This window comes from Notamacropus eugenii, chromosome 3 (assembly GCF_028372415.1).
Source record: "Notamacropus eugenii isolate mMacEug1 chromosome 3, mMacEug1.pri_v2, whole genome shotgun sequence".
NCBI classification, from domain to species: domain Eukaryota; kingdom Metazoa; phylum Chordata; class Mammalia; order Diprotodontia; family Macropodidae; genus Notamacropus; species Notamacropus eugenii.
The window spans coordinates 22,119,858-22,408,215 of record NC_092874.1 but is presented as its reverse complement, the minus strand read 5'-3'; the positions used below and the strand labels follow the sequence as shown (position 1 = coordinate 22,408,215).

Sequence of the window (288,358 nt, the reverse complement as noted above, 5' to 3'; positions counted from 1 at the left end):
TTCTCCTCTCTGTAGCTAGTTTGTGCATAGTATCCTTGTTGTCTCCCCATTAGAGTGAGAGCAGGGGCTGTCTTTTGCCTTCCTTTGTATCTCCCGTACTGAGCTCTGTAACTTGACTCTAATGTAGCGATGTCATTTTGATCTTCAAGAATGAAGGACAACAGCCAACCACCCAATCTTAGCACAGTGCCTGGCACAGAGTGGGTGCTTAATAACTGACTTCTTCTACTCAGTGCTGGTATTTCTTGAGTCACAGTGGAGGGGCACACTGGACATCTTCAGCCTGCTCCCAGGGATCTTCTTGTATTGAAGCAGTGGAGGGACAGGGAAGAAGGCGTGAAAAAGGAAGATTTTGGTCCAAGGTAATAGGGGTCTAATGCCTGCTTGTTGCCTGGAATTGGATTGAAGTTCGCTTCAGTTAACATAGTCCTCACTCCCTGAGTCCTGCTTTTTGAATCTTCCTTCCCTCTCCAGCTTCTGGCCAAGGAGATGTCCCAGACACACATCTCTAACCTCCCTGGTCTGGCCTCTTTTTCTCCACCTGGGAAAATTCTTACTGCCCTACTCTTGGTTTCAAGAGTACTCTTGGAAACTAAGACTCACTCTTGGTTTCACTGACAAACTCCTTGCTGCTTGTCCCTGTAACTTCCAGCTCTGTCTAATGATGGTGCTTGCTCTACAAACCTCCTTTGTCCTCATCCCCTCTGGTCTTCAGGTGGCCAGGATGCTGACTCTCTCTCTTACCCTCTCTCCTCCATCAGGCTCATAGATTTAGAGTAGAGAGAGACCTTAGAGTTATCCTAATCCATCTCCCTCATTTTAAAGATCAAGAAACTGAGACCCACAGAGGTGAAGTGATTTATCTAAGGTTACATACACACAACTCACAGAATTGGGATTTGAACTCAGTTCCTCTGGTTCCAAAGCTCGAATTCACCTGAACTTTGAAGTCCTCCAGTCCAAGCCCCTCACTGTAAAGATGAAGCAACTAAAATCCCAAGGTTGCCCAGGCTGAGCTCCAAAGCTGGACTTTAAACGCAGGTTTTCTAATTGCAAATTCAATGCTCTTTCCCCTTAAAATATTCTCATCAAGTAAGAATGGTAACATGTCTAAAGTTCAGTTTTACATTTTATGCTATTTTAAGAGAAACAGATTAGGTACAACCCATATAAATGGAGGTGCGTGCGTGCGTGCGTGCGTGTGTGTGTGATGAAGGGAGGGGGATGTTTTGCCACAGTCCCTTCTCCGATATGCCTGGATGTGACTGAAAAAAATTGGGCAAATTTAAGGAACAACTAAGCAGAATCGCTTAAATTGGGGGTATCTCTCTCCATTAGAGACCTGTTAAATTAAGCCCAACTGAACAGACATTGATTAAGTATGGTGGTAGACATTTAATAACAATTAATGTGTGGAGGGGAGAGGAGTAAACTTTTTCTGAAGCCACAGCCTTGTGAGTTTAGTTCCTCTATGGGCCTAGGTGACCTTTGACAAACCATTTAACCTCTCCATGCCTCAGTTTCCACATCTGTAAAATGAGTCAGACTAAATAGCTAGTAAAGTCCCTTCCAGCTCTAAATCTATGATCTTATGATGTCCCTTCCGGTCCTAAAATGATGATCTATGATCTCAAGAGAAGCAGTGTGGTGTGATGGTTAGAGAAGTGATCTCAGTGAGAAAGACCTGGATTTAAATCCCTCCTCTGACATATTGCCTGCCTGACCCTGGGCAAGTCATTTAACATCTAAAGGCTCTGGGCAATTCTTTAAGATTAAGGTGCAGAGATCAGCATAGGTGGCAGGAGTTTTCTCCTCTGGAAGTTCCTCAGAACAATGAAATTCCAGGCTCAGCCCGTTGCTCTTTCCCTAAAGGTATAAAACCAGAAGGGACCTCAAGGATTGGTCAGTTCAATGCCCTTATTTTGCAGACAAGGATCATAGATGAATCACTTCATTTTGATTGGATTCAAGCGTTTTAAAGGAGGCTACTTTTCATAAGTCATTTTGGTTGAACAACAAGCTTCTGAACCATCCAGGGGTTCTTAATCTCTTTGGACCCTCTTGACATTTTGGCGAAGCCTATGGACCTCTTCTCAGATAATGTCATTACATGCATAAAATAAAATACACAGGATTATGAAGGAAACCAAAGATTAGCAAAACAAACAAACCAAAGATATATTTCCCCGTTTAAGTTCATAGATCTGAAAATCTATCCATAAATCTCTGTTGGGGGGGGAAGGGATAGAGCGTGGTTAAGAACACATGCTCCAAATTAACTTGGTCAAAATAAATGAATGATAATAACTGGCATTTATTTAGCTTTTTATATCTGTCTCAACAGTCCTGTGAGATAAGTGCTATTCTTCTCCTTCCCATTTCACAGATAAGGAAACTGAGGCTGAGAGTGATTAAGTGATTTGTCCAGGGTCACATAACAAATAGGGATCTGAGGCAAGGTTTCAATCCAGTTCCTCCTAAGTCTGAGCCCAGAGCTTTATCTACCGTGTTAAGATAATATTTATTTTTATTGTTGTTGTTGAGTTGCACCTGACCCTTCATGACCCTATTTGGGGTTTTCTTGACAAAGACACTAGACTGGTCTGCCATTTCCTTCTCCAGCTCATTTTACAGATGAGGAAACTGAGGCAAACAAGGTAAAGTGACTTGCCCAGGATCACACAGCTAGTAAAGTATCTGAGGCTAAATTTGAACTCAGGACGATGAGTCTTCCTGACTCCAGACGTGGTATTCCATCTGTTGCACCACCTAGCTTCTCCTTGGTTCATTTTCTCCATGTCCAAGTGTAAGAGAGGGCTGCTGTTGCTTATCCCTTGTTTTTGAAGACCACTGACATCATGAGGTGAATCGGATTTAAGAGAGATAGAGTTACACAATGTCATCAGCCTCACCCTTTCTCCCAGAATCGCTGAAGTCCAGTGGCAAGACAAACGTCAGGACAATTGGCCATGGCCTGGGATGCAGTGGATGATCTTTGATGCCTGACCAAGCTCTAAGTGCTCCACAGCTCCTGCTTCAGCCGCCTTCGTGACTATTGGAACAAATCACACTCATCCGTCCATTCCATCCCAGAAAGTCTTCATATGCTTGGGGTAGATGCCCTTTCCCCCTACTCATCAACAAGCTTGAGCTTTTAACCTTATTTAATGGGTTTGCCTAGTTAGAGAGAGAAGGAGAGAGATGAGGGGAGAGAGAGATGATGGGGAGAGAGAGAAAGAGAGAGAGAGAGAGGAGAGAGGAGAGATGGAGAGAGAGAGAGAGAGAGATGGGGAGAGTTCCAGGTGTGAAAGTTGGTTGGGTGTTGTCCTTTGTTCTTGAAGAGGGCCAAAATGACCTCACTATGTTAGAGTCAAGTTACAGTATGTCTGACTGTGGCTGATCAGACCAATGTGAGCTTGGAATGTTCTACCACAGGACAGGCACAAATAGTCCATGTGCATGTTTGGGGTGGATTCTCTAAATTTGTGCATCCTATGTTTTCTTTGAGCTACTGCAATTTTGCTTTGCTCATAGAGCACAGTACCTTCTCTGATGTGAACACACCATGCTGAGCGGTCCTGTGCCAGCATCTCCCATGTCACACAATCAATTCCAAAGTTCTTAAAAACGACCCTGGGAGTGTCCTTGTATGGCTTCTTCTGACCACCATGTGATAGCCTGCTCCATGCAAGTTTTCCATAAAATAGTCCTTTAGGCAAGCATATCTTTTGCATTTGAACAATGTGGCCAGCCCATTGGAGTTGCGCTCTCTGCATCAGAGTTTAAATGCTTGGCAGCTCGGTCTGAGTAAGGACCTCAGAGTCTGGTACCTTATCATGCCAGGTGATCTTCAGAATCTTCCGAAGACAGTTCAAATGGAAGTGATTCAGTTTCCTGGCATGGTGCTGGTGGACTGTCCAGGTTTCACAGACATACAACAATGAGGTCAGTTTGGTAGTCAGTTCAATACCTCTTCTCTCCCACACTTTCTTTTGGACCTCCCAAACACTGAGCTAAAATTCTAGGCATGAGAGGCAGCCAGTGTAAATGCATAGAGTCTGTCCTTTTAAGCTTAGATCTACTTTTCATAGGAAAAGGACTTGGATACTTGGGAAGGGACAGCTCATGGTGTCCTTCCCGAGCTCCAATGTGGCTCTCAGGCTTCCTGCCTCCTGGTCCAGTTCAGTCATTGTCCTTGTCAGGGCTTGAAAACATGATGGCAAAAAGGAACGGGGGATTCACTAACATTTTAATGTGAATTTGTATTTTATTAACTACAACAGCCCCTACCTTTGTTACATACACCTCTTATGTCTGTTGTCTCTTTCATTAAAATGTGAGCTTGAGGGAAACAACTGACTTTTTGTTTTTTGCATTCTTATTATTTGGCACATAGAAAAAACTTAATAAATCTTTTTCTATTCGTTTATTCATCCGAAAAGATCAACCATCATGTGGAAGGCACGTTATTTATTTGCTAGAAGGGACATTAGAGGTCATTTGGTTCAATCACTCCATTTTGCAGATAAGGAAATTGAGGCCCAGAGAGATATGGGACCATAGATTTAGAATGGGATGGAAATTCAGAGGTCAATTAGTCCAAATGCCCTTATTTTCTAGAGGAGGGAGCTGAGGGTCATAAAGGTGACGTGATTTACTTCAGGTTCTAAGTGACAGGGTTAGGATTCGGATTTCTCTCCTTGGCACCAAATGCAGCCCTCCTTCCATCGGGCCAAATGGCCTCCCGGGGCTGCTGAAGTTACAGATTCTGCCTACTTGTTCCCTATTGTGATGCCCTCAGTCTGGCACACATGGATGAGGGAACTTCTGACCAGTCCTTTCTGGTCACAGTTTGTAACCTCCTGTCATCTTAACGAGGCTTGAGCTGAGAGATTAATGGCCATTGTGAAAACCAGCGAGCTCTGAGAGTGGATTCCCAAATTACAAGGGGGCAGATGCTAAGGCTCTAGGCGCTAAATAAAATAACAACTGTTCTCCTTCTGTGAGAAAATGGGTGGGTGGGAGGGAAGAGAACTCACTTGCAACTCACTTGTTCTCTGCTCTTAGAAATAAGCTGTTACCTCAAATCACCCAGCTAGCTCCATTGCCTGGGCAACAATGCAGGGGAAAGGAGGCAAGGCGTTGGCCTCCACACTCGGGAACAGCTTCCACCAAGGGTCCCAAAGTCCCATTGACCCTTCTCCCAAAGTAGTTCACTTTAGCTGCCCTGTATGAGGGCAGGAGTTGGGGGCTGGTCCTCAGTCGTCCCTGGAGCAGCCACTTCCCCTTTTCTGGCTTAAGATTCCTCATGAGAAGACCTCCTCACTCCCCTCCACAGTTTTGTGGCCCAGCTACCCTCATGGCTGGAATACTCTTCCTCCTCACCTCCACCAACTGGCTTCCTGGCTTTAGACTTAGCTCAAAGCTCTGCCTTCTGCAGCCCTCCTCAATCTGAGTGCCCCCAAATGAGGCTGTGATTAGTGCAGTGAATTTGCCCAAGATCACACAACTTTCAGGGAAAAGAGATGAGATTTGAACCCATATCCTCTCACTCTAAAGTCAGTATTATGCCATGCTGCCTTCCTAGTCTACAGAAATTATATTTCTTTACTTATTATAGTGAATAATTTAATGTGATGAACCCCAAGCATGGGAGCCATTGATTTAGAAGTTTTCCTTAGTTAAGTCAGCAAGCATTTGTTAAGTGCTTACTATGTGCCAGGAGGCAGCTGGGTGGCTCAGTGGATAATGCACTGGACCTGGAGTAAGGAGGAACAGAGTTTACGTCTGGCTTCAGACACTTACTGACTGTGTCACCCTGGGTAAGTCACTTAATCTGTTTGTCTCTGGAGAAGGAAAGGGCAAACTCCTCCAGTATCTCTGTCCAAAACCTCATGGACAGTATTGGTGTGATATGGTCTATGGGGCCATGAAGAGTTGGATGGGACTGAATGAGCGAATGACAACAATGTGCCAGGCACTGTGCTAATGACTGAGGCTCTCAAGGAACTCTTAGTCCAATAAGGGAGATTAATAATAGCTCACATTTATATAACACTATAAAATTTGAAAAGTGCTTTACATGTTATCTCATTCTGTGCTATTATTAGCCCCATTTTGCAGATGAATAAATGGAGGCAGAGAGAATTTCAGTGACTTGCCTAGGGTCACACAGGCAGGATTTGAACTTGGGTCTTTCTGACTCCAAGTCCAGCATTCTACCCATTGCAACTGAGGAGAGAAATCTCTGTACTTTTCAAAAGATGCCTGGGAAGAATATGGAACCCTGGAATTTCATTTCTCTCTTTGGTGGCCACCACCAAATCCCAGAGCTATAACTTGGAATCCTGACACTGGCATTAAATTCAACATAGGGTAGAGGTTAGGTGAGAATCAAAGGTATATTCACTCCTGTGTGTGATTGTAGCAGACTTGTGAGCTAGAGAGGTTTGGGAATTTGGAGACCAGAGCTTTGGAAGGGGCCAGTGCTTGGGATGGAGGAAGCTGTTCAGACCACCAGGGATCAAAAAGTACGTCAGGGGGCCTAAGAGAACAGCCAGTTTTGGAGAAGATACTAAGATATCCATCTTCAGGAAGAAAGTCAGCTTTCAGTGAGCAGTAGGAGGTGAAGGGACGGTGTGAGGAAGAGCTCCAGGCTGTAGGGAGCTTGTTAACCACTGAGGCTTACTATAGCGGTGGGAAAGGATTGGGACTAACCTCCACTTGACCACTGGCTGCTGAAACTGGATGTCTTGCCTTGAGTCTCCAGGCCAGTTGGTATACTGGGGATAGTCTCTCTTATAGGAAAATTGCCTGGGGATAGGACATAGACCCTCTGAGGACTGGGTAGGGAAGCAGACGCTTCAGGTAACTGGAATTCCACTAGGCAAAGAATGCAGCTGCTCCTGGATCTGTGTTTGGTCCAAAGCAGCTTATATTATATATTTATAATATAATTATTAATTAATATATTAATAACCTGAATAAAGCCACAGAGGGCATGTTGACCAAATGTGCTGAGATGTATAATTCACAAGTTAGATGATGATCAGAAAATAAAGGTCAGAGGCTAGAATTACATAAGAATAAAGACATATTTGGATTCAAAATGTCACCTTTATCATTACAAGATGGGGAATGGGGTTTAGGGGAACATGACCAGATGGAATTTCCTCTGAAAAAGATCTAGCGTTTTTAGCAGACTGAAAAGTCAATGTGTCAACACTGTGATATGGTGGTCAAAAAGCTACTGCCAGTGGTATACTGGTAAATGTTTAACAAAGAGCTCTCTGGGGAAAAATGTACACAGGATACAGTTTTATGTTTAATCTTCATTATTAAAATTTTCTCCATCACTTTCTCAAGTCTAGACAAACATCAAAACAATAATAAATCAAGTCCTGATTTGTAGCCTTAGCTGATTTCTGAGGGTGTAAAGGCTGTTACTGAAAATATAATAATCAGCTCCAGTGGCACAGGCTGGCTCCAGTATAGCCCTGGCTGCTGGGTCTTGGATGCATTAAGAGATGCAAGGTTCCAGGGCTAGGTAGCTGATAGTCTCACTGCACTCTACCTCAGTCACACATTTTGAGGACTGTTTTCAGTTCTTTCTGGGTACTAGATTTTATCTAGGTCATTGATAAGCTGAGATAAGTTTAGCTCATCTCCAGCTTAGAAATAAATGTCACTCTCCATGGAATTTAAATGTATTTTAAGAAAACTTTCATGGAAATGCATTGTAGAGCTTCTGTCTTAATGAAATGGCTAAGGTTTTTTCTGAACTTGGTCATCTCTGACACATACATGTCACTAAAAGTTGACAACCATAAGGGAGAAAAATATTTCTTCAGTTGTTCAATGATGTCCAACTTTTTGTGACCCCATGGACTACAGCATGCCAGGTCCTTCTCTCCTCCATTACCTCTTGAAGTCTGTCCAAGTTCATGTTTGTTGTTTCCATGATACTATCTGTCCATCTCCTCTTCTGCCGTCAAACTTTCCCAACTTCAGGTTCTTTTCCAGTGAGTCCCATCTTCTGATTATGTGACCAAAGTATTTAAGCTTTAGTTTCAGTATTTGCCCTTCCAGCGAACAGTCTAAATTGCTTTCTTTAAGTGTTGACTGATTTGATCTCCTTGCTGTCCAAGGGTCTCTCAAAAGTCTCCAGCACAATGATTTGAAAGTATCAATTCTGCGGTACTCAACTAGCTTTATGATCCAACTCACACAGCCATACATTCCTACTGGAAAATCCATAGCGTTGACTCTATGGACCTTTGTCAGCAAGGTGATGCGTTTTGGTATAGTGTCAGATTTGCCATAACTTTCTCTCCAAAGAGCAATTGTCTTTAATCGCATGGCTGCAGTCACTGTTTGTAGTGATCTTTGAGCCCAAGAATGTAAAATCTGATACTGCTTCCATTTCTTCTCCTTGTATTTGCCAGGAAGTGATGGGACCAATTGCCCCGATCTTAGTTTATTTTTTTAAATGTTAAGCTACAAGCCAGCTTTTACACTCTCTTCTTATACTCTCCTCAAGAGATTTCTTAATTTCTCTTCATTTTTTGTCATCAGATTGGCATCATCTACATATCTGAGATTGTTGATATTTCTGCCAGAAACCTTAATTCTGGATTTTGATTCATTCAGCTGGACATTTCACTTGATATATTCTGCATATAAGTTAAATAAATAAGGTGACAATACACAGCCTTGTTATACTCCTTTTCCAGTCTTAAACCAGTCAGTTGTTCCATGTTCAGTTCTAACTGTTGCTTGTTGACCCTGATACATGTTCTGATTCAGGTCCTCAGGAGACAAGTAAGATAATCTGGTCCTCCCATGTCTTTGAGGACTTGCTATATTTTGTTGTAATCCAAACAGTCAAGGGCTTTAGTGTAGTCAATGAAGCAGAAGAAGTTTTTGTGGAACCCCTTTGCTTTGTCTGTAATTCTGCAAATGTTGGCAATTTGGTCTCTAGTTCCTCTGCCTCTTTAAAAACCAGCCTGCTCTTATGGTAATTCTCAAATTACATATTGCTGAAGCCCAGTTTGTAGATTAGTCATAACATAACATAATCTCACATAAGTAGTTTTCTCCTCTTAGAAAGAGCCAGCATGGTGTAGGGCACTAGATTTAGAATCAGGAAGACTTGGGTTCAAATCCTGCCTCAGACAATTACTAGCTGTGTAACCCTTCTTCTTAGTTCCCCAGCCATAAGACTATAAGTTGCAGAGAAAGTGCTAATTTGCACAAGTAGAGGGAGTTTCCTCATGTGGTAATTTCCCTATACCAGTGAAATCACAGGTCCTGTCCCTACGCCTATTAATAAAGTAGAAGAGCACAACCAGCATGAGAAAGGGTCTTACTTTCATACTGTTTATTTTTTTAATGAGGTAATTGGGGTTAAGTGACTTGCCCAGGGTCACACAGGTAGTAAATGTCAATGTCTGAGGCTGGATTTGAACTCGGGTCCTCCTGACTCCAGGGATGGTGCTCTATGTCTTTCATACTGTACAAAGATTGGGGGTGTTTATTCTGGAGAAAAAAAAATTTAATGGGAAACTGTGAACACTTGATCGATTTATACTTGGAGACAATTATCCTATTCCTCTCCCCTGGCTGTGTGCCAGGTTTAGTGCTAGGCATGATGGGGAGAATAGAAGCAATTCAAATATGAAGAAGGAAGCAATTCCTGCTTTTAAGTGATTTACATTCTAATGAGGGAAATAAGTACACACATAAGCATATAGAGAATCAATGTATAGAAAAAATACTCATAAATACAAATTACTTAAAACAAGGTAGTTTGGGGAGTTGGGCTGTCCCAGTTTAGGGTAGGGAGCAGGAAAGGGTTTATATAGAAGGTGGTGCTTGAGCTCCATGTCTGAAGGGAGGATGAGGAGGGAAAGCATTCCAAGCATGAGGGAGGGCCAGAGCAAAAGTGTGGAGGAGGGAAGAAAAAAATGCATTTAAAAGGTTCTCATGTTAAAAAGGAATGAAAACTTGTTCTGTTTGGCATCCTAGAGGGCAAGGCTAGGAACACTGCGTGGGGAGTGGCAAAGAAACAAGCTGAGACTGGAAGTTCTTTAAAAGTGGGACGAAGGATCTCAGTGGGCAGTGGGTTCCCTGTCCCGGGAGATTTCCAAACAAAGGAGAAATGAGCAGGTACAATGTGGAAGGGATCCTTGGTCGCTCCACTCCTCTCCCAACCTTCCTCCTGACTTTTGGGACATTTTTCTACCATGACCCAGCAGCTTTCTCACCCTTCCTTTGATTGGTCAGTTCCTCCCAGAATCACCATTTTAAGCAAAGTGCCCAGGCCAGCCATAGTCACACCTGCCTTGCTCTCTGGGCTCTGATCCTGACTTTCCATTCTCCCTTCCCCTGGTTTTCAACTCTCTTTTGTGTGCTGTCTTCCTCCATTAGAGTCTAAGCTCCCTGAGGGCAGGGGCTGTAATTCTTTTTCTTCTATTTATATTTTCAGCACTCAGCACAGTGCCTGGCCCATAAAGAGTCCTTAACAAATGCACGATGTCTTGACTTGATTTGCTAAGTATGGCCTGACTTCAGAGGTGCCTTCCCACACTAAGTATGCAATTCTGTGAATTTAGATTATTCCACATTTTAAACCCTATCTCTCACTGCGGAAATGAAAGGCTTTGTTCTTTTATTAAAAATAATTTCACACCTCAGGAAGCAGATGGGGGGAATGTATTTGGGAGGACTAGGACAAAAGACCTTCCTAGGGCTCTTGGAATCCAATAGTGTAGAGAGATCCTTTCTTTCCTCGAAGGCCTTTGTCCTCTGGTCATGCCATTTGTGGGGAGGGGGTTGGGCTTCCTCTGGTGGTGATGATCGTTTCTATGTCTTGTTTTCTGCTCCTGTAGGGGCTGCAGCTGCCACTGTCCTGGACTCCCAAATCCCACAGCATCTTTCTCCTGGTGGCCTGCCTTCTCTCCATATCCTAAAGGAGACAAAGGTCACACTCTCTGAGGCTGGATGCCCCATCTCCCAGGGCAACTATGCCTGGAGCTGGACTGCCCTGCTCCCCCTGATGGCTCCCCCCCTTCCATCTCTGGACTCTGGGCTTTTTCTCTGGCTGTCTTCTCTGCCTGGAATGCTCTCCCTCCTCTGCTCTGACTACTGACCTCCCCAACTTCCTTTAAATCCCCCCTAAAGTCCCACCTCCTACAAGAAGCCTTCCCTAACTCCTCTTCACTCCAGTACCTTCCTTCTTTTAGTTACTTCCTATTTGTCCTGTATATAGCTGGCTTTGTAGGTATTGATTTGCATGTTGTCTCTCTCATTAGACTTTCAATTCTTTGAGGGCAGGGTCTGTCTCTTGTCACAGGTAAGTCACATGCTCTCTGAGCCTCACTTGCTATGTCTGTAAAATGCATGACTCAGAACTCTATGGCCTGAGTTCTCTCCTGGCTCTATCCTATGATGAGATCACTTAAGCTCCCCAGGCCTCAGTTTTCTCATTTGTAAAATGAAAAGGTTGGACTAGATGACTTTCAATGGCCCTTCATGCTCTAGATGTAGGATTCTGTGATCTTAGGAGCCCAGGAAAGGATGCTGTCTTTGGAGTCAGAGGACCTGGGTTTGAATCTCAGCTCTACTCCTTACTTCTTGGCCCCGTTCCTTCCCCATATAAAAGGAGGCAGTTGGATTAACAGCCCCTACAATCCCATCTTCCTCTAAATTTCATTGCATAAGCCTTAGGCTCCCAACCTCAGTAGTGCTGGGGTGATCCCAGAGTGGCTGGACCTCTCCAATAAATTCTGTTCCCAGCAGCCCCCAAAATCTCCTCCTCCTAATCAGCTGCTGAAGTAATTTTTTTTAACTGCTCATTTCTTACCCATGTCTTGTGGCTTCTGGGTGATAAAAGTTTCCTGTCCTTCAATTTATATGACCTGCCAATAGTCATCAGTACTGCCCCTCCAGGGCTGGAAATGAGACTCTGAAATAGCTGGGTGTTTAATAAATGCTTGTTGATTTACTGGTGGGTCGATCGGATCAGAACTCCAACAAAGCATCAAGGTTACATTTGTTTTGTGGCTCAGTAGAAAAGAGCCCTGGAGTGGAGTCAGAGGATTAGGTTTCAAATCTTGTTTCCTCTTGACCAAGTGTCTTCCCCTCTTGAGCCCCCAGTTTTCCTCTGTGTAAAATGAGAGCTCTGAGCTAAATGAGGTCTAAGGTCCTAGCTCCACATCTCTGCTCCCATGACCCTGTCTGGTGGAACATCCAAGTTCTAATTGGGTACCTCATGGCTACTGAATCCCAGAAGGGTCACTGTCCAGGTCAGTGGAGTCACAGGATTATAAAGAATGGAGGAAAGTCCATTGTCGGTTCATAGGGACTAGGACAAAAAAAAAGATTTGCTGTAGAAGCTGAAAGAACATTTGTTCTTGTAGACAAGTCACTGGCTCATGACTTGTCTTCCTTAACTCTCTCATTGACTCAGCATCTGACTTTGAACAAGTCACTTAATCTCGGTTTCCCAGGGCTGGTTTCTCTGTCTGTAAGTTATAAATAAATAATGGAGCTAACAATGCTTGATTGCTTGTACCTTGTGTTTCTCATGGGAATGTTCTATGCAAAGACTGAGGATGGCTATTATTTATGGCCCAAATAGCAACTTGAGTAGAGTAGAATTCCTTTAAAAAATATTTTTATTGATGCTTTTTGTTCTATTTATACTACAGTCAATTTCTGATAATTATGCCTTCATTGGGCTGCCTCTCTCCTAAAGCAAAGAAAATCACTGGGCACAGAGCCTAAGCTGAGAGGGTATGCAGCATCCTCCACCTGCAGTTCACCCCCTCTCTGCTGGGAGGAGGAAGTGTGTTTCATTCCAGGACTGCTGAACTCAAGATTGGTCATTGAATTATGTGTCTCCTTTCACACTACATGCAGTCGATTCTGCATCATGTTCTTTGGTCTCTGCTTTCTTGACCCTTTATTAGTCCATGTAACTTTGACCATGTTTCTCAGAATTCCTCATGGTCATCTTTTGAAACTGTAGAGCTACATCCTGGGGAGGAGATAAGAACCCCTTAAATCTAACCTTGCCTCTCCATATTCTGATTTGTTCCCTATGATGACCTTTTGTGTTTTCTGCCACCATCTCGTTTCTCAAAGATAAGGAGAGGTCATTTCCTTCATCTGGGGGAGCCACAGGTAAGTCAGCATCATGTGGGGGACTTCCTCAGGGTTACCCTCATGGGACCCTTGATACTTGCTTTGAACTGGAATTTATTGTTGAACTCTTTGGAGGTAACTGGAATATTGTGATAGAATGTTGGACTTACCTGAAATCAGAAAGATGAGTTCAGATCCTGCCTCTGACACATAGCTGTGTAACTGTGGGCAAGTCACTTAGCCTCTGAGATTCTGTTTCCCTTTCTGTACATTGAGGATAATGATGCCTGTCTTACCTCTTATACCGGATTTCTGTGAGGTTCAGATAAGATAATGTGTGCAAAGTTGTTGGCAAACCTCACAGAGCCATCATTATCATTAAGTAATTGGACACTACAAAATCGATGGTCCTTGACTCATAGGAATTTACAATCTTTCCCCTCCCTTGAGGGACAAAAATTTTATCATTGAGACAAAAAACTGTGCATCAGCAAAGTTTTCTGTCCTCCTTCCTGTGGCGCACTGGAATCATGCACCCTAGTTCAACTACCTGTCCTTGGGCCTCAGTTTCCTCATTTGCAAAATGAGGGGATTGGGCCTCAATACCAGAGAACTGAAGATGAAACATGAGGCTACCTGATTCCTGACATATTTCCCAGGCAAGATGCAGAATGAGGACCTCCTTTGTGGGGTGTAGCCAATATGGGAATTTGTTTCGCTTGGTTTATCCTCAACTGGATATAAGGACTTTGTTTTTGGAGGAAGGGAGAGAGAAAAGAAATGGTTGTTAATTGAAAACAAAATTTTAAAAATGAGAAGGATGGGCTACATGGCCAACTCTAAACTGATGCTCCCATAAAGACCTTTCAGCTCTGCTGATTTCTGTCTTGATGGCATCCAAAGTCATTCCAGCTCATTCCGGCTCCCTCCTTCTCCTTACTCTTGTTAATCAGCCAGCATAGAGTATGCATTATAGCCTTCATCCAGTTTTCCCATTGCAGGATCATTGAATCCAATTCAAAATAGATAATAAATGACTGCAAATTCTTTAAAAAGAAAATAGGCTGCTAATTCTCATGCACATCACCACCCAGGCAAGACTCAGAATATTGGTCATTCCGTCTGAAATGAGTAAAGGAAAAACCCTAACTCTGGCCCTTATATAGGACTTTAGACCAACCTTCTCCTTTTCTTGATGAGGAAACTAAAGCCCAGCTTAAGATCTTCTCCAGAGTTTCTTGGTGGCACAGTGGGTAGAGTACTGAACTTTGAGTCAGCAAGACCTGAGTTCAAATCTGACCTCAGATGCTTATAGCTGTGTTACCCCAGACAAGATGCTCAGTTTCTTCATCCATAAAGTGGTAGTAATAATAATTAATAACATTACATAATAATACCTCAGGGTTTTTGTGAGGAAAGAATGAGATAATATTTTTAAAAGGCTCTATTAGTGTTACTGTGATTATGAGTTAGAGTTTTGTATCTTCCATATTGCTGGGTACATAGACACAAAATAAATCCTGGACTTTGGAGCAGAAGACCTAGGTTCAGATCTTGGCTCTGTTATTTACTAGCCATGGAATTTAGCCAAGGCTTTAAATGCCCCAAAGATTCAATCTTTCCTTACTTCCCTTACTTGACCTTTCTATTTCCTAAACCGGCCTCTTTGCTGTTTCTCTTAGATGACATTCCATTTTATGCCCTTATATCTTTGCATAGGCTGTCCCCCTTCCTTGAAATGTGCTTTCTGCTAAACAAAAACACATCTCTCTTCCCTTCCACCTCTTGGACTCCCTGGCAGTATATGTACTATCCCAAACCCACAGCCCCTAGGTTCCATAAAGAAGGAAGAGAACTTTTCAAAACACTGTCATTTTCTTTCATAAGAGGTATAAAGAATAAAAGTTCTGCTGAAATATTCCTATCTGAAGGGGGAACATTGGAAGCTGCTATAGATTTCTGAAAAGGGTCAAAGGCTCAAAGAATTTTTTCCAAGTCACAAAGTTAATTGGGGATAGAGCCAGAAACCTGCTGTTCTTTCAAGGCCCCAACTCAAGTTCCAAATCCTACCTTTTCTGCTGCTGTCCCTTAATTAGTACTTTCTCCCTGCCCCCTACCAATTGCTTTCCATTATCTTTGTATGTATTTCCCATTTACCAGTTTATGTGTACCTGATCCTCTCTTCCCCCATGTCAAGTTGATGCCATATGAGAATTGGTTGAAGGAAGTGGGAGAACAGACAGCTGGGTGAGGGGTATATTTGATCACTGTCTTTTGGAATTTGAAGGAGAGCCATGTGAAAGGAATTGGGCTCCATCTTCCTGACTCCTAAGGGCAGAACTAGAAGTGCGGAAGAGGAAGATTTAGGTTTGATGTGAAGCAAGACTCCTTAATTAATAAAGCTATGCCAAAGAGGAATGGGCTGCCGTAGACAGAGGGGGTACATCTCCAGTGGCAATTTTTAATCAAAGGCAGCATGGCCAAATGGGATTTTGGTTGGCCTCTGAGATCTGCAAGCTGGAGACAACGTGTACTACTCATGTCAGAGAATTGTTGTGCCATAAAATAGGAACATTTCTCTTAAGCAGAATTACAGGATTCAGATTTAAAAGAGACCTTGGGGATCATCTAGGCCAACCTGCTAATTTTTACTATTGATGTGGAGTTCTAGAAAAGGGAAATGACTAGTCTAGAGTTAACAGATTTTAGGTCGCAGTGTCTGGATCCAAGATGGAACCTTAGTGGTTCAGCTCCCTCGTTTTATAGATGAAGAAACTGAAGACTAGAGAAGAGATGAGGCTGGTTTAAGCTCCTCTAGCTAGGAGCAGGAGAGCCATCATTCCATTAAACCAATAGACCAATGTTGGCTCTGGAGTTGAGGATATGGCTTCCTCCCACCTCTGCCATGGTTTCCTCCTTGAAAAAGGAGAGGGTCAGACCCAATGATGCCTGAGGTCCCATTTGATTGTAAATCTAGAGTCCTATGAACTGTGATCTTTCAGGTAAAATGGGTGCTCCTTGAGGGTAGGAACTGGGCTGTGATGGTGAGTTAGGGGTTGAGCACTGTGTCTAGCACATCATGAGTGCCAATTAAATGTTAACTGAAGTGGACTTGGATTGGTCACAGAGGTCCACTGATCATTGCTTCAAGGAGCAAAGAGAAAAATTTTTCTCTTTTTATTGGTTCTTTCAGTAGTAGCATCATGTGAGCAAGAGACATCTACTTTGGTGGACCTACATGGCACACTTAGTCCCATATTCTTAAGATATGGGTATTCTCAGTCTTGTTCTAAAAATGTTTAAAAATCAATTGCACAGAATCTAAAAGATGGAACTGCTAAGCAACTTTTTTCTTCCTGGTTTTATTAATGTTCTACTTGGCTAAGCTGTGATTTGGTATTTTTTTCTCACTTAGAAATGCTATATCAGCATAAAAATAAATTTTAAGACTTCGCTGAGCAGTTAACTCTTGAGTGACTGTGTAATTGGAATGCTGACGAGGATATGTTGAAATGGAGAAAACATCCAGGCAGGCAGTCTGTCTAATGGGGAAGAGATCTGGATCACGGAGTCCAGAGACATTGTCACTTCAAATTGTGGAGGGTGAGAACATTTTTATCTAGGGAATATAAGAAAGAACTTCATGGAGGAGGTGGCTCCCTGGGGGGTTAGAAGGATTCCAGCTCTACCCCTAATTAACTTCATGATTTTGGAGAAATGATCCAATTACTCTGTTCAGAATCTACAACAGTTTCCAATTGTTTCTAATTTCCAATACAAATTTACAGATCTATGAAAAGTTAATTTTCTTTCTCCATTCTTTGCAATGGTGGGAAATAGATGTGGAATATTGTACATTTTGTCAATCAAAGCTTATGTTGGTCAGTTTTGTCCAACTGTGGTTCTTTTTAAAAAAAAAAACCTCTTTGTTCTAATGGAAGGCTCTCTGTATAGACAAAGGAGAAAGGATATAGGCCAAAAAGAATGTGACGGAAAACCAAAAGGTATCAATAAAAAGGAGAATTAAGAAAAGAAAAATTAAGTGCCCCACAAATGTAAGATGACATATTTTTCTTTCCTGTTCTTCCCCAGCTCCAACTCTGAGCCTAAAACTCCCTTTAATGAAACATTCTCAAAGAGGCATTCCACAACTGATAAATGGATAGTGCATCTGAACAGGCAGTTTTTAGAGGAAGAAATCCAAACTATCAATAGCCAAGTGAAAAAAATGTTCTAAATCGCTAATAATTAGAGAAATGCAAATGAAAACAGTTCTGAGATACCATATCATCAGAAGGCAAAATTTGACAAATGTTGGAGAAAATGGGTACTTCATTGTACTGTTAGTGGAGATGTGAGCTGGTCCAACTATCCTGGAAAGCATTTAGGAGATATGCCCAAATAGGTATTAAACTGTTTAGACTGTTGGACCCAGCAAATACTGATATTAGGTCTATACCCCAAAGAAATCAAAGAAAGAGGAAAAGGACCCATATGTAAATATATACATCTATCTATCATCTATCATCTATCATCTATCTATCCATCTATCCATCTATCAATCTAGTGAAGAATTAGAAGTTGAAGGGATGCCCATGGATTGAAGGACGGCTAAACAAGTTGCGGTATCTACTTATGATGGAATTCTATTGTGCTATAAGAAATGATGAGCAGGATGCTCTCAGAAAAACCTGAGAAGACTTTTATGAACTGGTGCATAATGAAGTGAGTAGAACCAGAACAGTTTTAGAATACTAACAATATTGTAAGGACTATCAGCTCTGAAAGACTTGGTAATTCTCAATACCACAATGACCAACGGCAGTTCCAAAGGACTCATGATGAAACATACCATCTCCTTCCAGAGAGAGGGCTAATGAATTCTGTACAGACTGAAGTATATTTACTTTTCCTTCCTTTTTTTTTTTTTTGATATGCCTAATGAAGAAATTTGTTTTGCATGACTTTGCATATTTCCAATGGGCTTTGCTTTCCTTTTCAGTGGTGAGGGATAAGGAGAGAAAGAATTTGGAATGGAGAATAAAATAAAATTGGATTAAAAAAAAAAGAAACATTCTCTGACATATCTCTACCTGCATCTAATCATGAACTTGGGCTCATGAACTTCTGTTGTTACTTAGCTATGTGACCAGGTGCAAATAACTTAATCTCTGAGGTTCCTTCTAGCCAGTGACATGGTAGTTAATGTTTAACAACTGGTTTTCTGAAAAAAAGTACACTTCAATTTAATCTACATTATTAATTTTTCCATGCTTTCTTAAATCCATACAACAAAATAATAAATCAAGTCCCGATTTATAGGAAATGTTCACACTGAATGTTTAATAATCAGCTCTTAGGAGCTAGTACAAATTAGCTGCTTCCTGCTTCTAGCTCTAAGTATTTGATCCTATTATCTTAGATCATTGAACTTCTCCGGCCCTAAGTTTCTTTGTTTGTAAAATTATGTTGTTGGCCTAAATAATATGTAAAATCTCTTGGATCTTTTAGATGGAGCATCGGCCTGTGACGGACCCAGGGCCTTCATCAGGGCAGATTGCGCAGTCTCTCTATGGTGTTTCATCTCAGCCCTGAGATGCTACACATCAGTTTGGGATTTGGGGCAAGTCACTTAACCTCTGTTTGCCTCAGTTTTCTTATCTTTAAAATGGGGCTAATAATAGCATCTTATCTTCCGGGGAATAAAAGGAGGCTATTTATGAAGCACTTTCTGTTGTTGTTTTGTTATTATTAGTGATGACTGCTTTCCTAATCTGACCAGGACCTTCTCCTGCTTGGCTCTCATTTCTTCTGTTCTGAATATCCTTAAGACTATTTTCTTCACTCTTCTGTTCTAGCAGCACATTTTAAAAAAATTTCCCTTTCTGCAGAAATCTCACAGCAAAGCTTCTGGGAGGCTGAGCCTCAGTGATTCCCATGAACTCCCCTGTGGTTTCTGCTCCCACATTTATAGCCTCAGCAGATGGTCCTCTGAAAGAGAACTAGCCCAGAGAAGGAGAACAATCTAAGCTCTGAAGGCTGTGATGCAGACAGGGTCCTCTTTGCCTTAGCTTCCAACAAACCCTAGACAAGGCTGGAAACAACCTCAGAAATCAGGCAACCCAACTGAGTCTTAGAGAGGTCAGGCAACCTCACCATGGGTCTCATGATCCAGAGTTGTAAGGGATCCCCAAGGTCAATAGGCTGACCTCATTTTATAGATGAGGAAATGGAGGTCCATGGAGATGAATTGACTTGCCCAAGGCCACCAACCAGATTGGGTGAGAGGTGGGACCTGTACTTACCTTCCCTGACTCCAAAGCTGGTGTTCTTTCCACTGTCCCATTAATATCCAAGGCAAACAAAGAAGGTTTACAGAATGGTATCAGTGTCACTGTATGCTCAAGACAGAGAGAAGGGGTTGCCATAGAAACCCAAGGGGTGGGATGGGCCAAAGAGTCTGGCGCATCAGGATGGGAGAGTTTGGGGCACAAAGGGAGGGACTTTTCTTTCAGTCTGCCACAACCCCTGCACCACTAACTCCATGCCTAGAACTGATACCTCTGGGTTGTCCTGGCTCAGTCACTACTCCTCATCTTCTGGTCTCTACTCCAGTGTCTGCCATGTCTCCTCCTAGAATGCCAGGGTCTAACAGAAGGCTGCTCCTCCATCTCAGCTCCTTTTGACAGGTGGTAGTGTCAGGTATCAGTGGTTGTTAAGACCAGACTCCCTTAGTAAACATTTGTTGAGTTTACTACACCTCTCTCCTGGCAAGACTCCACCCAACTATGAGTGACTCACAGGACAGTCATGCACGGCACAATGAGAGTCAAGGCCAACATTCCCTTGGGCTGTCGCATGCTCCAGGAGAGTTCCCCATAGGCTTGGTCTCCCCCTGATCCTTTCCAATAATACCTGGCTTCCTGTCCCAGATATCCCCCACTTTGATGTACTAGGATTTCTTGATCTAGCTTCCTGCCACCTTTCTTTCCATTTCTCTGGAACACTTGTCATTTAGCTTCTTCTGAGAACATGTGCCTGTGATTGATAACTATTCAACCTCACTGGGAGAATAAAGAGATGAGAATTTGTGGTAGGGGACCACTGAAAGTCTCACACTTTTTCCCAAATGGGATTCTGCTTGGTCTCTTTCCATTAGTCAACTCTGGGTCCAGGCCCAGCACTTGTGTTTTATCCCATGGAAACTTGGCTCTGTGACATCTTCCCCAATGGATGTGTCATTGCTGAAGTTTTCCACATTAATGAAGGTTGAATGTGATCATTCGTGTACCTTCCTTTTGCCTGTTCTTCCGAATTTCCCATGGAGAACATTTTCCTATTGGATTGGTTTATCTTTTATTTATTTATTTTTTCACACTGTATGAATGCTAGCATATCATGGGACTCTGCCCACAAGCTGTCTGATAGATCTCATCCATCACAATTCTGAGTAATAGCGTGGGGATCGTAGGATTTAGACTTTAGAAGTCATCTTGTTCTACCTCCTCATTCGACAGATGAGGAAACTGAGGCCTAGAGAGCCTTGCTAATGAAAATCACACAAGTAGTAAGTAGGAGAGGGGGATTCAAACCCAGGTCTCTGACACTAAACCTAGAGTGCTTTCCATTATGTCATCATTTGAGGTTTACTTGGCTAAAATACTGGAGTGGTTTCCCATTTCCTTCTCCAAATTATTTTACAGATGAGGAAACTGAGGCAAATAGGGTGAAGTGACTTACCCAGGGTCACACAGCTTACAGTCTCTTGCGGACTCCAGGCCCATTGCTCTGTGTGCTGTGGCACCACCTAGCTGCTTTTCTTTCCACTACAGCCTGATTCTACTACTTCTTACACATAGCGACTTCTTTTAAACTCTGTGTTTGAAAGTCTTCTAAACAGATGTTGGCATGCCATGGATGCAGGGCTCTCTGTTCCTTGTCACCTCTTTTACTTTGAGGCAGCATGGTATAGTGGTTAGGGCAGTGGATTTAGTGCCCAGAAGACCTGGGTTCAAATCTTGCCTCTGGCACTTACTAGCCATATGACTCTGGACAGGTTGCTTTATCTTTCAATGTCTAAATTTACTTACCTGCAAAATGAGAGAATTGTACTCCCCAGCCTCGGAGAGTCTTTCCAGGCCCCATCTCTCAAAACTATCATTATGGATATGATGTGACTTTCAAAAAGCCCTGCTTTTAACTTTGGGGAGATTTGGTTGGTTGAACTCTCATCAATGTCCTGCATGCTTTTCCTCTTTCTTGTCCCATAGTCCCAAAGTAAGCTCAGGAAAATGTAAATGTCATATACCCTTTATCTCCATATGTGATGTGCAGAATAAAATGAAATGGGAAGGACCTAGGGCATGGGATATGGCTACCATGGTCATCTCTATCATACAAACTTGGACAAAACTCAGTGAAGAACCCAGTTTCCTGGGTTAGATCAATGCAGCAGCAGCAGGGTTATGAACTGCTCAGATGTTTCTTATAACCAGTGTGGGAAAGGGTGGATATTTTCCTGTTCAGGATCACACAAGTAACATACACACATATGCACACACACACACACACACATAAAATGGCAAATGATTAGAATATGAAACCAATATCTCATGAGGTGGGTTCCAGTGCTAAAATAAATCCTGCCTTTAAAAAATAACACAAAATAGCCTCAAATTTGGGAGAAAGTTCACTATTTTAGGATATTGGAAACTGTTACTGCCTATCCATTTTAGTTCCAAATATTCAGGGCTGGTTTAATTCATAGATGGATTGCATGGCCTTGCCTATAGAATCCGCCCAATTTGTCTTCAGTTGTGAGACAGAGACCTGGGATTCATTTGATTAGGCAAGGTGAATTTTGCTTTCTTTCCTTGATAGAATCAAGGATTCATGCAGCAAGCTGGGAAAGAAAAACAAAGCATATTCACCTCTCATATTGCCCAAGATGTGAATTATTGGACCCCAAAGACAGAACTATAGACCAGTTGAAGATCCTAGGCAAAATTGATATTGGGAATGTAAACCAAATAACCAAAACAATTCTTGAAAATAAATAGCTTGTTATGAGTGAAAAGGTTCTTTGGAGACATCTTGGGCATCATCTGAGGCATAAATCTAGGTGGAATGGTACCGATTTCTTAATACTGATGGGGACCCTCTCATTCTCATTCTATAGATTTCAGACTACTTAGCTGTCAGGATACATTTTTGTTGTACATGTAAAACTCTTTGTGACCCCATGGACCACAGTACACCGGACCTTCTGTCCTCCACCATCTCCCAACGTTTGTCCAAGCTCATGTTCATTGCTTCCATGACACCACCTACCCATCTCGTCCTTTGCCATCCCCTTCTACTTTTGCTTTCAGTCTTTCCCAACACCAGGTTCTTTTCCAGTGAGTCTCATCTTCTGATTATGTGACCAAAGTATTTAAGCTTTAGCTTCAGTATTTGATCTTCCGCTGAACTTTAAGTATGGACTGATTCGATCTCCTCATGTTCCAACGGACTCTCAAAAGTCTTCTCCAGCACCACAGTTTGAAAGCGTTGATTCTGCAGTGCTCAGCTTTCCTTAGAGTCCAGCTCTCACAGCTATACGTTGCTACTGGAAAAACCATAGCTTTGACTCTACAGATCTTTGTCAGTAAGGTGGTGTCTCTGCTTTTTAATATGCCATCCAGATTTGCCATAGCTTTCCTTCCAAGGAGAAAGCGTCTTTTAATTTCATGGCTGCAGTCGCTATTTGTGGTGATCTTTGAGTCCAAGAATATAAAATCTGACCCTGCTCCCATTTCTTCTCAGGGTACTTTAGCTACCTTTAATATTCTATGATTAAAATAAAAGCATTAATTCTCTCCCTCTCCCTCCCTCCCTCCCTCCCTCTCTCTCTCTCTCTCTCTCTCTCTCTCTCTCTCTCTCTCTCTCTCTCTCTCTCTCTCTCTCTCTCTCTCTCTCTCTGTCTCTCCCCTCCTGCCTGCCCCCCCTGCCATGCTGTGATGACAGTCCTTGGTATCTGCTGTTAGGAAGTATTTTATGTTTCTTTGATGCCTTTGAAACCCACTAGGAAGAGTCATGAAGACTCAGAGAAAAATCAAAATAGCAAACCAGCATGTTTCATTGCTTCCCTGGATGAGAGAGAAGGCCTCAACCCTAGGCATATGAGGAACAAAGCGCCCCATGGATTAGCGGAAGATGAAACGACCTCCTCATTTTGCATCAAAGGCGGAGCACCATCAGCCCAGACCCAAGAGAAACTAAGGTAAAGGCGACCAATTATATTTAACCCCGACTCGGGGAGAGGGTGGGAGGGAAGAGAGATCTTGTCAGATTTAGGCTAGTGTAGTTTCGTCTCCACATGTATTCTAAATAAATGTCTTAAAAAAGCAAACAAAAATGTCTTCTGAACTACTAAAAAGCCCCAAACCTCCCATCTGATCTGGGCTTAAGGAGAAACGATGAGGCCAAAAGCCCAGCGAATGTCAGATCCAGCGACCTGGCCCTGAACCCTGATTTCAACACTTACTGGCCAAGGGACTTTGGGAAAATGTCTGAACCTCAGTTTTCTCACTTGTCTACTTAGACAAGTTTCAGTTTGTTAATCAGACAACAAGACCTTATTAAATATATGCCAGGTACTATACTAGACTTGGAGATACAAAGGTGCAATAGCCCCTGTTCTCTAGGATCTTACAATCAAATGGGGGGTGGGGGTAGCATGGACGTCAAATCCTCCCCCATTTTACAGATGAGGAAACTGAGGCTGAGTGATGGACAACCTACCTGTCAAGGCTGTTGTAAAATTCAAATGATATTCAAGTATGTGACTGTCCCTTGTTACTGTAAAGTGTTACATAATATGACATTACTACTGTTATTACTAATGATTCTGGCCAGACTTTCTTGCTTCCACTTTTTGACCTGGTACAGTAATGGTTTTTCACTAGCCCAGAACAGTCTGGACATAACAGTTCTCTGGTACAGGGAATGCTCATTGAGAAAAATACTGTTGGAAAAGAAAAAAATATGTGAAGACATCTTGGTTTGAGGTTAAAAAAATGATCACATTTGGCTTAGTTTTACTTTAGCTTAAATGGAAAGGCAATGTAATTTAATGGAGTTTAACTCCAGTCTAGGAGTTACTAAGACCTGGGTTCAAGTCCCCACCTGTAATACATGCTCTCTATGGCACCCTGGGCAAGTAACTTAACGTCTTAGTGGGCCTGGGCAAAGCAGTAAGACTATAAATTGCACAAGAGATGCCAATCTTCGTTGGCAAAGAGAATTTCCTCTCTGGGAATTCCTTGTCTACATCAGTGAAATTCTAGATTCAGCCAAAAATCAAAGACAAAAAAGAATCAATGATCAGAAAACCAGCTGGGGAAAGATAGATGCCTATTCTCCTTGGAAGATAACTGTGAAAGGATGCTGGTGCCTTCAACAGAAGGAGTTTGGAAGAGAGCGAGGCTTGAAGGGGAGAGACATCCTATCTGGGGTGGGTGCAGTGGGAGATGCCAGTTGAGCCACCACTCTGCACTGCCCCTCGCCCAGCCTCCCTGGTAAGCATAGGTTGCTCAGCTCTAATAGAAGCAGACCTGGTCACTGGACATATAGAGCAGCTAAGACCCCTTCAGACCATTTCAAGACTGCTCATTCCTCCCCATCTCCATGTGTCCTTCAATATAGCCTAGGCAAGCGAATGGACCATGAATGAACCCCTTTTGTCAGATGACAGCAGTCTTCTGAACTCAGTAATGTGAATAAATAATGAGGGGGTGAGTCTAGATAACAAGTTGATGCATTTAGGAGTAGGGTTATTACTCTTCTGACTCTGAACCCTAACCCTAAATGCCTCTGACTCCTAAGGCACTCAAGCTCTTGATATTTCCAGCCCAGTTTACTTTTTTCTCTCTGTCATCTCTCATGTTCTAAGAAAGGCCTGGACCTCTGATGGAGGAGGGCACAGAAAAGCGAAGAAGAAACTGACTTCACTTCCAGGTACTGGATTAGGTGTTGAGGATATAAAGGCAAATGGGAAATAATGCCTGTCCTCAAGGGCTTACATTCTGCCACACAAAACAAAGTACAGTCATCCCTTTTGCATCATGGGGATTAGGGGCGCTCCGGGGATCTGGAAAATCCCAGGGAAACCTTTTGGCCCTCCCTTCATACCAGAGAAGCCTGAATTATTATGGTATTAAATGATAAAATCTTCTGATAATATACAACACAATCCATACATTTTTATGCATTTCTGAGTTTCTAAACTTTTTCTATGCCCTCTGCTGGCCTTTTTGAGCCTTCTGTGGTTTCTTCCAAACTCCCCAAATTCCCATTTTATTTCTTATGCCCACCTGAGATACATAAACTGCATTGGGGAAAGTGGAGATGTGGAAGGGATGACTGTATTCAGTTCCCTATAACTGCAAGCTGGGAGGGAACGAATAAGGGCAAGACTTGGGTTTCTGGGGCATTGCTCTGTGCTGGAACAACCAACAAGTATCTATCAAGTGACTGTTATGGGGAGGGCACAAAGACAAAAGTGGAGATGGGCCCTGCCCTTCAGGAGTTTCCTCCCTCTAGTGGGGGGCAGCTGGAAGGGGAGCTACTGAGCATACATCATAGACTTAAGATCCAGGAGGGAACTTCATTCTAAACCAAAGCCCTCATTTTCCAGCCAAGGAAACTGAGTCCCAGGGATGACAAGTGGCATTGCCCAAAATCACACAGATAATGAATTTTTTGTTGTTGAGTCACTTTGGTCCTGGCCAACTCTCTGTAACCCCATTTGGGTTTACTTGACAAAGATCCTGGTTTGTCATTTCTTTCTCTAGCTTGTTTTATAGATGAGGAAGCCGAGGTAAATGGGATGGAGTGACTTGCCCAGGATCACACAACTAGTACGTATCTAAGCTTAGATTTGAATTCAGGCCTTCTGGACTCCAAGCCTTGAGTTCTACACTGCGCCACCTGTTGGCCCTAGACAATGGGCAGCTGAGATGTGAACCCAAAACCTCTGACGCTAAACCCAAAGCATCTTCCTTTTCCTTGTGCTAGCTCACTGCCACCTTTATATTCATCAGAGACCTTGGAGTCGATGAATTCCCGGCCCCTCATCTTGCATATCTGATCAAGGCCCACTCTCTTCATGAAGTCTTTTCAGATTACCCCGGTCCTTACTGATGTGTTTCTGCATCTCTCTGAGTCTGTCCCCCTCTGTCTTATGAATGTCTATAACATTTAATAAGGACTCACCATTTAATCCTTAATGGTTGGTCTAATAGTTTTCCATTCCATCTCTGTGTTAGTCTTTCTTCCCTGAGTGGGGTAAGCCCCTTGAAAGTCAGGGTTAGGCTGGCGATTTCTTTATGCAGGAATTCAGTATTTACTTGCTGACTGACTGCAGTTTGTTTGGAACAGGTCTGCAGGCTTTGGTGAGTTTACACAGGATATTCTAAGGGAGCTAATGTGATTTGAGGAGAATTTTGGCATTAGCAAAAGCATGATGTACAGGACTAGGGAAAGAACTGTCTTGCTGGACTCTGTGAGGCATGGTTTATGGAAGACACTGAAAAACCAAAGGGTATCTGGAGGAAGGGAACTGGGGTAGTGAAGAGCCTCACCACGCACTAGGAGTTCTTCCCACCAATAAAATCACAGTTCTAGATTTGAAAAATTGTTAATCATTGCCAAAACTGATGTTATTTTACATCTAGGTGGTGCAGTGGATAGAGCATTGGGCATGGAGTCAGGAGCAATTGAATCCAAACCTTACCTCAGTGTGACTGTGGGTAAATCACATCACCCTGCTTGCCTCAGTTTCCTCATCTGTAAAATGAGCTCAGAAGGAAATGCAAACTACTCCAGTATCTTTGCCAAGAAAACCCCAAATGGGATCATGGAGAGTTGGCTATGATGTAAACCACTCGGCAACAAATGCCTATTATCCGATTTGGAACTGGAGTCAGGAAGACCTGTTTCCAAATCCAGATTCACACACTTACTAGCTATGTGATCTTGGGCAAGTTATATAACCTTTGACACCACTCAACTGAAGGAAACAAGGATGTTTCTCATGGAGAAGAGAAGCCCTATGTGGACACCCCTTGCTGTCTTCAATATTGTTAGATCTGTCACGTAGAATGAGATTGAGCTTGTCCTGTGCGGCATCACAGGGTCAAACCTACTGCTTTAAAGTGGAAAGAGCTTCTCCTGTGGTCCTAGGGTCACAGGCATGGAAAGAGTCTCAAAGGCCAGGGGAAACTGAGACTCAGGGAGCCAGAGTGATTTGCTCAAAGTCACACAAGACGGAGTCCCTCTTGAGGTCGTTTCAGGACTTGGGGTAGTTTTCTCATGGAGCTGCCAAAGTCAAACCCACTCCCTCCCTCCTGGAATCAAATCAATTTTTTTTTTTTTAAAGCTGGTGGTTGTGATGCATTTATGTTAAATACTTGAGTAAGCCAATTTGGGGGTATTGTTGCTTTTTGAGCAGCATCTCTAGATCTCCAAATGTGCTATTAGATATGCCTGTATATTTCGGATGTCTTCTAATTAGGTGTGCAAATAACCTTCCCGACATTGTCTTTTTTCACCTTCAAGAGAGAAGTAGATTTCCGCTCAGACTGTCAGTAGCTAGAGGAGGAGCAGGAATTTTCCTTGGTGCTTGGCCTTCCCAGGGATGTGGGGCAAGAAGCCACCAGCTGGGGAAGAGAAGGCCTACTTCTAGAACAGATGGAGAACAGGAACCAGTCTGTGAGGGCAGGGACCGGCATTGTTCATTTGGAGATTGCCAACCACTTGGATATAGTAAGATGTGAGTTCAAATCCTTACCAGCTGTGTGACTTTTGGCAAGTCATTTAACTTCTTTCTCTTGGTCTTAGTTTCCTCCTTTGTAAAATGAAGGTAACAGCAGCACCTACCTCTCAGGATTTTTGTGAGGATTAAATGAGATAATAGATTTAAAGCGCTACATAAATTTTATCTATTATTAATAACTTTGACAACTCAGTCCTGTGATTTTATTAGTGAGAGGAATTCCCAGTTATCCTCCACAGATACAGTTCAATAATTGACCTGTGATTCATAGTCCTGGAAAGTTATGTGGGACCTTGAGAGGTTAAATGATTTGCACGTGGTGACCCACTAGCAGGTACCACAGGCAGGATCTGAATGTGGGTCTTCATTCCAAGTTCTGTGCTCTATCCACTCTGCTACCTTGTTTCTTGTTAGTAATACTCTTTGTTGAATTGAATTAGAAAAGAGAAAGAAAAAAGGCAGACCAAGCTCCCTTTTTATACAAAGGGCCAGAGTCAGTGGCCTGGCTCGAAATTTTAGATTTCTTAGCAATCTCCCAAGAGCTCTTTATGATTTTCTGTTAACTGTAAAATAAGACAGCCTCAAACTCAGCTGTGCTTGTTTGGTGTTTATAACCAATGGAGAAAGGTAAGCGACTGCATGTAGTAAACACTTAATAAATGTTTGTGGACTGACTGTTCCGAGTGTAACCCAGTCTCTTCATTCTGTATTTTCCCAAGGGAGGAGGTAATACAACAGGCTGAGGAAATTCAGAGGGTTTAGCAGCAGTCCTCAAGGGTGGCCCTTCAACTGAACCCACACTTCACAGAACAAATCCCCTTAATAAAAGGATTTGTTCTGTAAAACCTGGACTTAGTCAAAAGGCTACATCCAAGGACCTAGAAGGTCACATGCAGCCTCAAGGCTGTAGGTTCCCCACCCCTGGTTAGGGGTATCTTTTGTGGAACCGTGGATGCATCTGAAGACCACGTAGTAGCACTGACAAACTAGACAGAACCAGACACTTAGACATTGGCATGTTGTGAGTCCCATCAGCTTCCAAGTCCCCAACCTCCTCCAGGGCTCTCGTATTAACTGTGTCCTTCCCTGCTTGGAATTGTAAGAACAATGTAAGAAGGGAGGAGGCAAGGACAGAAATGCAGAAGGATCATAGGTCAACGCAGGGACCTCATGGACATTGTGACCTATATGTCACCCAAGGAAGCCTGTGTTTGATGTACTCCAGACAATTAACTCTCTCTCTTTCTTTCTCTCTCTCCCCTTTTCTTTCTCTCTCTCCCCTTCTCTTTCTCTCTCTCCCCTTCTCTTTCTCTCTCTCCCCTTCTCTTTCTCTCTCCCCTTCTCTTTCTCTCTTTCCCCTTCTCTTTCTCTCTCTCCTCCTCTTTCTTTCTGTCTCTCCCCTTCTCTTTCTCTTCTATCTCCCTATTTCCTTCTCCCTTTTCTTTCTCTCTCTCTCCCTCCCCTTCTCTTTCCTTGTCTCTTGCTTATTCCAAGGTACAGCCTTTACAATCAGTAGTGCTTAAATTAGCAGTGTTTCTACTTTTAATATTCCTCCCTCTAAGCAGCATAGTTTCAATCAGGAGTCTGATTAATATGCAGAAAATCATTTTTGTTTTGATTTCAGTCAGGGTTTTTTTTCCCTTTCCTTCCTTCCTTTTTTTTTCTGCTATGCTGTTTCTTCATCAAATTCCCCTTATCCAGGAGGAGGCTAAGAGCACAATGATATGAGATTCCTTAAAGTCAAAAAAGAACATTTCCCTGAAAATCACGTTTTTTGCCTTTCTTTGTATCTCCAACAGTTGGCATGGTGCCTGGCACACACTAGGCACTTAATAAATGCTTAGTAATTGACTGACTGATGAAAGGACATGAAGGAGTTTCAGTTAATAGAATACTTATACTGACAAGAACAGAAATTCATGAAATATAAAGAAACATGCAGAGGTTGTGTGGTGTGACAGAGAGAGTCCTGGACTTGTAGGCAAGAAGACTTGGGTTCAAGTTCTCCCTGAGACGTTGACTAACTGGATGACCTTGGGCAAGTCACTTAACCCCTCTGGGCCTCGAGTAGCTCCCTAAGACGGCTCTGCTGAGTCACAGATGATTGGGATCTGAGCTAGGAAAGAATTCCCACATGGGCAGTTTTCCACGCTGAGCAAATAACCAATCCTTTGCTGTCTAACACACTCCAGTAATAATATATCTACAGGGCACCATTTGCTAAAAAACACAAAACAAAACAAACACAAAACTGTAGACTTGGTCATGCAAATTTCTTTAAATCTTGCAGAAGAAAAATCAACTCCCTTTTCGCCACCTGTTCCCTTGCAGGTTTGTCATGGAAAATTCTCAGGTTTTATAGAAGTGAGAAACATTAAGATTGTGGTGAAACTTTGATTCTATTGTTTTAAGAGCATATTTGCAATCTGATGGCAGGGAGAGCTTTTTCCTTGGCTCTCACTATGGTAAATAAAATTGTAGAGATTTGATTCAGGCTAGCCAGAATGGAAATTGCTTTTGATTTAAACACACATATGTACACACACCACAAAACTTGGTTTGGTAGCACAGTGCCTGGCACAGAGTAAGAACTTAATAAATGCATATTTTCCTTCCTTCCTCCCTCCCTCCCTCCCTCCCTCCTTCCTTCCTTCCTTCCTTCCTTCCTTCCTTCCTTCCTTCCTTCCTTCCTTCCTTCCTTCCTTCCTTCCTTCCTTCCCTCCCTCCTTCCCTCCCTCCCTTCCTTCTTCCTTCCTTCCTTCCTTCCCTCCTTCCTTCCTTCCTTCCTTCCTTCCTTCCTTCCTTCCTTCCCTCCCTCCTTCCCTCCCTCCCTTCCTTCTTCCTTCCTTCCTTCCTTCCTTCCTTCCTTCCTTCCTTCCTTCCTTCCTTCCCTCTCTCCTTCCTTCCTTGGAAAGGGTTTAATTAAATCTAGCACATGCTTATTGACAGTTATCCATATGCAGAGTTTTCATGTCCCTGCAAATTCTTGCAGAAGAGAAGACTGGAAGGGGTGAGATAGAAGGATGAACTCAGACATGGTTCCTGCTGTCATGAAAGTTGTGCCCTTTCTACATGACTGCCCATCTCTGGCTCATACATCACGATCTCTGCCTTTTCGAATTCCATAGGCCTGTAGCTCTAGAGCTCTAGGCCTTAGAGATCACTTAGTCTGCCCCTTCATGTTTACAGATGGGTAAACTGAGGCTACGTGACTTGCCCAAGACCACACAAGTAATGAATTCTTGTTTTTAAAAAATGGTGGGCACACTTTCGATGGGAGGTGGGCATTTCAAGATGAGAGTTGTTCTTGGTTGAATCTCAATACTAACAGGTAATGTTAGGGTTTGGAGCTCCCAAGGACCTCAGATTTCCTGGGGCCATACTGCATTTTACCAATAAGGAAATGGTTTTGCCACTTGTTGGTGATCACAGAAGAGTGATTTGAATGTTCTTCTTCTGAACCCAAATCCAATATTCTTTTTCCTGCACCATGAACATAGGCAATCTCCACTTTCCATCACTTTGGAGTCTGCAAATCTTCTTGTCAGATACCACCTAGGAAGTGCCTGTGTATCGCTATCATCTGCTCCAGCCCCAGAACTTCGACTAGCCCTGGGTGAAGAGGGCTTAGTCCAGGGGGCTGACACTGGCAGTTGAGAAAGGGTGGCACCTTCTCTGCTGTGACTGCAGGTCTCAGTCCTTGCTGGTTGCAGTGACTCATCCACAAGGGGAAGGGTCAGCCCTCTTACCTACAGAGTGGTTGTCCTCCAGCCAGCTCCTATCTCTGTTTACCCTAGGTACAATCATTCCTAGTTATGGCTTTGTGCAACCATTTATCCCTCCATTTCTGGATCAGGTGCCCCAACAACAGAGTGACAAATCATGGGGTCACCTTGTGGGCAAGAAAGGCCATCTGCTGGCATCCAATAGTACCAGCTTTCTAACCCAACTGGGAATGGGGAAGGGAGGGGATGTTGCCACTGGTCACTGTTCCAGAATTACTTTTTGTGATGATGTTTCCCAACAAACGCCCAAACAATTTCCCCACCCCTGCCTGGTACATTCTCCCCAAATAGCTAGTATCCTGATGGTCACAGAAAGCAGGGACAGGCCCTTTAACTTTGAAAATAGGCCAAGGCTGTTTTTCCAGGATGAATTTTAGAGGAAAACACTTAGTAATCCTACTCTTTCTTCTTCATTCTCCCTGGAGTTCCTGAATATTAATTTCTTTTAAGCCTCCTTATGAAATAGAGCATAATAATGTAATAGAAGAACCACTGGATCAGGAAATCTGGGTTCAGATTTCTGCTGTATTACTTACTGGCTGTGTGACCTTGGGTTAGTCACCAGCTAGGTCAGGAGATCACCAGACTTGGAGTCAGGAGGAACAGAGTTCAAATCCAATCTTAGATACTTACTAGCTGTGTGACCCTGGACCAGTCACTTCTCTTTGTCTCAGTTTCCTCATCTGTAAAATGGGAATGATAATTCTAGCCCGTCTCATAAGATTGTTGTGTGGATCAGTTGAGATGATAATCATAAAGTGCTCATCACAAAGCCCGGTGAGTGCTACCCAAATGTTAGCTGCTATGATTATCATCGGTGTTAGTCTACAGATTACTTTCTCATGGTAAAAGTGAGAGGATGGAGCTAAGGCTCTAAAACTTAGAATCTCCACTTTACAAATCAAGAACATCCATGTAACCCTTTGTCTTTTTAAATTAAATTGTCTTTTAAAAAAATTAATACTTATTTTCTTTCCCACTGAACACATTCTAGTTTTTAAAATAATTAAAATTAAATTATAATTTTAAAACAAAGATCTGTTTTCTTTCCCCCTCTAGCAATGAGGAATGAAGGAAAACAAAATACTTTATTGCAAACATGTGTAGTCAAGTATAACAAATTTCCATTTTGGCCACATCCAAAAAAATATGTCTGAATCTGTAATTCTGCGTCAGTCACAGAGGAGATAGGCAGCTTGTTTCATCAAAAGTCCTCTGGAGGGAGCTGCGGTAGATCACTGTGTGGATCAGTATTCCTGAGACTTTCAAAGTGGATCATCTTTACAAAACTGTCATTACTGCATAGACTGTTCTGATTCTGCTTTCTGTACTTTGCATCATTTCATTCAAGTCTTCCCAGGTTTTCTCTGCAACCACTCCCTTCATCATTTCTTATAGCGTAATAACATTCCATCACATTCATATACCATAACTTATTCAACCATTCTCCAATTGAACAGCACCCCACTTAGTTCCCAGTTTTTTTGTTACCATAAATAACTGCTATAAGTATTTTTGTATACATGGGTCCTCTCCTCCTCCTTCTTCTTTTAAAATTTCTTTAGAGTATAGACCTAGTATATACTAGGTCTATGTGTGTATATGCATGCACGGTTTAGTATATGTCTGTACAGTATATGTATGTAACTTTGGGGGCATAATTCCAAATTGCTTTCCAGAATGACTGGACCCATTACAACACCACCAAAAATGTATTAATATACCCAGCACCTGCAGTATTTGTCATTTTCCTTTTTGTGTGTGTGTCAGTTTTGCCAATCTAGTGGATCAGGGGGAATATCAGAGTTATTTTAATTTGCTTTTCTCTGATTATTAGTCATTTAGAGCATTTTTCCATATGGTTATCAATAGCTTGGACTTTTTCTCTGAAAAATGCCTGTTCATTTATCAACTTTGACCATTTCCTGGGGAATGGCTTTTATTTTTATCAATTTGAATCCATTCTGTCAATATCTTAGGAATGAGACCTTTATCAGGGAAGCCTGCTGCAAGGATTTTTTTCTCTATTTACCTGCTTCTGTTCTAATGTTAACTGCATTTGTTTTGTTTGAAATGATCCCTGAAAGTAATTCTACTTCATGTAACTCCCTTTGTGGCTGGCTCCTTGAGGGCAGAGATGATTTCAGTTGGTCTTTGTATCCTCTGCACTATTGCTGTGTTTGCCCTTTGTTTTTAAAGAGGACCATGACATCAGGGAAGTGATGACATGACCTTGCAGGTGACTTTGATTCGAGGTAGGGAGGGCTGTGCAAGGTCACCAGCCTTACTTTCTTCTCCAGAGTCACGTGGATCAATGCTTGATACATGGAGGGAACTTAAGCGTTTGTTGATTGACTGATTGTTCCCAGTCTTCATACAATCTTAAGCTTGAGAATCTCAGCTTCTCCCCAGGTTAGCAGTGACCCTGAGAGCACCTCAGTGGGCTTCTGAAGGAAAACCTGAGTTGAAATGAGTCTAAGCTCATCTGAAGAGCACATTTTTTCAGTGAGAGTAAGTAACCATGTTAACCTGTGTGACCCTTGGACAAGTGAATTCACCTACCTCAGCCTCAGTTTCTTGCTCTGTAAAATAATGGAGTTGGACCATATACTGGGTGCTTCAGTGGACAGAGTTGTAGGCCTGGAGTCAGGAAGAGCTGAGTTCAAATCTGACCTCAAACACTTACTAGCTGCCTGAGTCTGGGCAAATCACTTCACCCTATTTGTCTCACCATGCTGGACATGACTGAAAAATGAGTGAACAACATGATATCCTAGGCTTCTTCCAGTTCTAAAACCTAAGGCTGTTCTAGGATTTAGAGTTGGAAGGCCATGAAGGAGCAGGCAGTCCAACCCTTCCATTTCTCAGAAGAGAAAACTAGTGACTTGTCCCAAGATGCAAAGACCCTCAGGGCTGGAAGAGGCCATCTAGTACAGCCTGTACCTTTAGGTGTCTCCCATAAGACATCTTTAATAAGTACTCATTCAACTTTTGCTTGAAGAACTCTAGGGAAGGGGATCTCAGTACCTTTCTCCCATAGCTGATGACCACAAGGAGGTTTTCATTATCCCAAGCCTAAATCTGCTGATTATTGCTCTTGGTTCTGGACTTTGGAGCCAGGCCAAGCAAGTCTAGTCTCCCTTTCTTATGATGGTCTTTAAAATACTTGAAGACAGCTATCATGCCATCCTGCCTCCAAGTCATCTCTTCTCTCAGCTAAATAGCCTCCATTCCTTCCATTGGTTTTCATATTGCATAATGAGAGGAGCAGTGCAGAGTAGTGGGATGCACACTGACTTAGGAGCCAGAGGACCTGGGTTCGAATCTTGGCTCTCCCACCTACTGTATGGAAGAAAAAGTCCCTTTGTTTAGATGGTGACATGCAGTTGCTCCGTTAAATTTTTTTCCCAAGTGTTTCTTGGACACACATTGCAGATGGGCTAGAAGTCAAGGCAGATTGGAGGAGGAGGAAGACAGAAAGGAAAAAGAGACCAGGCTGAATTACATTTGGGAAACTGCTCAGATATTTCACTGGTGAAAATGCTTACATCTTTTTAAAAAACATTTATTTTCCCCCAATTACATGTTAAAACAATTCTTAACACTTTAAAAAAAAGTTTTGAGCTTCAAATATTATCCCTCTCTCCCTCTCCTCTCTCCTCCCTAAGACAGCAAGCAATCTGACATAGATTGTACATGTGTGCACACTGTGTGTCTTTTGTGCACTTGAAGAGTGGGGTGAAAGTCATCATCAAGGGTGAACATGACCAGAAGCAGGTGAAACCTGGAGATGGCAGGTGGACAAGCCATGAGCTGGGACTCTGGGCTCTGAGAAACTATTCTTCAAAGTGATTTTAGATAGAGAGCGTCTTTCACCTCCCTTGGTCTGATTGGTTTAAGGTGGAACTTCACTCAGGATTGTTTTAATGAACATTTCTCTAATGATTAGCGATCTAGAGCATCACAGGGCTGCATCTTGTGTCGTGCAGAGGCAGAAGCAGGGTATTGGCACTAGAGACTGAGTAGTAATAATTCAATTGAGTGCACATTTATTAAGCACCTACTATGTGGCAGGCAAAGTGTTTTATATATCTGATCTCATTTGCACTTTACAACAACTCTCTGGGGTATATACTGAACCCATTATTATTCCTGTTTTACACATGAGGAAACTGAAGTGCAAAGAGTTGAAGTAATTTGTTTATGGCCTAGTGAATGTTGGTGGTGGGATTTCAACCTGGGTCTACCAGTTGTAAAAGACAGAGCATTGGTCTTGGGGAGAGGAAGACCTAGGATCCATTCCTTTTTCAGAAACTTACTTAGCTGTGTGACTGGGAAAAATCACTTCATTATTCTGGGCTGGCTTCCTCCTCTGTAAATGTAGGGGCTGGACTTGATGCAATCTAGGATATCTCCTAGCTCTCAGACTATGATCCTATGAGCATATAACCCCTAAGCTCTCTCCCACCTCTGAATCTATCAAAATGCTTTTGGATGAATCCCTAACTTCCCCAATTCAGAGACATCCCCATTTCCAAATGCTTTCTTCCAAGACCAGCTTGTGTCATTGTACCTCAAACCCTGGCCAGCTGGGTATCCAGTGATGTGAACAGAGGACCTCCATAACACAGATGGCTGCAATTCAGATGAGAAGGCTACTCTCGTTATAAGTGAGCTCAAACGATCAGTACCAGGGACCCAAGTAGAGGGCAGGCAGTTTTATCTTGATGAAAATTCAGGGTTTCTCATTTCCAAGCCCTTGCTCAGCCTCCTGCATTTAACTTGAAATCCTTGCTTTTATATATGTGACCAGACTCCAAATATGAGGCTGTCCTATTCCAGAACATCTTGTCCTTGATCCTTTGTAAAGAAACATGACTCTGAGCTGTCTGTGGGGAGTTCACTCAGCAGGGAGGACCTATGCGTTGAGCCTTCGTGATGGGTCGATCAGAAAGCTTATCGTTGCATAGTTATGGGACTGTCTCATCTGGTGGGTCATTTTTTTTTTAAATCAATAAACTGCTTGTATGCTGATTTTCTTATTCTCTCGAGTCTTGAAACAAATGGAAGAGACTGTATCATATGGGAGACCTACAAAGCTGAGGGGTGGAATGTTCCTGGGCCGAGCACAGAATTAGCTGAGAGTACACACTTGGGTTGGCTATTTTTCAGAGAAACTGGTTTACTGGGCCTTTGCTAATGATCAGAAGAGTAGAATCCCTGCTCCCCACCCCCTCTCCCTGACAAACAAGTCCAACTGGTAACTGCTTGGGTTTGTTCAAGAACTACTCCCTACAGAGATGTCTTCTTCTGAGGGATATAAGTACTGTAACAGTTCATATTGCCCAAATGCTTAAAAATAATCTTTATTTTAGGTCCCCCCCCAAAATCTTATTTGCTGAATATGCCACACCAGTCTGAGATGTCCAAGAATGAGGAGAGGTGGGTAATGGGAGGTGGGAGGAAGGGAATATGGGGAGAGAAAAAAGGAAAAAGGGGACTGTAGAATGAAAACTCTCTGAGATTGGTTTAGATATTCTCAGTGTCTGGTGTGTGCATGGCACATAGTAATGTTGAATTGAGAATTTGCAAAGTAGAAACACTTTTTTGGAGTAGAATTAATGTTATTTTTAATAATAATAATATTGCTAAATGACATTTAAAGGACACTTTAAGGTTCATGAAGCACTTCATATACATCATCTCATTTGAGCTTCATGATAACCCTGGGAGGTAGGTATTACAAGAATGATGAGCCTCATTTTACAGATGGGGAAACCAAGACTGGGAGGGTCTATATCCAATCCTTTATGACCTATGCCATGCTGCCAGCTTTGAACCAACAGAAATTGTGTTTGGCAACCAAGTGGCAGCAGTGCTTTCATTCAAAAAAATCAAAGAACAAAGAATCTGATGCCCTTCAGGGAATCTGCACAGCTCAGGGATTCTCTGGGAGATGGAGAGTTTCATCAGACTGAATGGCACTATGTGGTTGTCTCAAGTCCTAGAACCCTGAAGGGGGTTCCTCAGTGAGATAAGTTGGCTTCTCAAGAGAGAGGCTGAGTAATTCACCCCGGAAGAACCAAGTGGATGAAGAGTGCCAGTGATTCAGATTATGACCTGTAGTTGGATGGGTAACCCATTGAGTTCATCTAACAGTAATTTAATATCAGACAATAACTGAGGCTGATGTGCATGAGGGATGAAAACAGGTTGGATTGTTGTCATCTGGTTGGCAATTTACATTTATATAGGACCTTAGATTTAGATTTGGGGGGACCTTAGAGGTCATCTGGTTCAGCCCCCTCATTTTATACATAAGAAAACTGAAGCCCTACAAGATGTCACAACTTGTCTGAGGCTAAACAGGTTGTAACTGGCAGAGATGGGATTTGACTCCAGATCCACTGTCCCACACCACTTTCCTAAGAATAAGCATACCTTTGCTCATGTCTCTACCTTGAATGTTCCTGAGAATCTCCAACTATTGACCTTACACTTATTAGCAACAGAGGGCCAGTTGAGTCCGCATCCATTCCAGGGGACAAGAACTTGTCATAATTACAAACATGATTATAGCTAGCATTTAGATAGTGCCTTAAGGTTTGCAAAGTGCTTTACTTTCTTATATGCTATCTTATTTGGTCCTCTCCACAGCCAAAGAGCTGCTGGGGCACAGCTGCTGGATCCTTCTCTCTGGGTGACCACTCATTGGAAGTGCTCTTTGTCTAGGGGCAGGTTAAACTAGACAGAGTCAGAGCATCCCTTTCCTCTAGGAGAGACTGTGATCTTTTGGCATAAGCCTTGGGAGTGCATGGTTTTAATCTGTTCTCCCTTCCTTGGATGCCCTTTCCCTTGCTTCCTTATTCTTCAAGTGTCGGGAGGAGGAGAGAGTAGGACTGGCAGGGCTCACCAATAACTGTACTTTTTCTGAACAAATGAAGAAGGCAAAGGTGTGGAGGGTAGTCTGGAGAGGGGTGCTGGACCATGGCACTTCTAGCTCTCTGAGATCTCAGACAGAAAGCCAGAGACAGCATCTCTTTTGACCAGCCTAGCAAGGAGAGGACTTTGCTTTGCTCAAGGCACCCAACATTTTGAGTCCCTGCTGTGTTGGCATCGAGGAAGCCTGCCAAGTACTCCCCAGACATCCCTTCCACCCACAGTTCCTCTCATTAAACCAGAAAGCACTCACTGTTGCCTCTCTCTCTTTTCGAATCCATCTTTCTTTTTATTTCAGTTCTTTTAAATAAGAAAAGAAAAAAATAAAAAACCCATCGCTGAACCATGAGCCCCAAACTATGGGCCCAGCACTGGGTTACCTCAGAGGGAAAAGTCATGACTTCTGCTAATCTGAGGGGTCTTCTCCTTCTCATCCATCCCACCCCCACTGTTTTGACACCCAAACCTCCTGCTCTGTATTATCTTGGGGCTTATATTTTTCCCTTCCCAAGGAAATGTTCTGTGTCTGACTTAGAATAAGTATTGGGTCATGTGGATGTTACTATGGCAACTGGTGTTTTAAATAAAAATAGTCCCTACAAATCTCCGGAAACATGTCAATGCAAAAAACGTGCTTGTTTGCAAAGAAGGGTGGTTGGCATTAGTTACCCTGTCAACTTGCAGGTACCTTCTCCTGGTACTCCCATTGCAGAACCCCCCCAACCCCCACACAGTGAGGGGAGTGTGGGGGGATGAACTCACTGCTCCCTATTCAAAGAACACATGCTTGGGTCATGAAGATGAGAAGGCAGATTAATTAGCTTAATCCCTACTCTGAATTAGTTGGATGGCTGGGGTGCTTTCCCCTCCACTCCCCCCAAACCTTAGCACCCCGACCCTGAGACCTGAAGCAGACCTCAGGTGTGCCACAGAGAGAGGTGCTCATGCCTCCGGCAATCCTACTTCAGTTTTCCAGGAAAGGAGAAAGATTTGGAAAATGTCCTGCCCCGTTGTACATTTGAGAGATGGAGGACAATGGCACAGAACTCCTAGCAATGGGTTTCTCTTTGTCTCTTTCTAGAAACTTGTCACTGATAGTAGGCAGGTAGGGTGGGTGCCTGGGTGGAAGTGGAGGCAGCACCAAATGTAGAAAATGTAAGTGCCGGGTGGGTGGGTGGGGTGTGGGGGAGCCTTTGGAGGGAAAGTGCTGAGACTGAGTTGGTATGTACCCTCTCTTCTCTAGCCACAGGGAGCCACCCCATACTTCTTCCCCCGACATTCACTAACCTTACACTTACAGAGTACTTGAAAGCTTGCAAAGGGTTTCGCACACATGATCTGATTCTTGCAACTATTCCATGAGAGGTGCCGTTACGATCCCCATTTTACAGAGGAGCAAATGGAGGCTACGTGTCCTGCTCCAGGGTCACATAGAAAGTATTTGAACTCTGATCCTCCTGGCCCCAAATCGAGGGCACTATCCACTGTGTTAGCAGCAACGATAGAAAGATACCTAATATGGGCAAGGTCAGTTCCTTGAGGATGGGGGCAGTTTGGTTTTGCCAGCACATATATTAGCTGCTTGTTGAATGAACAACCCAAACACACTATGTCCTTTCTGTTCAATGACCAACTATACATATATTATACCATAGGTTTTGCCTTCATTTTCCAGATGAGGAAACTGAAGCTGAGTGTGGATAAGCAGCCAGTCATTGTCCAAGATGGGATTTAACTCTAGGTCTTCCTGATTGCACATCCTCCACCCTAGATCTCGATGGAGGCCCCCCTTCCCTCCATGGCAGACCTGTGGTTTCACGGAAAGGTGCACTCTCCTTGCCACGGATGCAGCAGACCTAACCACTCTCCACTTAGCAGATGATCTGAGGTACCTGAGCAGTCCATCCATCCTTCTCTGGCCAAGCTGGCACTGAGCCCCCAGGGGCAGAACCAGGCCTGTTCTTTTATCTGCCGGGCTCCCAGCTTCTCTGGTAAAAATCTGCCAGGACTTGGTCCCCTGGCTCCTCGCTCCTGAATACCACAGTGAAGTATCAGAAAATGTCACAGGAGGCTGCCTTCCCTAGGGCGAGGTGTGAGCTCTACATGTGTCAACTCATTTCATCCTCACAGCAATCTACACAAGAGGAAACTGAGGCCAAGGGAGATTGAGTGACTTGCCTAGCGTCACAAAGCTAGCATATGTTTGAGACCAGTTGAACTTAGATCTTCCCTGACTCCAGGTCCAACAGTCTATTCACCGTGTCACAGTGGCCTGCTGGAGGATTTTCTCCAGGTGTTCTCTGCCTTCTATCTAATGCTACCGGAGGCTCTTCTTCCCCTTGCCATCTTCCTTCCTGCTGTTGCCTTATCCTACTAGAACAGGGCAAGGACAAAGGCACATTTGTATTCTCACTTTAGCACAGTGCTTCGCACTTAATCAGTGCTCTCTCATTCATTTTCTCTCTCCCTCCCTCCCTCTCTCCTCCCTCCACCCCCAGTGTAGGTGGAGGGTATAGCCAGTGAAAAAGCCTAGTATTGTGTTCCCGCAATGGCAAGCAGGCCAGTGTGGCTGGATCATCGTGTGGAGGGGAAGGGATAGGAAAGGGCTTTAAATATTAAACAAGATTTCACATTTGATCCCAGAGATCAGAGGAAGTCACAGCACTTATTGAAGAGGGGGATGGCACAATCAGACCTGGCTTAAGGAATGTCATTTGGGCAGGCAAGTGGAGGATGGGTTGGAGTGGGAGGGGCTCGAGGCAGGACCACCAATCTGAAGGCTACTGTGATGGTCTGGGGAAAGTGGGAGGTGGGGTTAGAGTGGAAAGAGGTGCGGAGATATAATCAGCCAGGCTTGGCAGTGATAAATAAGATCATTGAGGTCCAGGGTGGGTGGGACTTGCTGGGTATCCCATGGCTGGCCCTGGGGTCTGGGTCTCTGTCCAGGGTTTCTCCCTCCCCCACATTGTCTTCTTTGAAAGGAATACGCTTGCCATGGAAATGCATACTTTCTGCACTCCTGCTATATATTTAGCTGAGGCATCTGAATTTATGCAGTGTCTATCTCTCTCACCACCAAACCCCCTAACACATTTTTAACAGGATGAGGTGATGGTGAGGTTGTTACGGTGGCCAGCATCATTCCTCAAGTATCAAACTCCCAGATGGTGAGGTCATTTTGGCAAACTGGTGGCAGAGGCAGGTTGGGCTCCTCCAGGGAGGGAATTGGCTTTCCCAGTGGCTCTGACACATGAAAGAGAGACCCCGAGTCCCCCACTTCTTGGCTGTGTGATCATAGGTGCCTTCTCACCTGCACAATGTACTGCCCATCTTCTATGGCCACTGTGAGACTCAAATGAAATAATGGTGGGGAGGATGCTTTATTGCCCAAAAGGCTTTATCAGTGGGAACTATTATTAATATGGAGGGGAGGGATGGCTTGTCACTATGTCCCTCTTTGTGAAATTTAGAGTCAGGCAAGACATCTTCCAGCTCTAAATTCACAGCTAGTTGATCTCTTTGCCTTTTTCTTTTTTAAAAGCCCAGGGTCTCTCTACCTCTACCAGGTTGAACATGTAGCAATCCACTTAGGGGCCTGAACCTGCTGCTGATCTCCAGGGAGGTTTTGATCCAATCCTTTTCTGACCCTCTTTAGGCCGCCTCATGATTCTCCACTCATGGGGGCTCCTCATAGTGCTGCAGGATCTAGCTTACACACCAGATAGCACTAGCTCCTCCTCAGTTCACAGCTCCTCAGTCTCAACCTCCCAGGTCACTGGGATTATAGATGTGTACCTCCACACCCAGGAAGATGACTGATTTCCTGAAGGATTAAGAGAGAAAGAACTCCCATGTGGTGTTTCTAAGAGATTCTAGGGGCTCCCGGGGCAAGAATGGCCATAAGAACAGTAATAATTGTATGTGGTGTGGTACCATCTCCCTTGCTGGACTCCCCAGATGTGAATTCAGAGAAAAATCAAGCAAACAACCAAGAAGGAAGCATTTATTAAACACCTTCTGTGTGCAAGGCATTGGACACAGTGAGAGCTCTTGCCCTCAAGGAGTTTATATTCTGATGGGGAGAGAGATGTAGAGACATATACACAACGTATACAGAAGGTCATTTTAATGGCAGCAGCTAACATTGACAGGCTTTAAAGTATGAAAGCTCTTTACTTATATTGTCCCATTTGATTCTCCTACAATCCTGTGCCTGGGTGGTTATCTCCATTTTGAAGATGAAGTTAATTGATTTGGTCAGTAAGTATCTAAGGCAGGATTTGAACTGAGGTCCCCCATAGCACCTAGCTGCCTTTTGGGGAAGGAGGGAGAGGTCTGAGCATTCCGGTGTCTCTCTTATTAATGGCTTGGAATAAGTTCAGTAGCTGAGGGTGTGGTATCTATCCAGTCACTCCATCTGACATTTGGGATCCTCTCTGGCTTAGAATGATCTATGTCCAACAATACTCGCTGACATTTATGTAGCGCTTCAGAGATACCATGTCTGTGCCTCACCACTTTAGGGAGGTGCTTGAGCTGTGACAGCTTACACTTCAGGAAACTGAGCACAGTCACATAGCTATTGCCATAGGGGTTTGAACTCGGGTCCCTCCTGACCCAAATCCAACACTCCGGCCTCTGGTTCTCAGTCACGACTTCTCCACCATACTGACAGAGAGCTCAATTTCCTTTTGATTGAAGGTACCAAGGAAAAGAAATTTTTAATTGGAAGAGATCTTCCATTGAGATTTACATGTTCCGGCCACAGACACCATCTAATCTAACCCTCTCATTTTACAGATGAGGAAACTGAGGCCCAAAGAGCAAAGCTGCCTATGTTCACTGGGGTTTGTACTTAGTTGTCTCCATGGGAGCATGCTGCCTCTCGCAATTTACAGAGGCCATGGGAGGGGAAACAGATTCTTCAGGATTACACAGGTGTAAGCATTTGATTCAATAGCATTTATTAAGCACCTACAGTGTGCCTGCTAGGCACTGTGCTATGCAAAGACAAAGAACCCTCAGAACTTCCCACCTTCAAGGAGATTGCAGTCTACCAGGAGAAATGACAAGGACCTAAATAAGGAGATGCAAAAACCAAACCAAACCAAACCAAAAAGTGCAAAGTAAGCCCAAATTAATTTGTGTGCTGACTGTAAAAGAACATTATCGGCTTGGAAGGACTGCCAGGTAAGGCCTCTGGTGGACTTGGAGTCAGGAGGATCTGAGCTCAAATCCGGCCTCAGACAATTTCTAGCTGTGTGACCCTGGGCAAGTAACTCAATCTAGATCTGCCTCAGTTTCCTCACCTGTAAAATGGGGTAATAACAGCACCTACCTTCCAAGACTGTTGCAAGGATTAAACGAGACCATGAGCTAGACATGGCATGAGGGGCAGACTATTCAAAAGCATGCAGATGGGTGATGAGACGAAGTGTGTGCTGGGCAGCAAATAGAGCGCTCTGGCAGAATCATGGGAGGCAAGCAGTGAGAAACATCCAGAAACGTAGACTGGACCCTGACCGTCGTTCTTTAAACCCTAAAAGGGGGATTTTTATTCTGAGGCACAGAGGCTTCTTGATCTTCATTGTGAGAACACACTGTCTTGTACTGAGTTCAAATATCAGAAAAGGGAGAGAGGGGAGACTCTGGTACTGTCCGGGAGCAGAGTGAAGTCCACCTGCCTTGGGCCAGGCTGACCAGAGAGGGGCCTGGGCCATCATACTGAGGAAGACCCATTTGATACTACTTCCCTGGGGTGGACAGAGGCCGAGACTAGGTCTCAGGAGCGTGGTCCTGGCTCTGCCTCTAACATGGGCCTCTGCCTCCTGCAAAGTGAAAGAACTGGCCTGGATGATGTCTTAGATCTCCTTCAGTCTACTGTAGGAATGAATGTAAGGTTGCTCCCAAATCCAGAACTGCAGCCAACAAGTTTACCCAACAACCCAGTCTTTGACCTTGAATGCCTCCCTCCCCCCACCAGGTGACAGATCTCCAACGTCTCCTCATTCCAATTAACATAGCATTTGTAGTAACTAGGCCGCTTAGTAAGGCCTAGGACACCCATGTTTCTGGCCTAGTTCTGTTTGACTCAGCACACTTTGGTTTGTGGTTTGTGGTTTTTTTCCCCAGTAGGGAGGTGGGAGAGAGATTGGGGAAAAATGCCCCAAAACCCAATTCAAAATGTACCGAGTCAAACAAAACAAGGCCAGAAATGTGGGTTTCCTATAGACCTTCACTACATCTACATGGATGCCTTTGTGAGCATGAAGTATGCCCCAAGGTAGACTCGGTGCTGGGTGGGGTCTAGGGCTGGCCATGCGTGGGTCTGGATAGTAAGAGTGGAGTTTCCTGGGGACAGAATGAAAGTGGGGCCAGAGGTGAGGGAAAAGTTATCAGCCTTTCCACTGAATGAAACCTGGGATTCTCGGTGACCCATTCAAACATTCAGTTTTTAAATGTATTATTAAGGGCCTGCTGGATGGGGGAGTTAAGGCTTATTTGCTCAATTAAAATTTAAATGATGAAAAAACCCAAATCTATTCTTATTCTCACTTCCCCCACATTAGAGAGGGAAAGACTATGACAATTATGGAACATCAAACAAAAAAAAATTCTCCCATTTGCTGCATATTAAAAATACCTCCACCTGTAACCTTAGTCCATCACCTGTCTGTCAAGAGGTGGGTAGTTTCCAGGATGGTCAAAACTTCAAGATTTTATGCTTGTCTATTATTACTCTATTTTACAGTTAAGGAAACTGAGGCAGACAGAATTTCAGTGAATTGCCCAGGGTCACAGAGTCTGAGACTGGATTTTAACTCGACTACTTGACCTCAGGCCCAACACTCCAGCACCTGATGCAAGTTTCAGAGAACAGACTTTCCATGTACAAGGCTTGCAGTTAATAATGCAATATCATTATTTTGGTCACAGGAAGTAGAACCCAGAGTCAAGAAAGCATTGGGGTACTGGGGGGCAATGAGTACCCCAGTGGGCTAAAGTATGTGGAGTGGATGAAGTGATCCAGCTGGAAAGCAGGTTGGTGTCAGACAAGAGATGGTTTTGAATGTCACACAGAGGTGAACCCAGGGCATGCAGTAGGTGCATACATAATTCTTGTTGAACTGAATTGGAAGGATCACAGTGTTGGAAGAGACATGATTTGAATCCAGGTCCTCTGACTACTTTGAATTTTCCTCTGCTTATGGGGCAGTGAGGAGCCAGCTGGTTATTTCTGAGTCCATCCCTGCTGACTTGGCCTGAAACCCGGCCCAGAGGCCACCTTTCTGCCACTTCTATTCTCCTTTAGGGGAGCTGCAGAGAATGTGGACCCTGCCCAAAGGGCCCCTCGTCCAGGCACCACTCTGGCCTCGAAGTGTCTCCTGATCAATCCTTCCACAGATGTCCAGAGGAGGCTCCAGACCTGGGACTAACCCACCTTCTACCAGCAGCATCCTTGAGCTTTTCATGGACTGACTGTGTGCAGCAGACCCCTCCTTGTTCCCTTTTACAAGGGGCTCAATTTGTCAAGAAGGCCCGAGAGTCTCCCCTTCCCCGGTGCTTCCCCTGGTCTCAGGTGGGGCTGCATCTTTCCTTGACTGTCATCAATTAAACTTCCTTGGGGATCTAACTGGATTCATCTTACTATCAAACACATGTTCCTTTGCCTTTTAAAATGGGAACTAGGTCAGACAAGGTGGTCTTCTCTCTTTCCCTACTCCCCACATTCCATAAGCCCACAGACTTTATACTCAGCGCTGGTAGGCCTTGAAGGCCCTACTCAACTGGGTCCACACTCCCAGGTAAGGCTGCTCTGAAATATAACTTCAGTCTGAGGAGGGCATTCTTCGCTTTCAAAGTCCAGGAGGACTCAAGTTCAAATCCTGTCTATCACATCACTATTCTAGGCCTCAGTTTCTTCATCTGAAATATGAAGGGGTTGGACTGGGTCGATCAATAAGCACTGGCTTTAAATCTTTGATCCTATAATCTAACAGATCCACTCCCTCTGCCCCTTTTAAATAACTAACCATGGTATAGTACTGAAGGTCAGCCTTGGAGTGAGAAATTAACTTCATTTCAGTTCTATTAAGCAAGCATTTATCAAATGCCTATGATGATCCAAGACCTGGTGGTGGAGAAAGAAATGCAAAAATGTAGAGCCAGTCTTCCACGAGTGACCCAAGTTCAAATCCTGCCCCTGACCTTTAGTGGCTGTGTGACCTCTGACAAGTCACTTCAGCTCAGGGCCCTGGGCAGCTCGCTAACATGAAACCAGTAATTTTCCCAAATAAACAGATCCAGCAGCCCTGATGATCCAAAATGACCAAAAGCCAAGAGGTTTTAATTCACAAAACCTCTAAGACTGGAGTAATTTAGGTTCTTAAGAAAACACAAAAAGGCAGTTTGGATGGTTCAGACCACGGTTTCGTAATTCCAAGAACAGCTGTCTGACTACACTTTGCTGCAGGGGACCTAGGTTCAAATCCCACTTTAGCTACTGATTGATGATGTATCTTTCATTAGAATATAAATTCTCTGAGAGCAGGGATTTATTTATAAGAATGGAGAAATAGATATGTATATTTCATATATATGATATCATATTTTACATATGTATATATCATATATGTGACGAATATTATAAATATATATAGGTATTTGGCTTTATCTTTGTATTCGTAGGCTTAGCACAATGCTTAGGATATAAAATACTTCATAAATGCTTGTTGATTCACTGACGAATGGAGGGACTCCATTTCAAGGGGCTTCACCTCTTTGGCCTCAGTTCTGTCATCTATAAAATGGGGATGCACTACCTACTCCCACAGCACAACTGAAAAAAAGCACTTGAGAAATGAGTAGCTATCTTGTTTTTAAGGAGAATAAAATGCTCTCCACCCAACAAAGGTCTTGAACTCATTGATAACAAATGCCACGATTTAACCTGAGTTGACAAAGGCTGGATGTCTTCTCAGAAATCCTTTTCCAAGATTAAGCGACTGGCACTGTCCAGAGATGACTGGTAATTTCCAGTCTGAGAAGGTGGTCAGGCCAAATTAAAGTCCAATGGTCTTAAAAAAAGCAGCTTCTAGAAAGTTTCTCTTGGAGTGTCTTCTACCAGGAGATATCATGATAAATTAATAAATGCCTACTGATTAATGTAAGGGGCAGTGTGCTGGGCTAGAGTCAGCAGAACTAGGTTTCCACCCTGTTTCAGACCTTGGATAGTGTGGCCCCACTAAGTTTTTTTCATTTGTAAAATGAGGGTAGTAATTTCTGTCCTGTTTATACCAGAGCTGAGTTATTAAAAATTCTACACTGAGTTTAAACTAGATCTTTACATGGTGGTCCCAGGGCATTCATGCTTGAGGTTCTAGAGCAGGGCAGACCATTCAAAACGCCAAAAAAAAAAAAAAAAAGCCGTGTTTAAAAATGGTGATGACCGAAGTGAGGGCGGCAGGAGATCTCCTGGGGCAGTGGGGCAGGTTTTCAGAGAAGGCTGGAAATTGGGAGTCGAAGGGAAGGCAGGGGACAGCTGGGAGCCCCAGATGGAAGGATGTGATGAATTATTCGATAATTAATTTAAAAGAAGCAAAAGGAAAGATTTTCCCCTGCTTGCTTTCTGTGACTGACAACCCCACTCTTGCCCTTCCCCCCCATTCCCAAGGTGCTGTGAAAATCCTCCAAAGAATTCACGAACTTTATGACAAAATTGTGATGAGCTTCTCTAGCCTCTTAACCAGGTCTCTCTCTCTCTCTGGACGTGACCCTGTTTCGAATTTTATTAGTTTTTTAATCAGATCAGTTTGTGGAGTTCTTTGAATTCAGCAAGATGGGAGCCTCACCTTCAGAGAACTGGGACGTTGTTCCCCAGAAACCCTTAGGGGTGTAACGGGACAGAGCCCAGTCCAGGGGCATGATGGATGAAGGCTGCAGAAATGGTGTCTTGAAACCCAAGGGGAATGAATGGAAGCCCTGAAGTTGGAGGGTGGGGCTGCAGAGAGAAGAAATTGGACTGAACAGCTGACTCATGGTTGGCAGGCGGCTTCTTTCCTGAGAAAACATCTGACATCTTCACCTGGGCATCCACCTTATAATCTGGGGTGATGCCCTCTAGAAACGTGTGCATGGATTCCTGTAACACTTTAAATACACTGGAGGCGCACCCACCTCATCAGACTCAGTGCTGAGTGATGTCACCCATGCACAGGTTGCTGGAGCATGTTGTCCAAAGAGACATTCCTTCTAATGAATGAAGCGCTTTCAGTCCCCAGGGAGTCTGATCATACACATATGACATTAAGACAGACCTGACTATTCTCTTTCTGTATCCCCAGCACTGGTGCTTAATAAATGTTTGATTGCTTGATTGGTGACTCCTTGATAACCCCTCCCAAGGGCTCTAGGTATGGCCAAGGCTGGATCCTCCCTGCTCAGTTAACACTGAACTTTTCTAAGGCAGGAAATTCTAGTATAAAATATGACCACAGGACACATTTTCCAGGACACTCCTGTAAACAGGACATTTGTCTCCTAGGAAAGGAAGGAGGCATGCTCAGAGTCCCAGGAATCAGGAGACCTGGCTTGGCCTACCTATCACTCACAAAGCAGGGAGGCCAGCTTAGCTGAAGCAACAAGGCACCATGGGCGAGACACAGGAGGCAGCTTCCCCTCTCAGGTCCTAATGGAGGAGGCATTGCCGCCCCTAAAGATGAACCATGGAACCTTTCCATATGGCTTCCTGAGGTGTTATCTCCCAGTTACATACAGTGGGAGCCCCTGGAGAGCAGAGACTTTTATTTTTCAGTGGGTAAACACAGCCTTAGCTCAGTACTTTGCATACAGCAAGTGTTTAATAAATGCTTCATTCATCAGTGCATGGCTTTCATCTCAGATGCAGCATTGTAGCAAGCTATTGAACAGAGAAGGCTTTAAAGTCTCTCTCAGAAGTCTCCTGGGTGGAGGACTGCTTGGACAAGCCGGTCAACTTGTCTCCTCACAAAAGGCAGCTGCTAAAATTTAGGGCTGATGGGAAACCAGCAGAATCATGGAGGTCCAAGTTCATTTCCTGACTCTGCCCATCACTCACTCCAGGAGCATGAAGAGTCAGCGACAAGCCCATCTGTCAGCGGAATGGACTCTTCTATCGCCTTCCAGACAGTCGCAGTTGGCAGATGATTGCCTACAAGAGTCACCGAGCTGCATTCCCACCCAAGGAACTCAGTGGTAGACGCTTGCTTTCTTGACCTTAATAATTAGTGGGAGCAAAAGTCAGAGATTGGGTGGGGCCTGGGAATGGAGCCGGGGTACGTGTGTGTACATGTGTGTCTCTCAGGATTTAGCACTGGAAAGAATCTTAAGAGATAACTAGGGAATATAGTACAATGGAATCAATCAACAAGCATTTATTAAGCACTTGCTGTATGCCAGGTAGCATGCTTAGTGTTAGGCGAAGGATGTCCTCATCTGTCAAAACGAGGGAGAGCAGGTGGTTAGACTACATGACCTCTAAATTTCCTGCCATTTCTGGATGTAATAGTTTCATTTGGCAGATGGGGAAACTGAGTCTCACAGAGGGGCAGTGACTTGTCTAAGTCAATGCCCAGAAAGCTAGCCAGGAGGCAGAAGGATCTGAATTCAGGCCCCAGTACAGAATCCCAGTGTTGGAAGAGACCACGAGATATGGTTACATTGATTCTTTATAATTAAGTCACAAGACCATAGGAGAACTGAGAAAGATCCTTACAGGCCTGAATTAGGCCAATCCCCTCATTTTATAGGGGAGGATGCTGAGGTCACCCAGGCACAACAGTCCAGCCTTCTTACTTTACAGAATAAGAAACTGAGGCCCAGATTCAGTGACTTGGCTAAGGTCACCCATGTAGTGCCAGAGCTGGAATTTGAACGCAGTTCTTTGATGCTTAATCTTACAGCTTACCCCTGGTCTTTTCCATGCCCCTCTGACAGTCTCCAGTATGACCCACACTGGTTCTTTCCTTTGAATCCATATTTAGAGCCCCATTAGGGGAGCAGGGCTGAGTGGCTCTCGTCCAGCTGGGGCACCTGATGTTGCCAGCCCTTTCCAGCATGCACCATTTCCCCAGCCTGGAGCCCCCTGCTCCGTGGGAAGCCCCTGGGGCTGGCAACAGTTTTCACTGACATGGGATGGCTGAGTGTAGACCCTGGCCACCTCTGTGCCCACACCCTTTCTTTGGAGGCCTGCAGGTAAGTATGCTGGATGAGGATCTCTCAGGATGCCAAGGAGGATGGTGAGCGGGGTCTGCAGGGAGCATGGGGATCCTTGTCCGTCCTCCTTGTCTTTGTCGTTGGGTCCTGGGTCGATGACAGTGGCGGGGGGTGACCCTGGTGTTGTGAAGGAGCCGTTCTGAGACTGGCGCCGGCCTGATTCACAACACCAGCTGCCACACCTTGCCAGGTGGGTATGAGAGCTGAGGCTAGACCAGGCTGCTGACTCGACCACTTCTGGAGGGGTGGAGGGCTGGCAAGGGGAGGCAGAACACAAAGAAAGCTCATCACAACCACGTGTTAAACCCTGTCATAGAATGCAGATGACTCAGAAAAGCTGTACCTGGGACTCACCAATGTCAAGCAGGCATTGGGGGGCACACGGTGAGCAGGCTGCTAACCCTTACAACCGAAGGGCTCCTAGTTGTGTGGCCTTGGACAAAGCATGCAACCCGTGGAGGGGGGTGGCTCCTTTCCCTCACCTGAAAAATAAGGGGTCTCAAGCCCTACTCCTATGAGCCTAGGACTCATTATATAGAAGTGATATGAAAAACTGCATCAAAGATGTACATGAGCAAATACAATTCTAATGAGCACACTTGGCCCCGGGGAAAAGATGAGAAAAGGTACTTCCTTCTTTTCTTTGCAGAAGTGGGAGAACAAATCAGTTAATTGTGTTATTTTTTTAAAAAGCCTTTGTAACCAGGAATGGCTTGCGGGGTAGGAGAGGGATAAATTCAGAAATAAAGGTGATGTAAAAATGAACAAAAAAACGTGGGCTGCTTGTGTGGTGAGACCCGGGGGGAGCTCCCTAAGCAGGCAGGCAGGCAGAGAGAGCAGGAGTCTGGAAGAGAGGGGTTCACCCTACCTCCCACACCCATTAGCTGAGTGACCCTGGACAAGTCACTTGACTTTTCTATTTCCTGATCTGTAAAATGGCTAGAGAAGCAGCACCAACCTCCCCAGGCTGTCGTGAGGATTGAGCGAGGACATGGATATACCATCCTTTACATGTCTGAGAGTGCTGTGTAAATGCCAATTAGTGTAGCAAGATAATCAGGAAAACATGCAGGATCCTGTTTGACTGAGGGAAGTATTTGGGACACTCAGCGCTGCTGAACAAAACACATGCCGTTGTCTGTGTTCAGCTGGGCCTGTCCGTGTCCTGACAGGCTCCCACCCACACAAAGGGAGTCTGGGCTTCACTCAGACAGGATTCTGGAGAGAGGCGTCTTCAGAAAGCAGTAGGTGGCCAGCCCCAGTCTAGCACATCCTCTACCAGGAATAACGTGTAGGGGCCTCCTGGGCCATCCCAGGGACCAAGCTCCCCGCTGCTGTCGAGCTCAGCTCTGGCACTAGGGCCCACCTCTCCAAACCCAGCACAACCCAAGTCCCTTCAGTGGTTTGGCCAAATGGTTTCTTCCCATCTTTTTCATTCTCTGGTGTAGGGATGGCTTTCTGGGACAGGGAAATCTCAAGTAATTTTAAAAAAGTGTTTTTAAAAGGAGCGTAATCTCCTTAAGCGTAAGGGAGCATTTTTAACTTGTACCTCCCAGGGCTGAGCACAGTACCTACACAGAATATTTGTTCAGTCATTTCAGTTCTGACTTTTTGGGACCCCATTTGGGGTTTTCCTGCAAAGATGCTGGGGTGGTTTGCCATTTCCTTCTCCAGATTGTCTTACAGATGAGGAAACTGAGGCAAACAGGGTGAAGTGACTTGTTCAGGGTCACAGAGCTAGGAAGTGTCTGAGGCTGGATTTGAACTTGGGTCTTCCTGACTCCTGGTCTGGTGCTCTATGTACTGTGTCACCTAACAGACCTAATACTGTAATGGAGTGAGCACTTAATAACAGCTTGTTAGGTTGGGCTGGAGCATAATTAAACACTCAAACTTTTCTAACAACTGAAATTCTGCTGTTTTTTACATGCAAGGACAGTGCTAGGGGAGGACCAGAGTGCTCAATTTGGAGCCTGGAGAACTAGGTTGGAATCCCACCCCTGAGAATCACTCATGATTACTTCACCAGCGGAAATGCCCACATGAAGATGCCTAATGGAGGATGAGCTTCTGCCTCTGGCCTGCCCCTCTTCTCTGGGGCTGCTGGGAGTGGATGCCCTCAGAGCATGGAATGCTAGCCTTCATCTAACAAAGACTTGGTTGGCCCAGAGTGACTGGGGAGTGAGTGGCCCAAGGCCATGCTGGGGTGGGGGTCATTAGGAGAGCTCAGCTACCTGACTGATGCTCCAAGGGGATCATATACTTTGAAGAGTAGGGTCCTATCTTCTTCACCTTGGAAGTCCTGGAGAGAAATCTGGTGCCAAGACTGGAGTGGGCCAGGATTCTCCAAAATCACCCATCTGACCCTCTAAAATTGGAAAAGGCCTGGAATATTTGATGTAGCTGTTGAACACACAGACTGAACAAACAAAAGAAATATTAACATGGTCTGAGAGACAGGGCAAAAGAAGTCTCTGCAGGGAGAATGTACCTGATCTGGCCATGGTGGTGCATACCTGTGATTCCTGTCACTCGGAAAGATGAGGCAGGTAGACGTGAGCCCCTGGGCGTCTGCATGGAGTCTGGTGCCAATAAGAAGAGCCCCTGGGAACAGAGATGGAAGGGTGGACCACTTCAGGCTGGAGGAATGGAGCAGGTCAAAGCTTCCGTGGCTGTTGACAGTAGGATTGGCTTCACCAGATGTTCAACCTGCATGAGAGATGGAGAGTCAGTGTCAAAACCTACATCCCCCAAACGCAACATAAAATAAGGAGACAAAAAACCTAGAACAAAACAAAACAAGAATAATGAGCCAGTACTGGAAAAGGCACTTGTTTTGCTTGGAATCTGGACCTCCCCAAATTGCTCCTGACATCACCAGCCTGCTGACAGTCAGCTCAGGGGACCCCAAAATGTTAACTGAAAAATAACCCCAGAGAAAAACGGAATTTGCTCTTTTTGTTTTCACTGAGCTACTGTATTTCTGTGAGGCTTTGGGGTCATGGTGAATTTAGGTTAGTTTGACAAACTCTCTCATGAGCTGGATGGAAAGAGTATTTGTTCTCCAATAATGAGACCTGGGTTCAAGTCTCTCTTGATATCTGTTATACGTAAGACTTTGGGAAAACCATTTGTCCTCCTTAAGTCTCAGGTTTCTTTATTTGCAAAATGAGGGAGGAGAGTGGGTGGAACAGATGAGTGAGTGAAAAAGCATTTAATAAGTGCTAACTGTGAACATCCCGAGGCAGCTAGGTGGCTCAGCGGATGGGGTGCTGGACTTAGAGGCACGAAGATGTAGGTTCAGATTCAGCCTCAGACACTCACTAGTTGTAGGACCCTGAGTAAATCACTTAACCTCTGTTTGCTTTAATCCACCAGAGGAGGAAATGGCAAAACACTCCAGGATCTTTGCCAAGAAAACCCCGTGGTCAGTTTGGCCCACAGGGTCATGAAGAATTGGACATAACTGACCAGTGACAATGAACATCCTAGGCACTGTGCTACATACCGGGGATATGTATTTATCTATCTAGAGCTAGCCCCTGCCCTCAAAGAATCCAGGCCCTAACAGAAGAAGACAACAGCCCCAGGGGAGGAGCATCCAGGGTCGGGTGTCTTGTTTAGGGGACAAGTAAGTAACAAGCAAGGCAGCCTGGGGCTCTATATCTTTGGATCCCATATTAGAGTTGGAAGGCACTTTTGACATGTAGGTCTGATGCCCTTATTTTTACAAATGTGACGACTGAGGCCCAGAGAGCTGATTGGACAGAGCCAGGCCTCTTGGGGCTCAAGCCCACAGCTTCTCCCATCACAGCAGGCTTTAGTCCATCAGCACTGCATGCCTGCTCATCACTAACGAGTCTTACCTGCATCCTTATCCTCTTAGGATCTTTGAGCTAAAGCAGCTACTTGGACAAGGGAGTACAGGGCAGAGAACACTCAATTTACAAAAGCAGGACGACAGTTTTGATAATCACATTAAAAATCACTAACAATCCCAGAAAAGGCAAATGAAAGCAACCTCTGCCAAGCTCACCACACTCTGAAAAGATGGGAAGTCGGAGGCATTATGAGAAGAAAAGTCCAGTACTCACTGCTGTGACCAGCTCTAATTCTTTGAGAAAATTCTCTGGAGTTATTCAAGACAAAGCACACAACTATCTATATTCTCCGTAATTCCACAGCTGCCACTGTGTCCCTCCACAGGAAGTCAAGAAGCATTTTATTATATTAATATATTAAGCATCTACTATGTGTTAGTCCCCGTGCTAAGCTCTGAGCTACAAAGAAAGGCACGAGAAGGTCTCTGTCCTCAGGGACCTCCTAGTCTAGTAGGGGAGACAATGTTTAAACAACTATTTGCCAATAAGATACAGACTGGCTAAATCATAGATAATCGACAGAGGGAAAGTGCCAGCATTAAGGGAGGTGGAAAAAGTTTCCCGAGGCTGAGAAAAGAATGAAAACAATTCACGGCACATTATTTGTGCTGAAAAAAAAATGCTGGAAAAAATGGATTCCTATCAATTGGGAAATGACTAAAATGATGATGGCACGTTGAGTGTAACCTGGTATCTTCAGGGCCCAGGAGGGGAGGATGGGTGTTAAGACTCTGGGGGAAATGGGAAGACAGAGTGATGAAGGCTGAGAATGGTGACCACAGAGGGGACAATTAGGCACCATGATGTTCACACAACATGGACAGGACAAAACCTCAGACCGGGACATTATTAACATACCTTCCTTCTACAAGAGGAGCATCCCCATTAGCATACCTACCCCTTGCTGTTATTAACTGAAAATTTGTTTTCTTGGGGGACTTGTGCTGTACAGAGGGGTTTGTTTGTTTGGACGTGTCTACGGAGCCAAAGCAAAATACACTAATGAATTTATTAAAAAAACAACCACCAGCCACTTAAGCAGTGTCTTGCGCCATGTTCAAAACAACAATAAAGCGGCAGCCAACTTTGGAGATGTTCTTTTAGCCTCGGTGTCAACTTTACCATTTACATGAAAATGACTCTATGTCAGATCGACACAATCACCCGATTAAGGATCTCATCTGTCTTCCCTGGGTGTTTGTCAACATTTTAAAATGAATAGCCCTTTACTCTGAGATAGTTCTCCAACTGCCAATTTAAAACCTCCCCCAAATTTACCCTTTATTCTATCCAGCCTGGAGTTGCTTTTGATTCCAAAAACTCACACTTGGCAAGTGCCTAATCTTGGCGGTGCCACGGGAGTGCTGCCAAGTTTGCAGCAGGCTGAAACTTTGAGGAATTCATTAATTAGAGCTGAGAGTTGAGTACTGGGCTTCCACATTCTATAATAGCTCTTTGGCTTCAATGTACAGAATCTGGTTAAAGGGAGACACACATACATATGTACATGTACGCACATACGTAGACACACCAACACCTGACCATCTTTCTGTTTCATATCTTGGAACGTTTTCCAATAAAACAACCATTTATTTATCCAGAGGACAGTGTAAGGGCTGGGGTGCATTAAGGTTAGATGAGATACGGTCCTTCCCCTTATGGGCGTAATGGTTTAATGAGCTGGGTGGGTTGGTCGTGAACTGAGATCCCTATGAGACACAACAGCACACCATAAGTCCATAAAACCAAGTATTATTTGAGGTTTGAACACTGATCTTCTTCTCCACTCCCAAATCACCTATTGTCCAGATACTTGGCTATATGTGTGCATGTTGTATTTCCTTGCTAGAATGTGAGTTCCTCAAAGGCAGGGACTATATTTTATTTGTATTTTATTTAGGGCAGATAGGTGGCCCAGTGGATACAGTGCTGGACTGGAGTCAGGAAGACTCATCTTCCTGAGTTCAAATCTGGCCTCAGACACTTCCCAGCTGTGTGACCCTGGACAAGTCACTTGACTCTGTTTGCCTCTGTTTCCTCACCTGTAAAATGAGCGGGAGAAAGAAATAGCAAAACACTCCAGGATCTCTGCTAAGAAAAGCCCAAATGGGATCACAAAGAGTTGAACACAACTGAAATGACTCAACAACACCCCCAGCACCCAGTGTGGTGCCTAGCACACAGTAGGCACTTAGAACTAGATGCATGTGTGGTGGGAGAGGGGAGGAAATGATGAATGGAGGAGTTGGAAACGCTTCATGAAAGGAGTTGGATCTTGAACAGCCATATAACTAGAAGTTGGAGCATCTGAGGCAAAATCACTTTTTAGTGGAAGGAGATGAGCCAATTGAACTGGGCAAGGTACAGTCATGTTGAGAGCCCCAACCTCCAAGAAGATGTGGCTGGCATGGTGGAGGAAGGGGAGATAATAGGCATGATGGTGAAAAAGGTGAGGCCCTCAGAGATAGAGATGTGACTTGGTAGAGGGCACCAACATCTGGGGTAGGAGGCACAATTCCTTCCTGATTCTGGCTTGGGTCTTTAAAGATACCCTGGATTTTACTAGCAGGAGAGCAGAAACAAAGGTCCGGAATGTGTGGGTCATCACAGGTGTCTACAGGGGCAAGAAGGAGTCCAGATTAATTTTTACTGATGATCCACAGAAAATGACTAAAGGTGGGGATTTGTACACTGATATGAAGTTCTGCAGTTCATGCAGTGTAGCCTAGATCAAGGACTGCTTTCGATCTGAAATGCCAAAATTTCAGAATTTTAGATGTGATCAGAGTTCACCCGGCCCAGTCTTCTCATTTTACAGATAAGGAAACTGAGGTCCAGGGAAATTCAATAACCTGCCCCAAGGTGCATGAGGAAGTAAACAGCAGAGCTTGGATTTGAACCCAGGACCTCTGGCTCTTCATACCACACTGCTTCCCAAAGGAAAAGAGAGGAAGCTTTTATAGAATACCTGATAAATGCTCATTTGTGAGTGTGCCAAGAGCTTTACAAATATCTCATATGATCCCCATGACAAGCCTGGGAGACAGGTGTTGTTATTATCCCCATTTTACATTTGAGGAAACTGAGGCAGAGGGTAGTGACTTGGACAGGATCACGCAGCTGATAAGCATCTGAGGTAGGTTTTGAACCCAACTCTTCCCAACTCCATGTCTATGCCACTATCCACACTATCCAAGGCTGTTTCTTGGACCCTCAGCGTTAAGCTGAACGAAAGGCTAAAACAAAAGGTGGTTACAATCCCTGAATCCTTGGTTCAAATTGTTAGAACTCCTTAGCAGGCTTAGAGACAACCTCTTGGTCTGGGACAGGGCCGCCCACCAGGCTCACCACAGCCCCGACTTGATTAGCACGGTTAATATTGCATGCAAATAGATTTCCTTGCTTCTGGTCATGGCGGTACATTAATTCTGTCCCGTTGTCTGCTACATCTTTATCCCCAGCAGGTTAAGCCTGCCAAATTCCTCTGCTGCGACATGTCACTGAGAGTCACGGCCTACAATGCAGTCTCACTAATCCTGTTTCATCTGCTTTGTTGCCCTGTCTGGTCAATCTAGGAGTGCAGAAACCTCAGGGGAGGCCTTTGCTAAGATAGCCCCCCAGCCCTTCCCCCACCCTCTCCCCTTCCCCTTTTCAGTACGGTTTCCACTAAATGGGTGGAGGGCAGAACCCAGGGTTGGGAACCAGCCAGCATCCTTCAGACATTCAGGGAACATCAACTTTCTTCCTGCCAGGCCCCCTGAGCCTCCTTCAGCCACCCCACCTAGCCTGCCAGCTGAATGAACCAGGGTGGCCAAAATCCACTCAAGTCTCTTTGAGAAGACTGTTGACACATTAAGGGCTGGAAGGGAGGCTGAATGGTCTGTATTTATTGCCATTTTCCAACTAGCAGATTAAACAAAGAGTCAAGGCTTCCTCATTAAGGGTTTGGAGCTGTCTGGTTCGCTGTTCATTTGCTGTTCAGTGGTCTCATTAACATTAATTATTAGAACAGGCCTGTCATTTGTCCCAATAACCTTGGTCAGGCCAGATAAATGTTTACCGGGCAGGATTTCTGGGCTGGAGAGCAGAGGACCATGCGGTCTGGCAGCGGCTGCCTGCCCCTTTTAAAGGATTCTCTGGCACTTTCTGCGTCTGGGAGGTCACTCACAGACACTGGCTGGGCTCGCGGGTTTAAAAAAAAATGACCCAAACAAAGGCACGTGGAGTAATCCTCAGGATGGGCTGAGGATCGCCAGAGTCCACTCCAAACAGCCCTCCTGAGACCCTTCTCCCTTCCCTCTTCCCACCAAGGGCCAGGACTTGAACCCATGTGATTCCAAGGCTAGAGATTTTTCCCATGTATATAGAGGTGCCTGCCTTTCATAAGGTCCAAGATATGGAGCTAGAAGGGACTTTGGAGGTCATCTATTCAAAATCCTTATTTTATAGAAGAGGCAACTTAGGCTTGGAGAAAAGAGGTGACCTGCCTAAGGCCATACACTCATGGAGTAAGTAATTAGGATTTGAACCCAGGTCCTGTCTCCAATCTAGCCTTCCTTTTACATTACCCATAAGCACAGATGCTTAAAATTTCTACCTTACAAGATGTCCATAAAATTTTAAAAATAAGTAATGGCTGTCACGGGAGCTGTCAGGGAAGAGCTTTTAATCTTAATATTTAAGGGCATAAATACACGACTACTTGCCTTCATCTCTCATTATCCCGGGCAGGAGAGACAGGGAAGGTATCTGGTGGACTCCAGCTTATCTCCTCTCTTCTCCTCCAATTTCCATCATCTCCTGCTTGTTCCTGTAAGACATAAAACTGATCATCCTCACTTGTTCCTCTGGAAATTCTGAACAAGAGGAGGTTAATGAAGAGAAGGGAGCAAAGTGATGAATGAGTCCTGGGCTTAGAGTCAGAAAATACTGGGTTTGAATCCTGCTTCTGATGTGGCCTTGTTCTGGGACCAGTTCTCTGGGGCTCAGAGTGTCTGGGGCCACTGGGGTCTACTGGGGCGGGGGAAGAGGGCTCCCACAAGGAGAAGCCCCCCACCCTGACCAAAATCACCAATCCTTCTCCGATTCGGCAATCAAAAGAAATAAATCCAACAGTTTCTAGCCTCTCTATGCTAAACTCACTCTTTGTCCTTGAAGAATTAAGGAGAACCAGGAAAACAGTGTGCATGCGCACATGCGTACATGCACACACAACACACACACACACACACACACACACACACACACACACCAGCTACAGAGGGCTAAATGGAAAAACAAAAATTCGAAAGTGACCACTGTGTAATTACAATGGTCAAGCTTGGTCTGAGAAAGAGTTGAGAAAACATTCCTTCCTCTCACCTTTGCAGAGGTCGTGGACTATGGGGGCAAAACACTCCATGTGCTTTCAGAAGTGGCTAATGGTATTGAGGGAAAATATAAAATAATTTAAAATTTTTATAAATACATAGATATAAGTAAAAATATTAAATAAAATTTATATAAAATAGAAATGGTTGATGGGTAGTTTTGTATATGCCTCCCCTCCTCTTTTTTTCCTTCTTTGTTACAAATGGTGGGTGGGCTTATTGAGTAGAGAAGGAAGATGGGCCATATTTAAAGATGAAGGTTCCGTGTATAGAGCTTATGTGACTGTCGCACATTATGGTTTGTCTAGAAACCCTTTTCTGAGTTTAACGACACCGTGAAGAATAAAGTGCCAGTACAGGATTATTCCCATTTTACTGATGGGAAACAAAGACTCAGAAAAGTGACAGAGCTTTCTCAAATTAAATGGCAAAACTAAGGTTTCTCCTAGCGCGTCCTGCCAACCCATGTTCCACTGTGCTTCTCCCCAACAAAATACCGAAGGACTAATTGCAGATGAGGAAAGAATCTGGAATTCAGAGTTGGGGGACTCAAATTCCAGGGGTTGGTCCTGATACTTATCAAGCAGGTCACCCTGACCAAGTTGCTTCCTCTCTGTTTCTTCTTCTCCGTCTGTACAACAAAGGGGCTTGACCACTCAATCCCGAGGGACCCTTCTAGCTCCCAAACTTACAATTTTAACTCCAGAAAATTCTCATCTCATCTTCTGTCTAACCTGCCTTGATTTGGGGATGAGATGGTGTTGAACAGCAAAGACCCCGTGATGTGTAAACCACAAGTGGGCCACGCTTAGCACTCATGAAGCCATGCTGCATTGAACTACTTCCACGTGTCTGTGGTCACTGGGAAGTCCGGAGAGAGAGCCCAGTGTGCCCTCTTGTCCAGCATTTGTGCTGACAGGCAAGTCCATCCGTCTCGGCGTCTGTCGACAGCTGTGCCTCCCTAGCAAAATGTAAACATCTTTGAACTTTGCTTCCCGGATAAAAAGCAGCATTAGCTTTCTATTGCGTTTTCTCCTCCAAGATCAATCATAAACAGGCCAGACACAGTGGCCTCCATTAGTAATTAATCTTGTACAGGCAGCGGCTCTCGCGATTGATTGCTGTATTTGTATGCAGACTTTCCAAGCAGGGGGCGGGGAGGAAAAAAAACCAACCTGGGAGAATAATGCCCAGCTGATCATTTCGCGAAGGCCGCTTCATGCTCCATCCAGTGGGAGGCTTTTTTTAGGGGCTGATTCACCGAGGAGAGAATGTGTCTTTGCAATGAATACTTATTAGCACGAGGGAGTTAAGGATTGTTTTTAGATACACCAGGGAAAGAGAGTTTCTCTTCCCTTAGAGTCAGAATCTGGTGCCTCAGCTCATTCTGCAAGACAATGCCCAGCAGTAGCAAGTAAGTGCTTCGTAAATGTTTGCTGACTGAGTCTGGAGCGTCTTTGGGGATGGGGGGGTTACTCTCTGCCTCACTTTGGGTCTTCACGATTTCTCTGACAGTCAAGAATCTGCTCCCTAAAGCAGAACCCGCTTTGAAGTTTGAAGTCTTAGGCCACACGCAGAGCTGGATTTGAGCCCAGATCCTTGGTTTCCAACAGGAAAAATGCTTTCCCTAATATCTATTGATCAACCTGTGGTTTTTTTTTTTTTTTGCTATTATATCAATTTCACATAACTGAAACTGACCTGTTGGGAGGCTTAGTTTTCTTCCACCACATTTGTCTGCCCCTCATTTACATATTTTTAGGAGGCTGCTGAGTTTTTCCCTCGTTCTGGAATAAGGACTGGTGACCTGAATCCCCAGGGGGCAGGGATACATCCTCATTTCTCATCATCAAGACCGCTGCACTATCATAACTGGAGGGCTGGAAGGACCAAAGCCTTCATTTGCTGGGCGAGGAGATTGCAGCCCAGGGCGGTGACTTTCCCAGAGTCACCCAGGTCTGACTGGTCGTAGGTCTTACGCTAGGGTTGCTGCCCTTTCCACATTCCCTATGACGGTGGTTAGATCAGACCTCCAAATTCCTTTGGAGCTTCCTATACACATTGGTGATGTCCCTGGTGAGAAGACTCCCAAACGAGAACTCCACCTTCCTATAACAGAATCTGACAATAGAAACATCTAGGACAGAAATAGAATTTCAATGACACAATAAGAGAAACATCTCTGACACTGTTTTAAGAGAGTTGTTTTGGCTAGATATGAAATAATTTGCTGAGTCTCCTAGCCAGTGTGTGCCAGAGGCAAGACTTTGATCCAGGCTCCCTGTCCACTGAGCCACACTACTTTTCACTGAGGCATTTTAGTAATGCTGTTTCCAAGAAATGAATCACATACCTTGCCTTAAGCAAACACAATGTCGGAAAACTTGGATTTATACAACTGATGAATTATGGGATGTGCCTTTGGCTTATCAAAGTTTTTCACATTTGGATTCCTTTAAAAACAAACTGTGACTGTGTTAAAAATGACAATTTACACTTTATGCACATACAGATTTTTAATTTTTAAAATGGGGAGCACCCTGTTCTTAGTGCCCATCTTATAAGGCTGTTGTGTGTGTGTGTGTGTGTGTGTGTGTATTTATTAAGCACCTTCTGTGTGCCACTTTCTAAAAATTATCTCATTTGATCCTGACAACTCTATATTGTGGGTTTTTTATTTTTATACATTTATATATTTTTTAAATAAACATTTTATAGTTGAGGAAACTGAGGCAGAGGCTGAATGACTTGGCCAGGGCCACATGGCTAGCAAGTGCAACCTAAAAGTGCTCTGTGAATGTGAGCAACTATTACTCCTAAATCTAACACTCCCCACAGAGGTCTACTGACAGAGGGTAATATCTGCATTGGGCATCCTCATCTTCCCTCAGGTGTGAACTCTCAGTCCCATGGTGTCTAAAGTCAGTCCCAATTTGGATCGGCTGCTACTGTCCACTGAGATGATTTCTGTATAAAACGTGGGGCTGGAAATGCCAAGGCTGGTCCTGGATGGTGGGCACTCTCTGGGTCTGGAGACCAGGCCAGCAGGAAGCTAGGAAGGCCTCCATGTCATCCAGATGGGCTCCCCTCCCTTTCTCCTGGCAGCTCTCACCACCACACTCTCGCACATCCTGGTGTCCCTTCCTCCTCTTTCTGCATCTCAGGGCTTTCAATACTGCTGTGGAATGTTCCAGTGGGAAGCGTCACTTGGCCTGGAGTTGGTACATATTCCTGATCAAGAAATACTGCTTATTCACATATTGTGGAAGTCCAGAAGAGCACTTACATAGATGAGGCTTGTTCAGCAATACCAGGATCATGGGAACAACTGATCTATCAACAATCACTTATAATGCACCTACTATGTGCCATGTCCTGCATTTGGTGCTGGGGATACACGTACAAAAATGAAACTTTCCCTTCCTTTAGGGACTCTGCACTTTACTGGGAAGAGAATATGTACCGAAGTGTGTGATTCTGGGGGCAGGGGGGATGGAAATGGCCACAGAAGGCACCAAGCCCAGCCCCTCCATTTTACAGATGAGGAAACCAAGTCCTGGAGAGATGAAGACTTGATAAAAGCAGAATTCCATAATCACCAGCTTTCCACAAGAGGAAGGGGCTACCCTGGTAGGTAATGAACTCTCCACTCCCTGAAAGTCTTTGAGCTAAGGCTGGATGTTAGATGTTCTAGAGGGAATTCCTATTTAGTCATGGGCTAAACTATAAGCTAGATGATGTTTGAGGTTCATGGGCTCATGAGTTTTTAAGCAGGAAGGGACCTTAGTAGCCATCTGGTCCAACTTTCTCATCTTACGCATGAAGAAACTGAAGCCCAAAGGTGGATCTGCCCTTGGTCCCACAGGGAGGATGGGTGCAGGCAAGATTCACACTTGGGTCCTTTGACTCAAAATCTTGAAGGACTCCTTCCATAGCACCTGCTGCCATTCTGAAGTTCTCTTCCCACTCAGATTCTGTAAAATTAGGAAGGCTTGTCAAGTGTTCTTATAATATTCACCTAGAAATAACTTTGTTACTGAAGTGCATCATTTAAACTTTTCGATAAGAAAGGCTCTTAATGCCTCTGTCACTAAACGCTATGAGATGAGAGGCTTAGAGTCTCTCCTCACAAGCATTTCCCCCACCACAGCCTCTTTTACAAAAAGAAAAAAAAGCAGTACTCTAAGTCACCCTGGCCACAGAGAAGCTGAGAAGGGAAAGGGAAGCTTTAGAGTTTGCTATTTCTGCTTAATTTTCCTCAGAAAAGATGAAAATATTCAGGGAAAGAAAATTTTCCAAGTCTCCTGAGAATAGATGAGTCCCATGTATATTCTTAGCTACCAGCCTTTCCTCCTTCTCATTTCCTAGGCTTTGTGTGAGAAAAATGCAGCCAGGCTGGTGTGAACACACGGGCAACACATCCATGATCTTAGAAACCCTGGGTCTACAACAAGAAGGCCAGGTCACAGTTGAGACATGGGACTCCTCAAGGGTGGTGGTAGGTCACAGGCATAACTTGCCTTCCTGTGGCTCCCTGAGGGCTGAGCACCATCAGATCACAAGTCTTGTCTCCCCCAGGACTGAAAACAGAGAGGTCTTGAAATGGAGCAACAGTTGGGACAGAATCTCAAAAGAGATTCTCTCAGAGCATCCATACCAAGAGTAAGAAGTCATCTAGCCTCTGCCTGAAGGCCTCCGACCCCAGCACGGCTGAGGAAGCCCGACCCACTTTTGGATGGCTCTGATGACAAGGAAGTTTCTTCTCATACTTTGCTTACATGTACCTCATTGTAACACCCCTTCAGTGCTGCTGGTTCTGTCCTCAGGGGCTAAGGGAAACACGTGTGTTTTGTCTTTTATGTGATGATCCTTTAGATCCATGGAGAACGAGTCTGGGAGATGGGGAATGTCCAGTTTAGCAGGAATGCAGATTATGGGATCAAAGAACTAGAATGGGAAGGGTCTGGAGTGGCTGCATTTTTCACATAAGGGAACAGAGGAGGTTAAGTAACTTGAGGTTAAGTAACTTGAAAGGGAGTAAAGTGAAGCAAGTCTGATAAAGTGAGCTGATGTTAGACTGAAAAGGGTCTCAGATACCCACCAGGCAGTGCCTAAGCACAGGCGGGATGTGATCCTAGTAGTATAACAGGAAGGTTACTGTGTCAGCAGTAAGTGAGACAGATGGGGGAAGGGGGAGTGGTTAGGACCCATCACAACAGTCCAGGAGAGAAGAGGGCGTGTGTGTGTGTGTGTGTGTGTGTGTGTGTGTGTGTGTGTGTGTGTATGTGTGTATGGGGGTGTGTGTGGGTGTGTGTATATGTCTGTGTGTCTGTGTGTATGTGTGTCTGTGTGAAGGTGGTGGCAGTACAAACCTTCCACAAAGGAGATGCTTGATGGTTCAAATCTAGCCTCAGACACTTAGGTGCTGTGTGACCCTGTCTGCCTCAGTTTCCTCATCTGAGGGAATGATAATAGCACTTTACTCCCAGGTTGCTCTGTGGATCAGGTTAGGTATTTGTCAACTCCTTTCTATACTTAACAGACACACTGGGGATGAGGTGAGGGTGGAATGGGGGAGGTGAAAGGCCTTGAATCTGTGCCAGCTGAGGATCGGGGGAAGGACTGGGCCATGTCTGGCTAGGAGAAAAGAAGGCTGGTGGTAGCAATGAGAGCTGTCCTGAAGTATTTGCAGGGCTGTCATGTGGAAGATGGATCCGCCGTGTTCTTGTTGGCCCTGGGGGCAGAACCAGGAGCGAGTAGAAATTGCCAAGTGGCTGTTTTTTTAGCTTGCTTGAGGAAAAGCTCTGGAAAAAGAGCCTTCTCTAGTGGGATGAGCTGCCCTGGGAGGTTGGGAGGGGGGAGGTCTCTTGGACCAGCTGGCCTGATGTCCTTCTTCTGCACCAAGATCTAGGAGGTCTGGCTCTGCAGGGCTGAAGCAGGCCAAGGCCTTCCCTCTCATTCCTACAATTTCTTTGGTCCACATCAGCTCCTGTACAGAAGAGTCTAGGAGAACTGGGGTCATCAATGAATTAATTAGATCATTAAATACATATAAAGAATAACAATAACTTGGAGCAACAAGCTGTAAAGCCTTTGTCTAATGTGATCCTCATGGTAACCCTGTGAGGAGAGAGCTATTATACCCATTTTATGGATGAGGAGGTCAAGGCTAAGAGGGTCTAAATGATGGCCCAGGGTCACTCAGCTGGTAAGCTGTACAATGGCACTCTAGCCCAGGTCTCTTGGCCACAAATTTAGCGCTCATTCTACTAAGAGCCAGCATGAAGTTGTTACTTAATTATCATTTATGGGCAGCTAAATGGTACAGTAGATAGAGTCCTGGGCCTGGAGTTAGGAAGACTCTTTCTGAGTTAAAATCTGGCTTCAGATACTTCCTAGTTGTGTGACCCTGGGCAAATCACGTCACCCTATTTGCCTCATCTGTAAAATGAGCTGAAAAAGGAAATGACAAACCACTTTACTACCTTGGTCAAGTAAAGCCCAAGTGGGGTCACAAAGAGTGGGAAACTAGTGAAAAAAAACAACTCCACAGTGAATGGGGAGTTGGTCTTGGGAGTCAGGAAGGCCTGGGTTCAAGTCCTGTGTACTTTCACACCTACTGGATGTCATCCTTAGCAACTCATGCAACCTTTTAGTGCCCCAAGCAACTCTCTAGGACCATGTGCTCCAGAGGAAAAGGTAGAGAGAACACCTTACCAGGAGCTCCTTACATAGATGAAATTCTATCTACTGACTTTTAGGGAAAAGTTAATTTTCCAGAGTGGACAGAATGTTCTGGGCCAGAATCCTGAGATTTTCTAGAAGCTCTCCTAGAATTTAAGGTTTACCAAAGGCTGCTGGTTTCCAACCACCAAAGTACAAGGAATTCTAGGGGAAAGTTCTGTCAGGGAGCATGAATCCTGCTGCAGTGACAGCAGGACTGCTTTATCCTGACTTGAGTTTTAGGGCTGAGCCATTCACGTAGGCACGAATAGGCATTTCTGGTTAAAAAAAGAAATCCATTCTCGGCTGCTCTGGAGCAAGAGAAGCAAGGCAAACCCTTGCAATTCAGGCAGGGATGGGGCAGGGGTGTTGTGCCCACTTTGCAGACTTGCCTACACAGCTCAGTTTTAAATCACTAGGTGATAGAAGTCTGCCTGGTGTGCTTCCAAAATCTCCACCTCCAGAAGAGAATGCAAGATGCTTCCCTGTACATTGAGAACTCCAGGAACCCGGCTGCTGCCTGAGACTGGAACCAAATAGAATGGGAGTAGATAAGGGGTATGTGTCTCGAGAGACTCTGATTTATAAATAACAAACCCAACAAAACAATACATGCCAGGAACAAGCCACTGGCTGTGGGCTGGAGGCTGAAAAGGCAAAGATGGGTGTTCCTTTCCCCCAAAGCCTGGCTTGACAGTCCCTCAGAATGCTTAGTCACACTTGCTGCTTTGGAATCCTGTTTTTTGGGAGGTGGAATGGGGCAGCAGAATGAGCACTGGATTTGAGATAGAGAAACTGGGTTCGAATCCTGACGACTCCTATCTTGGGCAAGGTGATTCACATTTCTGGAGAGCAGTCTCCTTATCTACAAAATGAGAGGGGTGGTTGGACCTACCTGAGGTCCAAGATCTGTGATCCTTTGAGCATTACTGACAATAAAGGGAGCTCCCTCTTGATGCACTTTCAATTTTGCTTACCTAGCACCAAATCAGACTCACAATAGACCATTCAGAAATCTTTTTTAAAAACCAGCCTCTATTTACTGACTGTTGCAACAAAAGCTGCCGTGTTATTAACTCATATTGACCAAAATGGCCACTGTTGTACCCAGATAAAGAGACTGCCTGAAAGCTGGAAATTATGGTACCTTTCACTTTCTGCCTTATCTAAGACCCATCTGACAAATATTAAACACGTTGCTACTGGTCTGGGGGTAAAGACACAAAAATCGGCCACTCACTTGCCAAGTCTGCCTTTCAGGCGGCAGACAATGGCACGTCATCATCACCACAGCTCCCTGAAACCTGTACGTTTAATTTTCTCGGGAGGAAGAGGCTTTTGTTGATGGTCGTCTGCCAAAATGGAACAGACAACTCCTGCCCCTATGATAAAACCCCTAAGTTGGCTGTCTCTAATACGGCGTTATCAGAAGGATCTCCCTGGAGGTCGCATGCTACGGACACTGCCCTGACACCCAGATGAGATAGGTGCTTGCCTCTTGGAAGAGATATTGTCATAAAATGTTTTCTGAAAGAGAATGGGAGCTCAGCTAATGAATGCGCATAATTGGGAGGGGACAGGGTTTTTTCTTGTAGAATTCTGACAGCTGCCTCTGACTGCCATTACCAGCACATGCAGTAGCACGTGCCCCAGGGGTGGTGCTTTCTACTAAGTTTCAACTTTTATCTTTTGGAAGTATACTCATTTTATTTGTTTTTTAAAAAGGGGGCTGGGTAGAGGGAGAGTGAGATTTTTTGTCTGTAACTTTTGGGTTTCAGGAGGCAGTGGTAGCATGGGGATGGGATGAGGCCAGGAATGCTTCCATGTGGTCTACATTTGGGGTGAAACAGGTGTGGGAAAGACAGAGGAAAGATTCAAGAAAAATGAGCAGAAGTGGGGAAAATAAGAAAAACCAGGTATAAACATAAGTAACGACCTTAATCAACGGGTCTGGCCTAGACTTTAGTTGTGAAGCCAGGGCTGCCAATAATCAGACAAAACAGACTGTAAAGGGAGGGAGGCAGGGAAGGAGGCCAGTGGTATCCAATCCTCCACCCCAACCTCCACCCCTGAGGCCCCACCCACAAGGACAGACAGAGCCTGAGATCACAGAATCAGTGGAGGAGGAGGAGGAGGAGGAGAGCAAGGGCCATTTAGAAGTCTCACCTGAAAAACCATCCCCATCTAACCCACCAGACAAGTGGACATCAGCCTCTGCTTGTAGACCTCCCTGCCCTTGAGGCAGGCCATTCTACTTTGGGAAGGATCTGGTCCCAATACAGAGCCAAAGTCTGCCTTCCTGTCACTTCTACTTGGCATTCCTGCTTTTGGCCATGAGACCAAGCATAATCCCTGCTCCCTGCTCTTCCAATGCCTAAAGACACTGAAGACAGCTGTTCCATCCTGTCCCATACTGTGCCTCATCCCCAGATGCCACAGAAAAAAGCACTGGACCCAAGAGTCAGAAAACCCGGGTTTTAGTTAGAGGGCTTCTTCCTGTGAGACTCTGGGCAAATTACTTCCCTTTGAATCTGTCTTCATCTGTAAAATGGGTATAATTCAAGCCCACAGCATTTAATAAACACTTACTATGTGCTAAGGTCTGAGAATACAAAGAAAGGCAAAAAAACAACCACCACACCAATCCACAGAACTTGCACTGCCACTTATGATCTTACAGGGCTGCCTTAGGTTCAGGTGTCAGGGATAATTTCTAGAGGCTTAAAAGCATGTGATCTATATTCCTCCTCTCCCTCCATGATGCCTCAGCGTGGTTTGGAGATATCCCTGTGTCTCAAAGGTCATGCCACTGGTGGCCAACCTTGGACAAGTCCTTTTCAAGTGGAAAGATGTTGAGCGTGACCTGGTTGAGTAACTGTTCATCCTTCATGAGGACCTGCCCTTGTGATGATGTTCAGAGAGGATCACTACCATGGGATAAATATTTTGGCTACAGCAACTCTTGAAGACAGTCTTTCAGCAAAGCCTTTAAGAAAATCTCTCATGCCATCCTTGGGGAAAAGATGGAGAGATGAGATGCAGAGGAGAAAGTGCTTGGCCATCAGGAAGATGCAAGTTCAAATCTAGTCTCTGACATAATAGCTGTGTGACCCTGGGTAAGTGACTTAACCCTTCTAGAGCTCAGTTTCCTTATCTGTAAAATGGGAATAAGTAATAGCATCTGCCTCCCAAGGTTGTTATGGGGATCAAATGATAAAATGTGTAAAGCTGTTAGCATAGCCTGGCATAGAGTAGGCATTAGAAAAGCCCATTCATCCATCCTTCTGTCCATCCTTCTCTCTCTCTCTCTCTCCTCTCTCTCTTTCTCTCCTCTGTCTCTGTCTCTTCTGCTACTACAGTTAGGAGGACTTAAAACTGCTGAATGTGTCATCCATCCTGATCAGGGGAGACCCATCATGTCCATCTTGAGGGCACTGACACTGAGAACTTCCTCCTGTCCCACCAAACACAGGCATTGACTTCTGCCTTGATGACCTCAAACTTCATACCATGGAAGAAGGGAGGAAGCAACTTTAAGAACATATCAAATTCCTGGAGAAGACTTCAGTCTCAGAGGAATTTCTTTGTCTGTTACCTCCAGGTCCCCGAAGCTTCCAGGGTTGAAGAATGAAGACCCAGGGTAGCTGGAGCATGGTGGAAGTGGGGAGACCCTCTGTACTACCATTTAGTTTTGATGAGGTCACTTCTACACCACAAGATGTCTTTGGATCTTAAAAATGGAGGGGAAACATTTTTGGTCAAGCTTCAGCGGGGAGACTTTGGCCTTGGAGGGGCATAGATCCAAATGAAGAAAACTGACATTTTCATGCAGGTCAAACTTATAAAAAAACTTTTTAATAAAATGTTAGGATTTCCAGGATATCTAAAATTGCTAAGAACTAAGATCAGCAGGGCATTTAGGTGGTTCAGTGGATAGAGAGCTGTTTCTGAAGTCAGGAAAATTCATCTTCCTGAGTTCAAATCTAGTTTCAGATACTTACTAGTGTGATCCTGGGCAAGTCACTTCACCTTGTTTGCCTCAGTTTCCTCATCTGTAAAATGAGCTGGAGAAGGAAATGGCAAACCACTCCAGTATCTTTGCCAAGAAAACCTCAAATGGGATCACAGAAATGACTGAACAGCAAAACCCACTCGAGAGCATCAGACTCAGGGACCAAGTGGTCTCCAGCACATTCTGAAGCCTCTGTACTGTGTGTCATAAATCTAAACCCAGCACGTTTTAGTGTGCTTCTTTATTTAGGTGTGAATGGCCCATTAACTGTGACCTGATACCAAGATGTGAAAATATAGAGTAAATAAAAAAAAAACTGAGGAAAACCATAATCTTAAATGATTTGGTCAGATAAGCTACACAAGACACACTGTGGTATCTATGGAGACATCTTAAAGAACCTGGGCTCAAGTCCAACCTCTGGCAGGATTTGTGTAAACCTGGACAAATACTCAGCTGAATCTGCGCGGGCCTCAGTTTCCTTATCTGTAAAATGAGGGGGTTGGGCTCCCTGCCCTCTGAGGGCCTCTCTAAATATGTAATCCTATGATTCCTACACACGTGGTCAGATTCAAAGGGCAGACATTACTTTTTAATGAGTTATAGAAAATCTTTTTAATTGTGTTATTTATTAGCAAGATGCTTAGGTAAGAGAATTGTGTGGATGTTCCTTGAAATGTGAGATTCTTAATCTTTTGGCAGTCTGGTGAAACCTATGGGCCTCTTTTCCGAATATTACTCTTAAATGCATCAAACACCTAAGATTACCAAGGAAAGCAAGTATGGTGAAATACAGTTAACAAACTACTTTAAACCACAAGCCTATGGATTCTAGGTTAAGAATTCCCTTAAATGTTTCTGAATTTAAAAACAGGATTAAATCTTTTTTCTCTTTTGGAGGGATTGTAGAATAAGATTTCACTAGAGCAATAAAAATAATTTCCTCCCAAATGAGCAAGGGTTTTATTTCTTTAAGCAATCAAGACGTAGAACATGCCAAGAATCTCTGACCCTGGTTCTGGCTGTCCGATGGATGCACAAAGCTTGGCTTGGCCCCCAGGGAGCTCGGTCTGACTCGGCATCTCTCAAAGACCAGTAAAAGCAGTTCCTGGAATTCTCTGCTTTCCCACCTCCAGGCTTGGGCCCAAGAGGGGAGAGGGAGGGAAGGAGAGGGAGGGAGGGAGAGAGAGAGGGGGAGGAAGAGGCAGTCAGAGAGAGAGAAGCTGAATGAACAGTGGAAATGGGGGCCAGACAGGGAGGCTGGGCAGAGCAGGGCAGTAGCTGTCAAACACAAAGGCTAATTCAAAGCAACAGACAGGACAGGAGAAAACTGTGGCTTCTGGAATCTCGATAGATGGGATCTGACTGATGAGTATAAGAATAACAGCCAACATTTATATAAAATGCACTGAAAACCTGAAAATGGTATACATACACACACATATAAATGTCATTATTATTCATTTCGATGCTTACAAAATGCTTCTGTACATGAGCTCCTCTGATCTCAACAACAAACCCCATGAAATAGGACAAGTATTATACAATCAGTAAATCAGAAGCAGGATTCGAACCTGGGTCTCTCCAGACTCCCATCCCATTTTCTTCCTATCTCCCTGGGAGGGGGAGGAGAAGACAACATCTTCCCCAGGCACCCTCCTCCCTTTCTCTCCAAGGGCTATCTTGGCCACACTCCCAGCCTTCTCATGGCCAGGGGACATGGGAGATGAGAGATAGTTAAAACTCAATTTTCAGCCCCCACAAAACCCTAAAGTGAGGGGAAAAGAAACAGTTATAAGTCAACAACATGGGAATGCTGGCGATTCCTCCATGGTTGTGGGGGGAGAGCTTCTAGGTCAGCTTGACCCGTGGGCAGGGCATTCGATTTACATGGGTTTGAGCTTGGGGAGGTTACAACAGGCAGGTACTGAGCAAGAGTGTAGATGACACTGAGTTGGGATGCCTGAGGTGGGGCCTGGAGACATCCTGATGGCTCAGAACACTCGGATGAAATGTAGCAGGAACAAATGTGAAGTCTTCTGCTTGGGGGCAAGGTGGGGAAGGCATGTTTAGAAAGCAGTTGGTCTGAAAATGACCATTTCCAGTTTGGGGAGACTTTAAACTCAATGGGAGTGAGCAGCATGACGGAGAGACCAAAAATCCCAATGTGATCCCAAGGGGCCCCAATAAGAGAAGTGTAATGTCCAGCTAGGCGGCATCACAGTGCACAGAGGACTAGGCCTGTGGTCAGGAAGACCTGAGTTCCATTCAGGCCTTGGACACTTCCTAGCTGTGTGACCCTGGGCAAATCACTTCACCCTGTTTGCCACAGTTTCCTCATCTGTAAAATGAGCTGAAGAAGGAAAAAGCAAACACTCCAATATCTTTGCCAAGAAAACCCCAAATGGGGTCATGAAGAGTTGGACACGACTGACACAACTGAATAACAAATGAGAATAAGGATAAGAAATAAGAATAAGGAATAAGAAGGTGCCCATCTTGCCATGCTCAGTTAGCTGGAACCTCCCATTTAGACTACTTTGTTTGGTTCAGGGCATCTGTTTAGAAAGGACACTGAGAATCGACACAGAGTTCGAAGGAGAGTGACTGGAAGGGTGAATGCCCCCTGGTCTGTGCCGTGAGCACTGGTTATAGACCCCAGGACCACAATGGCTGTCTTCAACTACTTGGAAGAGCAGACACTTGAAGAAAAGGGCTTAACTCTGTTTCTGTTTGGCCCTAAAGAACAAGACCAGAAGAGGTCACCAGTTACAAGTTAGGCCTGATGCCTTCCTGTCAATTAGCGCCAGGATGGCTTCAGAAATAAAAGGGTGAGATGCTGGCCCCTCTGAAAGCAAGATTCCTTCTGCTCACATAGCAGAGGGTCTTCAGGTGGATTTTTCTTTTTCTCAGCAGACATAGAGAAAAGGAGCCATTTTATGCCATATGGCTATGGTGGTGTTTTTCAAATAGACATTTTATGTCATAAGTTCAAATTCTCAAGCTCAAATGGGTTGGAGAAGCTAGAGTAAGGGCTTTAAAAAGGGCTATTTTATGGATTCGGCAACGTGTGCTCTTTGCAAAAGGTAATCCATTTCATCATATGGTTTTTAAAATAACAAAACACACACACTTCTAAATCACACCCTCACCTCCCCCATTCCTGTGAGATTCTAAAAAAAATCTTTCTTTTTTTAGCTTAGACTTTAATGCAACAAGAGAATAATACTGTGCTTTTCCAAACTTACTTGACTATTTGCTATATTGCCAAGAATAGGCATTTAAACACTCTGAATACATGTCATAATCTGATTTAAGACCAGCAGATTACAGGAGCAGGCCAGAATGCTGGACTTGGAAACGGGATGGAGGGCAAAGTCTTGATTCTCCCACTTATTAGCTGTGTGACTTAAGGCATCTGAGACTTGATTGTGTCACCTGTATAATGGGGATACTAATAAGTATACTACCTCCCTCCTAGGGTCAGTTGAAAGAAAACATTTCCTAGACCTTTAAGTGCTATAAAGATTATGAACTGTTTACAGAAACAGAAATGTGTTATTTTCTGATATGAGAAAACCAAGCCATCAGCCCAGCAAAAATGATTTTCTTTGTTAAGTTTAGTTCATTCATTCTTCCCCACCACCACCAAGGAAGCACTTTCATCACACAAGGCCGTTTTTTATCAGCTAACCTTCTGCTTAAACAAGCAATAGTTGTTGACAAAAAAAACTTTTCAAAGAACCATTAGTTTGTTCATTCTTTACTAGAAGAAGAACAGTAGTGAAAACCAGATTATTTTGCTGCTCCAAAGGGCCCTCTTTCTCTTCTATTGCCTTTTCAAATTGGCGTTCTGAATAACGCAAGTGTCTGAAGTGGCTAAAAAGTGGAAAGAGGAGAAGGGAAAAGGACCTTTGGAGTTAACATACCTTTTCTTCTCTGCGGAATACAGAGCAGGGAGTGATGATCCTCCCTCAGGACTTGAGCACTATTATTTGTCAGCAATGTCCAGAGAAGGGGTGAAAGCCAGAGGAGGCCACGTGCCTGCTGGGCTGTCCAAACAGGCCTTGGGGAAAGCCTTCAACACAAACAACTCGGCTTTCTTCTCTCCTGGCTCCAAAACCTCTCAGACAATCTTCTCCTGCCTGACGGATTTCCAGATGGGGTTTAAGATCCAAATTGCAGTTATATCAGATTTAAAGAGATCTTTGGGCCTGGAAAGGACTCACCAGCCGCTGAGGTTCTGCCGATTCTCAGGTATGCCACCGGATTCCTCGTCTGTAAAATGAGTGGGCTGGAAGCCACACATCTGAATCTATGATCCTCTGACCTCCCCCAAATGACACCATCTGAAACAGCTCAGGCTCATGGTTCATTGGAATACTGTTGTTGCTGAGACAGAAAAAGTACTATTTGGACTCGCTGAAAGCGTGTTCTTGACCAGGGATGCAGAAGATACATCGATTTATTTTCCATACGCTTTCCCGAGACTCCAACTCGGGGTACCATTCTATAATTACTATGATCACACAATAAGGAAGTGTTTCTTAATTTTCAGTGTCTTATGGGAAAGCTCCTTGGGAGGGAAAGAGAGTATTTTTTTACATTAAGATGAGTAAAACTGAACCTTTATCCTATTTCTTCCGACAGTATAATGTGGCTTAAATTATACAGTACCCTTTTGGCTTTTTAATCAGATTAATTTCGAGGAATTTCTTTTTCCCATTGAAGTAGCATCTGTTCCTTGTCTCCTCCTCGCCATCCCCAAGTCCTGTAGTCCTACCTGACTGTGTTCTGAGAACTCTGACCCTGCTACCAACGCAGGAAAGGTGCAACTGCTTTTGTCAACACAGAACACCACCTATCCCATATTCACACACACACACACACACACACACACACACACACACATATCCACCTTCCCTTTCAATCTATGGATTGTGAAATGGAGGCGAGCAAGAATACTTGGCTTGGCACATGGCCTAAAAGTTCTAAATTTACGAATCTATTTTTATTTCCTTCTCAGATTGGATTAGTTACCAAGCAACGGCCACATTTATCTCTATTTGCTAATACTTACACTTTAATAGACACAGCCAATCTACCTGACCAGAGCCTAGCAGGAAGGGAAGGAGATACGGAGCTAAGGTCCCTCTCCTGCTAGGCAGCTGTTCTTTCTGGCCAGCCAGCTGCCTCCACTTACTTCATCATAACTGCAAGTAAGGGTTCTTCATTTTTTTTTTTTAATTTTTACACTCAGGTGAGAAAAAATCACAGAATCCAGAGAGAACTCAAAGGTCACCAGCTAATCCATTCCTCCCTGACTCAAATACACAGAATCAAGAATGAGATCTTGGAGGGATGGTCTTCGGGCATCCCCTAATCCAATCCCCTCATTTGAGAGGTGAGGGAATCGAAGCCGAGAGAGGGGAGCCAAGTTGCCCAGTCAGGAGTCGAACCCAGATCTCTAACTCCAAATCTGGTCCGTTTTCCTTTCCCTGAAACCCAGGTGCTGGCCATCATCTCAAGCAAGAGGTCACTCCATCTCCATCTGGAACAGGAGCGAGGGATGAAAGAGGTGATAAAATTTTGAATTCTTTACCAAAAGAAGATTTTGCTGGCTTGGATTCCCACAATCCCCCCCTCCCCATTCATATCATTTCGAGGAACTAGATGCTTCCATCTATGACTTCATGAGTATCTTGTCACAAACACCACATTTCTATTGCTTCCTGACCTAGAAAAAAGCAACACTGGTGTATGTTAAACGATGAACCTTAAGGACGTCCTATGAAAATATTTGTTTTCCTCAAGACAGGAAGGGCTAAATTAGATCTGAAACTACGCATCAGGGTTAATCTTTCTGTGATAAATGCAGAGGGGGAGAAAAAAAAAACTTCACATGAAACATACAGAAAAAATGTGGAAATTTCAAACTCAGTTAAACACACACACACACGAAACGACCAGACTTCATGGCTGAATATTTTAAATAAAATGCGTCTGAAGAGAGCACTCGAGCCTATAAAGAGCTTCCCTCTGCCCATATCTCGGTGTCTGTTTGGAAATCTTAGGAGATATTTTCAGAGGGCTGTACCCCAAAATGATTTCCCTCTGCAGGAGGGTGTGCAAACACCTGGCACAAATGGGAAATATACAGAAAATATCCATCTAGGTGATAGCATTTCTCTTGGGGGGGGATGTTCTTTCACTTGCATATACCAACTATGACAGTGGGCAAGCCTCAGTCTCCTCCCTCTCTAAAATGGTGATAACAACTGCAGTAACTCCATCTTAAAGTTGCTGTGAAACTCAATTAAGATAAGGGGTGTAAAGTGCTTTGCAAACTTCAAATTTTGTAACTGTTAATGATGAGGAGTGTTGTGTGTCTAAGTAAGATACAGACTATGTATTGTCTGTATACGTCTATGTGAAATACAGACCAAAATGGTTGCTATTTTTCAGAATGGTACAGGAGCTGCTATCCTGTAGCTTTTTAAGACCAAGTGCTACTAGTAGAGATGGACTGTCCCCCATTTTACAGATGAAGAAAGCTGAGGCAGAGAGGCTAATGATCAACACGATGTCAGGGCCCAAGCGAGGTGAGAGCTGTAGGTCTGATTCCCATCCTGGCCCTCTTCAGGCCATATCACTCTGGCTAAAATTTTCTAAAATGCAGATAAAACTGTGGTTTTTATTGCTTTGTCACAAATCAGTGGCTACTTCTGAGAACGATGATCATGCAGGTGACCACGTCCATCCATCTGCAACATTGCCTCAAATATGCCATCAATATTACAGCCTCTTTCTGATTGTTTCTTTGGTGACAGCGATCCTTGGGAGATCTCAGTTTCATTTAGAATAAGTGTATTTGCCCGGGTTCTGCACTTCTAAAACAAAGAAGGCTTTCTCTCTAGGGATAGACTCTTATAAATCATCATTGTTAGTTTTATACAAAACCAAAATGCCCTCCTGGGTCTAAGGTGCCTGGCGAAACATAAGCCAAGACCCAGAGCAGAAGGTCAAATCTGCTATCACCAAACAGCCTCTGATAGATGCAGAAAGGTAGCCAGAAATGGCTTACTGCAGCATCTCCTCTGCTGTTACAGCTCCTGCATGAGGCAGAAGGACTGCGTCTAAGCCCTGAAGAATGTAATATCCTTAAAAAACCAATAGGAAGGGTATGATAAACAGCAAATGAACATCCCCATGAAGTGAGAAAAAAACCAGGCTCTGACATTTTTCTGACTGGGAAACCCTTGGATGGAGTGTGCGATGTTCCTGTCATCTCAGATACAGTGTTTCAGGGACACTCTCCCCCTGCCATCTCCAGCACGTCCCAAAGGCCACACTGCATTCTAAGTCACCAGACAGATGTGCCACCATGGTGTATGGGTGGGGGTGGTACTTGGGCAGGGAAATGATCATGGCAGTGAGTCCCCATGGCTACAGGAACATCCATAGCACAGCAGGTGTTCACAGAATGAACTGGCATTCAGTGTATCGAACCCTTGGGGGAGCAGGAGGACTCTCTTCTCTACCTTGGGTTTATAAATCAAAAGGTCCTACGAGAGAGCAGAAGGGCAAAGCTGCCCATACAAATCCTTTGCTCTCCCTCATCCCAGGAAGGGAAGCTTAGAAATGGGAAGAAATTGCTTGTGGGTGCATGTGTGTGTGTACATGCATGTATGTGTGTGTTTTAGAGGGGAATCCTAATTCCGTTTTTATTTTTAAAAAATGTAATTTAGGTTTATCAGATTCTGAGCCAGAAGGGAACTTTGGTTATGGACAGTTAGACATTTTCTGCAGTGGGCAGAGCTTAAGGGAACATTCCATTCCTGGTCAGCTGTGGGCTTTTGGGAACTTTTCTCTCACCCGTCTGGGCTCTGTTGTTTCATTCACAACAAGGAAGGGGTTAGACTAGACAAATTCTAAGATTCCTTCTGTCCCTGAATCGATGGCCTCAGACCAGTGTCTACCTGTCAGCTCTATGGTGAGAATCTGAGCCCAGGTCTTTTGGATTCAAATCCAGCATACTTTCCATCATACCACACTGGATCTATGCATTTGAAACAATGTGTTAAATAGTAATAATGACAATAATTATTATGAAAGTACATTTATAGAGTATTTTAAGGCTTGCAAAGAGCTTTACATGGATTCTCTCGCTGATAATATATGTGAAGGAGAGCTTAAAAATGCCCTTTCATTAGCTATCAAATCTGAATTTGGAGGAAAAAACCATGATCCCAATTGGTCAAGAATTATTCTAATTTGGATCTAGTAACCCCCTCCCCCTAATAGACATCCTTCCCCTCTACTCCAGCTATTTCTGACTAAGTATTTGCTAGGAAATCTTTTATTTGATAACAGCTTTTTAAAATAACGTTTTAAGGTTTGCAAAGCTCTTTCCAAATGCTGTCTCATTTACTCCCCACAACAGCCCTGGAAGGTGTTGTTGTTTAGTTATTTTCAGTTGCAGTTGAATCTTTGTGACCCCATTTGGGGTTTTCTTGGCAAAGATACTGGAGTAGCTTGCCACTTCTTTCTCCAGCTCATCTTACAGACGAGGGAACTGAGGCAGACAGGGTTAAGTGACTTGCCCAGGGTCATATAGCTAGTAAGTGTCTGAGGCAGAATCTGATCTCAAATCTTCCTTACTCCTGGTCCAGAGTGCTGTCCATGGTGCTATCCAGCTGCCTCTAAGAGGCATTTTAGTCCTTCACATCTCTTCAAAATGGGGTTAGGCTATATTCGGGGTATGGGGAAATGGAGATTTCTGAAAACTAAACAATCTCTTTTCCTAGCTAATATCACAAAGCCAAGGTTTCAGAGCACAGGCACAGCCAGATCAACGATGGATAACCACCAGCGGGGAAGGAGGGAGGACTCAAAGGGATGGAAGGTTGGGGAGGAGGACAGCAGTAGCCCCCAGGAAAGAAGGCAAGGAAGCTGCTGCCCCTGAAATATTTTGGGGCAGTCACATGAGATCAACATAACATGACTTAATTACTCAAGTAGAGGGATAAATGAAGCTTTTGATTAGGACCTACAAATAAAAAAGGAGGTGGCATTAGGAAGGCTTTATTTAATCTCTCTGTGTGTCTCTTCCCCTTCGCTGGCAGTCCTTAACTAACAGACAATTAGGGAAATGCTTCCAGTAACCGTAACTGTCCAGGCTGGTGCCAAATCCAGGATATTTATGGCGCCCAGGAGGCTGCCCTCCCTCCCTCTTCTGATTGGCTCAGGATCAACACTAACCTCGAAAACACACTTCACATTTCCAGTGTGGATTCTCTGTATTTTGTGACAGCTGATTTTTTTTTTTTTGCCTCTTCCAATTAAGCATTATTGCTATAAGATTCCCCCAAATGCATTATTCATTGAGTATTAATCCCCTTAAAATTGGTCTTGGTGGGTGAAACTTTGCTTTAAAAAAAATCTTCATGTGTTTAATAATAATAATAAAAATAAAAAACCAAACTGATTTTGAGTTTTCCTGATAGGAAAGCAGAGACCTAAAGAGAGAGTGGCCAGGGCCCTCTGGCCACCCAGAGGCTGGCCAGCCTCCATTCCACTCAGTAATAAAAAAAACCCAAAACCCAGAAACCTATTCTTGGCTGAGTTAAATGAAGGCACCCTCTTTAAAAATGGAAGAGTTAATCCTCAGGAAATAAGATGTTAAATCTTCTGAGGGAGAATTAAATATTTTAGAAGAGTAAAAATGGAAATTGCTATTTTAAAAATTTTTAAAAAGTAAAGAAGTACAGTAAAAAATAGACTAGCTTCTACTTTATGTGGTGAACCTCCCAACCCGCTTTGGTAGGGATGTAACGCAATTCATTTCAACACGTCTTTATTAGTCCATAAAGACAGGGCAGGGCCTAGGGCTAAGACAAAAATGATACCAATCCTGCGCTGCAGGAGGTTCTGATCTAGCAGAGGGGTCTTAAACCTTTTCTGGGTCACGGACCCCCTGCCTCTCACCTTCGGCGGGCAGGGGAAGCCTAATACTACAGGGGGTTTGTTGCCCACACTGGATTTCAGTTAGAGACTGCCCTCCTTGTTGTACTCTGTGACTTATCAATGCCTTTCTTATACTACAGTGCCCAGAACAAAACACAGTGCTCTAATAAGGTCTGATGAGGTCAGAGTATGGTGGGGCTGTCATCCCTCCCCCGATTATTAGAAACTGTTTCCTTTTTCACTCAACCCAAGATGGCTGTAGTTGGCTATTATATCACACAGGTGACTCCTTGAAACTTGTAGCACACGGTGACCCCTGGAACTTTTTCAGAACTGCTATCTAGGCACTGCTTCTTAAAGTTTTTCCACTTGTGACCCTTTCAGAGCTTGGTTGAGAACTTCAGTTTAAGGAATACTGAATGTTACTCGCATCTTGTACTTGTAAATTTGATTATTTGTACCCAAGTGTACAAGACTTTACATTTATCCCAAAGGAATTTTTATCTTGCTAGTTCCAGACCAATGCTCTGGTCTGCTAAGATCTCTTTAGGTCTTGGATCCACCAACCAGCATCCTAGCTATCCCTCAAAGTACTGCTTGACCCAAAGATTTGATGACAATGTCATCTGAGCCTTTATCCAAGTCATGAAGAAAAACATCAATGAGCCCACTTGAATAAGAATCATAGTGGGGGTAGGAAGCAGGGGGGGCAGGGAGAGAGGGGGAAGAAGGGAAGGAGGGAGGGAGGGAGGGAGGGAAGGAGGGAGGGAGGGAGAGAGAGAGAATGAGAATGCCGCAGGATGATAATAGAGACTGTATATGCTAACTCCTTCACTTCAGAAATGGGGAAATTGAGGGAAGTCAAATGACTCACCAGGTAATAAGATAAGCATTAGTCAGGCAGTATGTGGCAAAGCCAGGTCTCCTGACTCATCCCACACCACTGTATGCTACACACTGCCAGCCTGGCAATCCACAAAGCAAACATTGACGTCCTCCTGGACAGGTTTCCTCATCTGTAAAATGAGAGAGCTAGGCTAAGTGCCCTCTAAGGTATCTTCTATCTTTGGATCTAGATTCTATGCCTACTAAAGCCACCCACTTTGAGAGAATGGTAGAGATTGTTCTGATAATCCTTTAAGCAATCTTAATAAAACAGAAATTCCCATTTTTATAGCACATTCAGGTTTACAAAGCACTTAGAAACAACTCTGGAAGCTAGGCACTGTAAATAATATTATCCCGATCTTGTCAAAGGAGAAACTGAGGGTCAGGAAGGCTGTGACTTTTACAGGGCTGCTCCAAAAGCTACAGAAATGTTAGATCAAAGACACAGGCTCACAGGCTTGGAGACGGAACAGAACACAGAGATCACCCTATCTAGCTCTGTCATTTTATAGATGGGAAAAATGAGGGTCGGGAAAAATGAGGGTCAGGAGAGCTAAGTCATCTCCTTGGGGTCATACAAGCCAGGAAGGATCAGCACCAGGATTCAGGACTATGGACTGAAAGCTACAAAGGACCTTGGACCATCTGGCCATCAGATGAAGACATAACTTACCCACAGTCGCTTAGCAGCAAGGGTCAGGGCCAGGATTCAAACCCAGGTTACCAGACATCAACTCCGGCACTGTTTCGACTGTCCTGCCTCAGGCCAAAGGAAAGAAATGGCTTTAGGGTGAGAAAAAGGGCTGAATGTTGCCTCCTCAAATGGACACGCTCCCTTAAAGGCCTTTCAAGATGCACGTGCAGGTAAACTGAAGGATTCCAACACCTGAATGTGAAGGCTACAAAAAGAACATCTTCTTTGTAGATGAGGGAACCTGGGCAGGTAACTGTATAAATGCTGCAATCGTGTTTACTTTCATGCACTTTCACAAGCCAATTTCCGGCCCCGTCCTTCAGTACCTTTTCCTTGGAGCACTCTTGGCTGGAGGCGGCAGGACTGGCTTCTAGAAGAAATGGGCTTTTGTTCAAAAGAGGCCAGTAATGAGGTTATTGCCGCTGCTTTTGCGCAGCCACCACTCACTCAACAGGCGTCAGTGAGGGAGCACCTACTAGGTGCCAGGGGCTGCGCTGAGCCCCTGGGGACACAATTTAAATATCGAATGGTGTCTTCCTATAGGTTTTTACACACCCGCAGAGACCCAGGCTCCTGAAGGGCATAGCATGCTGGCAATGAATGTTCTGCCAATGCAGACTGACCGGAGCAGGACGTGACCTCTCACCTTAATGCTGGGTGCACCCCTCCTGGGGGCGATTCTTCCCCTTCTTTGTTTCATGGACCCTTTGAGCAGTCTGGTGAAGCCTACGCCCCACCCCCCATCTCAGACTCATTTTTGTACGTGCATAAAATAAAATACAGGCGAGTACAAAGGAGAACAATTATACTGAAATACAGTTATCAAGGGCTGCTAAGTGGAGCAGTGAGTGGAGTGCTGGGCCTGGAGCCAGGAAGACCTGAGTTCAAATCTGGCCTTAGACACTTACTAGCTGTGTGACTTCATCTCTTTGCCTCAGTTTCCTCATCTGTAAAATGAGCTAGAGAAGGAAATGGCAAACCACTCTAGTACCTCTGCCAAGAAAACCCCAAATGGGTCATGGAGAGTTGAACACGAGCGAAAATGACTTTACAACAACAACAAAACAGTTATCAAAATTAAAAAGAAACACACTAACAGACCCCAGGTTAAGAATCCCATATGCTCTGCAAGATTTTCATCTCCCACTCAGACAACCAATTTTCATGGCTCCTCTCAACTTGGCTTCCTTGAAACTGGTCCCAAAACAAGAGTAGGGCTACCTACTGCTCCAAATGGTCCAGAGCCTCAGGGAGGCACCTTTTCAGCTGGACTCCCAGCCAGAGGCACTCCACCACCCTTGAGGGTCAGTCCTCCTGGAGAGGTCAGGACAGTCCTGGTTTGGCCTGTGCCTAGGGGTGGTATGAGGGCATGTGTGAGGGCTGGAAGGAGATTTCTGTCTTTCAGCTCTGAGACTAGGTACAAGCCTGCACCTGCCTCTCTACACCTTCTGCCCGCTGCTCCTGGTTGGGCCTGGATGGACCCATCCTGGAGTACTGCCTTCTCCAGGATGTCATACCAGACTTTTAGCTTCTTTGCTGCTTTTCCCAGACCAGAGAATGACCAGCTGTGTGACCCTGGGGCAAATCACTTAAATTCTTCTCAGTTTCCTCATCTATAAGATGAGGATGAGGATATCACCAATCTCAGATGAAGGCTAGCAAATGCCAGAGACACTATAGACAAAACACTTTAAAAACAGGGAATATTGTTTTTTTTTCCTCATTCTTCTCAACCTGTGCTCCGTAGGGTTCAGACAGAAACGACTAGTTCCTCTCCAGCTGGCCACAGGGTCATCGTTCTCCTCAGTTCCAGTAAATGGACCATGGCCCAGGTGGAGGAGAATGAGAATTCTTCTTGGGCTGGGATTGGTGCTGTTATGGGAGCAAGTGGGATTCTCTGAGCTCCTCTGTGAACATCTGCTGAGCATTTTCTCAAACTATGTTAATTATTCACAGAATTTCTGAGCTAGAAGGGACTTCAGCAACCATCTTTCTCAGATTCATCCCTCCTCATCTCTGCCTTCTACAATCCCTGGCTTAGCAGCCTCTGTGAGAGGCCCCCACTGGTCCCCTCCAGCTGCTGGGCCCTTCTCCTCCAAGACCACCTTTCATCTACTCCTCACAAATCTTTTATGTTCGTAAGTAGTTACACGCTGTCTCCTCCATTAGAATGGAACATACTCTTAATAAATGGGAATGATTAAGAGCATTAACACACTCTTCCCCTAGACCCAACAAATACACATCAGGACAGGAGGCTGGCTGCTGAACAGAGAGGTCACTCCATCTGCTTGGAGGGTGCCTGCTGCAATCTGAGTGGTTATCAAGGGTAGGGAAGCCTGTGGGTCTCTCCAGCTCCCTGGGGCCTCCTAATGCCTTCTTCTCAACATGTAAAAGAGGTAGAAGTACCAGTATCATGGTACCCATATAAGACATGAGCAAATGGAGTCTCAGAGGGTCAAAACAGCCAGTTCTGGGTGTCAGACCCTGGTCTTGAACCCAGATCCCCTGACCCCAAGTCTCCCCTCTTTCCCCATCAAGTATTAGAAGAAGGCTTAAGATGCATGGAGAAGTTGAATTCCCATGCCCCAGGAGCATCCTGTGCATTAAGGGGCCTTAAGTGCCCTATGGTCCAATGCCCCTTTTTATGGATATGAAGATGAAGCCCAGAGGGGAAAAGATTCATCCTGGGTCACACAGGTAGGAAGGGCTGGAGGCCAGGTCCCCAGCTTTCCTCTGGGGTAGAGGACTCTCAATCCTGAATGTGTTTTAGTTCTATTTGAGGACAGCTAATCATAACATGTCCAGATGCCCCTATTCTGCACCCCCCTGCTCCCTTCCCCAGCACGGCCAGATGCCTTTCAGACATGGAAAAAATGGAAAGTCTTATTTTCAGTTAATTAGACAGCCTCTTGAGAACTGCTCCCTCTCTGTCTCTCCCTCCCCCTACCCCCATTCATTTTTACCAGGTGAAGGTTGGCAAAGGAGGCCTATTTTCCTATAAAATGTTATTAAGGATGATGATGAAAACAGAATATAGGGTATTTAATTGTTAACGCCAAGATGAATAAGGTTAATTTTAGGGTTCAGGGTAGGGAAAAAATCAAGGTCATTAAAACATAGCAAAGAAGACCAAGGGAAGGGAAGGGCAGGGCAATTATGTTTCCTACTAAGGGGGGGCTCCATTTTCTGGTACTCTACCGATTTATTTTCATCCTGTTCTTTGGTGTTAAAGGATAATTTACAATTTGCATTAAACATTTCATCTCCCAAGTGTGGCTGTTTTTAAGTAAACAGGGCATGCATATGGAGAAAATTTGCCCCCCTGGTCCTGAGCATTATTAGTTCAAGAGTGTGGCTTTTCTAACAATCCCCCATGCTGCTTCGTCGTTGGAATGTGTGGGCTGGGAGGCTTTTCCAGGCCGGCTCTGGCACCTGTGAACGCCGCCACCAAGGAAGTGGCGACCCCTCCACTGCCCTGACCCACGCTGCTCTCCGCCTGGTCCTCTGAGGACACACTCGGCCTCCTTCACTAAGGGTCTCGAGCAGGCTTGCCAGATTTCAGCTTTTATCAGTGGCAATTAAGAGACCAGACATGGAAATAGAATGGTGGGGTGGTGGTGGGTGGAGAGGACCAAAACCCCTACACACAAAATGAAAGAATTAAATTAGAAAGCTTGCTTTTTAAAAGGTGTCTCTCCTGGCATGTGCCCCCAGACTGTTTCACTGTATTGTGCTGGCAGAGGCAGAGAGTAAAGATTGGGAGACATCCTTAAATCAAAGCCCCAGTAAAAAGGCTGGGGGCTCCATGTGGCGGCATTTCAGCATGAACATTCCTCTGTCTTCGTGGCTGTCTCTCATCTCTTCATCCCTCTGCATGGCCTCCTGGAGCACCCACTGAGCGGGAGATTAGCAGAACTCCACAGATGGGAGGCACCCTCACCCCCCCCCCCCCATGTCCTGCCAATTATCCTACGGCATGATTTAGGTCAGGCTTTGGGGAAAAAAGAAAAAGTGGAGAGAGGTCCAGAATTTTGGGGATCTAGAAGTGTTCTATCAGCCTCAACCCTGGGAAATAGCTCCCTCCTCACCTGCCACAGAAGCCAAATACACCAGTAGGGTGGAGGGCTGTGAAAGTCAATGTTTGTTTGAGCCCTTGTACTGGTCATGGAGCTGGTGGGGCGGGGTGGGGGGGAGGAGAAGGAAAAAAAGAGGGGAATGGCAGGCTGGTCAAAGACAACTATGGCTTGGTCCCAGGATCAGATTTCTAGAGCCAGTATCATCGTAATCCAACAATCCACATAATCCAGTGCTGTCCAAGGTTCAAAGGATTGCAGAAGGAAAGGGAAGAAACACTTATTAAGTGTTTACTACTCTGTTCTAGGCATTGTGCTAAGGGCTTTAACCAGCATTATCTCTTTGGAGCCTTACAATTCTGACAGGCAAACACTACACTTAGCCCCACTGTGCATCTGAGGAGCTGAGGGAGGCAGAGGTTAAGTAACTCGTCCAGAGTCACAGAGTAAAGGTCTGAGCCTGGATTCTGAGCTCTGGTCATCTGGATTCTAGGGCCACCCAGCTGCAAAGGACAGTAAATCTGGAAGAGATTTCAGAGACCGCCTCTAATGCTTTCACTTTATACATGGGGAAACTGAGGCCCATAGAGATTAAGTGACATGATCACAAAGGTAGGAAGCAGCAAAGTTAGACTTTAAATCTAGGTCTTGGGACTCCAAGTTCATCAGCGTCTCTGACCATTGTACCATGATGCCTTGGGGTGGAGCGGGGTCTCTGCTCCTTTCCAAGACTAACCCTCCACCTGGGAGGAAGGCTGGTGTGGAGGAAAGATAAATGGAGTGAGGAGTCCTTAGAGCTTGTGTTAATCTCAGCCCCTCTAACCTTAAGCACTTCACCAAATGGCCCCTGGGATCCCAAGATTCCACAACCTCCCTCCACTGAGCCTCAGTTTTCTCATCTGCAAACTAGGAACTGAGAAGACACACAACCCACCTCCTCAGAGGGCTGTTTGTCTATTTTGAGGGCTCTGAAAATGGGATCCGTTATTATTGCACTATCCTCTGGGATACAGCTACCCCAATGATCCACTTTCATCTTCCCTCCTGCCTACATGCACACACAGGTCTCACCTCTCCTAAAATCTCATACTGAAACTAGGTCCTGCAACCATCAAGTCCAGAGGCTCTTCCCTGATCTTCATTCTTCTTGGGATCAGAGGGGTAGAAGGGGCCTCAGAGAGGGGCTAGTCCAACCCCAAGTGATTATTTCTAGGTTTACAACAGATATCTGTTGATGCGATTTGGGGATTTTTCCACAGCTGGAAAAAAAGCAATGAGTTTGGAGTCAGAAAGGAGTAGGTTCAAATTCTGCTTCGGACATTGGCTAGCTGTGTGATCTTAGGCACATACCCGACCTCTACCTGCCTCAGACTTTTCTCATTTGTCAAGTAGGACACTATTACCTCTAGCACCTACCTCATGGGGTTGTTTATGAAAAATCCAAAGAAATAACACCGAAGAAGCCCTTTGCTTGTCTAAATGGGTTTTAGAAATGCCAATTACACCTAAGATATATTTTGGGATTTTGAGAGAGAAAGGGAGAGAAGTAAAGATGGAGAGAGAGAGAGAGAGAGAGAGAGAGAGAGAGAGAGAGAGAGAGAGAGAGAGAGAGAGAGACACAGAGATAGAGAGACAGAGATAGAGACAGAGAGACAGAGAGACAGAGACAGACAGAGAGAGAGAGACAGAGGCAGAGAGAGACAGAGAGAGACAGAGACAGGGAGACAAAGAGAATGAGAATGCCAACATTACAACAATTGGAATGAATTCCTGGAATGCCACATTGGCTCTGACCAGACTGAAGGATGGCAGATACCTAGGAAAGGCAGAGTGACCATCCATGAGCATTCACAGATGACTGGCAGTCTTACAGGTGACTCTGACAGGGAAAGGAAGGAACTCTTCCACATACCACTTACTGCTTCCCCGCAACTCACGCTTGGTTATTTATTAGTATGCAGCAGCTAAAATCCCTGGGTGTATGTTGCCCAGTGAAAAGCAAGGATTTTCAGGTGTGATGTGAAGATGGGGGGCACTATGGGCAGGACAGGTATTGGGGTGTGGGTGGGGGAGGAGGAAGGACTCCTTCCCTTAGGTACTAATTGCACAAAAAGGCAGCCAGATGTCCTGATTTGCCTTTGCTCTCCCTGCCCTCTGTCTAGGGCCCAGCAGCACGGGACAGTTCAAGACCCATCCTTTTTGTACACAGACAATGGCTCCTGGGACATATATCAAAGAAAGCCCGGCCTCCTGAGCATGTGGTACAGCTCTGGACAGCCCTGGGGCAGGTACCTCAGATCAGATCAAAGGGCACAATGACAAAGTCACAAAAGCATGCCCTTGGGATTGTCAGTCTTGCACTCCATTCATCCAGCTGGAAATGGCTTCTTTGATCCAGCTCTTTTTGGAATGAAGTGTCTTCAATCTATTACTGGTTGTGCTGAGCCACTGGACAATATATGTAGAGTTGGCAGGGCTGTGTCCTTAGGGACAGAACATTGCTGACTGCCCGAGAGCCTGCATCTCTAACCTGGAGTTGGAGGCTTCCCCTTATTAAGCTAATAGAATAAATAAACACTGGCCTGGTTTTGAATTTTAGACTAGGCCTCAGTTTCTTCATTTGTAAAACAAGAGGGTAAGATTAGATGAGATTAGGTCCTTGCATCTCTGAATCTCTGATAGTCCTTCTCCCAAACTCTCTGGCCTCAAAAGTTAGCTGAGCGCAAAAGGTTTTAACTGAGGTATGTGAATTTCAAGACATATTTCAATAATTGTATTTCAATTTAACAGTTATTTATGGAGGATAATCCTATACATTTTATTTTTGTGTATTTAAAAACCTTATTCCAAAAAGGGGCTCACGTAGGTTTCACCAGATGGCCAGAGGGGTATGAGACAAAAAAATTAAGGACCTCTGGTTAAGTGGAACTCAGACTTAAAAATCCACCATCCCCCCACATTCTCCCCTCTGCTTAGGAATGACTGGTTCATTAGTGGAGTGTGGCTGTTCAGTTTTCAGTGATAAGTCCAATATAATGTGCTGAGGCTCTGGAATGATGTCTTAGGCCAGATGGAAAGAAAGCAAAGGGGAGGCATCTCTATGACCCAGTGCCTCACATGGAGCACCTGCTTTGATCCACCTGAGGTGGTTACTCCATGGATGATCATCTTCAATATTCCAACAGTTCTGGGACCTTACCAGTACATGCTTCACTACAGCCAATGTTGGTGTCTTCCATCAAAGACACCAACTACGCCTGCCTTTTCATCCTGTTCCATCTTCACCCATATCTTTCCATAAACCTCCACAAGGGACCTCCTGGAGCTGTTTGTGATTCCAGTCAGTCACTGGGCACTAATTAAGTCCCTAATATGTGCCAGGTACATGCACTATATAGTGCACTATATGCTAAGCTAGGGATACAAAAAAAGGCAAAAGACAGTCCCCGATCTCAAGGAGTTCACATTCTAATGAGACACAGCACCCAACAACTACATGCAAACTATAATCAGAAACCGTAAATAATCAACCGAAGAAAGACTTTTGTATTAAGAGGGGTTGGGGAAAGGTGCCCTGTAGAAGGCAGGGTCTTAGCTGGGACTTGTTGGAAGCTGGGAAGCCAGGAGGCAGAGATGAGGAGAGTAAGCACCTAGGCATGGAGGATGGCCATCGTCCCTGGATCAAGGAATATTTTGAGGGGAGTAAGGCATATTCCAGGCTTTTACCACATGACTGACCCATATCCTTGTCTGGGGGCATGCCTGATGATCCCTTTATGTGCGACTCCCTGTTGACGAGACAGTAACCATATTGCAAATGATAAAGTGGTATGGAGAAAACACTGCCCTGCTGGTTCAGAGGCAGATTTCAATGAGGCTCTTCTGGAACTCCCATCTCAGGCACTGCCAGCCAGTTTCCTTCCCAGACCACTTTTGGCCACACACGTGCCTCTCCATGTTCCCGTGAGTGACCCACACTTTTGATTCTTATATTCCATGATTCAGTCAGAAATGTGTCAATAAATTTTTTAAAAAAACACAATTTTTTTTTGGTCCAGTCTAGCACTTAGTAGGTACTTAATAAATACTTGCTGACTTGACTTTCCAAACTGACCAGATAACTGCTGGATCCTCTACTTTGTCTGGATGCTGCCTGTCACACTAGATGAATTCTCTAGGTCAAGGGCTGTTAACATAGGGTCTATGAACTTAAAATTTTGGGGGGTAACTCTTTCCACATGATTGATTTCCTTTGTTATCATTTATAACCGAGCCTGACTCTTCATGATCCCATTTGGAGTTTTCTTGGTGAAGATACAGGAATGGTTTGCTATTCCTTCTCCAGCTCATTTTACAGATGAGGAAACTGAGGCAAACAGGGTACAGTGACTCGCTCAGGGTTACACAGCTAAAAAGTGTCTGAAGCCACATTTGAACTCATGGAGATGAGTCTCCCTGACTCCAGCTTGTGCTCTGTGCACTATGGCGCCACCTAGCGGCCATATTGTATTCCTTTGTACTCCTATCTATTTTATCACGTTCATATAAAAACATTCTTTGGAGCTTCACCAGATGGGCTGGCCGATGGATCCAGGACACACAAAAGGTGAAGGCCCCTAGTCTAGGGAATCATGTTCTTCACCGGGATAATGGTAAGGACACGTCTGATGTCACAGCAGAGGATTTTCTGAATGGAGGTGAGACCGAAGGAGCTGCTTTCCACCCACGTTTGTTTATCAAGCCCCTGGTGTGGGCCCAAGGCTGGGGTACAGAGCTGTTCTAAGTGTGAATCCTTGACAAGGTTTTGTAAGCAGTGGTGGCTCCTCGGCACACGCATTCATCCCCTCCCCCTCCATTTTTAATATGTTTGGAATAGGATTCGGATCACTCTCTCCTTGTACATCAAACAGCGCATCATTAAAAATGCTGACAAAGCCTGGGAGTTAAGTAGACTACATCTGATTGAGCTAGGCAGCGATGGATATTGTCTGAACTTCACCAGCTTCCAGCTGTCGCTGCTCCATCCTCCATCTTGACGGGTGAGGTCGACCTGTCACACAGATGGGATTGGCTCAGACGATTCCTGCAGGAACCCAGAAAAACCATTACCTGTTTCCATTTTGTCCCCCCTTCTCCTTTCCCCCTTCTCTTTCCTCCTAATGGTGGAAGATGCAGTGGACAGAGAATTAATCACTGCTGTTTCACTGATAATATGATAGAATAAGAAATGGGGGGGGGGGAGGATCTGGTTTTTTTTAAACAAACATTCTTCATATCCTTCTGCAGAGAGTTGATCCTGTGCAGATAAGAAAGTCATTGATCATGTCAGTCCCTGCACCGATTCGATATCTGATGGAAGGAAGAGAATTGCTTCTCATTGATCCAACTGAAATCTCTCCACTGAGCAGCCGCTGGGAGACTTGGACGCTTGTGCACTGCCTGAAGAAACACCCTTTTGGTTACAAAATGGAGTCGCTCAGATCCCGATGGGGCCCTTCCTCCCTAGCTCATCACCACCCCCATCCCCAAAGCAGCAGGGCCACTCACAGGGGAGTGGCTACCAAGAGATGCAGACAAGGGGTAACTGACAATTCTTTGGTCCTTCCATTTCCTCATCAGTCCAGGGAAGAGGCTGGCGATTAGGGCAGCCCTGAGGTCCCTCCTTCCATCTCTAAACCTAACATCCAAGGTACTCAAAGTCCGGTGCCGAGGTGTACATATCCTGCCCTAAGGAGTGAGAAAAACACACAGATGGGCAAATGTTCTCATATCCCTCCTCTCTAGGCACTCCCCACCAAAACCCAAGATGAGGCCAGTAAGAACCACCACCAACAGAAAGGTGGACTGGGTATTTCATGGGGCCACTTTCACCTCCCTCCTCTGAGCAAGGAGAGTGATCTGACCTGTTCCTGTGTCATAAGGCAACGACTAGCAAACATCTCTCAAAGCTGAAATCTCTACCAGGGACCAGGCGGGTGGATACTCCAACCTCACACATGCAGACCCATGAATACATCGAGGACCTAAATCTACAGCCAGAGTTAAATCCAGGTCTTCATGAGATCCCCACACTGCCTCCCACATGTATCATTCAACAAAATACTCAGTTGAATAAATACATATTGAGGGTTTACATTTAATAGCTATAGCCCTACACAGAACAATAAGTCTTTGGAGACAGCAGTCACAGCAGGGACATTGAGAAGAAGAGGACTCTTTTGCCCTGGGATTATTAAATGACTGTTGGCTTGAGTAGCAGAGTTGCTCAGATTCCCTTTCTTATTCCCAGAACACCTGGGCTCTGGAGGGGGTGGATGAATGATAATCTGTTTGGACTGTATGCACCAGCTCCTTCTTCATCACGGCTGGAATGAGTAAGAGCTCATGGACATTGTCATGAAGAGGTGGGATGGTATTAGGAGACAAGGTGAGAAAAGGGAACGTTTCATGTGACTTCGGACAGGGGACAGGGTGAAGGGAAAAAGTAGGCTTAGCAAAGAGGCTAATGTCAATACTTGAGGATTGTCATATTCCTTCCTTAACAAAACACGACATTCATCTTTTTTTTTTTTTTAAATCGATTATGGCAGGAAATGGAACAGTGGAAAGAATCCTGGACCTGGGCTCACATCCTGGTTTCGACAACTACCACTGTGTGACCCTGGACAACTCATCAACTCCTTACAGTCTCCATCTCCTCATCTACAAAATTAGGGTGAGATGACCTTTAAACTCGTTCTCAGCTCTACATCTATAATGGTCAAGATACCACTTGTGGTTGGAAAAGGACCCCCAAAAGTTCCCTTCCAGCTACAGATCTTTGATCCTGAGATCAGTGACCATTTGAGTTGGGTGTACATGCATTATATTATGGTAGCTGAGTTTCTACGTTATTCTCCATATTCAACTGCAAGGTTCCAAGAAGTTACGGACTGCATCTTATACGCATGCCCCCCGCCTTCCCCCAGCACATTGCTTTGCATACAGTGATTGCATAACCACTGAAATTGAATTAAAAAAGGAAGAGAAACTCATACTCAGAGAGATTTCCCCTAGACCAGTGGTGGGGAATCTACAGCCTCGAGGCCACATGTGGCCCTCTGGGTCCTCAAATGCAGCCCTTGGACTGAATCCAAACCTCACAAATCACTTTAAAAGGATTTGCTCTGTAAAATTTAGACTCAGTCTAAAGGGCACACCCAAGGACCCCTCCTGCCTTGGACCAAAGATTAAATCTGGTAGGCGTCAATACTGAATAGACAGAGACAGGTGAGAATCCCTCCACCCTGATTCGGTGATATCTTCTCATTTCTGGAAATTAACTAAAAAAAAATAAATAAGCGCACTGATTAGGAGGTTGCCTAATCTATATCAAATTCCTACACAAAACAGCAACAAGGGATATAGTGTGTGTGTGTGTATGTGTTTGTACACATATCCGAATTTCCTCCAGGGCATACATCAGCCTGTCTCTGATGGGCAGTCAGAGAAATGGCCTGACCAAACCCTTCCACCCCCCTGCTCTTGGCTCTTCCCCTTGTCTCCCTCTCCTCCTTGCTCTCGAAACATTCAGTTTATTTTGTGAAGCTGGCCTGTCTGGTGACCCAGATGCATGAGGCTGGCTTGGAATTTTAACAACCCTTTCCTGTCTCTGGTTAGTCGATCCTTACGCCTGATCTGGGGTGGTTCCTATCAAGGAGAGGATGACCTCTCTGCCCAGGACTTAGCACACTAAAGCAGGCTGGAGGACAAACCCGGAGGAGGGATGGGGGTGTCTCTTTCCTGTAGGATGATAGAGGAGCTTCAGGACAGGCTTTCAAGAAATTAAGGAAGCGACAAGGAGGGTCGGATCCCAACATGTACAACATGGAGCACATTGTGTTCAGGGATGAATCAAATTTTGGTGCATTTCTGTACAGCTGCAGGGGCTCCTTCTCCAAGGATCTTAAGGCATCAGAGGATACTGAGCCTGGGTCTGTGGGCATCCTCCTGGGGACAGGGGAGGGCAACAGAGCATTAGAAGGTGGCAAAAGGGGGAAGCCTTTTAAGAAAGGCTACAGAAAAAGGAACTGGTACAGAGTCCTGCAAAAGTGAGACCCAATGTGGTCACCTGCTTATCTTTCTCTCCCTCCCTCTTCCTTCCTTCCTTCCTTCCTTCCTTCCTTCCTTCCTTCCTTCCTTCCTTCCTTCCTTCCTTCCTTCCTTCCTTCCTTCCTTCCTTCCTTCCTCCCTTCCTCCCTTCCTCCCTCTCTCCCTCCCTCCCTGTGTTTCCACTGGTATAGATATAGGAAACTCTTGGTATGGAAACTGTTCTCCACTGATCCAGACTGTCACCTTGCCTCTAACTATACCTCAGTCTTTTATCATCTTATCTGAAGTATCTTGCAAGTTGTAGGTACTTAAAAATGCTTAGGGGCAGCTAGGTGGTGCTGTGGATAGAGCTCCTGGCCGGGAGTCAGGAAGACCCTAGTTCAAAGCTGACCTCAGACACTTATTATTTGGGTGACCCTCCGCAAGTCACCTTACCCCATTTGCCTATTTCCTCCTTTGTAAAAATGAGCTGGAGAAAGAAATGGCCAACCACTCCAGTATCTTTGCCAAGAACACCCTAAATGGGGTCATGAAGAGTTAGGCATGACTGAAATGACTGAACAGCAACTGAAAGGTAAAGCATTTCTCTTTGGAGGCCATCTGGTTCATCTAATTAAAAGATAAAAAACCAAGGTTCAGAGAGGCTCAGTGACTTGCCCAGAGTCACACAGCCAGTAGATTCAGAGCAGGATCTGCATCCAAGTCTTCCTGAACTAAACTCAGATCTCCCTGGCTATCTCACACTACCTCTCTCTCATCTCTGTAGCACTTCCATTTACATACCTTGTCTCACTTGAGCCTCACTACCACTTTGTGCTAAGAAAGGTGTCTAAGCAGACACATGAGGTGCTGAGATGATTGGGTTTGTCAGGAGGATCTGAACTGAAACCTGGCTGCAGACACTTATTAGCTGTGAGACCCTGGAAAAGTCACTTATCCCCTTAGCCTCAGTCTCCCCATCTGTAAAATGGGGGATAATAAAACCCCCTACCTAAGAGGGTTGTTATAAGGGTTAGATAAGATTTGCAAAGTAATTTATAAGCATTAGATGCTATATATAAATACCAGCAACTACTTCTTTTTCCTCCTCCTAGTCCTTCATTACAATAACCACAGAGCCGATTCTGATTCTGGTTCTGCTTCGGCACCGCCCAGTGGGGAGGCAGATAAAAGAGGCATCGGACGCAGGCAGAGGAGCCTTTCACCAATTTGCCCATCAGGCCTGGCAAATGCTGCCAGGAAACTCCAGTTATTTTGCCCCATGAAATATGATTAAGCCTGTAAGTGAATGTAGCTGGAAATCAGAGCAGGTGGAGACAGTCTAAGACAGTCCTTCCAGGCGAAGGATGCAGCCAGTGAGCCATTGTGCTGGGGGCTTGCAGCAGCAGCCGCTGCTGCTGGGGAGGGGAGGGAGGGCTCCGGGGATCTGCAAAGTCTTTGTGTGGGGAGGCAGGAAAGTGAGCAAAACCCACGTGGTGATCAAGGCTGGGAGGGGGGATTTTGCACTTCTGAGAGCTGTATGTTCAACCTTTGCAGTGCTAATGAAAAATAACCTTTGATGAGCTTCTAGCAAACAGCTTTTCTCTAAAAATGTGCATCCTTGATGAACAGCTTGTGGGAGAAACGCCGTGATATGGAGTGTTTGCAGGAGAACAACCATAGGGTGGGGGGAGGGGGAGGACAAACTGTTGTGTGAGCAACCTCGCTCTCTGACCTGGGATCAGCAGCGGATCCTCGGCTCTGGGTCCGAAGTGGACTGTGGAGCTGCTGACGGAAATCCAGTCAGAAGCCCAGCTCACAGCAGAAACACTTGGGTTTTCCCAGGTTCTCCTTATTAGCTCAGGAAAGCTGGGGGAGGGAGGGATGATCAGGGAGGCCCTCCTCCACCTGATGGGGTCCTCAGGCACCTTGGAGTCGTCTACCTCCAGTCCTTGGGAAGGTGCCCCCCCCCCCAAAAGCCCCTACCCTGCGATTTCACCAAGTTAAGTTGGGAGGACTTTACAGTAAACAGATGAACAGTGTGCCCCTGACCAAGACCTCTCCTCTAGCCAGCTCCTGTAGGGCACATCCTATAATCTGCTGCTGTCCATGGACGGGGCTGTCCAGCCTTCTGGTTCACTTGGAGCCTGTCCTATGGGAAGCCTCCTCTACCCTCTCCTCCTCAAGGGCCACCTCAGCACAGGGAGGAGGGTGTGGTGAAGACCCATGGTCTGACCCCGCCCTTCTCCTTTCCCTTTCTGAACCACAGGGGCCCCAGGCATATCCTGTGATACCTGTGAGGTAGAACTAATGAGGGGAGAAGTCATCCACCACCCTGGTCCAAGGGGGCATCCTCCCTCTCAACTAACTCTCGGCTCCATAAAACCTCTGTCTTCTGGGTCTTGGACTGGACAGTGACTGTCCTCATTCCTCTTCCTCCCACCTGTCTCTGAGCATCCCCAGCTCCCTCCAAAGCTCAGTTCAATTATCACTTCTCACAAGAGGCTTTTCCTGCCTCCCCTCCCCCAGCACTTGCACATATTTTGCAAATCCTGGGGCACACAGCATTCTCTCCCATCCACTGTAAGCTCCAGGTAGACGGGCTTTTTGGTTTGTTTTTTGTTTTGCCTCCTGCATCTCAAACATCTGGTACATACAAGAGGCATTTAATAAATATTTACTGAACTGAATTGGACTAAAGGAGCCTCGGGGATTTCTGAGGGTTGATGGAGAAAGGTGGCCCAGGCCAGGAAGCAAACAGCAGCACCTCTCATTCAATCTCACCCAACCCAACCCAAGAAGCATTTATGAGGCACCAGCCTTGTGCCAGACATTGGGCTAGGTCCAGGGGACACAGAGTTCTTTTTCCCAAGGAGGTGACGTTGTACTAGAGGGATACAATACATAGCCAATAAGTATCTATTAACTGCCTCCCATGTGCCAGGTATTGTGGTAAGTGCTGGGGAGATGGTGAAAAGCAAAAGTCCCTGCCCCAGAGGAGCTTACAGCCTAACAGATAAGCATATACTGGATTCCAACAAAAAGGAGAGAGCCAGGCTCCTGTGCGGGGTGGTGAGGGGAGAAACCACTGGGGGACACGGCTCCCAAAGCTGTGATGGAACCTCACTGACTCCAAGGGCAGCACTGGAGGGAAGGGAAGTCCTGAACAAGTCACTGCGTCCTGCCTCTGACACTGAGTCTCCGTGTCTCCTCATCTGCAAAGTGGGATTAATACTGCAAAGCGGTACCTTCCTCTGTGTGGGTGTGTCCTTCCTCTGTGTGGGTGTGTCCCTTTGCATAAAATGCCACTTAATAAATGCCAAGGATTACTGTTACTTTGTTTGGCCCTCAACAACCCCTGTGTGGAAACTCCTTCCCTCCATGAAGATCAACAACTTTGTAACTTATTCAATTCAATAAACAATGATGAGGAGAATATATGCCAGACACGTTGCTAAGCACCTCAGATCCAGACCAACGGGCCCTGCCCTCAAGGAAGGGCAGCTCTACTGGGGGAGACGTGGCCACGATGTGCATACAAGATCTATCCAGAACTAATAATACTGTATGAGTCAAATGATCACCATTAGTTATTGTTATTAAAATATCATCTCTACCTGGTTCCTATTGTGGCGGGGCGGGGGGTGTGGGGGAGATGGGAAGGAGAGAGGTAAACAATTATGTGGCAGCTCCGTAAGGTTTGCTCAATACTTCTCATACATTATCTCACTGGATCCTTACAACAGCCCGAGGAGCCAGGGTCCCTCCCCCTCCTTGTTTTACAGGTGAAGAAACCGAGCCTGAGAAAAGATCAATGATTCTGAACTCAGATTTGACCAACTCCAGGTCCAGCAGCCTGTGGATGGTGCCATGGGGGGAGATTCAGGAGTCTGACCCAAAGGAAAGGCTAAAGGGTTTGGATTTGGATCCAAGCCCTGACTCTTTCTAACTTTGTGACCTTGGATAAGTCACAATCACCTCTCTGTGGCTCAGTTATGTTCTCTCTAAAATAATGGGGTTGGCTTAGGATGGGGCCTGTCAGCTCTCCAGCTAGCACCTGAACTGAGGGCATAGGAAATTAGGAGAAACACTCTAAGCTGAGCCTGTGAGGGGGCTGGTGAGGAGGTGCCCACGGAGGGCGGTGTCCTGGCAGTCATGACAGGGTCAGTCTGACTGCAGCATGGAACAGGTGAGGGGGAGGGAAGTCTAAGCAGCCGGGAAAGAGAGGCTGGAGCCAGACTGGGAAGAGTTTTAAATGCCAGGCTGAAGACTGCATTTTATCCTGGAAGCCCCAAGGCTGGAAGCCCCAAGTCAGTGGAGCTGGGTCCTGTCACTTAACCTTTGAGCACCCCAAGAACAAGAGAAGGCAGACTTGCCTCCCTCTAGAGGGAGTTTCTGTATCTACATTCTCTCCATCAATGAAATCACAGATTTCCTGGGAGCCACAGAAGCTTCTTGAGCAGGGGAGTGACCATCAGACCCATCTGGGGGAGTACTGAGAAAGATGGAGAGTCTTCGCTGGAGTGCCTCGGATGCTGAAGCTAAGTAATTTGCCCAAGAAAAACAGCCAGTGTGTGTGTCACAAGCGTCCCTGTCACTGGGACTTCAACCCAGGTCTTCCTGACCCCTGGGCCTACCACAACATGCTGACTCCCTCTTTATGAGAGTCCCAGTGCCTCTCACTAGTGGGTTAGGAATGCTCCTTCACCTTCACCATGGCCACCCTCACCCCAATGTCTAGTGCTGTTTTGTAGAAAAGGCCAAGGTGAAATACAACTGAAAGAAGCCAACTTGTAGTCAATGATCTATTCAGTGGTGAGAAGGGCATCTCATGGCCCAGGCTGACTCCTGATACCAGGAGATGACTGCCTGTCTGAGCCCCAGCATGCTCTTGGCCTGGGGAGGGGGAAGACCAACCAAGGGAGTCACAGGAGGAGGCCACAAGAAGGGGGGGCACTTAAGGAAGCTGTAGGAGGGAGCCACAGGACGGGGCAGCCTGAGGAAGTCTGGCTCCTTCTCTTTACAAACAAGGTGAGAGATCAGGTTTCTAAAGGGGCCAGTCAAGGGCAGCCTGGAATTTTTCTTCATGTTTTGATGAGGTAGAGCCTAACAAGGTCAATCTACCTTAGCTAACCTGGAATCCAGGATAACTGGAACAATAACCTACTCTCTATAAGACCTAAAAGTTTGCAGGACATCTTACAGACTATAACTCATTGGGGCCTTTGTTCAACAGCGAAAAAATTAGGGTATTTGGTGGGTGTAAAAAGGGAATGACTTCTAAACAAAATTTAAAAAGATCAACCCAGTCCTTTATGAACCACTCTTTTAATCAGTCTACAAATGGCACTTCCCAGCGGACCTCGGTGCTAGGGGGAAATGCCCTGCTTAGTCCAACAGAAGCTTCTTGTTAAATCTGCAGTGCCTTGTATAGAGCCTGCCACACACAGACCAGCACCTAGTCCTAGACAGACCGAAAGAGGGTCTCTGAACTGCCTGGACCAATGCCAAGACCAAATGACCCCACAACAACTTCTAGCACCTTCTATTTAAAGTTGGAGACCCTGGTTCAACAAGGGTACAAGAACCTCGGTCTTTTAACAACAAAACCAACTTCCTGAAGAATGGGGCACCCGGCCAGCAGGGCTGCTCTGGGGAAGGGGAGGTGTGTTCACACCCACGACAACGTCACATCTGAGGAACAGTAACGATGACAGAAAACATCCTGGCTACCAAAGGCAATCAAAGCTGAGGGGAGATTCTACATGCCAGCAAGGCGGGGAGTGAGCCGGGGGGAACTGATTATCTGTACTCTGTCTCACTTAATAGCAGTTAATAGTTGGATGGGAATAAAAAAAATGGTGGGTTCTATATAGTGCCAGGACTTTCTAATGTGCAGCCTCTGTTTTTATTTCAGCGAGGATAAAGGCACACATTTTATACTGAAAACAAATGCTAAAAATTAATTATAAAGAAGTCACCAGAGAGCCCAGAGCAGCATGTTCCCTGGGTGACTGATTAAATGCCCAATTCATTTGGACTGGTATAAACCCAATCTACTGGAAGGTGGCCAAAAACATTTGCCAAAGTCCACAGAGACTCTCCAAGAAAAAGATCTCGGTGCCAGGAGCGAGAGGGAATCATGCTCACCACTGCTGCCTCTGTTGGCTGCTTCGGTGGGCTTCGGAGGTCTGTGTGGAACATCCCCTGTGTAGCCCAGGTACCGGGCTCTGCGTTTCACAACCTGAATTTGGTTAAAAAAACAGAAAGAAATAAAAAGGCGTTACCCTTGTAAAGCACTTAAAAAAAATACAAACTGCTTTTCTTTGCTTTCATGAACAGCCTTGTGAGGGAGGCAAGGAGGTGAAGAAATTGAGACTGGAAGAATTTCCTTGATTCTCCCAAAGTCATGAAAGGTCGAGATGGACTTGAACTCGGCTTTCTGGGTTGGTGCCCACTCTACCACGCCACAATGCTTAAAAAAAGTTTTGCTGACTTTTTTGTTTGTTTTTAACCCCATAATCATGACCCAATACGGCATTTTCCTCTCCACAGGAGATGTGCTTTCCTTGCAACAAGGAAATCAGTTAAGCAGAAACATCCTTCCTCATCGATGATCCTGCCCTCCACGAGAGAGGCCCTTTTCATGATGCTGCACTGCTGGAGGAAAGGCAGCGGATGGTGGGGATGGTGGGGCTGGTCTCTGCGACCCTGGGCAATTGGCAGGGTCTCGGTTTTCTCTAGGTGCTTTAATGTGGGCTCTCAGGACAATCTATTTGTGGGCACATTTTTTTTGGCATCAACAATCCCTCTGGGTGCCCGTAGTTTTCGAGATGATGTGCCGTTTCCTGGTCCCACAAGCTGCTGAAGTGGAGGACCGCCAACTGCTCCACTTAAAAGACACGTGTGGAGACACCCTCACCATCTTCTGGGGCTTGGCGATACGCTATTTTCGAGAGGCAGTGGGGTGCAGTGGGTAGTGTGATGGGCATATGACTCTGAAGGATCTCATTTTGAATCTCACTTCTGGCCCTCTGTTGTCCTGTGCTTCCACTTATGTGGAGTTTCCCCTCTTAGAATACAAGCTCTGAGGGCAGGGACTAAGCAAAGTGCCTGGTACACAGTGAGTGCTTAATAACTTTTGGCTGACTTGACTCAGCCTTACTATGTACATCTATAAAATGGGGATGATACTACCTGGAATTACCTCCTTCACAGGGTTGATATAAAGACCACACGGACTCCTTTGGAAACCGTAAACACGTAGAGACATTTTAGTTGTTGGGGTCAACATTAACCCCTTTTAGATGGAATTTAGAGAAACAGTGTGAGGTCTGTTTACTGCAGTGCGGTTAGCTGTGATTCTCTTATATAATTAATGTTCTGGGCACTATCTTTTAGGTGGGTAATATCAATCAATCAGTCAAGAAACGTTAAGTACCTACTACATGCTAAGCACCAAGGATACAAAAAGAAGCCAAAGACAGGCCCTGCCCTGAAGGAGCTCCTGATTTAAAGGGGAGATGGCATGCACAGGACTGCTTTTGGAACCGAGTATGAATGTTAGGATGTAAGCTCACTGCTGTCTGAATTCCTGTGGCTCATTTATGAACTTGAAACCCCGAGTACCAGAGGGAGGACTGGCCTTGAAGTCAGGCTCAAAAATGCTGGAGGGAATGCACTTGGCAAACCTCAAAGAGCTAGATAAAGGTCATTGATTTGTATCAAGAGGAGGACCCTGGGTTCAAGTGCTACCATGGACATATGACAGCCAGTGGTCTATGTCACTGCTAACTAAAATCTTCTGTGGAGATGCTGATTGGCACCAGCAAAGGGATTTTCTCACTCAAATGAAACAAGAGGCTGGACCACCAATAGGACCAGCTAGATTTTTCAAATGGCTTTGCCCAGTACTGGGTGTACAAAAAGAGAATGGAAAGAGGCTTTGCCCTGAAAAGGTTTACATCCTATGAGGGGAAACAACATGTTAGCCTGGAATTTAGGCCTATTTGCTATCATTCTCTCTTTATACCCTTTCTCTTCCAGTCAAATTGGCCAATCATTGATTCCCCATACACAGAATTCTATTTCCAGCCTCCAAACTTTTGCGTAGGTAGTGTTCTCTTCTCATCTTGCCTCTTAGACTCCCAAGCCTAGGGTTGAAAGCACTGTCCAGGTGCTTCTTCTTACAAGATTTTTCTGATGATCCTTAGCTGAGCTTACTCTGTCTTTGAATTACTTTGCGTTACTTTGTGCATACATTTTATTCTCTCAAAATTATTTTCATTACTTTGTGCAATATATTTTTAACTATCTCTGTGAATGTTTTATGTCCCCAGGAGTGGGTAAGCTGCTTGAAGGCAGGATCATTTCATTTTGTTTGTCTCCCTAGCGCTAAGCACAATGCTTGACACAGACATATAAGTGAATCAAATGTAGTATTGTTTTCATAGATTCATAGAATGGTGAGGCAGGGGAGATTCTAGAAATGTACTCCAATGCCTTCATCTTAAAGGTAAGGAAACAGAAATAGAGGTAGTGACTTGTCTAAGGGTGCAAGGATTGCATTTGTGTATGTATCCCCCTTCCCCTTCCCCCACCTCCACCAGCCCCTTTCCAAGGCAAAGCCAGTGCCTTGATATCCCTAAAACACAGGTCAGACCATACAACTCCCCTGCTCATTGAAAATAATAAACAAATGAAAATAAAACCTCCTCTGTTTGCCATTTAAAGTCCCTATCAATCTGGTTCCAGCTGATCTTTCCAGGCAAGAGCCTCTTGGTTTTGGACAAAATGGTTCACTTGTTTTTCCTAAAAAACCTATGCCATCCCCTGCCTCTGCCTTGGAATGATCCCCTTCCTCATCTCTGAACCTGGAGCTCCTTTCAAAGCTCGAGATGTGCCTCTTGATTCCTCCAGCTTTGAATTTCTTGCTGCTTCTCCCCTCCAGTCAAAATTAACTTGCATTTAATGATAGTATGTCATACTAGACTTGGTATCAGGAAAACATGAGTTCAAATCCTCTCTCAGACACTTTATAGCTTCTCTGAGCTGCAGTTTTCTCATCAGTAAAATGAGAATAACCCTGCCCTGGCTTGTTGTGAGGATCAAATGATATATGTAGGTGCTTTGCAAATCTTAAATTACCATACAAATTTGAGTTTGTTAGTGTTTTCTTATCTGTTGTTATGTTGTCCCTTATCCCTGTAGAATCATTTTATTTTTTATCTCTCTACTATAAGTGTCCAGAACATAGCAGGTACTTAACAAATCTTTGTTGAATTGAATTTATATCTTTCCTGGTGCTTTGTAAACAGTAAGAGCCAAATGAAAATTTTGTTGAATTTGAAAGGTAACAGATCTTAGTCCATTCCATTTGTACTGCTACTTTAATTGTCTAGGTTACTGTAAGAAACGTGCAGGGAGGTAATAGAGGAAATCAGCCTTGGCCCTCCACCAGTTTGGGGCCAACCATTCACATGGCAGAAAGCGATCCATGCATGGAAATGGATGAACTGGGGATGAGTTCCTTTTGCACTAAGCCTTTGTAATTATGGAGGGGACAAGTACAGGTACCCTATTTTTCAAGCTCTTCCAGGAAGATCTCACACATCTTTGTGGATTCCTTCTAGTCTTTGACAACCTTTAATGCCAGAAAGCTTTTCTTACAACTCAGATTTCATATGGATAAAAGACCCAAAGGAAACCGGGCTGAGAGGAAGTGACGTTTCTTCTCCACTGTAGAATTACTCTCCACTTGCCCATAACGACCATAATTTAACTCATCCTCTGAACCATTTCTTCTCTAGACTGCAAAATCCCACATCCCTGGCCAGTAAATGCCTCCTGACACACACATTAGGCCTCATTCGTTCTATAGTTTGTCTTGTTAAGTTGAAAATTGTTCCCTAGAGAAAGAGGGCTAAAAGGAAGTGCATTATGACCAAGAGAGGACAGAACTGCCCCCTGGGAGGCTTGACTGGGGCAAGATGAGGGCGAATGAGAAAGCAGATTTATTAGGACAAAGGACTTTCTACCTTCACCTTCTCTCTCCCTCGATCTGGGATTCAGGCTAGGTTCTCCTGCTCCCCTTCTTTATACACACATCAACGTACATATCCCCCTCAGCCTCCATCTCCTTGTCAATTATATTCCTGTGTATATTTTTGCTGGAGGCTCAGATTACGCCACTTTAGTATTTGTTAGATCTGTGGGCCTCAGTTTCCTCATCTGTAAAATGAGGAAGCTGAATAGATAATAATAATGGTTGATAACAGCAACAGTGATAAAGCACTTTAGAAACATCAATGCGCTTCACATGTGTTTTCTTACCTGGGGGTGGGGAGGGATAGAAGGTGCTATTTTGATCCCCATTATACAGTTGAGAAAACTGAGGCAGAGAGGTTAAATTTCTTACCTAGGGTCACATAGGCCTGAGGTGGAATGGAACTTAGGTCTTCCTGACCCCAAGCCCAGCATTACCTCGCTGCCGTGAGAGTCCCTCCCAATTCTGTATACAAGCCTCTTCATTTCTTGCCATTGCCCAGTTTTCATTTTTCCCAAGAGCAAGTAACTAAAGGATCTCCCCCAGTTTACTACTTTAAAGCTGCCTTCTCTGCCTCCATGGGCAAGTCACATCAGTTCCCTGGGCCTCAGTTTCCTCTCCTGTAAAACAAGGGAGTTGGCCTCAGAAGGCCCTGAAGGTCCTATCGGTGCCAAGGCCATGTCCCGGAGCTCTTCCCCATCGTCCACTGGGGGCCCTGCTAAGCTCGTCCGTTCCCTCCAATCTGTCCTCTCAGCTCATGTTTTTTCCACCCATCTGTCTGAACCGAATTCTGACAGCTCCCTCCCACTCCTTTCACTCCTCCTCTGCACATGATCCGGGTTCTCCATCTCCTCTGAGATGCTGGAGAAAGCCCAATAAGCAGTGACCAGACAGGTGGAGGTGATGGCTCCCCAGCCTGGGCATCCTGGCCTCTTGTAGGCCTTATTTAGCCTATGAGCCAAATGACCAGAACTTGGGTCAAAGTGGGTTCCGCTTAGCCTCTCAGCAAGGTTTCATACAGGATCGCTCATCAGCAATAGGGAAACTTCAATTGGTGAACAAAGCCTCTGCAGGCTGGTTCGTCGGTCACTGTCCTGAAGGATTCAAGCCAACACCAACCTAAGACCAGCCCAGAGGAAAGCAGGGTTGGGGCTGACAGAGTGGGGGATTGTGGGAGCTGGAGGTGGATGTGGAGAGAAGAATTCGGAGCAAATTTATTTCTGACACCATAAAAAAAGGAGGATGAGCCAGCAATGACTTTTTATATAAAAACTAGACAGAGCCAATGAAGTAGATTGAATCTGGATTCTTTTTCTAGGGGGGTGGGGGGGGGGGAAGCTAGTTGAATTCTAAAGCTCTTCCCTTTCCTTAGCAGCTAGAGAATTATTGGTCACTTCAGGGGAGCTAAATTCAGAGACAAGGTCTCCAAAAGCAAAGACACAATAGGGAAACTGAGCCTTCTTTCTTTTTTGAGTAACGGTCAGAAAATCTCCTTTTCCTGAAGACTGGCTTCAGACTATATTGTGATTTCTACCTTACTAAGTGGGTGACAGAACAGCCGGGTGGCATGACATACCCAAGTTCAAATCCTGCTCCAGGCATTTACTAGAACTGAGACCTTGAGCAAGTCATTTCACCACTGTCTGTCCCTGTATTTTTTTTTTTTATTTGCAAAATAGGGATGATAATAATACCATCTACCTTACAAGGCTGTGGTGAGGAAAGAATGAGAAAACATTTGTAAAGCTCTTTGCAACCCCAAAGCGCTCTGTAAATGTTCACTCTTAGTGGGCAGTGGGCTGGGCTGCAGCAAGAAAGAGCTCAATTTAAATCTCACTCTCACTCCTGGCTGTGTGATGCTGGATAAACCACCTACTCGCTGAGCCTCAGGCAGCACTATAGGACCGGTGTTCTTAACCTGAATCTGTGAATTAAAAGAAAGGTAAATGTATTTCAATATAATCCATTTTCTTTGTAATCTTTGAATTTTATTTTACAGCTGTAAAAACATGATTCTGAGAAGGCCCTCAGTAGGCTTGGCCAGACTGACTGTCCAAGGGGTTCATGACACCAAAAAGATTAAGAATGCCATTTCCGAGGGTCACAGGATCACGTTTTCATAGCAGGAAGGCACTGTAGGAGCCATTTACTCTAACTGCCTCATTTTACACACAGGGAAAGTAAAGAGACTGGCTGCAATCTGCACTGGTGGAGGTCGTTCCTAAGCCAAGCGTTTTTAAGCCGACAAATTCATAGGTCCCTTCATATTCCTGTATTAAGCAGATGACTGCCTGAGAAGGTCCCAGGGTGCTTCCTATGTGTGAGTTTTACAACATTATTTGAGCATTGGAACAAAATACAGCTTTCAAGGGTCGCCTCAGTGAGGCAAGACATTTCCCACACATATATTAACATTATATAAGAACTCACAACAGATGCATCTCTGTTGACAACGTGGTTCAGTCATTTGCTGACTACTGGCATCAGGCGAGGAGTTAACCAAGGGGACATATGTTTGCCTGCAAGTGTTCAGAGTGTACCAGTGGCACAGCAGATGTCCTGCCCAGAGTTCACACGAAAGGATTCCCACTTGAGGGACAGATTCTCAAAGTCATAAATTATCTTGTATTAAATGCACTGAGGCCCTTGCTAGGACAAAGAATCTTAAATGAATTATATAATGCTACGGAAATAGATTGGTTCAACCACCCACACTAGAAAAACAAAGTGGATGAAAATGCCTATTGTCCAGGCCATGACAAGCAGACCATTCAGTCAGTCTTTAATTAGGTGTACCCTAAATACACACTGAGGATGATCAGCGTGCTGGCCCCAGAATGAGGGAGAAGGGTTGGGAGGGCATCTCTTTCTCAGAAGCAATGCCTCAGACTTACACTCTACCCTGAAAGAAGTTATCCTCTTTATCCTGACCTTCGGCAGGCTTACCACTCTTACTTGGCTTTCCATGTTCAATAAAACAAAGCTTTGGGGTGTTCTCTGGCCCTTCTATCTCCCTCATTTAGGATATCTAATCAGTTATCAGGTGGTGCCCTTCTCTCTGTCCCCTCAGTCACTTCCCTTAGGACAGACTCTTTGCCACTAGTATGGGCCATTGGATTGGCCACCTAGCTGGATTTCCCCCTTCAGCCCTTTGTTCCAATATTTAACAGGGATGGGGAACCTGCGGCCTGAGGCTCACCCCTGTATCCAGTCCCTCTCCCATCCCCACGGCCTTCTTTCGGAGATTTCTGCTGTACGTATCTTGTATGTACATAGCTGTTTCCATGTTGTCTCATTCTCCATTATAATGTGAGCTCCTTGAGGGAATGGCCCCTATTTCTGCCTATCTTTGTAACCCTAGAGCTTAGCACAGGGTCTGGCAGACAGCAGGTGCTTCATAAATGCTTGTTGACTGACACTGAAAGTAGCAGAGAATAGCCCCTGATATCCTGGATGGCTCTTTGACCCAAGATTTATACCTGTAGATTCACAAGTAGAAGGGACCCTTTTATAGATGAAAACCTAAGGTCCAGAGAGATGCAGAGAGCAACGAGCAGAAGTGGAATTTGAACACAAGTTCTCTTGACTCCCAGGCCAGCATTTGTCCACTACACTACAATACCACCCAGGAAAAGACATAGTGGGGAAAAATTAATGAGAAACACCCAGGGGTCCCAGCTGGACCTGAATGGAGGAGGATTCACATGGGTGAGGTAGTGTCTCCATGCAAGGATCAGTGTGGAAAGTTGGTGCCTTTTCTAGGTTTTATTCTAGATATACAAGACTTCAGAAAAAAATAAAAATGACTCAGCAGAACCACTTGTCTTCTTCCTCACGCCAAACTCGTTTTTATGTTCCCTTTCAGGATGCTGGAGAGACCCCCTTCATCATTCCCAAGCAGACACAAATCGACGGCCCCAGCAGCCCAGCAATATCTGAGAAGTGTAGTGAGCCTCCTTGCGTTTGATCCTGATTTGTCAAAACTACGAAGCCAAACATTCCTCCAGGGAACGGATGCTGACAGCCACGACATGTTTTCCCACCAACAACTGCACAGTTCCCTTCTAAACCTCCCCATTTTACAAAATGTCTCATTAGCTACCGAGGGAAAAAGCTGAACCTTCTGCCTGAGATGCAGCCCTCAGATGCTTGTCAGGGAGGCTGGCCATGTTCCCCATGCTGGAAGGAGCCTTAAAAGTCACTAACACCAACCCCCATGATGGAGAGGTGAGAAGACCGAAGCTATGAGACCCCTCTAGAGTGGGGAATCTTGCTCATTGTTTCAGTCTGAGCGAAACAAATTGTCACTTCAGATTCGGTCCTGAACTGTTCATGTCACCACCAGTTACAGTGAGTATGGACCGAGAAACCACTGATCATAGACAGCTGTTCAACGTCATAGTCTGACCTTGGGAAACTCAACCGACCTGGTGGCGGATTTAGAAAAGAAATATGCTGTTTGTACAGTCCTGTGATATTCCCTTTTGGGTTATCATGACCGCATGCAAACATGCTACGGATCCATTAATTCATTAGTGTGTGGAACTATAGAACGTGATAATATAATCAACCAATACTAATTTATGAGGCACCTTACCTTCTAACGAAGATCACTATTCAATGGGTGACTTATAAAATAAGCAGCCTCAGAGGTTAAATGATAGGGCAGGGTCATGCACTGAGTCAGAGGCAGGCATACCTTCCTGATTCCACCAAGGCACCATGACATGTTACAACGATGGGGGATCCTATCGTAGAATCCTGTCATCTTCCTCCTGTAAGCTGGCATTTCTTCCCCTTTCCCCCAAGAATAACAGGAAGACAGTCCTTTTCCTCAAACCATAAAGAAGGAATAGTAATGGTAAATATATAAATAAATGATAAATGGGGAAGAGGATTTCTAGCTCTGATTCATCACTGAAATTCAAGGGAATGCTCACATCTGCATATGTGTACACCCACCCACTGTCCTCCTAGAGATGGAATCTAAAGGGGAAGAGGAAAAAGTGGGAGAAGGATGTTTACACACCAGGAGGCCCCAACAGCGGATTCCCTCTTGTCTCATCTGTCATATTTAATGCCAAAACCTAATAACATTATTGTTGGTCCCAGCTCCAGGGGACCTATAATTTAATGTAAGTACTCCCTCTCCTCCCCCCTCTCCCATCCCACATCAACCAGGTCCTTGAGCCGACTCTCCCTCAGCCTCCATTGTGTTTCTAAATTAGAAAACCCCAACACTGCTTCCCTCTGATATGAAATACACTCGAGGTCAATGTAAAATAATAAAGCAATTAACTTCCCAGTCAATTGCTGTGGAGTGGGAGAAACCCAGCATTGGAGCAAGTGGCTAAAGAGGGCAGATGGCTCTATAATGGACATCCCCTCATCCCGACCAAAATGATAAATTTGGCTCCCTCGTCTCCTGTCAAGGGAACAGGGGAAGGAAGGTCTTTGCCTTCTCTTTTCAGATGCTGCCAAACAGCCACAGGATTGTGCTTTTTGTGCCACTGGGGGCCTGGACTGGCATTTTCATGGGAGAGCTCTGCAGACAGGGAAACAAAAACCTCCAACAAAAAACCCCTCTTTTTTCAAGGGTCCTAAGAAAACAAGCTCAGTGTCTGATTTTGGTCTTGTCCACTCTCTGTGACCCCATTTGGGGTTTTCTTGGCAAAGGTACTGGAGGGGTTTGCTACTTCCTTCTTCAGCTCCTTTTACAGATGAGGGATCTAATTTTCAGAGGGGATGACTATTATGTTTCTATCGAATAACTTATTTATTCGTTGTTTAAATACATGATTTTGATGATCTGACTTCATGATGTGACAATCTCGGTGCCTGGCACATAGTAGGTGTTTAATATGTTTACTGGGTGAATGATTAATAAATTCTGAGGACATTAACCTGGGAGGAGGAGGACGAAGACGTTGGTTTTCAAACTGGTGGTTCTACTCTAAAAATGTTTTTTTTAATGTGATTTTTAAATGGATTTTAATATATGCAGAGCCTCCCACTTATGCATATATAAGAAATTTCTTTCCTAGATTTCTGCATATCTCATTTAGAATAAATCATGATCACTGTAGGCCCACAAAAATAAAAGACCTTAATTTTTTGACTCTGTACAATGACAAAGTCACTCTCTAAGGCTATCAGTTACATAGCAGTGGCAGATCTCTATCAGTGAAGAAAGTGTGCACACCTGGATTTCTCAGTACAGGTAAAATGACTAATGCAGACCACTGGAACAAAAACATGCCTTATCCATTCTTCTGTTCTCTCCATCCCAGGTTTCTTTCCATGGTCAGCCCTTGCTAAATCCACTGCTGGACCAGTATAGGCATCCCCCACTTAGCTTTGTACGTTTCCACATTCCCTAAGCTTACATTTGATTCCAGGATTTAGCACAGTTCATGGCACAGAGTGATAATTTCTAATTCAAAGATGTCAAACACCTGCCCCGTGCACCACTTACAATCAGGTTAAAATGTCATTGGGAAATATTTAGCAAAATAAATAAAACTCCTGTAGAATTTATAGATAATGTCAGTATGTGTGTTTTTAAAGTCAGTATGTAGCCTGCTCTCATAGAAGGTGCCCCTGGCTTTCTTCTAAATTGTTCTGGAGTGGCGAAGACCTTCTACCAACAGGGAGGGAATGGCTGCATTTGTGGGGAGGCTTTGGATCTTGCAGCATCAGTCTGGGGCACTTACCAGGCACTTCACACAGCACAAGGTCCTGGGACCCGGAGGGGTCTTCCAGGTCCCTCCCTTGCCCAGAGTGCGCACACTTTAGGTCCTGTTCTTTTTTATTTGGAGAGGTAGCAGCAGCAGGGCTGGCTTCATGAGGGTTTACTGGCTGGTGTTTGGCAGAGCAGGGGGGCTGGGCTGCTCTGAGCCCACTCTCCTCTCATTTGCCAGAGTATTAAAAGCCCTTAATCACTTGACAGATAGTTCTCTGATCTCAGGCCTGTGTGGGCCCCCAGCTTCCTTCCCAGGGTGTAACCTACAGGATAATACAAACAACTCTCACAGGGTAATAAACAACAAATCTCACAGATAATGTCCAAGTTGGAAGTGCTGGGATTCGAATCAACTACAATGAGCGAACCCACTTCTATTTCTGACCACGGGCTAACCTGGCTGCTGTCTGTGTGTGGTCAAAGAGGAAAGGCCCCCGGGGGGAAAAAGGGGAAAGCATCCTACCCCATGTGGCAGCTTCTGCCTGGGTCTGAGGAAATGAGAAACAAACCAGGCTTTTCATCATCCTGCACTCAAAGGCCCAGGCTGGGTTGTGCTCATTCAGAATGGCTCTTGGTGGTTTTTCTTTAAAATGCCTTTCATCTAACCCTGCCCCTACCCCGATCTGCCACCAATGTTCTTGTCGGTGAACTAACTGGTGGATCTGAGATGCCCACTTACACAATGAGCAGGCTTTCCCAAGCCCGGACCTCATCACTCACAGCAAAACCCAATCCACCTGGTGGGTTGAAAGGGAATGACTTCTGTGACTCATTGATCGGGAAGTGCCTGCCTAGAAGTCTTCTGGTGTTTCCTATGTCACTGTTTTAAAATGGCAGCCACTGTTCTCTTTAAGGGCTGGCTTCCCTCACCTCCCAGGGAAGGCTAAAAAAGAAGTCATCCTGACATCGGCTCAACGGCTGACCCAGTAACACCAATGGGAGGCATGTACCCCAAGGAGGGAAAGACATTTAATACCTGTTGGGCAAATCATCTAACCCTATAGACCTCAGTTTCCTTATCTGTAAAATGGACCAGCTGGTGTCTGAGGTTCCTCCAAGCTCTTCTTTTATAGACCAAAGATCTCAGGGTCAGAGGGACTCCCCGCTCAACTGGAGCTTATAGGGAGGTGTGACTTTCCTCTTTCCCAAAGAATATTGAGCAGCCCATAGACCTCTCACCTAGAGGAAACTGGCACCTCCTGATGGCTGCTGCATGATGAATTGGTAAGTTTGGAGACCACCCTTGCAGAGTCCTGAGGGCAGCTGTCAGTGACTTGGCTGGCTAAGAGGATGTGTTGTAGGTATGTGTATGATCAGGGACTCTCCCAGGTTCCACACAAAGGTAATACATGTCTGATGTGGGGGTCCGAATAAAATGGCAGGAAAGAGAAAAGGGGTGGAATTATGGAAATGAGGGTAGAGGAATAAACTGAATGCACCTGACAGGTTCAAAGGCAGGTGCGTCACTTCATACCCTGGTTTCTGCTACTGAAATGCGACGGACGAGATTTCTTCCAGTGCTGCTAGCGACCATGCACGTTTGGAAGGTGCTCTCTCGAAGACTGCCTTGTGAGATCGGTAGTGCAGGTGTGATGATCATTTCACAGGGGATTGAATCAAGGGCCAGCGAGTTAATGACTTGTCTAGAGTCACTGAGCTAGGTCCTAAGGCTCACAGCGTTGGGGCCAGAGAGGACTTTGGTGGTCACTGTCAACTGATCCATCAGTGAGCGTTTATAAAACACCAACTGCGTTCTAGCAACCGCACGGGGCACCCAGGATACAAATACACAAGTGAGACAGGGCCTGCCCCCAGGGCGCTTGTGCAAGTGTGTGTGCGTGCATGCGAGAGAGAGAAAGAGAAGTGAACAATAAATACACATACAAGGTGCCCCAAAAGTCTTAGTGAAATTTAAAGCTTCAATAGCTTAAAACTGAATGAAGACTGTATCATATATACAAATGATTTGGGGAAAGAAGGGATGGGGGGACAGGAAAGACTTCATGTAGAAGGGAGCTTCTGAATTAAGGCTTGAAGCAGGCTTGGGATTACTAGTGGCTGAGGTGAGGAGGGAAAGCAGGCCAGGCAGGACAAGGGTGCAGACACAGAGATGGAATGTCCTGTGTGGGCATCACGGAGAAGGGCCATGTGGCTAAATCCCAGAGTGTGGGAAGGGAAATGGTGGGCAATGAGCCTGGGAGGCTGGATGAGGGGTAGGGGGTGAAGGATGATCAATATCCAATCAGAGTTTGTAACTGATCCTGGAGATGGTGGGAAGTCACTGAAGTTTACTGAGTAGTGACATTGTCAGACTGGACCTTTGGGGGAAAATTGCTTCCATGGCTGGGTGAAGGACTCATGGGAGGAGGAGGGCTTTTCTACATTAGTCTCCATGTCATGACAGTCTCCTAGGTGGAAGGTGACAAGGGTCTGATTTAGGTGTGGATGGAGGTTGAGAGGATGAGATACGGCAAGTGATGGATATGGCAGATGAATACAGGTGAGAATGAGTGCCTGGAAGGATCCTAGGTCAGGGCTAGAACAACTCAGTCTTACTGGTACTATATTCTCTGGGATCCTAGGGTCATAACAATGGTACAGCTCATCGTACCCACCCAGCTCGATGGCTCAGGAAAAGCTTTTCATGGAACACTTTGGGGACAAAAAGGTCCAAACCCATAGGTAAGAAGTAATGATATCAGGTGATTTACAAGGAAAACCAAACACCAGTCTTTCAAATTCCAAACTGTTTTAAAAGAAAAGGAAAAAACCCACGATGATGAAAATACAGCATTCCTGGTGCCAAATAAGAGGCCAGGCTAATTCCATCTGGTCATGCTCATTTTCAAAGGGGAAAGAGCGAGACAGGGCAGGGGGAGGTCACAGCCCTACTCTCATAACAGTCCTGAAGAACATCACCTTAGAGAACTGCCTGCCCCCTCTGAGGTTCAGGAGACGCGCAAGAACCAGAATCATTCCATAACAGATAACAAGAGAGGTGTCCAGGCTGTGGGAGGATGAATATGTACTTCTACAGCACCTAATCCAGGCTGGGCACCAAGCAAAGGTTTTTCTACAAATATCTTATTTGCTCCTCACAACAACCCTCTAGGGGAGGTGCTGTGATTGTCCCTAAGGAGGAAACTGAGGCAGACAGAGGCTGAGTGACTTGCCCAAGGGTTAACAGCAAGTAAGCATCTGAGGCAGGATTTGAATTCAGGTCTTTTCGACTTAAGGCCTAATGCTCTGTGCACTGTGGCACCCCCAGCTGCCTTTGTGGTGGCTGGAAAAGTCATCTCTCTGGGCCAACAGCCCTGTCTATGATTCATCTTTGCACTCCTTCAAGAACCCTGGCTGCCTCCATGCAGAATGACTTTCATGGAGGTCCCTCACACCCTGCAAACTGATAAAGGCAATTCTGCAAAGGTGCGGTCAATGCTGGGAGGGCTGTGGAAAGCCAGGCACAAATATGTACGTTTATATGTAACATACATATCCATATATGCATACACACACATACACATACATATACATATACACACATATATGTTCAGAGCAGAACTTTACAGCAGTAGACAGCTAGAAATAAAGTAGACACCCATTAAGGAATAATTAACTGCATACCATTATCAGAGAGGCAGTAAGGAAGGGTGGATTCTGAGTCTGCCTCAGAGTAACAACTGCCTGGGTTCAAATCTCATGTCCCAAACATCCTGGTTGTGAGATTCTGGGCAGGCCACTTCAGAGGGGGCCCTGATGCTAGATTCTAAGCCATCAAATTGCCAAAAAAAAAAAAAAAACCAAACCAAACCAAACCTCAGCCCTCCATTGCCAGGTTGAAAACAAAATATCCTAAGAAAAGTTGGAGAGCCTTGGGAAGATCTGCAGGAGCTGATAGTGAGGAAGGCTAACAGACAGGGAGTCCCACCACGGACATGACCAGGAAGGAGGTGGCTCTGAGTGAGCGCAAAGTCAGTAAAGGTCACCCTTCTCTTGGCAGAGTTGTGGGGATGGGGGTGACAGGACACGGTGCCACACGCATTATCAGATGAGATCCCTGTACGGGGTCATTTTAACTTCCCTGTTGTTCTTTGTTAAGGGGGTGGGATGGGAGGAGGAAGGCAGAGGATTTCTGGAAATAACTGTGATATAAAACCAAAATAAAACTCACCTAAGATAAGAGATGAGAATTGGAGAAAAGGCCCAGGGCAGGAAATCTTAACCTCTGTGTGTCATGTCTGGTGAAGCTTCTGGACCCTTCTCAGAATCATGAGTTTAAATTCCCAAAATAAATATTTTTGAAAAACCCCCAGTTTACAGACCTTGCTCTAGGAGGATGACCCTAGGGGAGGAGGTCCCAGCCTGAAGCCCACCCCAGAGGGGGGGAAATCTGCAATCTGAGACCCTCTCTATGCCATGGTGTTCATCAATCAGTCCTTACACATTTTAAAGTGCCTACTATGTGCCCAGCACTGTGCTAAGGCTACAAAAAAGCTGAAGCATTAACCTATCTGGAGCTGGAGGAAAAAACTGGTTCTTGTCAGAGCAGTGACCAGGGGAAAGGAGAAGGACCCCCTGGGAGCGGGAGGTGGGGGGAAGGGCCTGAAGGGACAGAGCTTGGTGAGGGTGGCAGGAAGAGAATGGACAAGGAGAAAGACTTCCAGGTTCAGAACCAAGGGTTGGGAAATGCATGTGAGAGGCCCTTGGCACACCTGAGACCCGAGATCCAGGCTGCACTTGGTGAGCTGAGGCTCATGGGAGTGGAGGAGAACAAGTCCAGCTCTTGATCAGTAAGCTAGGGGAGAGTCTGGGCTGATTACGACCAAGGTAAGGTAACCACTCCCGGGGCTTGGCAGTAAACCTTCCCCCAGGTTTACTACCTTCATTACGAACACTTGGAGGAAGGCTGAAAGGAACACCTGCATCCTTTCCCCCAGGACAGTCCAAGATGCCTTGGGAAGGGGGCCGGATTTGAAGTTGGAGGACCCAGGTTCAACTCCTGGACCTGACTTACTAGCTGCACAACCATGTTCTTTCTGCACTGAGCAGCCCATAAGGGCCCTCCCCTCAACTCTTCTGGGAGCAGCCCTTGATCCCTGGACTGATGCGGTGTGACTTCTCTCTTGACCAGATCCACATTCCTCAGCTTGGTGCATTCTACCGATGCCAAACCCCAGGAGACTTAGCCACGTTCCTGGCTTTGGCTGTGCCCACTTCCCTCTCTCAGCTCTGGCTTCCCTGACACTATTCTGCTAAGCAGCCTCTCTCCATCCTACCAGCTGTTCGTTGGGGTTTCTCTGCCCTTTGATTACCTTGCATCTCCTTATCTGTATATCCCTACCATGCCTGGCACATAGTAGGTGGTTATTAAACATCTGAATAGAAAGAAAAATTATCTCCTGGCTCCTCACGACCCTAGTCAGCTCTCCTCCCTTGTCATCCTCTCTCCTCTAATGCAAGAGCTTTAGAACACCCTCCCTAATATGTGCCCACAGGACTGCAGCTTTGCTCTGAAAGCCTGACGGACAGGTTGGGCAGAGAGTGGAAGAGAACTCCCTGAAATGACCCATCCGGGTCAAACAACTTTAACAGGTTATGCACGTAACAGGCCCCTCTCCATGTGTGTTACTTAACACAGGTACGGAATCTGGTGGGAAGTGAGGTGGCGGAGGAAAAGGTTGCACTGACACGGGGGACAAGCTTAATCTTGTTTTATTAAAGTAAAACTTCCTGCTTAAAACATGGAGCCAGATCCGGGAGGCAGGCACGGCCTTCTTTAACTCCTCACCAAGCCCAGGGTCCCCCCCTCCTTCCATGTCCTTCCTCACTTGTTACGAGCCTCTCAATCTGCTCGTCAGATCCGAATTTCACTGCCAGTGGGCATCCTTTCTACCCCTGCCCCGCCATGCCCGGGCACCCCACAGGGACTTCAAACCCACGAACAGCACAAGCTCACACACCCCTCCCTGAGTGTGCAGATGTCCCAAGGAGGACGGTGAGAGCAGCAAGGCTTCCCCAAAGCTATCAGAGCCTACATTTACAACAGTCACCCACGTACTGTTTGATGTTTCAGAAAAAGTGAGCTGGGGGGAAGATGCTTTGAAAACTTTAAAGCATTGTGTCAATGTGGGTGATTATGATTCGCAAATCAAAAGCTCGCAGTGATCCAGAGACAGTTAATCAGAGTGACTTAAAAGGTGCCCAGCGGCATCCAGAACGAGGCCACTTATTGATCACGTCCTTCTCCTCTGGATAATGGAATGATATGACTAATCATAATACGGACATTTATACGGCACTCAGTTTACGGAATGCTTGCCCTATATTTACAGATGAAATTTCCTCGTATTGATTTTGTGCATAGTCTGTCTTTACTTATCTGCATCTATATTGTTTCTAAGAACGTAAGATCCTAGAGACAGGGACTGTTTAATTTTTGTCTTTGTGTCTCCAGGGGCTTGCACTTGCCTGGCACATGATAGGCACCTAAACAGTGCCAGCTGATCGGTTCCGTTTGAGCCACCCTCTTAATGCTGCTGTATCATTACACCCATTTTACAGATGAGGAAAGTCAAGTTCGCTGGAGTTAAAGGACATCCCCATAGCTGCTGAGTCAGGGATTATCAAAAGTATGATCTGAATTCAACGGTCTTCCTGATTCCCAGACTATTACCCTGCCCCCTACACTGTCCTGTCCTTAGCAGGCAACACGGCCAGAGACTGGAGGGCCCGAGAAAGGGAGGACGTGTGCCTTGGGAGAATGGGAGACTTGGCACCAGGTTCCGTTGGAGGGCTGTAATTTCGGTTTACCATGAATGCAGAAGTCTTGGCCTGAATGTGGGTAATCGCAGACCAAGCTCCCCAGGGCCCGAGAGACGGCTCCAATTTTCCCTTCTTGGGTGTTCTGTGGTCTCCGTGTCCCCTACTCTCTGGGAGTTCCAATTCCTTAAAGAGTGGGAGCCCCAGGCTTTGGATGTCCAGGCTGGGACTCTGGGGCCATGGAGGCAGAGCTGTGGCCATCTGCGGCTCTCTCTGGAATCCCCTCCTCTCTCTGTCTTGGCAGAGCCTTCAAAGAAGACTGGAGTTGGGTGGAGACATTCCTTTCCTTCTCCTTTCCTTCCTTCTTTCATCTACAGTCTGCTCCTGCCCCACATTTCTGCTTTTCCTCTACCTCCACCCCACCCAACCCAACCCAAGAGGGAAACCTAACCTTCCCAAGGGCCCAATCTTTCTAACTTTTTCCTTTTATTTAGTAGAGGTGGGAGGGGGTAGCAATATGTGGGGGCTATTTTTGTAATAAAACTATGCTCAAAGTGGATAAATTCCCAACACAGAGTCGTGGAGTCGTCAAAAGGAAGCTGGGATGGGATCCTACCTCGGATACTGTGTGACCCGGGGGAAATCACCTACCCTTTTGTATACAGTATTAGGGACACACAGGCTCACAGGGCCAGGGCTGGGGGCTGCTCAGTGTAATGTGATCTCTGTAGAGATAAGAAAATGGAACCCTGGAAAAATGATGTGTATCACCCAAGGTCACATGGCTAGTAAGGGCAAAAGTCAACCTCAGGACCTCTGACTCCAAATCCAGCTAGCAGTAATGAGGTTAATGGTTAATATAATAAATAACATTTATATGGCACTTTAAGGTTTGCAAATCCCTCAACAAATGTATTACATGATCCTCACAACAAACCCCCATTTTCCAATTGAGGAAACTGAAGCAACAGAAGTTAAGCGACTTGCCCAGGCTCACGCAAGTAAGTGTCTGAGGCTAAATTTGAACTCAAGTCTTCTAGCCTTTAGACTCCGCTGAAGCCCAGTGTGTTACCATGCCAAGGATCCATGCTGCCATTTTCTTTACTGTCCTGAAAAGACTGACTTGCTGGTTTCACTGCCTGATGCTCCATTTAGGGGGGAGATCCTAGTTTTCCCCAAAGAGTTCTTTGAAAAGCTTTTGTTTTTCATGAGGGACTTAGGTACCCCATGAGGTGGCCATGACACGGGCAGCCACCAATCTGTTTTTTGTGCCCCCGATGAGCTGGGGCTTTCTTCCCATCACACAATTATCACTCACCTCTGAAGGGGGGTGTGGGGCTAGAACTGCCTTACCTCAGCATAGTACGCTGCTCTTCTCTTATACTCCAGCAACAAGAACATTAAAACCCTCCCATTTCTATAATACTTTAAACTTTAAAGTCTTGCGATGGAAGATCCTTGTCAAGGGCTATTTCTGATTTTTCGGATGAGATAACTAAGCCTCAGAGAGGTTAACCTACTTCACTGAGGCCACAAGCTCAGAATATGCTGCAGCCAGGATCCCCCTCCCGTCTCCCCTGACCCCACTCCAACCTTCCTTCTGCCCTCCCCTCTTGAAGCCTTAAAGGTCTAAAGCTCCAGGAAAGCAAGGGACCAGGGATGCCCAATCTTCTCTGTCTTTCCACAACCCAGCACCCAGCTCTGTACACAGTAGGTGCTTTGAAAATATCTGCTGAACCCAATCTCCTGACCCACAGTCTTCATCTTTTATGTTTTCCCAGATTTGCCTTTGAAATTTAATCAAGTGATGCCCAATGTGCTGACTTTCTGACTGGCTGGAGTGGATTTTTCTAGTGAGCTTACATATCCCAACACTTGGAAGTTAAATCAGTCTTTAAAAATGTGAAGAATGCAAAACAGTCACTAACCAAGCCTGTAGTGGAGTCTACCTAAGGAGTAGGGCAATATTTTCTTTGTGCCCTCCTCCCAAAGATCAGCCTTCCTAGTCAGGGATGCTCCAAGGCGTTGTGATTCCACCGAACTGGGGAACTCTAGCTCCCCATAGGGAAGGTCTATCCACCAATGCAGAGTGAGACTCATTTAGAGGTTAATAGAGGTATGTTAGGTAGCTAGCTGCTGCAGGCACATAGCTTGTTAAATGTGAGACGTGGGGTTTGAACCTGGGTCTTCCAGACTCCAAGTCTGACACTCTCTCCCTGTAGCTTTGGCAGCTTTCCTGTAATTGGGTTTAAAAGAGCCACAAGGAGACCACCTGAAATCTCTGCTACCGTGAAACATGAGACTGGTGGATCACACGAAGGAGGAGGGAACAAATACTTGTGAAGCACCTACTATGTTCCAGGAACTATACTAAGTGCCCTACAAATTTTATCTCATTTGATGTTCACAATAGGGCTGGGGAGCTGGTGCTATTAGGATCCTTATTTTACTGGGGAGGAAACTAAGGCAGACAGAGGTTCACGTGTCTTGCCCAGGGTCACACAGCTAGTGTCCAAGGCTGAATTTCTTGAACTCAGGTATTCTGGCCTCAGGGTGCCATCCAGTTGCCTCCAGAGTCCCGAGCTGATACAGGTTAAATCTGCTCAGAGACCTGCACCAAGATGGCAAGCCCCCAGGAGCAGAGAGGGCACTAAAAGATTGCGTAAGATGGGCAAATCAGCCAGGGTCTGAAAAGGAGCAGGTCAAGCCTCCTGGGCTAGGCAGAGGTGGGATCCACCTGGGCAAGATCGGGGACCCAGTGTCTGACCCACCAACCCAAACCCCAGCTATGGCTCTAAGCAGCCACTTGGCCTGAGGCCCACAAAACTCTGGCTGCTCCTAGGCTATTAGGCACTTAGCACCTGGGTGACCCTTGGCAAGCCTCAGCGTCCTCACCTATGAAACAAAAGGCCCCTTCCCGCTCTACAGCTGAGACTCTCAACTTTTGGGATCTGAGATCATTTGACAAACGTGTATCTACAGGCCAATTCTTTAAAACAAATGCCTTCCCAATCAGTTCACTTTGTCATAACAACCTCAAGCCCAGTTAATGGGCCACTTATTCCCAGTGACACTCACTGGCTGGGTGATCCTGGCCAAGCCTGATACTTCATCTCTAATTCAAGCACAACCAGAGACTTTGGGGTTTTCACTTGCATGAAATAAACAGAGAGAGACTGGAGATCTCTGTCTTTGGACTAGGCCTTTCCCCTCCATGAAATTTCCTGCTATCTAAGTTATAGCCCACCTTCTCCCCAGGTTTGACTGGGCCAGACAGGGGGCTGGGGAGCTAAGCCATGGCCTGTCAGCACTTAGAGATCTATAACCCAACATCATCTTACAGATGAATTAATGGCCCCAGAGAGGTTAAAGGATAGACCAAGGTCATACAGCTAGTTAGGAACAGATGGAGGTCAGCCAATTTCCCATACAGGGAGCTAGCTACCCCAGAGGGCTGGAAGGAAAGACACATGAGGGAAGACCACTGGACTGAATCCAATCCCCTTTCCCAAAGGACCACTTAAGGAGAGAATCTTGATGGGGGGGAGGAGGCTTAGGGTTAGCAGTCTGCTTGTAGCCTCAAGGACTTTCTGTTAGGCTGAGGAATCCTAGGTCATGGGGATGGGGGGCAGGAAAGAGAACCCCCCACTCCTGTGTGGGCTCCTGGTGGAAACCTGTAAGTGTGTGGGAGCAAAGTGTCTGTGGATCTGAGCAAAGTCTCTTTCCCCGGGGGAATAAGAGAAAATAACAGCAGCTAGCACAAGGACACGCTTTCAGGTTTGGAAAGCACTTCACCACCTCTCTCATCCTAACGATGACCCCCATTTTGCAGATTAAGCCTCTGGTAAATGAGGGCACTTTCCCACAGCCACACATCTAGTGTCTGAGGCAGGATTTGGGGCCTCCTAGGACAGCATCTATCTGGGACACCAAAGTCTCCTTTTATCTGACTTAACAAACGTTTGTTTAAACAGCGCTTACTCCACAAAGAGCCTCGTGTTAAGGACCAAGAAAGACGGCATGTATTCACAGGAACCTGCTAGGAATCCTTTGGTGGCAAGAAGCCTCCTACTGTAATATCATAAAATTCCAGACTCTTAGACTGGAAAGGTACCTCTGAGGGCAGGTCTTATCCCCTCCCCACCACATACACACATACACACACACACACACACACACACACACACGCATGCACGCACACGCTATTCCTGACAAATAATCACCCCTCCTCCAACCTTTTTCAAATACTCTCAGTGAGAGGGATCTCACCACCTAAAGAGGCGGTCCTGTTCCATTTCCAGGCAACCCCAATGGTTAGGAAGCTCCCATGGGGAAAATACAGAACTCAGAAGCCTGAAAACTCGACCTGGTACTTTTCTAAGAAAATCCATGACTGGTAGGTTACATAACTTTTGCTCATTATGAAAGTAACTCCAGATCAATCCACCAACAAAGAGTTGTTTGGTCCTGCTCTGAGGTAAGATGCTGGGGTTACAAGAATGAAGACAGCCCTCAGTGCCTCAGGAGCTTTCCTGCCCCTCCCCTCCCCCCTTTCTGTGTTCTCTTCCTCTACTAGAGTATAAGCTCCTGAGGTTGGGGCTGGCTTTCTTCTTCCTTTTATCTGTATCCCCAGCCCTTAGCACAGTGCTTGGCACAGGGTAAGCACTTAATGATGCCTGTTAATTTACTTGGAATAGTATGTCTACATATGGAAATACGTCCAAGGTTGCTGGGTGGTGGGAGCGGAGGGAGAGACACTAGCAGCTCTGCCCCATGTCTCTACCAGCCCTGGGTAGGGCCTGTGCCCCACTCCTTTCCTCATTCCTCCTCCAGCACTAGGCACCATATTGGGCTAGGATACAGATGATTGGGGAATTTCTGGTTTGGGAGAAACATCCAGATCTGTCAAATAGGTGGTTGGTTCATAAAATTTCTGAAAGTCACACAGAGAGGGCCTCAAGAATGCCAAGGTGATGCTGTCTGTGTACAAAACCCGCTAGACTGCCCAGACTGGGTCCCGGCTCAAATGAGGCAGCACTCACAGCAAAGGTGGATAGCTTCCTGAGTTGATGCCAGGGTGAGTCCTCAGAAGGGGGCCGAAGTTACCTGAATGATTCAGAGGCCACAACAGGGACTGGCAGACCACATTCCAAAGGCAATGCCAAGTCCCTTGGCCATGCCAGGAGTAAATGGAGGGGTATGTATATTAGAGACAAAGAATGTGAGGCTGAGTCAAGAAGGTTGGGGTTCAAATACCAGACCCACTCCACTTAGCAGCTATGTAACTCCCCAAGTGGCCTCCCTCTTCACTGTCATGGTTTTAGCTTCCTCCTTTATAAGATCGGAATTACATTAACAGGACCATAGCTTTGGAATGAGAAGGGATAGGAAATCCAGGAAATGATTGACACTGGGATAAGAAGTAGTAAGTGACAAAAGAAGTATCAGAATCCAGACTCCCAGCTGGCAAACACACCACCTGACCCTACCCAGTGCCTGCCTACACCATTGCATTACTCCAGAAAAATCTCTAACTCAGGGATTCTGCACCTGGGATCCAATAGATATGGGGATAGATTTCAGGAGGTCCATTAACTTAAATGGGAAAAAAATACATCTTTATTTTTATGAACTTTTAACTGAAATTTAATATGACCTTTAATTCATTAAAAAACATATTTCTCAGGAGGGAGCCACAGGCTTCCCCAGACCCTGGCACAAAAAAGGGAAGAAGCCTAGCTTATTCTAGCTTTTGAGGGGCTCTCTCAGATCCAAAAAGGCTTGTGTGGTTCAGGCTGGCTTTCTCCTCCTCCTCCCAAACACTCCTCACTTTTCCAGAAGCTTCTAGGCTAAAAATTCCCACAGTCCAAGACTGCCTGGGCACAAAAATGGGTGGGGTCTTTCACCACATCTCCAAGGGTTCCTTGCCAGTGACCTTAAGGGTGGGACACCAATCACTTGGGGCTGCTAGAGACCCTATATGGACCCTACCAAAGCCAAGCTTCTGCTTCTGGCCACTTGGAGCTGTTCTGGAGTGCAGGATTAAATTTAGGGTGAGCTGTGTGTGCCAAGTCCTGAGGATGGCTCCTCCACAGACATTTACAAAATAAACCCATTATCTCTCCTGCCATAAATTCACGGCACCCAAAGCTGGATATACCCTGGGTTCTTGTCCCCAGTGCCCGCAGGCCCCGTGTGTCTCCTTAGGACTTATGTCTTCCCTTGTCTTGGCTCAGTCACACCCGTTATAAAGGCTTATTGCTGGTAGCATCACTGGCCAGTCTGTCTCTTTTGTGAGGACATCTCCCCATCCTGTCGGGGTGGTAGTGGGGGAGGCGAACCCTCTTTGTAAATCTTAAAGCCTCTATAACTGTGAGTTGTCATTAAACAAAGACCTTCTTGAGAGTGGCCTCTCGGTCTTGTCTTTGTGTCCCCGGTGCAGAGTGGCGCAGAGCACAGCGCCTTGCACAGGGAAGGGCGTAATAAATGTGTGGTGAATAGGCCCTTGGTCACTGCTCAATTGATGGTGTGGCCTCCTCGCAGTCTAAAGTCAGTAATAACCACATAAAGTTCCCAAGCCTGGCCAGTAAATCAGTCTGAGTCTAGCAGCCTGGGCAACGGAAAGAAATGAATGACTCAAATTCCAGCCCTCCATGTTGACTACTTGTGGGACCGTAGAAAAGACTCTGAGCCTCAGTTTCCACATCTACAAAACCAGGGAGGTGAACTAGACGAGATTCTACCCCTCAATCTAAGATCTAACTGGGCTTCCTATACCGGACCCTTTTGTGGCTTAAACTGTCTCCTGGGAAGCTTGGAAGGCTAAGGAGGGTCTCTTCAGCTCCCAAGCTCCAGGGCCTGAAGCAGGTGGGAGGAATCCCTGATTAAAGACAGCCCAAAGCACCGATGCAGGGACCCTTTAGCTGGAAAAGCAAGAGATTGTGGCAGGGCCAGGACAGGCAGAAGGAGGTGAACCTCTGCTGTCCTGCATGGTCGGCCCCATGGGCCCCGCTTGCTCTGAGACCACGTCCTCGCCGTGCCGGCCTTCTGAGAACACTAGGGCAGGGATGGACCTGGGGAAGAACTTTCTCTGAGCAGGTTGCTTGCTGTGTGCAGTCTTACACGGAATTGCCAAGACCACCAAGAAATGACAACTTCTTGCCTTTGTGATGAGAATAAAGGTCATTCCTGAGCCTTTAAAGTTTCCAGACCTCTTCATACATACTACCTCATCTGAGCCCCACTGAAGCAAGGTAATGCTTGTTACTGCTCTCATTTTACAGACACAAACACTGCGGCTTAGGCTAAATGACAAACACCAGGTATCACAGGTAACATTTTGGACCCAAGCCTTACTGACACCCAGTTGAGGCCCCTATACCCTTCCCTGCACTGCCTCTCAATCTTCTTGACTTCATCTGTTTATTTTCCGAGCAGACTTTCCTATTGGGGAGGGAATGTGCTGCCCAGCTGGCATTTATAACATAATGGTCTGCTTGGCAGTCTGGTTTCTCAATGCAAAGTGCTGAGCTGGCTTTCTGTTGCATACACACTGGGGCTTCTGGGAGGTATGGGCCAGCTTCTCTTCATCTCGATCCGTCTCAGGGAAACTAAACTTGTCCTTAGGGTCTGAGCTTGCAGGAGAAAGTCCAGTCACTCTGTGTTCCTTCTCAACTCAAACCCTACACCACCACTGCTCCTTCCTTGGGTAGCCTCAAGCTCTGCCCCATCCACTGGAAATGTCTTTGTTGGTAAGCACATGCTTACTTCAATACAAACAAAATGTGGACTCTTTGTTCACCGCATTCCAAGTCAAAATTCACTTGTCCACCGCCTACACCTCCAATCCAGCAGGCAGACAAAGCATGTGAGCTTCACAAAATGGAATGCTATTAAACCACACCAGATGTATAATTCATGGCTTTCTGTCTTTCTCTTTTCTAAAGTTTTATTGATGTTTTTTGTTTTAACATCAGAGTTCTTTCTAGATATTTTCCCAGCATCCCTTCCCCCTCCCTTTACCCCCCAGTGAGCTTTCGTCAAAGCAAAACCAATCAAGACCGTGGCTGCATCTGAGGGTATGCATGTCCCACATGAAGAGAGGGAGGTGAATTTTCCTTTCTCTTCCCTGAGATGGGACTGCAGTGACACAGTATTCAGTTCTGTTTGTTGTTTGTATACGTTGTTGTCATCCTGTGTCTATCATTTCTTGGTTCTTTCTATCTCATCCTGCTTCTGTTCATACAAGACTTCCTGTTTCTCTGAAATCCTCACATTAATCATTTCTTATGGCACAGCAATATTTCTGGCTGGATTTATAACGTCTGTATAATAGCCACCAGCATCTTCATCAGAAATACTGAAATGAGGCTGCTTAGTACAGACACATACTCTTCACATTATCTTGGAATTAAAATGGACTGAAGACTATTTGGTCCAACCTGTACCTAAGCAAGAATCTCCTCTGTACCATCCTTAAGAAGTGGTCATCTGACTTTGGCTTGAAGGCCTCCACCTGGGTGGGAGTAAAGAATTTCCTCAACCTGAGAGTTCCTGATAGGAAAAATAACTAGAAATAAAAAATCTAAGTCAATTAAAAATATGGGCAGGTAGAAGCCAGAGAACCAGAGGGAAAGCCATGGCTAAGTCACTCCTTTTAAAGCTCTCCTCACTCCAATGGCAACTACCTCTCCTGGCTCTCCTCCTACTTCTTTGATGGCTACTTCTCAGGCTCCTTTTTTAGCAAATCTTTTTCCTCTCACCTCCTCAATGTAGGTGTACCCCCAAAGTCCTCTCCAAAAAACCTCTTCTCTATTTACACTCCCTCCCTTCTGGACCTCATCCATTCCCTTCAGCACATGGCTCTTCAGTCTATACATTTGATGTTTTCTGACCTCTAATCCTTCATTTCCCAATGCCCATTGGGCAAATCCATCAAGATCAAGAGTTGGACACCTCTGATTCAATATAACCAAAAGAAAACTCACTTTCCCCCAACTCTCAACTTTGTTTCCATGGATGCAGATCACCTAGATTTCAAACCTAAGAGTCCTCTTGACAAGTCTTCCACCTGGATTTTCTTAGTCTTTTATTTGACTCCCTCTTTTGCTCATATCCCATTCTACCTGCATCTGTGACCCCCTCCCGGGGGTCAAGGGTTTTGTTGTTTTTCCAGTCTTCTCCCAGGATGTGGTGAAAGTGTAATAACTGGGTACTGAATCGAATTTGGCGATGCTTAGGACAGGCTTGCTAAGAGTGTCACCAGAGTTGGAAGGGACCCAAGAAGCCAGAGAACATGAAATATCATCTCCTCTTTACAGATGGCTTGTCCGGAACATGACCGAAACCAGCATCCCTAAACTTTCTTGTTTTCCAAAATCTGGGCTGAGACCTTTAAAAATATGTTGGTAGTTATCAGCTTAGTGACGATGGCGTAGATCTCTGGACTGATGTCAGCTGGGACTGAACGAGAATGCACGTTACTTGGTCACAAGAGAAGCTGGGCTGGGGCAACGTGCCACATTCTGTATTCTAGCAATTTTTTATTCACGGGATCTGAGCAGCAGAGAATCTTGGGCCTCTCTTCATTCTGACTCAAAGATGCAAGCAGCAATGACTAAGGGCCTACTGTATGCCATACACTATTCTACTTACTGAGGACAACAAGACAAAGGTGAAACCTTTCTTGTCCTCCAAGAGCTTACTCTACATATTAGTATATATAAAACATAAAATAAATATGAGATCATTTGGTGGCAGGTACTAGCAGCTGGGGGGGCAGGGAGCATCAGAAAGCAGCATGTGAACCATGCACTGAAGGACGCCAGAGATTCTGAGAGGTGGGGATGAGGAGGGAGGGTGTCCCCAGTACAGAGTGACGGTCTGTGACAAGGCACGGAGATGGAATGTCACAAGTCATTAACAACAGAACCAGGCTGGCTTGATTGTAGAGTGTCTGAAAGGGAGTCGGACATAATAAGACTGGAGTCAGGCTAAATACCAAACAAAGGCATTTGCCTGGTGGTGATACTGAGCTCTTAGAGTTTGCTGAGCAGGGAAGTGACAGGATCATATCGATGCTTGAGGAATATCATCTTGTCTGCTGGGAGAGAGCAGAGGGGCAGGGGAGACCTATCAGGAGAGACTGCCCCAGAACTAAGGGGACTGCTCTGTGAGCAGAGGTGGGGCAGGAGAGGAGAGACATGATAGATGTAACTACATGTCAAGAGTGGATGTATGGGATCAGGGATGAATTAAGTTCGCAAGCTTGGGTGACTGAAAGATGATGATGACTGACAATTAAAAGGAAAATGACAATGTGACAGATGAATCCTTGACAGCAAGAGGGTAGGTTTGAAGGGAAAGAGAATGCGTTCTGGTTTGGATATTTTAGGCGGGTGCAGAAGACCATCATCTCTCCACCTATTGGTGAAAGTTTTCTTCTGGAGGCCTTGTTTATGAAGAAGCACTTGGAGAGGAGGTCTGCTGTGGAGGAAGGCAGCCCCTGCTCACTTTGCTTTAGGCAGCTAAGTGACATAGTGAGCAGGGTGTGAGTCTGGGATGTTAGTTCAAAACCTGAGTTCAAGTTCTGACTCAGACACTTCCTAGTTATGTGACCTCCTGGCAAGTCACTCACTCTCTATAAAATGAGATGAGTTTCGAGGGTGTCTTGGGAGACTGTGGCTAGCACCATGTTCAAATTGTGACCACAGCACCTGGGATCCTTTCAGGAGGCGCTGCTGGGACACATTTCTCTTTTCTCCCTGCTGTGTTCAGGATAGCTGGGACATCTGCACAGCTGGCATCTCCTGCTGCAGCAATCCTTCCTAACCCAAATCTAAGGGAAAAACCTGACACCCTGGGTTGGGTCAGCTAGCCCAGACTCTGCCCTGACCCTTCACCTTGTCCAGCCTGAAACTGGTACACAGGATGCCATACTTTTCCCCACATGTACCCCAATTTCTACTACTTTCTTCTTCCAATATCTTAAACAGACTGAGTTGAACTGATCAAAACCTCAGCACAAATAAAATAACAAAACCCACACCCCAAGGGGTCAGAGTGGGTCATAAGTTGGTTATAAAAGCGAGCTATGATAATAGGGATCATTGGAAACTCAGGAACTCTACTTTGTACCTGCTGGAATGCCTAGTTTCAAGGCCACAGAACAAGATGCCTTCGCACTGGGTACTCCTGGTCATACTGTCTCCCCAACATCCTCCCTCAGGCTCCTGCCTCCGTCTGTGAGCTCTCTCTCCCTTTACACAGTAAGTTCCTTGAGGGCAGGGGCTGACACACAGTAGGTGCTTCCAGATATTTACTGGATCAGATTGAGCAGTTGTTTGTACCCTTGAACTCAAAGAATCATTTCAAATATGTCAGGTGGGGTCTGAGTGTATTGAAGCAAAAGATGTGGGGTGTGAGCCTGCAGGAATCCCAAGTATCTGGCTTTCGGTAGCTCAGTGGTTTGACCTTTCTTTTAAGTGCCACTTGGGAAAAAAGATGCCTTTTTAACTCTCAGTCAGGACTCAAATCCACCTCACCCCTACCTGCTTCTGTCTGTGCCAACAGAGAAGTTGAGATGGTGGCCACTTTGGATGCTGTTCTCTTCCTGGGCTGAAGGACTGACTAAGACTTCACAGTCTGAACTTCTGAAAGGACGAATCTGGGGGCCAAAGGGATGGCTGGGTCCCAAAAGAATGTCCTTTTCAGCTCCCCAGAAAGCCTGTCCAGACAGGAACACGGCCTCGTTACAAAGTCTAGATGTTAGGGTGCCCTTTAGTGGGGCAATCACTGAACCCTGGTTATGTGGGGACTATGCTGCTTCTCTGAGTTCATATTTAGGTTCAGTCCATTCCTTCTTATGGAGTAAGTAAGTACTCCTCTGAGTACAGAGCCCTAGGAGGGCAAGGGAGGGTTCCTGCGCAGCACCCATGGGCCATCGCTGGGCAATGGAAGAAGAGAATGTCTATTACCAGCCTCTAAAAGTCTCTTCAGCCTGTTGTTTCAGAGACTGTGTGGGCTAGGGGCTCTACCTGCTCCTCAGTAGTATAGGGAATGCCCAGATTAGCAAACTCCCTCCACTGAGGTAGGTCTCTCCCTTCTCTACAATCTCCTGTCTGCCTGAGCCCTGAGAGGGTAAATGACTGACCCAGGGTCACATGGCTAGGGCATGATTTGAATTCAGGGCTTGCCTGCTAGATTCATCCTTTGCTCCTTAAAACAGGGCTTCTTAACCTTTCTGTGTCATGGTCTCCCTGTAAGAATAAGGTTTTTGAATGCATAAAATGAATAGGGTCAAAAAGGAAACCAGTTATATTGAAATACACTTATCAAAACAGCAAACCACAAAGACGTGGATGAAGGGCCCCTGCCGTAAGATGCTAGGTTAAAAAGAAGCTGATATGTTGCCAATTTGCAGAGGGAGAGGAAGGGTCCATACCAGAAGTTCCATATGCTAATAAAATTACCAGCTACGAGCCAGGTATTGGGCCAGTGGGATGGATGCAAAGAGAAGAAACAAAAAGGCCCACCCCTCCCTATTCAAGGAGGGGATTTAATATGTGATATGTTACAAGTAAGTAAATATGAAGTTAAGGAAGGAGAGAAAAGGAGGAGGTGGTCCCAGAGCTGGGCCTTGAAGGAAGCCTCCTATTTGGGAGCAGAAGGTCTCAAGCATGAGTATGATGACAGCAGAGAGATCCTTTCCAGGAGGAGGGATGGGAGCTGGAGTCCAGGGAAGACATCGAGGCAGGAGAGCAGAGGGAGAAGGGGAGAGAAGCAGCCTCCAAGTGCCAACCTTCCAGTAACACGGAACCCAAATGCCCTCTAAGACTCCCATCCTGCTGAGGGTCTCCCCTGTTCTCCTTCCTCTCTTTCTTCCTTCTCTAATTTTCTTAGGGTGCTAGGTTTTAGGTCTAGATCTCACTTTTGCCCCCATTATACTAAGGCCGCACTGGAGATGGCTCATACAAGCCCAGAAAAGCCGATTGTCAAATTTTCAAGGTATTTGCTGCTCAGAAATCAGCAAACACACCAGGGCAGGGCTTGATTTTTTTGTTTCATTGATTATCTAGACTTAAGAAAGTGGAGAGAAGGTTAATTATGTAGATTAAGCTTACAAGTGTGCTGTGGATCCCAAGCCAGTTAACATATGCCAGCATGCTCCCATCCCACCTTATCTTGAATGATGATAAGTGTTCTACATGCCACCCACCTGTCATATGTGGAAAATAAACTCTTTGGGGCTAGTTCATGTTTGTTTTTGTATCCTGGACCCTGACACAATGTCTTGCCCAAAGTCACTTAAAAATGCTTTTTAATGGACTATTCTTAGTATCCCAGGTGCCTAGCACAGGACTTGCTTCAGTTGTATCTAACTCTTCCTGATCCCATTTGGGGTTTTCTTGGCAAAGACACTGGAGGGTTTTGCCATTTTCTTCTCCAGCTCATTTTACAGATGTGGAAACTGAGGCAAACAGAGTTAAGTGACTTGCCCAGGGTCACACAGCTAGGAAGTGTCTGAGGTCAGATCTGAACTCAGATCTAGTGTTTTAGAATCTAGTAGACTCTAGATCTGGTGCTTTATCCACAGTGTCATCTAGCTGTCTCTGTCTAGTAGATCTTGTGTGTGTTCTTCCTTCGTTGCCAAAGAAGACCATGCCATCAGAGAAATGATGACATGACTTGCACTTGACTTTGTTTTGAGAAAGGGAGGGCTATGCAGGTCACCAGCTTCACTTCTCCTCCAGAGCCATCTGAATCCAGTGACCAGATATTCATCAGGATGACTGGAGATGACCCAGGATGAGGCAATTGGGGTTAAGTGACTTGGCCAAGGTCACACAGCTAGTGAGTGTAAAGTACCTGAGGTGAGATTTGAACTCAGATCCTCCTGACTCCTGCACTGGTACTCTATCCACTGCACTACCTAGCTGCCCCTAGTAGATAGTAGGCATTAAATAAATGCTTGTTGACTTTGTCTTCATATCCTGAGTGCCCACGTACACAACAGGCACTCAGTACATGCTTAACTGGCTTTTGTTTTTAGCATTCTGAATGTCTATGCATACAACTGGCACATAATAGATGCTTGCTGTTTGTCTTAGTATCTTTATGCATACAGTAGACACTTAACTAACTTTTGTCTTAGTATCCTTTGGGCCCATGCACACAGTAGGCACCTAACGTTTGGCTCACTTCTGGCTTAGCCTGCCCCAATTCTCTGCCTACACAGGCAGGTAACTAAGGATTACTGAATTGAAACAAAGCAGCAGTAAAAAGCCAAACGATAGTCTTAGTTATTCACTCTGAGGGAGGGAGGTGAATTGAGCTCACAGATTTCCTTCGGGTCTTTCCCCAGCTAACTTTCATACTTCCTCTCCTTAAATTTGTCTTCTGTTCAAATGGCCCTTCTTGGCCCATCTGCCCCTCCTACTGTTTCATCTAGACCTCTTTAATTCTTCAAGGAGCTGAGGTTTGAGGTGAGGGGGAGAGGGGGGGCTGAGGTATCCTCCCTGTACCCACTGAGATCCAAACACTCCCAGGACTCTCTGCTTTGAGATCTGCTGCCAAGCTGTGAGCCTCTCAGAAGGGAGCTAATGCGTCTGCAAAGTGTAACAACTCTGGGAGGTAGGTGTTTACCTAAAATTGTACCCCCATTTTCAGAGATGGGGAAACTGAGGCATGGGTTTACGTGGCTTGCCCAGGGTCATGCAATGTCTTAGGTAGCATTAGATCACATCTAGTTCCTGGTTCCTTGAATAACAGGATCCTTTCCCCATCACTGCCCCTTACTTGGAACCCCTTTCTAGTGTCTGTTCCATGATGAGCCAACGAAGTATAATTTAGCAGAGACTCCACCCAGACCCTCCCTAATATCTAATTTTAGGAAAAGGGGCCATATTCCAATCAGGACTTTGGTAACTAAATCCTTCAGAGTCCAAAAGCTAGAATCAATGCCAGTGATGAACACAAACGAACACACCACCATTTAAAATAAAACCAGCTGATGAGCTGACATCTATGGCACAAGATGAAAAGATGGAGAAATTCTACAAGAACTTGACAAGATCATTCAAACCAAGTCCACGTGCTCTCTAGTACAGGGTGAGCTCCATGTGGCTGGAATGGAGCACGGGCAGGGGTGGGGGGAGGAGATGGATAAGGGAGTAAAAAATAAGCTGGAAAATATGATTCAGATGAGAAACTGAGGAGAACAAGGCAATGGGAAGCCTCGGACCTGTCCATGACTAGATATGAGGGACACAAAATGGCATCATGAAAAAAATGTATGAGAGGAGACAGGAAACCACTGGTGACTGAAGTGGACATCAGAACAGAATCTGTGGGTAGCTAGACCATCAATCCGTGAGGCATCCAGTCCAAAGCTGAGACCACAAACATTACAACAGCAAGGGTGAGATGAAGGAGATGGGCAAAGGCACTGACCTTGAAGATCACATGAGGCTCTTGGGTGCTTGAGCAGGAAGTGAGCTTTGGGGTCCACTCCAACCCCCTCCTCTTACAAATGTCCTAGGCAAGTCTTAAGAGATGTAAAAGCCACCATGATGAGGGGATCCAAAAAGCCCAGGAATGGGCGTAGCCAGCAAACGCTTGATTTTCCTGCCAAGCTGAGACACAGCAGCCAAGGGCAGCCTTGGTTTAGAATATAAGCTCATTTGTAAAGCATTACGGAGGATGGCCCTGGAGATAGAGTGCGGTGTAGCCTCATAAAACAGCGAAAAGCAGTAGAAGAGAAAACAAATTTACAGAAAGCTTGGCATGGCACAGCTCAGCCACATCACACTGAGAACACTCAGAGGAAACTGGCAGAGCAACAAAGGCCCGGAAAATGGAACAAATTTGGTCACAATCTCTAACAATCTGTTTTTATCATTGGTCCCAGAGGAGCCACAGACTTGGACCCAATCACCATGGTCCCTGATGTGGTACCTAAAGCACACAAGGAGGAGCTTCCAAAGGCAAAGGAGTTGGACCAGGCCAGGGTCACCCTGAGTGACTGTCTGGGATGTATCACGTTCTTGAGGGTGGCAAGGGACTGCTGTATGAGACATCCTAGGATGGGAAAGATGCCAGAAGAAGAGGAAAAGTTACAGGCACATTAGCACCCCCAGAATCTAGCACGGGGTCTGGTACTCAATCAATGCCACATGACGGCCTCTCAATGGTCATCAAGAGGAGACTGATAAATACCAACCCATGCCAACCTTCTCACCTAACATTTTAGGAGAATGATCTACCTGCAGAGTGAAGGCATACTTGATGAAAATGTGAGGATTGAACAGGCAAGCTCTCCTCCACAATTTTCTAGAACCGATCACAGCTTTACAATCATACAATTAATTGAAAAGAATAAAGGATAAGATCCTGCTGTGCTTTAAAAAAGGAAAAAAATCATGACTTGGTTTTAAAGGCTATCTCCCAACAAGGAGTCTCTCTCACACGTATGTTAAGAACATAAAAATCTACTTAATAAATGTGAACGAAGAAAAATCGTGACCCTTCAGTTATCAAGATCAAATGAGGCAACATGTGGAGAGACAGGTGCTCACCAAGTGTTCACCACTGACCTGGATTCAAAGCCAAACTCTGACAAGTACTGGGTATGTCCCTCTGGACGAGTCACTTGCATCTTGGTGCAGAGAAGAAGGGAGTTTTCTCACTGGGTGTTCCCGACACCAGTGAAATCCCAGATCCAGTCTCTATATGATTCCTACTAAGCTCTGATCACAGTTCTTGCTAGCTTAATGAGTAAAATCCAAACTCAGCCCAACATTGAAAGCCTTCTACAATCTGGCTTCAAATTTACCTTTTCCATCTGCTATTTATCTGCACCCCATCCTTCTTGTACTTTTTTGGGGAGATCAGGCCTTTGGTTCATGGGTACAGGGAATGCCTAGTGAGGAAATTTCTTTTACCAATGAAGACTGGCAATTAACCCTGTGATTTATGGACATAATCCTAAAGTTGCCTGTGACACTGAGGATTTTATCAAGGGTCACCCAACCAGGGGAAACCCAGTGGCCACCTCTCCAGAGATATGGTTACTCCCAGCAGGCTTTAAAAACGCACATAAAGTGAAGAGGGCTAGGGTTCCACAATACAATTACTTCATAATCCTCCTGTTGCAGGAGATGAGAGTTAAAAATAGGGCACACTGTTCCTGGCTGCATTTTTTCCAACTTTACTTTGACCTAGTCTACAAGAAAGCCCATGGCTCTCCAAGTTCCATGATGGGAGGTCACTGATTCTCTACCTCTTCTTCTCTCCCCCTTTCTGCTATCTTCACCTCTATTCCGTCCTCTCCCCAAACCAGACATATCTGGTTCTACCAGCTTATCCACAATGATCTCCAAAGGTAACGAGGAGGTGCAGGGGTGCCAACCTCTGGTGGTCCTGAGGAAGGGTTTTTACCTGTCCTTTCCTCTTTGTTCTCACTTTCATCAGTTAGCGTGGTATGGCTTCTCAGGACCCTGCAGGAACCCGCACTCAACGGGCTGGAGAGTGACCCTGAGAGAAGCAATCCTGGGACAGCTGGGAATTTTTACTGTGGTCTGGACTTGACTCTCTAATTTTTTCCTTCCATTTGGGCAAGGGACTTGAATATTGTAATCTTATATTCCTGATACAAGGATAAGAGTAACCGGTTTATCCAGGGCCTCTGAGGATTCTGTACTCTGCCCTAGTTCCAGTTTGGGGGAAACATACAATCATGATTAAAAACCAAACAAAGTAATGAGCTGAAAAGGACCAGCAGAATTCTCCTGTGGGGCCTTGGAGGGTTAAGACCATAGTTGAGAGTATGGAGGAGGGAGGCCCCTTCCCAAGGGGTGGAATGGGGCCCCACCTGGAGCTTTGCTCCCCAATACTGACACTGTAAGAGATGGGGGGCTAGGTGGGGCGAGCCATTCCCCACCCACCTAAAAATGACAATCTGTGACTTTTATGCAGTAATCCCAACAAGCCCAGGGGATGGCTATTATACATAGTTCCCATGTTACAGATGAGTAAGTGGCAGCTCGGAATGAACTGATTCGCCTGTGGTCACAAGTCAGAAATAGAATCTGAACCTAGACTTTCCTGACTCTAAATACAGAGCCCACTATGTGTGTGTGCCACACTGCAACCTAGTCCTTCCCACATAGGGGACCCATGCCCCATTTCTCTCTCTCTTACACACATCCCCCCCCACAGCCTCCACATCTTTCCTCTGATTCAGACTTAACTCCCTTCTCATTCTCCAACATGCTGTCACCACTACACAGTTCAAATCCTCCCCTTTTAGGGATTTAAGGTAAGAACCTAAAACCTCATCTCATCCAACCCCCCCCCCCCCAATTTGAGAGATGAAGAAACTGAGGCCTAAGGAAGGGAAACAAACTCTTGAAGGATGATTGACAAGTTTGGAAACTCAGATAACACCACGGTGGATGGCACTTATGTGGTTCTGTTAGGGGTTTGAAAGGTGCTTTCCATGGGGCATCTATCTGATCCTCACAATGACTCTGGGAGAAGGCATTACTATTACATGAGAGATTTGCTCAGTCCCACAGCTAGCATCAGAGGTCCGAGGTCACGTTGGAACGCAGGTTGTCCTGCCTCCAAGGCCAGGCCCCAGCCACTGCACCACCTGGAGATAGGCCCTGGCTTGACCCTCCCATCCTCACCACGAAACAAGACAGAGGTCACTGTCTCTAAGGCATCTTGATTACAAGCCTAGAGAAGACACGGCTCTGGAAGAGCTTGAAAGAATCCTATGAAGGGTCGGCATGATGGAGGATGGTCAGCTACCACTGTCATTTTTCTGTTGAAACCTAAAGAGAGTATATTCTCCACAAATGGTAACATGTGAGAAAGAAACCACATCCTCATTTGAGTAACTTTACTTGAAGTTGTTCTGAGTTAGAGAAAGGGAATCCCAGGAGAGGGAAAACACCAAAGACAAAGGTCCAGAGATGCCTCTATGGCCTCTACTCAGTGGTCTGTCCAGTACACAGTCCCATGGGCTCCGTCTAGTACAACTGAAAAGGGGGTAGCTAGAAGTAGCCAGAATCTTGGTGAAGCATGATGACCCAGTCTCAGAGTTAGGGCCAACACAAGGGGCTGCTGAGGAGCTGCTTAAAAATAAATCATGAGCATTGCTTGTGTCTAGGGGCACCCACAGCTATAAAATACCTCATTAAGGCAGGCTGAGTGAGAAGTTGAAAATGAGCTGCCTGTTATACCAAAAGTGAGAGTGCTTATACTCTATGAAGGGAGACTGCATGCATACCAAGGTATACAGACTGGATGGTTTCAGTGATGGGAGGAGGAACTGGGAAAGGCCTATTGTGAAAGGCAGTATCTGAAGGAAATGCTGGCTCTACAAGACAGAGGTGAGAGGCAGTGCATTCTGGATGTGGGATGTGACCTGTGCCAAGGCCAAAGATGAGAGATGAGCGTTGGATTATAAGCCACAGCAAGGAGGCCAGTCAGGCTGGGCAGGGTATGTTTCAAGTAGGAAATTAGAGCCTCTTAGGTATGAATTATCAATAAATATAAAATAAACCATTAACACGTTTGTACATAGATTTAAGGTTTGTGAAGTGGTCAGGTGGGTTGGCCATGCCAGAGTCGGTGGAGATCTCTGTTAAAATCCTGGCTTTATTTCTAGAACTTTTGCCACTCTACATGAATCTGAAGAGTGAGGATGAAAATGACTTTGAAAAACAATGAGACACGCCTGTGCCCTACCCTTCTCAATACTGAGAAATCCAAAGGAGAACAGAAAAAGAATTCTTTAATCAGCATCACCCTGTAGGAAATAGCACTGACATTATGGAAAGCTCAATGCTGTCATATTTTTAAAATTTCCTTTGCTCTCCTTGGTGGCTCTACGGCGAGAGACACAGGGATTCATTTTAGACTTTTCTGGCCAACAGCCGTAGCATGGAAGTAACACTACCGAGGGATTATTGTAAAGTCTACACTAAAAATCAACCTCACAAGTACAGGATGGAGGAGTCACAGCTAGACAAGTGTTTCATCTGAAAAAGATCTGGGGATTTTAGTGGACCACACATCATGTGCTATGGCACCAAAAAGGAAAAAAAAAGAAAAAATAACTTATTTTAGGCTTCATTAAGACAGGCATAGTGACCAAGAAGGAGAGGGTGACAGTCCCACATGCCATATTTTAGGAAGCACAATGGTGAAGTGGATAAAAACCAAGGAGTACCCAGAATGGTAAGGGGCCTGAAGTTCATACTGTGTGTGGATGGAATAAAGAAAATGGAAAAGCTTAGCCTGAAGAATACTTAATGGGGATATGGCAACTGTCCCCATGTATTGGGGGGTAGGCAGGTAGAGGAGAAAGGAAACTACAAAGAGGTAACAACTCTGAGAAGCAGTGAGGTTCCCCATGTTGGAGGCCACCAAGCCAAGGCTGGATGACTACTTGATTACGTAAAAGGCAATCTTGTTCAGGCATGAGTTGGACCAAATGGTCCCTGAGGCTCTTTCCAAGGCTGGGATTCTATAATTCTACTCATCTTAAACCCAGTTTAGGAAAATGAGATTCTGTTATCTTTGAGCCAGGCAAAAAAAAAAAAAAAAGGCATTTCTTGACAAAGTTTGCTCCCTAAATGAGAACACTGATTATGAGTTCTTAACGAAGAATGTAATCTTAAGAAACCAGTTATATGCTATGTCGGTATGAAGGGAGAAGGAAAATGGGACATGAACAGTCTTTCATCCTGTTTGCTCTCCAAGCCAAAGGACATATGAGCTTAGATGCCAGAAGACGGAATTTCACCGAAGCAATCTGTTAACCTTTTCAATTTTCCCTTTTTCTCCACTTGTCTTAAACTGTCTGCTAGTCAAAGGTCCTACATTATTCCCAGCAAGACACATGCTAGAAAAGAGAGACTCTAAAAAAAAATCCATATTCTTGGGTAAGAGTTTATTTCTCCATTTTGTAAATTCCATTAACACACCTAATTGAAAGCCACACTGAAAGTGCTTTCTAAACCTCCCAGCGTTGACAGGGAAAGCGTGAGCTGTCAGTTCAGAGTCTGGGGTGTTACAAATAGAAACTGCCCAAAAAGGATCCCCTAAGTGTCAGGATCCTCCAAGCCCTGCCAGCCCTCTGCGTCCCTCCTCGAAGCCAAGAGCCTGCTGTCCAAGGCCAGGAGAAAAGCCCCATTGACAAATGTCACTTTCATTCTCTCTGGGGTCACCGAAGTGTGTCTGAGAGCTAATACTCACCTAATCAAGTCCTATTACCAAGCTCCTAAAACATATCTCATCAGGGCATGTGCACACATGCATGCACACACACGCACACACACACATGCACACACACACACGCGTGCACACGCACACACACACACACACACACACACACACTCAGTTCTGCCACAATTTCTCGATGAAGTCACAATTTGTACCTAGTCAGTAATACTGAAGGAAGCAGTGGGGTCATGGGGGTGCTACTGAATCTCAAATCTGGCTCTCATTCCAGTCAGAGCATCAGCTCTATACCCTAACCTCGCAGCACACCCCAAGAAGCGTACCCCTCACTTACTCAGCAACATCTCTCTCTCTGCTAGTGCTGGCCAGCTGATGTGTGGACATGAGGTGCGGACATAGGGTCGGACGTGTGTTCAGGAGGGTCATACCTCCATAGAATCTGACACTGCAGAATGAGTCAAGGCAAATCTGGCTGCCTCACCTCTGAGATCACCCATCCCCGTAGGGGACGTTGAAAACAAAGTGAGGAATTCTACAATTGTCTAGGGACTTTAAGTAGGGGGAAAAGGAGAAAGATTGCCTTCCTCCTACTTCTCCTCACTCCTGGCCCTTACTCTTGCACTATCCTAGAGCCATCATGTACAAGGGGTCATAGATTTGAAGCTGGAAGGGACTTTAGATTATCTACCCCCAATTCCCAATTTACAATTGAGCAAACTGAGACCCATCCAAGTAAAATGAGATAGGTAAGGAGCAGATTCAAACCCAGGCCCCCTGACTCTAAAGTCCAGGACTCTTTCCACTCTATGTATTATGCCCTCTTCCTTTGTCCAACATATTAAGGGTTGTTTGTGAAGTATGAGCAGGAGAAAAATAAAACAGAAGGCTATTGTAGATTTTTACCCATAAAGGAGTCTGAGATTAATGATAAATCTTCTTAAAAATGGAATGTTATTTTTCTAGATCCACCTCAAATTCAAAAAAAAGTAACCAAAAAGACAAGGAGACAAGATAATGAAATAGCCCCCTCCTCCACAGCAGAGAAGAGGGGGAAATTCCAGGACAAAATATTGTGTGCACTGTTAAGACACAGTCTCTGGAACATATGCTTCTGTGTAATTGTTTTTCTTTATCACAAGAGTGTTTAATCCGGGGGTAGGGGTGATGGAATGACTGTGATGAGGCGGGGAAAAGCATTGATAAAATGTATTTTTAAAAAAGGTCAAGAGAACCCTGCTATTTCAGGTTGCCCCTCTCTCCACATACAACTGGTAGTGGGTCAGAAGACTTGGTAGGTTTGGTTTGCTGTGATCTGTCCCCATGGTCCTGCCACTTCTGGGCCCCAGCCCAGCCATCACCGGCATCTTTCCAGCTGAGATAAAGAGCACACAGAATCTTTGGGTCAAGTTTGACTCCGTTAGAGCCAAGTCCTTGAAACCCTGGCCCTGCAGGCCTCAGTTTCCTCACCTGCAAAATGGAGGGGGAAAAGGTGGAAGGGGCAAGTCGCATAAAATCTCTTCCAGTTCTGAATCTTGGGTCCTTTGACCTTGGCCACTGAAGGCTTTCAATCCAAGAAACTTCAGGTCTCAGCCCTTTGGGAACAACCTATAACCAAGCTTCTTGTGTCTCTAGGATAACTTGGTAGCAAGGCAGGCTGTTTAACAAGGTTTTCCCCAAGAACCCCAAACCACCCAGACAGTCTCTAGTGGGATGCCTGGGGAGGATGGGATGCTTGCCCAGGATCTTGTTCTATACCACAAACCACAAGTATGCACCCAAAGTCATCTTTGTTAATCATCTTAGGGATCCATTCCTTCGTGGTAGGTGGGGTGCTGCAGACCCTGCCAGTCTGAGTCCTCATCTGAGCAACCTCCCCCCACATCCAGTAGCAACAGGTATCTCAAATGATGAACCTCCCCCCTCGCCCCCCCACTGTCTGGCTATTCATACAGCAGTTAACACAATTGCAAAGGGAATGATAAGATCGTGGAGTCAGGGCTTGAAGGGATGTCTCATCTCCCCCCCTCCCTTCTTGCAGAGGAGGAAACTGCTCATGTTCGACAGGGAGCAAGTGGCAGAACTGGAATTGAACCCAGGGCTGGCATTTGAACCCAGGGCCTGCGCCTTCTGATACATTGTCCTTTCCAATTCACCCCGCAGCTGAGTCACAGAGAAGGCTATGACGGAAGTCAGCCTGAACTTCTAACTCTCCAATTAAAAAGCCTGAGCAAACATCCCCTGCTGGGAACCTCAAAGTCTTGACCATACCCACACCAAAGGAATCGGCCAACTTCTTCCATGTTTTTCTGATGGGAATTTTCCTTAACTGCACTACTCACTTTCCTGTCTTCACATGCCATGTTGGACACACGTTGAGTTTTCTTGATAACTATGACTTTTCTTTACTAGATTGTAAATAACTTATGTCAGTGTTGATGTTTTACTGGAGCTTAATTCAGCTAGCACTAGCACAGAACTCGGCACGCAGTCCTTGATGGATGTGTTTGCCCTTCTAGAGAATATAAGCTCCCTGAGGAGAGGCAGGGACCATCCTTTTATCTTTGTCTTACCCAAACCTAGCATATGCCTAATACATATTACCCACCTAAAAAAGTCTTATTGATTGGCTAATTGCCAAATTATTTTAAAAAGAGAGGAATACACCCTTTGTGGATGAACTCAGCATCCTCATGTAGAAGCTCAGTCTCATGGCCCTCCAGGTTTCCAAGTCAGGAGATTTTTCTAGAGAAAGTCTTGCTAATGCCTTTCATTTTTACCCCACACTCAACTTCCCAGTAGAATCATTCCTGTAACAACCACTGCTGGTTTCTTCCTTCTCCCAACATTTAGTAAAACTGACCAAGGAAATACCTTTGCTCATCTCTGGTTCCCACCACTCTGCTGAGTTGTCTGGGGCCAAGATCAGTGATTTGGCAGACTCCAAGCTGGGCTGCTTTTGAGGGCTGACCTAGGTAACATCACTATAGTTCCTTGGAATTCTGTTCTCCCAACTCTGTTTGCTTCAGTCTGCATCAGTTCATAAAAACCTCCTGGCTTAAAAAACAAAAAACAAGCCCAGCACGCTCTGTAGCTAGTTGCTATTTTTATTGGCGATTAATAATAATAATAATATAGGCTTACCAAGACTTTTCCTTTCCTACAATCCTGTAGCGTAGGCAGGATGAGGATTCCCCCTTTTTACAAGTAAGAAAATGAAGGCCCAGAGAGGTAGTGACTAATGTGTCTAATAATTATTATTATAATAAATATATGATATATAAAAATGAATAAAATAGAAAGAAATAACAGCTGACATTTACACACTCCCTGGTATGTGCCAGGCATGGGGCTAAGTGTTTTTTACAAATTTTATCTCATTTGATTCTCACAATACTCCTGGGAGGAAGATGCCATTATTATCCCCATTTTACAGATGAGGAAACTGAGGCAGAGCTTAAGTGATTTCTTCAGGGTCACACAACTAGTAAGTGCAGAAGGTTGCATATGAACTCAGGCCTTCCTGACCCCACGCCCAGCACTCTTGCTCTGTCCCCTTGTGTCTCTCGAGTCCAGGTTCTAGTCCAGCATGCTCTGCCCACTGTACTCCTTACCAAGTAGAGGTAAGCCTCACCCTAGTGTATCTGATATACGAGAGATCCCTTTGTTTCCCTGACCTGGTTCACACACTCATGTTTCATACAGGAATCCAGTCATATCAGTCTGGTGTCTGCCTTGATAAGACCACATGTGAAAATATGTAGACTGCAGATAAACAGGGACCTGTTTGAGGCGCATCCTCCCATACTGTCTCCACATGGGCTGGATGCCTTTTCATGCATCCTGTCGCCCCCATTCAGTGTACAGTCTGGACAGAGACTGAACTTGGGACGTTAGCACGGTTACCTTCTGGGTGAGGGGAAGTCATCCTCCTAAACCTTCAGAGCCTTGGCTTCCACTTCCCAGGGCTGTCACAGGGCTCGGATTGGATAATGGACAAAAAGTACGCTGCAAACTTCAGTGCCCCTCATGGTGGCTATTGTGATCACTGTCAAAAAATACTCATTATTAAATAATACTTTGACTGCTGGACTACATCTTGGTTTCCATGTTGTATCTTAACGATAAAGGGAAAAGTGTTGCTTCTAATTTGAAGGACTCTCTCAATAACAGTATCCAAGAGGCTAAATGTCTGGACGGTTCACTATAGGCAATAGAGCGATATGGCCACAACATTTCACTGACAACCAAAGGCCACCCTCCTCCCCGAAATGGAGCATCAGTGAGCTGTAATTCCGAATGGTGGAACGAGGGTTTGCTTTGCACTGAAAGCTGGGAGTCAGTCCCTGAGTCAGAGGTCTGGGGGAGCCAGGGAGATAGAAATTTCTGATGAATGAATAAATGGCATCTTACTATCAATAAAGTAAAACATCCTTCTCTATTTAATCTGTCTACTCACTGAACTTGTGTGAGAAACCAGATAACCAGAAGAGATAACCAGAAAAAACCTATACTAGAATGAAGTCTTTGTAAAATACATGTTAGGTATCCCTCTTGAAGGAGGAAGAGATTACCAGGACAGCAGCACCCTAAATATACATGAATAGATATGTACATGCACACGCATCCACACCCTTCCCCCCACTCGAAGGAGCCACTGACTGGAAAGGTGACCATGGTTGTGTGCACTTTGTAGAGACATGATAAATCTGTGCTGAGTGAGGGAGTGAGGGAATGAATGAATGAACAAAATCTACAGCAAGAGGCATCTTGGTAAGATGAAAGAGGATTGGATTTGGAACCAGGTGATGGGAACATGAGTTGGACCTGTGATATCCTTGATATAGGAATCTTCTGGATGAAAAAACTCCTCCTACCCACACAAGTCAGCTCTTCTTGGAAACTCTGCATCTTGGAGATGCCTTGAACACAGAGAGTCTTGATGGACCTACACTCCACGGGAGACCCTCGTTAGCTGTGGGTAGTCACAGCAAATCACTTAACCTCATTCAGCCTTACTTGGCTCATCTATGAAATCAGAGGTAATCCTTTCACTGACAATCTCATGGGGCAGTCAAAGCACTTTGCAAACTTTGAAAGGGCTCTGGAGATGGGAGGTGGCCTTACTCCATTTTCCATTCTATTCAAACAGGCAGAATTTCCTGGGTCTTACCGCCCCAAAGGACAAACCAATCATTTGGTCCAAATAGGTTAATTCTGTCCCATTTGGCCACATTCAAACACAAGGTTGTAGGCCTAGAGGGATAAGAGACCTCCTAGGCCACTGAATCTGACACACCCATTTTACAGATCAGGAAACTGAGGTCTGGGCAGATTTCATGCTATTAAAGGATGATAGGTGCCATTTATGTCCAATAGCAGTGGTGTGGCTGCCATTGTGTTCTAAAATAGGCATCACTAAGGAAGGAAGTACTTTTCATGTGTGTCTTTATTCACCTTCCAAATTCAAGATTTCCTTTTTCACACGTTCCACATTTCAGTTCTACTGTACCGCCCACTGCTCCTTGGCTCTCAGCCTGCCTTCATGTATGCCAGGGTATTTGTTAACCATAGCCATGCCCAAAGGAACGACTGAGCTGCCTTCACAGTGCTCCCATTGAAATCCAGTTCCTTCCAGACCCATTTTGGATACAGCCTCAACCATGAAGTCTTCTCTGATTTCCCCAGACAGAAGTAATTCCCCCGCTCTCTCAGATTCGTACTATCTCTGCAGTCTTAGGCAATTCATCTAAAACTCTGTGGGTCTCAACTAGAATCAGTCTAGATGCCCTCCAAAGTTCCCCTCTTCCAGCTCTAAATCTATGATTCCATGACATTTTCTACACACTAAACAATTCATATTTGTAACAGATATTTACGTGTCCCTGGCTTATCTCACAGATGCTTAGGAACGGCACCGTTTTCCACCTTTAATAAAAAGAGCAGTGGATTCAGAGGCAGAATATCTGGGTTCGAATCTCAGCTTTTCTGTTATTGTTTACTTGTGTGACATTTTCTAAGTAACTAAAACTCTTCAGGACTCAATTTCCTCATCTGTAATAGGAGAGAATAGGTTGTTCAAGAAATGGTATTTCTTGTCCTTTCTAGACCTACAGGTTACGTTCCTGTCCATTCCTAATACCTAGCAGGGTAGTTGAGCCTTCTGAAGCTTCTGTGCTCAATGTAGGGAAAAAGATGACTCAGAACTTAGCTGTGAAGAGCCTTCCTTTAGCTAATGAGAGTTAAAAAAAAAAAAAGAGCAAAATCCTCTTTGAAAAAATGAGCATTCTGGAAACCAACAAAATCTCAGACATTTCTGACAATGAAATTGAGTGCATCTCGCTACTCTTCCCTAGGACAGTATCAGAAAGAGTCTAAATACTGCAGATGAGCTGTTGAGAATGGTGACTTTGATCGGTCTGGATGTGTGATATGTATGTTAAAGGCATTATTTTACATCTAGCAAATATAGGGGAAAAAAATCTTTCACAGAATGAAGCAACATCAGTCATAGGGAGATGCCCCATCGCTCCTTGTCCTGTGAGACCTATCCATGTGTTTACTAAAGAGATAGGTATATTTGAAAATTATACAATTGTTCTACAAGTATGTACGTAGCTCTTACTACATGCCAGGCACCATGCTGGGTGCTCATTTAAAGAGGCAAATATTAAGGATGTAACAGTCCCCTGTCCCATCTCGACTGGCTTCTCTTCCAACTTCCCCTATTTATTGCAAGAAAAAAAAAGGCAAGTGAAGGCCTTTTCATTTCAGACCGTGACTTAGATTCACCATCTCACCCTGGGTATCACCAGTTAGGGATGGCAAGACATGCATGTCTCCCACATTAGGTCTCTTCTTGGTGACAAGTTACAAGCTCCCAATAAGATGAGAAGGCGGTCTGAGTACTGCTTACTAAGCTGTATGTTTTATAGCTGTGTTAAGTCATTATGAATTCCTTCTGTATGTCACAACGAGGATGGGAGTCCATAGACAAAGGTAACAAACATGCTGAGGAGAGATGATGGAATGATGCACTGAGGCATATTGAATACCCCCCTCCCCATTTCTCTCCCAAAGACAGTCTCCAGCTCAGTGATCCGCTCCCCCCTTCCATCTCCGATCACGTCTGTTCCACCCAGGGCTGTTTTCCCCTCCCAAGACCAAGCATTCTCCAATAAGCCATTGTATGAATACTTTCTAGGACCACAGCAGATGCAGAAATATGTTCACAGTGGACATACAATGTACAAAAAAGCATATGACCAAGAAAATATTCACATACATATGTATGTATGTATATATATGTGTGTGTATATGTATATATATATATCCACACAAAGACACACAGATGTAGTACTATAGATATATATATACAATATTTGTAGCCACTTTAAAATGAACATTAGGCTACTACAAAAGGGGAATTTCGGCAATCTCATTTTCTTCTGATCTTGGTTTACTTCTAAGTTAATTAACCTTCACTTTTGTTTCCCCCTTTTTCTTCCCACCTTTTCTTTCTCTCAAACCGGGACAAAGATATGCTAGTATTTTATCTGATAGGGATGCTTTTTCTGTTTATAGAAAGAGAGGAGACTAGGAAGCAATCTGTGTTAGACACATTTTCAATATCTACCTATATTTAAAATACAGATATGCAAACAATACAGGTTTGCACACACACTCACACATATATACTCAAATGGACCTGTGATCCCATATGTAAACTGGTTCCTTAAAATTGGATGGATTTTCTTAAAAGGTTATCCATGAAATAGATAGTCATATGTAAGTCGATAGAATGCATTAACTAGGAATAATTCCTTCTTTGAATTATATCTTTTTGCTGAGATTATAGTAAGCTAGCCTCTTTTTATTAATTTCTTCCCCTCACCTTGCTATTTGCAAAAGACCACAACTATACATCTTTACTAGACAGTTTAGTGAATGGTTTGGGTTTCAGCTCTCTTTGGAAAGTCAGTCAGTGAGCATTTAATAAGCACCTACTATGTGTCAGGAGCAGTGCTAAGTGCCGGGGTACAAAGAAAGGCAAAAGACAGTCCCTTGCCTTGAGAAGCTCAGAGTCTGATGGGGGAGGCAAAGGGCAACGAGCTAAGTATGAAGAGGCATGTAGGATAAACTGGGGGTAATCAGTATGGCAGAAGGCCTTAGCACGAAGGGATGTGAGGAAGGGCTTCCTGGACGAGGTGGGATTTTAGCTGGGCCTTGAGGGAAGCCAGGGAAGCTGAGAGGGAAAGATGAGGAGAGAGTTCAGGCATGAGGACAGTCAGTCAAGATGCCCCAAGTCTTCTCTGAGGAAAAGGTCACAGAGAGCAGCAGTATCTTTGGCTGGGTACCTTCTATATGAATTAGGACCAGTCAAAGTGATCCACTTCTGAAGACACAGGATAGCATTTTAGTTCAATGCATACCGAACTCAAAAATGTGTGGGCTGTTTTTTCTTTTTTGAACATCCAATTTCATTGTGGTTTTATATTCACTACATAAAAATATCTTTCTAAAATGTTGCTAATTTTGCCTAAGGATCATGTATAAATCTAAGACCCTTGGCTATGATTTCAAATGTGATCCTTGAATAGACCCCACTAAGTTCATCTAAAAATCAAGCCCATAACACAGTTATCGGATATTGTTCTCAAACAGAGTAAGTGGTTCAAGAGATGATTTTTAAAAAAGGTACTGGGGGGCTAGGGATGGTGGGGAAGAGAGCAGGCAGAGGGAGGAGAAAGCTGATGGTGTAAGAAATACAGTTGAATTAATGCCTCCCTCCACGCTGTATGGCTGTATGAGCTGCGGTATCCTTTGTAATGAAAAGCTAACATTGATTTGCATGCACATTAATGGGGACGATCTTGTGAGCCTTTCACGGAAGTCACATAAACGTTGTCTACATTGCTGAACTTAAAAACACATACTACATGCCTCGATCTTCTGGAATCGACCCCAAGAACCTGGTATATTTCCCATTAAGTGATTTAAAAAAAAAATGGAAGAGATGAGCATGGAAGGAGCGAAGCAGTTATTCCTTTAAAAAATGCCATTCTTAATTAGCTTTTCATAATGCCATGAAAGTAAATGATTACTAGACAGAAAATGAAGGGGGGTGGTGGTGGCAGAGATAGGGAGACAAACCACCTTTGTTTATCATCCCTGAAAAAGCAGATCGGACGAGGTCCAAGCCACCGTAATGAATTCACAATTGTCCGATTATTAAGAAACACACATTTTGGCTAAATAAATAAATAAATAATAAATGAAATTAATCAGCCTGCATTTTTCAGATAGCTAAGATAGTCAGTCTCTGAAATGAATATGTATGTAGGGGCTCCCTGCTTCAGAAGCAGCCTCCATGCAAAGACTGAATTAAGCCTTGAACGGACAGTCCTAGAAGGGGAATATGGCAGTGGGTTTTTTCCACCAGCAAGTAGCCTTCTTGTCAAATGCCACCCGGCTGTTGGGCACAGGGAGACCATGCCAAAACAAAACAAAATCAAATCTGAGAAACAGAAATGCTACCCGGCCACGCCAACAATTATCGGCAGAAGGCTTACCTTGCAGCTCCAGAAATAGCAGGGAGGACGGGCAGAGCCTCCTGACACCACCGGCAGCCCCTCGCCGGGAAATGCATCTGGGAAGGAAATGCTAAGAGTGAGCTAGGAAGGCATGGGGGTGGCATTGGCTGGTGAGCATGCCCATGCCCTCTTTCTGAGTCCCCTGCTCGACAAAGACCCAGCACCCCGAGCCCCCTCAGCCCTCCTGTTCCCGTCTCCCACCCTGGATCACAGCAGGCAAGCTTGAGCTAGGGAGACAGAGGTGCTTAAATTAGAAAACCCACTGCCAGAGGAAAGAAACAGGAACCACAGCGACCCCCTCGACCCCAGCGGCCATCAAATCCGGTAAGATATAGTGCACATCTGTTTTACGAGGCCCCCAGGGAGCTCCAAGTCCAGCTACTTACCCTGTCTGCATTATTAATAGATGTTAATGGCTCCATTATATGGGAGAGAAGCCTCTTCCCTCTTGCAATATGGAAATTCCAAGTAAAAAAAAAAAAAAGACACACACACATACACCCACACTCACACACACCCATGAGGCAGCGGCAGTCAGTTCCTTGGTCCTTCTGCCTAGAGATGATGCTTCATACCCCTTCTCCCCCAGTCTCTCGATTTATGGACTTGGGAGCCAAAAATCAATTTAAAGCAGGAAGGGACGGTGATACAGCAAGCAGGCAAGCTAGACAAAGCCTTCCTGCCATAAGGCGGTTGTTGAATTTATGTGATTTTGTCTTTCAACCCTAATCGACGACATGTCACCGAGAGCATTGGTTCCCACAAAATTTTGGCTTGGAGATTCCAGGGCGATGTGGGAGCCACTCCTTCCTGAGATTCCTCCTTTGATTTAAAAGAGAGCTCACCTAAATCCTTCTCCTCTCCTGTCCACTGTTCCTTTATCCCCAGGTCATCCCTGGCCCCCTTTGCTCCAGGATATGCTCACCATCGTTCCTTACTTCTCATCCCCTCACCTTCTTTCTCCTTTCCTTCATGACCCCAGCAGCGAGATCCAACAGACTCACTGTCAGACTCAGAATCAGTTTAGAAGTGATTCTTTGGGGAAAGAATAAGGAGGAGTTCTTATATTTGGGCTCCCCTCTGTTCCTCCAGCCAGCCTGCCCCCCTCCCAAGAGCAGCTCATCCACTAACACCAGCTCATCCACCAATACCAACCAACTCTCTCTGCCTAAACTTGTTCCTCTTAAAAGCCTGAAGTACGTCCTAGGTACCTCAACTGTAGGGACCTTTACACTGCAACTCTGATTTACTGTATACATTATAGTGAGGAATTAAATGATGGTTCATTGGGAAAAAAGCTAAAGATGGAGTCCAAGTGCTTGGATTCTAACCTCAGCTTTCTTGCTGCTTTCCTGTGTTACCTTGGGCAGTCACTCACTTCATGTCTCCGACCCTCAGTTTACTGTTCTGTGAGAAAAGGAGGTTGGTTCAAAGTCTACAGTCCCTTCTATGCCTTCATTTGTGATCCTGAGGCCATGCCTTGATGAATTTTTCCAATTACTACCCAAATTCCCTGAAAGATGCTACCATAAAATCCGTCCTGAGCAAGCTATTTTTTAGGATCTGCTACAAAGAATGAGAACGTCGATTTCCCCCCAAGAGAAGCCAGAATAGACTATGTGAATTGAGACCTGCTTCACTGGGAAACTGTAAGAACAGCCTTGCTATATGTGATCTCGAGGGAGTGCTGAGATAGAAAGGATAGCTGTCATTGTGAGCATTCAGCATCTCACACATAGGGAGTGAGTGGGAAGTCAACTGAAGGCAGCAGGCTTTGAAAATCCAGAAAAGACTTTAGAAAGTCTTTTCAACACATGGTCCCTTCCAATCCAGATGATTAACTAACGTTTAAGGACGTTCGCTGAGTCAACACCTACTATGTGCCAGGAACTGTGCTAAGTGCTGGGGGCACCAAGAAAGGAAAAGCCCAGTGCCTACATTCTGGGTGCTCCCCTTCTCAGCAGGCAGACAACATGAAAACAGGAGACAGATACACAAGATAAATTAGGGGTAGTCTCAGAGAGAGGGCAACTGTACAACTGGAATTGTATGGTAGAAGTCTGCTGGAAGGTATGAGTGCTTTCATGAGTGTGGTTCCTTAAACCTAGGAACAACTTTTCCTATCTTAGCTTATAACATTTGCTCAACAAATACTTGCGGGGTTCTCAAAAGGAAGGAGTGCATTTTGACAACTTAGATTTGGCCAGCCCCTTCCTCGTCATTCTGAAATTGTGAGATTTCCGTGCTCAGCAACAATGAATACTATTTACTGGTGAAAACAGGACAGAGAGAAGCTGGAACGTTAGCTTCCCCCTGCCTAACTCTGTAGACAGTGCCCTAATCTTTCTCTTTTGGGAATGAACAGCATAGAAAGTCCAGAGAAAAGGAAATGAAGATCTATAAGGATGTGTGCAAAGAGGAGTATTATATATTGCCGCAACCCAATGTTTGCTTTTTTTCTGACTTTTAGTGAACAGTTACAAAAAGTTTTACAGCAAGTTATTAACCATGACAAAACAAATGTTTTATAAGCCACGGGATGGGTTTCTATAAACAAGAATGCTGCACATTCTAAAACAAAATAAAGCGAAAAGAAAATCAAGACTGTTCGATGATTGTAGAATATTAAAAAAAAAAAAAAAACAAACAAACCCAGACCATCCTGATGGAATCTCAATATATCTGGCTGGTACGGTTAGGCATAAGAAAGGAAAAGGAAGGGAAAGGTTATGTCAGGTTTCATCTTTCTGTGGACAGTCACACATTGCGGCTTTTGTCCAAGCTCCATCAAATGAATGAAAAAGTGTCATTAATTCTTCCAAGACAAACATGAGGGATTGGCTTTGTGGCTACCGCAGGCTTGCCCGCTGCCGCTGCCACTGCCGAAACCAAATCACAGGGTCTGGCTACATTAACTGAATTACAGGCAGAGCTGGTGTGATCGCCTTCCTCTCTCTCCCGCTCTCTAATTATTTATCCAGATCGAGCCTGACTGCTGGAAAATTAGCTCTCTACAGGAGGTCACCGAGCTGAAAGGTTCTTTTCACTGAGAAATGATGTGCTGATGACTAGCGAGCGCGTCGGCCAGCGGGCCATCGTGTGCAACGTCAGGAGATGAATTTACAGTACACAACACCATTTCCCTGATTCATTCCCCGCAAAGTAACTGTCAGGCTAAGAACATTAGGTAAAGAAAGGTGATCTACAGTGTAGTGGTCATGCAAAGAGAGATCCCCCCACCCTCACCCCTGTGGCCCTGACACTGTTCTTAAAATTAATTTGGTTAAGTGGGGAAAGGAAGGATGCGCCGATTTTCTCCTTATTTAATCACTTATGCATCTGTTCAAAGTCCCTCTGTGCAGACAAAGCAGACCGCTTCATTGTTCCTACTTATGGGTCTTATTTTCTCCTGTACTTCTGAAAACATAAAATGCGCAGCAAGCATCCACCCTGAAATGGTTCTTGGACATTTCTTACTAAACAGAAATTGACCCCAACATTGTAGCAGGCTGGCTGAAAGCTCTGGGTGTGCCTGAACACCAATTCTCTGACTCTAGGCAATAGCATGTAACAAAAGACCAAAAAAGGAAATCAATTTTAATCAGTCAATATCATTTTTACTCATCTGTTTCTTACCTCTGTAAGAAAAGACACTCTTTTTTGAAATTACTTTCTCTTACGCATTCCTAGGACTGTAAAACTATTATCCCTTACAGACAAAATTTAAATGGATTAGGCTGACAGCAAAAGTCTTTTTTCCTTTTATTTCTTTACCATAAATATGGCTGCCAATATGAATGTTTGTTATGTACGTGCATATTTATCAACACCTCTCATTTATCCACACTAATCAAGGGAAATCAATCGCACAGATAAGGAAAAAAGTGGCTTTGTGGGACATGATGTCAGGCGGAGGTGGCAGATGTATATCTTTAATTATATTTAGTTGAGGCTAAAATTAAAAGCAGTTTACATCCTACAAACCAACACCTCCTAATCAGCAGGCAGGGAGAGTTAGTCCAGAGACTGTTGGTGGAAACATGGTGGAAAATCCCTATGTAAAAATCTGCCTATCTCTGGGTGATAGATGGTTTGGGAAGGACTGGGATTCATTTCCAAAATAAAGATAGACAGGAGGGCTGACTCCTAACCTTCTTAACTTAGAAACATGAACCATCTAGTCTAAGGGTCTTGCTGAACTTCCTAGAAGAAATCCAGCTGTGGTATGCCCAGGAAAATGCACTTGCTGCTAGACTTCCATCATGAAATGTTGAAATCCACCTCACAGCTGGCGTAGTCCAAGTAAAGCAAATTAAGGTGTTTAATGAGTTTGTTATTTAGAATGGAACTGGAGGAGCAGGGGGAACCACTAGACAAAGATTTTCTCCTAAACTGTGCCATGCAACAGAACAGTGAAACCAGTTAATTGAAACATTAATTGAAACCAATTTTACTATTTGGAAAGATGTACAAACTAGGGGATGTGAGGTGAGGAGGGAGGCCAGGGGAATGGTCTTAACATATACAAATGCTAATTTACTTCAAAAAAAACTTCCCACAAATAATACCCTCTATGTGAATTTGTGTGCCTCTAAACGTGGAAAAGCGAAGCGTTAAGTGGGAAAGTCAAGATGAACAACATTAAATGTTTCTTGCTGCCTCTAGAGTAAATTTTTTCTTTAGAAAAATAGCAAATGTATTATTTGCTGCCATTCATTACAAATTTCATTTTCTGAAACAATCCTCTCCTCGGCATTAAAGACTTTTACAGTAAGTAAATATGCATCCCTTCACTTAAAAGGGGTGTGAAGGAGGGACTCACCACTCACTATAGACATGCCGCACCTGTGACGTTGCTTGTAATTTTTTTTTTTCAAACTTAGAGTTATGTGTATCAGAGTGGAGAGAATTTTAAGAACCACTCTTTAGAATGTCAGGGATGCCTTACAGGACTCACAGCTGTCTAAACATCGGATGTTGTTGTTTTATTACTTCTGCTTCTATCTGTGGGGTGGGGTGGGGGAATGACGGTGCATGAGCCAATCTTAGGCCACCTGTGTGACTTTGACTGTAAGACAAGGAGATTACCTATTTGGGGGACCAGATGATGAGCCTTGGATCCTGTCCAATCCACCTTCTCCCACTTTGGAACCCAAAGACGCTGGAAGTAATAAAGCCAACCTAACTGACCCGCCCCCCCCTTAGAAACAACTTGTTTCATCATTCCTACTTATGAGTCTTATTTTTTCATGTACTTCTGAAAACATAAAACGCGCGGCAAGCATCCACCCTGAAATGTTTCTTCAATATTTCTTATTAAACAGAAATTGATCCCAACATTGTAGCAGGCTGGCTGAAAGCTCTGGGTGTGCCTGAACACTGACTCTGACTCTAGGCAGCAGCATGGAACAAAAGACCATGTGTATCTTCATCTTCCCCATTTTGAAGGCAGAACATCAACTCCTTGAGGGCAAGCACTGTCTCCATTCTGCCTTCACCTCCCCAGTGCCCAGCACAATGCTCAGCATGTAGTAGGGACTTAACAAATACTTAAATGATTTGATAATGCCTGACAATGCTTAACAAACGCTTGTGGATCGAACACATACATGATGGCCTTTAGGCATTTGTTAGGAAACCTAACAAAGGGAACTGCTGGAAGAATTAGTATAAAATTATATGGAAATTAAGAGTTTAAATAATTATATGATAAAATAATCATACATAAATTAATATTATATAATTAAGTACCTATAAATTAACATAAAATTATAACACATCTACTGCGTGCAGAGAACTACATTCTGGGGCAGAGACAAAAGTCACGGAAGATACAATCCTGATCTAGGTGACGCAGCAAATAGAGAATGTGGGGAAAAGAGTTGGAAAGATCTGAATTCAAATCCTGTGTCAGACACTTACTAGCTGCATGACCCCAGACAAGTCACCTTACCTCTATCTGTCTCAATTTCCTCATCTGTAAAACGGAGATAATAACAGGCCCTACCTCCTCGGGTTGTTGGGAGGATCAAAGGAGAGAATGTTTGTAAAGTGTGAGTTATAGAAATGTAGTTATTAGTAGCAGTAGTAATGAGATAAAATACACACAAGGTAGATAACAAATGCGCAATGGGACATTTGAAGTGCCAGAGATGTAACTAGGATGGGTTGGCTGGGGTGTAGGCCACTATTAAGCACCTGCTGTGTAACTGAGCCCCGCTGCTCTGGTTCCTCACCAAGGTGGAGAATCTAGTGTGTGCCACGAGCACCATCCTGGCCAACGTGCCTTATGTCCCTGGAGGCCACACCCCAGGTAAGCCGACCCCCCCCACCCACCCCCGTCCTCTCTACTACTTATCACAGCATTAGATCGAGGGCGGAGCCAGCAGGACGCTAGGTGGTCTTTGAGGGCTCCCCACGCCCCACACAGGTGGCCAGCTTCAGCTGCCATGGCGGGGCCCTGCATTTTCCCCAATTTGTAATGTCGTTAAACGATGTTCTCTCCTTTGGCCATCGTGCTAACTGTTCCTTATGGACTCTCAGGGCTCTGTCTGACCGTGGTGCACGTTGGAGCACGTTAAGCACCACAGAGTTGGGCCTGGGGAGCACATTAGAGTCACTCAGAAGGGGACGATGAACTAACAGCTCTGACATGAATACTGTAACAGTAGAGACGTCTTTGGCTGGGCCCAGCCTAGACCCAGCTTCTGAGCCTGCTCACGCTCATCAGGACATCTCCTCTTCTTCCAGCACCTCCCAGGCTGTTTTCTCATTGCCTGGTCACACACAGCGAGCCCCATGGTTCTGGGATTGTACCAAGGAAGGCACCACCACCCCTCCAACCCCGCCCCACTGTAGTTCAGGACCCCTGCATGCCTTCTCATTGGGTGGGATAAGCCCGGTACAGTGCATGGCGAGAAGGCCGGCTTTGGGGTCTTGGAAGCCAGGCTCTATTGGTCACTTACTACCTTGGGGAATTTCTGGGGGGTCTCATTTCATTCATTCAATAAGCATTTGCTAGCTGCCTATTCCATGTTAGGCAAAATGAGAAAGCACCCCCGCCTTCCTTGTTCTTATATGCTATAGGGCCTATGCAACCTTAAATACATAAATAAACGTATTTATTTGTAAATTATATTATAAATAAACGTATTTATTTAAAATATCATTTAAGCAACGTGAGAACACAGACAACCAGTACCTGGAAGGAAGCTAGGGGCTGATTCTTGGAGGCGAAGGGGAGAAGGGGGGTTTTCCAGACCTGGGGAGGGGGCAGATCAGGGAGGAGATAAGGGGCAGCCCTTTCGTCCTATACCTGCTGTTTCACTCAGGCAGCATCCTCTCCCTCTTTTAATCCCCAGTTTCCCTCAAGATTCAGCCAAGGAGTGACCTCCTCAGTGCCTTCCCTACAGGTCCTAAGCTGTGTTCGATGTGCATACATTCCCTACCTCCTTTCTTCTCTGATTCAAAGCAGGTTTCTCGAAGGCGGGGGGCTCCTTCCTTTCTGTATCCCCAGTGACTGGTAAATGCAGGCTGACATGGAGCGAGGGATGATCCCGTGGCTCCTCTTCATCCTTACTCTCAGCACTGAGGTCAGACCTTAAGAATTCTCTTGGTTTTTGCCACCTCATGGCAAAGAGGGCCAGTCCACCTCTGAGTATAAGGCTGATGGTCATTTCAGGGCTCAGAGAGTCTGTCCCTGCAGAAGACCCCTGGCAGCTCTAAGCCATGTTCCTTAACCAGACATCCTAGAAATCATCCACTGACCACAGAATCATAGATTTAGAAGTGGAAGGAGCTTTGGAAGTCATGAAGTCCAACCATTTCATTTTTGTTGAGTCATTTCAGTTGTGCCTGACTTTCCATGACCCCATTAGGGCTTTTCTTGGCAAAGATACTAGAGTGGTTCGCCATTTCCTTCTCCAACCCATTTTACAGATGAGGAAACCAAGGCAAACAGGATAAAGTGACATGCCCAGAGTCACACAGCTAGGAAGTATCTGAGGCTGGATTTGAACTTAGAAAGATGAGTCTTCCTGACTCCAGGCACTGTTCTCTGTGCACCATGGACCTCTTAGTTGTCCCTAAAGACTCAAGCACACAGCAGGTGCTTAATAGTGGCCTACAGACCGCCTGACTCAATTCTACCTGTGCACTGTAGTAGGAATAATGCCAAAGTGGTTTCATCTCGGTGGTCACTAACTAGCTGTGTGTCTCTGGTCAAGTCCCTTGATATTGCTGGGCCTAAGTTTTCTCATCTGCAATGGGGGGTTTGGACCAGGCCTGAAAGTATATGATTCTGTGGTTTTGCCAGCTCACCCAGACCCTGATAACCAAGGCACCCTCAAGAATTGCGTGTGACTCATCTGTAACCCCCACCACACCTTCCTCCAGAAGACCCATTGCATTCTCAGCTGTGATTTTCCCAGAATTATTTACTTCCTCCTTGGGAGTTCAGTTTCCTTAGAATAGAAAGCCCTCTGTCTCTCCAAAACAAATTTGTTCATCTAAGGTTTGGGGGGTACCAGAGGTGAGCAGAGAGCGAGGAGAGCCTGCAAAAGCCTGAAGTGCAGACTTCTGACAAACCTTGATGTAGAGTCTCTGGGAATATGACCCTCTGTGGTCAGCAAGGAATGTGGGGCAGGCCCAGAAAGCTGTTATTTGGGTGGAATGTGAGGGGCTTCTGGGAGATGACTGCCTTGGACAGACGATGAGCTTCCTTTGTAAACAGTGTCCTCCTTCCACCCCTCTCCCCCCGCCTAGCTTACCCAGAGCTGTACTGTTGGCAAGCCTCTCTGCTCTCTGTCTCCAGCTATGGTAAAGGGGAGAGCAAGCTATGGGCAAGCACACAGTGTCTGGAGGAGTGCATGGGAAGTTAATAAAGTGAGTGCTGAAGTTGCAAAACTACTGGCACTCACCTCACAACAACCTGGTGAGACTCATAATGCAAATAATGGTAGGACCAGTTTACAGATAAGACAACTGAGGCCCAGAGAGGCAATTTTGTCCCCTACATTTGTCCTGAGCCCCGTCATACAAAACCAGTAAGTGGCAGACTTAGGTTCTCCAGACTCAACTCAGTGCTCCAGGCTAATTTAGCCCCATCTTTTGACAGGAGATTACCCCAGAGATTGATCAGGTCAGGATCACAGAGTAGATAATGCCGGCTTTCATTTTAGCCACAGACTGTATTCTGTATGTAAAGGGGACAGAGACTTCAGTGGAAAAGGCAGTGACGTAGGGCAAAGATGGTCCGCTCTGTCTGTCCTCCTCCAGAGTTGCCAAGTCTCAGGGAAGCTAACCCAAGGTAATTTGCATGGCCTAGGTCTTACCTGTAAGGGACAAGAAGGGAGTTAACTCACCTCTAAGAGAGACAGCTGGGAGAAGTCCCTTTGAAGTGGGTGGTAAATAAAGAAGCCACAGCAAAGGAGCAAGACACCATCCATTGCTGGGGGACAAAGATGTGAAGGGTCCCAGTGTCACCCCACAAGCATGAGTTGTGTGGGGAACGTTCCTTCCCCCACCAGGCTAGCATGATCCTGCTCCTTGAATCTCCTTTGTATTTAGTTTGCCATTTTGTCCTAATTAAATGTTCTGCTATCAAGTTACAATTCCTCTCTGGTCTGTTAGTAGGAAAAGTACTGGGTGAGGACCCTAGCTGCATTTAAATAACCATACTTACACCATCCTTACTCCCCACCACGACCCATGCTGAAGCTGGAATCCTGAGTCTGGTAGGAAAGGGGGGGGGGAGGGAGAGAATAAGCATTTATTAAATACCTACGGTGTACCAAGCACTGTACAAATATCATCTCATTTATGGTTCTGTAAGGATTATAGAGGGTCATTTCCATTTCAGCACTTCTGAATCAGCACTGTAGAGGATATTGTAAAGGTTACAGTTCCTGCTCTCAAAGGACTCTCAGTCCCGTTGGGGAGACCACACAGAGCCACAAACAACTGGAGAAGTAGTCTAGGGTCCTGCTTTTCTCCCTAGAAAGACCAAGCCCTCCAGAAAGTCTTCCCCGACCCAATGGAAGCATGGTGGTGAATCCCTCTGATCGGCAAGTATGATGCGGTCGGTGGAGTTGTGTGTCTGAGAGAACACAACTGTGACAAGCAGCTGCCCACTAATAATATATAATATGCATTAAGGTTTGCAAAGCACTTCACAAGTATTACCTCATTTAATCCTCACAACAAACTTCCCTAAATGAGGAAACTGAGGCAGACAGGTTAAATGACTTGACCAGGTTCGCATAGCTAATAAGTGTCTGAGGCTAGATTTGAACTCAGGTCCTCATGATTCCAGGCTCAGTGCTCTCTATGATAGCACCACCTAGCAGCCTGAACCATGTCACTGTGCTTGCTTGCTTGCCCTCAGATGACAAGTAAAAAAAATGTTTATATTGGGATGAACACACATCTCCTTTGCATGAACATTTCATTTATGGCCATGGGTAATTCACAGTCTCCCTGGGCTTCCTAAAATGAGGTGTTAGGACAGTGCCATCCAGCTGGACATCTGGGATCCCTGATATCTTATGTCTGTTTTAGGGGGCCTGGTCTTAGAGACTTCACTTAGTTTACTCTGAGAAAAGAGCTACCAGTACTATGCAAACGTGATGAGGGTCTGCGCCAAGTGCCCCCTTTTATCAGCTGAGCATAGCTCCGTCTGGTGGTCTCTGATTCTGTTTTAGGATGAGATTGGGCCACTAGGCATTCCCTCTGGTCCGTGTTAGTGAGAGCAGCTCTGCTCCTGATCATCATCGCGGGGGTCCGGACCACCTTTGCCTTTGCCTCACTGGGCAGGTGTGTGGATGCTCACTCCAACGAGGAAGGGCTGGTGATTCTAGTTTATTAATATGCTTTTGTGAAGCTGCCCTGGAATCACTGTATGAGACCCCCTGGTCCTTGCTTTCCAGGACCCCTACCCCCTTCACACTGAATGCTGAGAGTACCAGATCTACAAGAAAACCTAAGAATAACAACCATGCCACGAACGGTCCAAACTCCGGCTGGCCGCTCACTCACACAGATGCCAGACCTGTTTTCTAGGGCCTAGGAAACATGACCCTTAATTGCTTTTCATGGGTGGGTTCAAATCTTGCTATTTTACCCTCTCTAATTTGGGGTCTGAGACTTAGCCCTGACCTGGCCTTGGTTTATCTCCTTGCCTCTCACAAGGAGGGGTCCTGGACTAGATCAGGGTGTCCCAACCTGTGGCGCGCGCACCCCTCTACTAGGGGCATGAGAAGCCTGCCAAGAGAATGGTCTCGTGGTTTGTTTCTTGCTTGCTAGCTTATTTCATTTCTTATTTATGTAATCAACTCTAAATCTGATTTCCTTTTACACTGAGCAGCAGGAATGGGAGGGATTGCCAACAGCCAAGGGGAATTGGGACCAAAAGGTTGGGAGCCCCAGCCTTAACGGTGCCTGAAGTACGCCCCCAGCCCCACACCTAGGCTCCACCCCCCCACCCCCCATGTGAACACCTTTTTATCTGAACCTAAACCCTGCTTCAGGGGATTACAACAGATCTGACTGTGCTTGTTCCAATGCCACGCTCCCCTTTCCCTTCATATTCCTTATTGTCATCAAAGATTTCTGTCCATTTCCTGCCGGGTTGAAATGAGACCACCTCAAAGGCCAAATGTGGCAGGATCAGGCAGGTCAGGACCCCCCATCGGCTCTCGTCTGCCAGCATGGCCAAACTCCTCTATGACCGGAGATACAAGGAAAGGACTGTCTGAAGCATTTTCTCCTCCAATCACCCCTGACCTCTCAGCCATGGGGATCTATGGGGGCTTCCGGTTAGTCCATTCTCTCTCACTTATCATCAAGGCTCTCAGATGCCCTGCAGATCCTACCTGAGCTAGGCTTGTGTGGGGATGGTGCCAGCCCTCCCACACCTCTCCATGTGAGAGGCTCCTACCTGAACACAAGCAGGCTGAGGTCCGGGCCCCTGGGGACGAGACAGGCTCATCAGTAATGTAGAGAAAGAACTCTGACTGATGCCCAGCACTTCTCCAAAAGGATAGGGGGAGAGGGGGAGAAGCGTTGGCAGGCCAACACAGATAACAGCCCCCACACCCGCCTATTTCTCACAGATTTCTATTTTAGCAGGTGAAGATGAGCTCTGAGAAAACCAATTCTACCCCCAACACACACCCTGGAGAACAGCCTTATACTGTGGTGTCATGCCACTCCAGGCTCACAAATACAGCAAACCTATCGAAAGTTCTGGATTTGGAGTCAGAGGACCTGGGTTCAGACTCTAACTCTGCTGTGTACTACCTCTATGGGACCTTGAGCAAGTCTCTTCCTTTCTATGGGTGTCAGTAAACAGAGAGACTAGATTAGATGACCCTGAAAATCACTTCCAGCTCTCAAGCCTGCACTTGAAGGATTTCTGATCTGGGGGGTTGGGCACCCCTTTTGCTGACAAAATCCCCACCTCTCTAACTCAGTAGGTAGCCTTCAGGCATTGCTGTGGGTAGAAAACAAATCACAGGCATCCTGGCCCCTGGTGACAAGCTTGCCCCTCCATGCTAAACCAGCCTGGTGCTGTGGAACACCAGATTCGTAGATGGTGCCAGCCTTCCTGCCCCTCTGTTTGACTTCCCAGAAGCCTGTGTCACCTCCGATCACAAGAATGACCTGAACGGAGGTGAAAATGACAGGAAGCACATGCATGTGAGAAAGGGACAGGGAGTCCCTCTGGAGTGACCAGTCCCAAGTGCCCCGTAGGCAGAATTAACAGGAAAAACATGAGGGCTCAGGAAGGGTGCTACCTTTCTTCTCTTCCTAAGGAATGGGACTTGTCCTCCTTGGTCCCAGAAAGCAGAACCAAGAGCGAGGGGCAGGAGCTACCGAGAGGGAGGCTGAGGCAGGACGTCAAGGACAACCTTGTACCAGCTAGAGGTGCCCCAAAGTAAGATAGGACACCATGGCTGTCAAGGTTTTCCAGCACGTGCTGACTATCTGTCAGGGGTTCTGTGGAGGAAATGAGGCAGTGTGTGACAGAAGGTGGTACACAGGACGTCCTGTGTGACCTTGGAAAGTCACTGAATGTCCTTGAGCCTTGTCGTCTGTAAAAGGCTGGTCCAGATGGCCCCCAAGGTCATCTTCTGGGTTTCAATCTAAGATCTTGTGGTGATATCTGAGTGGTCTCCCACTGCAGTCTGGCATTGTGGCTGTCTGAAGGAAGACCAGCAAACATACCCCTTCCACCAAACCCAAGGGTGACAGAGGGATGTAGGGTGGGCTATGATGCTTAACACCCAAGAAGGTGATGGATGCTCAGACAAGGAGGGGTTCAGTCACTGCGCACAAGTCAGAGGTCACAGAGACAGCCCTAGAAGAGGGTCTTTGGCACAGCAGATGAATACTTTGGGAGGATCCCACACATGGTGGTGAGAAGGGACAGAGAGAGGGCTCTGGGGGACAGATGGGGCTGAGGACACCCAGGAAGGTCGTTCAATACCACAAGTATCTATTAGTGGCCCCCTGCGCTATCTGCGGCCCCCTGGGCTGGGGACAAAAACACCAGCCTAAGATGATCTGATTCCTGCCCTCATGGTGCTCGCCTCACAGGCTGTCAGAAGGGCAGGCCACCCACAAAGGTATCTATCACACAGGACAGTACAGAGACATGCAAATTGGGCAAGCTTTTAAAAAGTAAAAATTAAATTAAAACAAACACCACCACCCTTTTTTTTCTTTTTCCCCTACCCTGCTCGGGGCTTCAAGAAATCAGAAGTCTGTTCATTCCCTTACCCTATTAGGAGAAGACAGTCTTGCTGGGAAGGCATCAAAAACTTGGGGTGAATGGGAAGCAGAAGTAAGGCAGAGAAAGCAGTCCTTCACTCCGTCTGATCTGACTTTGGCCTTGCCCAAAGGGCTTGAGAAGTCACAGTCTACCCTGAGTTCAAACGACCTTCCAGGCCCATGGTCTCTAAACTTTTGTTGATTGTCACCCCCCATTTTCTGAGTGCTACTCTAATATCTGTATACATGTTTATTTAAAAAACGACATGTACATATATGCATGGGGACGTGTGCCAATGTATATACCATAGAGTATATGATAAAACATAAAACGGAAAAGGTGAACTGCTGAAGTTTATATCTCCTACCTGAGCTCTAGGAAAATCACTTTTGTAGTACTGAGGAGGATAGAATGGAGAGGAAAGGAGGCGAGGGCAGTGGTGAAGGCTGGAGATGTGAGGGTCTGAACAAGAGTCAGCCTGATGGAGAGTCTTTACAGACGGAGCCGCAGAAGGCAAAGCTCTGGCCGTTGTGTGGAGGGAGGACGAGGAGATGAGGATGATGATGATGAAGGTGCGACTCTGGGAGATGGGAGGTCGGGGAAGGGATTTCTGAAGAAAAGTGGCTTTGGGGGGAATCTATGATGTAAGACTTGACCATCGATGGCTGCTCACATGGGGTGACTCATGTGGTCCCACTGCTAATGAAAAGGGGGTTGGTAGGGTGCTCACTGCCCAGGAATCCAGAGCACCTAGAGGAGGGTCTGTCATGGCCATAGAATAGTTTAGGGGACAATGTGGGGGTGCAATCACTGGCGTGGGGACCAGGGTCCCCATTATGTTATAGCCATCTTGGGAGGTCCCCTATGGGAACAGAGGGGAGAGGTTGGGAGCTTGCATGGCAGGAGGAGTATGGACTGGGACAGACTTTGGGCGATAATGAATGAAGGGAGTGGATAGGTTGGAGTAGGGTGTATCATATAACAACCCTGATTTCTCCTTGGGGTCACACCAACTCCCCTGGAGTTACAGGGCCCCTCACTTTGGATAGCCTTGCTCTAAATGATGAATTCCATTTCTAGTTAATCTGGGAGTCCAATTCAGCCACAGGCTGAACTCAGGAATAGTCCCGGGAATCCTAACCCAGATCCCCAGACCCCGGCTTGGAGGGTGGGAGGAAGGTAGCAGGAAGGCTACAATTAGTACTGCCACACCTGCTGCCCTCCCAGGGCTGCGTCTGAAGGCGCCCCGAAACAAGGTCTGAGTTAGAGCAGCAAAGGTGGTTGGTCTTACCTCCCCCACCCCTCCAACAGCAGAAGCCTCCTAGATGGGAGTCAGTGGAGCTGGGTTCAGATCTCCCTCTATGACAAGTCACCTCACTTGCCTGGGCTCAGCCTTCTTAGCAGTAATAAGTGGTTCTAAAATCTGCCAGGAAATCTTAATCTCTGTGTGTCATGGATCCCTCTGACAGTTCAGGGAAGGCTGGTTGCCTTCTCAGAACAAAATACACAGGATTACAAAGGAAACTAATTATATTGAAAAAATTGTCAAAATAGTTAAAACAAAACAAAACAAAAACAAGGTAAAAGTGCCCAAGTTAAGAACAGTGAACGAGATGGTCTCTCAGATTCCCTGGGCCAACTCTATGGACAGGATGCTGTGCAGGGGTGCATGCATGCGTGCGTGTGTGTGCTGTATACACACGTACTGTCTGGCAGAAAGACAGTCACTGATCTTCGGGGAGACAACTGAAATTTCAGCCAACGGCATGAACAGGTCGAATCCTGGATGGATGCCTTCAGTCCTTCCTGAATGAGGGTTTCTAGTCCTTGAGATTGTAACCTGAGACAATTTATAACCCTGAGCTTCCTGCTGGACTCCCAACAGTTTGCTACTGAAAAGGTAAAGGATTGTTCCCTACTGACTAAGGTGACTGTGTCCTCTGCCGAGGCAGCCACAGCTGCGGGGCAGCATCCCTTAGCTGCCTCCCCCACCCTCCTGGCCCAGCATCTCCAACTGCTCCTCCAGCCCATGGAGCTGGGCTCCTTTGAGTGGTCAGGAGATGCCCACAGACCCCTTCTCAGAGTAAGGCTGAATAAGACACGCAGGGTTACAGCAGGCACCAACTAGGTTGAAATTCACCTATCAAAATATTGATTAAAAAACCCACCCCAGGTTAAGAGTTAGGACCCAAGCCTGGGAAGTCTGCCCCTCAGCACTGCTAAATCATAGTTGCCTATTTGTGGGCAAAACAGGTCCGGAGTCTCAGTCTCCTCACCTACAAAATGGGAATAGTACTCCCTGATCTCACACAATTCAGTCAAAACGTACTGGGCACCTACTACACACGATTCTAGGTTCACTGGATTCTTGATCTAGAGCTGGAACAGACTGAACCTCAGGGGGTCAACTAGTCATCAACAACTCATTTTACCGGTAAGGAAATCGAGGCCCAGGAAAATAAAGTAACATCTAAAGCCACAGAGGTGGCAAACATCAGAAACAGAATTAGAAACCAGGCCCTCTGATTCCAGAGCTAATAATGTTCCTTCCATTGTAGCAATGAAAAATGTCAGTTTTTCTTCCCCCAGTCCCTACCCTTGTGGAGCTTATGGGTCTGTAAATACAAGCAAATTTGGGAATGGAAGGGAAAACGCCAAGAGAAACATTTTATAGATATGAAATAGAAATAAAAATGTACTGGTTCAGAATAACAGAAGTGGGTGTTAATAGCAGAGGAGGGAGGTGGGTGGGCCAACTGATTTAAACCTAAATGATCAGTTTTAAAAGAAACAAGTGCCTCTGTTTTTAAGAATAGTGGATAAGGTAATAAATGATGCTTCGAGCTGTGGCCTCCATGGCTGAGAACGGCTCAAGCCCCATTGCAACGACACCAGCACAGCCTACTCGCTGAGGAGCCTTCCTCATCGTGGGCAGGCTGGTCCTCAAGAGCAAAGGCGCAGCCCAGTCCACCACTGGGCCCATCCTCAGAATCCTGCCAGCCTGGCTGGACTGGCCCAGCCCCCCAGAACCTACGTTCTCCTGCACACCAGACCGGGCAGCAGAGGACCAAAGCATTCCTATCACTCCAAACAGCATCACTTCTCTCACTAGCGCTTTCTCATTTGACCCTTCTGAATCTTGAAGAGCAGAGAGTGCAAATTTTTGTTTCCTTACAGACAAAAAAATAGAGATAAGGCGATTGAGGAAAGCTTAAATGATTTGCCCGAGGGAACCCTAGGATTTCAACCCAAATTGTCCAGTCCCACACTCAGTACTCTTTCCACGACTTTAATTCAACTTTGCGCTGATAGAGTCTCTATTGTGGGCCAGGCACTCTGCTACGCACTTTACCAATATTTAATTTTAAGTCATTTAATTGGATAATTTCATCCTCATCCTCATCACTAATATTTATATGGCACTGTGTGCCAGGCACTGTGCTAAGCACTTTACAAATATCTTGTTTAATAATTAATAATAATCATCACAGCTAACCTTTGTGTAGAGCTTAGCGGGTGCCAAGCTTTACAAATATGATCTCATTTAATCCTCACAATACCGCCGGGAAGTAGGTGCTATGGTTATTATCACCATTTTACAGATGAGGGATCTGAGGCAAAGCCACTTGCCCAAGGTCACACAGCCAGTATGTATCTGGGGCTGGATCCGAACTCAGTTCTACCCACTGCATCACCTGGCTGCCTGGGTGTGGCAAAACTGAGAGGAATGAACAAGGACGAAAAGGCAACCATGCAGATACCTGGAAGGGCGGCCTCATGGGCTTAATTAATCTGGACAAAGCCTGAGAGACAGCTGTTGCCACACTCATGGAAGGAAGCACTCAGTAGGCACTACATAAATGCTTATTACCTCTGCTTCCTGACCCCTAATCTATCACTTTTTCCACTCAAAGAGAGAATGTGCAGTCCTCTCTCTTCAGGAAAGGTCACATAAGCTCTGCAAGCACTATCCCATGTCACGGATAAAGAAACTGAGGCTTCCAGGGTCAAGCAGGCAGACTGCGTCAGAGCCAGAATACAAAGCCTGCTTCTCTCCTGATTCCAAGTTCAGCACAGAGCACACCGTGGCTTAGTTACGCCATGAATAATCAATCACCCCATTTCGCATCTCTGTTCTGCTTCTGGACCTCCCCCAAGGCCCACCCCAAGACTGTCTTAGATGAGCAGGGAGGGTCTGTCTAGTTGTCTCCAGGACTCTCCATCAGGCCCAAGGACAGCAGAAATGGAGGCCAGCTGGACTCTGAGGAGTCCTTTCCCCCTCCACAGACAGACAGAAGCCAAGCACCCACGAGAGCCTTGAGCAGAACCAGAGGCGCTGGGCATCTTCCTGGCCCAACTGTGGGGAGATCTAACTCTGGCTCCTCTGTTTCCTCCCTGTGTGACCTTGGGTGTGGCACTCCATTCTCCTCTGTGAAGGGGGGGGTGTAAGACTACAGGGCCTTGGAGCTCCCTTCTGGGCTGGACCGTTCAGAAGCCTCCGTTGGGGCAGTGATGGACCCACCATGCTCAACAGCAACCCTATCCTGGCTTCTGCTGAAAATGAAACCTGATTCACTGCTTATTAAAGCCTTCACTTCTCTGTGCTTTGCTTATTATGGACCCCCTAGGGTTACAGGGACAAGACTGGACAAGTGTTTGTCCTGGTTAGAGTTTTCAAGGGGTGGGGCTTCTCCGAGCTCCGGAGGCATTTTGGGCATCGTGAAAGACCTGGGCTCCAGTCCCATCTAGGACTCGATGTCCAATGTAGGAGACATCATAAAGAATGTGCTTTGTGAACTGGGGAGTTTGTTAGTAATGGGGAAACTGCAGGAATCTCAAGGTCGAAGCCTCCAATGAGAAAGCGTCGGGGCTGGGTCTCTGGCAGGTTTACCAGCAGAAGACAGAATGGCTATTATCCCCTTGATGGTCTCTTCCACCGACCCTCTCTTACTGGTCCAATCACCTCCTATCCCCCACTGCACTGGGGCTTCCAAGGACAGGTCCCTGAGTTCTCTTGGTGCCTACCCTCCCTCAGGGCTAGCACTGCCCCTTGCAAAAAGTGGGCAGCAGGAGATACTTCTGGTAGCGAGGCCAGGCTTGAAATGTCCAAGGTTGTTCAAGGACTTCAGTGAGGCAAAGGGGCTTAGTGAATGTCCTTAACTACAGGGAGAGGGATAGGGAAACCCAGACTCCTCTCCTCTCTAACACCCACTGTCCGTGTGACCTAGGGGGAATCACTGAATTTCTCAGAAACTCAGGGGACCATCTGAGGCCCATCTATGATTGAAAAGGGATTGTCTTCATCAAGAAGCGACCTCGTACCTATGAAATCACGCATTCTAGACCACTAGAGATGGGTGAGTCACACTGGTTAGCCTTTAATTGATGAAGTGAGATGGGTAGAGCTTGGATTGAAGCTCTCCCCCCCCCCCCCTACAAAACTTGGCTCTGCTGCTCATTAGATTGGTGAGTTCTGGCAAATCCTTTTCCCTCTCTGGGCCTCAGTTTCCCCATCTGTAAAAAGAGAAGGCTAAAACAGGATATATCTAAAAGGGCCTTCCTGTTCTAAATCTGATAGACTAGTGTCGGGGCTAGGTCTACCTGTAGGGCAATGCCGACCTGCTTTTAGACAAATATCACCAATCCAACCACCTCATTTTACTGAAGAGAATGCTGGAGACATTAACTGACTTGCCTAAAGACAGAAGGTTCAAGATTTGAACCCAGGTCCTGACTTTAAGTCTAGATCTCTTTTTACCGCACCACACGAATGGTTTCTGGCATGTCTTAGATCATGGTAAAACTAGAGCTGAAAGGCTCCACTGGGTTAGTGCAGATCTTCCCCCCTCAGTTTCTCCCAGACACCAAATCACAGGATTAAAGGTTTGAAGGGAAAGAAACAACACATGAAATAGCCCCAGGAGGACTCATGAAAATCATATTCTCTTGGTGTGAGAGTGTGCAGACAGCAGAAAGACCCAATCACCGTTACAGGCAATTCTGAACATACCCCTTGCTGCTAAGGAGCAACCAGCCCCAGGACCGTGGGCACAGTGTTTGCAGGAATGCAGAGCCAGGCCAGCATCAGAAGAGCCCTTCCTAGTAATCAGCCCCCAAACCTAGGGCTCAGAGACCCTCAGCGTTCACCCAGGCCAACACCATCATTTTACAGGCGATTTTGGAAACTGAGGCCCAGAGTGTTAGAGGGACACACATGCAGATATAATAAGGGGCAATGGTGATATTTGAATTCAGGTCTTTCTGTCTCATTACCTAAGGAAGTAGAAAATAAACAAGCATTTATTAAGCACCTACTATGTGCCCATCCAAATAACTGCTTTGTTGGTTTAGAAGCAGGGGCTGAACAGCCCCACATCTGGAATGCTACTACAGAAGGAATTCTCAGGTAGAGGCTGAACCAGATACCAGTGAGGTCCTTTCAGGTCTGAAATTTTCTTAATTCTACACGATAACCCACATTCCATCCAACTGGGCCAAAATGTCGGCTGCACCGTGTGGGACTGAGGAGAGAGCACCAACCTAAGAATCGGAGACCTTGTGGTCAATCCTTGGCCCTGCCACTTAGGAGCTGTGAGACTTGGGGCACCCGAGTCTCAGTTTCCTCATCTGTGAATGGGTACAACAAAATTGGCTCTGTCCCAAATGACTGGTGACATGAAAATGCCTCTTCAATGGGAATGAGGCAGTGTGGTGACTTGCATCAGGAAGAGCCCTCCCACACTTAGCTTAGTGTCAGACCCTGATCCAGTTAGGAAGTAAAGGGGGGGGGGGGGGAAGACATAACACCTCTTTTCTCACAGGGCTGCTCCGAGGCTCAAATGAGGTTATACTTGTAAAGAGCTTTGAAAAATTTGTCTGTTTGTTTTCGCCTAGACAGCAATGTCTTGTGGAAGAGATTTTTCCTTTCTCTCTGCACCTACCCTCCCCCCACACATATCAATAATAGCCATAACAGAAAGATCATTCCTGCTGTCAGAGAAATAGAATTTTGAACTCAAAACTTACAAAAAAGTTAAATTGTTTTAAGACGTAATTGGGAGAAAAATAAAATATTTAAAAAAATAAATGTTGATTGATTAAAAATGTTTTATTCTATCCTAATTCTAATTATTCTAATAATCCTATTTATTCTAGGGTCTTTATTTTCTTTTTAAAAACATGTTTTGATCCCATAAAGGATCCCAAACCAAGCTCCCAAACAGTCACCTCTTTAGGACCCATCCTCCCTAGAGAGTTTGGAGTCTCTGACAGATACTAGGCCAAACGGTCTCTTTATTTATTTTATTACCTCATCTGTGAAATGGGGCTCACAGATTTAGATCTGGAAAGGAGTAACTTAAGGCATAAATCAATACTTAACCCACCCACCTCTCACAGTTGGCACGAGATGCAAATGAGGAAACTTATGATAAAGGGGCTGGATAAAACATTGTTAGCAATTCGCATCAATAATATCAATCTCCCTCCTAACCCATTCCAAAAACAAAATTCATCTTCCCCCCACAGTCACTTTGGGCATCTGATGCAGCCTCAACCCACCAAGGAAAATAGGTGGGGTGGGGCTTCCCAGGCTCCTCTATTTGGGAGGGCCTTTTAAAAGATGAATCCTCTTATGTTGTCCAAGAAGGGAATGCTTTATATAGTAGGGTGGCCATGATACTGCCCTAATGTTACAGCTTTTGTTAAATTAGATAAGAAGATAAAATCTAGGGGAAAAATGAAAGGCCCAGAAGAAAAGGGAGGGGGGTGCTGAACAAGCAGGTCTGATGGATTTCTTTTACAACTGGAAACAAAATTTCCCATTTCTTTGGTGAAGGGAATGCCAGTTTTATTCACATACAAGCACCGAGGTCCAGCACTGTTGCCTGCTTAAAGCGTCCATTAGGGTTTTCCTTCTCTAAGATGCATGTGTTTATGGCCAAGTAAAACAAAGCAAAAACAAAATACACAGATCATTTAATTGTGGTGGTTGTTATCTTTCAATTGAAACCTGTCACCTTTTTCTGATCTACTCAGTTTACCGAGGCATCAGAGAAATGCCAGTCTGAAGAAAGTGGCCCCAGGAATTATCTCACTGTGCAGGCACACCCTGAAATATGCCTGTGAACCAAAGGCAAAGAGGTTTTGCAATCTGATTTCTGACCATGCAGCAAGAACAAATGAAAAAAAAAAGGCGTTTGATTCACTTCCTTGTCTATTTTTTAGCATGCATAAAACCGAAGTGCAGGCATCTCGAACACCCCCATGTCGGCTGAACAGATGCAAAGTCGATGTCTTTTCACAATTTGTGCTGAATGATTTTTTTAAAGTTATAAATCCATACAAAGAGATTTGATTAAATATGCTGATCTGGTTTTGATTTCTACCTGGAAAGAGGGGTCTGAGCACGCTGGTCCACTGCACCTGCAAAATATGACTTGTTCTAGTTCTGACTGACTAGAAAGCTTTTTCCTGAAGTCTTTCCTCTGCCCAATCTTTTCCTTTATGGAAGCTACCACCCATTTCTCTGCAACAAGACAATATTCTACTGCTATTTCATTCAATCATTCCTACCCATTTTTGCTTGGGGAAGCTGTTTCAGTCCCCCAGGTTAGGTTAGTTTTTTTTTTTTTTTTTACTTTGGTCCCTCAGTTAAAGCTATAGAGGGATTGAGTTAGCCCCACTGTTTGCAGACTACAGCCTCTTTTGGGAAGGTCTTCCCCTTCCTGTCCGTCCACAGCTCCAAGCATTTTGGCTTCTTTTGCCTATTTCCTATCTTCTCCATTCATCCCACCCTCGTGAAGTGAACCCAGGAGAAGGTCTAAGTTGTAAAGACAACCTTTTCCTTATTTTTCCTTAATTCTAAAACTTTGCCAGCAGTACAGCTATCTCCCAAATGCCCTGCCAGCTAGCGCCGCTGTGACAGGTCAGCAGCAACTGTGATCCTCACCAAAGCAAAGCTGCGCATGCTTGTGCATATGCACACGCATACATGCTCTGATATCTGAAGGTGCCTTTTCTATCTCATCTTCCTACTTCTTCTAGTGCATAGAAATAGATACCACTGCTTCCTTTACTGCATGAAAACCCAGAATCTGATATTTTAACGGGGAATGTCTGGAAGGGCCTTCATTTAGAATATCAAAAGCTTAATGAAATAAGAAAGTAGCATGTTAGAGAGGAAGAGACCTTGGAGTCTAAGTTGGGATGCATGGCTGCTAACTCTCAAATTCCCCACCGTTCTTGCAATCATCACTCATTTTCCATGACTGTATTTCATTGGCAAACCCCACCCTTCTACCTCTCCCTCTGTAGGCATCTGGATACCTAGAGAAACGAGAGGTCTCTATTTTGGAAGATTCAAAAAGAAAGGAGCAAAATTCTTCAAGGCCATTTGGGAAGGAAAAAAAAAATGAGCTGACTTTGCCGCAACTTCTGAATTTACTTCCCTCAAGTCTGAGTAATGTCACTTGTACTGTCTCGTTGATGAATAACAGTCTTCAGAGCAGTCAGGTTACTGGCTATGAACTAAGGAAGACAGATGGAGTAAAGCCTTCGTAGTCATGCACCAAAAAAAAAAAAAAAAAAGAGGAAAAGAAGGGGGAAAAAAAAAACCTAACCCTGCAAGATGTAGGGAAACTAGAAGAGGCTGGGTTTTGTAGCATTAAGAAGGCTGGGGGAATGCTGATTGGGAAAGAGGCCTTCCTCCCATTCACTTTTATGAGACAAAAGGCTTCCAGATGAATGCTGCATCGTGCCCCACCCAACCACCTCTGACTGTACTGTTCCTTATGACATTACTTAGCAGTACAAAACTGTAGTTTCTAAAATCTCCAGGCTTCCAATCTGAAAGATGGGACTAGATATCCTCCCCCAGTCCCATATATAAAGTGTGTGGCATGTAACAACAATTAGATCGACTATTTAAAGCTAGATATTTATAAGAAGCACTATTTCACAGGCATACCTCTCACCCCAAACCTAGCTCTGACAGGAAAATCTATTTTAGAGAATTACAGATGAAAATTTATAAATAAGTTTCATTTAAAGGAAAAAAAAACCAATTTTTTAAATGGTTTCATTTCTCTATCATGTATGGCTGGATCAAAGGCTTTTTAAAAAATATGTAAAACAGGCTTTTCTCCAAATATACACTACATTATACTGTATACACATTAAAACGGTATTTGCATACACAGAGTGGATGCCTTGATACATACACACATGGTAAAAACTTTAAAAAATATGGATTGCATAAATCAGTGGCTGATTTTAAATCTCGGGCAGATCTGTTTGCCTTTTCTGCATTCCTCAGGTAGAAAAGGTTTCCTGGCTAGCTGGGTTGGAATGATTTTATATACATTATGCTGTATACATAAATCCCCGCACTGAGAAGAAAAGATACCACCGTCTGGAGATTATAAACCTGACCTTTGATATTAAACAGCCAAGCAAATGAATGTGTTGGAGAATACTGAGCGCATGCTTACTTGGTCACGCTACGGTAAACACGCTACTTTATGCGCTGCCCTCATGAATATGGGAAGCCTAACATTTCTTATAAACCTGGTAGGTTTTCTCCCCAAATGACACCCCATCATGCACATCTGGCTATGTTAAAAACAAGAATCTGAGAAATAAATATACTATGTGTGTCAAAAGATTATTAGTAATTCCAGTAGTGAAGGGGGCGAAGGAGAAGAAACAGGATGATGTTTGAGGGGTCTGTATCATGTGGAAGTTGGTATCTGGGGAACAAGAGAATGCAGGTGGCAAGGAACCAGAAGGATAAGATGATAAGGGGAGAGGGAAAGGAAATTTTTCCTGAGATTTATTTCCTAGGACCCGGACATTTTTTGAATGCCTAAGAATTTTAGAAAATTCTTATAAATTACAGGTTGAAATCCCAGAGCAGCAGGGAAAGGTTCTAAATTTGCACTGAGGCTCTTAGAGAATGGACTGTTCTTTGCTAAAAGGGCAGTAGAGAAGGAGGCATTTAGGCTATAGAAAGATGCTAGTTGAAAAGACTGGGAAACCCCGAAAATTCAGTCCCATAAAACACTTCTGCTAATGCGACAATGGCCTCTTTTCCCATATCTGAAACTGACCGTGCAAGATGGTGTCGACCAAGACGTAGGTTCTGAAGCTAACAGAGAAGCTCTTGCCCTCGGTGAACTCGGAGTGCAGTTCCATGAGCTTTTCATGGGAGTGAGGTACAAATATTAGCTAGTCATGGTACATCATCACAGAGAGGAAGACCTCTGCAGTATGCTACTTCTCCCATCTTGGAGATAATCAATACTCCTTGTGAAATGCAGAGATGAGGATAGGCAAGGCTATCTGGTATCTGGAGATGCAGGTCAATTCAGTACCAGACCATTCCCTCCACCATCTCCCTAGCTGCCACCACCATTTAAAACAAAATGACAAGCCTAACTAAAGACGTGTGTCTTTGTCCCTGATTCATAACATCCCAACATAACTGGGTCCTAATTTGTTTGACTGGGGTGGTATCTCCCAAGAGCACTCATTCTTCATTAGTAATCCCTCCCCTCCCCCCAGCTTCTTATTGTTCCTGTGAGAGGTGTAGAGAAAAGAGAAACATGGCAGGCAAGAGGTAAGCCAGCAATGATGGGGAGTCAAGTGGTGTTTAGCAATGGTGGTACTTACTTATTGCACTGAGTTTGGATACAATCCACTGCTGCCATCACCACACCAAGGACCACACCTGTAAGAAGCAAAGGTTTGACATTGTTAGCAGCTTGGCTAGTTTCATTTTTAAGTCCCCCAAAACACCAAGTATGACTAGCAATCATTTGGGCAATGGGCCACTGTGAGCAACACACAAAGTGGTTGGTAGGGAACGCTGTTTCTTCTGATAGGGTCAAGAACTTAAAATGATTCTGGAAAAGGTGATAACAAATGAGGTATTGAAGTAAACATCTCTTTGCTTTTCTTTTTAACCTGTAGGACAACTGTAATAGGCATGAAACATTTTCAATGAGATATGTGAGCTCCCTGTTTCTGATACATTTTGAGTCTACCTCATCTGCAGAGTCGAGTCCAAATTTTTCATGGTGGTTGGGGTGGGGTGGGGAGAGTGGAAAAAGACATTTTATTAAAAAAAAACTTCCTTAAGCCTTTCCTCAAATTATTTAAAAATTACGTGTGTGTGTGTGTGTGTGTGTGTGTGTGTGTGTGTGTGTGTGTATATATGTGCAGTAAGAGGTATTTGCCAATGTGAATTATATTTGAGATAAATACTTTACCTCATTTAATTAGAAAAAAAGCAGCAACTTTTCATAAGGTAGTCCTTCAAAAGGATAGAAAAGAAGAATAAAACTAAAATCCAGTGCCTTCCAGGACACTGAAACCTAACTCTACTGCACCAGCCCCTTATGAGCTGCTGAGTGAAGTTTTCTTGCAAAACACGTAAAACCTGACCTGCCTGTATGTGTGCAAAAGGTGTGTCCTTGGAGACTGACCTAAAGGAGAACAAGGCAGCCTCCACCCATTCTGTCTAAATCCTTCTGCATTAAGGAAAAAAAAAGACAAAAAGGACTCCAGCTAAAAGGTCTATGAGTTCACATCATCTCCAATGATGTTAATTAAAAGAATTTTTTTTTTTGGATCTCTGCCGTTGTTGGCTAAAAGCAGACTGCTTGTTTATTCATCTTGACCATTCACTCCTTTCCCTAGAGGTGGGCGTTCTGGAATGTCCCAGCATGCAGGACTGCATGCCTATTTACCCCAGGACTCAAGGGCTGCAGCAGCTCTCGAACCTTCCTTTCCAGCCATTACTGTGCAAGCAGACAAAGCTGGTTAGACACAAAAATCATGCCCACAAAGGGGGTGGGTGGAAGCTTCAGAAATGAGCCTCCCAAAGGCATCCATCTGAGTGTGGATGTCATGGAACTGCTCACCACCGTGGACCACGACCATCCATGCTGAGAAAAGATCTAGTTTGAAGAAGATCTGCTTATAAGGGTTTTGCTTTTCACTGCGCACAGAATTTCAAAACCTTTTCAGAGTTGAGGGCTGTGGGAGAGGAGGAGGAGGTAATTTTTTTTTTTCAATACTTTAAAGGGAAGGGCAAGATGAAGTAGAGGAAGTAAGAGGAAGGCAGACAGGGCTTGCCATTTTGACCGAGGGAGGATATAAGCAATTGTCAAGAGAAATTCCACAGTCCAGGTGTGGCTTAACTCCTCGAGGCATTGTAGACCGATCATCATCCTCACATGTGGGCAATTTGAATGGATTGATTAATTGATATAACATGTTGAGAAAGGAGCACAATTTTTTTTTTTCTCTTACAAAAAACTTTAAAAAAAGGAATGGCAAGAATCAAGTAAGATGACTTTTTAACAAAAGGTGTCCTAGAATTTGATCAGAAAGATGGACGATGTAGTCTCCAGCCAAAAGAGACTGGTAATAAGCAGAATGTCTATTGCTCCCTTCTTTAGGACAGCTGGAAAAAAAATCCCCTTTCCCCCTTAAGTATGGTTTCATTCCCACACATACATCCTATTACAGTGGTCCTGCAGGAATTCATGACTCTATGAATTTATCTGGTGGTTCTGTGATATGGCATCCAAAGATGGAGAAAAAGAACATCATTCTACTGGTGATCTATCGCAAATGTGTATTTCTTTTAACACTGACAAGATGCCAGCCATGTTCATATTTCCTTTCTGAAAGTCAGCCCTAAAACAAGGAAGATTTTTGTTTTTTATATAAACTGTGGATCTCTACTACAAGGAGTTTTCTTTCACTGTTTGTCCCTCAAATCTTAGAGCAGCAACATCTAAACTTGGAAGAAACAAGCTCCATGAGATTTTCCCTAGACAAATGAATCCCAGAAAGTGAAATGGCTTTTGTATTGTAGTGACTGGTCAAGTTATACCATGCGTCCCTCTATAGGGCTACTGGGAGATTGAGAGCCCTTGCTGTTCGACATCGATATTCTCAAAAGTGTTAGTTATTACTTAAATAAACGTGCTATCTAAGCCTCCCACTGCACCACTGCATGTGTCTAATTCCTCTCCTTTGCCTTCTGCCTTCCATGCAGATGTAAGGCAACAGGGTGGGGCCATCTGAACTTCAGCCGCAACCAGGAAAACTCAATTATCAGCCCATATTTCTTTTTTCCATTTCCCCTTCTAAATACCTTTGAAATCATCCTGCTGTTCCAGAGGCACTGTAACTAATTTTAGGAGATAAATTAGAATCTTTGTGGGGAGCCAAATCCTGGTAGTGTGCATGTATGATGAGCAGGTAGCTAGCTGAAGGTGACATGTTCATATGTTTGGTGGAAACCATTGGGGGTGGAAAGGATGAAAAGACAGCGTCCTTGGAAAAGAATAAGTAGCTTTTTACAGACACCAAGTGCTCTCTGAACCTGCAGATAAGGGTCCACCATCCAAGCCACTGCTTGTCTTCTGTTAGGTCAAGAAGACTGTATATCAGTTTAGCCAGGACAACCCTGCCCAGAGCAGACCAGGACTCGAAGCCTGCTTCTGTCACACCCATTTTCTGCTAATCCTGGCTCTCTCATAATTTTCTTAATCACCTTTTCCAGTTTATCAGCCAACTGCAAGGTTGTGAGTTGAAGAGGCTACAAGAGTAGCTGATCAGAAATAGCCCCAAACCCCAAATCCCCCTGACCAAAGAGGACTCAGGCTTCGGTGGGAAATTTCGAAGCATGCCCTTCTTTCACTCAGAGTGCAATCCCTGTAGGTCTTATTTCTTCCTCTACTGACAACTCCTGTTTCTTTTTCTCCTCAGTCTGCATTTGATTAGCTTGCCACTGCCTTCTGAGGAATATGACAAATCAAACTGGCCTTCCCTAGACTCATTCAAGGAAGACAGTCTCTATTTTTTAGGACTCCTTTTTCCATTTAGCTTACACTGTTGGACACACACACACACACACACACACAATGCTATGAAAAGATTTTGGGGGGCAGGGTGGGAGAGGACAATAGGTTAAAATAGACAAAAACAATTTAATAACAAAAAAAAAAGTAGGAAAGCAGATCCATTCCCTACAAAAGCAAGAGCACAATCTGGAGACAATTAATTTTCCAAAACCTGAGCCTAAATTTTACTTTTGAAAGCACCATGCCAGAATAATGGATATCTTCTACTATGTCAAACTTTCCAGATAAATAAGCAAAATTATCCTGCTGGGTCTTTCTATGATTCAGCACTTTCCCATAATGAGTCCAGTAGGAGTTCGAGGGGGAGGGAGCTGTTTTCTGTGGCTTCTTTGGGGGTGTATGTGGGTGTGTGGGTGGGGTGTGTGTTTAACTGCATACTTTTAACTGAGCTATCTGCATTCCTGCTGCTATGAAGGGACCTTCTGGCATCCAAGGCTGTTGCTTTTGGGGAGGGGGCTCTGTGACCGTCGGTTAGAAGGGCAGTGTCTCTCCCCAACGCTGAAGAGGATGGCTGGTAAGAGGTGGGGGTGGTTACCTCCACCCCGACCCCCATGCAAAGAAATCACAGTGGCACGCGCGCGCACACATACATACACACACAAACACACACGCACACACACACAAACACTATCAGAGAAACCCGATAGATTCCAGGGCTTTTAAGATCTAGCCAGCTCTGGAAGACGGACAGAGATCATCGAGTCCCCCACCCCCCCTTTTTACCGTGGAGGAAACTTCAAATCCGCGCAGTAGAGGTACACGCCCAAAGAGCTCCGCTGAAGACACCGGTGTCAAGGAGCCTACCTAGGGCATTCTCAGCGGAGCCCTCCTCCCCGATCTCGCCTGCTACAAAGTAGCATCCCGGTGACCGCCCAGACAGGAGGGCGTGGGAACTGGGGAGCAACACCCAGCCGGGCACTCACGCTCTCTCTTCCCAAACTTAGCACTGCGGTGCGGTCTGCGTTCGCCCCGACCCACGGAGGGAGAGCCGTGGGCGGGGTGGGATGCACCGGGGGAAACCCGCGCCCCACCCGCCCCCACGCGGGCGGCCCCCCCGGGCTCACTCACCTGGAGCACCGGCTGCCGGGCGAGGCGCGGGCGGTCTCCTCGCGGCGGGGGGAGCGGGGGGGGGGGGCGGCCGGGCAGCAGCCGAGGACCCGTCGCCCCGGCTGGCTGGCGCGCGCGCAGGAGGCACCCGGAGAATGGAGAGGCTGGCCGGGGAGGAGGGGAGAAGGGAGGAGGGGAGGGGGCGGCAGGGAGGCGGGCGCGTCCTCAGCATCCTCAGCATCCGCGGCATCCTCAGCATCCTCAGCATCCTCGGCATCCTCGGCATCCTCAGCATCCTCAGCCTCCGTCCCCGGCTGCAGCCCGGCCGCGGCCAGGGCGCGAGCTGCACAGAGCCGGCCCCGCGCGGGCGGGGGACTTTGTAACCGAGCAGGCAGTACCATCGCCCCCCGGACTCGCGGGGGGGGCGGAGGCCGGGGGGGGGGGGCGGGAGGCCCGCGCGCGGCTGGCGGTCAGGTGACAGCGGACCACCCTCCGCTGCGGAGGAGGGTGGTTCCTGCCCGAGAGGAGCCTCCCCCAGCCCACCCCCCCGGCGCGCTCTGATTGGAACTCCCGCATTATTAACATGCGAGAACCCGAGCCGGGGCCCGGGCACGTGACGCGCGGGCTCCCCCAGCCCCGGGTGGATTCCGGCTCGCGGATTCCCAGCCCGCCCCGCCCCCTCCCCTCCTCCAGGTACCCCCTCCCCGGCCGGCTCCCCACCTTCTTGGAAAGCAGGAAGGGCATTATCCTGCGGCGCGCGCTAGGGGAACTCGCGCGCACGTCGGAGGGGCGGAGGCGCGGTCTGGGGGTGCGGGGCTGCAGCGCGCTGCGCCGGCGGGGGCGTGCTCCCCCAGGCCGGCCCGGGCCCTGCCCCGCGCCGCCCCCGCCCGTCCCTCGGTTAATTTTTATGAATGCTGGTCCCGTTTCTTTTCCCGATAAAGGCACTGCAAGGCAAGCACTGGGCTTAGCGCAGGGGGAAAGGCAAGCCCCCCTCCCCCCCCCCCAATCTCTCTGGGCCAGGACACAGGAGGAGGAAGCTATAGCCTGCCCCTTCTCCCCGCCCCCGCCCTCCCTCCTCCGGGAAGCCCGGGCGGGGACGGAGGCGGGGATGGGGGGGGTGGGGTTCTCTGTAGGGCGGATTCGGTCCGGATCCTTTGTGAGGGCAAACAGTCATAAAGGTCAAATTAAAACAATTAAAGCTAGTGGGGCGAGAAGGGACACACTGAAAGGTTGAGTGGGACTGAGCTATTAATCATCCATAAAGATAATTGCTTTGCCTATCAGAAGGAAATATAGCTGTGACAAGCGCCGCTGGGACTTGGACATTCTAAACCTGAATTCGAATGGCGAAGAAGCATGCCTAGAGGAGCCAGGCGGTCCGCGGGTGCGCCTTCTTCCTCCGGCTCTGGGCATTGGAAAACCGAGGGGAGAAGCTTGGTAAAAAGTGCAGCCATCCCAGCTCTCTGTAGGCATCCCTAAGTAAAGTCACCAATATCATAAAATAAATGTATGTGCGTGTGTGTGAATCTATATGTGTGCGTGTGCTTCAGGTTCGTGTATATGTGAATCAATATATGTGTGGGCTCCAGATTCTCGTGTGTGTGTGATTAAAGTCCGATCTGGAAAGGTCTATTCACTGACTTCTTTCAAACTTGCTTTAAGGGGATCATAGACTAAGGATCAGGACTAAGGTCCTGGAACTCTTCTAAGGGATTTGGCACCAGAGGATTTTAGAAGTGTTCGTCCTTCCCCTCCTCTCTCTCCACCCTCACCCACCCTCGGAGTAAGACACCTGAATGCTGGTTAGTCTGAACATTAGCTGCCCTGGTGGACAGGGACAGACTCATCTCCACTCGAGCCAAACGCACTCCCGCTATCGGGAATTTTGCAAACCCGAATGTCGACTCAAATAACGAACAGGAAAGGGACTCTCCATCTTTCCCCAAAGCCCCCTGTTTAAGAGATTAAAAAAAATCTTATTGAAAACAAAAGATCCTAACCTTTCTCCCAGTTTTCACAAATAATCCGTCCAAGGAACTCTTAAGGGACTTGTAGTCAAAAAATAGGATGACTTCAAAAATGCAGGCAGCCCCCACTTTCCTCTCGGCACCTTCGCCCAGAGCTGCGTTGGGCTTCTGGAATACGATTTACACACTCCAGGGTACGCAGCCTCCGCTTTCCTCCTCCGGATCCCCAGCAGCCCTGCCTGGTGCATGCAGGGAACTCAATCAACAATCATGTAGTAAGGGCCTACTATGTGCCAAGCACTGCTAGAGGCGCTGGGGACAGCGGGCTAAAAGGACGTGGGGTGGCAGGGATGAAAAAAAAAGCATATTGAAGACATGTTAGAATTTTCTTTTGAATGAGTGAGTCTAGTAGTCAATATCGATCACAACGGAGTGGAATGAGAGTTAGAAACTGGAATTAGGGCTAGAAAGCAGAATGAAAAGCATGGTCTTCAAAATTTAAAAAGTCATTTATCACGTTCGAGTTTCTGGACCGTGCCCGTAAGCCGTCCCAAAGACGTGCGTTTCCTGTTTGCAATGGCTAGGGAAGGATTTACAGGATTTGCTGCACTTGTTGCAAGGTGGGCGAATGAACAACCTCAAGTCCTCAGCTGTAATCCAGATGCTGAGTGTGGAAGGACAGACAAAAGCAGACACACGCGCACACACGCGCCCACTCGCGCCTGCACACAAGAGGAAGGAAAGGCAATTGTATTGGGACAGCAATGCAGGGCTCAGCATCCCTTATTTGCTAGAAACCCTCGTGGCGGGCTCTGGGAAGTAGGCAGAGAGCTGAGTTGAGCTGACAGCACTTTGTTACAAAGCTTCTCCTGGTTAAAAACAAACAAACAAACAAACTGTCAAAGGACTAGCGGGCCTCGGTGGTCATCTTGAGCTCAGCGCCTGGTGAATCAGGGAATTTCTAGACTCCTTGGTGTTGCTCTCATGATTCCTCGCCAGGCCAGTATCTCCTTCTCAGGGCTCGTCACTAAACAACTTCAGACCTCGACTTTGGAGGCATCCCGGAGGTCAGATTTCTTTTTACTGGGGTGCGGTAGGGCTGGGCTAGGGAGGGTGACTGGGGTTTGCACAAGTCCCTGGGATAGATAGGCGAAACTTCGAGATGTCCCTTCCAGCGATGGTGCTGGGAAGATGCTTTTTGAACAGTGACTTTTGAGGAAATGAAGGTCACACCTCAAAGGTGGGTGATGTGTATGCGCTTTGTAGGGGAGGGGACCCCAGTCTCGTGCCTGGCGCCCCAGATTCCAGGTCACCCCTATATTGCTGAGCTCCCTTTTCTCTAAATCAGTCATGAGTAGTTGGATTCCTCCACCCCTTAGCTTAGTGCACCCTCAGTCGGCAGATCGAGCCCCGCCCCCTTTATCCTCAAAGCCCGGGGAAATAGTTTGGGAGTGGGTATTTCTCTTTTAGAGGCAAATAAACCCAGATTTGACAAGAGGACGAGGTTCTACCCCACTACCCGTAGCCAGCACTTGCACCAGTAAATAATCCTTTAATCTCTGCTGTGTATCTATGCCTGGCACACTGTAGTCGAATTTATTAAAATGCTTGTTGCTGCCTCTGTGTGTGTGTGTGTGTGTGTGTGTGTGTGTGTGTGTGGCGGGGGCGGGGGAAGGGTTCGTAAGATTATTTCAAGACGCTTTCTTTCCCAGGAGTTATTGACTTGGTGCTGATGGAAGCTTTAAGAATGCTGGGTGAGGTCAGGAATGCAAACACACCCGTAGCTTTCCAGCTGTGCCAGTTGCCCCATTGGAACAGAACTGGCCATATTCAGGTTGCTCAGTGCACTGCAAGGAAAGAAGAGGAAGGGGCTAGAAGCTGTCCCAAGCTCTCGTGGCAGGGGAGGGCAGAAGGAAGCCAGAGAGACTAGAGAGAAGCTCTCTGAGCTGGTTTAAACCAGAAAAAAAAATCATTTCGCACCGCCTCCCCTTTCTCTCCCCTCCCCCTGCCTCCCCTCCCTTCCCCTCCCCCCCTTTCACAGGTTAACGTTTGCAAAGCAGCATCACCATTGGACTGTAACTTGTGCAGGGTGGCCGCATGCCTCTCGCAGGCCCCTCCCTCCTCCTCCTCTCCCTCTTCTTCCTCCTCCCGCAGCCTCCACTCGCCTGCCGCACAACCCAGCCCGCCCCCATCCTGCGCCAGACTCCCGCTGCTGCAGCCCGGGCCCCTCCCCTCAGGCCGCCGCCCACCTTGCCTTGGTCCCTCGGCCACGCCCTGGAGACACCAGGCGGCCTCACGGTCGCTCTCCTTGGCGCTGGGGTCCCGAAGGCCAGGGGAGGTCTTCAGGGAATGCGGACACCAGGATCTGCTCTGGGTGTTCCGAATGCCTCGGCTTGGCTCTGGGCTCTATAGAGCGCACCCCTTTACCCCAGTGCACCCTATTCCCCAGGGTGCGGCCGGGCGTCCACCCTGGCCTGGTCTGGCCTGCTGGGCTGTGGCTGGGCTCACTGGGATCAGTCTCTCCCCACTCCTTTGTGCTCCCCCCATCTCACCCCCGGCTATCCCCTCTCGGTCTGTAGATCTGGGTGACACCCCCTCCCCATCCTCTCCCCCACCCGGCTGAAAGTCGCCGCAGTTGAGGGCAGCGGCGGAGGCTGCCATGCTTGACCCGCGCGGAGCAGCCGGCGGGTGCCCGGACTTGGGGCCCGAGCCATGACTGGGGGCAGGGAGGGAGGGAGGCAGGGGGAAGCTGCAGTGGGGCGACAGCCGCGGGCCTCCTCCCAGCCAGCAAAGTGGGATCTCTCTCTCTCCTCTGTTTCCTGGAGCCTGGGAGAGAGCGGAGCGAGGGGGAGGGAGGGAGTCCTGGGGCGCAGAGCTTGGTCGCCGCAGGCAGAGCGGACTATGCGCTTCGCTGCCTGCTGAGCCTATCGCTCTGGGTTCTCCAAGCACGCGTGCAGATGTGTGTGTGTGTGTGTGTGTGTGTGTGTGTGTGTGTGTGTGTGTGTGTGTGTGTGTGTGTGTGTGTAGACGATCTGTAGGTATGCAGGCATAACCCCCCTCCCCCCTCGTCACCTACTCCTCCCTTTGGAGATTCCTCCCCCACTCCCCCACATTGGCTCATCTGCAGTAAGGAGTCTCCCTCTTCCTTCCCTCTTTCCCTCCCTCCTCCCCAGTCTATCCTCCCTTCTATTACCCATCCCTCTTCTAGGGGGATGAGAGAGGGTGCTTTGCCGAAACACCCCAATTTGTGATAAATCAGATGTTCCCTTGGAGGGAGGTGGTGGCTTTTCACGGGTCTCCAACTTTGGGCTGCCGCTTGACCGTCTCGCTCAAGGTCGCGGGACAGCCCCGCGCCAACGTCTGTCTGCTCCTCCGCAGCTCATCGGCAGCATTTTCCTACCATACCCTTTTTATGGCTTTCCCAAGAGATCCTTCATCAAAACTGCCACTTTCTCGGGCCATTCGCAGGCGCCTTTTACCGGCTCCCTTTTGACTTCAGTACACACCTGAGACTCCGTTTACAGCTGACCTCCCCCTACCCCATTGGGCGTTTGTCAGTGCCCAAGCGCGCAACCGAAAGCAAGGTGAGAGGAGAGGACTGCGGGTGATGAGCTGTTAGAGCTACTTAATGTTAAGTGCTAACAGCCCATTGGGGAGGTCGAAACCAAGGCTTGGAAAACCTAAGGGAAACACTTTTCCTTCTTTTTCTTTTTTCCTCCCCCCCCCCCCCCCCAAGAGAGAGTTTGATGAAGTGTCTGTTAACATTTTGGGACCTGATAATTACTGGCAATTAACAAGACTAAAAATCAGGTTCTCCAATAAAACGCTTATGGTTTTAAGCCACTTCGATGATTTGCTGCTACGATAAAGGTCCACGTTTAACAATTGCCAGTTGTTCAGTCTCTGGGTTTGAGTCCCCACGCAGAACAGTCTACGTCCAGAATGGGGATCTTGGTTCTTTCAGGAGTTCCCCTACATGGAATGCAGGATATTTCCTCCCACCACTAAACAACACAAGTGGGGGAAAAAAGGCATTTGTATTATGTGGCATCTCAGTGATTCCTGGCAAGAAACTGCATCGTCACATCCCTTGGCTTTCTAGAGTAACAGAAGATGCTGTTGGGGGACAGTCACCGGCAGCCTTGACAAGGGCTTTTCCATGGAGGCTCTGAGAAAGTCAGCACTCTGACTTAACTTTGCTCACTTTCATCAGTCACTCAATCAACAAAAGCCTACTATGTGCCAAAGCTAAGAAGAAAGGGTTCCTGGTTCAGAGGATTTCAATGCAATAGAACATCCCCTCCCTCCAGTACAAGATTTTACATTTTAAAGCAAACAGAACAAAAAATAAAATTCTTCATCTAGGGATATAGAGGGGTATGGGGGGGGGAGAAGAAGATAGGAGGAGCAACTTTATATCTACCCTTTTTTTTTTTTTGTCTACAGGAGACTTTTTTTTTTAGCTGACACCCAAGGTTTGGATGAGGCTACAGTAAAAACTGCAACATGTTCATTGTAATGTGTTTACTTTTTTAAGGGGTCCTAGGGTCACTGCCCTAGTGAGAGTCCCATGGCCTCTCACACCCACCCAAGTAAATTTCTCTCATTGTTTGCCTTGGGCTCCAGAATTTCTGGCTCATAGAATCCAAAATCTAGAGCTAGGAGGGATGTGGAAGGCCGTGTAGTTCATCCCCCTCATTTATAGCCAAAGAAGGATATATCAAAACCTTAGAAAGGATAAATGACTCGTTTATACTTACACAGGTAATAATCATTAAAGGTAAGGTTTGAACACAGCTCCTTGATGCCTTTCTGCCAGTCGGAGCCTATATTCCAACCTGCCCCCTTCAGCTGGTTTCCTTCTTTCTCTAGGATCTTGCAGTGATCTGTTTCATTCACCTTTGATCTCTTCTTCCAAGGCTTCCTTCATCCATCGTGGGACCCCATTCAGCAGTTGTTCCTTCCCTCTTCGTCTTGCTCCTCAACATCTTGGAAATGTAGCCTGTGTGCAATGCTTCCCCTTCCTCACGGCCCCTGGACATTTAGATTCCTGCCCACCACTCCACTAAAGCCGGGGTTCTGCAAGTTTCCTTCCTCCTCTCCAGACCTCTCAATAGCTTGATGCTACTAACCTTGTCTTTTAACCACATACTTTCTCCCTGCCTTGGCTTCAGAGGCATTATAGTTACCATCCACTCTCTCTAACCAATTCTCTTCATCCTGGAAATCTATAATTCTATTATGCTATGGTCTCTCTGGTCCCCAGTTTCTTCCTGTTGGTCAGTCAGTCAACAAACATTAAATGTGCCAGGCTCTATCCTAACGCTAAGACAGCAAAACAGTCCCCACCATCAAGAACTTGCATGTTGATGGGGGAAAGCAGCTCTAAATATTTAGGTACATATAAAAAACAAACGGGAGAAGGTGCTAGCATCTGGGGAGGAGGAGGGACTACAGAAGGTACAGGAGATGAAACTTGAACTGAGTCTTGAAAGAAACCAGAGAAACTCAGAGGTGGAGGTAAGTGTTGCAGGGGGAGACTGTCGGTGCTAAGGCAGGGGAAGGGGAAATGGGTGAGTAAGTCAATGTCATTGGGTTGTAGGAAGGGGCCAGGCTATGAAGAGTTCTAAATGATACATGGAGGAATTGATATTTGATTACAGAGGTAATAGGGAAACAGTGTAGTTTAATGAGCAGAGAAGGCAACAGGATTGGACCCATACTTCAGAAAAATCACCTTGGCAGCTGAATGGGAATGGATGGGAGTGGGGGGAAACCGAGGCAGGGAGACCAACCAGAAGCTATTGAAATAGTCCAGGGAAGAGGTGATGAGGGTCTGTACCAGGGTAATAATAGCATTGTGAGTGTGTGTGTGTATACATACACACATATGTATGTATGTATATGATACAAACATAAAAAGAATAAAACTTACCAGTGAATTGGATATGTAAGGTGAGAGAGATTGAGGGATTATGAATAATACCAAGGTTGTGAGCTCAGATGATTAAGAGGATGGTGGTTTCCTCCACAATAATAGAGGGGAGGAGAGTTTTGGGGGTAAAAATAACGAGCTCTATTTTGGACATACTGAGTTGGAGATGCTTATGAGACATTCAGTTTGAGTTGTCTATAGGACATCTAGTTAAGGTGTTCAGAGGTTGAATTGGTTGTTCAAGAGTGAGAAGGAAAAGAAAAGAAAAAGAGACTCAGGACAAAACCTTGGGGGAATCCCCCAATAGGTAAGACATTTATGAAGATCCAGAAAAAAAAAAAGACTTAGGAGAAGTGGTCAGATGAATGGAGGAAAACCAGGAAAACCTGTAGAGGGGAGAGGGTGTCCAGGAGAAGCAGGGTCAAATGCTATTGGGAGGTCATGGAGGATCAGCACTGAGATTTGGCAGTTAAGGTATCAGTGGTAGCTTGGTGGTGGTGGGGGGCTTTGGTGACCTCAGATGTTCCTTCCTGCTCTAAATCTGTGACCTTATGAATGAATGAATGAATAAATGGCTGAATGGGAAGGAAAAAGATATGAGAGTAATAGCTAGCATTTATAAGGTACATTATGGTTTGGAAGTCACTTTACAAATATTATCCTGTTTGGTCCTCACAACAATGCTGAGGAGTAGATTCATTATTACTTCTGTTTCATAGATGTAGAAACTGAGACAGACAGCAGTTTAAGTGACTTGCCCAAGGTCACATAGCTTGCAGGTTTTGAACCTAGGTTTCCTGACTCCAGGTGCAGTAGCTCTATCCACTGAACCCTCACCAGAGGCTTCTAAATCTGCCCCTTTATTGTTCCTTCCCTCCCCCTTTCTTAACTTCATAGAAAATATCACATACAGTCTCCTCCCTGCCCCCAAAACCATGGGACACTGTAAAATCATGTTCATCTTAAGCCCTATTCATTAATTTTCTGAAAGCCAGAGCTCACTGGCATGTTTTCCGTAGGCTGATCTTAGCTTAAATGATTTTTTTTCTTGCAAAAAAGTGGGTTTCCCATTTGACCTATTTCCAAGGCGTTGGGGCCTGAACAATGTCCTGTTTAGATTTAGAGTATGAATTTGTGGGGTGGTGATTTAAAAAAAATGACAACTCAAAACTGGATGGTAAGCCTTCCAACTTTGCCATATAATTAGTCCCTAATGAGCAGGATGTGTTAATGAGCAGTCCTTAATGAGCAGGGAGGCAGCACATAGTCAAGTGGAAACTATACAGACTTGGAAATTAGGAGTCAGAGCCTTGATTCACTGAACAGTTATGGAGGCCTACTATGTGCCAAGCAGTGGGCTTGCCAGGCAACTATGAGGCAGGCCACTGCCTACCTCAACTTCTTCCTTGGGTGCCTAGGGGGTGCATAGAACATTGGGCCTAGAATCAGGAAAATTTGAGTTCAAATCCAGCTTCAGACACCTGTGAGCTGTGTGGCCTTGCGCATACCTCTTAACCTCAGTCTGCCTCAGTTTTCTCATCTGTGAAATGGGGATGATCCCAGCACCTTCCTCCCAGGGTTGTTGTGAGGCTCAAGTGAAATAATAATTATAAAGTGCTTACTTACTATAGTTCTTGGCACACAGTTGATGCTGTATAAATTCTTATTCCCTTTTCTACCCCTTCTTCTGGGCATGACCTTTCCTCCTTTCTACCTTACAAAGCACTTTATCATTTCCTCATCACACCTTTATTGGTATAGAGGAAAAACACTGTAAATGGAGTCAGAGGCCTCAGGATCAGATCATGTCTGTGATGCTTATCAGTCATTATTTCAGATGTCACTGTTCTCTGGGCCTCAGTTTCTTCATCAGTAAAATAAGGGTGAAGGAAAGCTAGTGATAGACTAGATGCCCATCTGACCCTGAATCTATGATCTTGTGACATTAAACATGAATATTGAGCATGGCAGAGATTCCTAATCACTCAGAAGAGTTTGACTTAACTATCCACACAGGAAAAACCAAGTGGACAAAGAATGTCCATTGTCCAAACTATGCTGAATAATTAGATGGACAACCTAGTTAGCTTGTCTATAAGTATATATAAATACATGCACACATACATGCACATTACATGCATATCTCTCTACATATCCACTAGTCTATATTAAATATGTTGTATACATATATATGTAGATATATATATGTGATTACATTTTGTACTTTCCATTTCAGATTTTATATGTATGTATTAAAAAGGGTATGAGGTGGTCATATAGGTAGAGTGAGAGATGGACAGTCTGAGATTAGGCAGAAGCCACCTGCCCGTTGGATGGGGCCCTGTGGCAAATACATGGGAAAATATGGACAAAATTCACCTAGGACAGGCATGAATGAGCATTGTTGAAGAGAATCTCACCTAGATGGGACCACAGATCTCCTCCAGTGCTGTAATATAATCCTTTGTTAATTGTCACATGCTCACACCGGACTTTAAACTCCACAAGGGCAGGAATCATGTCTAATCTCATCCTTGTGTCTCCCCCAGTGGCTGATGTGGGCATCTGTATGGCATTGAATGAAGTCTGTTGAGTTGAAATGAACTGAATTGAAATCCAATTTACTATCCATTAGGGAGACCATGGCAACTTACTTAATCACCAGCCTGTGTATCTGTTTCTCTACATGTCAGAAGAAAAAAATGACACTGCTCTCTTGGAAACCTAGAAAGGAAAATGACCTTAGACATTCATCATATTTGTTATTATTTTTGCTGAAATCCTGTCATAACTTCTTGGATTAAAAATAGAACACATCATTATCTGTTGGCTGTAGCATAAAACTTGCTGAAATTTTAGAGACTCATTGGATTCTCCTCTGTGGTCCTCAGTTCTCTGGACCTGAAGAGCTCTGTGGGACATTACCAGACCCAGGATGCCAGGAGCGTCATGGCCTGGGACGTGTCCTCTGTCAATGAACCAAGTGAAGTCATTGGGAAGCCTCCCAGATATTAGAAGTGGTCCCAAGGACCTGCAGGAGTACCTGGCATTGCACAATAGCTGTGTTCCTGGAAAAGAGAAGCAACAATTGAATTAGGGAGGAATTGGATCATTTTAAGTACTCCAGGGGAGCAGGCTATTAAAAGGAGGCCTGTGGGGGATGTCTTTTGTACATTGGAAAATCCTTTCTTGTAAAGTAAATAATTGTCCCTGAATTTGTCTGTTTTGAAGGCTAAGGTTTTTTTCATTGGGTTTTCATCCAATGAAACATATTTATTTTTTTAAACCATAGAATAGTTTTTCCTTCTGAAATATGGAGCACTTTGGAGATTTATTTTAAAGAAGAAAGGACCATCCTAGATAGAATGAGCAGGTACATGTCAGTGTAGGTGAGACAGTCATTGCATTCCACATGCAGAAATAAGTGTCTAGGTTTTATGGCCCCTTCTGAATTGGAAGCCCACTGTGAGTAAGGAGAGAATCTTAGGCACATTTTAAAAAGATTCCTTTCAATGCCCAGGACATTATTACCATGTGACCATGCTATTCCTCTACTCAGTAATCTCCACTGGCTTCCTATGGGTAATCATATCAAGTGCAGCCTCTTTTGTTAGGCACTTAAATCATTTAGAAATGAGTCCCAACTTTCCTTGTAAGATTTATTTTATATTCCCTCCCTTTTATATTTTATATCCCCCCTTCATGCACTTTGTAGACTGGCCAGATTGTTCTTCTAAGCCATTTCTCATCATGGACATCTCCATCTCCTGTCTCGGTGCCTTTGTAGAAGCTAGCCCCCAGGCTGGGAACTGTACTCCATCCTCAACCTTGACTCCTAGGATTCCTTGTTTAAGTCTTTCATGACTCACTCCCTCTGTTTTTTTTTTTTTACCTGGAACTACTTAATAAGGACTTGTTGAGTCAAGTCAAGACCAGGAGGGGTTATTCTCCATCTATCCATCTATCTACCCATCAATCCATCTATCCACCCATCAATCCATCTATCCACCATCAGTTCATATATCTATCCATCCATCCATCCATCCTTGTATCCATCTGTCAATCCATCCATCCACCCATCAATTCATATATCCATCTACCTATCCATCCACCCACCCACCCATCCATCCATTTAACAATCCATTAACTGATTGTCACTTACTAAACATCTCCTATGTTACAGGCACTATACTAGGCACTGGGGATACAAAAGTAAAAACAAAAATGATCCATTTGTAAGAATTTCAGTTCTGTCATGGGAAGACACATGTGCACAGAAAAATTCCCAAGTAAAGACGAGATGATTTCAGGTATAGGGAGGGCTGACACGGGGGCATTGGCTAAGTTCTCTTGAGGGAATTGAGGTGTAAGCTGAACCCAGAGGGAAATCGGAATTCTAAGAGGTGGAGGTGAGAAGGGAGAGTGTTCCAGGCCTGGGGACAGCCTATGCTAAGGCAGGCAGATGAAACAATGATGAGGAATTGCATGTAGATGAGTCAGGTGAGCCTGGAAAGTTAGACTGGAACCAGATTGGGAAGGCCTCTTAATGCCAGAGGAGGTATACTCCAGGCAAGAGGGAATGCTAAGTTCTTATGTAAAATCAGGACCCTATCTACCTCACCAGACTGTGACTGGGCAACATCCATTCCCCTCCTGGTCTTTCTGTTTTTCTGGGCTTTACTACCATGATGCCTCAAGGGCTATCTTCTTTTGAAATTTTCTTCAGAACGTGGGACCTTCTCACCCTGTAATTCTGCTCACTGTTGCAGCCTTCTCACCCTGAACAATCCCTCCTCCATGCCAGCCCCATTGATGGTTTCCTATTTGGATCTCCATTTTGGGAAGGAGACCAGGCCAACCAAGCTTTGTTCCCCTCCCCATTCTGCTCCTGACTCTCTCGACTTTAGCACCATTCCTCTGTGCAGGTATCTGTCCTCCTGCCTACTTTTCAGGTGCTATTAGGGGCCAGCTCTTGATGGCAGGGATTGATTTTTAAAAGATCTGTCTATCTAATCTATCTATCTGTATGTACACACACACACACATATACATATACTATATATGTATATAATATTTGTACTCTCAGCACTTAGTTTGGTATCTGGCACATAGGAAATGTTTGTTGCCTAGTGAGGGTCTGAAGCAGGATTTAAACACAGATAACACTGAATCTCAGATTTGGAAAGGATTCAGAGGCCATTTAGTCCAACTGAGACCTGAATAAGTATCCTTTCTGTGTCATGTCCATCAGGTGGTTATCCAGCCTCTACCTGAAGCTGTTCAGTAAGGGGGAACCCACTACCTCCTCAGGCAACTATTATTGCTGCAAGCATTTCTTTGTATCAAGCCTAAACCTATTTGCAAATCTACCTGTCACTTCTAATTGTGCCTTCTGGGTCCAAACCAAACAAATCTAATGTCTTCTCCACATGACAGCCTTTCAGATATTTTCAGAAAGTTCCTATGTGACCTGTGAGGCTATCACCTCTTTGATCCCAGCCATGAAGATTTGTCTTCATGCAGCCTAAAACAGAATTAGTATTTTTGGTTGCTGATTTATGCAGAATTCACTAAGACCCTTAGATCTCTGTCAGAAAACAGGTATCTAGTCCTGTCATCCTATCTCCTGACCCCGAAACTAGTGCTCCATCCACTATGAGTTGCCAGCTCTGAATAAATGCACCTTCAATTTCTTCCTGCAGTGGAGTTTTATGAACTACAAGGGGAAAAGAAATGTAGTGACCAGTGCTGAACACAGCCCAACCTGTCAAGAAATGCCCAACAGTTGCAACCACAACTGTAATTTCTGGGATGCGATTTTCTCCCTGTCAAGGTTGACACACAAAGTTGACACTCGGCCTGGGGAAGGTGCTGGAGAGTGGTCAGAGATTTGGAGTAAATAGCCCTGTAAGGTTCAGTTCTGACCATCTTGAGCAAGATGCACCCTGCCCCTGTAAAGCATGCCCACAGATGAAGCTGGAAGGTATGGCGGCCAAGACAATTCTGTTTCCATGGTTTTATGGGCACTTCTGGTTCCTGGAGTAGGGAGTGGAGAAGCAGAAGGAGGAAGAGACTCTTAACTGTCTTCCTGAGTAAATTCTGAAAAGTCTGCTATAAAGAAAAAAGCCTCAGGTTGAAAGGAGAGGCAAAAGATTCAGGGTTTAATTCTAGCTCAAGAATTCAATTCAGTAAACGTTTATGAAGCATCTACTTTGTACCAAAATGCTGGAAGAGATACTGTAGGGGTGATAAATAGAGAACTAGTCTTGGAGTCAAGAAGTCCTGGGTTCAAGTTTGCAGCAGGTTACGGTTGGACCCTGGGCATGATGTGATTTCTCATTGTCCTTCATGACTGTCTAAGATGATAAACTGCAGAGAAAATGCAAATCTTCACAAGTAGAGAGAATTTCCTTAATGAAAGTACTTTTTTTCCTAATGAAATCATCTGTCTGGTCCTTGAAATTTGAACCAGGCAGGTGCTTGCTAGGTGCTAAGGATGCATGTACAAACACGGAAGAGTCCCTGCTCTCAAGGAGTCTACATTCTGCTGGGGAGACAGTATGCACCCACAATGCATATAATGGAATCGCAGTAACTATACGTACAAGTCACTTAGCTTTTGGTATTCTCGATTTTTCTATGTGTAAATGTGGCAATACCAGTCTGACCTCCCTAAACTAACGCTCCTTGAGTGCTTCCTCTGCATCTTTCCTTTCCATCATTCCTTATGGCCCAGAGGACAAGAAATAGGAGAGCAAACTGGTTGAATTACTCTTCCATAGGACATCCCTTGGAACACTTGAAGAAGGTGCTCCTGTCCTAGTCCCACCCAAACTCTTCAATCTAGAAATCCCCAGTTCTTTCAGTTAATCCTTATATAGCACAGCCCTGCTCCCTCACTGTCCTAGTCACGTAGAAAGGATTTTATTGAACATCTCTGATTTTCTCAACCATGTTCCTTTGTGATTTTAATATGCAAACCTTGATTTTTGATTGTCCCAAAGGGACAGCAACTTGGAAAATGCCTCATTCTTGTTCTTGTGTATATTTACTTGTATATTGTCACCCCTATTAGATTGTAAGCCTAGGTCTTGAGGCCAAGGACTATCTTTTGCCTCGTTTGTATCTTTAATGCTTAGCACAGTGCCTGGTACTTGTTCACTTGTATTTGACTCATCATCACTCCATCGACCACAGTATGCCAGGTCCTTCTATCCTCCACTATCTCTCAAAGTCTGTCCAAGCTCATGTTCATTGTTTCCATGACACTATCTATCTATCTTATACTCTTCTATCCCCTTCTCTTTTTGCCTTCAATCTTTTCCAACCTCAGGGTCTTTTCTAATGAATCCAGTCTTCTCATTATGTGGCCAAAGTATTTAGATTTCAGCTTCAGTATTTGACCTTCTAATGAATAGTGTGAATTAATTTCTTTAAGTATTTTGACTGATTTGATATCACTGCCTTACAGACTCTCAAAAGTCTTCTGCATCATGATTTAAAAGCATTGATTTTGTGGCACTCAACTTTCCTCTCGTCCACCTCCCACAGTCATATGTTGGTACTAGAAAAACCATCGCTTTGACTCTACAGACCTTTGTTGATAAGATGATGTCTCCATTTTTTAGTATCCATTTTTTAGATTTGCCATAGCTTTCCTTCCAAGGAAATTTAATTTTTTTAATTTCATGGCTGTAGTTACCATTGGCGGTGATCTTTGATTCCAAGATACAAAATCTGATCCTGCTTCCATTTCTTCTCCTTCTATTTGCCAGGAAGTGACAGGAACTGTTATCATGATCTCAGGTACTTAATAAATGTTTATTGATTGATTATCTCCTTACAGGCTTCTTCCAAGATTCATTCATTCATTCAAGTCATGCCTACTATGTGCCAGGCACTGTGCTAAATGCTGGGGGGACTAAAAGAGGCAAAAGACAGTCTCTCCCTTCAAAGAGCTTACATGTCATTGGAGGAAACAACCCAAATAGGAAAAAGTAAATAAAAAACATACAAAGAAATTAGATAACTGATGTATGACTAGAAAGGGAGGCCAATCAATTTCATAGCCAGAGGGAGGTTTAACAGAAGAGCAATCCAAGTGTTGTTCCAGGACCAATGTAGCATAGCATAATGGGGAGAATTCGAATTAGGATCTGGGTTCAAACCTCTACTATCATTCTACTACTTCACTGCATGTGAGACTTTTGGCAACTCATGTAATCTTCCCTCTGAAATTGCCTCCCATTTGTCATGGATAGATGTATAAACTCCTTGAGGGCAGAAACCGTGTTTCTTACTTTCTTTATATCCTCAGGATTCACTGGTGTCTGTTATACATTTAATAAATGCTTGTTAGTTGATTAATTAACCTCTTTTGGCCTCAGTTTCCTCATCTGCAAAATGAGTAATTAGCCTCCAAAGTCTCCTCCAGCTATAAATCTATGATCCTCTGACTCATTTATGCTTTTATTTAATCTTAACTAATAGCTTTCCCTGAATAAACAGTTAATTGAATTTGTATTTGAGTGATTAAAAAAATCCATCAATTGTTGTTGATTGACAAAAAAAGAATGGGTGAGAGGAGGAAATGAAAGGGAAAAATAAATTTCCCATGAAAGAACCCAGGTCGTAGGATCTGAGGATTCAAAGATGGTACTGACAAAGATGGCAAAGAAGGAAAGAAGGGAACAGGGAAGCAGGAGGAAGAGATAGGAAGTGAGAGCATGATGGAAGCAGAGGAGGACCCTCTCCTCCTTCTCAGCATCCGGTGTGTTCTCATCCGCTGGCTGGGAAGCACTCATTTAAACTGCCAAGTCACCTAGCCAGCTAGCTAATCAGTTAGAAAACTTTAATTGAGTATTCACTGTGAGCAAGAAACTGACTTCTGCTCAGCAACACCTCCTTAATGAATCATTTTAACAAAGAAAAAATCTCCTTGGAGCTGGGACACTGTCCAAACTATTGGGTCCGTTCCATAGGTAAGTTAGGGCCAGGGAGAATCTCATCATTATTATTCTATAGGAGATGCAAGACCATTTGCAACTGTTCACTGGCCTCATCTAGTTACTCCAGAGGAGAGAACTCATTAGGATAACAGTGATTTTATTACTAAAGTTTTGTAAATCTCATTTCGGAGTCAGAAAAAGTTAAACCCACAGATACGAGTAATAAGCATATACTTTCTTATATGATTTTCTAATGAATTACAGTAATAGCTCAATTTAATTCTACAACATTTACTAAATGGAGACTCTGGGAAAGGTACTGTGTGATGGTACTGGAAATATAAAGATGGGAACTAAAAATATTAACCTTCTTAAAGTCGAATCCATTGTCTGTGATATGAGGGGACAGCAGCCAAGGTGAGGGAATACCAGCCAGGTGACATGGAAACTCTGGAGACACTGGGGACTCTGAGTCTTGAGACCACTAGGATAGCAATGGGAACCCTGAAATGTCAGCCATTTGGGTTCTGGTGATCCCTCCGATTGGGTTGGCACACTAGGCAGTGGGATGCACCTGCTGGCATGTCATAAGGTAAGTGCCAGGTGCTTCCTTGTAGTAGATAAGATACTCCAGAATGAATCACAAATCTCAATACTCCACCTGCTGGAAATACTTCAGTCCAGATGATGTTAACCACTCTCATGGACAACCATGGAAATGCGTGAAATGTACGGAAGATATAAGTACTGTCATTCTATGCTGATACTACAATATAGAAATATGAGAAGCAGACCTCACTGACTTTAGGCAGAGGTTTTATGCTGCTTTTTTGTCACTAATACCCTTATCTCTGAGTAACACAACAACATTTTTGCTGACTACCCTAGAGTATTCCTACAAAATAACTTTATCCCTAAGCCTAGCTAGTAATCAGTCACTCATTAAGCATTTATTAAATACATTCTATGTACCAGGCACTGTGCTAGGTACTGGGGATTAGCCAGACTAAGAGATGAAATGGAGAAGTTACTAAAATCTGGAGAGAGAACCTGAGGCCATTGAGAATATTCACTTTAGAGAATTCCAGAAAATCTACCTGAAAACAAAAGAGATGCCAAGAGTAATAACTGTCCAAGGATGGACTTCAGACCGAGTTCTTTCTTTTCTCTATCCACTGTGCCACTTAGATGCTCCAGAAGTCCAATACCCATGTCTCAAAGGATTTTGAAAAGGAGATGGGCATTCTTAGACAGGAATTTTTAAATGTTTTTTTTAGTTTGATAATATAAAATGAACTAGTTGACCAATTATGCCAAAACAGAGTAATTCAGAAAAGATAGCATTTGCTATTACCATCATGAATGAACATTTTCTCTGATAGCGTTTGACAGAAAGTGTCAAAACATGCCAGTTAAGGCAGCAGTTAGAACCATAGGAGGAAGGGTGGAGCTATCAAGAAATACTCCTTCAGACAGATGTCAAATAGGATCATGCAGAAGTGACTTGAGGGAGCTATGGAAAAATCTATGGAAAGGCAAAAGCAATATATAACTGTACGCGCAGTTGAGAAGACAGATTGCCCAGTTCAAAACAACATAGGTAATAGAATTTGGAAAATAAGAAATTCTACATCTCCTTAATTAGCAATTGAAGCAAAGCAAAAAAAAAAAAGGTAAGGCAATAAAGAGAATCAAAACTATTCAAAAAACAAAATAAACAATTCAGCACCAATAAAAAAAACTGGACAGACTCTTAAGAAACAAGGAGTTTAGAAGAGAGAAGTAACCCAAGAAAAAGGAGATGGAACATTTCTGGCTGTTTATTTGGACCCAACAAGGCATGGTGTTGTTTAAATGCTTGTTACTTTAAACACATTCTTAACATTGAACTTTGACTTCAGGCTGCCAGCAAGTCTCTTAACTTTCTCCTTGATTATTTTATGTTCAATGTGTCTTGGCTCTGGCAGACCAGGGTATTTTTCTGTATTGCTTTTGGTCATTGGTTCAATTTGACCTCCAGATTCAACTATGTAGACACTTGTCTTTCATGGATTGATAGAAGACAAATCCTTATATCATATATACAACCTCATGCATACTAGCCTCAAAATATCCTTGAGAATTCAAACAATAAATGAGGAGGAGGTTGAAAATTCCAGAGCAAGATGATAAACCAACTACTTTTGGAAATCCCTTGAATAGCACACCAATCCATAAAAACTCATTTTTAAAAGATAACACAATTCCAAATACTCATAATCTTCAAGCAGCCTGAAATACAATGCTTTTAAAATAAAGACATAGCAGAAGAAATCAAAACCATGTGGGAACAGGTGAGGTACATATGTCTCTCATATTGTCTGCTGCTGGAATTGTACTGAGGTTGCTTTCAGTGAACCTACATTCTAATACTTTTGTGCTGCTACAAAATGTAGTTATTTTATCCACTTGTGCAAGTCTGCAGAACGTTAAATATAAAAGAATGATGGTAGAATAGCAACGTGTTTTAGGACTATTTGTATTTCAACTCCATTGAAGCTATGAGAACTTTAAAATAATTAATCATAATAATTATAATGAAAGGAAGAAGGAAGTTGAGGAGAAGAAGAGGAGGAAAAGAAGGAAGAGGAGGAGAGGGAGAAGAAAGAGAAGGAAAAGAAGAACGAAGAGGAGGAGAGGGAAGAGGAGAAAAATGAAAATTATTTAGCACCAGATAAAGCCTATGACATGGCTGAGATCCAAGAGTGTAGCTAAAAGGCCCTCCCTGGGTGCCATTCATGTGAAGTCACCCAACAACATATTGATAAAGGAGCATCACACAAGTGGCCGAGCCAACTGGATTTATTTATGAAAGCTGATGTATTCATGATGGCAACCCAAGGTCAGGTCATTGCTCTGCCAACCATAGAAAGCTCATTCTTATAGAGCATGGACTCATAGATTGATGTAGATTTTGCAAAGCAACTGTAGAAAATGTGCATTTCATTGTTTTAGGTTACAAAAATGTAGTACCTACCAAATAGATAGAAAAATGACCACTAAAGTAGACTCTTAAAGTACAGCCGACTAGCCAGAATATTTTTCCTAAGCTAGCAGATGATGGAAGTATTGCTGTACTACAGATGCAAAGCCCACAATGTCCTTGGGATTGAACAAATAAGCTGCCTTGGAATCATAACATTATTACAGGCAAAATTGCCACCAATCTCTCAGTCATGCCACTGATCCACAGAGATTTAAGAATTTTTTAAAATGGATACTGTTATACTGAACACATAACCTCCAAATAACATAGAATAAAAATGCTCAAAATGGAGACCTCAATTTCGTCATCAAAACTCCTTGGGGCACAGGGAAAAGGAGACAGACTATATGCTTCTGGGATAGCCTATGTATCTTTTGGGTGATCCTATCTGCTCCGAGAATTGTCCTGAAAATGCTTTTAGTGAGCCTGCAGAAGATGAATTTGCATTCTAACACTTGCATTCAATTGCAAATATTATTTGATCTGCCTACTCACTAGCTCATCCAACATTAGACCTGATTTGTCCTCAGACTGTTTCTATATAAACTCCATCAAACATCAAGATAAGACTGAAACAGCAATAATGATGATGGACAAATGCCTTCCAGTTATATCGCCTTTCAAAGTTCCCAAAGCACTTTCTGAGGGCAGAGGTTGTACCTTTCTAAATTGTGCACAGTAGGTGCTAAGTGGATATTTGTCAGGAAGACAGGCACTAGACTAGACTTCCTTGAGAGAGGGAATTCTTTCTACCACTTCATGTCGATACCTACTTTACAACAGCCTGAGGGGGCTTCCTAGAGAACACTATGGGTCACATAGCTAGTCCACATCAAAGGGAGCTTGAATCCAGTTTGTCCTGGTTCTGAAGCCAGCTCTTAACCCTTTAGATGCCTTATTGCCTGTCAAAGACTTGTTAACTGGCAACTCCCACCACTTTGGAATTTCCAAAGCATTTTCCAGACATTATCTCACTTGTACCTTATAACAGTCCTGCGGAGGAGTTCCCCAGGAATTATAATCCCATTTTAGAGATGGGAAAAATGAAGTCCAGAAAGGGTAAAGAACATGCTCATGGTCACACAGTTACTTAAGGTCAGAGAAAGGCTTCAGACCCAGGTCTTCTGAACTCCAGGTCCAGCATTCTTTCCATTATGTAATGGTGTCTCTGACATTTATAAACCACTTTAGAGTAACAGACATTCTTTCACTGGATTCTCACAATAACTCTGTGATATAGATCCTTTTATTGTTGTTTAGCTATGTCTGACTCTTCATAACTCCATTTGGGGATTTCTTGGCAGAGATACTGAAGTTGTTTGCTATTTTCTTCTACAGCTCATTTTATAGATGAGGAAATGGAGGCAAAGGAGGTTAAGTGACTTGCTCAGGGTCACCGAGCTAGTGTCTGACATTGGATTTGAACACAGGAAGATGAGTCTTCCTGTCTCCAAGCCCAGCACTCTATCCACTATGTTATCTAGCTGTCCTGAAATGTAGGTCCTATAGGAATTATTTATTCCCATTTTACAGATAAGGAAACTGAGGTTCAGAGAGGAAGTGACATTGGATTTTGTTGAGTCCCAGTTCTTTGACGGAGAACATATTTATTACTTTGTGGGAGTTTTTTTTCCTCCTTAGGACCTTAGAATCATAGATGTAAAACGATCAGGGAAATAAAATATAATCTAGCCCAACCTCCTAATCTTACAGACCAGGACTGTAGCTAGGGTGGTCAAGATAGACCTTTGTCCCAGGGCATTCTCATAGAAGGGTTCACTTCCAGCCTAGAAAGACCTGTGCCCTTTGCTTTCCTCCTTACACCATGAGGCCCACTTGTCCCCTAGGGCCATCACCCCAAGGGTCCTCTACCTGTGGTATCCATCTCCAGTGCCCCCTCTCTTCTCAAAATGACAGGGGATCAATTGTCTGGACAATAGACTGGCCCCTCTCCATGCATGTTTGGATTTATGGTCAAACTGTACCACACTTCCCCCTTCAAGTGCTTTTGCCTCAGGCAAACCATTTCATGGTGAAAACTTTGGAGAAACTGAGACCCAGAAAAGGTAAATGAATTGAGCAAAGTCCTCGAGGGAGGAGGTGACAATATAGGCATTGGCACCCAGGTCTGTTGAGCCTCAAACATCTGTTATTTCCACCATGCCTGGCTTCCTCTCTCCCTTTTCTGGGTGGCAAGGAGTAAAAAAGTGTATGTTCAACAGATTCCTGGATAAAAGGTGTAGGGCGAATGGGAGGGGATAGGGGGTAGGGGTGGGAGGGAGACAGCCCAGCTCTGTGACCTTTGCAGTCCCACAAAACCCCATTTGTTTTGTGATGTCCAGTTGTTACAAATAAGTCATATCTTCCAGAGCAGCACATTTCCATTTCTGTGGCTAGAGATGCAGTAAATATTCTCCTTGCAACTGCAGAGGAATGGGTTGACCTACTGGACAGGACACTAAATGGGGAGGCAGACGGTCTGGGCTCTGTCTCCAAACCCGTGTGGCTGCGGGCGGCTCAGTCAATCATGAGGGCCCCATTTCCCTTGCTTGTTAAATGACTGAATAGTGCACGGGGCCTGTCTGTATCAGGAGAATGAAAAATTGTTTATTTGACGTGATGGGCTCTTTGGAAGGAAAAGAATTCTGTCGGGAAAAGCGGTGATGGAAATCATGACCTAAGCTGATAGGAGGGGGAGGTCCTAAAGCTGAATGATCTCCCCTGAAACCTCCTTTTAGTTTTTACCACTGAGTATATAATATTGAAACAACTCACCTCTCCAGAATTAGGCTAACCTACACCCTCACCTATGGGGAACACAACTGAGAAGAAGTAGAAATGTCTCTTAGTCACCCAAAAACCTTTCTGAGCGAGGATCTAAAGGACTCTCCTATAAGTAGGCTATTTATTCTTCTTTTACACACAATTCTAATAAGCTCTGATAGGGGATATGATACAGGCAGGTAAATCAACAGCAGGAATACCACTAGTGTTCCTTACTAGTAGTAAGGGAGAGAATAGAAACTCTTTAAAAATCCCAGTCAAAAATGTAACAGAATAAGTCACAGGAGCACAGAGGGTGTCTCTGTAGGGTTGACCAGTGTAATGACTGGTGTTCCTCATAATGATTTTGAATCTGCAGTTTAAAAAAGCAGGCAAGCGTGTCGTTCATTGTAGAAATAGTTCAAACATCAACCCTTAGCACAGTGCCTGGCACATTCATGGTTGTTGTTTGGTTGTTTTTCAGTTGTGTCTGACTCTTTGTGAGTCAGACACATTTGGGGTTTTCTTGACAAGGATACTGGATTGATTTGCCATTTCCTTCTCCAGCTCATTTTATAGATGAGGAAACTGAGGCAAACAGGGTGAAGTGGTGTGCCCAAGGTCACAGAGCTAGTAAGTTTGTCTGAGGCTGGGTTTGAACTCAGGAAGAGGAGTCTTCTGGACTCCAAGTCTGACACTCTGTCACCTGTGCCACCTAGCTGCTCTTGGCACATAGTAAGGACTTAATAAATCCTTATTGACTGACTGATTCCATTTAAAAATGAAACAAATGTGCTGCTTAAAGGGATCTCCCACTAAAGTCTTCTCATCTCATTGTGGCATGAAGATGACCCGGGTTCTTGAAGGGTAGACCATGGACAAGTCCAGCCCTGGTAGAAAGGCTTCACAGATGGACTCAGATAGCTTCTGTGTTCTCATCACCTAAGGATCAATCCAGTTAAATTGGCAGTGACCTAACAGTGGAATGTTGGTCTCCAAATAATGAAGCATTTTGTCCACAGAGGTCACTATCTTTATGGTGGTCTGCACTGGTAGAATTATTGCCCACAATGATGAAATCAGAGATCATTTGAAGGATTGGAATATTGTTCCCCATTGGATCAAGAAGGCCAGACAGTTGGAGGATGGGAGAGAAAGGCACAGCTGTGGCTTTCTACTCTGAGGATGACTATAGACAACCTAGAAACATAGGAGCAGTCCAGGCTGGTCAACAACACTGCATAACTGAGAGAGAGTCTGAAGGAGGGAGAGCGAGGGAGCCAGATGCGACCTCTTTTCAGAAAAAGCAGCGTAAGGCTTGGGGAGTGTTTTCCTGGATAGCTTTCTTTCTGTATCTGTTTCTGCGTTCCCCCCTGTATATTCAAGGCAGCCTGGTGACACAGTGGATGGAATAGATAGGATAGGAAGACTGGAAGGTACATCTGCCTCTCTCAAGTCTCTCCCCTCTCCAATCCATCCTCCACTTAGCTGTCAAACTGATCTTCCTAAAGCCCTCCCTGCCCTCCTGCCCCTTGCTTAACATTAAGTCCAACTCTGACCCTAATTCCAAACAAATAAAAAATTCTCTGCTTGGTGTTCAAAGTCCTTCAGTACCTTACCCTCTCCTATTTTTCAAGTCTTCTTATACCTTACTCACCCCATGTACTCTGTGAAGCAGTGACACTGGCCTCTTTGCTTTTCCTTGAGCAAGACACTCCATCTCCTGATTCCAAGCATTTTCCCTGGCTATCCTCCATGCCTGGAATGCTCTACCTCCTCCTCGTCCCTTCCTGGCTTCCTTCAAGTCTCAGCTAAGATCTCACCTTATGCAAAAAGCCTTTCCTGAACCCTTTTAATATTGGTGCCTTCCTTTTGAGACCACCCCTCCCCTATTTTTCTTGTCTATAACTTATTTTTACCTAATTGTTTGGATATTGTCTCCCCATTAGACTAAGTAAAACACCTTGAGCCAGGTGTTTTTTGCCTTTCTTTGATTCCCCCGTGCTTAACACATAGTAGGTACTGACAGACTACGCATGTGTCCTCATTCAAGACTTGCACATTGGCTGTGCTGCAAATAGCCTGAGGCCTTGGGCGCAGAAAATGTGATACTAACAACATTTCATGTTTCTCTTGTACTTTACTGTTTAAAAAGCACCTTCTTCACAACTCCGTCCTGTAGGGAGCATGAGTGTAATTATTCCTATTTTAGAGAAGAGAAAACAGAAGTTCAGAAAGGATATTGGCCTGTGGTCATATAACTCATAAGGGTACCTCCTTCTCTGGACATTAAAGCCAGCTTTCACTTTCTGCCACTGGATGCTTCCTTACAGCAGCAGCAGCAGCATTACTGACAACAATAGCCTTGTGTTTACCAAGTGTGGATTTCAGGGATGATGACTCCATGTCAGGAGGCTAGGACCAATCCTGTCATTGAAAGTAACAGCTGAGCCCTCCCTGGTTCTCTTGGATCAGAAATTCAGGAACCCTGCTCCCCCAGGTCCTTACAGTTAAAATTTTACTGTGCTATTATCAAGCCCAATTTTTCCACCCTGGGGTCTGAGATGGCAGAGCAGGGGACATTGAAAATCTATGTGCTTATATCAAGAGTCAGCCGTGTTTGGGAGCATGGGTAATGGTGGCAAGAGTAAATTGAAATTTGAAGGACAGGGAGAGATTTGGGGCTCTATTTGTCTTATGGGGCATGATATCCTGTTTCTTCAATCCTAAACTAAACCAGTTCCTGAATATTGGCCTCCATTTTTGATTCCTGGGGTTATTTATGTGTCAAGGATATAGATACATGAAAAGAAAGCATTGAGAAGGGCTAATTTCTCTGGGACTATTTTAAGGATGCACTTCTAGAATGCCACATCCTGAAATTTCAGTATATTTAGCCTCCTCCATAGACAGGCTAATGGATTTTTAGTGGCAAAGCATTTCTATTAAAACCACTGCAGACCTTTTTGGGAGGTTATTTTTGCTGCAACTGTGTTGAGCATGCACGTACACACACACACACACACACACATTCACACTTATATACACACACGCACGCGCGCTCCCGTGCTAATCGGTGCCATTTATTTCTGAACAATAATCTCTTCCATAAAGGAAGTTTCTCCTTTTAAACCTAGAGCCATTTTGATATTGAACCCTTTTGAGAGTGGGAATAATGTTTCAGGTCAGGTAATGATGGTGCTTCTTCTGGTACACAGCCGGCGCTGTGAGCTCTTGTGTTTGGGTAAAGAAAAACCCAATGAAAATGGCTCTGAAGAGGACAGTGAGAGGCAGACACAGTGAACCTGCTACTCCCCTCTCCTTTCTGCAGGAGCTGGGGGCACTGTTCATTTGCCCAGCTGGATACGAAGTTGTGTTATCCTTCCCCATTAACATTGTTTCCATTCACCTCATTCATTAAGCTCTCTCTCTCTCTCTCTCTCTCTCTCTCTCTCTCTCTCTCTCTCTCTCTCTCTCTCTCTCCTCTCATTCTACTCTCTTCTCTCTTTCTGTCTCTCTCTGTGTCTCCTCTGTCTCTCCTCTCCCTCTCCTCTCTGTTTCTCCTTTCTGTCTCTCCTCCCTCTCTCTCTTTCCCCCAGTATGTTAAGGAGTTATAAGTCAACATTATCCAACTGCAAGATGCTCAGTTATCTTTCAGAGAGCTTTATCCTAAAGAAGCCCATTGTGTATACTCATGAGCTAGCAGCAAAGATAACTTGGGAACTGGACACTAAAAAGTTTACATTTTCATTCTCCCTTTGTATCCCCCTTGCTCTTGACACCATGCTCTTAGTTACTTGTGCCTCTGCTTGGCTGAAGCTCTGTGCCAAGAGCCAGATTACTTGTGGGTATCAGATAGGTGCCCTGAGGCAGCTGAGTGGCCTAGTGGCTAGAGAACTAGATTTGGAGTCAGAAAGACCTCACCTAAGATTCTGAATCATACATTTATCAGCATGTGTAAAATGTGGTGTTTCTCTAAGGTTCCTTCCACAATTCTGGGATTTCATAAAGTTATAGGAACCTAGGGTTAGAGTTGGAAGGGACTTTGAGTCTAGAACCTCTATTTTACAAGTGAGGAAAACAAGGCACAGAGAGGTTAAGTGACTTGCCAACCCTAAATCTGTGATCCCATGAGCCTAAGAATCACAGGCCCTCAGAGTTGGGAGGGAGCTCAGAAGCCATCTAGTCCAATCCATACCTGATTGAAATTCCCCTCCATAAAGTACCTACCAAGTAGTTATCTACTCTTTTCTTGACGATCTCCAATGGCCCCTCACTTCCTCCCAAAATACCTTATATATATGTTGTCTTCCCCTCCCCCCCATTAGAATGTGAGTGCCTGGTAAGTAGACATCTTTTTATTGGTTGTATTTGTATCACCAGTGTCTAGGACAGTCCATGGGTCATAGTAGGCACTTGCTGATTGGTTGCCAAGTTGAATGAGGGAGAACTCACTCTTTGGGGCTGTCCATTCTGCTCTTGGCCAGTTGACATAATTAGGAAGATTTTCCTTATAGTAAAATTAAATCTGCCCTTTGGAAGCTTCTGCCCAGGTCATCTTTCTTGTGCTCTAAGACCAAGAAGACCAAGCTCTAGAAATCTGTCCTTTAGGCACAAGTGGATTGTATCTCATGCCTCCTCCAAATTTCCTCTTCTCCAGCCTAAGCACCTCCAGTTCCCTTTACTGACTCCCATATGCCCTGATCCCATTCATCAGGCCCTCCACCATCTGTCTCTGACCTTTCCCTCTCATTTCCCTTTTATTACACCTAGGCTTTCTACTTTCCTGCCAAACTGACCTTTTTGCTATACCCCATCCTGGATGTTCCACCCCCTATTTCTGGGCCTTCCCATGAGCCTTCTTCCCCACATCAGGCATGCATTTCCTTGTCTTTCCAACCTTTCAGCATCCTTTTTTTTTGCCTTTGAGACTCAGTAAACCTGTGGCTTCCTCTGTGGACTTTCCCCCATCCTACCAGGTGTGAGTGCTATCCTGGGGATGTACTGTTCATAACCAAAGCTCACCTCCTTAGTCTAAAGTGACAGTGTCAAACTCAAACCAGTCTCTTATTGACTCAGAAAACCACAAATTCACAGTATCTATAGTGTACTGTATTTTTATTTATTTTGTTAGACATTTCCTACATTTTATTCTGTCTTGAATTTGCTGTCCATTGTGGTAGGAGGGCCAGAGTCTCACGGGGATGAGGATTTATCCCATCAGAATCTTTGCTTGGAGTCCCCACCCTTTGCAACAACTCCTTTAGATTTCCTGGTCTGCTGAAGCATGAACATGGTAAAATGGAGTCAGCCACACAAGCACAGCTTATTATATAGAGTTTCTTTAATTGTAACTGAAGAAATGATGAACAGGATAAATGATATATACCTGATAAATAAATAAAATCGTATATACATACATGCATATTTTATATACATATGCATTCATTCATTTGAACAAATACCATTGGGCTACATGCTTATCTCCTTTCAGACGTAAGCAACTCCAAAGTCATAAGCAGCGTGTAAACTCAAGAGTTAAGAAAGACACTTCACATGACTAGACAGCCTCTCTCACCAACCACTCCCACCAGGAATTCCCCGGTGCTGTTCTATTCGTGGCCTCCAGGAGGGACAATGTCTTAACAGTTGAACTAACGCGTTATTTGATATGACTGAACTATCTCTGGCAGCTTGTGAGAAGCCACTGGCAGTGTGAATTCTGATACCACTTTCTTGTCTGGCCATTCTCCTCAGAGTCTCCTGACTCTCTGCCCTTCTCATGAACCCAAACTTACCCAGAGACCCAAGTTTTTTGTCTTGTGCAGACCAAGGGGAGGCTCTCTCATTCTGATGACCATTTTGTTTACTCTTGAGTCTTTCTTTGAGACCCTGCAACCTCAACAACCTTTGCTGCTCTGTCTTTGTCTCTTCTGCTCTTGGACACCACTTTTTCTCATTCTTCATCTCTGGCATCACCCTGAACACTAGCCTAAGCCTTTGTCCAATATGTCTTGGTGTGAGGGAGAGATGGTAAACTGAGGGTGATGTTACATTTATCTATCTGCCTGCATATTCTATTAATATCGTTCTATACCAGTCTATCAACTGTTGTCTCTTGTAGAATGCAAGCTCCTTGAAGGCAGATCTTTTGTCATTCCTTCCCCTCAGCACCCACCCCCACCCGCTGCCCCTGTATCCTCAGTATCTAGCACAATGGCTGGTCTATAACAGTGGCTAAGTTGAATTGAACTGAAATGAGAGGAAGAAGTCACCATCTGAGTATCTGGTGAAAATGTTCACCAGAGGACCTGGCCCAGTCTCTTCTCTCAATGGTATAATTTCTTTTTCTTCTCTGTGAGGAGGCAGAAAAGAAAAATGACGGTCTGACACACATAGCCAGGACTTTGGGGAGGAAAGTAGCAGGGGCAGCAGGTGATACTTCCTTTCCTCTTCTCCTTTTCCACTTCCAACCACCTGCAGGACAGATGGCCTAGCCATGGACCACTGTCTCCAATACCTCCTTGCAGGCAAAGCCATTAGCAGTCCAAGCAGGAGGACGGCTCATGACAGCCTTTTGAAAGAACAGATTACATCGGGGATTCACATTGACTGCTGTGTCCTTCTGTCTGGCACCAGCAGGCCCATGTGATTCTGAGGATCTGGCTGATTCACACTTCACTATCTGCTTCTTTGCTCCCATCCTCCCCATTAGAAAATGGTCACAAATGAAAAGGTGGTGCTTTTTATGAGGAGGGGCAGGTATAGAACTAATCGGAAGTCTTGCTGCTCCAGGAGGAGACCCAAAATGCTATGCTTAAAAAACTCCTTTTAAAGGGTCTTGGAGGAAAAAAGCTAATCCTAATTGCCCCAAGAGTGTGGAACAAATTGCCTATAAAGGAGACCAAACAGTGAGGCTCATTTCACTTGCTAAATTCCCCAAGTGGGCTGGATACTGGGCAGAATTAGACACAGTCCCTGTCCAATGTGCTGATATTACGTTGTATACTAAAGGCAGAACGAATGAATAAAGAAAAAAGGATTCCAGAACTGGACTTCTTTACCAAAAATGGTAACTTGAATGTCTTCCTTGGATCCTTGGCCACCACAGAAAGGAAACTGTGGAGAATAAGAGGAGGCTCATTAGCTCAATCCTTCGCTTTCTCCTCTAGGAAGCCATTAGCAATAAACTAAATCAAGGTGCAAAGAGGAGAAAATTTACTTCCACCTCCAGAGTCATTGGAGAAGCTTGCTGAGTCAGGCCAAGGCATTTATGTGCTCTAAGCAAGGCTTGTGATGGGCTCCCTCCTGCTTTTGGAAATTGTTCCCTTTGTGTGTGAGTGTCAGCCCGAGGCTCTGAATCTTCCATTTAAGACTTGCAGTGACTCATCACAAAAGATCACTGGTAAAGAAGGAACCATAACATGCATTTTCTGGCTGTTAAATTACATAATGTTCCTCCCTCACTTCTTTACCAGTGGGGGACTATGGGTGCTGAAGAGTGCTTATGCAGTAAGACTCTGCTGATTTGTTAATCTTATTGAGCTGTTTTTTTTTTTAAATCTTTACATCTTAGCTTTTATTATAGAGGGCAGTTGGTAATTCTCTGGAGAGGAGGAGGGAGGGATATATATGGCAATAAAGGTGATGTTAAGACATTTAAAAAACAAATATATGCACCTTTAATGTTAGCGAAAAAAATGGAAACAAAATGGAGTTCTGTCCATTTGGGGAGACGGCTAGATTGTGCTGTATAAACGAAACTGAATAACGTTGTCCTTACTAGAAGAGATAATGACTATGAGGAACTGAGAGAAACACGGTAAGATTTATTTGAACCAATCCAGAGGGAAGAAGGCAAAACCAGGAGAACAATCCATGCTGGATACAGTGGTGTCGATGAAAACAGCACCAAAAAGCAGCTGGCTGAATTTAGATGAAAAGTGTTGAACAATCTTGGATTCAGGGGAAAAATGCTGGTCTCCCCTCTTCTTGAGAAAGACCTGGCAGACAAGGCAGACAGAAGGGTGTATACAAAATCAAAGGACATCACCAGACTGTTGGGTTTGCTGAACTATTTTTCTTTGTATAAGGGATGGCACTGTTGGTGGGGGCAGGGAGGCAGCCTCTACCAGGAAATCACTCTGGAATAAAAATTTTAAAGGCATCAATAAATTTTTTTTAAAACCCAGTAAAAACTAAATATAGACTTATAAAGTATTAAAGAGTATTTTATATTGCAGCTCCATACCTGTTGATTGATTGATTAATTTGACCGATTGATTGTCCTGTCCTACCAGATCCCATCCAAGGCCAGAATCACCTGAGTTGGGGGGAAGTGATTGTCCTTTATTGTGTTTATGTTATGTGCCCACATTAGCCTCAGGGATTTGAGGGGGAAGTCCCAGTACCAGAAAGTTAGAGTCTGGAAAGGACCCTCAGAGCTTAGCAGGTACACAGTAGGCACTTAATAAATGCTTTTTGCCTTTACTTAGAGACCGTCTAGTTCAATTCCCTTATTGTATAGGTGAAGAAACTGAGACCCAGAGACAGGAAATAACTCACTCAAAGTCATACAGCAGGCAAAGCCATGACTGGAAGCTAGGTCAACTGACTTCAAATTCAGTTTTTTCCCCAATGTACTATGCTTGCCAAGGCAGGACCACGATCTAAGCATTGCAATAATTCAGTTCAGTTCTACAAATGTTTACTTTTAAGCTATTATGAAATGTTTATTTTTTATTCTTCTCAATTTGAAAGTGTATGACGTTATTTTAAAAACACATGAAATTCATTATCTTCATACCATACAACTTGAAACCTGCCTCAGACTGGTATTGGTTGTGTGACCCTGGACAAGTCATCTGCCCTCTGGGGATTTCAGTTTTCTAATCTGTCATAGGAAATGGCTGGACTCTAAGGCTGTTTCAGTTCTAAATCCATGACCCTTTGCTGATCCTAGGACCTACCACTACTTATTACTGACAGCCCAAGACAGAGGCAGATTTCATACTGCACTTGTGGAGGGAATCTCCATACTGACAAAAGTGGCAGATCCTTGAGACATCACTGGGATGTCCTTCTTTGGCACTGACTGGAATTTCTCCAATGTCAGTGGAAAGGGGCTCCTTCCTAGTGAGTTCAGAGGACATTCATTTATCCATGACAACCACTCCTTTATGGAATGTCAATCAGATGTTTCTTAATGTCAGACCCTTCCAGCTCTTTTCAGTATTTCTCACGGATTCAGTGAGAGGTAGGTGTGGGGTAAGGGAGGTGAGGAACCAGGAATGGCTTCTTCCAGAAGGTGAAATTTGAGGTGAGTCTTGAAGGAAGTCAGGAGACAGAGGAGAAAGGGGAGAGAAAGCCCAGTGGAGGTCAGTCACTGAAAAAGCAAAGGATCCAGAGAGGGAGGGGTGTGTTTAGGAAGAGCAAGAAGGCAGTTGGTATAAACTCCTGGAGGAAGCCATTGGAGGCGAGTAAGGTGTGGAGAGCCTGAAAAGGTAGGAAGAAGTCCTGTTGTAAAGGGCTTTAAAAGCTAAGCAGAAGATTTTCTATTTGCTCCTGAAGGTAGTAGGAAGCAACTGGAGTTTATTGAATAGGGAACCACATTGTCAGACCTGCATTTTGGTGTGGGAGGCAAGAAAGTTCTATTTTCCACATTCCTAGGTGATAAGGGTTGTGACCTAGCATGGACAGATTAGAGGTCAGAAACTAATGCACAGGCCCAAGGAACTGGGTGAGGAAGAGCCTATCAGAGAGGAGAACATGGAGTCACATGACCAGAGCATGATATTGCAGGAGATCCAAAGTTAGGAAAACAATGTAAGAAGTCCCATCTTTCTGCATGTGTTGTAGTCTTCCTGTAACCTTCCTGGGGAGGTCACCTGGCCATTCAGGGGGAATGGACGTAAAGATTAATAAAGGCTTTCCTGATTTCACAACAGGTATTTTTCTTTGTTTAAGGTGAGCATGTTTCTCACTGTTGGGGGCTTGTTAGATGGGCTCACTTCTAACAATTCTTGGGGGCTCGTCATGGATCCTGAGCATCAGAAAGGTTAGGATAGAATCTTGCTTGTGGGAGATGGGAGCATGCCCATTGATTTTTTTCAGTGGCCCAAGCACCCATAGGCATGTTTCCCCTCTTCTGACTGTTAACTTCTCCAGGACTGTTTGGAATTATTGTGAACTAAAGAACACAGCTAAAACAATGGATTAAATGACTGGAGGCAGCATAAGTCAGGGACCTGAGCAACAGCAGGAAAATTGGTGGCCAAGTACTACCTTGTCTGCACAACCAGTCCTTGGGGACCTTTGGAGCATAAGTCCGAAGATGGGAAGTGAGCATTCTTAAGATGATGGTACCTGGGAGGGAATCCTCTGAGTATTCCTTCAGAAGCCCGTTTGGAGGGATGCTGGCTATATTCTTTCCCCTCTCTGCTCTGGAGAGAGAGCAGAGAGAAAGAGAGGGGAAGGAGAATCTAGATTCTGGGAAGGATTCTTTTGAAATTGGCTTGGAATCAATCAGAGAAAATTGAGATTAATAGTTGGATTTTGACTGGCCTGATCTAAAATTAGTTTACTTCCTAAAAAGAGAGGAACTGTATTGCTCCGATCTGTTCTGTGTTTGTGTGTTTGTGAAGTGTATTATTAAATTGTAAATGCAGCCAGTCAGAGTAACTGGGGCTGTAGCTGGACTTTTCCCTTGGAATTCTGTTATCTCTTAATCTTCCCCTCTCCTTCCCTTCCTGATTATAGCAACCTCAGAGGAATGAGTGGGCTGGAGAGAGAGAGAAAAAGATGTTTTACTATTTGGCTTGATAATAGTGTTAATAGAAAGTTTGAAAACTTTTAAGAAGTTGCTTAAAAAAAAATCTTTCTGGCCAGGTTTGTGAAGGTGAAAAAGAAAGATTTTTGCTCTTTGCAGAGTATTCAACTTAAAAAAAATGTGGCTCTTTTGATAAGTTAAATTGTTAGGGCTTTTAACCTCTAAACTTATTTTTAAGGAACAAAGAAGCTGGAAGAAATGGTGAATATTTGGTTTATCTGAGATATAAAAGGAGCGGAAGGATATGGGTAGGATGGTAGAGTATCCATGTGCTCAGATCATGTGCTCCCTCCCCCCCATCCCAGTTAAGAAAATGTTTAGACTGATTGGGAAACCAATAGACAAAGTTATGGAAGGTTATTGGATTTAAAAATTGTTTACTGTGATTTGTAATTACTACTGTTATTAAGTTGCCAAGCTTCATGCTTGGAAGTCACACTTTGTCAGTATTAAATTATTTAGGCCTTTTTGTCTGGGCAAGGAGGTTCTTTATTTAATCTGATTCAAAACTTTTTGAATCTGGGAAAGTCTTTCCTCCTCAGATAAGAGAATGGCAAGCCATTCCCAACCTTATCTAAAGGAGGATCTCTTTTGTAATGGAAATTAGCAGAATAAAATACTGGCATTCTGGTGTGAAAAGTTGAGTTTTGATTTAATGATATTTCAAAGCTAAAATCTGTACTTCATGTTAAATTAAGTAAATATATCTGATACCAGAAGACAATGTGTTTAAATTTTGAATCCACTTTAGAATTGCAGTCATTTCTTTTAGAAGCATTAACTCTGTCCATGTGCTCAGACCACGTGGATAAGGGGAAGGTTACCCCCCTCCCCATATGATTTAAAGACTGGAATGAGACTGGGAGAGCTGGTCTGGTGGACGTTGGAGGGGAGAGGGGAGCTGGAAGATGGCATTTCATCTCTTTAAGGAAGTAGAGTAAAAAGAGATTATAGGAAGTTATAAATAAAGTTTTCTTTTAAGTAGCAAGAGTATTTGAAAAAAAATAGGGCTAAAATGTTTATCATTAGTGATTATAAATCCAGGTTTGATAAATCTGTCTGGAAGCAATAACAGGCAGCATCTGAGAATGCTCTTCCTATCAGGATTAAGCAGAAAAAGATATTGTTATTCAGCATTTATGACTGTAAAGTGCTTAACACAAAGATGGATGTAAGGATGGGGATATGTTAGATGCAACAATAATCTAATGCAATTGTTACACAATTTTTAAATTTGGAGTTTGTTATATATAGATTGGGATTTTTAAAAAGATATGATGGAAATTTGATCATTTGAAATTTATATTTGGTTATAAATAAGCAGTGAAAATGCTGGTGTTTGCTATATAATGGTAGAGTTGACTTTTTTGCTTTCTTTAAGCTAGAATGAGAATCCAGTGCAGACAGTTATAGTTAAGATGTGGAGGAACTGGATAATCTGCGTAGTGGGATTGAGAGATTTGGAAAGATGAAAAAGGGTTTTGATTAAAGATATGAAAGGCAGATAAGAAAGTTTGAATAGTTCTGGATGGGTTAGTTTCAGATGGTTTTAGTATGTGTGAGGGTGTGAGGAAGTTATTTTAAGAAGACAGAACAATCATGTAACTTGATTTGATAATTAATAGCTCAATCAAATTTGAGATGACTCTATCTGATCAGGGTGGTAGAGTGTGCCCAGGTGGTGGTAAAGAGATGAATTATAATGCAAGGTGATATGGAAATGCATTCAGCTGAACTGAGTAATGACTTATTTTAAGTTTTAAGTAAACTTAAATAGTTTAAATTTTTAAGTAAATCTAAATGTTGTTGTATTAGGAATTGCATTGTTAAATTAATGATGAATTGGTTAAAAAAACGGTTATGAATTCTGTGTAAGAGTTTCTGTGTTGTAGAATTCCTATTGAGAAAATGAGAATCCTTGAAAAAAACTACATATGTATTTTTACATAGGAGTGTGATTTTTCAAGCCTGTTCCATCTAAGGATGTATTAAGTATGTTAAAAAGTTTATTTCTGCTGTTAAGAAGGAAATTGTAACTAAAATTGTTTTTGCTATGAATCAAGCATTTACAAAAGTATGTTTGTAAAAGGAAGCTTATGGGCAAATGTGCAAAGGCCTTGATTTTAGATCTTGCAATTTTTGCCAGTTAGGTTCATGAGGGTTTTGTGATAAATTGTAAACTATTCTTAAAAGAGGAAGATATTTGTTCTGTGAAGAAATATTTTGTAAAATCTTTTTATGATTTTTGAAAGGTCTACCTACCAAATTTATATTTGTAAGTTAATTTGTTATAACTGAGTTTTATGGGGGGTTGGAAGATAAGGGACAAGATAAGGGAAATTTTCTGGCTCCAGGAAGCCCTGTGAATAATTTTAAGACAAAAAGTTTTCTGGTCCCATTCCCCTTTCCTTTTGAAGTCCAGTCATTACAGAAGGACTTCTTAACATCTAATCTGAACTGGAGGTGCTCAGAGGAGAGATGTTAACTATTTCCTACTGTGAAGGAAAGGAGTGGCCCTAGCCCCACCCAGGGGCCCTAAGACTTGAAAAGCCTAAAATGATCACCCAAGTGGTATGATGCCTCTCTTTGTTAAAGTTGTAATCTCTTATGTAAAGTGTAAACTGTTTGGTATATGGAGTTCCTAAACAAGAAATTTGTGTTGGGGATAAATAATCTCTAGTGATTGGTTTTTAGGACAAATTTAAGTTTTGAGTCCTAGTAAATAATTTTTTTTAATTCAAAAGCAGTTTATTGTATTAGAAGAATTAGAAATCTTATGTAGCCTGGAATGATTTTTCTTTACTTGTCGCCTCTCAGGAGCTTTCTGAAAAATTTGGAGATGGCTAAAAGTTATGAGACTCTCCACCAGAAATGAGTTTACCTCTGCTTTCCCTGATCTAATACTTCTTCCTCTTCGCGTTTTGGCTGCAGTAGTAAAGGAGAATGGTCTTTATTCTCTGTCCCTTTGTGATGTCCATGCATCATTACCATATCAGATTTGACTGATATGGGAATATTAGCCTCTGGTGGTATGGTTTTGAACATTGCTGGATCTACATTCTGTGTATAGGTCATAAAAGAGACTGTGTGCTTTGCTTCCATGTAATACATAATGTATAAATTGCACATTTCATCACTGGATGTGCCTCCAATGTGTGTGTCTTCAACTCTTCCTTCACCTGTAAATGCACACCTCGCTGCTAAAATATCACCATAGCTAACATCTACTGGGTGTTCCACAGGATAAAAAGCCTGTGGCAACTGAGGACTTTGTAGCCCTATTAATGTCCACTGTCCATTTCTTATTCTGTATCCACTTACTACTTTACCCAAATGGTGAGTGTGAACTCTATGTGCAAAGAGATGCATTGTATATTTTTTGTAATGGCATGAGATATCTGCATTGCCCACTTTCTCTCCTGGTGGTATGACCGCATCCACAGACATCATAAGATACATGCCAACGATTAAAGGCTGCTGTAGACGTGTCAAGTGCAAGGTCACACCAGAATAATCTTTGCGGTTATCTGTAAAGAAGAACTCCCAACAAACTCTGGAGCAGCAGAAGACACAGAACAATGGAGCGGAGGAGATCCCCGCTCCAGAGAGACCTGAAAAATTGACCCGAAAGGTCCATCGTGCACCGGACCAGATCAGAGCCCAGCCCTGCCCCGGCCACGTGGCACCGAGAGGAACAGATCTGAGCAGGCTTCAGGGACGGAATCTCCAGAGGTCTCGCAGGTCCCTCCACCCACCGGTGCCAAAGGCCAGCGAGAGGGTCCCCCAGGCTAGCCGAGAGGGGAGCAGGGTGTCTCCATAACCCAGGCCCCCTCGGGAGACAGCAGCAAACAGGGGCTCCCAAAGCAGGCAAGAGCTCGGATCCATTGTTGAAGGTCCCTAGTAAAATTTTTGATTAGTGAAACCTGCCATCTGATGTACAAGCCTCAGGGGACAATCCTGTCCTCAGCCTGGGATGGGATCCTTCCGTTTCAGTTTCCCCATTGTGTTCCTTTGGAAAGGAATGTTTTCCTACTTGACTATTTCTGAATCTGGCTATAAAGTGGAGATGATATCTAACTAAGTCCTTGCTTTTCATCTACATAGCATGTTTCTGTAATCAAAGCCGGTAATTTAAAAGGTAAACACAGTGCAAGTAGTAGAATCTTGCTGTTTTCAATTAATTGGGCAAAGGGGTACTCTGGTATGGTCTTGTGAAAGATAAAATCCCTGAAATAGAACATTCTTTCTGAATTTTATGGGAATAATTAGATAAAGCAAGGGAAACCAAAGTATAAATGTGATGTTGTATCATTGTTCCATAGAACAAAACTGGGGCTTAAAGTTAGCTGTAATTGTATGGAATTGTTGAGGTTGGGGGTGCTGGGGACCCAAATTCAACCCAAGCATTCTTTCAGCCAAGAAGGTCAGAGGTTGTTATCTTATCTATAGAAGGACTGAGGAAGGAGTCCCTCACTGATGAAGGAGTCCAGGGTGGCCCCAGGTGATCTGGGAGTTCCAAGGATGGTCTTGATGGAAGTGGCCATTAGCCTGGGGATTTGGTTTGATAGAGCATAGTGATAGGGAAAAGTTCATGGGCCTCAGGAGAGCCAGTTCACATGGGGAAAGCCAAGGAGTTTTCAAGGTAAGGTTTTCCAGGGCCCTTTTAGACAAATGGGACCAAAACTCTTTTGGGTAACGGACAAAGGTCCTAACTTGGAATGAGGTCTTTTCCTGTTACAAAACGATCTGAAAGAAATTAGTATTAAAACAATTGACTGAATTAATTACTGAGACTAAATCGGAGACACTTTTCATTTGGGGAAAAGAATTTCAGGCTAAGTTTCTTAGAGGCAGATAACCTCTGGTAATATTTTGCATTGATGGAAAATTTAAGTATTTCTGTTTTGATTTGAATTCATTTCATGAACATAAATTGAAGTTAGTGTTTGGACTTAACATATGTGGAGCTCATTCTTTTAGGTTGAGCAGGGTTAGAAAGTGACAGAACAGTTTCCTTTGGGAAACAGATGTAAATCTATTAGAGCAATAGCTTAAGATTTTAATGGTAAATTTCATTTCATGATCGTTATTTAATCAGGAACTAGAACACGTATAGAAAGGCATATAAGCTACTTAAGACTTGCTTCAAAAGATGTTTCTTAGCCGGTTGTGAAGTTATAGTCATATCTGAAACTGATTATTGGAGCTTGCTATTTTAAGATTTTATGGGACTATTAACTGACTATTCTTCTGAGTCTAACTCCAGGTGTAGATAGCAAGAAAGGCTGTCTGAGCCATTGATCCATGATGCCAGTAAGCCTGTGAGATGCTGGTATGAACTGCAAAAGGTGATCTCATGGGAAGGTCGGGAGAGCGGCTGTTCAGCCTGAGCTGAGGTAGGATTCTCCTGACTCAATTTCCCCACTGACACCTGGCAGACTTTAAGCCTGGCTGAATGCCAGTTGACAATCTACTTCTGCCTGCAGTTGACATGAAGTTAGGGAGATGTTGTTTCCTGCAATGTCCCTACTCTTAGTGGCAATTTCTTATAATCAAAAGTTTTTTAAGCATAATAACAGATCTATTAAATCATAAATTGTTGGTAAGGGAACATCTGAGGTTAAGTCTAAAACTAAGCTATTAGGCTTGGGATTTAGATCAACAACAATAAGTTAGAGTCCTTTGATTCTTAGTAAAGGTACGGAGACCATCAGGTCAAGGGCTTGTGAGGTTATCATACATAGTTATTATTTTCTTTCAGCTGGGAAATATTAAAGGAAAAATGGTTTGTGGTCTATATGTAAATGTTTTAAAAGAAACATCACATGACCATGAGTTGGAATTGTTTTATGATGTGATATGGACTGTGTTAAAATGATTATTTTAATGTATTTATGTAAGTACTGGAGCCTGGTAGTGGCTAACCAGTGAAATCTCATCCTCCTGATGGAAATGATAGTAAATGAATGTAAAATGTAAATACTGGGTTCTAATGTGAATTTCTTAAACATGACAATTGATCAAAGTTCCAATTTTGATTTTGTAAGAGTGATAAGTATAAAAAACTTTGGAATGATCATCTAAAATTGTATCAAGGTTAGTTTTGTAGCAGAGTGGACACCTGGATTTCTACAGGAAGATAAAGGGAAGAAGATGCAGAGATGCTGGACTGAAGACTGCTTAAAGTAGCATCCAAATCAGAAAACTGCATCAGATGATGTTCCGTATGAGTTGGAACTTCTAAGTGGACAATTCATTAATTTACCTTTACCTTTTGAATCTCAGTATTTGTACTTATGAAAGGGGGCTGTTCTCTTGTAATTTGTCAGCGTGTCAGTCAGCTTTGCTCCCTTCCCGTATTCATACAAAGGGGAGATAGATGAAAGGAAGAATTCATAGGGGAAAGAATATGAGGAGGTGTTGATTGGCTTTAGGTGTGGAAACAGAAATTTTAAAGAAAAAAGGGGGAATTTTGTGAGAGGCAAGGAAGTTTTGTTTTCCACGTTCCTAGGTGTTTTCCCAATTGAATTACCCCCGGCAAGGACTTTCTTTGGGTGTAGATGGATGGAGAGAGGGAGAAAGAGACAGAGGGACAGATAAAGGGGGAGAGGAGGGAGGGAGGAGGAAAGGAGAGACAGAGAGAGAGAGAGAGACAGAAAGAGAGAGAGAAAGGCAGCAGAGCGGAGAGATAGAGAAACAGAGACAGAGAGAGAGAATGAACATGTCCTAAGTGTTCCAGACATAGTACTAATGACTGTGTACAAATTAAAGGAAACTAGATGGCGCCTGCCCTTACATTCTAATGAGAGGAAGACAACATATGAAGTGGAGCTGGGAAGGAAATGTTCATGGTTGGAAGATGTCCAGGAAGTGGCCCGGGGGCCTGGGTTTGGGCAGAGCAGAGTCCATGGTCGTGGTGGGTGAGGAGGGTAACCTGGGGATGAGGGCTGGAGGATCAGTGGCTCGTGGCTGCTCTTCTGGTGTCTGTTTCTTGGGTCATCCTTCCTTCCCCACATAGCAGTCTGGGTAGCATGGTGTTGGAATGTCAATTTGTGGTGGCTTCACGGTTACTCTAGGAGAACACTTGTAATAAAGACCCTAACGGGTCTTTTTCTATTTTTTATCATGTTATCCACAAGAGTAGTTTTTTCACCACCTTCCTTTTGCAAACAGAGGGCCCAAACTCAGAAGGGCCAGAGCATATGAACACCATTAGTGGACTCCTCATCACTCTGGTGAGGGTACTCTCTCCAATGATAAAACCCAGGACTCACCCATTGTTTGCCCACACCATAACATCAATCTTTCATCGAGGATCTCGGTAGTATGTAGCAAGGTCGATAAAACACTGGGTTTAGACTTAGGAAACCTGAGTTCAAATCCTGTCTTGGATGGTTACCAGTTTTGTGACCCTGAGCAATATCTCTATGCCTCAGTTTTCTTTTCTGTAAAATGAGAGGGCTGACCTCAGGGGCCTCCACAGTCTCTTCCTAATCTAAATCTATCATTCTATGATCCTGCCCAATGCACTGGGGAGCTTCCTCTGGCTCTTTTCACATTTGCTGGTGCCCATTAACACTCAGACTTAGTATCACCCCTCCCTCTCAATGCAGGCCAGGCCCACCTCCTTTTCAGATGGTGATATCCTTGTTGACGCATTTTTATCACTTCGTGCACCCCAAATCCACATGCCCCCACCCTGACTCTCTCTCTCTCTTCCGTGACTGTGATTCACTTGCAATTTTGATTCTTCAGGGATCATGGTGTTCCATGACTTCCAGCCCTTTAGCGTCTCTGGGAGAATATCATCTGAAGCAATGAGGTTTTTTTGTGTCTGGGAGCAGGAAAGCACTTGGAGGAAAATGCCATTCGAATGCTAAGTGTGTTCATAATTATGTCCTTGGTGTCCGGCCAGAGTCACCTCTTTCAACATGATTGCTTAATTGCTTTGGGGAAAGGTCCTCAGAAAGTCTCCCCACTTGTCATGGTGGGTGGGGGTGGAGGGAGCGAGCCATTTACCCAGCCTGAAACACCAGCCCAGGCAAACTATTTCTGTGTGTCTGTGTGGGAAGGGTGGGAAGAAGGAAAGAAAAGTGAGAAAATGTATGTAAGCAAATATTGCAAAGGAAAGAGGGGAGTGCATTTTAAATGCGATTAGAAGAGTGCATGAAATCCTCCCAGAACCAAAGTGAACAGCAGGCTTTGGTCTCTGCTGAGCCCAGTGAGACTCTAATTAGTAGAGAGCCAGCCTCAGTGTGTCCCCAAGCCCCGGGGCCCTGTCTATGTCCTTGAGAATCAGGGAACCCAGAAGACTGACTTGAGATCGTCTCAACTTCCCAGGGAAAATCTGCAAGGGAAGGGCCTCGTGGGGTGGGGAGGTGCTATGTGCAGGCCCCAAAGGAGGAAGATGAGGACAGCACCTTCCAGGGTCACATCTTACACAGCGACTTACTGTGATATCACATTTCTTACTGTCCAGGCCCAAATGCATTTTCATGAGAGTGGTTTAAAAGAAATCTTGAGATGGTACTTACTGGAAAGCAGGGAAAGGGTGAGAGAGAGAGAGAGAGAGAGAGAGAGAGAGAGAGAGAGAGAGAGAGAGAGAGAGAGAGAGAGAGAGAGAGAGAGAAAAGAAGAAGAAGAAGAAGAAGAAGAAGAAGAAAGAAAAAAGAGAAAGAAAGAAAGAAAGAAAGAAAAAGAAAGAAGGAAAGAAAGAAAGAAAGAGAAAGAAAGACAAAAAAAGGAGGGAGGGAGGGACGGGGACAGAGAGAATAGTGATATAGTGGAACCCAGGGTTTACCTCACATCTCAAGACATGGAGAAAATCATTTCTTTGAAGATGTAGACAGGCAGCGACACGAGCAATTAAAAGTAGCCTCATCCTTTCCAGGGCAAGTTGAAATTCGTAAATTTGAGATTTGGGGCAATTTTTTTCGTTAAAAAATTAAGAAGTATTTATTTTCTTTCCATTCCATCGTGAGTCGATTATTTTATAACAAATTTTGGTAGTCTTTAAGAACACTGAGAAAGTAGCAACGGTAATAGCTTTCATACAGTGCTTTAGGGTTTCTAGTTACATCTATAAACTCATTCAGGCCTCATTACAACCTTGTGAGGCAGTTGTTATTTTCCTTATTTTAAAGATGAGGAAACTGAGATTTGTAGATACTAGTAAGCGTCAGAGGCAGGATTTTAATTCAGGTCCCTGATCCCAAGTCCAGTCCTCTGTCCCCTTCGATACCTAGCTAACTTAACAACAGTAATGACAACTCACATGTCTATAAAGTTTTAAAATCTACACCTGATCAACAAGCATTTTAAAGTGCCTACTATGTGCCAGGCTGAGAATACTGAGAAAACAAAATGACAAACCAAAATTATTCTTGCTTTCAAGTAGCTTTCAAGTAGTTTCAAGAAACATAAACTGGCAAACACAAAATAAACGTGGGTATTTGTAGGGGGAGGACACTAGTATAAGGAAGGTTTTATGTAGAAGGTGCCCTTTGAGTCGAACTCACAGAAACCTAGAGTTTTAGGAGGCAGAGGTGAGGAGGGATGGGGAGTATATTCTAGGTATAAGAGAGGCTAGGACAAAGGCACAGAGGTGGGAAATAGAGTCCCAGACGTGAGGAACAGAGAGGAGGTGAGCTTGATTGGATTCTAGAGTACATGAAGGAAGGTGAGGCAGGCATGGAGCATTTATTAAGTGTTCTCAGGGAGCTCACATTACGACACAAAAAGGGGAACTGGAAAGGGGCGGAGGAGGGAGTGTTTGAGACAAAGAGATGTGCTGGTCATGGGGTAAGAGTAAGAGAGACAGCAGCTTGTGTACCCCATTGGGTAAAACCACACAGGATGCTGAGGTGTGGACAAGTCTTGAACTGCACCATTGGAGGGAACATACAAAAGGGATCCCACAGACTGGAAAGTACTTCTGTTTTTCAATTCTGGTGTCCCCCAAAGGTTACTTTTTAGGAAAATGGAGGGCCTACATTTTCCAGGTGGAGCCAAGGGCATAATTTTCTCTTCCTTAGTCACTACGTGCCTGGGTAGAGCACAGACCTTCAGGAGTCAGTCAGAGAAATAACCCTGCAAGCTGGCTGGGCTTTCCCATAGTACACTCTGTAGATAGATGCCTCTTCAGAATAAAAACCAAAACAGCAGCAAACACTCCAACCTCCCAACTGTTCCCCTGTCAGTTCCTTCCAAGCCTTTCCTGCTCTGCACCCAGGCTTCTTTTCCACAACTGCCAAGTTTATCCACTCACAGGGACAAGTGACAAGACCACGGAAAGAGTGGCCAGACTCCCTCTGGATATGTCTAAGGGTTCTGCTCCATTTGAGACCCTCTGCCTGCTCTGTAGGGGATCCCTTCATTGATGGCATTGATTCATTCCATTTTATTGGAGGTTGTGCTTTGGGTGGAATCATGGTGGTTTTGGAGTCAGACTGGAGTTCAAGACAGTTTGACTGTTTTCCATCTGGGAATGTCTTAGCAGAGTGCCTGGAACACAGTAGGCACTTAATAAATTTTAATTGATTGATTGACTTATTTTGTAGGTTATTTGGGTTCTCTGGGCCTCAGTTTCCTTATCTGAAAAATGGGAGATGCTTGGACTGGATGATCTCTGGGACCTTCCAACTTTAGAGATGTGATCTGAGGATCCTGTTGCCTCCCTCACATTTGGAACTGGAAGAGACCTTCAAGGCCAATAATCCAACCCCTAACATTTTACAGATAAGGAAACTGAGGCATAAGGAGGTTGTGTCTTGACCAAGGTCATGTCAGTAGTGAAGGACCAAAGTTGAGTTTGAATTCAGCTTCCCTATTTCCAGAGTCAACGGTTCTTTCAGCTACATCAGGGTGACCAGAACCGGAGTCTTTCTCCTGACTCCCCTTCTCTTTCTTCTCTGCAGAAGCCCGGGTTTGACCTCCAGTCAAACAAAACCCATAACTGCTCGGGTCACTATGCAAATCTAATCCAATCAATAGGTGATTTTTGCACAGTTAGGATGTGCCTGACCAGGGCTGACTTGGGTACTTGGTGTTTTTGATACTTGGGAAACTTCCTTAAAGCGTCTCAAAAACATGGTGCTCCACATGCTTTGATTTGGCCAATTCTGTCATTTAAAGGCTTTGGGAAGCCTGGAGTCAAATTAGAAGGGAGCTAGAGGTCAGCTGGCTGAGCTTGTCTTTGAAGAGGCGCCCTCTATGCAAACAATATCCACCTCTACCTTCGAAGACTGCTGCTGGAGAGTGACTCACGCAGCGCATTCTCCTTTTGTATGGTTTTAACTGTTAGCAGGTTTTTCCTTCCACGTAGCCTAAATTTGCTCCCTGAAATTTCCAGCTTTTGTTCCTGGTATTCTCTTCTGGGGCCAAGTGGAATAAATCTAATCTCTCTTTTTTTGAAATAAAAATTTATTGATCTTTCTGTCCCCCCCCCCCCGCCCCAACACCCCTTCCCCTTCTTGCGCGCTCTCTCTCTCTCCAACTTTCCCCTTTGTATTTCTCCTCCTCCCTTTTCTAGAGAACCATTCCTTTTTTTTCTTTTTGGAGGCAATCTGGGTTAAGCGACTTACCCAGGGGCACACAGCTAGTAGAGATGTCTGCAGAGAGTCGTTCTATATGACAAAAAAAATTTTAAACAGAGAAAACCTCTAGCAGAGCATGAATACAAAATGCAACATTCCACATGGACCTTACGCTTCTGGGAGGAAGTGGGGAAGTGTTATCCTAACATTTTTCTTTGGGGCCAAGCTTCCTCTTTGTAATTTTGCCACATAATTGTCTGATTGTTGTGTGATTATCCTTCTTTCCATTTGCATTGTTGTTGTCTTTGCATATGGTGTTTCTTGGCTCCTCATCCCCTTCACTTTGCAGTAAATTGTTTGTCTTGCCATACTGCTCTGTATTTTTCATGTGTCCTTTCTTGCACCACCGTAATATTCCAATACATTCATCTATCCCAATGGAACACATCTAATCTCTTTCTAATAAGAAGGGAAGTATGATACATACATTGAGCCTGCCCAACCTCCATGTTTGCAGACCTGCACAGGAAGAGCAAAGATGCATTTGGGTAGAGAGTAGGCTGTGGGCATGCGAATGGGTGATGGGTCACAGAACCCTGAGCATGCAAACTTACTCCACCGGCTGTGACAGTTTGGGGTCTGTTCTTCAGATGAGTCATTTTTCCACGCCTAATCCCAGATCTAGTTTCCTGGAACTGCTTTCTGGAATTGAATTTCTTTGTTGAAGGTGCTAAATATGACTCCAATTTTCTCTTAGATTTAGGATTCTTAACTTGGAGTCTGTGAACTTACAGTATTCGGATAACTAGATTCTGATTGTCTTCCGTAGTCTTATGCTTGTGGGGTGTTTTTTTTTTTTTGCATTTTAAAACATGATTTTGTCCACCCTGACTGCCCAGAGTCTGTGACTGAAGAAAAACTAAGAATACTTAGATGTATTTAGTTGGTATGATCCAGCCTCCAGGAGATCTGACCTTGGCCCAAACCAGTGGATGTCCTCTCAGCTGTCCCTCATCAGATCAGCCTCCACCTGTCCACTACAGAGGACAGGAAAGGTGACAGGTGATTGCTGGTCGTTAGAGGGGAAAATGTTTTGATGGGATCTGCAAAGAGAAACAGCTCATGACCTAGGTCCATTGACACAGTGATGGAGAAAGTTTGCAATTAAGTCACTCCTTCTAATCATCTCCCCTGCTGATGCTGAAACAAATTTACCAATATCCCAGGTACCAACACATCATGACGCTCATTAGTTGGCGACTCATCCATTTTATGAGGCTGCCTGAAGACAGTCCTTAGCCGACTGGTTTTTTAATAACATTAACAAAGCCCTGGCTCCAGCCTCTTTTTCGTCCTTCACTTTCATGCCTACTAACAAATTCACCCTTTTTATTAAGGGACAGGGAACAATGCCAGCATATTTCTCCTCCTTTGCTTCCCTCCTTTTCCTTCTTTAAACAGAATGAAGATGAGAGCAAGAAGATTTATGGTCTTGGGATTTGAAATGCAAGAGGCATTCCAAAGGGGAACAAAGAGGTCCCTGGAATAATGAGTGTCAAGAACCTGGTCTTCTTCCTTATGATTCTCTCCAATGACCAGTTCTATCACTTGTAATATAGTCTGATTTGTCACCCTGCCCTGGTTACATTGTGGTCTCACTCTTCATTCCTGTAACTGGTTGGCACCACTGCCACTTAACAACCAGATTGCAATTTATGCAACTTGAAAGAGTCTCTCTCAAAGAAATAAATCCTACATCATTTAAGAGATCTTTCCTGATATATGTGTGTATATGATGTCATGGGCTATGATGTCACATATCAGTCTAGACTTATATGTGTATGCATATATATGTATATTTGTGTTCACGTAGACATAGTATGTACTTATATACACACATGTGTGTGATATATGTATTTGTATATATACATCATATGCATATTTGTAAATATGTTCATTTGTGTGTATATATACACATACTTGTACTGATGATAGGGAGAGATAGGGGATAGATGGAGAGATATGTAGGTAGAGAGCTAGGTGCTGGGAAGAACTCCCCCCAATGGCCCCCACTTTTCCCTCCCCCAAGTAGCTATGAAATGGGAGTGAGCAGAGGACACTGAGTCACTGAAGTGGATAATGACAAAGGAGAAGAAAGAGAAGGCTGAGGTCACCAAAGCTCATCTCCACTTGCAATCTAACTTTGCTTTAAGTGGCAGCAATCTTAATTCAATTCAACTGAAGAAATATTCATCAAATGTCATATTGTAAGACACTGTACTAAGTACTGGGCATATAGATATTAAAAATGAGAGTCCCCTGCCATCAGGGAGTTTATACAGAGGGAGGCTGGTGGGGAGAGGATACAGCACAGAGACAGATCAGTATGAAACATGATAGATATGATGGGAGACAAAAGGGAAATCTAGACAAGAGGCTCAAAGATTTGAGGAGTGGATAGCACTTCACCTGGAGGGAGGGAAGGAGAGTTCTCTGGCAGAGATGCTGGCTGAATTGAACCTTGATTTCAATAGTGTGAAAAGTGGGAAGAAGTGTGTTTCAGGTATGAGGCACAGCTTAAGTAAATGCTTGGAGGTGAGAAATGACATCACATTCAGGGAAGTTCAATTTAGGTGGAATATAGAGTTGATGAAGAACAATGAATATTGTTGGACAAGGCTGATAGAGCCAAATTGGGGGAATTATTTAAATGCCAGAAAAAGGAGTTTCCATTTTATTCCACAGGCAGAAAGGAGCCACTGAAGTTTTTATGGGCAGGGGAGTAACCTGTGTCTTAGGAAAATTATTTTGGTAGCTACATGAAGAATGAGTTGGAAAAGGAAGAGACTACAGGCAAGGGGGCCAGTTAGGACCAAAAATTCTGGCAAGAGGAGATGAATGTCTGAACTAGGGTAGAAGAGGATGAATACCAGGGATATTAAATTAATAGGGTCTGGTGAAAGGAAGAGTCAACAGTAACACAGAGGTTCAGAACCTGAGTGATTGAGAAGGAGGGTGGAGTCATCCACAAACACAGGGATTTTGAGAAGGATGATTTAATCAGGGAAGGTGGGAAGTTGAGTTGGGTACATGTCTACACAATGTCTGGCAAATCTTGCTGGCAAAAAATAAATGGGTGAATTTGGTCTTGCTTGGCTGAGTGTCATACTTAGCCCTCTGGGTTTCTCTGTTTACTTTGGAAGGAGAAACATCTTCCCATTGGAAAAAAAATTTCTCTCTCACTCGCTTAGCCTCTTTTGACAAGGTTAACCTGATGTAAACTTTGATGTGGGGGGGTGAGCTTCTCTCTGGCCTTCTCAAGTAGCTGTTGACTTTTAAAACACACTTCAGTGGGGCTATTGTTTAGTTGGGAGGGGGGGTGTTCATTACTGTTGTTGGTAAGTTTACTCTGTACTGCCTTCACTCTCCTCTTCTGTCTTCTTCTTCTTAATCTTAAAGAGGTCTATTCACTGAATGGGCATTGCCTCACTCTAAGTGAGTACCTGAGTAGGTCAAGGTCTCCCATTGCATCCTGGGCCATCTCCAGTCATCCTGATGAATATCTGGTCACTGGATCCAGATGACTCAGGAGGAAAAAGTGAGGCTGGTGACCTTGCACAGCTCTCCCTTACTCAAAACAAAGTCAAGTGCAAGTCAAGTCACTATTTCTCTGATGTCAGGGTCTTCTTTGAAAACTAAAGATGAACACAGACAGACAGAATTTTCTACCACCCCTTGTAACAATGAAAAACCATTTAGCGAAACTCCAACACAGCTCCTGGGGCTGACAGGCTCTGCCCCACTTTGCAGCCATAGATGTTGAACCCCTACCAAAGTCAAGTATCTGTCCCGTGGGACCAAAAGTGCTTATCCTATGTGATCCACCTTTGGCAGCCCATTCCTGCTGTTTTTACTTCCATCATTGTAGGCATTGGCGCCATCTACTTTTGCACAATACTGCAATAATGTGGAGAGTAATCAATCACATCAAGCAGCCATTCCAGGAATTATACTGGATGGAGCCTGATATGGGGAATTAACGAACCTAATCCTGACTGTGGTCTTGTAATAAGGACGTTGTTCATATCTTAACGTTAATGTAAGATACTTAAACTACTTGCGAGGACAAGGTCTGTTACAGAATCAGGAAACCACTGTAAATAACATTTTGCTGGTAAAACAATATTTTATGCATACTCTATTTCTGTTTCTTTATTCCCCCTTTAACAATAGCCATGGTTTGCTGGAAAGAATGCAGGATGCGGAGTCTAAGGATCTGGTTTCAAATCCAAAGTGTGTTGCTTACCATGGATGAGATCTTGTGCAAATCAATTAATTTCTCAAGGTCTCAGTTTCCTTCTCTGTAAAACAAAGAGATTTGACAGGATGGTCTGTGAGGCTCCTTCCAGTACTAGATGTCGTTATGATCTTAGATGTTAGTTGGGGAATAGATGAGCTAATTGTAGTGGATGAATGTATTGGAATGTTATTGAACCCTAGGAAATGATCAAAGAGATTTCAGAGAAACATGGGAAGATGTGTATGAACTGATGAGGAGTGAAAAGAAAAGAAAAAGGAGAACAGTTGGCATAATGACAATAAAAGACAAAGAGAAAAAGAACTTAGAATTCTGATCCAAGCAGTGCCAACTTTGGACTTCCTTCCAAAGACATATGATGAAACATATCACCCCCTCCTGACAGAGAGGTTCAGAGTGAGTGAGGCATTCTCAGATGTGGCTAACAGTTTGATTTCTTTTATGGGACTATGCATATTCATTACAAGAGAGAACTTCCATTTGGGAGGTGTAGTGGGGGTGAGAAGTTAAATGTTAGTAATGGATATGCAAAAGAGCATTCATAAAATATTTTTAAATATACAGAAGAAAAAAGTATAGAAAGGAACACAAAGGCAACAGTTTTGTTACTACCCTGTTAAATTATTTATATACACACACACATATACACAGACGCTTCTTTTTAAAAGTTGGTTTTTTTTTTTTAACAAAAGTCTTATAAAAACATCTTTCTTATCCTTTCTGTATAGTAAATTATCTGGTTTTGTTAATTAAGTTCACAATAAAAAGTGAACTTTAAAAAAGTTAAGTTTCTATCCCTCCCTCTTTTAAAATTTGAGACATTTGTATCCATCCCCAGTCCTGTGGTGCCTCTTCCAGATCACTTATACTCACCTAGCAGTTACATCTGCTACCCCCAGATTACTGACCCAGCCTCATTGAGGATACCGAAGTTCATTCTTTAAAATAACTCCTTATTTGTCATGGGTTTTAACTTCCTACTCACCAGTTTTGTCCTGTTCTCTCCAGTCCACAGATCATTTTCTTTGGTAGAGAAAACAGAAGTAAACTAGAGATTGAGTAGTTCTGCCTTCTCTGTACCATACGTTATCAGCATCCCTTCCACCCTGAGCAGCACTCCTATTTCTTCGTTGTCTTCTTTTCTTCCCCAAAGTTAAAACAACAACAACAACAACTCCTTTTTGTTGTCCTTGATTGTCCTCTGATTCATCCGGGGCTTTATTGAGACTGACACTATTCTTATAGGATCATACCCTCCCTTTTTGTTCCTCCTTACTAATGGTCTTTGCTTCCATTTTCTGAATCAGACTTTTAGAAATTTAAGTTGCTCAAAGTTCTTTGTAAATTTCCTTACACCTCTTCAGACATCTATCTTCTTTCTTCCTAATTGGAATATTTGATTTGATGAACAAAATTCCTGAGATTTTGTTCTAGGGAGCTTTCCCTCACCTCTAAGATGAGTTTTCCCTGTAGAATTTTAAAAGCCTAATTATCCTTTCTCTGATCTCTTCAATATCTGTTCTCTTCCAATCTAGAGGTACACCAGGTCCTGCTCAAATCAAGAGATTTGTGTATCTCTCTGTATCTCTTTAGGGTCCCCTTCATTCATCCTCTTCGCTAGTCTTGTTCTGTCAAACTCGTCCCTGACTTTCCTGTGTCCATTTTTTCACTCATGATTCCTCCTGCTTGCAGCAGCTTTCTTTTTCAGTCAGATTCCTGATTGTCTTTCAATGTCCAGCTCAAATACAACCACCTTTAGAAATCTTTCCCTAATCTTCTGAGTCAAAGGTCATCTCTCCACAGTTTAATCACTCAATGCTGTTTGCACTTCTTTCATAGAAATTTCCTAGTAGAAAGAGCATTGGACTTGAACTACTGAGGACTCTTTGTTTAAGTTCATTTCTAAATGATGCCACTTGACCATGCCACATGACCATGGGTAAATCACCTAGCTTCTTTGAAAATCTGTTTCTTTAACTATAAGGTGGGAAATAAACTACTTGCCTTACCTACCTCATTGGGTTGCTATGGAGAAAGTCTTTTGTGAACCTTAAAGTGCTCTAGAAATAAGGGTTTCTATTCTACTTAAGTGGCCTTGGTGTTTAGGGAACACAACAGCTCTGGTTTTTGGTGGGGAGTAGGATTAAAGGTCATCAGGTTTACTAGTCCCAGCCAATCCCCTTCATTCTAGCTCTCAGGGTAATTGGTATGGATTCAGACTGGCAACCAAGAGTTAAAAAGTTCTCCTCATCACATCTCCACCCAAGTTATTTCAGTCTTATTTCTAGGATGATTTTCAGTCACCCAATCTGCCAAGCAGGGGTTCTAGGGAAGTTAAAAGGAATTGCCTAAGCTTAACTCAAACAAGAATTTAGCCTAAGGGAGCCTGAATAGGAGTATAGGAGATTAATAGAGAACACACTTCATAAGCTTTTGCTGTGTGCCAGGAACCATTCTAAGCACTGAGGGTACAAACAGAAGAAGCAGATAGGTTGTGCCCTCAAGGACCTTATACTCTAATGGGAGAAGACAGCACATTGATGGGAACTGGTAGAAGGGATCCATGTAAGTGACCATGGTGTAGAGAGCTGGGAAGGAGTATAGGAGGATTCACTGAGCCAGATAAAGCAAAGGCTCGCTGATCAGAGCCTAGAATCTCAGGGATGGATTCCCTACAATGGTGGCTGGGGTTAGGGGTGGGAGGCAGGGAGAATGAATGCTAGCCAGAGTGCAGGCAGCATGGTGGGAAGTTCTAAAGACGGATCTATGTGGCAGCTTAGATCACCTGAAGCAACAAAAGATCTGAGTAATGATATAGCTAGCACTTACGTGGCTCTTTGAGGTTTGCAAAGTGCTTTACCAATATTAGCTGATTTGATTCTGGGAGCTCCTAGAGGGGATGGACCTCTCCCTTTACAGGAAAAGAGGCTTCCCAGCAGTGGGAATCCAGCAGTGCCCAGCCAAGAGTAACTCACTGGAGATGCTAGCTGGCTGCCTAATGAGGATAAGAGGGAGGCTATGGGTGCCTCTGAGAGAGAGCAGGGAAGCAGCATCAGAAGCAGAGAAGAGTTCTAAGCCAGGTCCTGCCAGAAGATCTAACTTGCCCTGTTTGGCCTTGACTCACCAGCCTTCCATGTTCCCTGACCACATATGTTTCATGTATATATCATCCCTCTACATATGTTCCCTAGCCCTGGACATCCCTCACACATATGCCCATCCATGCATAATCCCTGATTGTGCATGTTTCTTAGTCAAGTGTGTTTTTTATGTATGTCCTCTCTTCCATTTCTGGGAGAGTATACTCCAGTGTGTGTGTGTGTGTGTGTGTGTGTGTGTGTGTGTGTGTGTGTGTGTGTGTGTGAGAGAGAGAGAGAGAGAGAAATTTTTCTTATCATTTATTTTACTATGTTGCTTAAATGTTTTTTTTTATTTTAAAAATGTATTCTCTACTATGAAAAGAAACACTTGGGTAGGAGCTCATGAACTATGGTCATGAGTCGCTGCTTACCCACAATGTGCCTTGAACCTAGGGGTCCACATGTGAGGGGAACTCGGGCTGCTACATGCCTACCACTGCCAACACTTAGCATGGCACTCCAAACATAATAATGGCTAGTTGTTTATTGAATGAATAAGTGATTGTCTTCTGGAACCACTGAGGATCCTGTTGTCCACTTTGGAGTTACATATGGCATGTGGCCCTGCCTGTGCTTCATTAACACTATCTGGTGATATTTTGGAGAACTCTATCTGCTACTTGCCTGGGGCTTGGAGTTTTGGAAGTTCTTAGAAATGAGTCATTTAATTACCATCTTTCTACTGTATCTTTGATGGTTCTTGGAATCTGCCTCTTTGCCTCTTGAGTCAACTTGTGGATTTGCTTGAAATGGACCACCCCAACTCAGTTTTCAGCATTCTCAGTTGGATGCCTGTGGTTGCACTAACTCCCATGAAAACCTAATCAGAATCGAACGGGAAGGAAAATCAGAGCTTTTAAAATCTCCATTAAGTCTGTTCCCTCATTTCTCCTGATGTGGTGTGCTAATCAGTGGTGGATACAGGCTCTTATCTTATTCACACATGGTTTTGTGGACTGAGGCCCCTCCCCTCTGCCAACTCAACTCTATTGGGCTAGATCCTTCCAAAACATTATTTCTGAAAATAAGACAGGAAGCAAGACCTACTTGAGAATCTCTGAGCTAAAGGCAAAATTTATGACCAGATGCTTGTGGCAAGAATGTTAAATAAGGACCAATAGAAAGGACTAGATATACAGATGACTCAGGAATTTTGTACATCATGCCCTCAGTTAAAGTGGGTGGGGGACACTGGCCTGGTGAAAGGGGGACAGAGATCAGGACATTGACATGAAGCCAATGCCAAGAGGGCTCTAGCCCACAGAACTGAGGGCATGCACCCCAGCCATCTGGTAGCTTCCCATTTTAGCTACTTATTTCACTAATTCTGCTCTTTCTTTATTCAAAGCTAGGTTCCTTGAGGCAGGGCCAGCTTCACTTTTGCCTTTGTATCCCCCAGAGGCTAGCACAGTGCCTGGATCATAGTAGGCACTCAATAAGCACTGGCTGAATTGGATTGAATCCTACACAGCTGAAGACATGCAAATCATGACAGAATTTTCTGAATTCTGTGCCCTAGAAATCTGACATCCTGGGACAAAAACCCATTGCCCTGCCCTGATTAATGCTCTGAGATAACTATGTAAAACAGGTATTGTACTTTGCTCAGGAAACCTAATTGAAAAATTACTGTTTTATTGCCTATTATCCCTAGCACCTAGAACCGTGCCTGGCACACAGTAGGTTGCATAATAAATGTTTGTTGATTGAATGACTTCAGGTTCATCAGACTCTTTCCACCTACTGGTCCTTCAAAGGAGCGTCTTGATCATAATCAATTCATCTCTTGGCCAGGCATTGGCACCTTAGAAGGTTGATTCTGTAAGAACTGACTTACAGGATCTTAAAGGTCCTTCTGTTTGCAGGTGAAGAGAGCTATTCAGTCATTTTAAAGGCCCAGGGGATTGGAGGGGGAGGGGAGTGTTATGCCTAAGACTAAAGTCAACTTGCTCCTTTCTTTATAAGATGCTTCCTAGAGGAATTTCTTTTTCATCAGTCCATGGTGTAGAGTAGTTGGCAGAAAACTGAGGCTTTAATTGGCAATTATTTTAAAGATTTATTAAAGGGGAGTTCAATAAAAAGAAAGTTTGACTTTTTGCATATAACATCTGATATGGAGTATCTATCTGACAACCAGATTTATTTGAAAGAGGGCTTTGAGCTTCACTGAGCTCAGCTGAGAAAATGAATGGATGCCTCCATTTTGCTCCAACCGTTTAGAGAATCAGAACAGATATATAACATCCAGTGATGACTCCAGAGGAGCCATCATGAAACATACTATCCTCCTCTTGTTAGCGGGGTGGACTAAGGGTGCAAACAGAACTATATAGACATAGTCTTTTAGGCATGGTCAGTATTTTGCTTGATTGTACATATTTGTTACAAAGGCTTTTCTTTTCTTTTCTTTTCTTGTTCCAAGGTGGGGGGCGGGGAAAGAGAAGGTGGAAGGGAGATGGGGTTTAGGCATAGGGATCCAAAAAGAAAAAAATAAGAAGAGAACAGAAGGAAGACCAGAAGGAATCACCAACAAGTAGAACAGCTTTAGTTACATGTTGGATTTATTAAATACAAAAGAAAAGCAAGGATTACAGAAAAGAGAGGCACAGTTTCATGCACAATCCTCCCTTGTTTGACACCTGTTTATGGAAATGTTCCTTTTATTTTACAGGCTTTTGTCCTTGGGCCTGTGGATTTGTTAAAAAAAAATACATTGATAATTGTATTTTAATATACTTGACTGTCTTTGTCATTCTATATGTTTTATTTTATTCATTCAAAAACATCATTCTGAGAAGGTGTCCATAGACCCAGAATGGAGAGGGGTCCATACCACTAAAAAGGCTAACCATCCTTGTTTTATTTGTAGTTTGTGAAGTTCAGAATTTTTTTAAAAAATGTGTTGGATCTTAGATATAGAGGCAGCAGGGACCTCAGAAATTATCTGGATAGATATGGTAATAGAACCCTAGAGAGTGGTACTCCTTTAAGTGACTTTCCCAAGGTCACAGAGTAGTGGACATCAAAGGATTTGAACCCAGCTCTTCTGACTTCAGAGTCAGCCATGAAGCCTCCTCAAGTCTTAATTTTATTAAAATGTGATGAACAATCTATACAACAATGAACACCATCACCTCTCCCCCTGCCCGCTGCCCCACTAGAACCGGGTCCATCCTTTCCATCACTTCTGGAAGGGTTTGGTTGGAGTTAATAATCTAGGTCAGTTAAAAATTCCATTCAGTGAGGGTGTGTGTAATGTATATTTTTACATATGTACAAAAAACCCTTTATTTAGTCAGTTGCACTGGTTTCTCTGCATACATTACTGCAGTGTATTAATAATCATCTGCTTGCCTGCCATGGGGCTGGGAGAGGGCATTCTGCCAAGCTCTGCCAACAACATGTGCTCACCTGGCAGCACCCGGATTTGTGAACTGATCTTTACTCCCCTAAGAGGGGCTGGAGGGTGTCGGTCCTGTTCCTCTATTCCCCAGACCAAAGTTCTTGGCAGGGGATAGGAGAGTAAGGGGAGGAAGAAGACTGAAGGGTGCTGTGGAAAGGTGAACAAGGAGTTTGGGCTAACAAATAGCTCAAAAAAAAAGAACTTTGATGACTAAGGTATAAATGAGTCAGAAATGGCAAAATTAGACACATCTGAGAAATCTAGGTAGTTTAAAGACCAAGGGAAATAGTGCCTGAGAAAGTTAATTTGTGGCTGTTCAAACTCAGATCAAGAACAATGGAAAAAATTGTTCCAGATGTGCAGGGAAACTTGGTATCCTGCCAGATTCACCCAGCCCAGCAACAATCAGAGAAAGGGGAAAGGAGGGGCTTGGAGGGTGAAGTGTTTAGAGACAAGCAGATACAGAGAGACAAAGAGAGAGATACAGAGGCAGAGACAGACACAGACAGAAAGACTGAGACAGAGAGACAGATAGAGACAGACAGAGTGAATAGAAGCAGAAAGAGAGAAAAGGGAGAGGCCAATTCTCAGTGAGCATGTACTTAATTGTGAGAGCAAATGCACATTTAGAAAGAGGCCAAGTTTGACTGACTTGGTAAATTGACAAAGATTGTGAGAATAGTTCAGATTTCTGTCCCGAAATCTGAAAACAGAAATGACAATTCACTCCAGGGAACCACGAGCTCTTAGGAGTCTTTTTCTCCTGCCATGGGACTTCAGGGTAAGGGTAAGGATCTCATAAAACATCTAGGGGGTTGGGGATTTTAAATCTTAATTTTTTTCATTTATTTTTTATTTTGTTCTTTCAGAATTGGCACATTTCCTCAGTTCAAAGGAAAGTAATGGTAATATATTTATCATGTACAAATGGAGCCCAGACTGCAAACCCACATTTAGGATGGATTGCCAGAAAAAAAAGTGTATTTGGTTTCCGATATGCATCTTAGGTATCATAGTCAAGCCAGGGAATATGCCACCATATTTGTTACCAACAGGTCGAATCGAGCCATTTATTAGGCAAAGGTTATGTGCTCTATCTATTATTGCAGTTACCCCTCAGTCCCCTGGTCCCTGAGTTCTAAGATGGATATCATTAAAGCAATCATTAACCAAGAAGTTGCAGGTCAGGGCAATTGCCCAGACTGAGGAGGGTGAGTGGTAAATACGGGTGGGGGCTCATTATGAAGTGAAGGACATGAGTCAGCACAAATACACCAGTGTCTGTAGCCCTGAGAAACAGCCATGGAGGGATTAAAATACTTCAGGGTATAAATACAACATTAAGGTTTAGTACCTGGGACAGCGAAAATCCGAGTACTAAAATCTGATCTGAGTTGTGAGGTTACCTTCCATCTACTCTGTATGTATTTTGGTATGTACATGTCTCCTCTCTAAGAATAAGCCCCTTGGGGAAGGGAATTTTTTGTTTTATTTGCAACCCTATTGATTAGCACAGTGCCTAGCTCATAGTAAGTGCTTAATAAATGTTTGTTGATTGATTAAACACAGGAGACATGAAGGGCAAGCATCCATTTCTTTGAGACTCCCACGCTCCTGTTCTTTCTTTAACATCACATTGCCTTGTGTACAGTAGGACTGAACAGCACTATGAGACTCATGGACTATGGATGGCTAGGCAGATTTACCACCAAGAGCAGCATTGATGTGGTTCTTAGACTTCTTCCAGCCAGGCAGGCCGTGATGACTGTCTGATACTCAGCATCCTTAGGAGCATGGTGAACCAAGGCAGGGCTGTCATAAGCCAAGAGGCCCAAATGCATGTTTTAAGTGTGACTCCTGTCCCAAAACCCATTGACATGGGAGTCTCTCCTTAATGGTGGAGATGAAGGCCCTGGCCTTTATTAGAAGCAAGAGCGAGGTTGGCCTCTTCATCACCAAAGGATGAGTTAGCAAAGAGGTGCTGACTGAGAACTACCTTGTTCCTCACATAAGGCAGGGCCTCCTTCTCCACAAGTAAGGAGAGTCTCATCCAAATGGCCTTGAGACAGGGGTTATATAAGGATATTGAGAAGTATAATCTCAAGGAATAAAGAGGAGCTGTTGATTACTGGGTGGAAGGAGGGAGGCAGAAGGAGAAATAGCCATAACCTGTCTGGTAGGGCAGCTGGGTGGTGAAGTGTTGGGCCTGAAGTCAAGAAGACTCATCTGTATGAGTTCAAGTTCAGCCTCAGACATTTCTTAACTGTGTGACCCTGGGCAAGTCCCTTAACTCTGTTTGCCTTAGTTTCCCCATCTATAAAATGGAGCTGGAGAAAGTAGTGGCAAAACAGTCCAATATTTCTGCTAAGAAAGCCCCAGATGGGGTCACAAAGAGTTAGACATGACTGGAAAAAAAGGCCCGTCAACACTGTAAGCTCCCAGTCAACACTGTGAGCCCCAGAAGCAGGATCACAATCCATAATACACTCTGTAAAAGGGGGCCAACTTGCAAATCAAAATAATCCTCAGTCTGGAAATGGTCTTTCTGGCAATGTGTACAAAAATATATGATCACTACCAGCAGCACCATGCTAAATATCAATAGCATGGTTCTCAGATGTGAGGAATTTCTCTTCACTGCCCTATCCCCTTCTCTTAGTCTTCTACCTTCCATGCTGCAGCTGTCCATTCTATGATGTCAGCATTAACTGGCCAACATCGACATTAGCTAGAAAGGTCCAACTAATGTTCAGTCTTAGAAGAATAAAAAGACATTTTCAACATTATTCATACTAAAGACCAACTCTTAGCACATCCCACTATGGAAAGGTGTCTCACAAAAGTATTTTTAAATCAAGAGAAGAAGTAACTTGTTATTTATATGTCATGGTTACAATTCCCAATATAGTTCAAGGTAGTCATTTTCTTAAATTTTACTCACTGCAACCAGGATGGATTACATAGTACTATTAGTCTTCTACTACACGACTTCATGGTGGCATGGAGATGATCCTGGCTTTGCCAGCACAGTCTGAGTTCTGACCTGTTCTGCTAAACCATCCAACTGCATCTAGTTTCCAAGGAGCAGCCCAGCTAAACATGAGTAGGCTCACCATCAGCAGGCTAGTCACTCAGGGATAAATGTCTTGAGCATGGCAACTCATGAAATAAAGAAAAGTACAAAATAGCCTTCAGTCTTATGTGACTTCCTTCCACTTCTGTAATGACTGCAGTGAAAAGAGATGGCCAAGAATCATATATCTATAAACAACTTCAGCTGGATTGTTAGGACTCTAAATATGAAATTCTTGTCCCAGGATGAATGGCGCATTACTAGAGGAAGGGAGCGACAGCAGTCTTGATGTTCTTGCTACAGATGAAACCCAAAGAAAGAAGGAAGTTGCTGCTGAGTGGCAGGAAGGCCCATGGATACTCCATGGAGAGGTTATGAAAGAAATTCACAAAGGTGGTTTTGCTTACTAAAGGCAATGAAAGACATTATTGCAGAGCACATCTGGTCATCTCATGTTATGATTCTTCTGATAAACATTTGAACCTTCATGAAAACAACTGAATGTTTATAGCAACCTCAGTTAGAGGATGAAGACGTAGGAAAAGGCTGTGAAGAACTTGATAAGCTTCTCCAAATTAAATTAATATACACTGATAATTGGTGACTTCAATGAAAAGGGAGGAAAAAGTGACCCCTAGAGACACAGGTACAGAGATGAACTCAGAGGGGAAAGTCCCAGAAGGAAAAGTAATTTATGCACTTGAGAGAGAAAACTGGTCCTGGTCATGAGAGTACAGCTATGAAAAGGAGCAGATCAACTGGAAAGAAAGGAAGAAAGGAAGGAAGGAAGGAAGAAAAGAAAAGATAAAAGGAGCAGATCTGGGGAGCCCAACTAAGCCACCTGCCCAGAAAGTCACTGGGTCCAGGGTGGAACTTTGTGAGGACTCCATGTTAGAGAAAGAGCAGCAAGGATGTAGACAGGACTCCTGCCATGGCCAAGAATTGTGACTCACCTTGGCCACATGTATTTCCTATTCATGTGCTTCATCAGTACTATTGCAGTCTAAGTCTGTGTGTACTTTCCTCACAGATACATTTGATTCCACAAATATATGCCCCAACTTTATAGAGGGAATGAGCTGTCACTATAGTTCCAACTATAATATCAGAAAATGCCTTTGCTGAGAGCTAATTATATCTATTGGTTGACTGTTAATGGGAAGCATATCAGTGAGACTCAAGAGCTATAGTTTTAGAAGTAGATACAACCATTGGGCACCTCTCAAACCTGAGAATAGTTATCACTCTCCTGGGGACCCAACTCATGAGTGAGAGAGCAAATGAGGAAGTAACTCAGAGGGGTGTTTCATAGGGAATGTGTTATACTTTCTGTTTGTTGATTATTAAAGAAGATTTTTATTTGGTAGAGAAGAATGTTGCCTTAAAGGAACTTTTCCAACCAAGTGTCTCTCATCAATTCATCAAATTCAAGATTGTTTGAAGGATAAAATAATAGTTATAATAATAAACATCAGGCAAAGCACAAAAAAGGGAGATGCATGCTTGGCAAAGATATTCACTACCATTTGATGCCAAAGTCCTAGAAGAGGGCTCCTCAATAGATAATGAAGTGCTTCAGATGTTCCTGTTTGTGTATGACATTGTGCTAGTTATACTAAGCCCTGTACATAGACACAAGACTTGAAAGTAATAGTTACAAAATAATTCTCAATAGGGTCTATAATCTAGTTCGTCTTCTAGGTCAGGTATCTGCATAGTCTTCTGGAAGATATCTGTAACTACCTGAAAGAGTTTGACCTGACCATCCAATGAGGAAAAACCCAAATGGTTGAAGAATGTTTATCACACATTCATGCCTCAAATCTGGATGGAAAATCTATAGAGATTGTCAATCAGTATGTATACTGAGAAAAGACAGTATGGATGGACATTGATTTGGACCCAGAATTCAATAGGATGAGAAGAGTGGACTGGACCAGACTTTGGACAGTTTCAGAGTCCTTTAATTACTTCAAATTTCCATGAACTCAAAGGCCCATTTTTTTAGAAGCCAAAATTTCACTAGTGTTGCAGTGTAGTGGTGAGACATGAAATACAGTACTGTTTGAAGAATTAAAAAAATTTTTTAAAAATTCATATCATACAGAGAGCAATAGAGAGGCTCATGGTGAAGGTAAGCAGGAGACTACAACATGTAACCTGTGGGGTTCTTTGAAGAGGAACAAAGGTAAATGATGTTATTGGGGAATTGTATGCTAGAAATAGAAGATGGACTAGTCATGTATTGAGGGAGAGGTGGAATAGCTACAGTGCTTCACTGGTATCCTTCTAATTTAAGGAGAAATTGAGGAATGCTTCCAGAACACTGGATGGACCTGGACCATGAACTTATAGGGGGAGACATGGATAAGAATCATATAGAATGAACAAGCTGAGAGGAATGACCAATATTGTTAAAGGGAACTTTGAAACTGATAAGATCTCAGATGCATTTTAGTATTTGAATGTGCCCCAGTGTTTCTGGAAGGCTGAGTGGGTATATTTCAGTTACTGTTTTTAGCTGGGAGACAGCAGGAGAGATAATAATTGAAGGAAAGGATGACAAGGGGGAATGAAAGAAAAAAGAGAGAAAGATGGAAAACAGGAAAAAGGAGAGAAAGAAAAAGAAGATAGGAAGAAAAGAGGAGAAGGACAGGGAAAGAAAGAGAAGGGGAATGAGGAAAGGAGGTAAGGGAGACAAAAAAATAAAAGGAGGAAAGGGACTAAAAGAAGTAGATAGGTAAAGAGAAGGCGACAAGCAGAGAGACAGAGAGAGACAAGGAGAGAGGAGGGGAAGAAAGGGGGATAGGGATAAGGAAAGAAACAATAGGAGAGTGAGGAAAGAGGATAGAGAAGACAGAAATGAAAGGAGGAGAGAGGGAGGGAGAAAAGGAGATGGAAGAGAGAGGGAAGAAGAGAAGTTGGAGAGAGACAGACACAGAGAGAGAGAGACAGAGAGACAGAGACAGAGACAAAGACAGACAGACAGAGACAGAGACAGAGACAGAGAGCACTTTTTGTGAGCACCATATGGTAGTAGGAAAGAACATTTCAGTGACTCAGTGACACATCCCATAGTTGAGCCAAAGTGATCTCTGATATATTTCTAGTGCAGCACCTTGGACAGTTCCTGTAAGCAGGACTCTACAGAATGGAAATGGTGCCATTTTTCCCATCCCAGGCTCAAATTTCTCCTTAGCCTGACACTCAGTGTTAAACTAAGACATTCCAAAATGTCTAAAAGAACCAGCTTTATGTCTTGGTTTAATGAGCAGACTTTTTTTTTCATTTGCTAATGAAGGACTAACTCTGCCCATAAGACTAGCCAAGCCAGATAAGTGAATGGAGCAGCCCAAGATGGGAGGTATTCATCTCCTATAGACCCATCTCTGGATTCCCTGGGAACTAGGCATGTTTTAAAGGAATAACTTAAGCGAACCACTTTTAAGTGTTGGTTAAGCAGCCTTAGGAAGATGCACTCATACAGTAATCCCAGGGGAACAGCTCCACCCCGGATGTGCCAATTTCAAGAAGCACTTACTCTGAGTTCCTTTGCCAGATCATTTAATATTGATGGTGGTTGTAGGTGGAGCAGTTACTAGGAATGAAGCCTATGAAAGCATAATGGAACTTTCAAATGCAAAATGAATACCATCTATTGATATCAACTCACCCTGAAATGGCAAGATTAGCCCTGCCAAGTTCAGAAAACCACTTAGGGTCATTCAGAGCAAACTTTGAAACAGAAGACTGATATTAGTGCCAGTGTAAAACAAAACAATGAACCCATTAGGAAGTACTTGTGAGACTTTGAGAACTTTGTTGGTTTGAGTCTGAAATACACTGGGAAGCCTTTATTCAACTGTTTAGAGAAAGGTGTGCCTAGCTGTAAATTGTTTGATTTTTACATAGATACATAGACACAAGGCTTGAAAATAGTAATTACCAAATAATTCACTTCTTGGTCTTTAATCTAATTCATCTTTCAGGTCAGGTATCTGTATGCCTCCACCCTTAGTCATTCTCTTTTTCTACTCTCGAAATTTCTAGTTTCTCTCAGACACACCTCCTGCAGGTGGCTTCCTTGATTTCCCCAACTGTTAGTGTCATCTCTTCAAAATTATCTTCTACTTACTTTGTATATGTCTGCATGTTGTGTTTCCCTAAGGGAGGTGAGCTCCTTAGAGGGAGCTAAGGCTTTATTTTTGATTTTGTATCTCCAGTACCTTGCAGTGCCTGGCAGATAGTAGAATCATAGGTCAGAGATTTAAAGCTGTAAGAGGTTAGTTTAGCCCCTTTATCTTACATATGAGCAGACTGAGGTCGGGGAAGGCTAAACCAAAGATACATAGGTAGCGTGTCAGGGATGGGATTTGAACCCAGGTCTTATGACACCAGAGTCAGTATTCTTTCCATTATACAATGCTGCCTCCCTAGCAGACTCTTAATTAAGGTTTACTGATTGATTAATGCATAGAATAAGAAAAAGACACTCCGTGGTATGTTTCTGTTTTTGGAGTGAATTGTGTAACATGGGAATTATTGTTCTATCCAGAGCTGAAAGTAGGAATAGTCAAAGTAGGCAGATTCCAGGAAACTGCACTCAGGGGGTGCAATGAAATTCACTTTTAAATAAAGCTTTAAAAAAACAACCCAATGCATATTTTTACTGGTGGAGAAGTATCTATCTATCTATCTATCTATCTATCTATCTATCTATCTATCTATCTATCTATCTATCTATACATCCATCCATCTATCCTTTTATCATATTTATTTTGTGATAGGTCAAATTGCACTAGTTACCTTAAGGCTCACAGCATCCAGTGGGTAGTAAGGCACAGTGGGGACACTTTTCAAACCTTTCCAGGAGGGTCCGATGCCTTGTCCAGCCCTGGTCCTAGCAGAAGGCAAAGCTGGGTTATCCTTGTCAGTGTTACTCATTTCTTCCCATACTTGGAAGAAGTGGGGAAATGAAGCTCATCAACCAGAAAAGATGGTCTAATGGAAAGAATACTGACTACAGAGTCAGAGGACCTGGATTTTAATCCTCACTCTGATGTCTACTACTCCTGTGACTTTGGTCAAATCGCCTCTTTTCCATGGACCTCAGTTTTCTCATTGATAAAAATCAAGGGTTTGACTAGATGACTTCTGGTTTTGAAAGTTAAGTTTTGATGTCTAGAATGGCTCTTACATTCTCCTGTCCTCTTTCTCCTCCTCTCTTCCTCTGTCTCTCCTCTCTCTCTCTCTCTCTCTCTGTCTCTCTCTCTCTCTCTCTGTCTCTCTCTCTCTCTCTCTCTCTCTCTCTCTCTGTCTCTGTCTCTCTCTGTCTCTCTCTGTCTCTGTCTCTCTCTCTCTCTCTGTCTCTGTCTCCTGCTTCTTCTTACCCTCTTGGTCCTTTTGCACTGCTCACTCAAGAAGTGCTTCTATACTCATATGTTAGACAAGAAAGGAATAATCAGGGCTAAGTATTCCTAATGGCTTTTTACATATTGTTTCAATTCCCTCCCTTACTTTGTTGACCAGATTATGTTTGGAGATGTTGTGAATGCCTGGCTCTTTCTCAACAGCTTGGCCTCATCTCAAGGTTGTGTGTGCGTGCGTGTGTGTGTGTGTGTGTGTGTGTGTGTGTGTGTGTGTGTAACTGCTAGGTCAAATTGCCATAAAGGAAATACAATTTCCAGGCTGTATCAATTTCATCTCACTTTACTGATCTTTTGAGAACAACCAGGATGGAGATAGAGAAGGTCTGTGGCCAGAGTACCAATTCTCTCTGTCTCTCGTCATTAAGTTGATAACACACGACACCCTCATTATTATTCTATCATTAGGATCTGAGCATTTTGAGTGTTCAAATAAAATGGCTGTTTTTATCTTCCAGAGCAGTAAATGAGACCCTGCATCTCAGCATGGTGTCCTGGAAACCCCTTCTTAATGAGCAAGTGATTACAAGGCCGAAATGCAGCAAGTGTCCCCAGCAGAGTTGTGTGACCAAAGACTTGGTCCCCCAAAACCCTTAAAGTAGGAGTCACTTCAAACAGTAACCTACTTGGGAGGGTCACTCTATCTTCTACCATTGGCTATGCCATTTTTATTTTTTCTGGTGATCATTCCCTTCTCTCCTTCCTTCAGTGCCTGGTAGATTCTCTAGTATCTTCTTTTTCTCTTTCCCCTCTCTTCCCTCACTTTCTCTTCTCTGTCTGTCTGTCTGTCTGTCTGTCTCTCTCTCTCCTTTATTGTAGTTTCCCTTTTATAGGAAGTCAACTTTGGTCTAAATCAAGGAAGGCATACAGTGGATAGAGCCCTCACTCTACAGTCCAAAGGATCTTGATTCTAATTCCACTTCAGACGATTTCTCCCTTTGTGATTCTGGGCAGGTCACTTAATCCCCCTGAGCATCAATCTCACCATCCATACTGAGTGATTTGATCTCTATAACCTCAAAGTTTCCTTCTAGCTCTAAGTCTCTGATCTTGTGATCTCCAGGGTTTCTCTGCTTCCTATGGGGAGGCTGAATAAGCTCATGTAGGTATCAGCTCCTAGATATCATGAATTTTCCTTTCTAACATAATATCCCCATACAGAGATGCAAGATGGCATAGATGGAGGGCTGAAGTACAGATGCTGGCTGTGTGATCATGCCCTGGTCAGCTAGATGGCACAATGGTTAGTGTTGGACTTGGACTCAGAAAGACCTAGACTTAAATTCCAATCCTGCCTCAGACACTTCCTAACTGTGTAACCCTAGCTGAATCACTTCTCTTAACCTTTTTTCTCATCTACAAAATAGTACCCACCCCACAGGGCTGTCATAAGGACCAAGTGAAGTAATACATGGAAAATACTTTTCACACCCTAGAGCACTATATAAATTCTTGCTAACATACCTGTTATTACTGTGGGCAAAACCACTTGATCTCTCCATGTCTTCAGCACTGCTCTGAGACTATTTTTTATCCTCATGGTTGCTAGTGTCCTCCTCATCCCTCACAAATTCCCTTGTATTTACTTCTCTGGAAACATGTTGCTTCCCCTTCAATAGAATGTGAAGACAGAGATTGTTTCTTCAGTGTCTACTAGCATACTGTCATTTTTTTTTATACTAGATCTCCACCAAAAAAGAGTCTTATATGCAAATAGGCTTGAGCCCAAGGGTACACTGGACCTATAATTTCTTTGGCTTACGTTAAGAACTCTTGAGGAGAAAAATCCCTCTACAAACGTAGATTGGCAACTGCTGAGGAGTGGACAATCCTGGAGAGTTGGCTAGGGCATGGAACAATTAAGTGACTTAACTTTTCTATTTAAGAGTTAGGGCACTGGTTCCCTTTCTTTCAAATTCTTTCCTTTTCTAGCCCCACATGTGGTTAGAATAGAATTATTCAACTTTTTCCGGTCTACAGAGATGTTCCTCTATACCTTCAAGGCAGGAGTACACCAGCAGGTCATTCACAAATATCTGACCATGTGTCTCCCGGCTTCAATAATCTCCCTATCACCTTGGTAATCAAATACAACTCATCTGTTTAACATTTTAAGCACTTCTCCACCTGTCTCCAATCTACCTTTCCAGCCTTGTACATGTCCTCTCCCTTTCCAATAGAATAAAAACTTTTTGAGGATAGGGATGCTTCCATTTTTTTGCCTTTGTATCCCCAGTGTCCAGCACTTCCCACATGCTTATAAAGTGATTGACCTTTGGCTCTATGAGCAATTTTTGAAATCCATTTCCTGACAAACTCTGTATTCTTTCTAACATTTAATATTTGAGTCTGACCTTGTGATCAGATCTACCAGGAGTCTGGATCATCATAGTGTCATAGGACTCTAGTCTTGGAATGGTACCAGAGAGACCATCTAATGCAATTTCCTTGTTTTACAGATGGAAAACAGGCCCAGAGAGGAGGAGTGATTTATTTGCTTGAAGGGACACAGCAAGTTGGTGACATTAGTGGGACCAGAACCCAGAATTGTGTGGTATAAAGCACTGTGTCCTGACTCGCAGGTTTATAATACACCATATAGTTGACATTATCCCAAAGGGAATGTGTGGTTGAAAAGCAAGCAAGGAAAGAATATTTATAAAGCACCTACTATGTGTTAGGCATTTTACAAATATTATCTCTTTGATTCTCACAACAACTTCAGGTGGTAAGTGCTATTAGGATCTCCACTGTACAGTTGAGGAAACTGAGGTAGACAGAAGTTAAATGACTTTCTCAGGGTCATATAACTAGTAAATGTCTGAGGCCAGATTTGAACTCAGGGCTTCCCGATTCCAGATCAAGAATTCTTTGTACAGTGCCACCTACCTGACTCTAAAAGTGATGGATTGAGAGTCACAAGTCCTGAATCACGATTTTGCCTTTCTTTGTATCCCCTGCATTTAGCAGAGTGTCTGGCATACAGCAGGTGCTTAATAAATGCTTGTTGATTTGATTGGCAACTAGTTGGAATTTTGGCTCTGAAACTTATTAACTGAATGATCTTGGGCAAGTCACTTCCTCTCTGTGGGTCTCAGTTTCCTCTTCTGTAAAATGGAGGCATTGGGCTAGCTGATCTCAAAGCTTCCTTCCAGTTCCGCATCCCGTGTGCCTAAGCTTTGTGTTATAATCTCTCAGGGTCCTTCCAACAATGTTACCAAGAGTCCCTCAGAACTGCCCTGACCTCATTTAGTATCCACTTCCAGCAGCATTGGGCGAGCCATTCTCTTATTTGTTCTGACAGCTTGCTGGTTTTTTCAGACTCGAGAACAGCCCAACCTGTTTCCCTGTGAACTGATTTTTTTTTTCAATCTGAGGAAATTATTCTGTCCTTCCCTTCTTGGGAGCAGAGATGGGCCACTGTTTCTTTGATGATGCCCTTTTCTTTTCTGTTCAGCTGCCTGGCTGGGCTGCTTGAGTCTGTACAGAAGTCACTCTGGGCTGCATCTGTTCCTCCCAGGCAGCAGTCCATGCTGCAGTGCAGGGCTTTTAGCATTTGGGAATAGGCAGGGTACAGCGCCATACCACATCAGAAGCTACCGAATACAGGTCTCACTGGAAGAGCAGGACTGATGAGGGCTGAGGGGGGTATAGAATAGTGGTATGGGAGCCCTCTCCCCTGCACACCTCCTTCTTATGTAATTATCAAAGGAAAATGGACATTTTTTCCTCCAAGATCCAAAATTTAGATGAATATCCTCTTTAAATAGGAATCAAAATATAAAATAAGGCACTCAGTGAGAGTCAAAATACAGAAGATTGTGTTCAGTCTTGTATTTCAGAAGGGTTCCCCCACCCCTCTCTCTTTTCCTGCCCTGCCTCTGTCTTCTTCCATTGATAACAGCTTCCAGAGAGGACAGGGACAGAGACAGAGAGACAAAGAAAAAGAGAGAGACAGGGACAGGGACAGAGAATCAGTGCGCTGAATTGCCAACAGCCTAAATGAAGCCACAAGTGGGAGAATGGGGTGATTTGTTCCTCACCTAAACCTTCAGCTCTGACCAGAGAGGGCTCAGCACCTTAGTGTCCATATAGGCTTTACAAGGTGTCCTCATTGCTTCAGGAAGAGGGCCACATGCTTCAGAATTAAGTGGGAGACCAACTTGGGGAGAGAGCCAACAAGCCAGGAAATGTGACTCAGACACTGGCTTTTACCTTTAATTAGTCAGCCAGCCCTGCCAATTTACTTCTCGGAAGGAAAACTAATCTCATCTTTTCTCCCTTCCAAAACCATCTCCAGTTTCCCTCACCCAAGCAACCAGAGTCATCATTTCAGGAATTTTCCTTCACTTATTTTAGTCATGGCAAACATGCTTAAGACTTGTTTGCTCAATGTCAGTTAATATCTAATGGCCCACCCATTGATAAATGAACAAATATTACCTAAGACCTGAGCTTGCTTAAGGTCAAGTCTTTCGGGATTGTCTTTATAGTTCTACAGGAATCCTCTCTTCCCTCAGTCTCCACCCAGTAGAATCTTACCAGCAGATCACAAATGAAAAAAATTAAATGAGTATATGTGTGTGTGTGTCCATGTATGTGTGTGCATGCATGTTAATCATTTTCATGTGTCTCCATTCTCACAGATTTCCAGATAGATTGGAAAGCAGAATACAACAAATTCCGGAGTGTAGAGGTGGGAATGATCTGGTGTGTTCAAAAGCCAGTCATCAGTCATCTAGCCATCCATCAGGCTGACTGAGAGAGTCAACCAGATTCAGCCATTAAGGTGGATGAAAATGTTGTATCCTCAGTGGTAGAGCCCAGTTATCTGGGCAAAGCCAGAGGTGGCAGAAATGAAACACAGAGGCTGCTTTTGCCCTTTGTTTTGCCTTTATCTTTACTCCTTGGAGATTATTTATCATGGGCTGCTGTGAGTTGGCAGAAGGCTCTCCCAGGGGATGAGGAGAGGCAGCGATCACACTTGGAGATGTTTATAAGAATGCTTTTTAAAGATAAACGAAATGCATCTGATGGGGGGGTTCGACAAATCTGGATCTGTGAATGTGGAGCTAAGTAACCCTTCTCTGGTTGTTGTTCGATCACCTTTGTCATTGGAATTGCGTCTGACAGCCTTAGCATGGCTTCCAGTCCAGAAAAGAGCTGTAACATTCATTTTTCCTTCAACTTGTCACCAAGCTGCTTGTGTCTATTGTTAATCCAGACTTTGTACTGTATTAGGGTTTTTATTTTATGCAAATCAGTGGAACGGCAGAGGAATTTGAGGCCAGGCAGCTTGTTCTCGGTTTCTGTGTAAGGCTTTGGGAACAGGCTTATCATGAAGATGGGGAAGATATATGGTGGTTATAAGGAACTGATCCTTACTCTTCCCCCCACCATCTACTGCCTTGCCATTACCACACTACCAGGTAACTCCTACCTTCTCCCTTGGGGATATATGGGATTAAATTAAGAAGAAATCTTTGGGGGCATATGGAAGCCAGTGGGCAGGGTGGAGTAATCTCTCTCTCTCTCTCTCTCTCTCTCTCTCTCTCTCTCTCTCTCTCTCTCTCTCTCTCTCTCTCTCTCTCTCTCTCCCCCATCCCTCTTTCCAAGGACATGGTCAATGAAAAAGGGCACTATTTTATGATGTAATTATAATAATAATAGCATTCATATGACATTTTAAGGTTTGAAAAGCATTTTTCAAATATTAGCTCATCCTCACTTCCCTTTTGACTCACTCTTCATTCTCTGGACATGTCTGCTTTGTCCCCAGCCCCCTTCCCCTTTCACTCCCTGTGCCTCACCCCACACTGTCCCCCTTTTCCAGCTCATTTTTATGTGTTGTCTTCCCTTGTTAGAATGGAAGCCCCCTGAGGATAAGAATGGTCTTTTTATTATGTATGCATCCCCTAATGTTTGGCATAGTATTAGTATAGTATACCATATTGGTATAGTATATAGTATTAGGTACAGATATAGTATTATAGCACACAGGAAGTGCTCAGTACAATCTTTATCTAATTAAAATAAAAGATACTGGCTTGAATTCTACTTCTGAGAATTCCTAACTGTGATTGTGGACACTTAGCCTCTGTTTGCCTAGGTTTCCTCATCTATAAAATGGGGACAATAATGGCAGTTATTGTGAGACTAAAATAAGGCAATAATTGTAAAGCCCTCAGCACAGTGCCTGGCACATAGTAAGCATTATATCAATGTCAGCTCCTATGGCTATTATTCTGGTCCCTGGAGCTACTACTTCGTTTGTCCCCATTTGGACCAACACTCACTGCACTAGACCTGGACTTCCACAATCATGTCTGTGGTCCCAGAGGGTGATATCTGATCATTTGTGAAGTGTTCCCCTGGAGCCCAGAAATCTGTGTGGGTGACTGAGTCCAAACTAACCCATTTGGCCCACTAGATCTACGGGTTGGCCACAGACCCCAGGCCATCCTTCACATTCATGTGACCTCCAACTGTCCAGTTGTTCACTCAGGCCATCTTGCCATCTTCCCAACACATGCTTGTCCTCCTTGGTCTCTCCCTCCCTTCCATTTCTTGTTCTGGACATAGTAATCAAATCAACAGTACCATTGTTTCTCCAAAGTGTATGCTGACTGACTGACTTAAACATCGTCTTACCACCCCTATGACTCCTCAGACAAAAACTCTTTTCCCTGGTTACCACTCACTTACATGGATTGTCTTCTTCTATTAGAGCATAAGCTCCTTGAGGACAAGGATTGTGTCTCTTTTTGTATTTGCATCCTGAGTTCTTAGGATAGTGCCTGACACATAGTAAACCCTTTAAAAAATGCTTCTCCCCCTCTACGCATTTATTCACTGCATTTCTTGATCTGTAAAACAAGGCAATTGGATTAGATCACTGAGCTCCTTTGCATTGTGAAGTCTATGATTCTCAGGTCAGGCTGCCAGGCCACTAGGAAGGCTTGCCAGGATCGGCAGGTCATTGTTCCTCATAATCACAGCATCACAGAGTCTTTGACTCTTAGGGAGCTCAGAGGTCATCTAATCTAACTCAACGTAGACAAGGTACTTGTGATGTACCTGACAAGTGGTCACCCAGGCTTGGATTGAAGACCATCAGTGAAGGGGAACACGTTACCTTCTCAGAAAGGGCATTCCATCTGGGGCTCCACATGGTTGAAAGATCTTCTTGACATCAATTTTAAACCTTCCTCTGTAGCTTCTACTCATTGCTCCAATACTAAATGGAATTCCTCTGTCCAAGGCTAGTCAAGCCAAGGTGAGTCAATGAGCATTTAAGTTCCTACTATGGATCAGGCACTGTCCTAAGTTCTGGAGATACAAAAAACACTGGCCCTACTCTCAAGGAGCTCATAATTGAGAAGTAAGGTCCCCAGTGCTCATAGTGGCACAGGAACTGAATGGATCTTAAAGAGACTAGTCATTTCTCCTCACCCAGAGGAAAAGTTATTGTGAAAGATGGTAAATGAACCCAAGGGGAATGAGTGATTGCAGAGGCTCAGCATGCAACTAGAAAGAAAACTTTGAGTGGGCAGTTTTAGAGAAAAAGGGAGGAAGAGGGAAGTAGAATGTAGGGATTATTGGTTTCATTCTTTCCACTTGTATCTCCAGCACATAGTAGGCATCTAATACGTGCTTGTTGATAATAATCATAGCTAGCACTTAAATAGTTCATTAAAGGTTGCAAAGTGCTTTTTGTGCATTATCTCATGCCATCCTCACCACTCTGCAGATTCCTGTTATTATCTCCATTTCACAGATGAGGAAACTGAAGCAGAATTCCTGACTCCAGGCATAGCACTCTATCTAGCATGGCACCTAAGTGACTAATGATGGCTTCCTGATTGATTGAGTGGTTGACTCCTCTGCCTCTCTGCCAGCTCTGTGGCTGGATAGACTAGTGGTGTTCTCTCTGGGAGATCTGAAAAAGGTTCCATGTTGTGCTTGCCTCTCCTTCCCTCCAAATCTGCCCTCTCGATGCCCAAGGGGGCAGATGTTCAAGCCATAATTTTTCTGTTCTTTTTCATTACATTTACAATTCATTTCTCTGCTAAGATTACCTTTTCATTTACTTTCTATATCTTTTGTATGTAGCTAGTTACTCATATGTTGTCTTTTCTATCAGAATGTAAGCTTCTTGAGGGCAGGGTGTGTGTGTGTGTGTGTGTGTGTGTGTGTGTGTGTGTGTGTGTGTGTGTGTGTGAGAGAGAGAGAGAGAGAGAGAGAGAGAGAGAGAGAGAGAGAGAGAGAGAGAGAGAGAGAGAGAGAGAGAGAGAGAGAGAGAACCTTTTTTTAAAGATTGCATTTTTCCATCTCTCCCAGTCTAGAACAAGGAACACTCATGGACCCAATCCTCTATTGATCCATCATGGAATGATGCTTGCTCTTTCTATTGCCTGGGCCTGTTGCCTCTTTTTAGGCAGCCCAGTAGCACCCTGCTTAGGGCTCACCATATTTGTAACAGACTTTGGACACCCAGTATGCATCGCCCACTGCAGATAAGAATTCCTCAGAAGATCCATCAGTCTCAGTTTCCTCAGTACCACCACACCCACTAGAAGGGTCTACTTTATTCCCCCTTCAAATGGAAGACAAGATAAGTCTAGCTAACAGCTCCTCTGGAATACATCCATGACAATTGCTGTCATTCTTTTGACTGCAGAAAAGAAAATAGCTGTCCACTTGGGACTCTTTCCTTCTACCCCTGGTTCTCTCAAGGGATTGGGATGAGAGGAGTTCTCCAGAGAACAGTCCCAAGAGATACCAATGACCCAGGAAGCATCGAACAAGGTCAAGTGTTCCCAGTGCCTTGTCAACCTCAAAGCCTAAAGGAAGTATCAGTCGTTATTATTATCGTCGTTATTGTCTCACACACTCACCAGCTGTACGACCTTGAACAAATCACTTCACTCTGTTAGCCTGAGCTTTCTCCTTTGCAAAATGAAAACAATAATAGCACCTACCTCACAGGTTTGCTGTGTTGAAGGAAAAATATTGACACTGTACTCCACATTTTAGGCATGTCTGCCAAATACAATTTTTATTTATCAGTATTCTATAGCCAAGTCATTTCTTGCTTAGAGACAGAAATGTCCACTCTGGCATAGTCCACCCATGCTCTTAGACTATCCCCTTTCCCCAGGATGATTTGAGATGTTTAATGGAATCTCGAAAAGGCAAAATGTCATAATAGGTTAAAATATAATTTGGGTTGAACTTTTTAGAATAATCACTTAATCTATTAAATTGAATCTGCTTACTGTATTCCTTCCTTGACTATCCCCTCAAGAACTGAAAGGACTTCCTGCCTATGATCAATATCTTAACCTTGAATGTGAAAGAGGGACATTGTCCTAAATGGTGGGGGGATGGGGAGAAAATGATTCTATGGAGACAAGAGTTAAGTTTCATTTCTATCCTCAGTTCATTTCCTGAAACCTTAGGCTTTATTCTGCCCACTTCCCTAAAGGGAAAAAATCTGGAAAGGGTTTTTTGATGAGAGAAAATAGTATTTTTTTAGTATTTCCAGTTGAACTAAAAATGGGCGTTTTTAATATGCTCCCTCAGTTGTGAGGATTAAATGAGATAATATAAAATTCTCCACAATCATTAAAGTACCATACAAATGTTAGTTATTATCTTTATTATTATTACAAAGAATAGATTGGTGTGCAAGACAGAGAGTTGGCCTTTGAGCCAGGAAGACCTGGATTCAAGTCCCATTTCCAATTCATGTTGACAAGTCCCCTAAACTCTCAATGCTACAGGCAGCTCTCTGAGACCTTGCAGAGAAGGTGCTGACATGCATTGGTGGAGGGAGTTTCTTTACCTGGGAATTCCTTATAACTCTAAAAATATAGATCTAGGTCATATTAATATCATATTAGAATCCTATCAGAGGATGCTAAATTGGTGGAGGCAGAGGGTTTTGCTGGGCTTGTGAGGAAGACATGAAAACCATTGACTGAATGGATGGTCAATATTGGACTGGAAGGACCTTGTCATAATCTAGTCCAACCCCCTTAGTTTACAGATGAGGAAACTGAAGCCTAAGGAGGTGAAATGTGATCTTCACTCAGGGTCAGAGATGAGATTTGTACCCAGGTCCTCAGGCTCCAGACTTTTCTATGCAGGCTTCTTTAAGAAGGATTAATAAAAGCATCATTGCCCTGGTTGTTATTGAGTGTTTACAAACAATGTTTTACTTGGAGAATGCTTGACAATCACTTGTTCATATTTTGGATTGTTCAATAATTAATTTATAAGGAGATTTTCTCATGACAACAGCTGAAAAGCCAGAGGGAACGAAATCAGCAAAGAGGGGACAAGGCTTGACCTAGGTAAGAAGGGTTTTTGTTTTTTGTTTCATTTTTGTTTATGATGCAAAGAATTAGGAAAGATGGTGCTGAAAGATATCTAAAAAGAAGCAACCGAATGAACATGAAAGGCATTGAAAAGCAATGGAACAGCAAAGATTGAGATTTCGATAATGGACAAAATGCTTCGACAAGTTAGTGGGAGCCCCTGGCTCCGTTCAATCAATCTTTGTAAAATACAGGGTCTGTGAATCTAGGCAAGATGTCCCCAGTAAAATAAAGAGAAAGACTAACATTCAACTGGGCAAAAGACCTAAATGGTTTTGTTGAGGCATGCACAATGTCCAGTGTTGTCTTGAGGTTCACCCTTTTGGCAAAGAAACCTGAGAGGAATTGTATATGTAATCTCCTTGCTGGCAGCCAAGTGAAAATGAAAATTAGCAGTGGATTTGGGAATGGGAATCTTTTCAGACCTGTGGATTTTGCAAAATGGCTATCCAGAAACCCCCAAAGATAAAGCATTGGGGAGCAGAGAACCTTTTCTGAGGTGCAGTGGGGAGAGCCCTGGACTTGGTGTGGTAGCACCTCAGTTTGGTTCTTGACTCTGCCACTTACCCTGCTCCAGCATGACTCTGGGCAAGCCACTTAGGTTTTCTGGGGGATTGGAAGGGGCGGGGGTCGGGACTCAGTCTGCTCATCTGTAAAATGTGAGGATTGGACTCTAACCCATTCAGATCTAAATCTGCAGACAGAGCATCTCCACTGCAGAGGGACTTTACTGGAGGAGAATCAGCAAAGCCACTCACCTGAATGCCTCCAATGCATAGGGCTGGCTTGAATGAACAGGTAATAGCATCCATCTCCTTGTGTTCCTTGATCACTTACACCACAACCTAGGAACCAGTGTCATTTAACTTGGATCTAGCATTGAACCAATTCACATGAGGAGGAGAAGTGGATCTGTAGGAAAAAGTAAGGAAAGGGACTTAGTCACCCTCTCCCAAAGCATCACTCCTTCATTTGCATGGTCTCCCCATTAGAATACAAGCTCTTTTAAGGCAGGGACTAACTTTCACTTTGGTATTTGTACTCTCTAGTACATATTAGAAGCTTAATAAAAACTCTTTCATTCATTCCCACACTGGACCCAGGTATCCTGGGAAATGTAGTTCTTCCCCCATCTTAGCTACGGCTGCTTCATTAACATTAATTATATAGAGAATTAACATGAATATTATAGATTCCCTTTCCTTTCCCTTTCTCTTCCTCTCCCTCTCCCTCTCCCTCTCCCCATCCTCACCTCATATACTGGATGGTCCACCAAGGAGAAAACAGAAGTTTGTTTCTTACACCAATTTTGCAGTTAGAATTTCCTTTTTATCTGAATTTTCCAGATAAATAATATTAAAGTCTTTAAACTTGATTGCTAATGGGCAGGTGGGGGGGGGGGGCGGGGAGGGCGGTATGAGAGGTCCTTGAGACCTGGAATCCTATGGGAGAATAATCAAGTTCTGGTTAGAATAAAATTTGGGGAGAAAGAGCAAAGTAGGATCAAGCAATGCTGCTATTTTTATTTAATAAAGCATAAAACTGGCTTTCATTAGATTTATTCATATTACCAGAAGAAAGCAGCTTGCTAATGAGAAAAGGCTTTATTCTCCAAATTTCAGATAACAAATTCATTTTCCTTCTTCAGTATCTTTTCCTCCTTCTTCCTTGGCATGTTCTGAGACCGTTTGGTTAAAACAATTATTAATCCCTAACTAAATACCCATGACAATTAATCCCCTAACTGCCTAGGGAGGTTAGTCTATTTCTTCCTTAATGATATTCAGTATTAGAGAATTATTATTCTCTCTTTATAACACCATTTACTGAGCTAGATTCATGCTTCAGAAATTCGTTTTTGGTTAAGAGAAAGAAAAGAGAGGAGAAGAAAACAATGAGACAGTCAAAACATTTGTTAGCTGTATCACAATAGGACTGTTTGGTCTGCAGCTATGTATTTTTAGCTATTGTTGCAATCTCCATTAAGAAATGAGTTCCTTGAATATAAACTGAAGAACAAAAATTCTTCCTTTCAAATGAAAGCTCTTTTCTTGGCAATTTGAAATAAGGCTCCCAACTTGGTGCCCCATTATGTGATTTTTTTTTTTTAAGGAAAGGCTCAAACTGAGTCAACACAAAAGCCAAAATTTCTAGCTGAGCGGAAATTCAATTTTACAAGAAATTCACCTCTTAGCTTGGGCTATAGGATACCAAAAGCCTCGATTTTTTTTCTACTCAGTTTGCCAGATATTCTAGAATGGAACATATAACAATAACAGCACCTGGAAGGTGCTCAAATGGAATTGTATGACTGGAATAAATTGTCCTAAGTGATCGTCGTTTGTGTGTTAATGGCACGCTAAGTAAAAATAGTCAGAGCTCACCCTTCCACATTGTTTAAAGCTCAGTTGAAATGCTGCGTCTTCCATGCAGCCTTTCTTGAGTCTTTTTCCACTCCAACTCAGCAGCTAGTTTCCTTCCCTCCAATGACCTTGCATTTATTTATATCGTCTGTATTTTCTATGTTCTTACATATGAACACGTTGTTGCCACTGCTAGAATGTAAGTAAGCTTCTGGAGAGGAAGGAAGGACTGTTTCATGTTTTTCTACATACCTTTTTACAAGGTGCCTGACACATAGCAGGCACTTAATAAAATTCCTATTGATCTATTGATTGAGTATAAACTTCCCTTTTCCCATCATTTAGCTAACATAAAACCTAAATATCAATTTTTGTAAGTGTGTATAATGTTTTAAGGTATACCCATATGTATGTATATGGGTATAGAGAGAGAGAGAGAGAGAGAGAGAGAGAGAGAGAGAGAGAGAGAGAGAGAGAGAGAGAGAGAGTATGGCGTCAGAAGGAGGAGTGCCATCTAGGAGCAGTGAGGCCAATGGAGATGAATCACAGAGTACGGAGAAGGGAGTGAAGGGTAAGGTGACTGAAAAGCTAGGAAGGTACCTGTTATTAAGAGCTTTCAATGCTGGAGAAGACTTTCTATTTGATTCTGGGGTCATTAGAGAGTGCCTACAATTTGCCAACTTAGTGACATGAGCTGATTGAATATATAGGGTGAATGACAATGAGGAGTTGAGGATGACCCCAAGATTTTGAGCCTATCTGACTGGAAAGATGACAGTCCCCTGGGCAGTAACAGGAAAGACAGGAAAAGTGGATACTTTGAAGGGAAATATAAGCAGCTGTTTTGGATATGTTGAGTTTGAAAAGCCTCAGGACAGCCGATATAGGATGTCACAAAGGGAGTCGGTGATGTGGGATGTGAGGTCAGGGGAGGGAGTGGCGCTGGCCAAGCAGCACAGAGCTGGACAGTATCTGAGGAGAGGGTTGTATTTGACAGCTTTGCAGGTCCATTCCAGACCTAAGTCAACAATCTTCTATTATTTATGCTTTACAAACTTCAAAGTATCCTATAAATGCCACCTAATACCTGTTTCCCTGCCCACCCCTGCCCCATCTGGCCTTTGCCATTTTTACTTCTTACTGTTCCTGCCCTTTACAGAGAGTGCCGTTCAGTAAGACCTCAGCCTTATTGTTTAGGGAAATTAGATACAAGAAAAAAAAGAAATGATGTAGAAAATACGCAGATCGCCCTGCTCTCCAAGAATTTACTGTGCAATGACGATTTAAGGGAGAGGAGAGAGCCAGCACAGCGACCCCATCTGGCAACATGTGTGTATACACACACACACACACATACATTTATACAAACACACGTACAACATTTACATGTATCTGTATTTATTTTAATATATTTATATATTGATTTTTATATACATAAATTTATATACATATACATAAATACACAGACACACATAGATATATACAATATATTTTTATTGTACATACAACACATTTATATTTTATATATGTGTGTGCATATACATATATACACATGTACATACATACATATATATATGTGTATGTGTGTATATATATAAAATGTATGAATTTGGTCACGGCAGTCCCTCACCTTTGTGCCTGGGGCTGACAATCATAGATTGAGCCAAAAGGCACTTTAGAGTCCCTCATTTTACAGAGGGGGACCCTGAAGCTCAGTGAGGATGTGACTTGTCCAAGGTCACATAGGTAGGAAGAGATCCAGGGCTGAGGCCAGGTTCTCAGACTCTTCCCTCTGCACCAGTGAAGGGCCTGCATCAGGAGGGCTTCAAAGGAGGTATCTTGCTCTTTCATACCGTGTACCAGAGATGAGCCCAAACCTGGCATGGATGAAGATGGCGCCTGAGGCTGCCAGGGTTGGATGAGGTTTGGTATGCTTGCCACATACCAGAAGTGACTCCTTGTTTTTCTTGCACAGCCCTCCCTCACTCAAAACAAAGTCAAGGGCAAGTCATGTCATCATTTCTCTGATGGCGTGGTCTTCTTCAACAATGAAGGATGAACGCAACAATAACAGTTATTAATAAAAACGAGTGGGGAAGGAGAGAAAACATCCTGGAAGGCCCAGGAAGCTGATTCCTGAGCACAAAGGCCCCTTAGCTCTCTCAAACTCCCTATCTCAGGGACAAGGGACCATGCCCAAGGATGGATCTCCAGTGCCACAGACATGGCTGCCATGCTCGTTGCTGCTCAGATATTGACTTCCCCAGTGAGCTGTTGAATCCCAGTGTCTCTATCTGTCTGCTGGAACCTGCTGCTTCTGCCTTGAAATGTGGATTTTCCAGAGCAAACATTTTGCTTTGTTTTTGCACAGAGGACATCAAGACAGGAATGAAGGATCTGCAGGAGTTAGAGTGTGAAGAGCCTTGAGAGAGTGTTCATTCGTTTGGAGAATTACTTTGCCATTTTCCTGTTTTCTTATGTGAAGGCCTTTTGTTGTGAATACAACGCTCTTCCCTGACGATTACCCCAAGCTGTCATGCCCCAAAGAACCTTTCCTCATTTCACAAACCCCCAGCAATTTGGCAAAGCAAACTGTCATATTACTATCATAGCTAGCATTTCTATCATGTCTACTATGAACCAGGCCCTGTGTTCAGCACTTTGCCAGTATCATCTCTTTTGATCTTCTAAATAACCCTGCAAGGGAGGTGCTATATTTCTTCAGCATTTTACAGATGATGAATCTCAGGCAAACAAAAGTAAAAGACTAGCCCAAGGTCACACTGCTAGTAAGCGTCTGAGACTGGTTGTGAGCTCAGGTCTTTCTGACTCCAGGCAAGTGCTTTATCTGCTGCACCATCTTCTTGTTCAGTCATTTCAGTTGTGCCTGATTCTTCATGACTCCCTTTGGGGTCTTCTTGGCAGAGATACTAGAGTGGATTGCCATTTCCTTCTCCAGCTCATTTTACAGATGAGGAAATTGAGGCAAACAGGGTGAAGTGACTTGCCCAGGGTTCCACAGCTACTATGTGTCTAAGGCCAGATTTAAACTCAGGTCTTCCTGATTCTAGGCCTGGTTCTCTATCCACTTCACCACCCAGCTGCCTCAAAGAGCATATGGTGATTCTATCTGACAATGTGTGTAGCGGTTGGCATCTGTACTCCCCCACTTCTCTACTAAGGGAAGGGAAGCATATTTCATCATCTGTCCCCTGGAGCTGGTATTAATCCAAATTCAGCCACCATTTAATGATTCTTTCATTTACATAATCGTCATCATTATATATGTATGTGTGTATATATATATGTATGTATGTTTGTATGTATGTATATGCATATATTCCTCCTGGTTCCACTCTCTTCAGTTTGCGTCCATTCATATGAACTTTCTCATGCAATATGTTGCACACATGTATCACAATGGGTTCAGTCTTCCCCTAGGTAATACACGCCTATTTTCTTTGAAGAATTTTAGATACTGCAAAGAGGCTTCTGTTCACAGATTGTCACATATGGTGCCTTTGTATCTGTCTTTGTATCTGTACCTCTCCTCCCCTCCTCAAGTTCCTCTTTCCTTCTACATTAGATTTTTTAGAATATTCAGTTTGATATATCCAAAAGGTAGTTGATGGTGCCTTTGTATCTATCTTTGACCTACTTGGGATACATGAACAGGAATAGAATGGGGGGGGGGGGTGCGGTTTATAGGTAAAGGGGAGTTTGTCTCTTCACGTAATTCCAAAGGGATTCCACTTCGCCTTGGCAAAGAGGACCTTTCTCATCTTCCACTGAACAGGCCACTCTCTCCTTTTTGAGTGGGGTGCTTAGGATCTCTTGGGTATCTTCTCATTTTTTTTTTAGTCTTTCTAGAATGCCTTGGCTTGCTTTCTCTGATGAACTTTATACAGTAATCACAAGTCATCCCTCACCCCAGATTCCTGGTCCTCTGAATCTCCACTAGTCTGTTGTGTTGTTTTTTTAAAAAAAACTTGACTTTTTAATAAAAATCTCAGTTACAATTTCCTTCCCTCTCCCCTCTTGAGACACTTGAGCCAAGGTCCCCATCATAAGGGCTGGAAGAGAACCGATTGGGTTAACTGAGGCCTGAGACCCATCTTAGTGCTGATGAGTGTTCTGACACACACTTGCCTTTGCTGGCCCACAGGCTGTTTGGGCTTTGGCCTTTGGGTGGTTGATAAGGGATGAGGCCATCTGACTCAGCGCATGAATATTAGAGGAAGCAAAATGGAGGCTCTTTGCAGGTATACTATTTTTTGTTTCATCTTTGTATTTTTGACATGTAGCACAGTATCCAAAACACAGTAGGTGCTTAATAGATGCTTGTTGGGTGAGACTGGATTGCATGATCATTAAGCACTCACATACCTAAAATCCCTCCTGATTCTAGTAGTTTATGATTGGGCAAACAGGACAGACTTTATCAGGTCCATGAGGCATGAAGAAGAGGGTAGGTTGGGTCTGAAGAGCATAACATATAAAGCCGGAAAGGTCCCTGGAAGCCACCCAATCCAACCTCCTCATTTTACAAATGAGGAAACTGAGGCTCAGAAAATTTGAGTGACTAATATAAGTTCAAAGTGTTGAACACTAACTTTGGCAGGCACTTACTGGCCATGGGACTACAGGCCAAGTCACTAGGCCTCTCTTTTCCTCAGTTTTATTCATCTGTAACATGGGGACAACAATGCCTATGGCACTTACCTCACGAAATTGACTGAAGTTCAAATGAGATGACTCCAGAGAGCTGAATAAAAATGAATTATTCTTAACATTTTGAATTTTGCTCTCTGATCTGGCAGAAATGGAAAAGTAAAACCCCGGGTCAGTTGACTTCTTCATCAACAATCTGAGGGCAGGCGTATTTATTTATTTATTAAGGAATACCAAGCATTTTGAACAGACAGAAATGAAACTAAGCATGTGTAGAAGTGAGCCAGAGACTCAGAGAAAATGGTTTCAAACCCTGGCTCTGCCATTTCCTGTCTGTATGACCTTGAAGAAGCCACTTAGAGGTCATCTTGTCCAATCACCTTTTTTCACACATAGGAAATGGAAATCCAGAAGGCAATGCCTTTTGTTGCCCCAAGGAAGCCTGAGGAATATTCACAGCAGAAAGAGTTCTGGATTTGGAGCCAGGAATTCCAGCTCGGCTGGGACAGTTGGCCACAGGGCTCTTGGACAACTTCGGGGAAACTCAGCTTCCTCATATGTAAAATAGGAAAGACAGTATATTATGTTGCCTGTTGTGAAGGAGAGTGAAGAAAGTACTTCACCTCAAAGTGCTATAGAAATATCAATTTTTTAACAATAACAGTAAAACTGAACATTACATGATGATAAAGACCAAGTCTGGCCCCAGGAGAGTTGAGAAGATTGATGTCCTAGTGAGGGACTATGAGTGTAGAACATTGATATATTCATTGGTTTATAGAACTGAGTTTTTTTCCTTCAATTTAAAAAAGAAACAACTTTGTTATAAGGGATGGCTCACTACTTAGGGGACGGAAGACCTTATATTCAGAATAAAGGTGATGCAAAACCAAAAGATATCAGTAAAAATAAAATTACAAAAGTAGAATGTGAACTTTTATGATCAGGATAATAAGAAAAAGACCATTTGGGGAGGGAGTCAGGGAGGGAAGGTCTCTCAGTATCTTTTGTGTGGCTTCTGGTCTCTAACTTTGGGAGAATGACATCTGAGTGTTGGCCCCTGATTTCGAACCTCAGCCTGCCTTTCTCATCATTGCTTTATGGTGGAAGCAAAGAGAATGTGGCCAAGTTACTGGGGAGTCTGAATGGGTTAATTTTTTTTTGTGTGTTTTTTTTATATTTAAATTTATTTATTTAAGTTTTCAACATTCATTTCCACAAAATTCCAAATTTTCTCCCCATTTCTCCCCTCCCCCTCCCCCAAAACGCTAAGCATTCTAATTACCCCTATAACCAATCTGTCCTCCCTTCTAAAATTCCTCCCTTCCCTTATCCCCATCATCACTTTTGTCCTGTAGGGCAAGATAAATTTCTATACCCTATTACCTGTATTTCTTCTTTCCTAGTTGCAAGAACAATATTCAACAGTTGTTACTAAAATTTTGAGTTCCAACTTCTCTTCATCCCTCTCTCCCCACCCATTCCCTTTGGGAAGGCAAGCAGTTCAATATAGACCATATCTGTGTAGTTTTGCAGATGACTTCCATAGTAGTTGTGTTGTGTAAGACTAACTATATTTCCTTCTATCCTGTCCTGCCCCGCGTTTCTTCTATTCTTTCTTTTGATCCTATCCCTCCCCAAGAATGTTGACTTCTAATTGCTCCCTCCTCCCACTGCCCTCCCTTCCATCATCCCCCCGACCCTGCTTATCCCCTTCTCCCCGACTTTCCTGTAGTGTAAGATAGGTTTTCATAACAAAATGAGTGTGCATTTTATTCCTTCCTTTAGTCGAATGTGATGAGAGTAAGCGTCATGTTTTTTCTCTCACCTCCCCCTTTTTTCCCTCCACTGAAAAGTCTTTTACTTGCCTCTTTTATGAGAGATAATTTGCCCCATTCCATTTCTCCCTTTCTCCTCCCAATATATTTCTCTCTCACTGCTTAATTTCATTATTTTCAGATATGATCCCATCCTATTCAATTCACCCTGTGCTCTCTGTCTCTCTCTGTGTGTGTGTGTGTGTGTGTGTGTGTGTATGTATAATCCCACCAACTACCCAGATACTGAAAAAAGTTTCAAGAGTTACAAATATTGTCTTTCCATGTAGGAATGTAAATAGTTCAACTTTAGTAAGTCCCTTATGACTTCTCTTTGCTGTTTACCTTTTCATGCTTCTCTTGATTCTTATGTTTGAAAGCCAAATTTTCTTTTCAGCTCTGGTCTTTTCATCAAGAATGCTTGAAAGTCCTCTATTTCATTGAAAGACCATTTTTTCCCCTGAAGTATTGTACTCAGTTTTGCTGGGTAGGTGATTCTTGGTTTTAGTCCTAGTTCCTTTGACTTCTGGAATATCATATTCCACACCCTTTGATCCCTTAATGTAGAAACTTCTAGATCTTGTGTTATCCTGATTGTATTTCCACAGTACTTGAATTGTTTCTTTCTAGCTGCTTGCAATATTTTCTCCTTGACCAGGGAACTCTGGAATTTGGCCACAATGTTCCTAGGAGTTTCTATTTTTGGATCTCTTTTAGGAGGTGATCAGTGGATTCTTTCAATATTTATTTTGCCCCCTGGTTCTAGAATATCAGGGCAGTTTTCCTTGGTAATTTCATGAAAGATGATATCTAGGCTCTTTTTTTGATCATGGCTTTCAGGTAGTCCCATAATTTTTAAATTGTCTCTCCCGGATCTATTTTCCAGGTCAGTTGTTTTTCCAATGAGATATTTCATATTATCTTCCATTTTTTCATTCTTTTGGTTTTGTTTTGTGATTTCTTGGTTTCTCATGAAGTTATTAGCCTCCATCTGTTCCATTCTAATTTTTAAAGAACTATTTTCTTCAGTAGCTTTTGAAACTCCTTTTTCATTTGGCTAATTCTGCTTTTTAAAGCATTCTTCTACTCATTGGCTTTTTGAACCTCTTTTGTCAATTGAGTTAGCCTATTTTTAAAGGTGTTATTTTCTTCAGCATTTTTTTGGGTCTCCTTTAGCAAGGTGTTGACCTACTTTTCATGCTTTTCTTGCATCTCTCTCATTTTTCTTTCCAGTTTTTCCTCCACCTCTCTTACTTGATTTTCAAAATCCATTTTGAGCTCTTCCATGGCCTGATTCCATTGAATATTTATTTTGGATGTTTGGGATACAGAAGCCTTGACTTTTATGTCTTTCCCTGATGGTAAGCATTGTTCTTCCTCATCTGAAAGGATGGGAGAAGATATCTGTTCACCAAGAAAGTAACCTACTATGGTCTTATTTTTTTTCCCATTTTTTGGGCATTTCCCCCAAACAGTTACTTGACTTTTGGGTCCTTTGTCAAGAGTAGGGTATACTCTGGGGATCTGTAAGATCTCAGTTCCTCGAGGGTGGCACAATCAAGTGTGTACTAGTCTGGGTGCAGAAAGGGATTTTTGTGCCCAGAATCTTAGCAGTTTCCTCTCCACAGGCACCTGGCCTCCAGTTCCACCAAGCCAGCACTGGGGGGGCTGATATTCAGTTAAGCTGTGGGGTCAGGGCCACCATTCATTGTGAGGCAAAGACCAGCTCCCTCAGGGCCTCTACACAGGGCCAGGCAAGAATCAGCTCCTCAGTGCCCCCAAGGTTTTTATGCTCCAACAATGGATGCAGCTGCTGTAGGGGCTGAGGTGGGAACGGCTGCCAACTGCCCAATGTGGCCTCTGTGGTGGCTGCCTAAGGCCGGAGCTATGGGAAGTCCCTTCTCCCTTCCCAGCCTGCTGGAAAAACCCGTCCTGACCTTTGGAGCCTGTGGGTTGATGGATCTGTGAACCTGCTGCTGCTGCTGCCACGACTGGGGATTCCACCCCCCAAGGTGTCCTCCTTCCACAGCCTTGCCATTATGCGTGACCAAGGCTGGGCTGGGCTCTGCTCCTCATCTGGTGCAACAGATGTTTCCGTGGGCCTTTCAGGTCACCCTGGTCTGGAAATCTCCACTCTGTTGTTCTCCACTTCTGCTGCTCCAGAATTTGTTGAGAGTCCCTCTCTACAGGTATTTTATGGGCTGTGTGGGGAGAGCCTGCCTTTGTGTGTCTTTCTACTCCGTCATCTTGTCTCTGTCACTCCCCACAATGGGTTAATTTACCCCAGTGAGAAAAAACTTCTCATTAAACTAGAACATTCCAAAGGAGGAGACAGTGTGGTACAATGGTAGCTAGCTGGCCTTGGAGTCAAGATGGCTAGGGTTCAAGTCTCCCCTCCAAGATGTCGTAGCTATATGACCCTAGGCAAGTCATTTACTCTCTGTTTCAGCTTACTCAACTGTAAAAGGGGGATAATAATAGCACCTATTTCACAAGGTTGTTATGGGGGTCAAATAAGATATGTAAAGCACTTAACACTTAACTTGACATATAGTAAGTGTTTAAAGTGACAGAGCAGTTACAGACCTCTCCTTAATCTAATAAAATCATATTCCTCCCACCCCTCAAAAAAGATGTCACTAGCTCCAGATATGGCTTCAAAGGCAAATGCTGTACTGAAATTCAACATGGCACCACCTTGTCTTATCTGGCCTCTGTCTCTTGGCAGAGTGCGTCAAATCAACAAACACTTATTAAGTACCTACTATTTGCCTTTCCCTTTGATCAGCTGAGGATGCAGTCTCTACCCCAAGGAACTAAGAAAGTAAAGAGTCAAGTCAAGCCAATGAGAATTTACTAGCTGCCTACTATGTGCTAGACCTGGTCCCCTACTCCAGTGACATGCTGCTTAGTTATGGCAGATCTAGCAGAAGGAGAAACATAAACTTGTGAATGAGTCTTATTTCCAGCTCTCTACTGATAAAATTAAGGAAATTGATGTGCCAGTAAAGAGGGAACCTGGTAATTCTCTGCTCTATTAGAATGAAGTCCAGTAGAAAGAGAGCTGCCTTGGGTTCAAATCCCACCTTTGATGTTTGTTGCTTGTGTGACCTTGGACAAATCACTTTACCTTCTTGGGCCTCAGTTTCCTCTTCTGTAAAATGAGAGGGATTGACTGAAAGGCCTCTGAGGTCTCCTCCTGTTCTATTTCTGTGATTTTATAAAAAGAAAACCTTTGTCCAATGAGGGTGTCAGAAGGCCCAAGGCAAAGGCAGAAAGATGGGCCAGAGCATCCAGATGTTCTGAGGAAAGCAATCTGTGAGGAAAACAGATAAAGGATGGGTGAGAAAGTGTGAGAACAGGACCCTGGTCCGCTATTCACATTTGTGTCCAATTTTATTTTGTTTTGCTTTGATTATTTGGTACAAAGGTTTGGGTAGTTCATCTGTCTGCCTGTGAGTCATTCTATCTAATGAGGAGTCAAATCCAGCACAGTTCCTCTCGTCAGAAAAGTGATCTACATGCAGTGGAATTTCCAAAGAAAACAACAGGAAATCAATTCTTGCCCCTCTTCCCCCTTTATGTCTTCTCTCAGAATCCAGACCATCTTCATTTGCACCATGACTGCCTATAATTTTTTGATTAAAAAACACAACATTCTGATATCTCTGTCATTAAAAAAAGAGAGAGAGCCTGGCCTTGGATGAAAAAGTGGTTTCAACACATTGATGATATAATTGATGATATTATGATGTGGAAAATCAATGAAGAATGTCATTTACTTGTACAAAAAAACCCAACAACACAGAAATCCCTAGCAGGCCAGGGCTGGTGATTCTCCGAGCAGGAAGGTAGCAACTTCTAGCTTAATCGGTTGTTAAGGGAGTGGGCTGAGAGAAAAAAGAGGATTCCTGCTTGACTCCTCATGATTCTTTTCCATCTTGTGTGTTGCCAAAGACCAACTGGGAATCAGAAGGCCCAAGTTATCATTTAATTAGGTTCCCATTGCAAACTGACAAGCACCCACTTCTCTGTATCCATGGCCACCTGGAGAAATAATTGGCACCGCTGCTGAAAAACCCAGCTGAGAAGCTGGGAATCGAATGGGGCCTTGGAGACGGAGTTCACCGCTCACCTCTGCTTTGTCCTCACTGTCTGAGCTGCCTCTGTTCTCTGTGGGTGCCAAGGGCCAGAACATCTGGGTTCTTTCTAAGTAACTAGGGGAAGGAGGAGGGGTTAAAATGAGGGGAAAAGTGAAACAGACTTCTTTCTCTCCTCCCTCCCTTCCTCCTCTCTCTCTTTCTCTTCTCTCCTTTCTTCTCCTCCTTCTCCTCCTCCTCCTCCTTCTCCCTCTCTCTCTCTCTCTCTCCCTTCCCTCCCCTTTCCCCCTTCTCTTTTCCTTCATCCCTCTCTGATTTGACTATCTCTCTATGTCTCTTTCCTTGTCACTCCTTTTCTCTCTGTGGCTATTAAAGGTAACTGCAGAGAAAAGACTGTGTGTGAATTTTCTCAGGCAACAAATCCTAGTGTTTCACAAGAACCAGCTTAGAATCATGAGCTAGAAGGGATCTTAAAGCCCTCTGGTTTAACCTTTGTCTTCTACAGAAGAGGAAAGTGAGGCCCAGAGATAAGTGACTTGTCTAACCTCACACAGATTATTCCCTTGTCAGTCCTCTCTCCACTGCACATTCTGTCTTTCCTTACTCCAAACTTAATTTGGCAAAGTTAAGACATCCAGAAAGTTAATGTGCACAGCTGGCCTGTGTCAGAGGCAGGATACACACCAAGAGCAAGACCCCTTTGGTTGGAGGAGTCCAGCACCGTCTCCACTGTACCACACCAATCACAAACTCAGTGATGAGGTAGAATCTGAATTAGAAACTACAGTTGAATTGCAGCTCAGTATGAAAGCCTGGCACTCAGACAAGACTTCAGTAGGAGCAGTTTATTCACCTAGAGAACCATTTATTAAGCACCTACTGTGTTAGAGGCATGAATCAGAGGGTGGATAGAGTCCTGGGCCATCCATCCATCAATAAGCCTTTATTAAGGGCCTACTATGTGACAGGGACTGCGCTAGAGATACAAAGATAGTGTCTGGTGTCCTCCCTCCACACCTTCCCTGAATGTCTTTCCTTTTACTTACCAATACACATATTGTTTTCATCTGGTAGGGAAAAAAGGATTGGGTCATAGAGGAGATGAATGGCATGAATGAATGGAAAAGCACAGATCCTTCCTATATTCTATGTGTGAGGAGCAGCCCAGTTGGAGAAAGGGCAGACAGAGACCCCTGAGGAAGGGTAGGATTTTTTCTTCTTTTTCGTTTGATCTTCTCCCTTGTTACCTTCTTTTTCTTCTCAAGATAGCTCCTCATCCTTCTTTGTGTATTTGATGAACAGGGACTCAGGGCTGAGCTTCTGGAGAGGAGGGGTCACTAAGGGCATGCATTTGTTCTTGTGTTTGTTTATCACAACCTGATTTCTATTCAAGGGAGCTCCTGGTCAGGAAATTCCCTCCATCAATGCAGGTTGATCTCTTCTCTGCAATGAATAATCTTAGAGAGCTTGTTGGTGGTCCTAAGAGGTTAAATCACTTATCTAGAGTCACATAGCCAGTGTGTGTGTCAGAGACAGGATCTCAACCCATATCTGCCTGACTCCATGGTCAGTTCTCCATCCATAATGCCATTATGCTTCTTTATGGCTTGACTTGGTCTACAACTTTATTTTGGGCTAAGGAGTCAGAAAACCTTAAGCACAAGCCCCTGTGGGCAACATAAAGGAGAAGGATTCACAAAGCAGTTGTGTGTGTGACTCGACCCTTTCTGGCTCACTTTCTCCATTCCCACTCTTATAGGCAGGTGGGCATCCAGAGGACAGTTGACTGCTTCTCTCCTCAGGGGTCTAGAGCTAAAGGGATTGGGGGACACTGTCTACCATCACTCACAAGCCTCCATCCAGTGTATACTCTATTGTTTAAAAGCCAGCCAGACGTGTGTGTGTTCTTCCTGTGTTGGCAAAGACCATGCCATCAAAGAAATAATGACATGACTTGCACTTGATTTTGTTTTGAGTGAGGGAGGGCACTGCAGGTCACTAGCCTCACTTCTCCTCCAGAGCCATCTGAATCCAGTGACCAGATATTCATCGGGATGACTGGAGATGCCCCAAGATGAGGCAATTGGGGTTAAGTGACTTGCCCAAGGTCACACAGCTAGTGAGTGTCAAGTGTCTGAGGTGAGATTTGAACTCAGGTCCTTCTGACTCCTGCACTGGTGCTGTATCCACTGCACCACCTAACTGCCCTGATGTAATTAGCTTTTAGAAAGGGGTATTTATCAAGATGGTTTGGTAAGAGCAGTTGGTACAAAAAACTTTTGGGGAGCCGGGATAACCTCTGTCCTTGTATGTGCAAGGTTCCTGGGAAGAGTGAGCTCAAACTTAGAAAATGCATGTGACCAAAGAGTAACTCATGGCTTCTGGTTATTGAAAGTCCTTCTTCTGTTTCATGGAGCCCTCAGGAAGTTTCCCTTTGGTGTAGCTAAGTTCAGCGCCTTGGAGTTTCCTTTCTTTGGTGTGTCTAGTTTGTCCTCTACCCCTGAAGCAGCTGGAATCATAATAGGGATGCTGCTCCTGATAGGGATACTCACTCCCAATGTTTCAACATTTTGAAATTCACAAAGTCATCCTCTGGTGGAGGGTGGAGTTAGGGGAGGAGACTGAGACCCTTCTCTTCCTGCCTCCAAGTGATACTCTTTCAAGGGCTTGGCAGAAACACTTCTGCCATGGTATTGGAATGTTGACTTGTGAACTGGCTTCTTGTTTTATCTGAGCCCCACAGCGTGGTACTGATTCTCTTCAAGCACCAAAAGACATTTCTGGTGTGACATCATCTGATTTCAATCAATTCATATGCAGTTTACACCTTTGATTAACTGATACAACAAAGGTGTCTAGGAATTGTTCACACCAAGTTCCCACCTCCGATTGACTCACTAGAGGCATCTGTGAATTATTCACACCTCATTGACACCATTTATTGATTGATTGATCTTGTAACTCAATCAAAGAGGTGTTTTCAGTGATAAAGGTATAAAGAATCTTGTTATTTATTCAGTCGATAAACACTTGTCCCAGATGGCTAGAAATATAAAAAGAGGCGAAAGACAGTCCTTGTCCTCAACAGTCTAATGGAGTAGACAATAAGCATGTAAGTACAAAAAAGATATACACAAACTAATGTGTGGGACTAATATTAGTCTAGGATGTCTTCCATACCTGTGGTTCTAGTAAGTTCTAGGTGTTGCAATCATGGTCCCAACCAGGATAAATATCTGCTGCTGGGATGGTCCCTCTTGGCTCTGAATCTGTGCACTGGCACCTAGGTGAAGGATAGATGGGGAAATCCTGCTGTCTCCTCCCTTATCCATAATTCCAATCTCAGGGGCACAGTGCCTGGCACACAGTAGGGGCTTGGTGAATGTTTTTAATTGGTTCATTTCATGCCTTTCCTTAGCTATTCCGTTTTTTGTGCGAGTACTTGGGAAAGATCTGAGTCAAGGCAGGAGTGGACAAAACTGAGAAGTGGAGGGTACTTGGTTTTCCCTGTTCCTCCTTCCCTTTTCCACTCACACTCCTACTGAGCCCTGTCTGTTAGGAGGCCACCTCCTCTTCCAGTCAGAACTCCAAGGCAGCTGATGTCTCTACAGCACTTTCATGTACAATTTGATTTGAGTCTCGCAAATCTGTGATGTAGGCATAGACACTAATGTTATCCCCATTTTACAGAGGATGAAATTGAGGCCCCCAAAAGTTTAGTGATTTATCTAAGGCCCCCAAAGCCGTCTGATTCTTCAATATATGAGGTTGCCCATCATGGTCCTACTTTGTGTCTTAGTACCGTTCTGTCATTGACACATCTCTCTTCTGCATCTGGTTCCCCAGGCTCCCAAAGGGTGCCACGCTGGCCTGTCTGGTACCATGAGAACTATTAAACTTTACGTACCCCTTTAAGGGTTACAAAGTCTATTACATGGGATTATAAATGCAGGGCTGGAAGGCACCTTCAATGCCATCTGATCTGATTCTCTCATTTTTATAGGTGTCCACTCTCTCTGTTGATTTGAGTACCTTCCCCACACCCAGCCCCAAATCTCAATGTCCATATCGTATCCAATGCATATGTATTTTTCCTGGTAGGAAAAATCCAAGCTGGAACTGCTGAGAAGATGAAAGACATGAATGAATAAAAAAGTATGAATTGAGACCAGAGAGTTCTTTATTTTTGTCTTTGTGACTCTACTGTCTGGCGCATAGTAGGCACTTGAAGGGAAAGGTGTAGTGGATAGAGGACTGACCAAAGAGTGAGAAGGCATGAAATTTAGTCCTGTCTCTGCCACATACTGATGGGGAAACCCTGGGCAAGTCATTTCACCTCTTGGGGCCCCAGGTGGCTCTGGAAGACTGAAGTGGCTGATCAGTGTTGGAAGATGAATGTTTTTTTCTTTACTGGAACTCTCTTCAATAATGAAATGATATGTCTGGGGAGGGGGGAAATACTTGTTGAATGAATAAATGAAGTTTCATAGAATTAAGACTAAGATAGTAAGATAATAAAGATCATCTGGTCCAACCTCTTCATTTTATAGTTGGGTAAACTGAGGTCTAGAGTGGACCCAAGATCACACAATTAGTGAGTCCTGAATTTGAACTGAGGGTTTCTGAACTCCAATTCCAGTTGTCTTTTTATAGTAATATACTTCTTTTCAAGCTCTGGGTACATTTTCCCCTTGAGGTGAGTGGAAATTCAGTAAACATACTGTGTCTATTTTCTTGAAATATATTTCTTAAAAAGTGAATACGAAGTTCTTTTCCTGAAACTGGAATAGGTTTCCCAAGACCAGTCCTCATAGGCTTGCAAATGTTTGAGTTGCCCCCAAGCTTCCTGGGAATGGAGATTTGGCTAAAGGCCGCTGAACATGGGGGTATTTAGGAGAAAGATAGCACCAGTCAGTCGTGGTTCCATCTTTGGGGGAGACAGAGGTTGCCCTGAGAAATGAAAAGAATCACTCCAAATGGCTCTGCTGGCTTCTCCCCAGGCACTCAATACCTGGCTGACCATTGTCACCTCTTCTACTCTATGTTGTGTGGCTGGAGAGGGAGATTCCAGGCAGCAAACCCTGAGAATGAAAGATTTCGGTTCATTCTCCCACCCCTCGACCTTGTCCCTCTTCTTTCTGCCAGTTCTTCAGTGATTGGTAAATAATCAGAACAAATATTTAAAAGCTGCCTGTTGCCCACAAACTACCCAGCCCTAGAATGACTGATCTGTTTGACACTTGGAGTGATGGCTCTGTGTGTGGGGGTGGGGTGGGGCGGGGAGAGACAGACAGACAGAGACAGAGAGAGGGAGAGGGAGAGGGAGAAAGAGAAAGAGAGAGGAAGAGGGAGAGAGAGAGAAAGAGAGAGAAAGAGAAAGAGAGAGCGAGAGAGAGAGAGAGAGAGAGAGAGAGAGAGAGAGAGAGAGAGAGAGAGAGACTTGTTGCTGTCTACAACTTGATGCTGCCTACAAAAAAATGTCTCAGGGTAAGGTTGGTTGTTGGTATGTGCTGTGAGAAAATAAACATCTCTCTTTTCTCTCCTTACCCCCACCCCCACCTCCACATCATAGTAAGGAACCTTAAAACATCATCTGGTCTAACTCTCTCATTTTACTCATGAGGAAACTTGGACTGGGAGAGGTTAGGTGATTTATCCAAGGCTACACAACTCATATGTATCAGAACAAGGTCCAGTCTCAGTCCTGAAGGCCACACTGATCATAGATCTAGGACTGGAAGGCGCTTCAGGGGTCATGTAACCCAATCTTTTCATTTTACAGAGAAGCAAACTGAGGCCTAGGGAATGACAGTGACTTTAGTATGTAGAATTCTAGATCTAGGGCTGGAAAGGTCCTCAGGGGCTAACTAATCCAACTTCCTCATTTTACAAATGAGGAAACTGAGGTCTAATGAATGGGATTTCACTTATGGAGGTTAGTTGACTTGTCCAAGGTCACCCAGGTAGCCTCCATTTGGCAGAGTGCTCCCTAGATGTATTTCTTCTCCATTATTGCCACAACTTAATTCCCAGGATGGGGGTGAGAGGGCACTGTCAGTACTTGAATCTCTTCTCCCTTTTCAAATGATAGTCTTGTCCTGCTTGTTGCAAAATCTCTCTCCCAGTTAGGACAGATGCAATGAGGCCACTAATGGGTTCGAACTCTTTCTTTATATTGTTTTAGATGGATGTACTGGTAGGGAGGACACAGGGGGCAACAACTAACTGTGAGTGTATCTGGGGCAAATTGAGGCATGTGTGGGGAGGTGGGGGTAGGGACAGAGCCATGGGGGACAATTCCATTTGTGCTTGAAGATATCAACTCATCCCGTTCTGTGGGAGTGTGGCCCTAGCTCCAACCAGGCTCTGAGGAGAGGAATGTTGTAGGAGTCATACCAGGGTGTTCAAGGGGGCTCTGGAGCCAGCTTACATTGGCTCTTGAGAGCCAACTGTTAAATTTTCACTGTGAAAATTTATACCTTGAAAATCAGCAAACTCAGGGCTTCCTTCATTCATTGTTTTATTGATCTCTAAACTTAAGAAGGTGATGTGCCCAAGTGAATACTGGTTAAACTAAAAGTGTGCCATGTGATTTTATGTATGTATGTATGTATGTATGTATGATCCCTCAGTCCTGAATTAGTCATTAAACACTGACCAACACAACCCTAGTGGCTAAGATGACTGTTCCACAACCTTCCAAGGGACCCTCTTGCTTTGCGCGGGAAGTGCTCTCACATGGGTTGATACCTTAGGAAAGACTCAATGACCCAGTTAGAGCTTTGAGTTCACAGGATCATAGTACCATAAATTTAGAACTGGAAAGGACCTCGGTCTGATCCTCTATAAATGAGGAACTTGAGAACCAGTAAGTTTAAGTAACTTCACCAAAGTCACCTTGATAGTAAATATTGAAGGTAAGATGAATTATTTTAAAACAAAAACTGCACTGTGCAAAATTACCTTCCCAATCAGCTTTCTTGTCTTTTTTTTTTCATGATGTGATTTTCAAAGTTCAGGTCATTTACCCATTTTTGGCTTATGGTATATGGTGTAAGATGTTGACCTAAAACTCATTTTTGGCTAAATTTTTTCACCACAATTCTTTTCAAAAAAGGAGTTTTGAGAGTTGTTGGACATTGCATTGTTGAATTCAGTTGTTTCTAATTTATTATCTAGTCTGTTCTAATCAGCTTTAAAAAGTTGTCTCTTTTTATGTACTGGTACTGTTTCATGATAGCAAATAGTGGAAAAGCTGATTAGGTCACTCATCCACTGGGGTAATCAACAGGAAACTAGGTGAAGATGGGTATGACTTCCAGTCCAAAAGGCTACTCAGAGGGAATGGATCACTGGGGAAGTTATCTTCTTCACCAATCCTTAAACCTTATATGGAAAAATACAAGAAAATATTTGTCACGTTTTCATTTGAATGGCCCTCAGTTTGGACCAGGCATATGTTTAGTAATCTTTGGATAAACAGCCCAGTGCTTTAGTCATTGGAAATATTGTGACTTCTTTAATATTTAATATAACATTTTGAATGGAGGAAAATATCTCTTTCATTAAAACCCCTTAAAAAATCCAACCCTTTATTCAAACTAAAGAGCCTACAGCACTTGTCAGTATCATATTCAGCCTTCATCATTCACTGATGTTTAAAGTAGCTGCTTTAAATTTTATTTTTTTAAAACATGCTTTATTGGCATCTTTTGTCTTTGTATCATAGTTATCTTCCCCCTCCAGATTTAACACTCTCTTGTGACAAGGAAAAATAATTAAGCAAAAACATAATGGTTGGTTGGTTGTTGTCTTTCATCTTAGAAGAGGACCAAAATGACATCACCATGATAAAATGAAATTTCAGTGTGTATCCGACTGTGGCTGATCAGACCAATACAAGCTCGGAATGTTCTACCACAGGTTGGGCACAGATAGTCTGTGTGAATATTTGAGGTGGATATTCCAAATTTGCGAATCCTGAATTTACTTTGTGCTGTCTCAATTCTGCTTTGTTCAAAGAGCACAGCACCCTTTCTGATGTAGGAACGCCATGCTGAGTGGTCCTGTGCCAGTGTCTCCCATGTTGCACACTCAAATCCAAAGTTCTTGAGAGAGACCTTGAGAGCATCCTTTTATCACTTCTTCTGGCCACCATGTGATTGCCTGCCCCTTTTTGGCAAGCATACATTTGGCATTTGAACAACATGGACAGTCTTGGCAGTGCAGCTCGAGCAAGTACTTCAGTGTCTGGTACCTTATCCTGCCAGGTGCTCCTCAGAATCTTCCTAAGACAGTTTAAATGGAAGCTATTCAGTTTCCTGGCATGGCGCTGGTAGATTGTTCATGTTTCACAAGCATATAACAATGGGGTCAGCATAACGGCTCTGTAGACTTTCAGTTTGGTAGTTAGCCTAATACCGCTTTTCTCCCAAACTTTTCTTCAGAGCCTCCCAAACACTGGGCTAGCTCTGGCAATGTGTGCATCAAACTCATTGTCAATGTGTACATCTCTGGAAAGTACACTACCAAGGTAAGTGTACTTATCCATAGCATTCAAAATTTTTCCATTTGCTGTAACCTATGGTTTCATGTATGGTGTGTGGTGGTGGCTGATGGAGCACCTGTGTTTTCTTGGTGTTGATTATTAGTCCAAAATTATCACCACCAGCAGAGAATTGATCCATACTTCGTTGCATCTCAGCTTCAGAGGCTGCACTGAGTGCACAATCATCTGCAAACAGAAAATCATGCACCAGCACTCCCTCTGCTTTGGTCTTAGCTTGTAGCCTTTTCAAATAGAAGAACTTACCATCAGTACAGTAGTTGACTTTGATGCCATGTTCATCCTCACTGAAAGCATTTGTCAATATGGCTGAAAACATCATGCTAAAAAGCATGGGAACAGACCCACAGCCCTGTTTTACTCCATTGGTGACTGGAAAGGCACAAGAGCACTGTACATTATCAAGAACCCAGGCAAACATGCCATCATGAAATTGATGTACAATACTGATGAACTTTTCTGGGCAACCAAATCTTGACATAATTTTCCATAAGCCCTCACGACTAACAGTGTCAAAGACCTTGGTCAGATCCACAAACGTTATGTATAGACTTCTCTGTTCTGCTCCTGGCATTTCTCCTGGAGTTGTTGGGCAGCAAACACCATATTGACTGTTCCTCAGCCCTTTCTGAAGCCACACTGACTCTCAGATATATGACCATCTTCCAGGTGATGGATCAGCCTATTAAGGAGAACTCTAGCAAGAATTTTGCCAGCAATGACTGAGAGACCCTCCCTGTGATTGTCATGGGACAATCTATTCCCTTTACCTTTACAGAGATGGTTAATGGAGGCATCCTTGAACTCCTGGGGAATAACCTCCTCTTGCCATATAACCTGGAAAAATTTCAGTCAGCTTTTGTATGAGCAATGGTCCCCCTACCTTGTAAATCTCATTTGGAATAGAATCAGCACCAGGTGCTTTGCCACATGAAAAGAGCCTAATGACTCTCAAAACCTCTTCTTCATTTGGAAGTTCAGCTAAGGAGGGATTGACTTCAGCCTGAGGTAAATGGTCAATGACCTCAGTATTAATTGATGACTGTCTGTTGAGAACACTATGGAAGTGTTCAGCCCATCTCTCCAGGATCAAGTCTTTATCACTAATTAACATGGCTCCATCAGCACTGAGTAGTTGTGTTGCACCATAGGTTTTTAGTCCATAAATAGCTTTTAGGGAATCATAAAAGCACTTTGGATTGTTACTATCAGCACAAAACTGAATTTCATCTGCCTTCTTACTGAGCCAGAAATCCGGTGTCTCTCTAAGCTTTGCTTGTACTTTGCTTTCGATGGAATTAAATGCTGCCTTCTTAGAGGTGGGTGAACTATCCTGCTGGTAAATCTTATGGAGTTCTCATTTTTCATTTAGCAGCTTCTGAATTTCCCCATCATATTCATCAAATCAGTCTTGGTATTTGCAAGTGTTCTGACGCAGATGAGCAAATGCAGTGCTGTACATCAAATCTCTGAAAGCTTCCCACTCCTTTTCTGCTCCACTGTTGCCAAGTGTGTGTTGGCTCAACTTTCCCTCCAAATTAGCAACAAACTGTTCATGCTCAGAGAAGGACTCTAATTTGTTGACATTAATTCTTCTGGTCGTCATTTTGCCTTGCAGGCGGCCCTTTTGATGAATACGAATATTTAGCTTTGAAAGGATAAGTCTATGATCAGTCCAGCACTCTGAACCACACTTTGCCTTTGTCACTCTCACATCTTGTCTGTCTCTCCTTACAATCTCATAGTCTATTAGATGCCAATGTTTGCTGTGGGGGTGCATTTTATTTTTTTAAATATGCTTTATTAGCATTTTTTGTCTTTGTATCATAGTTATCTTCCCTCTCCAGATTTAACACTCCCTTGTGACAAGGAAAAATAGTTAAGCAAAAACATAATACCTTGTCTAATAATGCATACAACATTCTGTCCCACTCATCCCCCACCTCCAAAGTATTTTTAAAAATAAGTTGCTTTTCTTTTAATAGTCTTTCTTGAACTGGCATTGCAATAGTATTGCTCCAGTGGAAGAAGCAAACCCACCTGAGGGTTCATATAATTTTTATTTGAAAAAAAGTTATTTTCCCTGTTTAGAAAGCTACAAATTTCCCTCATGTTAAAGAGGGTGGGCATTGGATCCTGTTTTTTTGTCTTGAAGAGCCAGGCCTGGATTGGAGGAGGAGGGAGACAAGGAGAAAAAATTCATTTTCCTTTATCAACAAATCAAAACACAAGCATCTTCAGCCATGGGATCCATGGTGGAGAAATGTTTGAGTGGGTCAAAGAAGGCTCCCCCTGCCCCGCACATACTTTATTTATTTATTTTTAGTTTTCAACATTCACTTCCATAAGATTTGGAGTTCTAAATTTTCCCCCACTCTCTCCTATCCCCCCTCCCCTACATGGCATGCAATCTGATATAAGCTATACATGTACAATCATATTAAATGTATTTTCACATTAGTTATATTGTAAAGAAGACTCAGAACCAAAGAAAAAAAGCCATGAGAAAGAAAAAACAAATACCAAAAAGAGAAAATAGTATGTTTCAATCTGCATTCAAACTGCATTGTTCTTTATCTGGATGTGGATAGCATTTTCCACCATGAGTCTTTTGGAATTGTCTTAGATCATTGAACATCAGACTTATTTTTAAATCACTTTGGGGATGTGGAGATGAGCTTCTCAAATGATTTTGTTTCCTTTTGGAGAATTATTGAGAACTTTCCTCTCAAGATATGTCTCCTATATTCTCTTCAAGAAAACTTCTCTTTGGCAAAGTCAACTTTACACAAAAGGAAGCCTTAAGCTTTCAGTGAGAGACTTCCTGGGCAGCAGGTAGAGAACTGGTATACAGATCATGAGGACCTAATCCAAGTCCTGTCCTGACATGTACTGGCTGGGTGACCCTGGGCTCAATGTCTCTGTTTTCTGGGGCAGATCTCAAAGATGATAAGTTGTAGAGAAGATGCCAACTTGAATTCCATATACCAATGAAATCAGAGGTCCTAGCCCTATGCCTGATCTTTCAACATCAGTTAGTATTTAAAGCTTTTTACTAACTAGCTCCCAATTAACTTTCCAGGCTTATGACTCCCATCCCTACCACCTCAACCGTGCCTTCATGTACTCCAGTTCAACCAAACTTGCCTTGCTGTTAATAATAATAAAAATAATATAGCTAGCATTTACCTAGCACTTTGGGCAGGTAGATGGCTCAATGAATAGAGCACTGGGCCTAGAGTCAAGAAGACTCATCTTCCTGAGTTCAAATCTGGCCTCAGACACTTACTAACAGTATAACTCTGGGCAAGTTACTTCACCTTGTTTGCCTCGGTTTCCTCATCTGTAAAATGAGCTGTAGAAGGAAATGACAGACCTCTCCAGTATCTTTGCCAAGAAAACCCCATCGGCAGTATGATCCATGGGGTCACATTTTCAGATACGACTGAACAACAGCATAGAGCACTCGGGACTTTCAAAGCCCCAAAATGTGAATCTCATTTGATCCTCTCAACAGTCTTGTAAGATGCAAACTATTATTGTCAACTGAGGCTGAGAGAATAACTGATTTGCCCATAGTTACACTGCCAGTAAGTGGCTGAGGTGGGGTTTGAACAAAGGTCTTTCATATTCTTATTCCAGTGCTGTCACTCCTGGAACCTCATACTCCATATCACCTCCTGTCTTGATGCCTTTGTACAGGCTGTCCTCCAGGCCTGGAATACCCTCCCTTCCTCCCTTTAGCCACTTAGATTACCAATCTTTCTTCAAAGCACAGCCCAAATCCCACTTTCTACATGAAGTCTTTCCTGATTCCTTTAGTTGCTACTGTCCTGCTTCCATAGTCAATCAATCACCCAACCAACCAACAAGTCTTATACATTTAAGTACTCACACCATGACAGGTACTAGAGATCCAAAGAAAAAAATGAAAGAAGTCCTTGTCCCCAGGTAGCTTACATTTTTATGGAGGAGACAAAAATATACAAAAATACATACACACAAAATAAATATCAAGCCCTTTATGGGTGAAAGGAAAAGAGACTCTAGTTAAGGGGTCAGTGAAAGAATGTGGGGGAAATTGGAGCCAAGATAATGGAGTAGAATGATGGACCTGCTGTAGCTCTTCCCCTAAAGTCAATAAAATACCTGCAAAAATGACTCTAAACAAATTCTAGAGCAGCAGAAGCCACAAAATGACAGAGTGAAAGAGATTTCAAACCCAAGGCAGTCTGGAAGGTTGACAGCAAAAGTCTATCACAACAGGCTCAGAGCAGAGTACAACCCATGGAGCACAGCACAGCCTTGGCCCCAGCACAGCACAGCCTTGGCCCCTGCACAGCAGGGACAGGACTGGAGCAGGCTTCAGGGTGTGGAATCCCAGGTAGTAGCTGCTGTTCCCAGATTCTCAACCTACAAATGCCAGAGATAGCTTCAAAGGTCAGAGAGAAAGCTCTTTCCCTTGGGTGAGAAGGGAGCAGGTTCCTGCCCTAGCCCTGGCCCCAGGCAGTGGCAGCAGCAGCAGTGGCCATTTTTGCAACCCTCACCCTAAAGACCTTGGGGGAATTGAGCAGCTGATCAGCTCCCTTGATTGTACCACCTTGGAGGAACTGAGAACTTACAGGTCCCTAGAGTATGCCCTCCACTTGACAAAGTACTCAAAAGTCAAGTAACTGGATGGGAAAATGCCCCAAAAGGGGAAAAAATAGGACTATAGAAGATTACTTTCTTGGTGAGCAGGTATTTTCCTTCAGCCTTTCAGATGAGGAACAACAAAGCATACCATTAGAGGAAGACATCAAAGTCAAGGCTTCTTCATCCAAAATCTCAAAAATAAATTTACAATGGTCTCAGGCCATAGAAGAGCTCAAAAGAGATTTTGAAAATCAAGTAAGAGAGGTTGAGGAAAAACTGGAAAGAGAAATGAGAGAGATGCAAGAAAAGCATGAAAACAGAGTCAACAGCTTGCTAAAAGGAGACCCCAAAAATGCTAAAGAAAATAACACCTTTAAAAACAGACTAACCCAAATGACAAAAGAGGTCCAAAAATCCAAAGAGGAGAAGGATGCTTTAAAAAGCAGAATTAGCCAAATGGAAAAGGAGGTTCAAAAGTTACTGAAGAAAATAGTTCTTTAAAAATAGAATGGAGCAGATGGAAGCTAATGACTTTTTGAGAAACCAAGAAATTACAAAACAAAACCAAAAGAATGAAAAAAAATAGAAGACAATGTGAAATATGTCATTGGAAAAACAACTGACCTGAAAAATAGATACAGGAGAGACAATTTAAAAATTATGGGGCTGCCTGAAAACCATGATGAAAAAAAGAACCTAGACATCATCTTTCATGAAATTATCAAAGAAAACTGCCCTGATATTCTAGAACCAGAGGGTAAAATAAATATTGAAAGAATCCACCGATCACCTCCTGAAAGAGATCCAAAGAGAAAAACTCCTAAGAATATTGCACCCAGATTTCAGAGTTCCCAGATCAAGGAGAAAATATTGTAAGCAGCCTGAAAGAAACAATTGAAGTATAGTGGAAATACAATCAGGATAACACAAGATCTAGCAGCTTCTACGTTAAGAGATTCAAGGGCTTGGAATATGATATTTCAGAAGTCAAAGGAACTAAGATTAAAACCAAGAATCACCTACCCAGAAAAAATGAGTATAATACTTCAAGGAAAAAATGGTCATCCAATGAAATAGAGGACTTTCAAGCATTCTTGATGAAAAGATCAGAGCTGAATAGAAAATTTGACCTTCAAACACAAGAATCGAGAGAAGCATGAAAAGGTAAACAGGAAAGAGAAATCATAAGGGATTTACTAAAGTTGAACTGTTTACATTCCTACATGGAAAGATAATATTTGTAACTCTTGAGACTTTTCTCAGTATTTGGGTAGTTGGAGGGATTATATACATATAGAAAGAGGGCACAGGGTGAGTTGAATAGGAAGGGATGATATCTAAAAAAATAAAGGGAGTAAGAGAGGAATATATTGGGAGGAGAAAGGGAGAAATGGAATGGGGCAAATTATCTTTCATAAAAGAGACAAGAAAAAGCTTTTCCAATGGAGGGGAAAAGGGGAGAGGTGAGAGGGAAAAAATGAAGCTTACTCTCATCACATTTGGCTTAAGGAGGGAATAACATGCACACTCAATTTGGTAAGAAAATCTATCTGACACTACAGGAAAGTAGGGGAGAAGGGGATAAGTGGGGTGTGGGAGAGGAATGACAGAAGGGAGGGCAAATGGGAGGAGGGAGTAATTAGAAGTAAACACTTTTGGGGAGGGACAAGGACAAAAGAAAGAACAGAATAAATGGAGGATAATATAGGATGGAGGAAAATATAGTTAGTTTTTCTCAGCATGACTATATTGGAAGTCTTTTGTATAACCATGCATGTATAGCCTATATTGAATTGTTTGCCTTCACAGTGGGGATGTATGGGGAAGGAGGAAGGGAGAGAAGTTGGAACTCAAAGATTTAGGAACAAATGTTGAGAATTGTTTTTGCATGCAACTGGGAAATAAGAAATACAAGTAATGGGTTATAGAAATCTATCTTGCTCTACAAGAAAAGAGAGAAGATGAGGATAAGGGAAGGGAGGGATGAGATAGAAGAGAGGGCAGATTGGGGGAAGGGATAATCAGAATGCACAGTGTCTTGGGGTAGGGGGAGGGGAAAGAAGAGGAGAAAATTTGAAACTCAAAATCTTGTGGAAATGAATGTTGAAACTAAAAATAAATGAATGAATGAATGAATAAGCAAATAAATAAATAAAATTTGTTAAAAAGAGAAAAAAGAAAAAATGTCACTTGAAGTCCTGCTAGCCTTTCCCACGAATTGAGTTTTTCTTGATGATTTGCACAATGAATGGGAGGAAGGTGGTGAAACAAGTGAAAGAAATCCATAGATAATCTCCAACCTGCCTTTGGGTATTGATTTCCCTGGGCTGTGATCCTCCCCAGTGTTTCTAAAGAGCAGCAGACATATTGCAAAATTGACTGATTTGAATGTCAGCTCCTTTTCTTTTTTCCACAAACTCTCCCATGAGAGAGAGTCAGAGAACCTCTACCTTTTCTAAACTTCTATGCTTTGAGTCTTGTGATGGGTGAGATATGAAATAACTGAGGAAACACCACATCTCCCACAGTCAGTCCCATGGAATTTAGTGTGTAATCACCAGGGCTGCTTGGCAGTCTACTCTTGTTGATTGTCAAGAATCTTACATTCAGTCTGGGGTCAAGTTTTAGGAAGGACATCGATGAGATGGGTCATGTCTGGGGAGAGCAGCCAGTGTGGTGAAGGAGCTGGAGACCATGCCAAACAAGATTAATTGTAAGGAGTGGGAATGACTAGCCTGGAAAAGAAAAAGATGAGGAAGTTATATCTGTAGCCTTCAAATATTTTAAAAACTTATATAGAAGAATTTGTTGTTGTCCAACTCTTTGTGACCTCTTCTGGTGTTTTCTGGACAAAGATACTGGAGTGATTTGCCATTTCTTCTCCAGCTCATTTTACAGATGAGGGAAGTGACTTGCCTAGGGTCATACAGCTAGGAAGTGTCTGCGGCTAGAATTGAACTCAGGTCTTCCTGACTCCAGGTTTAGCACTCTAGCCACTGTGCCATTTACCTGCCCATAGAGGGATTAGTCTTCTGCCTGCTCTGAGAATAAAGAACTACACCTATGAGGTGTGGGGAAATTTATATTGAGGTCAAGAAACTTTCAAAACATTAGAGCTGTCCCAGAGTAGGAGCAGGAAGTTGGATCCCTTTCAATGCAGGTCTTCTAGGAGAAGCTGAATAATCATTTGTTGGGGATTATTCTCAGTGAAGACCAGGTTGGACCCCACATCTCTGAGGGCCTTTCTAACTCAGCTCAGGGCTGATTATCATCCCAATTATGTTCTTTGTGAGCATGGAGCAGCATCTTTCTGCATCCCCCATCTCTAGCTCAGATCTAAAGATGGCATGCCCTCTTGTGCCCTCTCAGCCTCCAAAGCTCCCAGCTTCCCTGTACTGCCCCCATTTTGACCTTTTCTTAATGATTGACCCATTTGGAAATTCCCTTCTCCTAGGGCTTGTTAGGACCTTGCTGCCCTCCTTTTAACTGCATTTCCTCTCATCAGACTTCTCATGTCAACCAGTATTCTCATCTTGCTTTCCAAGGTGATATTTAGTTAATCTGTTAATCTCATTATCACAGAGTCATGGATAATATAGAGCTGGAAGAGAAGTCAGAAGCTATCTAATCCACCCTCTGAAGTTTACAGCAGACAAAGTTGTAGTCTAGGAATGTAAACTGACTTGCCCAAAGTCATCTAGCATCAAAGATAGGATTTGAACCTAGGCCTTCTGTCTCTAATGTAGCAATAGGAAAGCACTGCAGGAGCTTCTTTAAAGCCCCCTCCCCAGTACATATGACCCTCATGAACATGATAACAAGGGCTGTCTACAGTACTGAAGAGCCAGGATGACAGATTAGGGGGAAGTAGCTCTCTGGAATTGAAGGAGAGACTAGAGTTTTTAGTTCAAGATCACAAATTCAAACTAGCAGGGCAAAAACTATGAAACATAGGTAGGCTAAGATCACTGTCTCAACACTCAAAATGCTAAGCAAGTGCAGCAATGAAGAGACACTCCAGCTAATCACAGACTCAGTCCTGGGCCCAGGCCTACAGCAAAAGATGTCCCCACACACCTACAGGAACTCAGAGTGCTGAGATAGGTCATTAGAATGGAGACTTTCAGAGCTACCCACAGAGTCAGGACCAGGTTCATAGCTGGGAGTGGGGAACATGGCTCTTGGCCACAAAGTTGGGCAAAGCAGATACTGAATTCAGTCCCCTACCCAGGAAAGTATTGCAGAAATCTTCTGGGATTTCAGATTAAGATCCCAGAGCTCTGGGTTTAGCCAGCTATTAGGTCACCCAGAACACATCAATGAAAATGATTAAACAAAGAACAAACAGAAAGATCAAGAGTTATCATCAGGTTAAAACTGACCAAGATGCAGATCTGGAAAATAAGAATGGCTCTACAACACTCATGAGCAAAGCACTGAAGAAAAGCTCAATTAGAATTCCAAGGAAAAAATAGTGCATGAGGTTTAAAATCAATAAAATTGAGGTATCATCAATAAAATGAGAGTGATAGAGGAAAGAATTTTAATCAAATTTAGGAGACTTGAAACGCAAATTAACAAGTCAGTACAAGAGGTACAAAACCTTACTCAAGTGACAGATGCCTTAAAAATTATAACCAAGCAGAAGTTAATGACTCCAGTGGAACACCACCACCACTAAAATTAAATTAAATTAAAATATTGGGGAAAATAGAAGAAAATGTATAGTATCTCATATCAAAAGAAACTGATTTAGAAAACAGATCAATGAGAAATTATTTAAGACTCAACAAACAGCCTAAAAGCCATGTCCAAAAAGAGCCTGGTTATCATATTTTAAGAAATGATGAAAGACCTCTGTCCCGATTTCTTAGAAACAGAGGGAAAAGTGAAAATAGAAAGAATACATTGGTCACCTCTTGTGAGAAATCTCCAAATGAAAACTAGGGCATCATAGTCAAAACCAGAGTTTTCAGAAAAAAAATTACTGCAGGTAGCCAGAAAGAGTTTAAATGCCATTATACAAGTCAATATCACACAAGATTTAGCTTCTATAACCCAAAGAAACAGAGAGCATGGAATATGATACTCTAAAAGAAAAAAGATTTAGTCTTACAACCCAGAATAACAACTAGAAAAACTAAATAGAATCTTATAAGGGGAAAAAAAATTAATCTTTAGTAAAATAGAGGAGTTCCAGGCATTCCTGATGAAAAGACTAGAGCTAAATAGAAACTGAGAAAGACAAACACAGGAACAAAGAGAAACATTAAAAGTTAAATAAAACACAGTAGCAGTAATATATAACATTGATCAACTATGAAACACTTAGCTACTCTTATCCATACAATGATCCAAAGCAATTCCAAAGGACCCATGATGAAAAGTCCTATCCACAACCAGAGAGAGAACCAATGAACTCTGAACACAGATCGAAGCATACATTTTTCATTTCTTTTTGCTTTTTTAGTTAATTTTTTTTGCAACATGACTAATTTGGAAATATGTTTTGCATGACTTCACATGTATAGTTGGTATCTCTTACCTTCTCAATGGGTGGCAAGGAGAGAATTTAGAACTCAAAATTAAAAAAAATGAACGCTAAAAAATGTTTAAAATGTAATTAGGAAATATTTTAATGAAATAAATAAAATATTTTTTTAAAAAAGTTAAATACAAGTGAGTAACTGGAAACAAATTTATAAGGATGAAATATTTGCATTCTAGTTGGAGGAGATGATAAAAGCAACCCCTAAAAACCATGTCAGCTAGTGCCATAAAGGGAATCAATTAAGATGGAGAATGTGGGAGCGATTTGGGTTACGTATAGATAATCCTAGGAAGAGAAAGGAAAGGGAGGAAGTCTACATTAGAGGGTAAAAAAAGAGTGAGGGAGAATGGGGAAGACATCTCACGTTATTAGGTGGTACAAACAAAAGTCTATACGAATAAGGAAGAGGTGGGACTTGAATCTTACATTGATTTGATGCCGAGTGACCTAAACAGGAGCACAAAGAAGAGAGGGGAGGAGTGGTAGAACCAGCAGAATTTTTGTACGATAACAACAATATTGTAAAGCTGAACCATTTTGAAAGACTTAAGAATTCTGACCAGTGCAGTGATCTAACATAATTTCAGGGGATCAGTGATTTAGAATGCTGCCCACCTCCTGGTAGAGAAGTTATGATTTAGATATGCAGAATGAGATACATATTTTCTCATATGAACAATATGAAAATGTATTTTGCTTGACTGTATGTATTTGTTTGTTACAAGGAAAAAGGGGGACCCTTCTGTAGATAGCAAGTTATTATTTAGCTGAATTTCCTAATTTATATGGGTTAAGTAAAATAATAAAAGTATGTACGTATTTATGGATCAGCTCGGTGTAAAATTCTTCTGAACCCAGTTAAAAATATGTACATGTACATCTTTAAAGAATACTGTAGGAAGTTCCGCTTTTTTCTTAAAATGTTCCAAGTCCCACAAGTCCCATAACAATCCATCAACAATAAATTTACATTTATTGTTTACATTAAGGATTGCAAAATGCGTTCCTCGAAACAATCCTTGGCGTTAGGTAGAATAAATAGCATCATTCCTATTTGAAAGATGAAGAAATTGGAGTTCAATGACATCCTCAAGGTCACAAAGCTATAAAGTGTCAAAGCTGCCAAAAGAAGACACTTCCTCGAGGTGGCAGAAAGAGTCCTGGATTTGAAGTTGGAGGGTCATGGGTCCAATCTCAGCTCTGACACTTACCCGTGTGACCTTGGACAAATCACTTCTCACCCACCTCATTTTTCTCATCTGTATAAAAGAGGGATTGGACTAGATCCCCTAGAGAGTGTTTCTAATTCTAAGATTGTTGATAGTCTATGAAATTCTCTCATTTTCCCTCCCTCCTTTCCCAGCTATTCCCTCTATCCATTTTTTTTAAAAGAGGTAATTGGGATTAAATGACTTGCCCAGGGTCACACAGAACTCCAGGGCTGGTGCTCTATCCACTGTGCTACCTAGCTGCCCCACCTTTGCCTCTATTCTTAAAGCTGTACAAATGTTGTATTCATTATTCTTCTTTAGCTCCATTCCCTAGTTGTTCCCACTTAAGCCAGTACCATCTAAGGCCTCAGTGGTTCCAGGATGTGGTCTCCAAACCTTCCATACAATTCTTCCCTGACCCAGGTTAGTTGCTCCAATGTTCTCAAGTGGATCGTAATATCACCAGTGTGGAAGGTCCTTGCAGCAAGTCACATCACACCCTATCCATGCCTATGCATCTTGCATGACTCCTTCCTATGACCTCCCAAAGGTTCCTCCCAGGAAATCCATCCAAAGAGTGGGAGGCCTTCCCCACTTCTCTTGCCACCTAGAGTGTTCTGGTGGCATAAACATTTAACCAAAAGGCATCTTGGGGCCTCCTTTGTCCACCGCTCAAAACACAAACCCTCAGCTGCATCTCCAGGTCTTCTCTCAGTAATGAAGTGTGACTGTGGGCATCTGTGTTGTGAGCTTGAAAAGAGACCAACAGGAAGCAGGGTGTTCTAAAAAACATGAAACAGCAGCTTAAAGAACAGAACAGATCCAGGAAGGAGGCAGATACATGTTGCAGATAAACTGAAAAATGACTTGGCTACTGGGCAGCACCTTATCAGGTGCTTAGCCTCCATCTCATTAAAAAAGATACATAATTAAAATGAAGTAATTAACTGTTTTGTAATTAAATACCAAAATAATTACATTTGGAATTAAGCATGATAAGATCCAGGTTGTCAGGACAGGATTAATTTGAGTCTTCATCTGATGAATTTTTTTCATTGTTATTCTGATTGAGTCTTCCAGGAAGGAAGTTGTACCTTTCAAGTGTGGAGTCCCCAGTCCAGGGATCCTGGAGCCTTTTTTTCCCCCTTTCTGATGGGGCTTCACTTGTGACCCAGATGCTGGAGACATTGATTCTAAAGCTGCTGCTGCAGGAACAAGGGGAAGGCTGGAGGAAAGTGATAATTTTATGAAATTTGCACTTGGGTATTTAGAAAATAACCAGATTAGCTGAATAGGGACCTGGGAACATTCTGTGACTTGTCATTCTACTGGTTTTGGCTTCCTCTGCATTCAGCTGATCAAAAACCTATGTGCAAGGCACTGTGCCCAGGCTATCACTCAGCCGCTGAGTCCTGAAGGAAGCCAACAGGCATCGGTGAGGAGGGGGCGGGGGGTATTCCAGGCACAGAGCACAGTCACTGTATAGTTACAGAGGGGAAGGTGGTTTTTCCTTAGGGCAACTAGGTGACCCAGCGGATAAAACAGTGGTCTTGGAGTCTGTCTCAGATACATGCTAGCTGTGTAACCCTGGGTAAGTCATTTAATCTCTTTCAGTCTTGGTTTACTCATCTGAAAATGGTGGTAATGACCTCATTTAACATTTAATTTGTTGTGAGAATCAAATGAGATAATGTTTGTAAAGTATTTCCTAAACCTTAAAGCATGATATAAATGCTATTATTAATGTTGTTATGATGCTACAGCTGATGGATAATACCTAACATGATGCCTACCCATGCCTTATCATTACTGCAAAAGTAGTTCAGTTGTCTTTGGTGTTTTCTGGACTGGATGGAAGAGCAGACCATCTGAAGGGCTCTAAGCCAGTGGAAGAAACTTTACTTTCTTGCTGACTGATGAGTATGTTACATAAAAAATGTT

General features: G+C 44.2%; 1 protein-coding gene and 2 long non-coding RNA genes across 6 annotated transcripts; all 3 read right to left on the bottom strand.

The window, feature by feature from the left end:
- Positions 1-59,411: 59,411 nt before the first annotated feature.
- LOC140531790 (uncharacterized) lies at positions 59,412-184,190 on the bottom strand. The gene is made up of 8 exons (XM_072650508.1): positions 184,129-184,190; positions 183,344-183,554; positions 182,795-183,134; positions 178,783-179,481; positions 174,446-174,503; positions 148,984-149,060; positions 100,767-100,860; positions 59,412-59,628 (listed from the first exon to the last, which is right to left on the bottom strand). Exons 1-8 carry the CDS (start codon positions 184,188-184,190, stop codon positions 59,583-59,585), a joined length of 1,587 nt encoding a protein of 528 aa, XP_072506609.1. The 3' UTR covers positions 59,412-59,582.
- LOC140532533 (uncharacterized) lies at positions 74,108-84,962 on the bottom strand. The gene is made up of 2 exons (XR_011976562.1): positions 82,450-84,962; positions 74,108-76,473 (listed from the first exon to the last, which is right to left on the bottom strand). It is a non-coding gene; the product is annotated as an uncharacterized lncRNA (long non-coding RNA).
- A 25,025-nt stretch (positions 184,191-209,215) lies between the features above and the next one.
- On the bottom strand, positions 209,216-256,689 carry LOC140531089 (uncharacterized). Of its 4 annotated transcripts, none has more exons than XR_011976270.1 (7): positions 256,467-256,689; positions 255,888-256,077; positions 254,262-254,415; positions 244,586-244,731; positions 242,502-242,595; positions 224,691-224,864; positions 209,216-209,402 (listed from the first exon to the last, which is right to left on the bottom strand). It is a non-coding gene; the product is annotated as an uncharacterized lncRNA (long non-coding RNA). The 4 variants fall into 4 exon arrangements; XR_011976273.1 differs by having other exon boundaries at positions 255,888-256,058; XR_011976272.1 differs by lacking the exon at positions 242,502-242,595.
- Positions 256,690-288,358: the final 31,669 nt, after the last annotated feature.

What these genes read in the sequence shown, in the direction of transcription:
- LOC140531790 (XM_072650508.1), bottom strand. Translation starts at nt 184,190, where the DNA reads ATGGCCCGAGAAAGTGGCAGTTTTGATGAAGGATCTCTTGGGAAAGCC. An exon ending in AAAGCCATAAAAAGGGTATG is followed by an intron (nt 183,555 to 184,128) that starts GTAGGAAAATGC and finishes GCTCTCTCCCAG; the next exon opens with GCTCCAGGAAACAGAGGAGA. An exon ending in CCCGGCAGCCGGTGCTCCAG is followed by an intron (nt 174,504 to 178,782) that starts GTGAGTGAGCCC and finishes TGCTTCTTACAG; the next exon opens with GTGTGGTCCTTGGTGTGGTG.